The sequence below is a fragment of the Microtus pennsylvanicus genome, chromosome 1, assembly GCF_037038515.1.
Source record: "Microtus pennsylvanicus isolate mMicPen1 chromosome 1, mMicPen1.hap1, whole genome shotgun sequence".
NCBI classification, from domain to species: Eukaryota; Metazoa; Chordata; class Mammalia; order Rodentia; family Cricetidae; genus Microtus; species Microtus pennsylvanicus.
In genome coordinates, this window is record NC_134579.1 from 65,234,453 (window position 1) to 65,478,245 (window position 243,793).

Sequence of the window (243,793 nt, forward strand, 5' to 3'; positions counted from 1 at the left end):
GGCTGCCCTTTGGCTGGGTTAGATAGAAACCATCTATGCCATATGCAAGCAGCCTGCTGGAGGTGAGGGTAGGAAGATGGAGAGAAGTGGACAGATAGATGAGAGCCTGGAGCTGGCACTGGGAGGGGACCTGTCCGGGAGGGGATTGCCATCCCACGGGCACCTACAGACAGCACTGTGTGTCGGCAGCCACTTTGTCATTTAGAAAGAAACCCAGGAAGGGGTGGCACAAATACAGGGTTTACAGAAGCAGCCGATTGATTTTCAGACGTGAGGATTCAATGACATTTTAAAAGTTCACTTTTCTTACTTCTGGGTAAATGCGTTCACAGTATCCAGGATGGAGAAAGTTAAAGCCATGGTAAAAAGCCCATCCACATGAAAAAAAGTAAAATAAAAATAGCTAACGTAACAGCTATGCTGAGTTCTCAGGTGGCCCTGAAAGACAAGGGCTGGACCAATCCCAAGGCTGTTTGTACAGAAGGGCAATTTCCCGCCCCTTGACTACGAATTAAGTTTACCCACACCTCAAACAATATCTGCTCTCAGGGCCTTCTGTATCCTCAGGCTGCTAACCCATGGCTCCTTAGAAACCTTCCTTGGTTTCAGGCTGTTTCACCCTTTTCTAGTGCAGGGCTGAGCCAGGGCTCTCATGTTTTTCCCTTGAGGGGTGGACTTGCCATCTCTGAGCTAGATGTTCATGAGGGACTCGTGGCTAAGTTCTTAGCACTGGGTTCAGAAAAGGTGTGCCCGGGGGGTAGGTGAAGGCATTGCTTCTTCAGTGGCCCCAGGGCCTATCCACAGTTCCATGTGCCTACCTTCTGAACTCCTGATCTCGCTTCACCCTTCCGGACACACCCTGTGCCAATCACAGCTTCTTCCTTTTCTTCCTCTTGTCTTATACTGGGCAAGAAAGACATTATTATTATTATTATTATTATTATTATTATTATTATTAACTGTCTCCAGGTTTCTGTCCTGACTTCCTTTGAGGATGATGAGCAGTGTGGAAATGTAAATCCTCCCCAAACCATTTTTGGTAATGGTGCTTCATCACGGCAATAGAAGCCCTAAAATTCAAAGCTGATGTAAAAGCTTTTTTTCCCTAGGCTGGCCCGTTTGAACTGCAGTGCCTGGCAGGATTAGAGGAGGTGGTTGAATCTCTAGGAGGTGGAGCCTCCCTGGGGGAAAGGGTCATCAGGACTGGGCCTCCGGGTTTCACAGCAGCCCTGCTTCTCCACTCTCTACTTCCTGACTAAAGATGTCTTATGTCCAGCCATGTCACGCTCCTGCTGCCAACTCCCCTTGCCGTGAAGGACTGTGCATCTTCTCAGACTCGAGGCAGAATGAAATCTTCCTCCCGTAGGTGGCTTCTTGTTAGGTAGTTGGTCACAGCCATCAGTTCTTGTTCCTTCTCGCTTCAGATGCAGGAGGAAGGGCTCTTCTGGGCTAAGCAGATGGCGGAGTCCCAGAACAGGCGTTCTTCATGCCATCTCCTGTGGTCTGTTCCTCTTTTGACACACGCGTCAGAACTCTGTATGTGTCCATGGCGCTGCCTCTCCCTGCTCAGCAGCAGCCTCTCCTAGCCTACTGCCAGGTAGGCTTGTGCTCTTTAGAACAAGGGATGACTCTGTTGTGAGTCCTGATTCCATAACTACATTCTTAGTGGCTTAAGGGGCACATTGAAGAGGGCTGTTCTTTGGGAAAGAGATTTGTTAGTAGAGCTATCGACCCCATTGACAAATGGACAGAGTAGGGGCTCTGAGATTTCAGGCCCATGGAGCTGAGTGGGGGTCACTTCTTAGAGGTTTCCGGTTCTACACCATGTGATTCATGGGTGGTCCATGGTAGGGTTATTTCTCATTCCAGGGAATAGGGTGGCAGGCATGTATGTGTCTTGCATTTGCAGGAGTGTGACTTTATGGGTGTGTGTGTGTGTGTGTGTGTGTGTGTGTAGGAGGAACCCATTTGGCTAATGTGTATCCACCACACAGGTGTACCACGGATAATTCTGGGTTCTTTGGAGTTTGTTAGCCTGGGGTCTGTGTGCAGAATCAGCTCTTCCAGCTGCAGATGATTAAGACTCAAACAGCAGCTGGGATCTAACACACCCACCCACCCAGTGTACAGACAACTGGCTTTATTGGTGGGGTGGTTTTAGGTAAATGGTGCATCAATTATATATTTGGAATACCTCGTCTATGATAACTTGCAAAAATGCAATTGCCTCTTGGCAGAATCTGTCAAAATGAATGAACTGGCATGGTCAGCTCCACTTCACCCTGCGGAAGCTCACCAGTGTGACTTTCGGAACTGGAACACACAGGACACCGAGAGCACAAAGGTTTTTATACATATATATGCAACTCATCCAGTGAAGGTTTTTCCCTTAGTACATACTGATGTTATGCTGGATGCAGCAGCAGAACATATGCCTGCAAATGCGTGCACTTGAAAAGAGGTGTGTGAGCGCTCACCCAAGCCTGTGTGTGCGGAGGTCAGGGACTGATGGTGACCCATGGATGCCCTCCTCTATTGCTTTTCCCAGCATGCACTTCATCAACTGAGCTATCTCTTCAGCACCTACTATGGCGTCTTTCTGTGAACCTGGAGCTAGATGCCAGCAAGGCCCCAGGGCCTCTCTGCTCCTGTCCCTCCCCAAGTGCGAAGGTCAGAAACGTGAGTGGCTGCAGCTGGCTTTTTCCAGGGCACTGGGAGTCCAAAATCACTTTGCACACCGACCTTCAGAATATATGGATTCCTGTTTTTAAATCTAATGGTCTGTGTCATGAAGGCACTGATGCCTCAGGATAGAACAGATAAGGAAGCTCCAGGCCAAGGCCCAGTCCTTTCTGCAGTTCTGTTTCCAGGACTTTGCAGCTACACTTACACGGGCTCCCATAGAGGCCTGTCAGCTAGCTAGCATGGACTTCATTCAGCCCCCGTCAGGGTACGCTGGTCAGATGCTAATAGCACCTACACGGATAGCGCCTACACCAAGAAGCCGTAAAAATAAGCAGGCCAGTATATTTGAAGCATCTGAATACAGCAGTTGTCTAATGAATAATCACCCTGCAGGCCAGCCTCATCATAAAGTTGCGCCTCCAAGAACAACCAGAAGTCGTGTTGGGCCTCAGAAGCACCCAAGTCCAAAGACGGACAGACTGCTGGAGCCGAAGGCCTCAGACAGCCATTCACGGTGGACAGCACACTGAGTGTAGATACTTCTGACTCACGGGTGTCTGGATCTCAAAACTTAGCTTCAAACATTTAAATATAAGACGTCATATGATCATCCCAAGCTCCAACTCCCCTTACAGGTGGCCTGCTTGTGGAGGCGCTGTCCTGTGCCCTTGTGCCTGAATCTGCTGGAATTGGGAACCGGCTCTTGCTGTAGCGCTAAACCAATAGCTTCTTGGGCTCCCTCCCTCCCTTCCTCCCTTCCTCCCTCCCTCCCTCCCTCTCTCCCTTCCTCCCTCCCTCCCTCTCTCCCTCCCTCCCTTCCTCCCCACCTCTCTCTGCAAAATACAGGGCTCTAATGCTGTAGTTCATCTTTTAGGTATAAAAAGAAAACCTGTTCTTTGTTTAATAATTCTTCCATCACACCACACTATAGCCACTTAGTCAGGTATTAGGAAACACACACACACACACACACACACACACACACACACACACACACACACACGATTATCCTAACTGTAGATATCAGTATAAAGGGCATGATGACTCAGGAGTGAAGAACTCCCCTACGCAGAAACACGCTGGGCAAGGCTTGAGCTTCCTGGCAGCAGATGTTGAACATGCCGACGTGTGGCATATCCATCTGCTCTAGAAGGTTCCCCATTTCCATATTCTCATCTTTCTTTTTTTTTTTCTGAGGAGGTTAAACATGCCACGCCTCATCTGCACAGACTTTCTGCTTGGCTGCCCTCAGACAAAGTTACCATTAACTCCCCAACCTGCAAGAAAATGATTTGACACAAAGGATTCCAAAATGTCCTCCTCTCCCCCTACAAGCCTGCAAACAAATAGTACAGGAATGAGGTCAGAAAGGAATCCCCCACCCACCAGGCACTGAATTCATTTACCTACCTCAGTGCCCATTCACAGAAAGGGGTGGGACAGGGAACAAGAGCTGCTTGGAGGCCAAGTAGAGTTTGGGGGTCGCACTACATTACAAGATTTGACAGGCCTTTGCCAGCCTTCAGCTTCTTTGTACCCTTTCACACAATGGAGCGACACAAACTGAGCAGCCACGATCCGTGGTGCCGCCCCAGCACCGAGCACCCTCTTTGCAAATGCTAATGGTATTGCAGCATCCTGTCACCCGCTTACACAAAAAAGGATGTTGATTTTCACATGAACCAGAACAGCCTCATTGTACACAAGTTTGTGACCAACTTGTACTATCTGCACATCAAAAGGCCAGCCAATCATCGAGGGCACAGCTGGCGAATGGCACCGAAGGGGGGCGCCCATGGGGAGAGCATCCCGGTCCCGGTGCCTCCCACCATATGAAGAACACTGCACTCTATGGTCGCGATGCAGCTATGGCCATAGTAATTAGTATAATTAGCGGGAATGTAAATTATCAAGATGTTTGGAAAGAGGAGTCTGGATGCATAAAAATGGGAGTGGCTTGGTGTTAATGCTGAGAAGTGCCTGAAAGACAGACACACTCCCAAGAGTCTTGGCAGGAAAAGCTGCCATTTCCATATTAAGGCTTGAGAAGCCTGACGTGCCTCAAAGCAAGAGAACCAAGGGGTGTATATGAGATTTCTGGAAATAAATTTAGTTGAAATTGTACAGGCTTCTGTTAACACCTTTCCTTTCAAAAGTGTTAGATTTTTTTAAGTAACAAAAAGACAGCCAAAGGAGAAACTTAGGAAAACTAAATTTGGTATCACAGAAGAAAAAAAATTAAAGTTTTAAAAACTGGGATTAAAAAAAAATAACTCTGCATCTTTAGAAGTTAACCCAAAAAGATCAGTATCCACAAAAGTAAGAGGTGGAAATTCCCAAGGTGAAGGGAAATGGCACAGGAGGGCTGACAGGCTCAGGCCCAGAGCTGTGCCACTGCAGCCGGGCACACTCTGCTCAGAGCCGTTCCTGCAGCCGGGCACACTCTGCTCAGAGCCGTTCCTGCAGCCGGGCACACTCTGCTCAGAGCCGTTCCTGCAGCACAGCCTCACGAATTTCCCGCTTGTTTGAATGATGGGCTCATCTTGACTTGTCTCATGTATGGTGTACCAGTGGGCCCCAATACCATGCACATGCGTGCTGTCCTCAAAGCACTTTGTAGAGGAGGTTACTGTGCAAAGTGCTTTGTGACCAGACTGGCTTTCAAAGCCTGACTTTGCCACCATGGTGGCTTTGTCAAAGGCACTCACAGCCATAGACAGAGACAGTTCTGCTAGTGATAAAAACAAAAGTCATGCTGGATTTCTTGTTCCGGATTCGAGTTTTCTCAATCAATTCACAGGCACAATCTTATGGCAAGACAAGACACTGACCATTAGTGCTTCCGGCGAGCTCTGGATGAATCTCTTTGCTCAAGGCTAGCTCTTTACAGTGCTGAGCCCAGCTCAGATCTTTCACAGGCCTCCTTGCCAACACACTTCCAGCACCTCCTACTCTAGCGCTGTTCAGTGAGGAGGAGGTTTACTATTGTCTCTGGGTGTGTGCACTTTGTTGTTGAGGCGTTAGTATGGTGACTTCTCGTTATTGCTATCTATAAATAACAGAAAAAAATCATGTATTTGCATTTCAGGGGGTATGGCTGGTAGGTTCATTATTGTCTGTGTGGACCTTTCAATTTACATTCACTAGACAAACATGTTCTTAACCAAGAGTCAAGTAAGCCTTACAGTTCTGGTTGGGTGTGGCTCAGTGGTTGAGTGTTCTGTCTTCAATCTCCAGTACCATGGAAGAGAGAAGAAGAAATGAGAGGGGGGTGGGAGGGAAGAAGGGAGGGGCGGAGAAACAGAGATGGAAAAAAAAGAGAGAGGAGGACACAGAAAAAAAGAACTCAATAACAGAGGGAGAATAGGCTGGGCAACAAAAAGTGGTTATGCTCATTCCTCAAGTTGAAAGGTCAAGGATTTGCAGAACTTTCTAGAGGCTAAAGCAAGGCCAGTAAAATCTGAGTCTGTCCAAAACAACAGAATATTCGTTGTCTCTAATGGAAGCTTTGCAGACTCAAAATTATTGAATAATTTTCGGGTCTCACTAGACTTTTGCAAAAGATACTGCTACCTTCCTTGAACAATGACATCATGAAAGCCAGGGCCTACCACCGTGGAGGAAGGTGAGTCGTCCAGACTGCGGGAAGAGGGAGCTAACCTGTTCCTTTCAAATTCCATCACAAAACCTTCAAGGTCTCATGAGTGTTTGGCACAAGCTACAGTGGATAAAATCCTGACTTCCAGGTTGTTGCTCTGTTACTCAGTTATGCAAGACCGGGGGTAGAGCAGCAGACTTGGTCCTGGGAGGCTGTGGCCAGCAATACTGTGTGGTGACTGGGTCTTTAGTGGGGTCTCTGGTTTCTCCTTCCAAGTTTTCGGTTTCAAATACGTGCACAGAAATCAGTTTACATCTGTATTAGTTTATACTACTTATAAAAATAGCAGCAATTCTTTACCACAAAGAGGTACGGAAGAGCTGACTTAAACATGCTTAAGGGTAGTTACCGCCTTCCAAAAGAACCCTAACCCTGGTTTTAAGAACATGTGTCACTCACTGAAGTCTTTCCAGGAGGAATCACTTACATGTTTGCCACCATTTGATTTGAAATAGGCTGCCATGTAGCTCAGGTTGGGTTTGAACTCCTCTTTTGAGCCAGGGTTTCTCTGTGTAGCCCTGGCTATCCTGGAACTCACTCTGCAGACCAGGCTGGCCTCAGACTCACAGAGTTCTGCCTGCCTCTGCCCCCTGAGTGCTGGGATTCAGAAGGTATTACCACATCTGGTCACGTTTCCGATTTTTAAGGTGGTTAACTCAATTCTGTCATTTTAGGAAAGTAATCTAACATAATGACTTTTGAGGAAGATCTTTCTTACCTATAATTTTATGAACTGTGCTCCTTAGCACAAAGATCTCCTAATTAGTCTTTATAATGTTACTGTAAGCCTCTAACAGTTTTGTAGTTCTTGTCTTAACCTTCCAGTTTTCTGTAAACGTCTACTTAGTCTGATCAGTGCAGGATCAGTGACCATCATAGCTATCTCAAGCTGGTTAATTAATTATTTATAAATTTTCCTAAGGAAACACACTTGTGTTGTCTTTAGCACATTTTAACTATATTAATTCCTTAACTGAACAAATATACTAAAAGAAAACAAATTGTTCTATTGAGTCTTTAGTAACTAAATTCTTCACTTTTTGGATGAAGATTTGGAACTTGAAACACAGAAAAGACGAAAGCTTGAATTACAACAAAGGATCTTACGTTCACTGACCAGAAATCTGTCCTTCTGTACCTTCTCCCAGTGGTGACTGTGCCGAGCACACCAATTCCCGCACTCTGCTAGCTAACTGCCAGTGAGTTACTTTATGAGCATCACTCAGGAGCAAAGTGTGGTGGCAATAAAATGTGAGAATAGGACACTTTAATCAGAATGGATAGACGTGACGCTTACAGTCCCCTCCGGGCCTCGGAGTTAGTTAACAGCTCTCAGCGAGCGTCCGGTGGGACTGAACACATCGGCAACATCAATGGAAGCGATGGTCACAGCAGCACAGTGCAGCTAGAAAACTGTTCTTTTTCACATTTTACTGAAGAAAATACCAAAGTGTTTTGACAAATATCAAGGCAGGAAAAGCAGCATCAGCTGGACATGGATTCCAAGTGTGATGTGCAAGGTCCAGGACATTCAGCCTTCTGAGAAAAGCCACTTTGAAAGCTCCTTAGGTCATGGGTTTGGCTATATTATGGGGTGTCTCCTCCTCATTAAAACAAAGACAAGGTAAAAAGATGCTCTCCATAAGAGAACTATAATGTCACTTCAGTATCTTTTAATTACCCATCTACACAAATGACCTCAGATCAAGCACAGGCAAATAGAAGTCGTAGTAACATTTACATCGAGTTTAAAAAAATAATACAAAGTCCATTCACAGTGCACATGAAGACATGGTTAAGTGTAAATATTTAGATATCCAATAGCCATGATTGTTTAGAAGGTAAGCATATTTCCAAGCACATTTCCATTTGCTACAGCAACGACAGTCTACCATACACCAGTGTAGAGGATGGAGATACACCAGCACCGTGATCTCATTACTGCAAAGAAAAAGATACCATGTTTCTTTTTATCAGATAAATACATCTGAAATAAATACAAAATTAACTAGAAATTTGTCCATTAAGTCTATACTCTTAATTGTATGATTTTTATTTTGAGACAGGGCCTCCCTGCATAGCTCTGGACTGCCTTTAACTCATGATAGTCCTGCTTCTGCCACTTGAGGGCTGGGATTATTGCTGTGTGCCACCAGCATCCTCATGTGACATTCCGAAATTGCAGCGAGGAAGTCCCACCTGTTGTGCCCCCTGTGCACATTCACACTGCGGATTCCATTGGGTACCAGGTAATGTGTGAGAGTCCACTGAGTATGGCCTAGGAAATGGGGCTAATACGAGAGAGTAGGAATAAGACCCCCAAAGACTGGCAGCTCCGCCTGCAACTGCAGCTTGGCTGCTGTGTGCATAAAGCAGCATGCTTGCGTCCTCTGGTTCATGTTGTTATGGCCAAATCCCACAATTCATTTTGCTTATCATCTACTAAAAATCCCTTTGTTCTCCAAATAGAATTTTGTACACTCCATTCTCTGCAAATCCAGATGTGAGAAACAAATGATTTCTGGTCCAGTTAGACTTTACCTTCTGTAGATCAAGCACCTGAACTACAGACTTGACATACAGGGCCGACAGCTGGACTGAACTTTATCTCCTGTCTACAGCTTCCACATCTGACAAATACCAGCCTTCGAGGGGTGTGGAAAGACATGGTTAGCAGGAAACCAGGTTAAAATAACCCGTGGGGACATGAGGGATGACAGGGATTTTTGGTTGAAGTTACAAATATTGACCCCCACAAAGAAATAAAAGTTCTCTTCCATGAAAAAAAAATTATACAAAGGAATATGATGCCTAACATCAGTTTTTCCTTAGAAGAAAACTGCAGCTCTCCCCTGCTGGCCTTAGGCAGGGCTTCCACCCAGTTAGATTAGCAGGGCTTAGGGGACCCTTTCCTAACCCGTGTGTCAATCAGCACAGGGCTCTACCTAGCTTCTGTTCAGCACTGTCCCACACCCATGGGACACAAGGCACGGGAGCACCCGCATCCTAGGAAACGACGGATGCTGCTTTTCCTGGTGAGGATAGTACCTAAATTTCTTATCTCTTAATTTAAATAAAATGCGTACCGAATTTATAGTTTCTGTAATATTTTGCCTTCCACACATACATATACATATATGTGTGTGTGTGTATGTATGTATGTGTATGTGTATATATATATGTATATATATATACATACATATATATATATATATATATATATATATATATATAAATATATATAAAGTATGTGTGTGGTAGAGAATCCTTACAAAAAACAATTCCAAGAAAACTTTTTATAAAATTAACTGTGAAATAAAAACTGCAACCTGCAACACTGGGCATTTTTACCAGCACAGTAAAGCCTTAATTAAAAAAAAAAAGTAGTAAATGAAAGGGACATTTGAGTAAAATATGGCGCATTTGTTTGCTTTGCAGTCTCTTAACCAATACAATTCCAAATAAAGCACATGAAAATATTGGGAGGGTTGCTACTGTAACTGCAATGAATTAAATGGAATTCTCAGCTTTAAGGGGTGGGTCACCATGCTCCCACTTGTTAGAATAATTTCATTTCAAACAGTGCCTGAAGGCTATGCGGCAGCCTGCCCCGGATGCCCACTTCAGTGTCTGACAGCGCTCTAAGTGAAACTCGTCAGCTGATTACCTGGACTCTTCTCCATCTTGAGTCATACTCCAATGGCTGTCAACAGGAGAGACCCCACTACTATCACCAGAAAGCCTGATATAAAGCACACAATATTCAAAAGAATTAATTGTAAATGGATACACAGACTGTAAGAACAGCAACCGTGTAAGCTGCTGCTACTGGCTGCCAAGGCGAGTTTCTACACTGGCAACGCAAGGCTGATGTTTCTGTAACTGAGTACACACTGAACCGTCCAACACGAGTTACCCTGTCTGAAGTATCCTTTGGTAAACCAGCTTCATTTCATGGGGGAACATAAACTGGATTATTATAGTCAGACAATCCTGGATACAGAACACTGCAGACAGATGACAGCTTAGCAGGCAACTATCACCATATACATAATTGATGCCTTTGAAAAAATTACTGTAAGTTTTATTTCAAAGCAACTACCATTACATGTCTGAAGACATCCATAATGAACCTCACTGGTGCCACCACAAATAAGACTTGAGAGATAACGTCCTTGTTTTTGAGGGCTAGGCCTACTGGCCAGTTTGTCACGTCAGTACAAGCACATAGACGGGGAATGCTGTTTTTACTGTTCTTCTGCTCAAAAGGCAGCTGGGGGTTGAGGTGCCTGTAACACACATAGGTTAATTTCACCCTATGACTTTATTTTGCACTGAAAAGGCAGAACAGGAGAAAGGAGGCAGGACAAAAGACTGAAGTTTTCATTCTTCCAATGTATGCAGAGGTGATTATGAGCAGATTCTGTAAAAATAAACCCATTTGATAAACTCAGATTTGGCAAGACAAATGAAAAGACTTAAGCAACTTAATCATAGCTTGACTAAAAAGTAAAGCTTAACTGTTCAAATCTGCTAGATTTATTAAAATAATACAATTGTAGCACAATTTCACCAAGCGTATTATGTAAACAAACATCTAGTAGAATTCTTTTCTGTCCTAACATTTATTGTGTGTATGTGTTTCTACAAAGCATGGGTGTGAAAGCCAGGGGACAGCAGGACTCCGCTCTCCGCTTCTATCTGCGGGTGGGCATCGAACTCAGGTAGTCGGGCTTGATGGCAAGCTCCTTTACCTGGTGACCCGCCTTGTCAGCCCCAGAATCCGTTTCTTTCTTTTTCTTCTTTTGAGATAGGATTTCTCTCATGTAGCCCAGGCTGGCCTGGAACTAACTCACAGAGAAGTTCCTGTTTCTCCTTCCGGGGTGTGCCATCACACCCACATTCTAGAATTCGTTCTTAAAACAGAACTAGAACACAGCAAAGCAAAACTGCTGCCCTGAGGCATGCCACACAATTTGGCATCAAGGGCGAATACAGTCTGCTTGTGGTGGAGCTCCCGTGGAATTGACAGGGAGGCGCTGTACACTGGATTGTTTAACACACATGACTGCGTACTGTGAGCACGAGGGTAAGAAAAAGACAAGATCAACTATGTCTTCAAGTTCATGTTAGAAAATCAACATTAAATACTTTTATTAACCTTGGTTCTGTCCAAAATGGGTTCTAGAAAATAGTTTTAGTTTAGCCAGAAGGTAATGAAAAGACTTAAAGGCCCAATCCAAAGGAAGCTGGCTCTGAAAGCCATGCTATCAAAAGGATGACATCACAGAAAACAGGCCGGTTGCTGTCATGCAGAACCAAGAATTATTAGGAGAGGCTCTAAGTCCATGCTTTGTGCCCAGTGCGCCCCAATCTCAGAATTACTCACTTAGTACAGTCTACTTCTCCTGGTGAAGAGCTTCAATGAAAGCATCAAGCTTTTCTTGAATTTCTCTAACTTTCTCTATGGAGATAAAAAGAGATAAACACATTTACTTTTCAAAGGCAGCATACATTAGAGAGAATCCTTATCATTAAATCATCTACAAAACTTCTTTAGCTATTTGAGGAAAAGCGAGAAAATCATCCTCACTAAACCTCCTGTGGTCCATGTCCAAGTGGGTCAGAAGAGCCACAAGCAGCCTTTTGGGAAGCAAAGGAGGAGAAATGCTTGACAGACAGACCCCTTTGGGAAACTATTAAATAGAGCTGTGGACTCTAATGTGCCCGCCCACAGACGTGTTTTACTGCACTCAGATTCCTTGAAGCTCTACTGAAAAATGATAAGGCTGTTTTTAGGAATAAGTGGAAATGGTGGCTTATGCTGTAACCCAGCTCGTGGGAGGCTGGATGAGTGGAACCAGCCTGGGCTGCACTGGCAGACCCTACTACCTTAACAACCAACAAAACTGTCCCTCATCTGAAAAATGACCTTTAAAAATATAAAATAGCGGGTACAGTTACCAGGAAGGTCGGGTAAAACACCACGGTAAGATGCATACATCAGTCATATTTCAAAATGCCAGGAAATAAAGGCAAAGGGAACTGGGAAATATTTTTAACTAGGTGTGAATGTGTAAAGTTAAAAAAATATAAAGAACCACTGAAAGCAGATTTATATTTATTTAAATTTTTACTTTTTCATGTTAATGACTTCACGTAAAATCTATGATTTCTCTGTGCAGATATGTGAACTGTCCCCACGCATGCTACTGCTGCGGATTCAGTCACACCTCCTGCCTTGGAATACCAGTTACACCACGCAGTGTGGAAACGCTTCCATCCCTTCCTCACAACTTAACACAGAAGCAGGAATTACCAGCGGATGGGAGCCAACGAGTTCAAGGCTAGTGACTTAGACATGAGCCTGGCATGTATTCTACTCTCTACTCAGAGGAAAGATCATAGAAGGTGTCTTCAGAGGTCAACACTTATATCTTCTGTAATTAAACCATCTGTGTTGGAAGATACAAATTCTGCTAACAGTGTGCACTGGTGATGAGCGCCCAGCCAAAGAACCATCCTTCTGTACCTTGTACAGCGTTGTAGGACTCCAATGGCGGCTACTACAGTCGCATCTGTAATTTAATACTTCTAATTCTTGGTATTAGATTAAGAATGAAAAAGCACGTGGAGAGGAAAGCTCTATTGTTTTGATCAATCCACGGAGAAAAATCTGATATCAGTTAAGGCAGGGGTGGCATCTCCTCCTTCTACAGATGAGTGAACCAGAGAAGCTAAGACAATATCAATCTATCTCTTACAATTTTAAATTACATACATGTGTGTGCGAGCACATGTGTGTGTATGTGTGTGCGCATGTGTGCAGGCTGGTAGGGAGAGTTTTAGCCAGAAGACACAACAAATGCTTCATTGAACTAAATTTAGCTCAGTGCTGGGCCACTTTGGGCTTCTGATGCCCTTAGGACAACAGGCTAAGGCAGGAACAGTGTTAGGAGGTGTGGATCCATCTGGACTTCCATTGGGAAAGCGGACTGCTTCTCCACAATGGAGGTAAGGAAGATTATAGCTAGGATACAGGAGAGTCTTTAGGACACCTTGGTGTTACCATGTCCTCTGAGTAACAATGGGAAACTACAACAACCCAATCCAAGCAGATGGCAAATAGCCCAGAGCCTTTGGGATGAAGGTATTGGTCCTTTCTCCAGGGAAAGAACCAGACCCGCTGCGGTATTTGCTGGGGGTTGAGGAAATAAAGAATAGTAGTAGGGGAAGGTAGTAATAAATACCAGATAAAGTCATGTGACGAGACACAAAAATGAAGCTGTAATTGACATTCATGTTTCTGTACCGTTTTGCTAGGAAACGACTGCATATATGCGCACATGTTAAGCAGACACTCGTACTTTCTTCCTCTCTTATCATGTAATACGTCAATTGAGATATCGGTGGTTAAGTGTACTACAACAGCAACTGAGATATCAGTGGGTAAAGGTTATCAATCTGTATTTTCATATTTAAGTTAGAAGGTGCTCAAAGACTAAGCATTCCTCAAGGTGACTTTGCCAACTATTTTAAGAGAAACGTAACTGTGGTTGTATGTGGGCAAGTTACATCATGCCAGGTAGAATGATAACCGTGTTACTGTCTTCAAGGATGTCAAGTTGAGGAGGAAAGACTTGTGATGGCTAATCTTGGTTGTCAATTTGACACAACCTAGAATCATGTGGGAAGAGGTAATGTCAATTGAAGAACTGCCTTGATTGGACCGGTTTGCGAAAGATTTTTTTGATTGATAATTGATGTGGAGGGGGGCAGCCTACTGTAGGTGGCACCATCCCTACTTAGGCCTGAGCTGTAAAAGAAGGCAAGCTGAGCACGAGCTGATGAGGAAGTCAGACAGCAGTACACCAGTGAGCCACCTTCTACCTAAGCCTCTGCCTCGAGGAAGCAAACCAAACTTTTCTTCCAGTTTGCTTTTGCTCAGTGTTTTAGCACTGAAACAGAGAAGCAAACAACAACGCTCCCTGAGCCTCTGTGCAGGTCCTTAGAACTTCAACCTACACTTTTCTGGCAGGCTAGCTTCCATTTCTTAAGCAGCAGTCAAACTAGCAAACACATGTGCTTCTCCAAATGAAGCCAGTCTTAGTTTTAAAACAAATCCATTTAGTTGTTTAAAAACAGGTGATTTTTAAAAAATGAGTATTTTTTCTGAGTTTCACATACATTTCAGTTCTTTAAATTGTTCTTTAAGAGAGAAGAAAAAGCTTTTCAAATTATCTCACAGCAGTTCTAGAGATGACCATAGTTTTCATAAAAACCAACACAAACAAGAACAACCCCAGTGAAGCCCCTGGCAAGCCTGAAAAGCACAGCACAAGTGAAATCCCACAGAGGCATTTCCAGCCCCGCAGCCCCCAATCACCCCCTGGTGGGCAGGCTATCTGGGAAGATCAGGCCATATGCAGAAAGAATAATCCAGTTTTATTCCACACATGAGCTGCATGCAGCTGGGCAGCCACAAGGTCAGTTTGCCAACCTTTGCCCTCTCACTAGCCGCCATCCTCCAGGGGCAGACTGTAGGTGGATGGCGGCACAGTGGTGTCCCCCACAGGGGTACAGGCCGGAGCAGGAGCTATCTATGTGAAGAGACAAAGCCCCGCTGAGGCAGTGTCTAATCTGGAAGGTCTAAAGGGAAATCCAATTTTTAGACAATGAAGAGGTAAGCAATATTTTTTTTTTCTAAATAAAAGTTAAAGGACTGTTTAACACAAAAATAAGAAAAATTCTAAACTTCTTAAAAACTTACACTTTTATGAAAAATTTTACAACTGATGGTACTACCTTGCCACAAAACCTTAAGGATGCCACAAAGAGCATTTAAATAAGTACTAGAGGTAAGGAGGATGGGCGGTATGAGGAGAAGGGAGAATGGGCGATACAAGGGAAAAAGAAGTTGTCAATAAGCATCACTTTCACAGAAGAAATTCAGCTGTCTTTTTCACCTGTAAGGAACTAGATGGAGTCTTCTGGGACATGAAGAAATTCTAACCTTCCCCCTTTTAGAAAAGGTTTACCTGTAATTCTGTGTAAGTGTGCCTGTGCTGTGTGGGTATATGAGCAGCCAAGTGTGACTGGGAGCTGCTCTGTGGTCCTGCTCTTCCCTGCTCAGCTGCTTTCCACCTTTAAGAAACATTCCTTAGTGTTTAATCCCAGCAAAGGCAGGTGCATCCCTGAAATAGAGGAGAGTCTGGTCTACAGAGCTAGCTCCAGGAAAGCCAGGGTTACACACAGAAACCCTGTCTCAAAAAACCAAACCAAACCAAGGCAAAATGAAACAAACAAAACCCAATCCAACCAACCAAACAAAATGCATTCCTTGCTTATTCTTTTACTTTCAATTGAGGAATGTCTACTCTTTTGAAGCGATTGCAAATTTGACATTTTGTTTGTCTCTTTCAGTCCTGCAGCCATCCCTGCTAAGGATGAGCCCTGGTCGCCCTCCTCTGATTTAGAAACCCACAGGAGGGCTGCTGCTTCATGCCAAAGCAAAAGAGTAACAGAGCAAATGGCACTGGAGTATTACCTTTTATGTAAAACAGAATACATTTCGTAAAAATCAGAAACGAGCACAAATCAGCACGGTTAGTTGTAAAGCAAACTCCTGTTTCTCTCAAAAATTTGGGTTAAATATTCACATAGAGAATTCTTATAAAATCTGTGGTCTCTTTGATAAATCAACTCAGGAAGGGCTTAAACTATTCTGTTACACAGAATAGTATTCTACACGTAGTGAATACGGAGGCTCGTTCCCATTTTTCCAATGTTTGCTTAAAAGATGAGCCATCTCAAACATCGATTCATTGTGCATCTTGATTGAGTCATGAATATTCCCATAATCCTCAACTCATAAACCACCAGCCTCAGTGAATGACGTTCCTTCTCTTTTTTCTTCTCTTCAGATGACTTGACACCCATTCACATTTTAGGTCTCTTTATCCCCACATGAAATGGCACCGTTCCTCTCAGCGCTTTGAGTCTTCTGATACTTGCTCTAAAAGTCCCAAATACAGACTAATCTGTAATTAGGTTTTGAATACACTGCGACTGCCAAAAGGCCCAACCTGGGAGAGGGTTCACTTCAGTGGTCAGTATTAGTTTAGAACATGAACAAAGAGCTACCAACAAAACACTACCTCATGTGCTAAAATAAACCTTAGACAGCGTTTGATGTCTTTAAAGAAAGCATGAAGAAATCAGCTGAAGAACTAACACAATCGCTTTAAAAAACCATACACCCAAAGATTCAAACCACCTAACAGCTACCCCATAACATGGTGCACACACACTTTGGATGTGTGGGTGAAGTTCTTCAGTAAAGGGCTGTTCACTGCAGGGTTGGAATGACTGGCACCCCTCTTCCTTAGGAGCTCACACACTCCTGAAAACATTTGCTGTTTATCACACAATTGTACTATATAAATGCCCTTTAAAACTCAGGGACTATATCTAGGATACAGAGAAACAAGGACACAAAATTACGAATGGGAAATAGGAAATCAGAACCAAAATGATCAAAACTATAATCAAAATTGATACCCACGATAACTATTCATTTACTGTTTTGCCTCAAGTGAAACCATTTAAACATTAAAGGGTACTATTAAAAATGTGCTATTTCATGTCCTCAAAGCTGCCTTAAAGCTTGAGAGAAACAGTGTAACCCCATGCTTGCTAAAACATGCACAGATCAAAGTGAGTCATAGAGAAGCACAGCTTGCTTTCTTTTCCTTTTTCCCAGCGAGGGTCTCATCGCTGTCTGTTCTGGACCTCACTGTGTAGACAAGGCTGGTCTCCAACTCAGAGATGGACCTGCTTCTGCCTCCTGAATGCTGGGATTAAAGGCATACACCAACATGCCTGGCTCCGAATCCAGCTTTCTTAAAGCCCATTCCCTCCCACAGGGTTTCTCTGTGTAGTCCTGACTGTCCTGGAACTTGTTCTGTAGACCGGCTGGCCTCGAATCTATCCTCCTGCCGGTCTCCCAGAGTGTTAGGATTAAAGCATGTGCCACCACCACCTGGCACTTAAAAAAAAAAACAAAACACTTTAAGGCAAGGTAAGCACTCCTATCAGGCTCCTTTGGTGAATATAATAGAACCTTCATATACTTTCTAGATATTTTGAAGTCTATTCTCCAAAGGACTTTGGCATGAACACAGAGCAGCCTTACATTTAGGTCTTTATAGCCGTTAGATTCTGGAATCTTCCTAGTTGGATGGTACCACTAATTTCAGCACAGCAGAATGACTGTGGCTCTGTCTTATTTAACAACAAAGAACATTGTCATTCAAGGTGCTGACTAAGTTATGATATAACTTTTGGTTATATCATACTCACTAAAAGGTTGAGCTGCTCAATAAAAGCAGTTTTATGTGGGATGGAAAATTCATCTACTTCTGGAGATACATTTTATCTTTAGACAAGTCAAATTAAATAACTGTGTATTTGGACAATCTTGTGGGTTCTCCCAGGAGTGCGTGTACTACTGGCTCACACTGAGGACATTACTGAAGACTCGGGGCTGGGAACACAGCTCAGCTGCTGGAGTGCTGCCTGACCCATATGCTGCCCTGGCTTTAGTTTCCAACATTGCATAAACCAGGTGGGAGGGGGAAACGGAGGGTGGGGAGCACCAGAAGTGCAAGCCACATTTGATCTTGGGCTACAGAGCAAATTCAAGGTTAACCTGGGCTACCGGAGACTTACAACAACAGCAACAATAACAACAACACATCCCTAGAAATCAAGTGTCCACTCTGAGAGGACCACTAAGAGACATTTCTATCAGGTGTGTTAGCAGATGCATCTATCCTACTCCTAATCCAAACTACTGTGTGGTGGTCTAGTGGCTATAAGAGCCAGTTGTTCATCCTTCCTTTCCATGAGTACCGGCCACTTGATGTCTAGCAGCACACAGGGACTTCTGGAGCGTGTACTTGAAGTATGACCAGCCCGAATCAAGTCACACTTGTGTAGAAGACATGCACAGCCTGTTGACTCAGTCTTTTTTATATCAGCGATGGTTTTAAAACCGTAACTTTAAAGCATCTTGTAGGGTATGGTGGAAATGATGGTATTTGTCACATTTAACCTTTAGGGAATTCTTTTTTATGGAAGGAAAAATGATTTATATTGAATTCTTTTCTTTTTCTTTATTTTAAAACTTTGAGAAAAGGCTTCACTATGTAGCCCAGTTGGCCTTAAACACATGGCAATCCTCCTGTTTCTGCTTCTTGAGTAGTAGGACTACATGTATGCCCACCATGCTTTTGCTACGCTCAATTCTTAGAAAAGCCGACATTAGAAGTGTCTATAGCATTTACTTTCAGGATCAGAAATAACAGATAATAAGCTTTTATGGCATTCATGACCATCGTTTTCCAGTAAAGGCCACAGAGTCTACCATGAGGTTATAGCTGTCTAGTGTGGTCATTTTATTTTGTGTATGGCACACAAAATATTTCAAATTATATCAGTTCACATTATGATAACAAAAATTTAAAATTATTTGATATTCTAATTCATTAGTGATACACTGTTTTTTCTCTAATAAGCTAAAATATACTTTGTCAAAACCAAATCATTTCATTTGCTCGTGTATTGCCAGTATAGAAAATCTAAATACCATATTTCAAAGAAATACTAACATAGACAATTATTTGAGACAATGGATAAGGTCAGTAAATTATTCCGTTCCAACCAATTAAATACGACTTTAAAAATCTTTTAGTTTGTCTTTTCTACTTTTCTCCTATTTTTTAAAAGTACATTTTACTTTGAATTTTGTTGAGAGGAAAGCTGAAACATTTTTTAAAAAAAAAAAAGAAAAACCACCCAGGCAGCCCTTAAAGAGGTAGGGAATCATTTATCACTTGCAAAGACAGATTTATAAGAAGAGGGCCCCTTCTGTTCCTTTAAGACTGCAAACAGATGGGAAGTGAATGGACAGTCCCTGGGACAAGAAAACGCACGGGAGGTGCTGCTGTATGCACGTTCCCAGCAGAAGAAAGGAGGCCAAGATTGGAACTGCATGACCGGGTCCTGGAGAGGGTCTTTCTTCAAGCTGTCCTCGTCCTGCTGTCAAACTGTTATAAATATTGGTTTGTCAAAAGACCTTCAGGACTGTAGCCTGAGAAAGGAGCTGTAGCAGACAAACGAAGCCCGGGAGTGAGTCTCAGACAGCTCATTACCGTAATTTTAAAAGAGGAAGAACAAATATAAGCTCATAGAGTTTAATTCTGATTTATGAATTGAAAGCTTTAGGCAAGCTTAGGCTGAGAATAAATAAAAAATGTAATGCGACTTCTAGCTCTTAAATCAGATGTCCATTAGGCAAAGTACTGCCTAGCCTGTGGGAAGCACCAGGTCTGTAAGGGGGTCTAGGTACTAATACAAGCCGACTCTTCTCAATTACAAATGCTTGGGACCAGAAATTTTATAGACTTCTGCATTTCTAGTTGAATTCCCTAAATCTAAAAGCCTCAAATCTACAATGTGCCAGCATCCGAGAGCCAGAGAGCATCATGTGAGTACTCAAGTTCAGACCTTACAGCCTTTGGGTTAGAAGGGCCCGACCCGTGCTGGTGCAGCAAGAGCAAGAGACAGGACAGTCGCTGAACTGACGTCACATATTAAGTAAATTAGAAATCATCCTCAAAACTTTAATTACACTTTTTTTTGCTCAGCTGCCTGATATGGTGCTGGAATCAAGCTCGGGTCCCCCCTGAGAACATTATATACACTTAACTCCTAAGCCATCTCTTTAGCCCCAAATCCTAGATTCTTTTTTAAAGAAACAATTTATATTTTAATTAAAAAAAAATAACAGGTGTGTGTGTGTGTGTGTGTGTGTGTGTGTGTGTGCTGAGCATATATGCATGTACAGACTCTTAGTTTCTTTTTTTGTTTGGTTTTGTCTTTGTTTTTTGAGACAGGGTTTCTCTGTATAGCCCTTGTTGTCACAGAACTCTGTAGACCATGCTGGCCTCAAATTCATAGAGATCTGTCTACCTCTGCCTCCTAAGTGCTGGGATTAAAGGTGTGCGCCACCACCACTGTCTGGCACAAACTCTAGATTTTTGACGCTTTGTTTCACTAAGAAAACAGGTTCTAAAACACTTATTAACAATATAAACTAAGAAGCCAAATTACAGGGACTGTTGTTTCTACAGTCACTCACAAACAGAAACCAAAGACTCAAGATGAACAGGACCACCAAGCAATTCTAAAAAGGCACCACTGCTAACAGAGCTAGCCTCAGCTTTGCCATAAACACTCATGTAAATGGCTAAGTTATTAATTCCATGAGCATCCATTTCTAACTATGAGCAACGGGAGGACCACCTCTCAAGCTCTGCAATTTTAAAAGATGGTTTATTAACTAAATAAGTATAAGGGACAGATAAGTTTGAAACAGGACATGTAATTCAAAATAAGAAATGATGCAGTTACATGGAAATATTCTCTATTTCTGAATAGAATATATCTCACTTCTCTTTCACTACTTTCTCTTGATGTTTAGTAGTCCATGGGAAAATTTTCAGTAGAGATGAGGATAAAATATTAGGAAGAAACAACTAGATCGTGAGAAGCAGGGCAGCAGGCAGACATTCCCCCCACACCCTCCGAACATAAGAGAATCAAGGTAAAAGGGTGATTAGTCTATATGGAAAGGCCGATGCATTAATTTTAAGATGAAAACTGTCTGGGCATCTTGGAGTAGGAAGACATGATGAAGGCACAAGCACACGCAGGAGAGCCAGGGACCTGAACAGGTGGATCGACTCTCAAGAAGTAACCATGGTATGCTGGGTCCCGGCCTCTGGGTCAGACAGGCTATAAAACAACTTCTCCAGAGGTTTGAGTTGTATTGATGCTGCTTGTTATCTGACTGAGTATTTAAAACCAAGTTTGTACAAGGAAAAGGACAGGAACTGTAGCCCACCTGCCAGATCAGAAGCTGGGTACAAGTGCACTCACAGTGAGCTCAAAGAATAAAAGTAGAAGAGGCCAGCCCACAGCCCTCAAGAGAATGGCTCTAGAAACTGCCCCGAGGCCACTTCAATAGTCTATTGAGCTACAATGTTAAGGGTAATAGTCTCTGGTTGAAGCATTTTTTTCATAATGTATATGTACTAGCTTTTTTTGATAATAAAAGAAGACTTTAAAAATAAAAACCTAAATCCTTGCAGTATACTTGCTAGATCTGTATAAGAGCTGTGTACACAGCTCGGAGTAAGAAGATGTGCAAAAAAGAGATAAAAGATGAAAAACAAAACAAAACAACCTTGAATTCCTGTACCAGAATGGGAGGAAGAATTTCTTCTACTACAATTCAAAGTACTAACACTGGAAGAGATCAAAGAGATTATAGGCATTAAAGTCGACTACTCTGTACATGTAAACTAACATGTGAAAGAAAAATCTCCCTAAAATGAACTATCACAACCTGAAAATTTCAATAGTTCAAGCAATACTTCAACGTGTTCCCATAGACTTATTCAAGGTAGGAGAAGAAAGGCACACTGACTTCCAACAATGGAGGTGAGCCATCATCATGTAGGCCTCGGCAGTGTCTCCTAGGAATGCTACATGGAGATATTATTTTGAAAAACATCAATTTACTTCTAAGACCGAGCATATCATGGATAGGTTTCATTACTCCCATGACAGGATAATGCAAATGATGAAATCTCTAGGGAATTTTGTACTGTACTCATTGGGAGGAAAAGTTCAGAAATATTAATAGTAAAATATCAAAATTCCATTGACCTTAACTGATATCTCCACCTACCCTAAGAGGTGTGCTTCACAGTGAGCATGTTGGCGCATGCCTTTAATCCCAGCACTCAAAGGCAGAGACAGGTGGATCTCTATAAATTCCAGGCCGGCCAAGGCCACATAGTAAAAGCCTGTCTCAAAAAACTAAAAGTAAAAAAAAGGAAGTGTATTTCCCATACACTGGTGTAGGGAGTCTGTCGTGGGTCTGTAACCCATCAAGGTTTTTTTCACAGTATCTGTTCTTGCTTTGCTTAAATTTTTAAATATACTTTCATAAACCAGCAGATTATACTGTGATTAGACTTACATCCTACTACTAGTTTTAAAATTTAAAAGGGCAGGGCTGGAGAAGTGGCTTAGAGGTTAGGAGCACTGACTGCCCTTCCAGAGGATCCAGGGCCCTCTTGTGTGCTCCTCAGGCATGAGGCATGCAGAGACTGCACTTACATACATGTAGTCAAAACATTTATATACATAAAATAAGATAAAATAAAACTTCAAAAGAAGTTCTGAAAAAGTTTAAGCCCCAACTTCAAACTTATTATTTCATTATCTATTGCTCATTAAGGAAATGGTAAGTATTATTAGGTCAGATAAAATGCATGTGATAAATAGATTAACTGATAAGCATGTTCTTCAAGTGTTTCCCCTTATCAGAAGAAGCCTAGAAAACTTTTTCATAATACCACCCCAATTAAATATAATATACATCCACACTCACACAAAGATTTAGAAGTTATCACCCGAGGAGTGACATAAACTGTGTGGAAGACTCACGAGCCACCTAGAAAGAACCATGTTATAAAAGCGTGTACAATCTCTGTGACGCGCTACAAGCTCTCACAACAGTTACAAGACAGAATCTAGCAGAAGTCTTGATGTTCTTAAAAACAAATCCAACCTATTCACAGAGAGGTAAAAACTGAAAATTTAAAATTATCACTTCATCCCATGCTTTTTCAGACCCAGGCCAGCTGGCCTTGGTGAGTTCCCGATAGAACATCCCCATTGTCTCAGTGTGTGGGTGTACCCCTCGCGGTCCTGAGTTCCTTGCTCGTGCTCCCTCTCCTTCTGCTCCTGATTTGGACCTTGAGATTTCTGTCCGGTGCTCCAATGTGGGTCTCTGTCTCTGTCTCCTTTCATCGCCCGATGAAGGTTAATAACCGGACTTGTTGAACATAGCGGACAATGAGGACTACTGAGAACTCAAGAACAATGGCAATGGGTTTTTGATCCTACTGCACGTACTGGCTTTGGGGGAGCCTACGCAGTTTGGATGCTCACCTTACTAGACCTGGATGGAGGTGGGAGGTCCTTGGACTTCCCACAGGTCAGGGAACCCTGATTGCTCTTTGAGCTGATGAGGAAGGGGGACTTGTTCGGGGGAGGGGGAGGGAAATGGGAGGTGGTGGCGGGGAAGAGGCAGAAATCCTTAATAAATAAATAAATTAAAAAAAAATAAAATTATCACTTCACCTTAGAAAACAATGAAGATACCTACACAGGAAAACCCCTTGCTTTCCCTCCCTTCTAGGACGTCATTATAAGAGGGAAGTAAGCAGTCACCCTATCACCTCTGTCTTCTGAAGGGCTAATGGACCAGGGACTGCAGGTTCTGCCACTGTCTGTTATTTTTCTATTGCATGTCTAGAAATTGACAGTTTAAAATATATTGTGTCCTGTGATGTCTAAAACAGAGAGTGTTTAAAAAATATCACCACATAGTTCTAAGAATATAGCTCTGAACTTGAATTATATTGTTTTTATAACTATGCTCTTGAGGTGGATTACTTTGTCAGAATTCGAGGTCTGCTCGCTTGGCTTAATTAAAGTGTTCCTGTTCTTACACATTGTGTAAATGGAATACAATTATTTTCAACTATGTCATTTGGAGGGCAAGAGTCTGATTTAATATTTGATTCAGTGGTATGGAGAAAGAAATTTAGTAACTAGCAGAAAAAGTCTGAGGACCAATAACGTAAAAAGGTGAAAATAAAAAATGCAACAACAAAAAAAGGAAGATATTTGCGGGAAGTAGAAAAAGACAAGATCTCCTGAGTAAATTGGGAGCATGGGGACCTTGGGAGAGGGTTGAAGGGGAGGGGACAGGAAGGGAGGGGAACAGAGAAAAATGTAGAGCTCAATAAAAATCAATAAAAAAATAAAAAGAAGATATTTGTTAACAAAGTATTGAATATAGTAGCCTGTATAATATAAAGTAAGTATTCTTTTAATTTTATACCAATTTATTCCTCAATTATGACTTTAAAACAGATTTGAGCCATGAAAAATGTACTTTCATCCAAAGGCTCAGTTTGAGCCTGTATTCCTCATCAACAACAGGAGAACACACTACTGAGGCCTCGTCCCAGGGATTCTGTGTGAAAATAACGCTTCTCGAACAGAGGTCTTTCCCTAAGGGTCGCTTTAGTCTTTGTGTCAGCTCCATCCTTTTTTGGCTATAACACAAAGCAGAGCCTGCCGCGCGCACGCAGACTCCAGGAAAAATAATCCTTAACTTTCCCTCAGTTGCTCTACCTCACTTCAGTGTGAAAAATAACTTCACAGTGGCAGAATTTGCAAAAGTAGAAACTTTTACTCAGGAAAGGTGGCTTAAAGAGTTACTAGTAACACAGAACAGAAATGTTTACTCTTTCCTTTTTACAAACATACATATATCTAGAAATGACTATTTCAAAATACTCGAATTCAAGGGAAATATGTTCCAATAAGCTTAAATTCTTAATATTAGAAATTATTTTACTTTTTTTTTTGGTGCATGCGAAGGAAATCACTGGGGGCCCATAAATCAGTGGTTTCCATACAGTGAAAGCCAGTAAGGGAGGTGTGGGTACCAGAGCCAGTACAGCAAATGTGAGCTGCTCACAAGGGATGAAACCGGAGCTTCTGGCGAGACAGAGAAGAAAGGTCTCTGGTATCTCCAGTCCCCCCTCCCCACTTTGAAGTCCAGAGAAGGGCTAATAAAAGTCAGTTTTAAGATAGTGATCAAGCATTCACTGACCATGTATGATATATTACACAAGCTACAGTAGTCAGAAATGAACCAGATCCTTCTGCTAGGGTGAGTCAATCATAACAGACACCAGAGTATTTTCTTTAAATGGTTATTTCGGCCGATTTACATTGGGTAGTGGAAAGGCAGTTTCTTTCTGCTCAATTACACAACCATGGCAGTAGCTGAGTATGCTTTCAACACCGAGGGAAAGCAAGTAAGCAGGCAAGAGGAAAAATACTGGTTTAGGTCAAATGATAATGACCTAGAAGGAAAGACGAAATGGTCCTGGGGCCGATGAAAAAGCAAGAGGACCGAGAGAGAGATGAGGCCAAGAGGTCTCAGCCCTGTTCTCATGCTTTCTTCTCCTGTATTCTGACTGCACCTCACTTTTTTCTTTTCAAAAGATTTATTTCTTTTTGTTTTATGTGTATGTGTGAGTGCCTGCATATCTGTGTGTATGTCACTTGTGTGTCTGGTGTCTACAGAGGCCAGAATGAGGTGGAGTTACAGGCAGTTGTGTGCTGCTTGCTGTGAGTCCTGGGATCTGAACCTGGGCCTTTGCAAGAGTAATAAAGGGCCACCTCTCCAGTCCCCACTTTTCTTCTCTGGACCTAGGTACCTAAACTCAGTGCTATCCTTTTCTTTAAAACTTGTTAAAACTGACTTCCTTTGTTAAGTCTACATAGACGAAAGTGACATGCTACCACATTTGGAGTTCAAACGACTTAACAGATTTGTGACAGTCACACACTACCCCGACTAATGGAGAGAAAATTGCCTTGCTGTGAACAGAAGAACTCTCCAGAATAAACAGGGTGGGGAAGTAAGTGATGGTGGTGACTGACCAGAGAACTTTGCTTTCATGCCATTTAGGTTCCATGTTCAGAATAAAGTGACCCTTGTGGGGCGGTGTTTAGTCCCACATCTTTTAGGACCTCATCTATGATAGCAGCAAACACTGGGGAAGATTAAAAATACAAAGCAATCAACAGAAACTAAATCCCAGACTCACCTGATAATTTCCCTTTCTAGATACAATAGCATAAAAACATTCCAGGTAACTAAGGTTCTATTAGTTATATCCTACCTTCTTTTTAATTCAGATTTTAAGAGGGCATGAAGAAATCCTTACGACTAGCCTATAAATTAGGATGGTGTTTGAGTCCCCAAAAGTGTCCTTATGGACTTCAGCGGTTTTGATAAAGTTCTAACCATAGGTTTGCAAATGAACTCTTTGGTCATTCTTCTGTTGCTTTCTTTTTTGTCATCATAATTTAAAAATGAACAAGTATATCTGTTTTTTGTCATTAAATAATATTAACCACAATGAACAGAGTTCTCATAGTAAACATGACTCACGTTGCTGAATTCTGGTAATTCAGAGACAAACCCCTTGTTTCTGTAGTCTCTATGGCTAAGTGTTAGTGTCACAAGTGAATGTCATGCAGCCTAAGATACAAAGGTTGTATCTTTGTGCCTTTCTAATTATCAAGAGAAAGCACAGGATGGAGGATAAGAGGAGAGTGGGAACGTGAAGGAACACAAAGAGGAGTCCGAGAAGCATTGTATATGCTCAAGAGAAACAAACTCTAAGTTTCCAGTAACAATTGCTTGCTGTCTGGGAGATGCTCAGGCATCAAACAATAAAGAACAGTCAACAGAGGCAAGAGGCCGAGCATGCTGCTGCTCTCCTGCTCTCTAATCCCTCTGAGCTCGGGGACAAAGGCCAGCTGTTGCCACCTCGCATAGGATGGAGGCAGTCAGCAGAGCAGATTAACTGGGGGCAGGGAGAGGGGATATTGCAAAATTCTAAATTAACAGCGACTTTGATTTTACTGCTTTTAACATGAAGGCTATTCAACTATAACATTACAATAAGTAAGCCTGCACAATAACAGTCAGAGTTCATTACTGCTTTTATATTTCATGTATTTTTCTTTATTTTATATTTATATTGGTTAATGTGAAGGAATGCACAGAAATTTGGTAGAGAACATTTTACACTCTCAATCCTGCTCAACAAAAACCATAAAGCTAGAATGACAGCCAGTTAAAGTTGAAAGGGTTGGTGTATCTCATAGCTCATGAACACAGCCTCACTGAAGAGCTCTTAGCTTGGGGCCTGGGGCTGTGGTTTGTTGGGAGAGTTTGATGAGCATGGGAGAAGCCCTGGTGTTTTGGGCCTGGAATACTTAATCAAGTACTCAGAAGGTGAGAGCAAAGAGCAAGTCAAGCATGAAGTTCAAAGTCATTCTAGATACAGAGTGAGGCTGAGACCAGCATAGGGGGAATATCTAGGTTTTGGCAACTCTGATTATAGTGGGATCTGGCAGTCTTGAGACAGTTTCCAGCCATACAAAGAAGATGCATTCCTTCAGTTCAGCTGTTGACTTCATAAGCATGCTGGTGTTTCTTTAACCAGATGTTTGCACAGAGTGGAAGTCTTAGTTCCAAACTTCTTACAAGGCAGGAGGGATAGAAGACATGCCACTATGTACACATACCAATGCAAAAGGGTGAATATATGATGTGGGAAGGTCATTTGTCAATCTGTTGTTTCATTGTTTAATCAATAAAGAAACTGCTTGGCCTGATAGGTCAGAAAATTAGGTAGGTGGAGTAGACAGAACAGAATGCTGGGAAGAAGGGAAGTGAGGCAGATGCCATGCCTCTCCTCTCCAAGTCAGACGCGATGAAGCTCCGGCCCAAGATGGACGTAGGCTAGAATCCTTCCTGGTAAGCTACTGCCTTGTGGTACTACACAGATTACTAAATATGGGTTAAGTAAGATGTGAGAGTTAGCCAAGAAGAGGCTAGATATAATGGGCCAGGCAGTGTTTAAAAGAATACAATTTGTGTGTTGTTATTTCTGGGGCTAAGCTAGCAGTGCAGAAGCTGGGCGGGACAAAAAGCAGGCTTGCCTGCAGCTCCATCTACAAATATATGTACGTGTGTATACTTTCCAAAGCTGGGAATTTTTCCTTCTAATAAATTAAAACAATTTGGGATCAGATACTACGTATTTCTAAATCTCCATTTCTTAATTTGTAAAATGAGAAAAATAGCTACAGCTACTTTAAAAGGCTGCAGTGGAGACCCCAGTGAGAACTTATGGAAAACAGTTTTCTGGCTCAAGACAAGTGAGCAAGTATCAGTTCACACACATAAACAACTTAATATGTTGATAGAGTGCTAGAAAAAAACCAACAAAAATGGAGAAAGAATCCTTTCTTAGAGCAAGCTGTCTAAATGACCGCAAATGTCCCTTTAATTCTTGGCTGACTCTGAAGACACAAGGAATGAAAAGAATAACTTGGAGCCTGGTAGTGATAGTGCAAACCCTTAATCCCAGCACTGGGAAGCAGAGGCAGTGGATCTCTGAGTTTGTCCAACCTACCAGAGTGAGTTCCAGGACAGCCAGGGCTACACAGAGGGCCTGCAGTGCTCAAATTCATCAAAGACAAGGCAAGACAAACGACATAGTCCACAAGGAGAGCAACTAGAGGACCTAAAATACCGAATCTGTTCCAAGGGCATCAGCAGGGCACTCAGAAAGTCAGGCTGGTGTTTCTTGGAAGTGCTACACCAGTGTTGGTTTGTTTCCAATCTAAGGCTTCATTGTTTGGTTGTGATCATTTAAGAGAATATTCTTGCTTACAATAACATTCAGATGTGATGAAGCCTGGTGACAGTAGATGTTTCTGGAGGGATAAGCTGTTTATAGTGTTTCAGCTTTCTGTGAGCTGGGTGGCTTACTTGGTTTTTTGATGAAACAGAAGAAAAAAAAAGAAAGTTATTAGCTAATAGAAGATCAGTGTCACATGAAAATACAGAAAATGAGACTCATAGATGTGTTCTGTGAAGATGTCAAAAGACTGAGTACCTCATGGACCACTGAGTGAGATACACAGCTCATCTTCCTGCCTCAATTCTTATTCACAGTACCTTCCACTGTGTGTGAACAGCCCACTGTGAAGAAGTTCAACAGATTGTTACAGTGTCTAAATGCAGTACCAACTGTGAGGGTGGATGTCTGGATTACCTATCAGATTGTCAGTAATTGTCACCATATGAAATAAGAGTACTTGCAGTCTGAGATTTGTTGTCTTGTTTTCCCTGCCTTGGAAGCTGAATATCTGGGCAATAGTAACAACAGATAAGTTTCATCAGTACATAGTGAAATTCTTTTACTTAACTACAGTCCATTAAAACCCAAGTTATTAATTGTTTGTTTGTTTGTTTTTTTGGTGGGTTTTGTTTTGTTTCTTGGTGGTGGTGTTTGTTTTTTTCTTTTTGAGACATTCAGATGGTAACTGCTTAGGTTCTATGACAGTTACCTTTCACTTTAAAAATGCATAGGTATTTTCTTTGAATACAATTTTTAACAGGTATTTTCTGTTGACATTTTTTTGGGGTAAGATAAACCATTCTATTTTTTACCACTGCGTATGCCCCCTCCCACCCCCTGGCCCTGTGTCCTGCCCTTCCCATGCTCCAGCTATAGAACCCACTGTGTGTCCAAAGAGTCTTGACTTCTCTAACAAACCTCCTCACACGAGAAGTGGGCTTTCTCCCATGTCTTTGCTCTTCCTAACTGTGTTTCATTGCTTTACTTTGGTGGAAAATGATAATGAATCCTAAGAGAATAATGTACTACCTACCAATGAACGATCAGTTGATGAATATCCAAAGTGATGAATAATTGAAAGACAGGTGAATTTATGACTGGTGAGACATGAATGCTACCAACATTTTACTAAATTTTATGTGACAGCACTCTTTACAATTTTGAACTTACTTAAATCTCTTGATTGCCCCATACTGGTGTAGGAGGTCCTTCTGTTTGTGTGTTGCTTTCATTGGTTAATGAATAAAGAATTGGCCTAGTTGATAGGGCAGAACTTAGGAGAAGATAGAACTGAATGCTGGGAGGAAGGAGAGCAGAGTCAGGGAGAAGTCATGGATCCTCTGCCTCAGATGGATGCTGGTTAGAATCTCTGATAAGCCACGTGGTGATACACAGATTTTTTTATTTTTTTTTTGCACGACAAAGTTTTTATTCATCCTCAGCGACTTAAGAAAGGCAAGCTCACTGGCGCTTCACTTGAGTATGCTGTCATCTTGAGCTTTGCCTGTTCCCTTTCAATCCGTTTCAGCTCATCTAGTCTCTTCTCCTCCTCTGCCCGGGGCTTTAGGTAACTATAGCGCTTGGCACCGTAGGCCATGCTGAGTATCGATACCAGGGCTGAGTATCAGCCGAGCTTGATGAGTGGAGAGACTTGAACTGGGGGCACCATCTTGTCCGTGACCTTCGCGCCCGAAGCTTAACTGAGGCGGAAGCCACAGATTAATGGAGAGGGGTTAAACTAATATGTAAGAGTTAGCCAATAAGAAGTTAGAGCTAATGGCCAAGCAGTGTTTTAATTAATACAGTTTCTGTGTGGTTATTTTGGGTATAAGCTAGCCAGGCGGCCGGGCCAAACAAGGGACCCCATTCCTTGTAACACCATACTATACCCTAAATGCATCTGCAATACTAGATACCCTGTTCCCTACAATACAGCTGTGACTAACAAACCTAAAGGGTAGCCTGGCTGGAAGCACCTACGACTATATTCCCAGGCCTTAGATTGAAGAGCCACAGTAAGGAAAAGGCACTTTCAGAACTCTTCAAGCTACGGGCAGTCAAGGTTCATCTCCCTTAGTGTAACTGATGAAGCTGAGTCATGGGTGAAACCCCTGCTTTTAAGAACATTATTTGGAACATTAACACCATAACTCTGTTTGCACAAAAGTCACAAATCACTTCAAGGGGTCGTATGACTGTTTTCTTAGGAAAACTACCAGAACAGGGAACTTGGCTTGGCAGAGCACATATCTGAGTTACTAGCATACTTTGTTTAAATAATCAAATTACAACCAGCGAGTAATGGGAGCTGTACAGAATTACTCTATTCTAAGTTATGAAAAAGCACATCACTTTTCTGTCACTTTAAAATGCAGAAGCTGGAAAATTTCAACGAAGTAATTCACCATCTAATAGTTATGTCCTGAGGGACACAGGAATTATACACACCATGACAATGTCAAGCCTTTGCCTGTAACAGTACAAACAGTATGGAATCACGAGTCAGGGTTTTCCAAGTGCTCGTATTTTACCAGTAAAGAAGGGTTCTGGGGGCTCCTTTGTACAATACAACAGACAAACAGCAGGCCAGGCCTGCACACAGGGCTTCTGCCGAGCACAAACTTAACTACATTGCCACAGAGCCATGAAATAGCCAAACATGACAGACATGGAAATAAGTACAATGAGATATATTTAAAAAATAAAATAAAAAAGAATAAAGCAAGAGTAGCAAGAGAAAGCAATGGAAGCTCAGATAGCCAGAAAGAGAAAACAAGACGAGTCAGGGCAGACAAGGAAAGGAGAGCAGTGCTGAGGCAGGGCACAGAATCAGGGACCCCTTGCCTGCTTCTTTTGGACATTTTCATGACTGACTGCAGAACTACAAACTCAGTTTACAGACTGTACCCAAACTTGAAAAGCTTCTTCCTATTCAGTGTGTGTTTTCTTTCATGCCAAAAAGCACATGGATCTAAGTACACTCAGAAAGGAAAAGCAATTTCATCGGCTCAAAGGGACACTTATAACTAGATAGATTCTGATGGGGCGCTGACTACCAACAGTTACTAGCAATAGCAATGCCTCTGTGGTCACCTTGGGCTCACAAAAATCCAAGCAAGTCTCCATGCCAGGAACTCAGCAGCATTTAAAAATCAAACGTGTTCCAAACAAATAAGGTTGGGGTGGGATGACAGGTGCAAAAGTCCAGCTGGAGGTAATGGGGTGCTGACAGCTTGGTCCCATGTTGCAGACCTGTGTGGGGTAACGTGATATAGGGTGCTGGACTACAAGCAAGACGAAGCCTGTTCTAGCTTCAGGGGAGAGGACTCAGGAGATAGGAAGAGAGAGAACATTGGAAAGATGAGATGGGGAGTTCCTGGACACAAGGTCAGAGCATGGGCTGGTGACAGAACTCCATGAGGAAGAGTAGCCTCTAACAGGATGCCCCAGCCTGCAAGGCAAGAAGCACATTGACACAAAGTGAGGAACTGTGGTGGTGACCTGGTATAAGATGGCCAAGAGTCCAAGCGGGATGAAAAGACCATTTTTGTAATGAAGGGGGCAGCAAAAAGTTTGGTTATACATTAAGAGGACTGATCAAAATAAGTAACTATGCTAAGGAGTCTAGAGGCTGGGTTCTCACTGTCAGAAGGAGTTACAAGCACAGGAAAGAGCAAAGCTAAGAAAAAACTTGATAGAATTGGATACAAGTTGGAAGTACCAGCATCCATTTCAGTCTTTGGTTAATACACACAATTAGGAGTGGATGTATGAGCAGCACACACACACCCTTTCTATTGAGAAGGCCTGGGAACTCATATGTTACTAACAGCAAGCATATCTAGTTCTCAGAACTTGATTTCTAAATACCATTCTTTTAAAAGAAGAAAGAAAGAATGAGTCTGGACCACTGTGTCAAACGGTAGAGCAACACTGAATAAAAGATGAATGAGTCTAGGTACATTCAGACTTTGGGAGTTGCTAAGAGAAAAATCTTTATTCCTAGGAAACACAAATTCAAGTATTTGGAAGTGATAAGATCTTAGGTCAATGTCGTATTTCAGCCCTTCAGAAGAAAACAAGTTCTTCCTAGGAGCTGTAACTTTCCTTTAAGCTTGAGATTAAATGGGCGCAGACACAAGGGTATACGGAAGGGCTCCAGGAAATTGGGATGAGAGGAATTACTTACTGAGATCTTCAGCCAGCTGAACCCGTTTGCCAGTAAGCAATTTAATCTTCTTCTCACCGTCTTCAGCAAAATCTTCTAGGACCTCTTTAACGTTTTTCTCTAGTCGCCTCACTGTTCAAAGTTAAAAACAAAACCCAGAAGAACAGTTTTTATGAATGTACAGAACGAAAGATTTCCACGTGCAAAGAAAATAACGTATCACCATGTTAGCTCTACACTTGAATTCACATTTCTCATTTTCTAGTACCTTCATCAATAAATCTGACCCATATTCTGAGGACCACATGTTCTTAAGCCAACATGTAACAGACATACAGACTCTAAACACACAAAGCAAGTTCAGGACACCACTCTCTTTACCATAAGTTTTATCTAATGAAAGTAGACATATAGCATCTCTTATCCCTATAATTTTCTAATTGTAATTTTTTAATTAATATTTTAAAGCAGATTACGATTCTGAGGTTTTTCTGATCAGTCAGTTTTTTTTAGGAGTTACCTTACCTTCAGTGTTTGTAAGCTGCTGCCTTAACGTATTGGCAGTGATAGCCAGCATGCGCTGTATTCGCCAAAACAGGACCACATCATTGCATTCCAGCTGAAGTAGTAAACAATTAAGATCAGACGCAAATTAAAAAATAAAACCTTTATTGAACACATAGAACTAATTTCCTAAGCTTTAGTAAACATACCAGCACTTATCTAATAATGCATACATGTTTCCTTTGAGCTGAAATAAATCAGAAAAGCACTCAGAAGCTTCAATTTAATAACAACACAGATTAGCAGAGCTTTTCTTTTCTTTTTTTAATTTATTTATTTATTAAGGATTTCTGCCTCCTCCCCGCAACCGCCTCCCATTTCCCTCCCCCTCCCCCGATCAAGTCACCCTAGCAGAGCTTTTCAAGGGGCATTTTTGTCTGTAAGAAAATGCTTGAAAAGCGTCAGTCTGCTGCCACCTAGGGGTTCCTTTAAAAGGTGTGAGAGCTATATCCATTACAAGAACTTGGTTCTTTTAGAAAAAGCGAGATTCCAGTGATGTGAGAAAATTATGACACATAAAAGTGCATAATAAAGAAGTTTTGCTACATGGTCCCCACCACACATGTGGTTGTCTATGCTCTACACACATCCTCTCCTTATAGAAAACATAAATATGCTTCAAGTCACTCTGGGGTACACACGACTGTCCCCCTTTCCTTTACCCCTGATGATACACATGGAAGTCAAGTTATTCCTAAATTGGTGAATCTTTGAAAAGATAAAACGTTATTCTTGACAAGTTACACATTCTTTTCTCCCAGAAGCTCAAGGGCTTAAAGTTAATAGTAAAGCTGAAGTTTGCTTTTTAGCATCTTTCAACAACTGTTGCTAAAAATGACTTCTTTTGCTTTGTGAAACCTCACCTCAGAATCTATAAAATGCCTCTGGTAGTAATAAAAACCTCTTCGACAAAGGTTACAATGATTTAGAGCTGTTTTTAAGAAATGTCTTCTGTAAACTTGATGCCAAGTATCCTTTATCTGAAACGAGAAAAGGAAAAGCGAAGCGTTGTGATAGCCGCTGCTGAGCACTGAGAAGTTGCATACACAACTTACTTTCGGAAGTTCACTGAAGCAACAGCAACGCTCTCGTTGTGCCACCTTTTTAAATGCACGTCTGTCCCTGTTCAGTCAGCTTTCAGACTTACTAGTTTTTAGACTCCCACATCTACCAATCAGTCACACACTCACTGGAGAGTAGGCTGGTAAGGGATGATCTCTGCATAGGTACAGTGGGGAAACCAAGGCAAGAGTTTGAAAGCCTGGTCTATGGACACCATTAGGACCTGGAAGCTGGTCTCAGACTACGGCCACCAATACCAGTCAGAAAGCAATCCTTTCTATGGTTACACTGTCACACAACAGTATCCCACCACTGTGGCACTATGGTCTCTTGGCGTGTTTAATGTTCATCATATCTAATAACAATAACGCTAGCAGGCAGCACAAGTGCCAACCCCATTGGACAGATGAGGACTTGAGTACCAATCACTAAAGGGAGCAGTACCAGTAATACAGTGGAACGACCTGAGAATCCACATCCCAGACAGCCCATGTTCTCTGGCTGGTACGGCAGCCTTACAGAATGTACTAAACAGTGTCAGGAAAAAAAAAACCTGAGATGTTCTTGCCTGCAGAGAGTGGCAACCTGTTCCACTCTACTTCCAAGAGAAAATCCCTACTGCATTAACCTAAGTATCAGAAAATTAAAAGTATCAAGGTACACAAAGCTCGAGTAACCCCTGACCAACATCATGGGATAGAACTCTCTGCAGTTGGGATTGCTGGGTGCAGTGATTTTGTAATATTTACATATACACTTCAGAGGTGGGATAAAGGTCTAAATACAAAATTCACTTATGTTATATATATACCTTACACACATAGTCTAAAAGTAATTTTCTGTACTACAATAGTGTGCCTAAATTCAGTGAAGAATTTTCTTGCAATATTAAGCTGGAGTAGTAAAGGTTCCAGGTTTTGGAGCACTTCGATTTTCCTCTTCTGAATCAGGATATCAGATGCTCAATTTGTTCGCCTCCCCCACTTCCTTGTTGAGACACAGTTTCTCTGTGTAGCCCTGGCTGTCTTGGGACTTGCTCTGTAGACCAGGATGGCCTTGAACTCACCACGCGATTGGCGACTGAACAGCCTTTTAGCCTTTCATTAATGAGAGTTAGGACCATATAGACAAGCTATCTATACATAACTAAAAGTTTCATGTTCAGTTTATAGATAGTGTGACATGCACAGCAGCTTAAGCAGTTAGGTTCTCACCATTTTTCCTGTTCTGACAGGAGGTAAAATTTAAAGCTAGTACAGAAACAAGGCAGGTGGCATTTAAGCATAGTCACAGTGTCTAGAAGGTTTTCAGGCTGCTTTTCTCACTAGCTTTATTTTTCTAATTGGGTTTTACTGGGTGTTTTGCTTCTATGTCTGTTGGTGCCCCACATGGGGGCAGTGGACCATGGGTGCTGGGAACCAGACCTAGGTCATCTGTGAGAACAAGTGCTTTTAACTATTGAAGCCACCTCTCCAGGCCCTAAGCTGACTTTTAAAATTTTCAGCCCCCTTCATTCTAACTTCTAGGCAGCAGGAAACATAGATCCAGTAATTGTTTTAAAATAGTGCTGCAAGTAAGTATTCTGAAACTAAGAAAAAAGATGGCCAAATGTGTAGACTATCCTTGTTCTCTTACCAGGAATGAGGGAAATTAGGTGGGATTCAAAGGTCTTATCTATTTCAATAAAAAATTAAAATGCATGTTTCCCCTAAATCTACTTATATCTAATTGAGCTACATTGACTGTAAGCACTATAAACGATGCTGGGAATGTGGCATGCCCCAATTTAATTGTAGTACAGTACTTAAGAGGCAGAAGCAGGCAGATCTTTGTGATTTTGTGGCCAACTTGGCGTACATTGTGAGTTCCAGGTCAGCCAAGGCTATATAGTGAGACACTGTCTAAAACAAACAAACCAACAAAGCTACCAAAAAAAAAATAATACAGCTATGTTCTCCCAATACACACGAATATCTGTTTATATAAACGGCCATATTTACACAAGTCAGTTGTACTCTAAAAATATAAAACAGCACTGATACAAGGTCTGGATGCCCTTTATCAATTTTGTAGGAATTGCTATAACGATCTAAGTAAATCCAATTTTCTAAATATTAATTTCTCTAGTTACCCTTTAAAAAGAGTAGTAAAATAAAAAATGCTACTCTTCATATAATCAAGATGACTATAATTATCCCAGTAAATATGGACATGGTCAAGCAGAATTCAGCCTAGGTCTTATGGAGCTCCTTGGAGGAAGGGATACTGTACTGTAAGCAACACTGATTTAGAAAGCAGATCCCACTCCTTTTCTTTTTCCAAACAGTCCCTCTTAATCTGGGCTATCTCAGGCTCACTTTGTAGCTGAGGATGACCTTGAACTCCTGTTTCCACATTCCAAGTACTGCACCCGTCACCTCAGCTGGCTTTCAATGGTAGTCCCTCCACTCCAAGAGCTAAGGGCCGAACCCAGGGCCTTGTGCTTGCTATGCGAGCAATCTACCACTGAGCTAAGTACCCAACTCCTGTACCGTATTTCTTACCAAGCTTGGATCTACTTCAACTCCTCGAGATTCCAGATTCTTCCGAACTGTGGTAATCTCATCGCTTGCAAGATAAGCTGGGTGCTCCTCATTACACTTCAGCATCTTCTCCAATTCATTCTTGGTTTCATTGTGAACACTCTGTAACAAGTTAAAAGAAGGCTGTTTAGACAGTGCAAGCTTGGCACTTGTAAAAATCAAGGCCAGAAGAGGGACATGGGTTCTGGGCACAGAACTCTGGAAGAGTAGCAAGCACTCTTAACCGCTAAGCCATATCCCTAACCACTGGACAATCTCTTCAGCCCCCATCTGAATTTTCATATTTACTTTGTATGCATTTTAACCAAAGTTACTACAAAAAGTTTGAATGAACTTCCAACAGTAAAACTCAGAGATAATAAACTATATACACAAAAATCTAAGCACAACTGCCACATATCCTTTGATTCTGTTTCATGTCTTTTGCTTACAATTATTCTTTATTTAAAGAGATTTTATTTATTTTACTTTAGGTATGGGTGTTTTGCCTGCATGTATGTACGTGCACCATGTGAATGTCTGGTGCCCACAAAGGCTAGAAGAGGACGTCAGATCCGCTGGAACTTGAGTTCCAGGTTGGCTGTAAGCTGTCCTGTGAGTGTTGGGAACTGACCAAAGCCATGTCTTCCATAAGAGCAGCAAGTGCTCTTAACCACAAAACCATCTTTCTAGCCCAACTATTCTCCTCTGAAACTCAGAGAACTGAAATGAACAAAGTAGTCAACTACAAAGGAACCACATTTTATTTATTATTGTAACCTTTTAATAAAACAGATTCATTATATTTTAGAAAGGTTTATGTAAATAAAATTTTAAAGAATCTTCTAGAGCCATGAGAAGATGGTGTACACATATAAACATGTGCATGTGTCCATTCACACATATATACACGTGTGTTTGAGTGTGGGCCTGGTATATGGATGTGTGATGTACGTGCACATTTGTGGTTGCTGGCACCTGTGGGCACATAAAGAGGTCAGAGGAGGACATCAGGTGCCCTGGCTGCCACTCTTCACCTTATTCCCTCAGACAGGCTTTCCCAGTGAACCTGGAGCTAGGCAGGCAGCTAGTGGCCAGAGAGGCTCCTCCTGTTTTCACCCCTAGAGCACTCTAGTTACAGGTGCTCAGGCAGCCATGCTGGGCTTTTTTGGGTACCAGGATCTGGACTCAAGTCCCATGCCTCCATAGCAAGAACTCTTACCTACTGAGGCATCTTTAGTCCCAAGACTGCGTGTTAATGCTTGAGCCGAAATGAGCAAAATAAAGGCAGATGTGGTGGCATATGCCTATAATCTCAGCAAGTAAGAGGCTGAGGAGAACTTCTGTGAGTTCAAGGCCAGCCTGGGCTACAGAAAACCATAACTTTACGGCAAACTGGACCATGAACGAAATGCCATCATAAGAACAGAGATATCTTTGTTCCTACCTGTTCTTGGGTCCGATTCTTCCAGTACAACCACCTCTTTTTCCAGTCTGGGCCTATCATGTTTTCAATAGCATTTTCAGCTAGAGGAAAGATAAAATTAATTAAGTAGGAATTTTTACCACTTACTAAAGCTATAAATTATAGCTAACAATGTTTATGATTTTTTAATTATTTCTAAATGCTGTATTAATATGAAATTAATTAAAATACAGGAACATATGATTGGTATGGCAAAAGTAGGACAATTATGTATGTGCTTAAAATATATGAAAAGTACAATTGTTTACAGAATTTCTATGTGTAAGGAATAAATGTAAGCATCTCGGTTCCAACCTAATTATTCTCTTTATTAGCTACAAAGCAACTCACACATAAAAAATATATTTATCTGTATTCAGGACAAAGACTTTGAAGTGTTAATTGTATATTGAAAATTACTTTATTCTGTATGTGTATATATGGCACGTTTGTGAGTTTGGAAGTGCATGTGCCACAGTGCGTGAGCAGAGGCCAGAGGACGACTGTGGACATCTTCTCTCTGTCTCCTCCGTGGGCTCTGGGGACCCAACCCAGGTTCTCAGGCTTTCATAGCGATTGCTTTACTCACCAAGTTATCTCGCTGGCCCAGTGGTGATTATATTTTACAATGCTTACAACTCAAGAGCTCAAGTGCCTACTTACTATCCTTGAGACGGGCTTGAAGGGCCTCCTCCATAAAGTAAATGGCTGCATCCCATTGCTGCTTATCCGATATGGACCGGTCTTCCAGAGCATTGTGCTGAATGACCCTCTGAGACAGGGCAGAAAAAGCTAATTTAATTTATGTTCCTACATGTCAGTAATTTTATTTTAGCTGGCAACTTAGTAAATATTGAACATAACAAATAAGCACATAACAGCAAGTTATTCCCACAGTAATGCAGGAACTCCTTTTATTGGCTGAACCTGCCAGTTTCCTATCTGAAAAATAAAGTGGAGTCTTGTGTGTCTGAAGCTAAAGAGCTGACTGAGGGGACGCTCAAGGGAAGCAAACAGCACATTTGACTATAAATCATAAGAGCCAGACCATATTATTCAGAGGGTCACTTCCCTTCTGTATTTATTTATTTACTCCCATATGAACTATGAAGAAATATTTTCAAACAGGACAGAAGAAAGAATCATTCACCACTTTCTTGTTGTCAACAGAAATACAGTGGCAGAGCAAGGGCGCAAACACTCTGCCGATCATAAACATTAGCTATTGTTTTTATAATTAAGAGCTGTTTTCTAAATTTGATAACTTTTGAGTGAACAATGAAACTGGCACTTCTTTTAGAAAACCAGCCTACCACACAGGGAAAGGTTATGGTTTCGAATATGCAGACAAATATTTCTTCAAAATGAAATTATGATTACAAACAGCGCACAGGGAGATCTGTGCTTTTCTAGAAAATTGCCCAGTCCCTTCAACAGTTCCTCTTGTGAGCTGGCCCTGCTAGCAGAAGAGGTGACTAACAAGGCTTGACTATGGTGGTAGGAGAATGCGCTGTTAAGAAAGGGGCAGCAGGCGGAGAGGTCAGGAGCTAGAGAAGGTGGGGAAGGCGGGGAGTAGCCACTCTGTCAATGAGCATGACAGGACTGTGGCTGCCCTTACCTGTCGTGTCCACCAAAGGCTTGGTCTTCTGATGCTGGTACTACTGAGAGGTGACTGGATCATGGGGGCACTAACTTCATCAATGAATGAACCCATTGACGAATAAATATCAAAGGCATCATTGGATAGTGGGCTGAGGATAGCAGGCAGCTGTGGGACTTCCTCTGAAGGCTGTCTCTTGTCCCTAGTCCTCTCACCTCTGTGGTTGGCTAGTACAAACCAAGCAACTTTTCTCCACCATGCCTGCCTATCAGATCCTCGCTCTACAGGCCTAACAGCAATGGAACCAAGCAACCCTCAGATAGAAACCTTGGAAACCATAAGCCCAAGTAAAGCCCTCCCACTTGTCAAGCTCAGGTGTTCTTACACAACAACGAAACCCCACTAACATTTCAGAATTCAATCAAGCTTTGGGCCTGGTGGGTCAAGCCCATTACCTTAGCTATTTAGGAGATGTAGGCAGGACTGACAGTTAAGGATTACCTGGGCTACAGATTCAAGTCAGCCTGGAGAACTTAGTAAGATCCTATTTAAAGAAAAAGAACCTGAGGATATAGCTTGGTGACAAAGGCCTTGCCTAGCACATATAAGGTCCCACACTCTGAAAAAAATTTCAACCAAATGATGCTTCCAAAATATGTAAGAGAGCTGGGCGGTGGTGGTGCATGCCTTTAATTCCAGCACTTGGAAGGCAGAGGCAGGCAGATCTCCATGAGTTTGAGGCCAGCCTGATATACAAGAGCTAGTTCCAGGACAGGCTCCAAAACTATAGAGAAACTTTGTCTCAAAAAACAAAACAAACAAACCAACCAACCAAACAAACAAACAAACAAAAACCCCAAAACCAAAACCAAACAAAAATACTTAAGAGTTGTTCCTGAATTCGGGATCAACCTACCCCTGGACCCAGCAATACCACTCTTGGGAATATACCCAAGAGAGGCCTTATCATACAACAAAAGTATATGCTCTACTATGTTCATAGCAGCATTGTTTGTAATAGCCAGAACCTGGAAACAACCTAGATGCCCTTCAATGGAAGAATGGATGAAGAAAGTATGGAATATATACACATTAGAGTACTACTCAGCAGTAAAAAACAAGGACTTCTTGAATTTTTGCATGCAAATGGATGGAAATAGAAAACACTATCCTGAGTGAGGTAAGCCAGACCCAAAAAGAGGAACATGGGATGTACTCACTCATATTTGGTTTCTAGCCATAAATAAAGGACATTGAGCCTATAATTAGTGATCCTAGAGAAGCTAAATAAGAAGGAGAACCCAAAGAAAAACATATAGGCATCCTCCTGAATATTAACCTTTATCAGGCGATGAAAGGAGACAGAGACAGAGACCCACATTGGAGCACCGGACAGAAATCTCAAGGTCCAAATCAGGAGCAGAAGGAGAGAGAGCACGAGCAAGGAACTCAGGACTGTGAGGGGTGCACCCACACACTGAGACAATGGGGATGTTCTATCAGCAACTCACCCAAGGCCAGCTGGCCTGGGTCTGAAAAGGCCTGGGACAAAACCGGACTCGCTGAACATAGCGGAAAATGAGGACTACTGAGAACTCAAGAACAATGGCAATGGGTTTTTGATCCTACTGCACGTACTGGCTTTGTGGGAGCCTAGGCAGTTTGGATGCTCACCTTACTAGATCTGGATGAAGGTGGGTGGTCCTTGGACTTCCCACAGGGCAGGGAACCCTGATTGCTCTTCGAGCAGATGAGGGAGGGGGACTTGATTGGGGGAGGGAGAGGGAAATGGGAGGCGGTGGCGGGGAAGAGACAGAAATCTTTAATAAATAACTAAATTTAAAAAAAAAGAATAAACTAGAAGGAATGTAAAAGGAAAAAAAGAGTTGTTCCTGGCACACAGCAGATAGTCAATACATACTGCTATGATTTTACACCAAGGTACCTATAGACAGGCCCAAAACAACCAATGATGGCAATTCGTGGAAAGGTAAGGGAACCTGCTTATTGCAAAATCTGACTTTTCTTATGGAATGGAAGTCAAGAAAAAAAGAAGAGAGGGTTATTTTAGAAGAGCCAGAGGAATGTTGAAGGGCAGGTTACAAATCATACATCTATTACTTCACACTGCAGCCGTATAAGAACTCCATGAAAGAATCAGTTTGAGGCACCCTGTGAAAACGATGCTGGCATTCTGATTAGACAGAGGGCACAGCAGGCCCTAACCAGCTGAAGGCTTACCAAGCTGTCTTCTGCAAAGTCGTTCCACTTGTGCCGCTTGATACTCTCCTCCTTCACAGCCTCTTTAAGCTTGTCAAATATGTCATCGTGCTCCTTCCCTTTGGGTTCTGTCATGAAGCGGGAAAATTCCTCTTGTAGCGTCTCCCAAGCAACCTGGATACAAAAGGAAAAGCTGTATTTAGATTGCTTACCCTTAAATAATGTGCAACATGAAAAAACAGCACAGAACCAAACAGATGTGGTACAGCAGCTGATCAGGAAATGCAAGTTCATTGATAAATGCATGCACCCTAAAAAAAGACAGCTCAGCTAGGCACATAGGGCTTTAGTCCTATCATTCAGCAGGCAGAGGTAAGTGGATCTCTGTGAGTTCAAGGCCAGCATGGGTTACACAGTGAGTTCCAGGATAGCAGGGTGACATAGAGGCCCTGTTTTTTTTTTTTTCCCTTAAAGCTGTCAATTTTAAAAACTGAGACTTCATTAACAAATCTGTACCTACAGTGCAGGGAGATAATCAGCTCATATCCCCCACAGGATGCGCTCACTGAGCTGAGCAGGGTTGGCTCCTTTAGGTGAGCCCTACACCCCAAGTCTGCAAACATATTTACTTTACTTATTTCAATCAATTACATGCCTGGGTCTGCCTGCTGCTTCCACACCAAACCAAATGTAAGTCGTCCCCCCCCCCCCCCCCCATTTTTGAGACAGGGTTTCTCTGTGTAACAGTCCTGGCTGTCCTGAAATTAGCTCTCCAGACCAGGCTGGCCTCGAACTCATAGGGATCCTTCTTCAGAATCCTGCGTGCTGGGGTTAAAGGCGTACACCACCACTGCCCAGTTCAAGTTTAAGTTCTTACTCACTAAGCCAATCATCTTTACAGTTTTGCCTGCAAGCAAAGATTCATATTAAAAGCTTCAAGTACTACAAATCATTACTCAGCTAACTTTTACCCAATCTCAACTGTGAAAGGAAGAGCGCAGGGCAAAAGTGATGAAGAACTGAATGTACACGTAGATGGTGGGGTGAGGTGGTTTTCATTTTGTTCTGTTGTGAACTTGTGGGCAATCCCTTGCTTTATTTAGTGTCCCTAATTACCAGAGTGTACCTCCATGCCTGCATGTGATGGGAATGAACCTACTAGCTTCTCATCAGCTCCACTCTTCCCCCAAGATAAAGCCCGGGGCAGAAAGCAGAAAGGCAGAATTACTGGTGTCACAAGGACTAGTTTCACTGGTGAAACCTTTGGCTATGCAAATGTTCCAGCCCAGGACATACCAGAACTAGTGACTGAGAAGCAGCAGCTCCCCAGGTATTTCTATAGTAAGTGGGTCAAGAAATGGCCAGAGTTCAGCAGCATGCAACATAGGCAGAGGCTGTACGAGCTGCAGCTGCTGGACACGGGCCCAGGAAGGTGAGGACAGTGGTGAAGAGGGCAGGCTGGGGCAGGACTGAAAGAGCGAAGCCATTTTCAAGGCAGGTATGCAGAATAAAATCACATCTAGCATTGACCACAGGTTGCTGAGCACCTTTCGGAGTCCAGGGCACACTGACTCTCAGCTGGAGTGCAGGAGAAAGGTGGATAATGGTGATAAAACCCTGGGTGGCTATTACGGATGGGTCAGGTATTACCTAAGTATGTTACATATTATTAACTCACCTAATCCTGACTGCAACCCAGGTGGGCAATACTGTCACCGCAGCTTCTTGGAAGAAGCTGCAGGAAGGTTGAGCAAGTAGGGCAGCTATCAGTTTTCACATGGTTGGGCCAAGATGTCTCAGGACAGAAATGTATACTTTGAAGTACTTTAATTTTGTAAATAATTCCAAGTCAAAACTAGCAAGACCATAACTCAATGCAAGTGCTATAAGGTTTTGAAGAAAATGTAAAAACGGTAACATTAGTCCATTTGAAGATACTCCTTACAGAAGCTCAATTCACAGACGTTCAAAATACTTCACCTTCAGGCCAGTTTTGCTGGTTTTATTAATGTTATCTTTGGAAGGAGAAGCAACGCCTTTAGGCAAACAGCATCCTGATTAGTAAACTTATGTTAGCAGCAACTGAGAACAATATCAAGGTTAGCTAACAGAGGCAGGTGCAGAGCGTACATGAAGTGCTAAGTTGAGGCTGAGGGAAATTAGACCCTCAATCCAAAGCACCTATTTCCTCCACACAATGCTTCTTACCCATTTAATTAAATTATATCCTAACCTCTACTGCTTTATTAGGAAGCTGCTTGTCAGTCCACTGTTTAAGCTTGATGTCCACTGTGGTGTTAAATGTTCCTGAATTCATGGTCTGTGCAGCCGGAAGGTAGATGTTCTCAATCACATGAGTTGACACTCTTTCCCACAGAGACTGCTGAAGGATTTCCTCCCTAAAATTAATGTCAAATATGGCATTAAACAATTTAAAATAGCTTGATTGAAGTATCATTAATCAGAGTAATAAACTACACATATTTGAAAGGCTGACAAATTTGAAATGTGTATATCAGTGAATCACAGGAACCAAGATAAAGATAAACACCCTCATTGGATCTATAACCACTCTATTTGCTGTTAATATAACTACTTGTATTTCCTAGAACTTTACATACATGTATCATGCACTCTTCTACCTATCTTCATTCACCCAACATACTTCTTTTGAAATCCGTGGTGTATGTATTACTATTTCACTTCTTTTTGTTGCTAAGCACCACTGACTGTGTACAATCCCCCGTTAATGGTCATGTATTATTTCTTGTTGTTGGCTATTACAAACAAAATCGCTGTGGGCAGATTGCCACAAATGTTTGGAAGGATGCATGCCTTTCCTTTCCGTGGGTACACAACTAAGAGTGGAGTGGTTGAATATATGGCAGTTTCGGGTTTAGTTTTTAAAGATACCGTTCTTTTCTAAAGTGCCTCAGTGGTTTACATTCCTACTAGCAGAGAAGGAGGGTCCCAGATACTCTCCACTCACGGCCTGTCCCAGCTCTGGCTATCGAGTGGGTTTCCAGTGCCATCCCACTGTGGCTACAGGTCTCTAGTAATCATCAAAAACTTTCTTCTTGAGGACACTCAAAAGTGTATTTTCATGAGCTCATTAATTCAGTCCTCACATACACTATGTGTTTACTGGAGTTCAAGGCAAAAAGTTTCTGATATAATTTTTACAGTTTAACAAACTATCACAAAGCATAGAAACATGGGATATCATCGTATAAAACTTTCCAGCAATTCACAGCTAAGGGGATTGTATAAAGGACACATACATAAGCTGGAAATTCTGCCTTTTGAAGATCTTTAAGAATAAGATCTCTAAAGAAGAAAAGACAATAATTTCTTATTATTAAATTTATAATACCACAAATTCTCAGACTCCTCACATCTGCGCTAGGGGATTCAACTGTATGTTTTCCCCTTTTGTATTTCAGTTTGTTAAACCAATCAAAGTAAACATATACTTTCACAAAAGTTGCACAATATCATAATACTGAATTTCACAAAGTATATTTCTATAAAGCCAGTCAATTACTGTGCTAGAAATGATGGCTACATGCAGACGGCATACCAGTATCTCAGTTATTGTCAGCGGGGCTATCTTTAGATCATACACATTATTGGACAAATGCCATGTGTGTATTACTACTGTAACAATTATGTGTTAATTTGAACTCCCTGGGATTCCTTTATTAAAACATGACTAAAGCATGCAGAATATCTGTAAATAAATAACAAATTATCCCATTAGGACATACAGTACTTACTACACACTCCTAAGATGTCAATAATTCAGACTAAGGCATTCATCTTAAAGTGACATGTAATGCCATTATGCCAATAAATAACGCCAACAAAAACTTCTAAGGTAGGCCCAGCTATGCTACTGAAATTCTCTGGTGTAATGCAGTTAAGGCTAGGACTGGGTATTCTGATCTTTATGTCAAATTCTAGAGTCTAAGTACACAAGCTGATCAAGAAAACTCGCTAGAGGTCATTTGATCAGGCAGCTAAGAATTTTCAGCCCAAATGTTCTAGCTCTCAGCTGTGTCTTCTCCACTGGAACTCTCATTTCTTGTCTCTTCACAACTCTGTTAAGTGCCTCGTGTAGTAAACAAAACAGATTTACCTTTTAGGCTTATTTCAGTGAGGGTATAGCATAATATTTTAGCATTGCTCTACCTAAACAAAACGAATCATATTTATGGCAATAAGTAGTAGGACATTTCTTTTCCTACCACAAATAATACTATTAGTTATAGGCTTTCTCCCTTTATGGTGGGACTGAAGAGAACCAGGACCTTGGCTCGCTAAGCAGGCACTTTACCACTGAGCTGCAGTCTTGGCCCATTAGTTATGGATTACAAATCACCTTTTATATATATTATCCCCATATAATCTAGGAAGGAAACCAGATTATATTAATTAATTATACTTACATACATTTAAATCTTACTTATGCTCACATCTATATATCTGTATCTCTCTTGCAATTTTATGAGCTAACTCAGTTATACAAAGTCACAGGACTGGTTTAAATACAACAGTTTGTGTCACTATATATTTGGTTAATCAGTCAACAGTAAGAAATAAGAGCAGCTACTACTTTCTAAACAAGGAGACTAAAAAACTTGGCAAATACGATGACTTAAAGAAAGGGGAGGATATCAGTGAGGAAGGGCCTGGGATAGGGAAACTAGTGAGAACAAATCCAGACTTAGGGACGAGATGCTGGTGTCGAGTCAGTGTGAAAATCTGCTGACTGAGCAAATATAAACACTAAAAATATGTATCATGAATGGTGTAAGGATTGTTTTGTGCCAAGAGTGATACATTCTTAAATACCACAGGCTTATTGGAAGATAATTTAGGCATGGCCTAAGATTCATGTGGCAATTTTTCAAAAGGATGGATTTACTTTTTTTTAAAAAAAATCTATTTATTTATTATGTATACAGTGCCTGCATGTATGCCTGCAGGCCAGAAGAGGGCACCAGATCTCATCACAGATGGCTTGTGAGCCACCATGTGGTCACTGGGAACTGAACTCAGGATCTCTGGAAGAGCAGTCAGTATTCTTAACCCCTGAGCCACCTCTGCAGTCCCCAAATTTACTTCTTAAAAAAAAAAAGTAGGAAGCAATAAAAATATGAAAAATAGTGGGTCTGCCGAGATAGCTTAGTGATTAAAAGTATTGGCGGCTGTATTAGAGGATACAGGTCTATTCCCAGCACTACAGCTCACAACCGTCTACAACTCCAGTTCCAGGGGACCCAGCATCTTCTTCTGGCTTCCGTGGGCAACAGTTATGCATGTGGTACACAGACACATGCAGGTAAAACACTCGCACACAAAAAATTTAAAAAAATGTTATTGTGCACAGCATAATACATACATGTCACAGAAAACACCAGTTACTTCTGGTCTTGCATGACATCTAAAAAGCAGACATCATCCTTCTTTTACAGATCAGTGTTCCCTGTGATGCATTCTCCAGTTAGTAAAAACCAGTCCTGATAGGTTACTTTCTGACAATTTTAAGAAATTATGTGTGATTCTACAGATAGCAAACTTGCACTTCTTAAGAACAAGGTGAAAATAAACCAAGGATCAGAGCAGATTCCACAGGCAGTCAGCTGACAGGCTGCGGCTGCAGCTGTTTAAAAGGAGGCACTTTACTCTTTGGCCTACTTCAGGCAACAGAAACCACTGCTTTCTTCTACTTTAAAGTAAAAGACACGGAGACACGGGTTAATACTCACCAGTGCTTTGGAGTAACCTGGCTCAGGCTGATAACTTCATCAAGGATCTCATTTTTAGCTTTTTCAAATAGTTCATTCTAGGCAACACAGAGATAAGTTAGGATTGTCCTGTTCCGATCTTCAGGGATAATCAAAAGGGGGACATGGACAGGGTGTGGTCAAGTAAGTTTGGTTTGAAAATGAAGACTAGTAAATGACCTTCTGGTCTCCTTTAGCTCCCATTAAACTCTACATCTCCAATGTAAATACCAAAAAGTAAAGAGAAAATGTATAACTAAAAAGAAAAATTAGATAAGATACATCAATAAGACTACTAAAGCATATTTGTAATTTTTTGGAAATCATTTTGTTGTACATCCTATGATTCCTAATTACTTTAAAATGACATAATAGTTTAAATTATAGAAAAGACAACTACTCCTAGGTAATTATCATTAAGACCACAGCAATTCTGCTCACCAGACCAACAACTCTGTAAGGACAAGGGAAATTAAAGCATATACAGCCCTGTGGGGCACTCTGATATTATTACCCTGTCGAGCTCTCGCAGGCGAGGGTAGTTATTCTTCCACTCCGTCTCCAGGTTAAAACGTGTTGCTGTGGAGAAAGGAAGATGCTGCAGTCTGACTGTTGAAGGCTTCCTCTCTACCTTCTGTATTAGCTGGGTGTCTGAGTAAACCTGGTGCCCTGATATTCTGAATGCTATTACTGTCACAGCTGTCTAAACTATTCTCCTTACTTCTACTTTCTCCATGTTCATTTCACGAGGCCACAGCTGTAGCAGTGTAGCGTAGCTGCTAAGAAAAAGGACTCTGGTGGTGACTCAGATCCTGGGTCCTAAAGCTATGTGGCACTGGTTATGTAAATCCTCTGCACCTTTCCCCTCATCTGTAAAATGGAAATAAAGATAACACAAAATTGCTGTAGTACTAAGTAGGATAAATATTAAGTAAACTTTCAAAATGGCAGGAGGGAGGATTAGATGCTCTCCCTGAACGAAGCTCTGGAAGCAAAGACTTGGTGTAGACGAGCATGGGCCTGGGGAAACGGTACAATGCAGGGCTCCCAGCATCTCCCTTCTTCCTGTAAGGAGTATCCACATTCTCTACAGGCCGTCAAGCTTGCTGTAAGCACTACTGCAAACCTGCTGCTTCTGAAAACCCTGTGATGCTGCCCCTGAAAGGGACAATCAGTTCTTATATAATAGAAGGCTTGCATCTCTCCAGTTTTCCACTGTCACATAGTAAGTCACATGCCTGGATTTGCAGACTTGCTGTAAGAAGCCAGCTTACCTTTGAAGCTATCAGCCTGTTGTTCAACTGACTCTCGAACCATTTTCCAAAAGCAGTCGGACACAGCAAGGCTTAGATTTCTCGTGGTGACCTGGTGTGCCTTCAGCATACTTGTCCTACAGGAGAGCAGAGCGAAAGCGTGTCAGAATGACAAAGGAGCCGTTACCCCATACTAACGCTGCCCAGTAAAACTCCCTGCACTCAGGCAATGAGCTAGCTACCCTGTCCAGCACGGCAAGCACTGGACACATGCAATACCGAGCTCTTCAAGTACATGGTTAGTGAGCTGGGGGATGGCTTTTGTTTCACTAAACACTGGCCGGTCTGGGGTATGCACATGACCAGTTCTACAAGCTCCTTGCTTCCTTCCCAATAAAAAAAGAATCCTTGGTTATGGCTGCAGGAACTGCCCTTACTTCTGTACCAATATGGAGGCAAACATGCCTGTCTACTTCCAAAAACTAAGTAGAAACTTTCAGTGTAATTCTATTTTGAGTTGCAGTGCAGTGTCTTATTTTCTGTCAATTTCTTCTGGTATCTATTTAGGAATATCCTGCTGCCACCCCCCACTCCAACTTTTTCTATTATTACAAGAGAAATGTGCACACATATTTAAAAAAAAGGAAAATTAATTAAAAAAAATCACTGTCTACGGAAAACAGTGTAGAGGTTTAAGGGTGGTCCCTCAGTCCACATCTGCAGAGGCCGTCTGTCCTGCCATCTGCTGCACCACGTGATAAGCTGCTTTCACTTCTACTCCAGAGTGTTCCAGGCCAGCCTCATGACACAGCCCAGCACGTGGACAGACAGACGACAGGAGACCGACTGCTGCCAGAAACGAGCAGTGCAGCTGAAGAGTGCAGCGGGCTGCGTCCTCCCTGAAAAGTCTCTGAACACTGCAGCTTGACACCTACTTTAGGAGTTTGGAATTCTGAAAAAATTCTTCTTCATATTCTCTTATAGCTTCAATGCTTTCAGAGCTGTTTCCTAGGAAAGATGGTGACAAAATTTTCACCAAGAAAATTAATTTTTATTATCTGAAAACAACAAAAGCTAAAAATGAGTAGCAACAATCCATCTTAGCATACCTTTTCCTGTTACAACAGCAAAATAACCCAGAGCTTTCATTGGGAAGAGCTTGCCTTCAATTATCTGTTGTATCTATTTTAATAAATTGGAAAAATAAATGTGAAAGATAGATTCACTTAATATTTAAAAGCACAACATGCAATTTAGAAAGCAAAATATTAAAAAACTCTATACGTGTATATACTTATCAGCATGTGTATATATATATATATATATATATATATATATATATATATATATATGTTCAAAAGCATATAAGTGCATTGATTGCTATTTGAGGAAAATGCACTTTACTATATTTAAAATGTCTTATTAAATGTATATACCAATATCAGAACCTGGTTGAGTCAGACCTTGGTTGGAGTTCTTGTCCTGCTATTTACTAGCTGTGTGGCCTTGAGTAAATGAGCTAATTTTAGTAGAAGGTACTGAGCTTATGAGATAATGGCACTTAGCACAGAGAAGCACTCAATAAATAGTTTTGTTATTTTTCCTTATACTTTCTTTGAATAGTTAAAAATTTAAATTATTCTGTTAAATTAAAAAAATGGCACTTGTTTATTTGTATATGTATGTGTGGGCACGCATATAAATATAGGTCAGAAGACGATTTGTAGGAGTCAGCTCTCTCCGACTCTGCGGGTTTCAGACATCAAACTCAGATCTGGCCACAGCTTTACCTGCTGATACATCATGTAGGCCCCGATTATCTTGATTCTCACCAAGTTGGATTATCTTTTACTAATTTCTCTTCTTATCCCTACTTGAAACAATATATTTTAGATTGGCTTTCAACTCTTTTAAGGAAAAAAAAATCCTTTTTCTGTGTGTGATAAAAACTATGGAGTCTGGGTACAGGAAATGCATATCTACATACATCTATCATTCATACACAATGGAGGATTTTTGCTTCCAGAGGCCTATTCAGATGAACACTGTACAGAGACAAGTTAAAGTTAGACTACAGCTGAGTCTTTGCCATAGGAAGGCCTGAAGTAAGCTTCAACTGGCCCCCCAGGGAAATCCAATGTGACTTCCCCAGAGAAGAAAGGAATGTGAGCATTAGGGGAGAAATGGAGGCTATGGACATTGTTCCCACCTTGCTTCTCCTTCTCCACATGAGCCCCAAGGGTGTCACAACAACACTGCTTTGCTCTTAAAAACAAGCCAGAGAGGGCTGGAGAGACGGCTCGCTGCTAAAGGCTGGTTCACAACCAAAATAAAAATAAGACACGTCCCACAGCAGGTCCAACAGGACCCTACAAAAGCGCTGCTTGTCTCTGTCTGGCATTCCCCGGCAGTAATGAGGTATGTGCTGACAGTTTCCTTCTGAGATTTGGAATTTTGGTACTGCCTCTCTGAGCAGCCTCTGAGGGAAGGTTTAGGGAAACGTAAGCAGGATGCTTCTGACTGCATCCCATGCATCTTCTCCTTCACGGCTCTGTAATCTGTCTTTGAGGCAACTATGACTATGTGGTGGTGACCCTTTCAAAGAACCACTGCACCCGAGGCTGGTATGTCTGGGAACTCTAACACAGAGGCAAAGTCCTACAGGTTTAAGGTGGGAAAGAGAGACAGTCTATGCGGTAGCAGTGGAGATGAGGACTTAATACCATTGTTCTACAGGGGACTACAGAATAGGAATTTATCATTCGTAAACAAGTCAGTCACCAGTTATATAACTGCGAGCCATTCTAACCACGGCGAATTATTTGACTAGTAATTCATAAAAACCTATGCGATCACATCATAAATGTCTTCATTGCCACTAGATGAGAAGCCTAAAGCACTCACACACACACACACACACACACACACACACACACACACACACACACACACAGCCCTCACCCTGCTTGGACTGGCTACATTTTTTTCTGCCAGGTCTACTTTGGTCAAAACAAATATGGTTCTTCTTCCATGAGGATCCATTTGACTGACCAAGTCTGTAACAATGCTGCGCTCAGCATCTACAGATCCATCTGCAAAAATAAGAAATAACAATGTAATAATTACAAAGTTGATTGTGAAAATTTAGTCTTAATACATTTACTTTAGGGGTATGGCCAATAAAAATTCCAATGATGTCGAAAATGAAAACTATCAAAACCTTCCCAGCTTAAACTCTATTTATCACTAAAATGACAAGGGCAGTGGAGACACATTTGCATGTGTGCTTCCATGGCAGGCATTGTATCAATGCCTCGAATTCTAGAGGAGAGGACGGCGTGCAGGAGCACCTGTGGGACTCACCTTGAATGCACAGGATGATGGCGTTGGGATTCTGCATGTAAGCTTTGCTGATACTGAAAATCGTCTCCTTTGTGTCAGGAGCCATGCCTGATGTCACCGTCTGGAAGAGAAAGGATTAAGTGTCATTACAGATGGCTTCCCCAGAAGAAATAAAATGAACATATATTCTGCATGCACTTACATTGATCACACCGGGCAAGTCCACAAGCACCATCCTCTGGAGTCCAGGGCCTTTGACATTTAAAGATATGGTCTATTTCGGGTGGGAGGAATCAATATTTGTGGTGATAAATATCCTGAAAATTCTTGTTCATCCACATATTTACTTCAAAAAAGTTCTTTTCTTTTGACACCCAAGTAATTATTCTAGAAAACTCCCCCTATAATGATACATTGATATATTTATTTAGAACATTAAAAAAATATGTTGAGTATGATCCCACAAGCATTTTATTCCAGCATTTGTGAGGCAGGTAGATCTCTGTGAGTTCAAGGCTAGCTTAGTCTACAGAGTGAGTACCAGGCCAGCCAGACATGCATAGTGAGACCCTGTCTCATAAAGAGAAAAACAAAACAAAAAATTAAAATAAGTCTGTCTGTCTCTCTCTCTCTTTCTCTCTTTCTCCCTCTCTCTCTCTCTCTCTCTCTCTCTCTCTCTCTCTCTCTCTCTCTACCTACCTACCTACCTACCTACCTACCTATCTTGGACCAGCTATAAACTAAACACCGCATCCATATTAATCATCACTATCCATAAACCTTCCTATCCCACATCATGGCTGAAATGACTGCTTCTCTTACCTCAGGGCTAACAGTACAACCTTCTTTCACATTTTTCCGCATTCGGAGTTCGATTTCATGTCTTAATGCCGCAAGCTATTAATGGAGAAGAACAAAGTCCTAAGACCATCATAATGGCAAATATTTCATTTCTTTGTCTTAGACCACACAGGGGTCATAAAGCCACAGAGATGAACATGATTTGAATTCTACTTACGTCTTCCTCCTTGGTAAGATCAAACTCCCGAGAGCTATCTTTAAACAAGGCCACATGGTGAGGACCTTCACTGAGAGTCACCTGAAAGGACAGAAACATAAGATGCATTCACAGCTAACATTAATTCACGGCACCCGCGGAGTCCAGACAGGGTCAATCACGGCACCTTTATGCTATACTCAGGTGCTGTCAGCGCGGCTGTTCTGTGCTGTGTGTGATGCCATGCTGACACTGGGCAGTGAGACTGGTGGGTTCTCTGTCTTTTATGACCTAGGGTGCTGCTGGCCTCCCCAGCCAGGCAATGCTCTGCAGACCACCAAGCAGAGAAACTGCCCCTCTAAAACTTGAAGAATTCAAAGAGAAGCCAAGGCTTGACTTGAGATGAATTCAGGGAGAGGATAGTTCATTTGGTTACCACTCCTCAATACATGAACTATACAGCAGTATTTGAGATGGGGACACATAGGCCTGACATTCTCTGCTTCAGGACTCACTCCAAACAGAAAGGAAGAGTGTGGTGGAAGGTCTGAAACCACAGACTGACCCTGGTTGGCAGGATTCACCACAGGCTTCTTAGGGGAGTATCAGGATAGATTATTTAACAATATGCAGTGACAGTGAGTCATTTTACAAGTGTCTAAACTCAATATTCCTTAATCTTTAGTTTACACATTCCAGGGTATCATAATTATACTGCTTTACTTTGAAAACGTATTTGTTTCACTAAAATAAATCGAGCTGGTTACACAAGAAAACAAAGACCAATGCTGAAAGCGACTATGGTGTCTTGGTTTAAGCATGCCATCCCAAAGGCCTTAGGTGGATTGTGCCGCAGTCACTTTTCCTTGAGTACTTATTTGTGGTGCAGACAAAGGGCTAAGCAAAACACTTAAACTCTATAGCTACTGCATTGTCAAACAGACCAAAACAAACAAACAAACAAATAGAATTCAGGCTTTTAAGCAGAACTGTGACCTCAGGTGCCAAGATCTTAGCAAAAAATGAGCGACAGAAATGAATCACCTAAAATGAATCCTTTATCTTATGTGCAATGTCCCTTCAAGACAGGGATATTTAGAAACTAAGCAGAAAGCTGGGGTAAAGAAGCCGAAATGCTAAGTCCAGATTTGCCAATTTCACTGCTCTGAGGAGACATAAATAGGACTCCTATATCAAGAAGTAAAGAGTCCTGGTGAACAGAAGGCCTGTGGCCTTTTCTATTTGAAGGCAATCTCCTTCCAAAACCATTACTTTTCTGAAGCTCTCCTACTGGAGAAGAATATTTGATCACGTTGTCAACCCCAAGATTGCCTTATTTACTGAAAAATCCTGTTTCTAGTTGTGGTATGGCTCAGCCCTCGCACACACCTTTAATTCAAGAGCTTTCTGCTTATTGTAAACAGGATTAAATAAAATTAACCATAGGTCAAGAGGTGGAAAAAGCAAAGATGACAGGAAGTAAACATGAAAAAAAAAATAGAGGGTAAAAGGGAGTCAAGAGGATGGAGAGAGAGACACACACAAACAGGAAGTAGAAGAGAGGGACATTGAGTTGGAGGAGTCTTGCTTGAGATGGTGTAGGAGGAAGCTCTTTTCTGGAATATCAGCAGAGCAGGAAGGTCAGCTGGGTATTTTCTCTGTCTCTCTGAGCCAGTAGGCTTTCACCCCAGCATCTGGCTTCTGAGTCTTTATTGTTAAAATGGAATGACACTCTATAATTATGGTACTTGTAGCAAAGTAAAGGATAAACTCCCAATGTCTTTATAATGATTACTGAGCATGATATAAGCACAAGTCCACCTTGGGCTTCCCCTGCATTAAGTACAGTAGACCCCCATCAGTGTATAATAGATGCTCACCAAATACCGCCAGTCGATGAAGAAGGAACCAATAAGACAAAATAAGGTCCAACTCACAGTCAGACCCCAAGGAACACTGTGAATCACCCCAGCTGCCCGACACTCCACCTGGTTGCAGTTCCACTCAGATATCACTTGGAGACTTTAATACCAGCCTCACTGTCTCCCTTTCTATCACAATTCTGAGCATACTTCTTGGTGATTTTAATTTTCTATTCTGAATTACTTTAGCTTGACCTCTATCAAGGAATGTGAAAGAAAAACAATCACCAATCTCCCAACCACAGTTTCACTTTAAATCTATGCCCATAGCCTTACTGGTGACTTCAGTCTGACTAATCCATCTTCATTTTACTCAGCTTTATCAGTAGAGTTAACACAATCTCTTAGACTTTGCTTTTGTTTTTCTGCCTCAATTTCCTCCTTTCTCACTCTCTTTTTTTTATATTGATTTTATTGAGCTACACATTTTTCTTTGCTCCTCTTCCTACTCCCTACCTCTCCCCTCCCCTTCAACCCTCTCCCATGGTCCCCATGCTCCCAATTTACTCAGGAGATCTTGTCTTTTTCTACTTCCCATGTAGATTAGATCCATGTATGTCTCTCTTAGGGTCCTCATTGTTGTCTAGGTTCTCTGGGATTGTGATTTATAGGCTGGATTTCTTTGCTTTATGTTTAAAAACACTTATGAGTGAGTACATGTGATAATTATCTTTCTGGGTCTGGGTTACCTCACTCAATATCATGTCTTCTAGCTCCATACATCAATTTGCCTGCAAATTTCAAGATTTCATTATTTTTTTCTTCTGTGTAGTCCTCCATTGTGTAAATGTACCATATTTTCCTTATCCACTCTTCGGTAGAGGGGCATTTAGGTTGTTTCCAGGTTCTGGCTATGACAAGCAATGCTGCTGTGAACATAGTTGAGCACATGTCCTTGTGGTACGATGAACATCCTTTGGATATATACCTAAAAGTGGTATTGCTCGGTCTTGAGGAAGGCTGTTTCCTAATTTTCTGAGAAATCGCCATACTGAAATCCAAAGGGGCTGTACCAGCTTGCACTCCCACCAGCAATGCAGGAATGTTCCCTTTTCCCCACATCCTTTCCAGCATAAGTTGTCATCAGTGTTTTTGATCTTGACCATTATTACAGATGTCAAATAGAATCTCAGGGTTGTTTTGATTTGTATTTCTCTGATGGCTAAGGATATTGAGCATTTCCTTAAGAGTTTTTCAAGCCGGGCGGTGGTGGCGCACGCCTTTAATCCCAGCACTTGGGAGGCAGAGGCAGGCGGATCTCTGTGAGTTCGAGACCAGCCTGGTCTACAAGGGCTAGTTCCAGGACAGGCTCCAAAACCACAGAGAAACCCTGTCTCGAAAAAAACCAAAAAAAAAAAAAAAAACCAAAAAAAAACAATTTCTTGAATTCTTTGTATATTTTGGAGATCAGTCTTCTGTCCGATGTGGGGTTGGTAAAGATCTTTTCCCATTCTGTAGGCTGCCGTTTTGTCATGTTGACCATGTCCTTTGCTTTACAGAAGCATTTCAGTTTCAGGAGGTCCTATTTATTAATTGTTTTTCTCAGTGTCTGTGCTACTGGGGTTATATTTAGAAAGTGGTCTCCTATGCCAATGTGTTCTTATAGGGGACCCCAAAAATTTTACCCAGGAACTTCTACAACTCATAAACACTTTCAGTAATGTAGCAGGATAAAAGATTAACTCAAAATAATCAGTAGCCCTCCTATACACAGATGATAAATGGGCTGAGAAAGAAATCAGAGAAACATCACCCTTCACAAATAGTATAAAATATCTCAGAGTAACTCTAACCAACAAGTGGAAGACCTGTATAACAAGAACTTTAAATCTTTGAAGAAAGAAATTGAAAAAGACACCAGAAAGTGGAAAGATCCCCCATGCTATTGGTAGGTAGAATTAACATAGTAAAAATGGCAATATTACCAAAATCTACAGATTCAATGCAATGCCCATCCAAATCCCAGCAAAATTCGTCACAGACCTCAAAAGAATGGTATTCAACTTCATATGGAAAAGTAAAAAACCCAGGATAGCCAAAACAATCTTGCACAATAAAAGAACTTCTGGAGGCATCACAATCCCTGACTTCAAACTCTACTACAGAGCTACAGTACTGAAACAGCTTGGTATTGGCATAAGAACAGACAGGAGTACCAATGGAACCGAATAGAAGACACAGATATTAATCCACACACTTACGAACACCTGATTTTTCACAAAGAAGCTAAAAATATAAAATGGAAAAAAGAAAGCATATTTAACAAATGATGCTGGCAAAACTGGATATCAACATGCAGAAGTATGAAAATAGATCAATATCTATCACCATGCACAAAACTCAAGTTCAAATGGATCAAAGACCTCAACATAAAGCCAGCCATACTGAACCTCACAGAAGAGAAAGTGGGAAGTACACTTGAACGCATTGGTACAGGAGACCACTTCTTAAATATAACCCCAGCAACACAGACATTGAGAGAAACAATTAATAAATGGGACCCTTTGAAACTGAAAAGCTTCTGTAAAGCAAAGGACATGGTCAAAAAGATAAAACAGCAGCCTACAGAATGGGAAAAGACCTTCACCCTTTCTCTTAACAGTTGATAACCTGGTGATTTATTTCACTATGAGGTAGCAGCAAACAAAAGGCCTTCCTTCATAGCACCCAGCACTTGAGTTGGCCCCATGGTAAACTGAGTGACTGGTGCTCAGCCTTCCCTTGCTCCTTAGGTCCCTTCCTCTTTGATACTTCTTTCCTGCCATGGTTCTGGTTCTACTTCCACAGCACTGATCCTCTCATGTTCCAAACTTTAATCTAGCAGGTCCTGTGTCTTTATGTCCACTCACTCCTTTGAGATCTTATCCAATAGATAGTTTACTTTAGTTCTTAAATTTATGTCTCCAGTCCAGACCATTCCCCAAATTTGTACATCCCGATACCTATTTATTATCTGCCTTTAGCAAAAAATATCCAACCCTGGAACATCTTTCCCAAACTGGACCTATCTACATGTTTCTATGCAAACTCTAACATCCTCTAATCTGTTCAGGTCAAAACCTGAGTCCTCGACGATTGGTCTCTTATCAATCTGTCAAGAAGTATTGTTGGTTCTACTCTAAAAACTGCTTCATGAGCCCATCAATTCTTTTCACCCTCATTAATACTTCCTGTATCCAAGTATCATCTAATCCAACTGCCCTTCATCTGCCCTCTGTGGTGTGACCCACTTACCAGCATCTCTTTTCAACACAGCAGCAGAGCCTTTCAAAAGGTAATAGAACTCTGCTCAGGACGTCACTGGCTTCTCATTTTATTTTAGATAAAAACCACACTCTCTAAACTGGTCTGGCAGGCCCTAATGATCTGTTCTCCCAGCTATCCATCATCTCTCCGACTGGAATGAGGATTCTTCACTGTGATCTATCACACTGGTCTCCTTCCTATTCCTCAAACAGGATTATCCCCCAACCACAGCAGGAGCTGTGCACCAGCTAGTCTCTGTTTGGAACTTAACTGTACCAGATTGCAACATGACTACCTCCCTAACTTTCTGTAAATCTTGGTCCAAATGCCACCTTAGCTATACCACCTACAAGTATCCTGTCACCCCCGCTGGCTCCATTTCTAACGTTCTAAACAGTGTAATATTTAGATATTTATTATGCTTATGGCAAGAATCTTCTTTAATTTACTATACACCTGTCTAAAGAAAGGTCTATCCGAACTGTGGTCCATGGGCTACATGTACCCTAGAATAACTATGAATGTGGCCCAACATCAAACCATAAACATAACTAAACACTGAGATACTTATTTATTTACTTATTAAGTAACACGGGTCTCAAGTGTTTTGTACATAATACCACAATGTCAAAAGGTTGCACATGCCTGGTACATCAATGCTGGCATATATTAAGAGCTGAATAAATATTTATAGTGGTATATTATCTGTGCTTTAATAAATAAAACTTGATTGAAGATCATTGCAAAGCATCCAGACTAGTCAGCCATACATGCCAGGCAGTGGTGGCATACACGTTTAAGCCAGCAGCCACACTAGTTAACCATAGAGGCCAGGCAGTGGTGGTACACTCCTTTAATACCAGCACTAGAAAGGAATATAAGATGGGAGGAGACAGGTTTCATGCTCAGTCTCATTCTGAGGATTCCTGGAGGTAGGATTGCCCATTTTCAGTCTGAGGTAGAGGTAAGGGCCAGTGCCTGGCTGCTTTGCTTTTCTCATCTTTAGATCAAACCCCAATATCTGTCTCTGGGTTTTTATTATTCGTGCTACAAATATTTGCTTAATAAAACAGTCTACAGTATTTACATTCTTCCTGTCTCCCACTGGGGAGTTGCTAGTAGTTTTGTATATGGGCAATAAGCGTACACACACACACACACACACACACACACACACACACTGATACAAGCCCCTTTTACTTCACTGACTATGTTCTTGCAATGTGTCCTGTTATCATATTTTCTAGCTTAATAGATCATGATAATCAGCATATAAATACTATAGGAAATTATCTACATTCATTGATTCCACTTCCAATATTCACATTCTCTTTCTCACCTCTGGTCCTATTCCAAATACCTTCAAGAGGACTCACAGCATCACCTAGACAGCCACTGCGCCTCGGATGTCCTTTCCCACCACTCTCCCTTCATTACTCTCGCAGCTCTGCACGTGTGTGCCCCTGGCTATGCCTGCACTAATTCCTACAGTGGGAATGATTCCAAATGCTAAGAAGCCCTCTTACTTAAGTGAAATGAGGAAGCTACGCCTTCACTTTAACTCCGAGTGGCGCCTTCTCTAAGGTCTCCTCTCCTACCTTCACGGGAGACCGTGTCATCATCTCCCCGGACCCTCGTGGGAATATCCGTGCTTGAGCAATCATTTCCAGCACACTTGTTTTTCCAGCACTCTGATCTCCAACCACAACAACCTAATCACAAGACAAATGGCAGTTCTTAGTATTTTTCTGATACCATCACCTAAAACAATCTCTTAGATAATTATAGCCAAAAAAAGTGATTTTTTTTTTTGTAAAAAGAATGAGGGTTGACACATGTAGGCACTCTGAAGGCACACATAGCAGAAGCATTGATTGGATCCATTAATTATAGTCAAATTTTTATTTTTAAAAACTATGCTACTTAAGAGTTATTTCTAAAATAGATCATTAACTTTCCACAGATATTTTCCATAGCCAGTTTACATTTTACCAACACACTTTGGATCCTATCAGACTAAATTTCATCCACATGTCTAATTCTTTGCCTAGGTATTTTAACATTATAAAGAATGTATAAGGGTAAATATCTGACAGCCTTCTTTCAAAACACATATTTACTTTTATAGTCCCTCAAATAAGGAGCCAAGCCATGCTTAGTGTTTAAGACAGACATCTCAGGAACGCAGGAGTTAGGAAGACATGGGGAGAACACTTTCCTGGTGACAGCAGGTCCCTGTTTATTTTCCCCTTACCCGTGGCAGATGATCTTGTGTATTATAACTGGCATCATAATCGGAGAGAACATCAAGAACTTCAGAATACATGTCAATCAAAGATTTCTGCAAAGAAATTAAGATTAATAAAACCCAGTGAAAGAATCAAACAATACACTACATATGCATCAAGAGAAAACACGTGGATAAATTCAAATTTGCACTGCTTTTTCTAATTACATAAATATATTTTCATAGTAAAACCAGTATAAGAATAAAAATTCCACTTCTTCATTTTACTTAGAAATATACCGACTTAATAAAAAGTTCATTAATTTAGGATTTCATAATCTAATTAGATAGTAAAAGGGAAAGCTCATTAACATTAACAAGCTAAACTACTAATACCATAAATGTCAAATAAGGGGTCAGGTGACCAACTGACAGAGAAACTACCCTCTGTCAGTCTAGGGTGTATGAGAATGACAGGAGAGGGGGAGAGCACGTGGCAGAGTGGAGAGAGAAGCTGGGCGGTAGCGGTGCACGCCTTTAATCCCAGCGCTCTGGAGGCAGAGGCAGGAAGATCTTTGTGAGTTCGAGGCCAGCCTGGTCTACAAGGGGTAGTTCCAGGACAGGTTCCAAAGCTACAGAGAAACCCTATCTTGAAAAAACAAAACAACAACAGAGTGGAAAGAGAGGGCAGGTGTTGCGGGAGGTCCTCCCACTCCTCCAGCCTATCGCCGCTGAGATACCAGCCCCTTGGGGCGTGGTCTCTCTCCCTTTAAAAAAGCGGCCACTTCCCTCTCCTCTCTCTTCACTTCCTGCTCCGCCGGCGACTAGACTCCTGGTCGCGTAGAAGGCTGTTGCCTGGGACAGTGATCCGTAAGTTTTTCCCCTTTAAATAAATATCACCCTATTAATCATAATCCCAAATTGGTGTGGCATTGTTTGTGACTTACGCCTTCAGGCAGGAAGCAAGGACATGTGAGAGCCAGAGGACAAAGCAGAGGCGGGGCTGAGGGTCAGCAAAGCCAGTAAAGCAGCCAAGGATTTAAGCACCCTGAGAATGGCAAGGGCCGCAATGTGAGTAAAGGACAAAGGTCCTGGATTGATTTTCTCGAGACCAGGATGGAGCATGACATTCTGGATGCCACAGTGTTGAGTAAAATATCTTAGGGAGAAAAAGGGTAACCACCAATCATTTACTAAGGTCGGAGCATTATGAGAGTTTAGGGATATTTTTGACTCTTAATTACAGAAACACCTAAATGTAGACAGCTGCTCTCACATCTATCTGCCTAAAAATGCACACTTTTCATTACCATTGTATCTTATGAGGAAAAATGCCATTTGTAAGGGAGCTCTCTGTATTTCCTAACACTTGAGCAGGACTTTTCAGTGATCAAGCAGCACTTGTAAAGACAGTCAGGCTTGCTGGGCGGTGGTGGGCCTTTAAACCCAGCACTTGGGAGGCAGAGGTAGGCGGATCTCTGTGAGTTCAAGGCCAGCCTAGTCTGGCTCCAAAGCCACACAGAGGAACACTATCTTAATATTGGAAACATCCAAAAAAAAAAAAAAAAAAGACAGGCTTTCGTGCACTGGGTGGTGATGATTTAGAGCCAAAGCTACTAAATCATTTTATTAAACTAGAACGACATCTTTGGATCTTGGTTCTAGAACATTTGCCATGATTCTCTATGCAGCAGCAACTCATGTTCACTTTTTCTCAGACACTGATTATAGCATTAAACCTTTAAGTTAAAAGAATCATGTCAACTTAATACATCTGGCTGAGTCTGTGGTGAATAGTATGACTTTGTTCATAGATAGTGGTAATTAACAATATGCTGGTGACAATAATATCAAAATGCACTTATTTTTAAAAATTTATTCTAGTTTTTGTAGTAGAAAATTACCTTGGAAAAAAAATGTTAAATTTCCAAACTGAAGACAAGCTGAAGTGGAAATACTAGTGAGGCAACAGTGGCGAGTACTACTTAAGAAATCAAAACTAATAATCCTAATTTGTGGCAGCCACGATGCTCAGCAAGTAAAGGCAAATCCCATGCAAACCTGGTGACCTGAACTCACCTCCTGGAGTCCAGGGAAGGGAAAGAACCACCTCACAGATTTGCTCCCTGCCCTGAACTCACCCTCCCTCCCCTCTCTGGTACTGGCACAAACGTGTATTTGTAAACACGCACAATAATTTTAAAAAGCCTTTAAAAGAATCCCAATTTTATAGATATGGAAAATTAAGCCTGAAGATAAACTAGGTATTTTATGAAAATAGATTGATTCATAAGAAAGTCTTCTTAAAATATGAAAATTTTATGGGCATGCTATATGATGAATTTAGAAACTATAATTTATGAAATATTTACACTGGCTAGGATGAAAAGGCAATAAAATACTTCATTATTTAAAATTTTTATCACTTAGAAGATAGGGAGATGTCCCATTGGTTAAGAACACTGGTTGCTCTTCCAGAGAACTCAGGTTCAATTTCCAGCATCCACAAGTCAGCGTATACAACCACCTGTACCTGCAATTTCAAGGAATCTGCCCTCTTCTGGCCTCCATAGGCACCGGGCATGCAAGTGGTACAAAGGCATATAGGCAAATCACCCCAACAATATTTTTAAAATAAGATAAACTAAAAATTCATTATTTAATACATGATGTCAAATGTCAAAGTTCTGAGAACTACCAAATTAAGATAAAGTACCTTCAGTTTCCTATGATGGATGCCTTTGTCATCCTTCTGCAGTACCAGTTTTCTCAGCTCCTTGTTCTCCTTCTCTAAACGCTCCAAGATCCTCTGGTACTTTAACTGCAACAAGACAATACACATGACTGTGTTAGAAAAAGATGGGATAACAAATAAATATTAAGTCTAATTACAATCTTCTGAAATTCTGAAGTTATATAACTTAACTGGTTACACTTAAATTATTACACTTAAAAATGTTCCATGACAATGCGAAGAAAATAAAATTATGATTATTTAAAGCAAGCAGTGAAATCGATAATTTTCCATTATAATTTAGCATTTAACTTAAAATTTATTTGCTTATGTTAAAGAAAGAATTTAAAAATACTAAAATTTAAAAACTTAATAAAGTCTGAACTATACCCCAAGAAACAATATTTCCTAAAATCCCAAAATAAAGTCTCCAATAAAAGGCTATTTGGCCGAAATTCAAATTATTCTCATTTGGACATTTCTTTAAGAAAGATTACAGTATGGCATACAACATGAGTGTGTAACACCTGTGCATGTACTATGTGATGATCTTCTCAGAAAACCCACTGGAGTAGAGGTTTTACAGACCTGCTAGCTTGTCCTAACTAAGGTCCTGGAGGAAAGAGCATTTAAACAGGTCTGTCTGAGGGAGAGGCTTAAACACCAGGTTCGGTCAAATGTTCATGTCTGGAGAAGTTTGTATTTAAAATACCGACATAAAATCAAATACTTAAGAAAATCAACTTACTTAGGGTTATTATTTCAAAGCAGCTAACTGGCAATGCACTTTTCAAGGTGAGCTGTTCAAATTGGTCATCTTACTTTGCACAGAAAATTCAGACTAACACTTCCCCATAATCAGCAGAATGCTTAGATACACAACTTTTATCACATTACGGAAAACATTTCTTAGGCTTTTTTAGGTTTTAAACTCCAGAGAAAATGGCCAATAACAGGAAATCAAGGTTCTATCCTTACAGAATGTATATGTTAGGCTTAATTAGAAAAACATCTGCAGTTAAACTGTATAGGATGACACAAGTAGAACTGGTTATATGATAAACATTTAATAAAGCATCCATTTATAGCCTATAAGGATATAGTAAAATTCTACTATTTCTTTGCTTTTTAAAGTCACTGGCCACCCATAGTTATCAAGCTATCTGCTACATGAAGCACATGTTGAAATGATACTAATTTGGGGCACAGTGCATTAAGTAACATATATTATTAAAACTAATTCCTGTCTGCTACCCCTTTAAAATGAAAATGAAAACTGGCACATGCAGCCAGTGTATCTCTTTTACCTGAGAACCGCTGCTGGGATAACTGCACAGCCCAGTATACTCCATGCTCCTCACACAGCGCATCAACACTAACTGCCTCAGAGCTGGAACTGCCCCACTGCAGGGTACAGTGCCGGCACATTTCTTTGTAACTATGAAATCAATTGGGGAATCTATGTTTCCTTTCTTAGATACAAGTGTCAACCTACAGGCATCCTCTGGAAGCATAAATGGGCTGACAAGTGTGTCCGACCCGTGGACAGCAGTGAATAGAGATGCACACAAAACTGCAAATCTACTTCAAACATTACAAATTCTTTGGAGTGTGATTTCGTTTTGTAACTTGTTTGTGCGGTTCTTCAGTGCGAACCTTGTAGACAACTGTGTTTTTTACAAAGTCAGAAGGTTGGGCATGCTTACGTAGAACAAAGAATTCTCAAATTTAGGACGTATCATAATAATTACCTTAAGCACATTAAAAACAAAGACTGTAGCTGGGTTTTATAGGAGCAGGCATTTAGGAGTCTAAGGTGGGAGGACTTGTGTTCCAGGTCAGCTACCAAACAAAAACCATATAAATGAAAAAGAACTACAAAATACCCCAAGGATTACTGAGTTCCACTGCCAGAGAGTCTAAGTCAGTGGGTTTAGGATGAACTAAGAATCTGTATTTCTAAAACACTCCCAGCGAATATTAATGTTATGGCTTTATTATGTTATCCCTCTCAGAGAACACTGATTTTTTTTTAAATTAAGAATAGTATATTGAGTACACTGCAAGGGAGCAGTGGAGACACGAATGGTAACTCATGGCAGAGAAGTCTGGAGAAAGACAGGTGCCAAAGCACAGGTGCTCTTAGTGAAAATCGCACATGAAACTCCAGGAACAGGTCAAGGAAAACCAGGTATCCGAAATATAATAGCTGCTTGATTTCATTTAGACTGCCCCTTCTTTTTGTTTTCCCTAAAAAGGCCCCAGATGGTAATTATGTCTTCTGGCTTACAGAATAAGTCTTAATTATTAGATGTTATGAATACAGAGTAACTGCTGCTGACAAATCTTATATGGGACGGCACTTGGATACTCACTACATCGTACAGAACTGATTTTTTAACAACCATTTCTACTGTTAACTCTAAGAGATAGGCTTATACTATCAGAGTTATCTCTAGTAAAAAAAAATCATATTGATTTCAGGTTTCAAGGAAACAAAGAAAAGCTTTAGGGGACTCAGTAGAGATACATGAAACTCAACTCAAATTTCTTTATATTTTGCCTAGCGAAGTGAAAATATAAGCATTAGGTTATATAAGGACAAATACTTTTACCCATTCCCCTCTCACAATAATTTATCTTTAAAATCAGGACAAGAATCACTCAAAATAGGAATCTCTACATAATGAATTAACCTGGTATTCATTTGGTTTCTTCTTACTCTGTTTCTCAATCAGCCTTCATAGATACAAAAATTACTTTTAGTGGGAAAGGTCTGTCATCAAGTATTCCAGCTTTTGCTTTGCTGGAAAGAGAACCCGCTGTCCAAATCTCAAAGCAGTCCCTGGGGCTGAGGATGCTGCTCTGCGTCTGAGTGCTCCCCCCCAGCAGCTCACACGGAGGGGAGCACTGGGCAGTTACCTGAGTATGCAGAAGTTCCTCTTGAAGTTGGTCAATCTTTTCTTTGTCTGACACCTAAATATTTAAAATAGATGAATTTTAGTTGAGTAGGGTTAGGGTTACATAGACTACACAATAAGCTAGAGTTTGAAAGCAGCACTGACTATATGCATATTTTAAATACAATTTAAATCAAGTGAATATTTAAGATAATAAAGTTATACTCATCAATAATAACAGCTCTTCAAAATCTTATGAAATAGAAACATCAAGGAGTCATTGTCTTGTCACAGTCCAGCAGAGGTGGATCTGGGTTTGCTCTATCAGAGTTGTTTTGTATGAAGGCACAGGAACCTAACATCTAAAGCACTGTCTTGTCTCCAAAAACAAGCACGGGCATTCCAGATACAAGTCGCGGTTCACAGCCACTGCAAAAGCTCACTGGTCACAGTGATCTTCTAAAGCACAGCTTTCAACTTCCTCGCCATCTGTGGAGACGTGCACAAGCACCGGACACAGAGACTAACCGGCCTCTTCAGAGACTGGAGCCAGAGGCTCGTTCTTAAGTTTGATTCCAATGTAACATGAGCTAACTCTCAACAGAACAAATGCATCTGTAAAACCAAGTTAGGCAACTAAAACTAATTTGAACATAAAAAACAAAAATTTAGAGTATTGTATAAACTACTTCAAATTGTTATCAATAGTTCTAAAACAAACTGTTTAAAGTCTCCAAATTTGATTGTATAATATAATTTAAAGTAGTTACAATACAATTATAAACAGAAAACACAATGAAAACAATGTCACAAATTCATGTAAGTGTGTACTGACTTCTTGACAGGGCAGAGTTGTCTTCATCAGATTTTAAATGACATTTTTTTTTTAAATTGAGGTAGACATTAATAAATCTTGTCCATGCTACAAAATGTTTTTAGATTTTCAACTCCTAATTCCAAATAAATTTTCAGAATTTCCCCGTTTTCATAGATAATAATACTTGCTAAAAATGATAGGTACGTTTATTTTCTTTCTTAAATGTCTGTATTTGAAACCTCCTTAAGTTATTTTGTATGAGATTTTGTGACACAAATTTTGTTTCTAGCCTTGAGTGGCAACTAAGAGGAGACTTGTTGGTGTAATGTATTTTTCCATTTTGATTATGTATGCTGAGGTAGACTGGACAAGAATTATTAAGTCTCTTAAAGCATGAGGAGGCAGGCAAGGCAAAGAGCCCATGACCTAAAGAACAAAGCCTAAATGACCAGTGAAGAAGCAGACCACTCCCTATTATGATCACAGGGCATGCCGTCATTCTGTAATGTATGAGCATAGAGATTTGTGATGCAGATTAAATTCCCCACTCATTTCAAAGGTCCTTGGATTGACTTTCTTCCACTAAACAGCTATCCAACTGTAGCGAATTTACAATACAATACACAAAAACTAATACTTCCAACTGTTTTTGCTTTACTTTTTTCATCTAGACATGGTCTCACTATGTAGACCAGGCTGACCTTAAACTCACTGAGATCGGACTGCTTCTGCCTTCCGAGCATTGGGATTAAAGTTTTTCTTCGCCACCATGATGTGTCTTGTTTTGTTTTAGTTTTAAATGTAAATTGAGGGATTTCTTGCAATATATCCTGAATTACTATAAAAAATTCAATGTTGCTCAGAATGTGGAATAATAATTAAGAGACTAATATAACTAAATCAAAAAGCTAAAATGTTAATATAAGCCAAGGGCTACAAAAGGTTAACTTAGTAGTTGGGTTAAAAAGACTACATAAGAAATCAAAACAATTAATTAGAATATTACAAAATGGCATACTTCCTAGCTGCTTCATTTAATAAGAATCAAAATTAATGTTTTAAGATAAGCAGTTGGGTAAAAACTAAGTTATCACTTGTTTTCTAAGATTTAGGATAAAAAGTTTTAGGTTTATAAAACCAAGCATTAACGACTGGCGAGAAGATAACTTTGACATGCTTCCTCAAGGGACTACTAGCACAGGCTATTCCACTCTGCCATTTACTAATGTGCACGAGCATGCATGCACAGGCATGTGGAGACAGAAGACTAGCTTAGTGTCATCCTCAGGGACACTACACACCTCCTTAGAGCCAGTGTCTCTCGCTGCTCTAGAGTTTTCCCACTAGCCTTGGCTAGCTAAGCCAGTGAGCCCCAGGGAGCCCATTTCTACCTCCCCAGCACTGGGATTACAAGAGAATGCTATCATACCTGACATGTTTACATGGGTTCTGGGGCTCAAACTCAACTTCTCTTGCTTGCGAAGCCTATACTTCCCCCTACCTCTTTAGACAATTTAGGTATGCCATCTTCCAATGGTTTTACTGGTAAAGCTCAGCTGCTTACATGAGACTCACATTCTGTTGTGTAATATATTTAGTTTTTATTATGAAATTAATTTTAAAGTCACCCTGACAAGAACAAAACCAATGACCTTGAACCAGAGCTTTTCCACAATCCCAAGGCTGTGAAACTGAAGGAGAACTGAGGGCGGGCTCTTCTGCACAAAGAGCTCAGATGAAAGAGAACCTTAGCTCCTCATGAGAACACTGGCTTTAGAACTCGTTCTAGTAGATCACCATGGCTGCTCTGAAACAAGTGTGCATCTGAGGATCTCTGGAAAATTATATCTGGATATATTCATAGGAGGAAATGACCAATACCTCTGGCCTCAGTTCATCTCTTTTGCTCAGAAAATACAGGCAAAAACTTTACTCCTAACAAAATGCTGAAAAATGAAGACCTAGTTAGACTCTTCAAGAACAGAGAAATAAATATTTAAAGGAATTAAAAGTGCCTGTGGCTTACTTTAGGCCTCCTGCAAACCTCAGATGCCTGGAATGCTAATCTTTTGACCATGATGGTGAAGAGCTGATGACATCTCTGTCCTAACCGTAGGGGTGCAGAGGAAGACACAGCATGGAACTGGGCTTTCAGGACAGAAAGAATGTCATCATTATGGGATAGCATAACTTCTTTTTAATGCCCCATTTACTTTCACACAAGTTCACTATACAGCGGGCAGAGACAAGCCCTGGCTGGTGTCCCACTAAGTGTTCCTTTATAAACAATGCCCTGGCTGGTGTCCCACTAAGTGTTCCTTTATAAACAATGCCCTGGTTGGTGTCCCACTAAGTGTTCCTTTATAAACAATGCCCTGGTTGGTGTCCCACTAAGTGTTCCTTTATAAACAATGCCCTGGCTGGTGTCCCACTAAGTGTTCCTTTATAAACAATGCCCTGGTTGGTGTCCCATTAAGTGTTCCTTTATAAACAATGCCCTGGTTGGTGTCCCACTAAGTGTTCCTTTACAAACAACCCAGACAGAAGCACAGTTCTGTCACTCTATTTCACAAACCCCGAACAGGGGAACAAAAGGGTTGAGTAAATAACCTGTAAATAGAACAGGAACGGCAGTCAAAAGTCTGAAGACCTGTAAAGCAGGCATGTCTGCTATCACAGAAAATCAGCCAGTACTTACTACTGCAATCCCTGGAAGGGTCAGAATTAGCAGCATGTTGGCATAATCTTAATCTGCATCTTAGAGTTTAGGATGGCAGAAAGATGGGCCTCATTTCCATCTTACCACTATGAAAAAGACCAAAATGCACTTGGCATTATGTTCATATTTCTAACATTCCAGAACACACATTCCTCCCACATCTCTCTGTAACAAATCTATGATATGGATAGCTCAGTGAAGGCACCTAACTTCTTAGAGCATTTAAATGATATAATCACAACATATGGAATGAGAGATGTTTAAAATAAGTCCTTCCTCAAGTCAGGGTGTCTACTTTAACCACAAAGATGAAATAACTTGTTTCTTCTAATTACTTTATTCATCCACTGAAAACTGAACAATATACAGTGAGTTGTTGGTTGCATAGCCATGGAATTGGGAAAAGCCAGGAAGTGAAAGTGAGTGAACATGAAATTAGGATGAACACTCTCAAGCATAAACCACCACCAAGATTAGCCAGTAGAAGCATTGCATCAAGTCTGTATCTATATATTCCTTGATTTAGATCTAACAGCAAACAAGAAGCTAACTATATATGACTAATTCTTTTTGCCTGGGTAAGGTTTGTATATAGCTTTAAAACTTCTCTGATCTAAATGAACTGAGATAATTAGTTTAAGATCTGCATACAAATGTATATTCATTATACTTGTTTCACTGTGATAAAAGTCTGTACAGAATACAGGGACTGACCCTATGGGGCTTTGATCTAATGGTTAAAAGCCCGTTTTTAAAAACTTCACGAGAGCTTAAATACCCAGGTATCTGAGTGACTCAACTGGATCCCATAAACAATTCCCAGTTTCATCCTAAATACAAATATATGGACGCTCATAGATAACCTAATCTTCCAAACCTAAATTCCTATACTGCAGTTATATTTTGGGTTTTGTCTACACTACCCACTTTAGGAGGTATGATGTATCTTTTTAATTTAATTTGTTAAAAATAATTTCCCATAACTGGAGCCCATCAACAGATTAAGGCGACACGATCTTGGCAGAAATGACTGATTTAGTTAGTGAGATGCATCAGTAGCCCCCGTAAACCATCCATCACCTTGCGCTTCTGTTGGGCATAGCTCGTGCTATACTGGCCAGCGGTTCTGCGTGCTTCCTCTTCGTGCTCTTGAATTTGCTGTTGTAAGAGAATGAGCTCACCAAGCAGACCCTGCCATGAGTTTACAATGAGGAGAAGAGGAAAATTGGGGAGGAGAACAATGTTAAACCAAAGGGTACAACAGAAGAACAGATGCCAAGACAGGGAGGAATGGATAGCTTAAAACAAAAATGGAAACTCACGCACCCACAGTGCCAGCCCACACATGGGCTCTGTACTGAATTTCCATTTCCCTTGGCAAACTGGGATCTCAGCAAAATAAAGCACATGGTTTAAAAAGTGAATGTGAGAGGGCAGTGACCACTGACTCAGCAGCCAGTCAGACAATGTCAACACTGAGGGAAACCAGACTACGGGAGTGTGCAAGGAGGACAGCATGGCAGGTCTCTGGATTTCCTGATAAAACTCTTTTATAAAACTGCCAATGTGTACTACTAATCAGTGTATGCTGTTGACTTGAAACATTACATAACCAGCTTGACAAAATTTTCACTTTTTGTGAGCTGTTTTGACATAAAATAGAATAGCTTCTGAGAAAGTAACAGCACATATTACTAAAAAAACATAATTAAGATACAGAAACAATACAGTTATTATGAAAACTGAAAAATAAGAGCCAGTTGGAGCATATTACTTTTTAAATTTTATTTCTAACATCAATTCTACTCAATCATTAAAGTTGATCTGGTACACTGTCTGTACACTGCGCTCCCCTGTGGTACAATACTAAAACACACAAGGCCTTCTGTCTGACTACTGAGCTAAGGGCCCTTTGTGTTGTGAACTGTTGGCCTAGGAGAAAGTCAACTTTGAAATAAGTGAAGAAAAGACAACTAAGAACCAACAGTGATACTAGACTGATGTTTTCTCAACTAGAAAAGCTAAAATGGTGAAGTTCCAACAATCAATTTGAACAGTGTAATGTGTTCAAAAACAATGGGCTCAGACTTACCAAGTCAAACTAAAGGCAAGAAAGCTAGTAATTACTAAAACAATCTAAATTAGGGCTTTACAAAGCTTCAGATTTCAAAAAATAATTGTGGAAAATACTGTTTTGTATTATTAGAAAGTCTCTCAAAATACTGGTTGACAGCATATTCAAATTTTAGTCTGTAGAAGGCTCACTTATTTACCTTACATAACCCAAGAAATTAGGAAACCATAAAAAGAGTTCCTAAAAATAGCACGGGGGGGGGGGGGTTGCATTACACAGTAAAACAGTCTAAGTTATGGAAAAATTGACAGAAAATTTGGGGATTTTTGTTTCATTCCCACTTTTGATGCTATGATTACTGTCAGTATTAGACAATGAAGAAAACTGAATGATTTACAGCAAATCAAAGGGTGAAAGCAGCTGACAAGCAAAATGTCAACATTTGTTTCCGGAGTCAATAGTACAAAAGGGACTCAGAAAACTTGGGGCTGTCTTTTAAGATATGTGTATATATATAGTTTTATGATCACTGGCAAATTTATCAAAGTCACTGCCAATCACCTTCATTATTCCCATAATTTTTGTCACTCCATACATGAAACAACAGAAAGTAATTTGGCAGTGTTATCGGCCAGCACTCTTATCTTGTCATCATGTCTTCTAATCGCCCAAGTATTTAGATGACACAGACATCTGCCTTTGAAGAAGGCTTCCTATGTCAGCCTGCAGTGGGTCAACCCCAGGCCCATGGGCCACATGCAGCACAAACTTACTTAGAAGATTATATTTATTTGACTTTTATTTCTTAAGTCAGTTGTGCAGTTTTCCAGTGTGAACTTTGTAAATGACAACCAGTGTCAGTGTCAAAAGGCTGGACATACCTGGTAGTTTACCTGTTAATATTTATATACCAACTTACAAAATGTCAAGTGACTCTGACTTAGCTTAACTGCCCCACCCTGAATCACCGCTTACATCTAAGCACAGCTGTGGAGTTAACATGATAATATCTATTAGACTACCAGAAAATACTCTTTCTAGTGACACCTCACTTTCCTTCCAAGTCTGTTACTGAAGCACTGCTATGTGAAGGTAGGTGAAATTAACTGTTACCTCCTAAAAAAAAGTAGGAGAAAACAAGAATTAGAATCATGTATCTTAAGCACCTTCCCCCAACTTTAAGAACCAAATAAGGTGTGCAGCTGCCAGTCTCTGAGCATGGAGAACAGCCAAGAGACAGATGGACCAGATGCACAGATGCACAAAACCTACCTTTGCCAGTAACACTCTCCTGAGCTTCAACTCTTTTCTCTCAAGAAATAATAATTTTTAAAGATATTATATATAAATCACAGTAACTGTAACAAATCACAATGACTATGACTAACAATTAGAGAAGGTAACTTCAATAATTTATCAAAAAAAAAGAGAGAGAGAGAGAAAAACCATGTAACTCTGACTGGCTATGTAGACCAGGTGATCTCAAACTCACAGAGATGCACTTGCCTCTACCTCCCAAGTCCTGGGATTAAAGGCGTGTACCACCATGCCTGGTTTAAAAGGTATAATCTTTAACAATACTTTGGTCATTGGTAATTTGACAATTTTGTATCATGTTTCAGGTATAACATTTATAATTGTAAAAAAAATGACAGCATTACGTCAAAAAATTGGTTATAACTAGAGCTCTAAAACCAACTGAAAATGCCAGCTTAAAATTTAATGACTTCAGTACAAAAGATTTTAAGAAATTTGAATTATTATGCTATGGTCTAAATATGAGCTCCCCCAAATTCATAGTGAAACTTAACCCTCAGTGTGGTAGTAAGAGAATCAGGGTATCAGCATGGTGATGAAGTCACAAGGCCTCCAGGTTAAGCGCTCTTGTAAAGAAGATGCCAGGAGCTGCCTGCCTAGTCGCCCTGCAGACAGACAGTGTTCACCACACATCACACCTGGCATCTTACTCTCTTATCCCAGCTCTAGGACCGAGAGGAATACATGCCTGTTGTTTATAATCCACCTCGTTAAGGCCCTTCTTTTATAAAGCTTGAGCAGGCTAACATAACTACCTCACTTGCTATGTTACCCAGACAGGTAGCAAAGGCCTGACTTCCAGCAAGCCTCCTATCTCAGCCTCCTGAGTGGCTGGCACCATAGATATGCTCCACTTTGTTTATTTTAATACCTAGCACCTTAAATAAGGCCTGGCACATCTGAGATGTGTTAACAGCCAGGTAGAACAGGCTTTGGCACATGTTGTTGCTTGAGTGAGTCAAAACACAGCTGAACTTTACCTACCCATCAATCACCTGTAGTTTCTGGGTAAAGATAATTTAAAACTCTTTAGAAGCTACAAGGTCAGTTCTACAGATCATTTTTCCATTTTCACAATCTCCAAAAGACTTCACAACAAAGCAAGGAGAAGAAATAAATCAAATGTTAATGTCCCATTAAGACATAACATCTCCAGCACATTGTCACGCCCCTTACCTCCTAGCAGCTTCACATTTATTGACATTTACTCCTCCTTTTCCAGAAGAAAGGAGGAACTCAGAGAAGCTAAATAATTTGTAGGTTACAGTTTAGAAAACAGGAAAAATGGGACCCGTGATTGAAAGTCTGTGTCAGTTCCACCCAGTAATAGTGCACAGCTATTTTCAAAGTGCTTTTGACCCTTAGAATCAACCCGCAGTTCAAAGAGCACAATGGCCGGTATATCTAGATTGCTGCAGAGCGGAGTTGACAGCATACAGTGGGCAGGCTAAGAAGCTGACAGAGACATTATGGTCTGCAAACCTAAATAAAGTATTTGGCATCGATACTAAAAAGATAACATTTACCAAACTTCATTTTGGTTTAGTAAAAGAACTTTAAGCAATATTCCTAAGCACTATTTTCCAAACTTTGAATAATTCAGCTATATGTTTAGCTAAAAACAACTTTTTAAAAATTTTTATTTGGTTGCTGGGAATTGAACCCAGGTCTTCTAGAAGAGCAGTCAGTGCTCTTAACCACTGAGCCATTTCTCCAGCCCAACAACTAATTTTCTAATACATACCTGCTCAAGATATTTATGAATGCAAAATTTGTTATTGGTTGCCAAAATGAAATGTCTTCCCACTTTGGGTTATTTAATTCTTTTCAATCAGAAATAGCACAGTATATATTTTTCTACTTGAACATTTTCTACATGTAGTTTTAAGACATAAATAAAATAGCTATCAGTAATTATCAATTATAATTTCCATTACATTTTTTTGTTTCTAAGTGGCTACCTACAACAGTCTGATTTATTGATACATATTCATAGTATTTCCTAAATGACATAAACACACAGTATGCTTATTAGGCAATGCAGTAAGGCCGACTGCTTAGTCATTTCACAACAGAACTTCTGATCAACACAGCATAGTGTCCACAGTCTAAACAGATAAGAGTTCAGGTAGAAGCAAAGGAACGGGATGATGTGCAGCTGTGCAGTGTTGTGTGGCTTTGTTTTCTGAAGATCTCCACTTTAATTCCCCAAAGACAAGTGAGCTCAAGACAGGAAGCACAAGCCACCACTTGTCGTGTCGGTCATGACTCGGGCCGCACTATCTGACATCTGAGTTTCCTTTCAGCTGGTTTTGAGTGTTCCTAACTCTACTGCCAAGCCTCTTCCATTTGTGTTCTCCTACTAGAGAGAGCAACTCTTCAGTTCTAGTTGTAGAAATGTATTCCATTTACTACTATTTTAAACAATCGTTTTTGCATTGCATCTACTATTCTAGTAGAGAAGTCTTGCCAGAAACTACAACCATGAACAGACAACTATAAACTTAAGCATGACTGCTTCGAACCCTCAATACAACGTAGGTGAAATCAGGCACATTTAGGCTGGTACGGATGTTGATCAGAATATGATTTTAATGAGGGCATCTTAAGAGCCAAGACTAAAACAACTAAAAGGAAACCAGAGAGACAAACTGTGGATGTCATCTTAGCACTACTGATGATCCCTTAAATCTCTCTCTCTCTCTCTCTCTTCAAGACAGGGTTTCCCCATGTAACAGTGCTAGCTGTATGGGAACTTGCTTTGTAGACCAGGCTGGTCTCAAAGTCACAGAGATCCACCCACCTCTGCCTCCCGAGTGTTGGGATTAAAGGAGTGCAACACCATACCAGGCTGATCACTCAACTCTTTAATACTGCTATCTGAGGGGGCTCGAGAGAAGGCTGAGTGCTTGAGAGAACTGGCTGCTCTTTTAGAGAATAAAGGTTTAATTCCCATAGCAGGTCACAACTCACTATAACTCCAATCCCAGGGGATACGACCCTTTTTTTTTTGGCCTTTGTGGGTATGATGCATACAGATGGTGCACAAGCAAAACACATACACAAATAAAATACATAAATGAATAGAAACTGAGGTCTGAATGATCTCTTATATTTTTGGTTGGGAACCTAGCCTTTAACAGCTGAGCCATCTCTCCAGCCCAGCCTGAATGATCTCAAAAAGACTACTGGCTCAAGTCTCCTTGCATGACGATATTCAAACATGACTTTGTAGGCAAAGTCCATCAAATCACACTAACCTATCTATATCTTGTCTATGTGGCTTATATTACTCTCAAGTATCATAAGCAAGAGTCAAACATTAGAAATAACACTGCATCAACAGAACTGAAAACAATCAGCACAAGTTTTGGACATGGCTTGACTCTATTAGTATTTTCTATAACTTGATTTAACCTGTATTAAAAGCAGCATAGGTACAATTCTATATGAACAGAATTAATATTTACAATAAATCACTGGAAATTGGTAAGCGTAAATCATTTAATAAATAATTAAAATTATATGTGTGTGTATGTATCTGCATGTGGAAATGTAACATGCGAGTCCACTACTCAAGGACTCCAGAAGGCACTGGAGTTCAGGTGGTTGCACCTGCTGTGGGTGCTCTGAAGTCCAGGAAGTGCCCTCAACAGCTGAGTCATACGGCCAGCCCCAATTAGAAAGTTTTAATAGGGGAAAGTAATTACCATAAATTGAGAAAAAATTTAAAGGAAAGAAGTTACAAGGGGCATTTTAAACAAATTGATTGTTTAAAAAAAGCAACAAATTTATTTTCAAGTCAATTGAATAAAACAAAATCTATAAGAATAATTAAATTCCCAAAGATATAGTCTCTTGCTTCATCTATTCTGCAGAGATCAGTTATAGATGATTTGCTTATCATCTTGGCAGAGCTTAGGGGATTTAATCTGATCGAATCTAAAATCAGCTCTCCATTTACTAAAGCGACCCCATGCAGTGTCAGTGAGAAAGTAGAGACAGACATAGCTACCGATTTAGGCAAATCACTGCTGCTCAAGGGTCCACATGACCATACCTGTCGAAAGGGCTTCCTTCTTCTCAGATTATGTAACTTTTCACATTAAGTTTATTGGCTTTCTTAGCCAAGGCTTTCCCTGGCTCAAATTAGCCATATTTAATAAGCTATTTTCTAACCCTCGATGCACAAACAATAAGGAGTGTTCCTTACTTAAAAGTATGTGTACTAAAAACAGATCAAAATGAAAGCAAATATGTATTCTATAGTATGTTTTACCTAAAACCAACAGAAAATAAATCTTGGAAATATCTTTAAAATTTGGAATAGCAAAAAAAGGTTCAAGTAGAAAGAAATGGAAATACAGAAAAGATTTCTTCTTTCTGCTTTAAGAATCATAAAATTATTTCTTTCCTATGATGCTTTAAAATTCAGCATTGATTACACAGTCCATATTTAACTTAAATATAATGTTTACAGAATCTTTTGCTTATAAATTTATTTATCCAGGCATTATTTTTTTACAAAACTTTACATGTAATTATTTCTTTTTCCAGTTAAAAAAGGTGATGGAAGTTAAAAACTCAGGCTGTAATAGCAGAGCATCTGACTAGAAATGCAGAGTAACTTGAGCTAACACCTGTTCTGCAGCGTCCACATGGACTGTCTGAGATGTACCCAAACCAATGTGTTCTCAATGGACTCATTCACACACAACCATGTAGGCTCTTAACATAGAACAATTGATTCATTTGCTAATAACACACTTTCTATTCTCTCATCTTTCTCCAAACTTTCCAATGTAAGTCTCCAGAAGAGGAATAGGTTCTATGCATAAATGTGGTATTCCTTGTACATTCTGAGTTCTTTTGGAGATCTACGAACACGTATGAATGAATATATGTTGGTCTGTGAAGTCCCAAGAAAGAGAAGATTGCTTAAATGTCTACAGCCCCACATACACTTTATAACAAACTCTCGAATGGTTACTTCATAGAGTATAACCAGAGGGGACGAGCATCCTTGATTCTATCCCAGAGCTGTTGCAGCCACACCTGCAGTGTTCACTTAGTAAGCATACATTTTTATATTTTCTAGTAATGGAGCAACATTTTCAAATATCTGAACAATAAAGGAAAAGTCAAATTTTCAGTACTTTCTACTTACCTTCTTATAATGCTTGTCACTTTCGGGTCCATGATCTGTTGCTCTAAATGCTGTTTCTCCAGGTGAACCTTAAAGAGAAACACAGCTTTTTACATTCCCCAGTGATGTCAACAGCCCAAGCTAAATCCCAAATTTGACCTAAGCAATCAAAAAGGAAACGGGGTGGGGAGATACAGCCCAGTGGCAGAGTGCTTGCCTAGTACACATTGGGTCCCTAGCACTGAGAAATGAAACCAAATCAAAACAGACAGGCCAGGAGCATGCCTGCAGTCCCGGCACTTTGTGCTCAGGAGACTGAGGCTGGGCTCAACAGTGAGGTTGTGGTTAAAAAGAAACCAAGCAAGGTTCAAAGAATACATTTTTATTTTTAAGAAAATTACTGGCAATCAATGTCAAAAATGTTTAAAATTAACTCATTTTTAAAGTATAAGTGAAAATTATGATAAAAATGAGAAGTCTTTGGTAAGGATTTTTTTTAAAGGGACCACTTACAGTTTAGTCAAGTACCACTGCCATCAGACAATGTATATGATACAAAGCAAATTTAATGTCACTATGACAGGGCAGATGAGACAAGCTAAAATTACTTTTCATTTCAATTATCAAAAAAAATTTTTTTTCAAGAAAACACTTTGGCTAAGCAAATTTTCTTTTAATAATTTTATGTCATATATTTAGCAATTTTAATTTTGTCATAAATGTATTTTTTTTTACTATTTCCATCAAAAGGATATAAGTTTGTCTAATATAGTTCTGGGTTTAAAGATCAGCATATATAAGCAGGATTATAAATTTGGTCTGCAATCTTATTTGTGCCTAGTGTATTAGAAGCATTTAAAGGGCATGTTAAGGTCAGCGAAAATGTCTGGTTACACACCTAACAAGAGAAGTGGGCCAGAAGCTTCTATGACTTCACTAACCAATTTGTGACCTGTGAAAAATCAGCAAAAGGGGAAATAAAAATTTAATAAGAATAAGCAAAGAGGTCTGAGATATCAGACTTATATTATATTAGGGCAACACTTGGGCAATAAGGAAAAAAAACCTTATGAATTGTACCATATATGACCTATACTATTAAATTTGTTTCAAAGTAACAATACTGGCTCTAAGCAGTTATGAAAAGCAAATGCATAGGTAGTCTCATCCACTTGTCAAGAAGCAATATTTTCTTACTCACCAACTAAAAGGGAAGCACACATTCTTACAAATTTTCATTTGATTAGGCTAATGATTAAAAGTATTGTGCAAACTTTGCGTTTATCTTGTGTTAAAACAAAATGCTTTTGGGTTTGTTTTAAAATGCTTTAATTTAAAAGATGAGAACAAATAAGACCATCCATGAGGTTCCTAAGTCATGAAGTCAGCTGAAAAGTCTCCTCTTACCTGTGGTGAAGAAGTCCTTCAATAAGCTGAGGCTATCAGCAATTTTGTCCAGGTCGGGTGCTAACTTGGCAAGGTCTTCTGAACTGGGAAGGGCTTTTCTAATTTTGTCTAGAGAAGATGAAAACAGGAGTCACAAGCAGTCTTAAAGTAGGAAACAGCAAACATATTAGGTATAAATGTGTCAACTTGTTTAAACCTCAAGCCAGTCCTACAAAAGACTTCCCACTGTCAACTCTGCTTAAGAGATGAAAATCTAGAGCACGCAGCAAAGAAGTGAGGGAGCTGGGGTTCAAGACCAGGCAGCCTAGCTCCAAATCCAGACTCTCCGTTACTACACTAGGATACTGGCAAATACAGTATTGCACAGTACTGACATGCATTCTATTTTAAAAAGCAAAACTGTCCCCTTCCTAAAAATGCCTTTGTTACATGGTTACCTTTAAGACGTACTAGGATGGAGATTTATGCAGACTAATTCCACCCCCATAGATCTCAAAAAGGGACTGAAGAAAATATGCTAAACTTTTTAAGCTCATCATGAGTTACTTGCAATCAGCTATTGCTGTTTTCACCTACGTGTCAAAGGGAGAGGTGGGGGTTTTAAGGGATGAAGCCACTAACAGACTTTAAAGAAACTTGTCTGCAGAAAGCACAAATAACCAAAGCAGTTAGCCAAAGAGAAGGGTTTTTGGGCAGGGTCCTAGTATGTAAGATGCAGGCAATATTACATCATACTAAAACTGGTGTCTGGAAAGGCTGCTAGAAGCATGGAAACGCAGAGGGGATGTGCTAGGTAGCAAAATACAAAATGTCAAGGTACATATGCCCGTAACTTTTAAATAAGAAAGCAAAATGTTAGCCACATTCAACTAATAAGCAAAACCAGAAGAAAATATTTCACAAGAGTGGTGGCAGCCATGTTAAAATAGCAGACTGCTGGGTACTGAGTCTCACACTTTTATTCTCTGAGTTGGCAAAATGGCTCAGTGGGGTAAAAGTGCTTGTTACCAGGCTAGTCAACCTGAGTTTGTCCCTGTATCCATAGGATCCCTTTTAATTAAAAAAAAAAAGTCTTCTGATCTTTACATGCATGCACATGTGCACACAAGTGAATGCACACCCACACACATATAAATAAGTGTAATAAAAAATTTTCTTTTATAGATTATTACTTTATTAAAATAAAACTGTCACATATTAGACTCAAAAGCTAAAACTATCAATGCACTTATTTCTACTCCCGTCCCTCCCCAAAACAATGCAAAAGCTAATTTTAGTGTTGATGATACAAACCCAAATCGATATACTCATCAATTTCCCATATAAAGTCAGGCACAATCCACTTATAGTCACTAAGGTCTGGTATCATATCTTTCCATTCATCGAAGGTCTAAAAGACAAGAACATATGTCAATCAGGTATTCTAAGTGCCATACCCAATAAAAACAGAAATCAGGTTGATGAAAACAATCTACTAGGAAATGTATCATGTACAGAACTCTTATGGAACAAATCTATGTAAGTCCAGGTCTTTTAAGAACAAATCAATAGGTGAGTATATAGAATGAAAGTAAATATTCTTCTATCAAATGTGAGAAATGTAAAATTCAAAATTCTATTTCAAACAGGGCTCGTGCTGGCATTAAATAACACCATGAAGCAAAAGAAAGATGGATCAGTGAGAAATCACCTTGCATCTGGACTCAGGGCTCTTAGAAGTAGCCCTGTGAACACACCACCCAACTTTCTCTCCTTTGCTAAGTGGCAATGTTCAGAGCCAAATTTAAGCTTTCTTACTCTCAGACTAGGGCTCCATCTTCAGATCATTTATAATTATTGTTAATATTTAATGGCACCACTGAAACAACATAAGACATTGTAAATATACACAGTAAATGTTTCAACAGCTAATTATATTTTACTCACTAAAGAAAAAATGTCAATTCCTTTCTCCTATGCTATACAAATTTATGATATTTTGGAATAATTACAACTATAATAAGAAAGTAAACTCACTTTTTTTGCTGTATAGCCACCTCCAACAGCAGATCCCAGTATGATATATCGAAGTTTTAAGAGCCTTGCAGCTAACCTTGCTGGCCAAAAGTTCCTACGGGGCTGGTAGCCATATTTAATAGGAGAAAGTTTTAATTTATGCGAAGAAAGGTTAGTTAGAGAAGAGAACTGCTGAAATGATGTCCTTAGTTGGGGTCTTTGAAGCTTTAGAGCGGGAAGATGTGACCGATAAATACTTCGTGAAACCAGATGTAGTTTCTGGAGTGGTAAGTTTCTTTGTATTCCAGAGCTGTGCTTCACTAGTGATTGGCAGACTTCACTGAAAAACAAACAAGGATGGGAGACACATCAGAGAAAGTAACAATGCCTGGGAACTGAGGGAAAAGAGCACACCTGTATACTGACTCACCACTCCCATCACATGGTAGTCTGCATTTCCGCGTGCCAGCTCATTCATTCCCTACCATGAATAGTTACACTAGCCCCATTCTACAGATGAGAGACAATACAGCACAGAGATATAAACACAACTTGTCCAAGAAGACAGTAACACAGCAATAAAGATGAACTATAAGTCCAGGCTCGGGGACTCCAGACTCTACATGTTAATTTATTTACATGGGCTGTGATATTACTGGTCCAAGGAACTGAAACCAAGGAAGGAAGAGGTGAGCACTAGTTTACCAACAGCTGTGCACTGTAACAGCTGGTAACAAAAAGGCATGCAAAATTCTGCTTTTAAGGACAAAAATTCTAGCAGTCAAGAATATCTGCTTGTTCTGCCTCCTAATCCTAAATTAGCCTAGAGATGGAAACTAAATTAATCTTGTCTCAAAAACTTGGTTCCTTAGGAAAATGCAAGTATTGGAGCAGCCTTCAAAAGATGAGGATCCTTCAATGTACATGCTAAGGGCCTGCACTCCACCCTACCCTTCTTTGGCACAAGAAGCCTACATGCCCTATCTCATTCAACCACATCTGGTTCCATCCTGTTGGTGAGGCCCAATGCTAAGTAGTGTTAGAATGTCCATTCGTCCAGTTACACAGAAAAGGCATCACAGGCTTCAGCTCTTGTTTCTAGCTATGTCCCAGATATTATGCTAGGTACTTTCACAAACTTGAGAAGGGAAAACTCAAAAGAATAAATAGTTCCTGTTATAAACCTGCCTGTTTAAAAAATGATGTCTTGCCTAACAGTGAAAGAGAGGCTGAAACCAGGTTCAGTTCTGTAATAAAGTCTGAGCTCTTTCCACAAGAGATGATGCTGGGGAAGTGTGGAGAGCAGCACCTGATGTGGGATTCATCTCTGTGTGCTGTGAATATCACTGGTCAATAAAGAAGCTGTTTGGGGCCTGTGACAGGGTAGAATAGAGCTAGGAAGGGAAAACTAAACTGAATGCTGGGAGAAAGAAGGTGGAGTCAGTGAGAAGCCATGTAGCCCCTCCGGAGACAAACGACATATGCCGGAACTGGAACTTTACCCGGTAAGCCACAGCCTCATGGTGATACACAGATTAATGGAGATGGGTTATTTTAAGATGTGAGTGAGCCAGAAATATGCTTAAGCTATTGGCCAAATAGTATTGCAAGTAATATGGTTTCTGTGTACTGTTTTCAGGGCTGAGCAGCCGGAAACAAACAAGTAGCCTCTTACTACAAGCACCCGTGTAAACAGTGTTTCAGGGAACACTGGATGTGGGGCTGTGAGGACAGTATGGAGGCCCTGCTATCTGGATTCTGCAGGACACACCTTTGCTGTGATCCAGGTTTTTTTTTTTTTTTTTTTTTAACTGTGTCACCCTCCTTCTCGCCTTGGGGCCTACAAAAAACTTACCAAATGCTGCTTAGAGTAATGGCTTAGTGCCACTTCAGTATTAATTGGTATTGGTATTCAGTTTGTGAACGAGTGACTGATTTCTCCTTTTCTGAAAGGGGCTAACCTAAATAAACCCCACCTAGACGAACTCTAAGGCCAACTGCAGCCCTAGGGAATTTATGTCTTTGTTTTCTCCCTCATTTCTCTCCATATCCTCAACTATTCCTATTTCACAATGGTGACAGCAATAACCATGAGAGCCAGGGACAGGATATTCCAGGTCAGTAGTTACATGTAGAATGTCTTCAGTTGTCCTCTGGAGGCATAATGGACTCAGAACAAATCCCTGTACTAAGACAGGCACTGTCTAGAGCTTCCGGTTCAAAAGGCAGACAAAGCTCACCCAGGGGAAAGCTAGTCTTCATCAGGTTTCCTTTTTTTAAGTCATAAAAATGCTATTATTACTTTATTATTGGTGTTTTGCCTTCACGTATGTCAGGGTACCACATGTGTACATGGTATCAGCAGAAGTCAGATGAAGCATCGGACTTCCTGGAACTGGAGTTACAGATGGTTGTGGGCTGTCATGTGGATGACAGTATTTAGACCCAGGTCCCCTGGAGGAGCAGCCATCTCTCCAGCCCCACAACAAAGTATTCATAATATATAGGTAAGATCGTAAAAGAAGCAGGAAGACAGCAATTGCCTCTGGAAACTGAGCAGTCTGTCAGGGAAGACCTGGGGATTTGGGAATCTTAAATGCATGTGTATGTGTGGAGGAGGCTTCCAGGGGGAGCTGTCACCAGTTCTGGCATTTGTAACAGGTTCGAACCACCTGCCTGCACATTCCATAAAAGTCTAAAAAGGAAATTTGCTAGGTGAAATAATCAGTAAAGAAAACATAACATGGTCAGAGCATCTGCATCAGCCACTGGCCCTTCATGTTTAAATGCCACCAGACAACGAGACCCCTGCAGCAAACCAGCAGCTCTTAGCATGCTATCACTGGTATGGACAGGAATCCTGAGAATACTGCAAACTTAAATAAGAACATGTTCAAAAATATTAGAGAATATAGCATTTATAGATTTAAACATTAAAAAAGAGCTTAGTGAATATCAAAAAAGCAGTTTATGGAAAGCAAAGCTGCACTTGCATAGACATCAACAGCAGAAAATAATCAAGGACACTGCCTAGGATGCAGAATAAGGAAAAAATGTAGAAAACATAAAAGCTATGATGCAAAGTAGGGAGATTGGAGGAATAATGCATCCCACAGGATATACAGCAATGGTCCACTGGGATAAGGGAATGGAGAATTAGGGGAATGAGAGGTGTGATGCAGCCTACGGGGTACACAGCAATGGTCCACTGGGCTCAGGGAATGAAGCCCTGACTATGAATATGACTGAGCACCTCTGGGCGCTTTGTAGGTTTTTTCGAGACTGCTATTTTTTTCAGTAGAGTTTGGGCATACTCATAAATGGACTGTAATATAAAAAGGCTTTACAACATGCAGTTTTATGACTTGGCTGACAACTTGGTACATTATAAACATTTTCTCTTTTACAATGGTTAACTATGTAGCTTGGAGAAAACACGAATGAATCCTTGCAGAGAGGTAACCTTATATCTTTTATGTGGAGAGAAAAAGGGATTCCATCTCTTTATTTTGGAAATGAAGAACATAATGGACCTACCTAAGCAATCTCATATTCTTTTAAATTATTTAGAAAGAAAAAGAACAGTTGCAATGGGAGGAAGAAAGTAAAGCTGTAGAAAAATTTTGCAGAACTGAAGAAAGATTTTTTTTTGAAATCAAAGGTCAAACCAGATGACTGAGGAAAAAGAAAACCCACAGCTGAACAAAGCCTTAAGAAATCTGAGACAAAGGACACAGTCAAGAAAGATCCTAAAAGTGGCTATGAAGAGAAAAAGACTTCTTTATCTAAAGAAACTTAAAAACAAAATTCGAATGTGATGTAAAGTAGATCACCATGAGTCATCTCTTGCTCAACTACCACATCTTTTACCTATACAGAACAAATACTTACTGCACACCCACAATGTTGGCCACCAGTCTTCATTTTGACTTGTCTAGGAGGAGTATTTTTATGTGTATATAAAAATCTGTTTCCATCTTACGACTAAAGTAGTACTAAGCTGCAATATTTCAGATAGAACTTGCAGAGGAACTACAGCAAAAGGCAAATTCCTGAGCTTGGGGCTTTCCGGTTTTCATATATCCATTTCTGCCATTAGCTAAGTTGTGCTTCGGCATGAGACATGCTAAAGCCATGACTGTGGAACCCCTAATTTCAGGAACAATTCAGCCTCATGGTACATAACTGATTAAATAAACAACTCAAACTATACATCTGTTTGTCAACTCAATTTAAAGTGTTTCCAACATGCCTTGTTGTTTAAAATGAATATGCTATCTTCAGCATTTTCTCTATTTTATAGAAAATAGAAATATCTCCACATTAATTATAAAATGGTGAAAATGCAAAAGTTGCAGATAGCTTATTTCAATACCAAAGATTGTGAGTTTACTCATACTTTAAATCCCACAAGATTAACAAGAACCACATTGTAGCAAAGGTGGTTCCACTTATGGACTCTTAATTAACTCTGACAAAACAAATGGGTTCCTTTCCTGTAAGTATAATAAAATCATTTACACCATTAAAAAGGAAGTTCCTGAGAGCAGGGCTGGAGAGATAATTTATTGGAGAGACGGTTTATTGGTTAAGAAAAAGGACTGCCCTTCCAGAAGACCAAGGTTGGATTCCCAGCATCCACACGACGACTCACTACTGTCTGTCACTCCAGTCCCAGCATGCTAAACGCTGTGATTTGGTCGCCATGGGCAGTAGACATATGTAACACACAGGCATACATGCTGGCAAAACAGATGTACACATTAAAAAAAAAAGTTCCGGGGACTGCAGAGATGGATGGAATGATTAGAAATGCTTGCTGTACCTGCAGAGGACCTGAGTTTGGTCCTCAGGATCCACGTCAGGCAGCTCAATCGCCTGTAACTCCATCTGCAGGGGGATCCTACCCCTCTGCCCAGAGAGAGCACCTGTACTCTTGCACAGATAGCCCCTCCCATACACATAATTAAACCAAAATCCTTTAAAAGTTCTAAATAAAATTTAAGATCAACGTCTAAAGGTGAAGTTAATTCAGGAGAACTACATTTCCCAATCTTCCTTGGTGCATATAACTTGCTACCATCAAACGTCTGAAACAATGTGTAAAGCTTGGAGGCTACGGGAACGAATTACATATATAACACCAAATTTGGTAACATTAAAGTGCATACGGCAATCCACACATATCAAAATATTTTATGATTTTTCTACTTCAAAACCAGACCAGGGCAACAACAGCAGCGTGGTTAGAAAAGTGGCGCCGCACGCAGCACGTTGTACCTGAAAGTGTAGCTCAACGCTGCACAAGATCTCCTCTGAGGAGGGCATCTCTTTATGTGCGTCAGTGCTCGAGATCTGACTCTAGCCAGAGGGTCAGGCAAACAGGCAGACTGACAGATACCTTTCACACAGAAGAGCCAAAGTGGCTGCAAGTGTAAAGTGGACATGGCATACGGCTGGAAGACGACAGTTCAGTGACACGCACAGATAAGAGACGGGCCGGGAGAGAACAGCAACAATAAAAGCAGCAACCAGGGCAGAGCTAACAGCGGGATCACAAGGGCAGAGGCAAAGGGGACAGCAATGACGGGCCAAGACTGAAAGTGTCCAAAATCTTCGAGTTGAACAAGGAGTGGTCACCGGTCAGGTGCTGTCAGTTTCGGGTGCTCAAACATGTGTTATAATTCTCTTAAGAGCCTCGGCCTGGCCTGAGGGTCACCTGCACATTCAGGAAGTAGTGATGGGACAACCCCGCTGTCCAAATGGCCCAGACCATGACATAACGGGGCCAGGTCGCAGGCCGCACTTACCAGGCCACTGCCGCCCGGCGTGCTCGCCACATCCCGCCAGCGCAGACCACACACAGGCGCCGAGACGGCCACGTGGGAGCCCCGTGTCGGCCCCAGTCCGACTCCTGCTCCCGCAATGACCCAGGAAGACTCCCTCGGCAACAAGGGCATAGAGCAGCCGCCGAGTCCCTCCCAGTGGCGAAAGGACTTCCGCAAGAGCCCACCGGGCACCCGTAGTCAGTCCGTCACCGAAATAACCACCCACGGGAACGCTAGGGAGGCTGCACAAACGGGCCGCGGAGTACGTGCGCACTCACCGGAAGCCTGTGGGCGGAACCCATTTAGGCACCCCCCAGCCCCGCCCTCAAAGTGTCCCCGTAGGAATTTTGAAAATGATATTCCTCTGTCTAAGGGTTCGAAGCGAGAGGGTTGAGCGGGCTGGACACATGAAATACACACGACGAATGTTTATGGGGAGCAAGCATCCTATTTAATGATATCTGTTTAAAAGTATTTTCGTAACCGAACAATCTTAGAGCCGGGAGGTCGAGTCCTGGTCGGCTAGTTTACAATGTCTGCGATCAGATCCGAAAGGGCCTTCGGACAGTTAAACTCTAAGTTTGGAATAAACACATATTGTGTTTAATGAAGGCACAATTGATTTTATTCATTCTTTCTTTAGCTGGCTTTCATCTGAATTTTAATGGCGCTGATTTATTGAAGTAGTGTTTTCAAGGTCTCTTAACAGCTCCGTAGCTCGAGTAATGGCCCTTCAGCAGCGTTCAACTAAGCTTTCTTCTAAGTCTTCTTTTGACTTTCAAAACGTCATATTCGTCCTCTCCTTTCCTTGTAACCCATCCTTCCCTATTTCCTTCCTACCATCCCCTCTTCAGACACAGCTGCTTCCTAGCCCCCCCTCCCCCCAGCTATCTGTTTCTCCCAACTTTTTTTTAATGTTCAAAAGTTCCCGTTGAAGGCAGACGTAGGGGAAGTTAAGTGTGGAGTACTGCTTCCCCAGCCCCACCCAACAGCTACGGATATACATTGGTTATGTAGGTTGAGCAGTAGTCCTCATGGAAAAAAATGGGAGGACAGTGCTTTAAGCAACCAGAAAGAACCAGGAAATGTTACTTTAAAAGGCCCCAGAGAAGGGTCCCACGCGACCGTCCTGGAGGGATGTGAACAGTACCTGACTGAGTCAGACGAGGCTCACGGTCACAAGTAAATGCTACGTCCTCCCCTTCCTCACCTATCCTCAAGGAGATGATTTGTGTGGTCCGAGACTGCATACTTTGATGTACAGTGTGAGAAGGAAGATATATTTTAACTTATAGTTTCAGAGCTTCCAGCCACAGGCTCCATGATGGGGCAGAACACTATGGCAATCAGAACATGTGACGAAGGCCATTCCTGTCTTTATGAACAGGAAGCAAAAGGGCCTGGGATAGGACACAGCCCTCAAGAACGTGTTTTCAGTGACCCACACCTCTAAATAAGCCTCACCTGCTATGATTTCAGCCACAGTATAAGGCTGACACTTCCGGGTTCTAGAGCCATGCATGTGTGTACAAGCCCTTGGGCAGAAGGCCCTAATGGTCCCAGGACACCCCCTCCCATGACACATGCACATGCTTGGTTGCATCATCCACGTATGACTCAGCTAAGCCCTCACACACACACATGAGCCCCATCATCTGCTTATGACATAGTCATGGCAACCCCCTGTGAGCATGCGCTAGGCAGCTAAAAGCTGGACACGCCCCCCCCACTGACTTTCCCAGGCCTGTACTGGCCCCCTCTAATAAACTCCTAAGTGGGTCTGTAGCGTGTTCCATGTTTCCTTCTCACTCATGTCAGGTTCAGACCGGATTCGACCAGTTCAGACCAGTTCAAACCAGATCAAACTGGTTCAGAAAGGTTTCGACTGGCTCAGACCGGCTGAAACCAGTTCCGACCAGTTCAAAATGGATCAGACGGGTTCATACCAGTCCAGACTGGTCATGACCGGTTCAAACCAGATCAAACCGGTTCTAACCGGCTTCAACTGGTTCAAACCAGTTCCGACCTGCTTCGACTGGTTCCAACCGGCTCAGACCAGTTCAAATCAGTTCCAGCCGGCTCAGACCAGTTCAAGCTGGTTCTGACCGGTTTCGACCGGCCCAAACCAGTTCCGACCAGGCCAAACTGGATCAAACGGGTCTTGAAAGGTTCAAACCAGTTCTGACCGGATCAAACCAGTTCTGACCAGATCAGACTGGTTCAAGCAGGTTCTGACCGGATCAGACTGGCTTTGACCGGCTCTAAACTGGATCAGACTGGTTTCAACCGGCTCAGACCAGTTCCGACCGGCTCAAAACTGGTCCAACCTGGCTCCAACCAGATCAAACTGGTTAAAACCACCTCTAACCCCCAGTTCGAACCGGTTCAGACAAAATTAAACCGGTTCCAGCCTGTTCAAACTGGTTCCGACCAGTTCAGACCGGCTCAAACCGGATCAGACTGGCTCAAATTGGTTCAGACTGGCGCAAACCAGTTCCAACCGGATCAGCCTGGTTTCAACGGGTTCCAAATGCTTTCAACTGGTTCCAACTGGATCAGCCCAGTTTCAACTGGTTGATTGACTCAAACCAGTTCAGACCGGCTCAAAATGGTTCTGACTGGCTCAGACCAGTTCCAACCTGTTCAAACCAGTTCAAGCTGGTTCAGACTGGATTAAACTGGTTTCGGCCGGCTCAAACGGTTCCAACTGGTTCAAACAGGATCAGACCGATTCAAACCAGTTTTGACAAGTTCAGATTGGCTCAGACCGGTTCCCACTGGATCAGACCGGTTTCAACCGGTTCAAACCAGTTCGGACTGGTTAAGACCAGTTCAAACTGGTTCCCACCAAAATTTTGGGCACCATGGATTCCTTCCTTTCTCTAGCTATATTTTCTCCTTAATAATCTGAATAAGTTGCATCGCTTCAAATATTGCTTTCATCTTCAACTCAACCATTTTGTGTTTTGAAAAGGGAACTGGGGCTCAGAAAAGGGATATTGCCTGTGAAAGGTTATAAAGCCAATTAGTGGTATTAGTGGGAACTAAAGTCAAAAGGCCTTGTACTTCATCTCACTTCAAGGACACATTCCTTTCATGCTCCTTGCCCCTCCCACATCACCACCACCACCACCAGACCAAATACAATTCCTTTCCACTTAATTGTCAGAATCATAAATCTGGATTTACTACTCACAATACCATCAAAAACATAAACACAACTGCCTGACAGTAAACTTTCCTTTTGCAGGACCCATGGGATGTATTCACTGTGGTGACTGTTTCAATGATAGTTCCAGATAGACACCTGCTATGACGACCAGTATAAACCATAACTTCTCCTAGTGTTGTATTAAAATGTATTTGTTACTGTTCCATCCTGATTTTTATTTGGGGAAAAAAAGAGAGAAATCAAGGAAGAGCTGCTTCCGTGTGTAACTGTCTTTGCATTTGACAAAGCCCTTACTTTGTAATTCCAGCCGTAGGCTGCGGATGATGTCTACTGTTATATGGAATAGTAAAATACGAGAACCTAAAGTCGCTGGGTAGTTAGCTAATAAAGTGAATTACACTCGCACTAGCCACAAAAACCCGTGAGTTCTCTGTACCCTAATAGAGAATAAGTTCTGAAATAGATGCTCCTAATTTGAAATGGCTTTAATCTAGGGTGGTTTTTTGTTTTGTTTTAACCTCACACTGGTGACAAAGAAATGTGAAGCCATGCTTCACGTATTTGTTTTGATTAGTCTATTTTTAAAATTAAATTTATTTATTTTACATCCCACCACAGTTTCCACTACCTTCTTTCATCCCACTCCTGCCCCCATCCACTCTTCCTCTGTTTCTGTTCAGAAAGGGGCAAGCTTCCCATGGCTATCAACAAGGCATGGCTTATCAAGGTGCAGTGAGACTAAGCACCTCTCTTTGTATTAATGCTGGGCAAGACAACCCAGTAAGAGGAATAGGTTTCCAAATGCCAGACAAAGCATTAGGGACAGCTCGTACACAAGTAAACCCAAGCTACACAACTGTCACATATGTGTAGAGAGCCTACGTCTGTCCCATGCAGACTCCCTGGTTGTCGGTTCAGACTCCATGAGCTTCTATGAGCCCAGGTTAGTTGTTTCTGTGGGTTTTCTTGTAATGTCTTTACCCCACCTGGCTCATATAATCCTCCCTTCCTCTCTTCAGTATATTTCTCCAAGCTCAGCCCAATGCATGGCTGTGAGTCTCTGCATGTGTCAGTTACTGGATGAGGCTTTCTGATGACAATTGGGGTAATCACCAGTCTATGAGTATAGCAGAGTATCATTATCTTCATTACATCGACATTTTTTTCCTCCAATCTTGTTTGGTTGATGTACTTAGAGGGTCTGGTTTTTTTTTTAAAGCAACAAAAATCCCACCCCCAGAGAAGAACACAGCTACACAAGTAAACCATGCCATGTTGAAGGAATATAGTTGAATGTGGTATAAAACAAATACTTGTGTGTTACTCGTTCACATTACACATGTGACCCAAGGATTATTTTGATTAATGAGTCTTTGTGAAAGGCAGAGTGAGTAAAGGACTCATTGCTTCCTAAGTGGGAGAAAGAACTATCCTTGTTTTTATTTGTTAACTTGTATACTATTAATACAAACAAAGATGTTAACTGTATCTTCTGGTCTAGGAGTCACGGAATGATTTTACTACTACACTAAGATTTCAGGTCCAGTTAGGAAGTAAACAGTCCAGCAGTTAAAACCCTCAAAACATTCACCTCATTGTACAAAGCAATACTGCTCAGGTATCCAGTGAGTCCGAGATCTTTAAAAGGAGCAAAGAAATGTTATCCAAGGTCTCTGGCATTCCATTCTTCCTCTGCGGTTTCCTGCAGAAAGAAGCACCTGAAGACAAATGCATTTGCACGTCGTCATGATCAAACTCTCCCAGTGCCCAGAAAAGCATTTTACAGTCATCTTCAGACATGTCATATTCTCATCAGTATTGCCTGCACGTATGAAAAGACTTGAAATTATTAGGATGGTGCCCTTCCTCAAATTAGTCTCTTTAAAAAAGATTGATTTTACTCTTCGTTATAAGCATGCCTTGTGTCCATGTCTGTATTTCATGTGTGTGCAGCTTCCCGAGCATGACGGCAGAGGGCAGCCTTGGAGCTGGAGTTACAGGCAGTTGGGAATTGCTCAGCATCGATGCTGAGAACAAACTCAGCTCCTCTGCAAGAGCAGCAAGCACCGGTAACTACTGAGACATCTCTCTAGCCTTCACCCATGTGTTTATTATCTTTATAGGAAGTTGAAATATTCTAAAATTTACTTATAAATAGAAAAAACCCAAAATGTTATAAAATGTATTTGAGGATGGAGCATATATGACTATCTGACCTAAAAACTTACTACAGAACAACTGGGAAGAAGACAGTGTGGTAGGTATAAGGATCAATACACCCATGGACAAGAATAGAGGATTCAGAAATAGATTTTAGATTGTATGGTGTTATGGTGATGCCGAAAGTTACAAAATAATCTCGCACTAGTTCAGAATTATGTGTAATAAAGGGTTATTTATTTAGGGGTAGACTCACAGATCACAGGCTTCTGCACAAATAGGGAACAGGAACTGAATCTAGCAGCCAGAAGGAGAACAGGAAGCAAGAGAGCCAGCACATGCTTTACAGCTGTATTTATACTTTGAGTAACCATGCCCAAGTGGGCTGAAGGAGCTCCCACAGCATGATGGCTAATCTTAACAGTCTGATTGAACTAAGAAATGCATAGAAGACAATAAATTACACCCCTGAGTATATATGTGTGTTTCTGGACACAACAAGATAAAAGGGGGTTTGACCTAATGAGCAATTTAACCCTTTGATGAATTTTGGTATTTGAAGAGATTTTTAGGAGGTGGTATAGCTGTGGAAGATGGTGGAACACATAGAATCATTGGGATCCTTGCCCTGTCCTCATCTTGTTACTGCTCCACTCGGCTTCCTGTACACTAGTGTTGTAGAATATTATTCTAAGTAGGCAAAGATGTGTTACGTTTGTTTATGCTGCGGAATATTACTTTAACTGTGTAAAGGTGTGTTACATTTGTTTTCGCTGCATTTATTTAATGATGTAAGGGTGTGTTACACTTGTTTGTGCTGCGTTTGTTTAATTATGTAAAGATGTGTTGCATTTGTTTCACCTTGCCTGCCTAAGGCACCTGTTTGGTCTAATAAAGAGCTGAATGGCCAATAGCTAGGCAGAGAAAGGATAGGCAGGGCTGGCAGGGAGAGAGAATAAGTAGGGAAGAAGAAGAGAACGAGAGAGACGCCTGGGGCAGGAAGTCAGGCAGCTGCCAGCCAGACGGCAGAAGCAATGAAAGTAAGATGTTCAGAAGGAAGGAAAAGTAAAAAGTTCTGAGGTAAAAGGTAAATAAAGAGAAACAGCTTAATATAAGTTAAAAGAACTAGCCAGAAACGAGCCTAAGCTAGGCCAAGCATTCATAACCCATAAGAAATCCCCATGTCATGATTTGGGAACTGGGTGGTGGCCTAAAAGAAAAAAATCCTGCTACACACCAGGAGGTAAATGTCCTTCCTACTCTATATGCTCTAGGCACGATGCTATGCCAGTCAAGGCCATAGATATCCTGAGATCAAATAAATCTAAAAATAAAGTAAATATTTTGATAACAGCTAAAAGTAACTATACATACAGTTAGCTGGTTCATAATAAAAACCACCAAAACACCTTAATGAAGAAGGTTTGTGGCTGGGTTGGTGTCCCAATCCCTTCCCTGGAAGTCTAGTCTGGTTACAGGAGATGGTCAGGTCAGGCTCTGTATCCCCTATTGCTGGGAGTTTTAGCTAGGGTCACCCTCCTAGATTCCTGAGCGTTTCTATTGCTCTATGTTCCTAGCTCATCCCAGCGATGCCCCCAGATTCCAGCTGTCTCTCCCAGTACTCTCTCTCTCTATCCTCACTCCCTCCAATCTCCCTTCTCTGTTCCCATCTTGATTCTTAGAAAAAAAGGAAGTTCTTGGTCACAAAATATAGATACATCATTACGCCACTAGGAGGCAAAATTGTCTCAGTAACCCAAGGTTTATTTAGCTAAAACCTTGAGTCAGTTTATAACAAATCTAAATCTAAGGTCTTACTTTGGCACCAGGCTTCTTTGTCTTAATAAGTTGATAACATAACTTATTGTAATAACACATTCTATTCACTCTGCATTTGACTAAACTTTTAAAGAATAGTCTTAGGCTCTCTAAAAAAATTATAAACATAGTCCAGGGAGTTCCCACGGGCTCCAAACCGGATTTGGCCTGCTGTTATCTTACATCAGCACAGCATAGTACACGTAAGGGACCAGTCCTGATAAGGTTGTACTAACTAAACCCCCTAATTCATTTGGTCTTTTAAAGTCAATGTCCATCCAGCATACCACACCATGCTGTGTTGCCCACACTTCTTCCTCTGGCTCTTCGAGACTAGCATTTTCTCAGAACCTGTTTCTGCTGACCTTAATGACGTTGAGGAGATACTTTATACACTGTCTTTCAGTTCGTATTGTCTGATGTTTTTACTCACATTTCCATAGCATTCTGGGACATGGAACACGGACCACAAAGAAACAAAGGGCTATTCTTATAACTTATCCGCATGGCATACCAATTTTGATTTTTAACCTCGATCGCCTCACTGAGAAATGCCTGTCAGGCTTCGCCGCCAACCTATATTTTATACTCTTTGGAAGGGAATCGCTATGCAGAGCTCACACCAAGAAATAGAGTTGTGCTGCCCTTGAAGGGGCTCTGCACGGCTTATCTGGAATCTTCCGTACAGACTTATCTATTCTCACCTATTTACTTGCTCTATTATTTAACCACTACAGACCTATGGATATATTTTGTGCTTTGCTTTTTCTACTGTGTCTGTCTGGCAAAATTGAATGCACTTTTAGTGATAATAGCTCCCACAGCGAGTTTAGAGATATGGCTGTCACTGTGCTAGGAGTCATTCTATAAACACTATCTCATTTAATTCAGCAACAATCCCGAGGGAAGACATACCCTTTAGTCCAGTGGTTCTCAACCTTCCTAATGTTGGACACTTTAGTACAGTTCCTCATGTTATGGTGATCCTCAACCATGATATTATTTTCATTTCTATTTCATAACTGTAATTTTGCTACTGGCATGAATTGTAGTGTAAATATCTGATATGCAGAATATTTGATATGTGATCTCTGTGAACAGGTCACTCGACTCCCGGAAGGGGTCAGACCCACAGGTTGAGAATTGCTGCTTTAGTCACAAATGAAAAGCATGAAGTTGATAGGGACAAATGATTTCCTCTGGCCCTGCCACTGCTAACCTGGGTACAAGCTCTGCTTGGTGAAAGGGCAAAGTCTGCACCTTTCACAGCCTTTTGTTAGAGAACAGGATGTGCGAAGAGATTGAGTTAAGCTTAAGGATCGTGAGATAGCTAAAGGCTATGCTTGTTTGAGGCCTGGAACCCAATCCTCTCTTCTTACATCTCTTCATTAACACCTTAATAATTTACTATTTTGATTTGTCAGATATAAACATTTCAAAAATCACGAAAAATGTGCCCCTCCCCGCTTGCCCCTCACCACCTGTGGCAGGTGAGAGAGTTGACTTTGCCCCTCACCAGCTGCAGAACATGGGAAAGTGGGCCCTGGGCAGTAGTAGAGCTGACTTTGTTGATGGGGTTGGGCAGATGGGGGTTGGGAGTGGGAGTGGGGGTGGGGGACAGGTGAGCCCTGAGAAGGTAAGCATGTGGAATCTCGCCTTGTCCCTCATCTGCCATATGGTGGCGTGGGTGAGGAAGAGATACCCCCTGCCCCCCTGCCTATGGCAGGTGAGAGAGCTGGCCCTGAGGTCATGAGAACAGGAGAGCTGGCCCTGCCTCCCTCCAGCTGCAGCACTGGGGAGAGAGGTCCCTGCACCTCGCCTGGGCATCACAGTAGAGCTGGCCTTGGTGGTGTAGGAGTGAGCAGCCCCCAAGGGAATGAAAGGAGAAGGGGACATGCCCTGCGCTTGAGTGGAGTGAACTAGCTGGGGCAGGGCTGACAAGTGCACCCTAATGGTGAGGATAGGGGAGAGCTTGGCAGACTGACCCTCCTGCACACCCGGGCCCAGAACCAGGGCTGTGAGTTGGCCCATTCCAACATCCACCTCATCTGTGATCTGCTGGAGCATGTGATGCAATGAACTCTGACCCAGCATGGACGTAGGCTAGAATCTTCCCGGTAAGACTGATGCTACTCAGATTATTAGAGATGGGTTGATCAGGATGTGAGAATTAGCCTGAAAGGGCTAGAGTTAATGGGCCAAGCAGTGTTTAAAAGAATACAGTTTGTGTGTTGTTATTTCGGGGCATAAGCTATCCAGGCGGCCGGGGTGATGGGGACACAGCCCTGCCGCTCCTATTACAACAGAATGGCTGTAATAAATACCTATGTTTTAACCTATGAGGGCAAGCAGTTTCTTTATTGTTTAACCAATGAAATCAACAGATTGATATATGACACTCCCACATCACTTCCCCCTTTTCTGTTTAAACAAAAAAAGGAAGGCTTTAACTTTAACATAGCAAAATTACATATAACAAAACAGTTATCAAGCAAGAATTACAGTTACAATATTTATATCTATTTTATCTTTTATCATAACAATGGAAAACTATAACTATCTATCTAGTCACATCTGACCTTTCATATGGGTTCTGGGAATCTAAATCAGGTCACTGAACTTGTGCAGAAAAAAACCTTTACCAACTGAGCCATCTCTCCAGTCCAACTGAACCGTCTCTCCAGCCCAGGAAGCCCAGGGCCGGTACTGCAGATCTCAAACTGCAGGATCTCCAGGACCACAGGGTAACAACAGGATATCCAAGCGGAGTCCTAATGAGGTCCCAATATTGATAGTGTAGCAGACAGCAGAGGCCTTGAACTAGATCAATGACTCATTGTAATAAACACTCGCAAATAAAGATCCATGGACAAAAGGGTTTACTGTGTGACTCACTGTGTCACACTACAGCTTCCACAATGAGATTTCCCTTTTCCTTTTATTTTTTGTCCTTTTTTTTTCTTAAATTTTACTTCATTTTATTTGGGGGGCAGGTTGCAGGGGTGGAGGGCAGATGCAAGGGGACAGTGAGGTGGATCAAGGGACAGGATTATGATACATGGTGTGAAAGCCACAGAGAATCAATAAAAAGTTAAAAAAATAAAAAGCAAAAAAATCAATAGAAATGTATTGATTTTATGTATCTTTATAATGAGCTGATATATGATAAGAAATACATTTTCTGTAATAATAGTCTATAAATAATCTATCTCAAGAGAGAGGGAAAATAAGGAAAAATTGTGTTCCATAGTCTATAAAGCATTGAAATGATTGTGTGTACGGTGTGGGGTGGTGTTTGTGTGTATGTGTGGTGTGTGGTGTGTATATGCATGAGTGTGTATGTATGTGTGTGAGAGAGAAGGCATGTGTGTGCCATGCAGACATTGGAGGACAACTTTTCAGGAGTTGGTTCTTTCCTTCTACCTTGAGTTTGAACCTGTGTCTTTCTTGTTTCTGAGACTGCATTGTGTTCTCTGGACTAGCTCATCTACATACTGCCAGTTGATTCTCCTGCTTCCTCCCATTTTGCAGGGGACTACAGATGTGCATCACATCTGACCTTTCATATGGGTTCTGGGAATCTAGAACAGGTCACTGAACTTGTGCAGAAAAAACCTTTACCAACTGAGCCATCTCTCCAGTCCAACTGAACCGTCTCTCCAGCCCAGGAAGCGTTTTTTAAAGTATCCCCCCCACTTTTTTAAGTAAATGTTACTTTTATGGAACTTACAGTATATAATATTCATGTCATGTTATTAACACAGTTGATTAAACTGGTGTTGGTAATTAGTTTTAACCAAAGCCTGTAATTTATTTATATTTCTTACTTTATTATTCTCTATGTGTTCCAGGATCTCATGAGGATATCACATTGCATTAAATTATCATATATCCTTATTGTCTTTTTGGCTCTGACATTTCTCAAACTTTACTTGCTTTTGAGGCCTTTGGCAGTTTGGAGGGGTTGATCTGGTCTCTTCCAACGGACTTGAGTTTGGTGTCTAGCACCCACATCAGATAGCTTCACAAGTGCATGTAATTCAAGGGAATCCAGCACGCTCTTCTGGCTTCTAGGGATACTAACATATATACAACATATAGTTACACAGACAAACACACATATGTGTAAATTAAGAAACTGTAAGCATATGCTTTTAAGCTTTAAGCTGTTTACTGAGGTTTCTGTCCTGCCTGGTTTTCACAGTTGTTAAGTCCCAAGGAAATCACACAGAGGTCTACATTAATTATGCTCTGATTGGTCTAGTAGCTCAGACTTCTTATTAACTCTTATAACTTATATTAGCCCATAATACTTGTCTGTGTTAGCTACGTGGCTAGGTACCTTTGTCTGCAAGGCAATCACATCTTGTTTGCTCTGTGTTTGGCTTCCTCTGTGCCTCGGTGACAACTGCAGACTGAAACTTCCCTCTTCCCAGAATTCTTGTTGCCCTGCCTCTACTTTCTGCCTGGTCGCCCCACCTATATTTCCTGCCTGGCTACTGGCCAATGAGTATTTAAAGTACAAGAGACAGGGTATAGACCATTGTCCCACACAATGCTTCTCGCACGCTCAAATGGGAATGCTGGGTTAATGGGGGCAGATCTCAGAGGTGCCCTGCTCCTCTTCAAGCATTGAGGATGAAGATGCACACTTGGCATGGCTGGCTATTTTGGGGCATTGACTTAATCTACTTACCTGAATAGAATGGGCTTGCTTAGATTTTCTGACTGCAAATCTTCCCTGCCCCACGATTAGCTACCTTATATTGCTATGGGTTAAAAAATAAAAAAAAAAAACCTTGATCAAATCATCTCAAATGATTTTGGCTCCCAGTTTTGGAGATCTCAGCCTGTGATGGGCTGGTTTTACTACTATGGACTGTGTTGAGGCAAAGCCTTGTGGTGGAAGGAGGAAGATGCTCACCTTATGGCAGCCAGAAAAAAAAAAGAGGGGAAAGGAGAGGGTGTGGGGGAAGCAGTCTGTGCAGGAACAAGACATGCCCTTCAAAGGCATTGCTTCAGTGGCCCGTGTCCTCCCACAAGGCTCCACCAACCCCTAGTAGGTCCATTTGGCAATGAACTCATGATTGAATCGTCTCTCATTTCCTTCACTAAGGCTCTAACATGTATGCTTCCGGGGGACATTTCCTATTCAAACCATAATATTTTAATTTTCTGTGATGTACTGTTTGTGAGGAAACTACCACAAAAAGTCTACACTTAAAGATGGGAAGTGTGTGACCCTCCTTCAGGGGTCAGCATTGCACACCCTATTTGGATTCTCCATGAGAAATTGTCTCCTCTCCCTCATATGTTTGTTTATTCTGTATTTCATCCCTAGGAGTGAGGACAATGAACACTGATTTTCAACCTTGAATTGCAATTCAGTATGACTACTTATAAATTTGTGGCTCAAAGTGCTCCAGCGTTGGCCTTCTAAAGCTCTTCCTGAAACTCCTATACCCAACTGGCATGCATCACCAAGTTTTTAGTACTTTACTTCTGTAAGAGGCCCCAGGCTCATCGTTTACAGCTACATCTTATTCCTGGAGGCAGCCATTTCCCTCAGTTGCCCTTCTTGGAGTAAGGTGTGAGATAGATCCAGATGCTAGGTTTATGTACACTTATGCACACACTTGAACACACCTTTCATTCTTGTGTGAGACCTGTCAGTTATGAACCCTGTTTGGTAGAAAACCAACCTTTGTGGTCTGGTCAGCCTTCCATGTCCCCTATGTAGGTGTGGAACCTGGCCTTCAAGCAAAGATTTGGGGTGCCTACACATCCATGTGACATTATGTACAAAACTAGCTAAAGTGGAAGATGTCATTGTTATCTGTAGTTCGTTGACACCTCCCAAAGAAAGAGCTAGCCTTTCTCCAGGAATCGGCAGTTCCCTGAAGCTCTTTGGCAGTCAAAACTTAGTGGACGAGGCATTTCAAGGGTCTCTGTTTAAGTCAGGGTGCCACCACCAGCCTTACATGGTGCTGCTCCTCTATCCAGACTCACAAGATCAGAAGTGGGAAGTCTATTAGAAGAAACTGCCAGGCTGACCTAAAATAGAACAAAGATCAATCAATTGTGTTTGGGAGGCAGAGAAGCCAGCTGGAAAGAAAGAATCAAAGGTGTACACTGAGATAAGTAATCTTGGGAAATGGTGCTTTGGTAGGAAAATTCCCACTTCTCAGGGTGGAATATCAACCACCCCACAGTTTTTTTCAGTTTGATATTTCTTATATAATTAGAATAAACTTTGTTACATTTTAGGCTTTCTGTCTTTGGGAATAATATGAATGTGTAGTTCATGGTCTCTGTCAAAGAGTCTGTGATATGTCTCATCAAGACAAAAGACTTAGGCTCTAGTGGACATTCACTGCAATTTAAAGACATTTTATTACAGTGAAATATTGGTATATTTTTAAAATGTATTTATTATGTATACAGTGTTTTGTCTGCATGCATGCCTGCAGGCCAGCAGAAGGTGCCAGATGTCATTACAGATAGTTGTGAGCCACCATGTGGTTGTTGGGCATTGAACTCAGGATCTTTGGAAGAGTGGCCAGTGCTTTTAACCGCTGAGCTATTTCTCCAGCTGTGAAATATATTTTTAATATATTACTTTGTCTGATAATAACTTGGAAAGCAATTTTTTTCTTTTTTTTATTGAGAAAAGGAAAAAAACAGTTTCCGTCTCCTCCCAGCCTCCCATTTCCCTCCCCCTCCTCCCACCCTTCTCCCCCTCCCCCACTCCTCTCCCCTTCCCTCTCCAGTCCAAAGAGCAGTCAGGGTTCCCTGCCCTGTGGAAAGTCCAAGGTCCTCCCCCCTCCATCCATGTCTAGGAAAGTGAACATCCAATCTGGCTAGGCTCCCACAAAGCCAAAACATGAAGTAGGATCAAAACCCCGTGCCATTGTCCTTGGCTTCTCATCAGCCCTCATTGTTCGCCATGTTCAGAGAGTCCGGTTTTATCCCATGCTTTTTCAGTCACAGTCCAGCTAGCCTTGGTGAGCTCCCAATAGATCAGCCCCACTGTCTCAATGGGTGGGTGCACCCCTCGTGGTCCCGACTTCCTTGGAAAGCAAAATTTTTACAGAAGATAGATGACATGTTCAAACAAAGCAACAGCTCCTCCCATTTTGAGTCATTGTTAGGATGTCTGCTATTTCTGTCTTCTATTGGATTCATGTTTTCAATAAAATTGATGTTGCATATGATATACATCATTTTACATTTAATATGTTATCATCTCACATTATTTGGTATTCCAGAAAATCTTTATGCTAGGTGACTATAATATTCTGTCATATGGATATATTTAACTTGAACATGCTTTGATACATTTTTATATACATAGATTTTAAATGTACCAAAGAAGGTTGCCTTAGGAGCAATCTCTAGAAGTAGAATCAAGTGCCTATAATAACAAAGTGTGTGCTTCACCGAGCTGATGTCATGACAGTGAGTTGTGGTAACTGACAGCAGTGTGGGGTGGTGTCAGATGTTCCTAGTAGATGCAATAACTGCAGTATACACTACATGATAAATACTCGCAAATAATATTTCAGAACATTCATTTTTGTTTTTAACAAAGGTCTAACAGCAAATATTTTAAAATCAAATATTTTAAAATGAAAATTCTGTGACCCACAGCAGTCAGCTTTGTGAGTGACTTTGAGGCAAGATAGCAGGTCACGTGTGATCCAGTCTCAGCCTAGTGTGTTAGTGCCTAGGCTTGGAGAAGAAAGAGGAAGGGAACGAAGCTCAGATGATGCTCGACGTCTTTTATGGGCTTTTATAAACCCTGACATGAAATGTTCTGGGCTGGACCACCAGACAAGATCACATAATATTGAAGACAGTGTATAAGACCTGTAAGTTACATTTATAGTACATAAGGAGGCAAGACAGTTAGTAGTCTCATGTGTTAATTATTCAGGTATGAAGAATATATAGGCAGAAGATCATCTGTTGCATCATAATCATTAAAGAAGATCAAAGAAAGGAAAGCCTAGTGAGCTATAATTAAGGATAATCCCTGAGCTATTAAGTTTTAGTAAGAGAAATCAGAATATAGGACAAGCAAAAAGAGTAGGTTGAGAAAAAAAAAGGCTAGTAGACTACTTCCAGGAAGCCTCCTTCTAAGGTGTGTTTGTGAGCTGAACAAGGACAACACTAAAAGGCATGCCAGAACAGATGGGGAAAAGCCCAGGAGGCCTCAGCTATCCAAAGAACTACAGGCATGTGAGAAATCTGGGAGCAGGAGAGGTGGTGGTTTTTCCCCGGGAAGAGCATACCAATCGGTTCTCCAGTGCTGAATGGTCAGCATTGAAAACATACATACAAGTAATATTATAAGGACCCAATAGGTTATATTTAAGAATAAGTACACACACACACACATACACACACACACACACAGACATACACACACAGACACACGCACACATGAACCTCAATATAACAATTAGTGAAAAAAGAGGCCATAAATTTGAAGGGTAGAGAGCAGGGGCATATGGGAGGGTTTAGAGGGAGTAAGTGGAGGATGTTGTAATTATAATTTCAAAAATTAAAAAAAAAACCCTGAACTCAGTGCCATTGTCCTTCGCTTCTCAGCAGCCCTCATTGTCCACCATATTCAGTGAGTCCAGTTTTATCCCATGCATTTTCAGTCCCAGTCCAGCTGGCCTTGGTGAGCTCCTAATAGATCAGTCCCTCCATCTCAGTGGGTGGGTGCCCCCTTGCGGTCTTGGGAGCCTAGCCGGTTTGGATGCTCACCTTCCTAGACCTGGATGGAGGGGGGAGGACCTCGGACTGCCCACAGGGCAGGGAACCCTGACTGCTCTTTGGACTGGAGAGGGAGGGGGGAGGGGAGTGGGGAGTGGGAAAGGGGGAAAAGGGAGGCGGGGAGGAGGCGGAAATTTTTAATTAAAAAAATTTAATAATAAAAAAAACCCCTGAAATGAAATGCATGGCTACAACCCAGGAGGAACGACCCTTCCCCAGTCTCTTTCAGCTGCTACACAGGTTTGTGAGCTGAGAACATGGACACTGTGCTCTACTTCTACTGATTGTACCACTACTAACTCCCACAGTGCTCATGACAGTCTATACCTGGGCATCCAAGGGGCATGTGCCCATGTACTGAGCAGGACTCAAGCTTTAGAATGTCTCAGGAGTGGAGCCAATAGCATCATCTCCATCCTTGCTCACTCAGCTGTTGCACAGACGGTGAAGTCACCTGTTGTGGATTTCACAATAGGAGATAAGAACAGGGGGCGTGTCCTACTGTCCATCCCTAAATACTTGACCCTCTTAATAAGGTATGATTTATTTAAGCTACCAAATGCCTGGTGCTAGCTTAAAGGAGGAAGACTGTGGTAACCTCTCATGGACAGAGTGGGTAACTTGGCTAGGAATAGGACTAGCCAGTCTCTAAAATACCTTTTAATGCCCAGTTCATTTTGCTTTCAGGTGTTTTCATTTGCTCAGTGAGGGTTGCCTCAATTCAGGCAGGAAAGCTTCTAGAAGAGGACAATGATTCTCTCTTCTTCCGATACTCTCTGGTGCCCTTTCCAAGGTATCAGAAACTCAGGGCTCTAAGAGTTCCCTCCTAGGTTCAGTAGCCTTAAGCGATCCAAAAGTTAAGAACATCACAAAAGTCTGAGTACCTAGTGATCACAGTCCATTTTCCTGCCCATATGTACTATCTCATCTTACCTCATAGTGACCCCAAAAGGCTTATTTTGAGGCTAAGAAATTTGTCTAGGATCATACAGTATGACACGGCAATAACTGAGACCAAAACCACCTGACACTGAGGCCTATTTTATTTTCTATATCACAGAAGTATACTAGAAATACAACAACAAGCCGAGCAGTGGTTGCTCATGTCTTTAATCCCAGCACTAGAGAAGCAGAGACAGGCAGATCTCTGTGAGTTCGAGGCCAGCCCAGTTTACAGAGTGCGTTCCAGGACAGCCAGGGCTACACAGAGAAACCTTGTCTCGAAAAAAACCCAAAAGAAAAAAAGATAGAAATACAGTAACATGCTTACACAGCAGCTATGACATATACCACAGACGCATCTGTGTAATCATGACCATAATGAACATAGCAGCTTCCATCTGTTAATCCTAGATTTGCTCTTGAGAACAAACTGTCAGTATCTTATGTGTATTAAGTTCCTACAATTGTGTTTCAAACTTCACTATTGTGTTTGTTCATCTCACTCTGGGATTTTTTTTTTTACTAAGATCTGGATGATTCTCTAGCCCATCAAAATTAGTTTTTCACACAGGTGTGGACACACACACACACACACACACACACACACACAGAGAGAGAGAGAGAGAGAGAGAGAGAGAGAGAGAGAGAGAGAGAGAGGTCTGGGATACCAGGAGAGTTTAGTTGGCAAAGTGCTTATACAGACAAGGACCTGAGTTCAGATTCCCAGACAATAGAATGAACTGTGTATAGTTGCATATACCTATAATCCCAACATTCAGGAAGGGGAGCAGGATGACCAGGAGGCTATACAGCAAAGGCTTTATTTTCCTCACTGAATATTCTGGGATGATACATCCTGGCAAGGCTTGCCTAGGTCACAGGAGACTGTCTCAAAACTATAACAAAAGCTAGCAGGATGTAGTAAAGAAGACCATACTTATGCATATTTCTATCAGAATGGCTTGGCTTAGCAGGATTTTTGAACAAATAAGGGGAAAAGCCCCTTTTTTGATAAAAATTGAATTAAAAACTGAGCAAAGCTGATTATGAATAAAAAACCGTGTATAGTTATGAATGCCTGAAATACCAAGGTTGCGGAGGGAGAGTCACATGGATCCCTAGAGCTTACTACTACTGACCCATCCATCCATCCATCCATCCATCCATCCATCCTTCTTTCCATCCATCCATCCATCCATCCATCCATCCATCCATCCATCCTTCTATCCATCCATCCTCCCATCCTCCCATCCATCCATCCATCATCCATCCATCCTCCCATCCATCCATCCATCCATCCATCCATCCATCCATCCTTCTTTCCATCCATCCATCCATCCTTCTATCCATCCATCCTCCCATCCTCCCATCCATCCATCCATCATCCATCCATCCATCCATCCTCCCATCCTCCCATCCATCCATACATCCATCCTCCCATCCATCCTCCCATCCATCCATCCATCATCCATCCATCCATCCATCCTCCCATCCATCCATCCTTCTTTCCATCCATCCATCCATCCATCCATCCATCCATCCATCCATCCTCCCGTCCATCCATCCATCCTCCCATCCATCCATCCATCCTTCTTTCCATCCATCCATCCATCCATCCATCCATCCATCCATCCTCCCGTCCATCCATCCATCCTCCCATCCATCCATCCATCCTTCTTTCCATCCATCCATCCATCCATCCATCCATCCATCCATCCATCCTCCCGTCCATCCATCCATCCTCCCATCCATCCATCCATCCTTCTTTCCATCCATCCATCATCCATCCATCCTCCCATCCATCCATCCATCCATCCATCCTCCCATCCATCCATCCATCCATCCATCCATCCATCCATCTACCCATCCACTCATCCATCCATACATCCATCTACCCTTTCATCCATCCTTCCATCCACCATCAAACCATCCAGCCAATTTAGTTGCATTGGTAAATTCCAAGTTCAATGAGAGTCCCTGTGTCAAAAAGTAAGATAGAGAGTGTTTGAGGAATCAACAGGACAGCAGGTAAAAACTGATTTGTATGTGGAGACTGCTCCTTCCAAGTTCTCTCAGGTTTTATGTGGACACAGTTGCCCCACGTTGGGTGCCAGACCTAGATGGACACTATTAAGTAGTCCCACACTGGCTTAGAATTGAGTATAATAAATAGTTCTTTATTTAGGAATAGACTCATAGATCACAGTCGTCTGTATGAGGAGGGAATAGAAACCAAATCTAGCAGCTGAAAGGCCATGAAAGCTTTATGTCAACTTTTATAGTACAAGAGACCATGCCCAAGTGGGCTGGTATCTTAAAGGCTATTGGCTGAAGGAGTTCCTATAGCGCTGACTCTCAAAGATTGTCCTCCATCTTAAACACACACACACACACACACACACACACACACACACACACACACACATTTTTAAAAACATTTAAAAGATCCATTCATTTCAAATGCTCCCTTATTGACTTGTTTATTTGCTCACTTGTTTAATTTTTCAGTTCTTCATGTCTTTTAAATATAAATACTTAACAAGGTGAATATCTGGCCAAAATTTGCTTTAGGTGCCTCTCCACTTTGCTGACTATATGTTTTAGTGTTTTCTTGTGCAGTAGTGTTTAATACAAGGGAATCCCATTAGTTAAGGTTTGCAATGATTTTCTGAGTTATTGGAGCTCTGTTTGGAAACTATTGCATGCCCAGATCTTGAAGTGTTTCCACCACAATTTTCCCACCAATAGTTTCCAAGTTTAGGTATTATATTGGTGTTTCTCATCCATTTGGAGTTGATTTTTGAATAGTGTGACTATTCTACAGGATTGAACACTGCACTGGACATGTTTATGTTATTTTATTTACCCTCACAATTATCCCACAGGATACTGTTACAGTATTATCTCATTTCATAGGTTAGAAAATGAAAGTTGAGGGTAATCAAGTATCTTGCAAAATTTTTCATAGTCATGGAATGGTGGTTCTGTCATAAGATGTCTGACTCTTAGGGCAGACTTAGTCTCAGTGTAGTGAAGCTTTGGGAGACGAATGGCAGAGAGAACAGGGAGTGTTGACTACAATCCCTGTAGTGCAAAGACTCTTTTGTCTAAAAATTTTTTTATATGCACCACATTGCACACCAAGATGTGTTTATCCCTGTACAAAAAAACAGATGCAGGATCTCTAAAAGCCTTCGGGTCATTGACACACCCCACTAGTAAAGAACTGTTTTCTGCTGTCTCCTGCGGGATGAATAAGGTAAAAACAAGCAGAACAAACAACAGAACACTTGACCTGCCTAGAACAAGACTCCTGGTGCCAGAGAGACTGGTTGGGGATGAGGAGAAGTTGGCTCCATTCCCAGGGGTGGGGAAGTATAGCTTCACCCGGTAGCAGATTCAGGTAGGAAAGGGGAATGCAGGTGAGCATGAGCTGAGTCAGCCACAGCCACACAGGCTTCTAACAGAGAGGAGGCGTTGGGAGTCGAGTCATTGCTTTAAATTTGCACTTGCCTTGGAAGTACATTTCAAAGTTATCTGCATATGATTAATTTTTAATTAATTATTTGTGCGCACGTATGTGTGTGTGCTGTGTTTGTGTTGGCGCCCAAGGAGGTCAGAAGGTTTAGGATCCCCTGGAGTAGGAGTAACGCACTGTTGTGAACCCACTGCATCTCACATCTAGGTTCTGGAAAGCAAACTTGGGCCCTATGGGAGAGCAGGAAGCACTCTTAACAGTGGTGCTATTGCTCCAGCCCCCTTAAATGACCTGTTTAGTTGAGGGGCTTTGTCAGAGTTATTGGAGACCTTGAGGACAGCTTCCCTTTGATGCCACACTAACTGGGGGATGGCTTGACCAACAGAGTTCACTTTCCCTTCCTCGGGTCGGAAATAACATCTCCCATTATTGACTTGCTTAGGGCATAGAAGACGTGTCATGTAGAAACAAAAACTAAGTTGTGTTCATTGGTAATTTACGTTCTTCCTCCTGAAAATGTCATGAATTTATCTACTTGACATCTTTCTGACATCATTCCACTTGCTGACGACTTGGAAAAGAGGAGCCGGCACCAGAAAGTGGACTGCTGGAAAGAGCAAACACAGAGATCCAGGGCACCCGCAGCCCTTGCTTTATTTCCATCCCCAGCAAGGGCTTATTCTTCATTCTCTAGTGAGGCCCGTTCACAGCTTGCTCGCTTGTTCTGTTCTCCTTCCTAGTCACTCCACATTTACGGCAGAGGAACGGAACTCAATCAGATTTAATGCTGTGTTAACTGGGTTCCGGCTTCACACGTCCCAAACCGAAGGTTCATTGTGGGGACTACTGTTCCCCAGCCTCTGACTGACAGTTTGAACCCAGACCCTTCTTATGAGAAGACAATCATCTTTGTCTTCCTGGGCTATCACGCCAAATTGGAGCATTACCCCAGGCCAAAAGTTTCTCACTGGAGCTTAGCTCCTAGCAGATGGTGTCCGTGGAGTTAACTTCCTGGGTGTATTTCCAAGTACCGCCAGTCCCATTTCCTGCATTCTGTACACTTCAACTTCTTTACTCCTTCCTCATTAGTCACGTGCTCTACTAGCAGTGAAGTAAAAACTACCACACGCTCCAATTGCCTGGTTGGTTGGTTGAACTTCTTTGTTAACACCTGAAGTTTCCTTGGCTCCCCAACTAGGCATTTTTAACCCAGAGATGAGTGAATGCCATGTTCTAAGCCCTCTGCATGCTACATGAATAATTGGAATTGGCACAGAAGTTTATAATATTGCTTTTACTATAATCATTTGTTTAGTTCTGGAACATTCTGCTTAAATCCCTGCTTTGCAAATGAGAAGGTTTTTTTAAATATTCAAACGAGATTTTCCCCCAAATATTTTTATGCTAGTCCCTTAACAAAAGCCAAGCTGGTTGAGCCCACTATGGAAAATGAGAGCCTTTGTGTGTGACTTGGCTCTTGCAGAGAGCAGGACAAACCATTTTCCAGTTTCTCTGGAGCTCTTACTCCACCTGAGCAAATGGGGAGGCCCAAGCAAGTCGTAATGCCTTCTGAAACTTACGAGTCACATTCTAACCCGTACTGCTTTCTATATCCAGATTTTCAAAAATTCTCAAAATTAAATACACTCTCATTATGGGCGATTCTTCAGAAAGATCCAGTCTTGGTTTCTGTTTTTAAAGACCGTGTTTAGTGACCTGGAATTAATTGTCCTAACAGTCACCTACCAAGACAATGCTTACAGAAGGAAATTTTCTTGCCTCCAGAGAGCAGCTTTTTTTATTTTAATTTTTTAAAATAACAACTAGCAAGGGAAGATTTTTGTGACTATGGGACAGGCCTCCTTAAGCTGTCATGAAGGTCAGGGGTCAAGCCTGAGCCCAGATGGTTGAGAGCAATTCTTCTAGAAGCAGAACCATTAGCTTGCTCTTTTCTTCAGTAATTAATGGGGAGGCCTCGAATCTTCATATTAAACCCTTTAATCCTAGCGTTGCTGAATGTTTTACAAACATTAATTAATTCAATTAAACTTCCCACCACCACCTTGAGGCAGGTAATTCCTCCCTGGGACATCTCGTCTTTGCTTGTTACAGTATTGTGTACCAGGTATATATTAGTGCAGATTAGGATAATTAATAACAACAATAAACCTTTGAATTTCGATCCTGTTGTGAAGCTTTGCACATGCCAGGTTTGTGCACCGAGGATTGAGGAGGAAGCCTGAGCCAGCTGAACGCCAGTGATGACCGGGACAGAACTGATGCTCCTCTTTCCTGTTCTGCGGCATGCTGAGGCCGCGTGACCTTGAACAGTTCTTTGTGACCTCTTTCTGAGTCAGTTCCTATAGCTTTCAAACGGGGGCAAGAATATATATTACTCACCGCCCTGCCTCACAGAGGTGTTGCAAGGAGGAATGTTGTAATATTCTGTGAGGTTTCTCAGACGAGAGACGGAAATTAGCATATGACGAAACGTGACAGGACTTATCTTCACACCGTCTGCATGGGCCAGGCAAGTGAAATACCAGCATCCTCACGGCCTGGCAGGGAAACCAGTGCCACCATTATCCCTACTTAAGAGCTCTCAGAGGCTTCCAGAGGGAGAAGACTGCTCCCAGGACAAAGGAAGGCGAGGCAGGAGATACCAGATCGGCCAAGAGGTAGCTATTTACTTTTCCCCCTCTTTTCTCTTTACACTGTTCTGTCTTACTTGGCACAGAGTATTTGAGAAGAAATGAGTCCTGAGAGGGAATCAGGGAACGGTGGAAGAAACTTTCCCTCTTGGACATTCTTCTCAGAGCCCAGCGATCCACACACTGGAGCACAACTCTTAGTTTCTAGAATGGGCATGGCAGACCTCCTCTCAGCCTCCCTGGTAGACAGTATCTTTGGTAGCCATCTCCAATTTATTCAGGACAACATCTGACTCCCTTCCTTCACAACTCTCCCTCCCAGATCTCCTTCTCTCCTTGTGTTTCCTCCCTTGCTCTTAGAAACCTTGTGTATGATTTGGGATTTTGGTGATGGTCTCGCTTCCACAGGAGACTTAACTATTGAAGGTCATTTTCCCCTACATATTTAGAGACAAACAGCAATATGAATTACACAAAGTGATGAGCATCATCGTGATGTCCCGGAAGAAGCTTTGTTCTTCATCAGTCACGGGTTGTAAAAAGATTACATATGCAACTGTAGCCATGCCGACCACACAGGCTGACAGAACAAACTCTACGGATTTTTGTTATCATTGTTCATCGTGTTAAGTCCAGACCCAGGCCCAGTATTCAAGAATCTGCATAGGATGACTCTATCTGTGCTTCTTGTCACATCTTGCTCCCGGTACATCCTGTGTACGGGCAGCGAAGGAGGAGACAGTGACTCTGCACAAAGAATCTCTGTTTCTCGGTTGCTATGCATGTCTTGCTGCAAGGGTCCTTTCCTATGACCTCTCTCCCTGCCCTGGACCCCATATCTCCATCTACTGAATAATTTTCTGTCCACTTTATAGCTCTTTCTCAAGTGTTCCCTCCATGGAGAGGCGCTACAGGTCATGAAAGTCCAGCATCCTTGCTGAGCGCTTTGGATGTGCTAAACTAAACTGTAGAAACGGTATTGTCCGAGTCACGAGGAAAATGGATTGAGAGAGCTGCATCATTTTGGCTGAGTTCAAGAGCTCCCGTTGCCACCGGATCATTGTTTTTATTTACACACATTGCTTGTTTTCTGCAACGAGGTTTCCTCATTTGCCGAGGGAGCATGACCAGCCTAGTATCCGCTGCAGTGGGTATTGTACGGAATGGCTAGGGTAGTGACCTCTCCATGGAAGAGCATGCTAACTGTGCGTTTCCTACTGAATCTGCTGTCTTTGGGTTTCTGTGTGTAGCTGAGCAGGGCCAAGTGAAGGAGGCAAGGATGTCCATGAACTTGCGGACACATATAAAACCTAGGTTTGTTTGGGCACTCTTGAGAGGCTTGAAGAAAATATTTCATTATGGTAGAGGTCTCAGTTCTTTGGACCCTGAGTTTTGATGCTTACTGAAATGTGGTGGTTTTTTTTTTCCACTCCAAATCCTTTTAGTGATTGTAGAGATTTAACTTTCTCCACGCATTTGTCTTAAATATTATTAAGAGAATTTGTTTGTTGGGGTAAAGGTGCAGGCAGTTTCTTCTGCAGCCCCATCAGTTACTTGCTTAAGGTCACACCTGATAAGTTGCCAAGCTGATACAGGGTTCTGGTTGGGAGGAAACAATGCTAGTACAGTCAGTTCCATGGGGAGAATTAAGTACAGCCCACACCTGCCCACCAGCTCTGCTACTTGCCCTACCAAATTGTTGAAGTTGAGATGCAATTGGAAGTCTTTTTACTATTATTATTTTCTTTGCTAATTATACTAAATAGTTACTTGTTGAAACACAAGCCAGAGAATTGTGGGCTCTTTACAAAGCTATACCATCACCAATTCTAGACTCTTTTCATTATCTCAAAAAAGAAACTTCTTTTCTTTAGCTTGTGAAAAAAATTCTTTTTTGAGACAAGGTTTCTCTGTAGCTTTGGTGCCTGTCCTAGAACTAGCTCTTGTAGACCAGGCTGGCCTCGAACTCACAGAGATCCTCTGCCTCCCAAGTGCTAGGATTAAAGGAGTGCACCACAACTGCTCAGCAAAAAATTCATTTTTTATTAATCTTTTCATTTATTTTACATCCCAATTAGTTTCCCCTTCCTTTTCTCCTCCTGTTCTCTCCCCCATTTCCCTCCTCTCTATCCCCATCCTCTCCTCCTCTGTCTCCCTGTGATGAAATATTAATTTTACTTTTATTATTTGATTAAATAATACTTAGGAATTTTGGAAATTCCAAGAACTACACACTATACCTGCATACACACAAATACTTATATACATCATTACTGTTACAATGAATTTTCTTAGCTTGCTTTTATTTTTTCTGTTTATCTTATGCTTTATCATTTGCTCAAGATCTCTCTCTCTATCCTTTCTCACACACCTTTATTTCAATCTCTAAGGGTTACGTGTGTTAAGTTGGGGAGATCACTGCCGTCTGGAAGGGGCAGTGTGCAGACACAGTAACCACCCTTACTGAACATCTTCCCCGGCACTGTTTCTCAAAACACATCTTCATGAGGGAGGCTCTGCTGTCATCATTCTGACTTTGCATCCAAGCTAATAGAGGCTGATGGAGTTTATGTAGTTTGCTATATCCCGATGCGGCAAAGCTGCTGCCTGGTTAAAAACCCAAATCTGAAGTCAAGTCCTCCAACTTTGAGGTGCATGTCCTTAACCCTGTACTAAACTGATACTAAGAATCAACATGTAGTTTAAGAACAGCAGCGACACTTGGCCAGTGGGCGCACGTTCACAGCTCACCACTCCCTTCCCTCAGCAGGCCTGTCTTTGAGGGTTATCAAAGTCAGTTCTTGTAGGTCAAAGGTCACATAGGAAGACCGGCTCAGAGATACGTAACAGCTAGCTCTCTCTCTATGCTTCTCTCCACACACTGGGACTCTCTACGGTTATCTCAGACCTATGTTCCAGCTCTCAGAATAAGAACTTACCTCCTAGCAAACTCAGGTATCTATTTGAATCCTTATACTGACTTGAGGATAGTAAATGTGGCTTGGTCATCTTAGGCTTCTATGCTAAAACCATTTTTTGCATAATTTGAGCTGGAGATGTTGCTCAGTAGTCAGAAGTACTTGCTGCTTTCCTGGAGCACCTGGGTTCGATTCATAACCCATACATGGTGCTTCATAGCCACCTGTAACTACAGTTCTAAGGGCTCACACCAGGCACGTATGTCATATGTGCGGGTAAAACACCTGTAACACATAAAATAAAAAAAAATCAACAGAGAAACAAAAAACAACCCCCCATTTTTTTGGGTGGGGGTTGATCACTTGGTTATTTTGTTTATGGACAGCTCTAAGAATTTGCTCACAAACATTTGAGCTAAAAAGGACTGCCTGGAATAATTGATTATGCTTTTATGCCTTTACTACATATTTTTCAAGAAAAGCAAGCCCAATTCTCTACACACATCAAGTAGAATATTTGTGTGTGTGCAAAAGGGAAAGGAAGTTATAAACATCTGTCGAGGTGGATTATGAGTGCCCTGTATTATCTGCAAGCAAAACGAATGGGAATGGTACCGAACCTACGGATTGGGGACTTCAACTAAACAAACGAAAACCTAGCTCTGTTAGCCTCCCTGCACCCCAGTTCCTTAGTTTCTGGGAATAAAGCAGCGACCTGGGAGTTCTTGAGCCCGCTTGTCCCGAGGGTCCTGCCAACTCCACATTGTCCCGCTGGATTTGCAGTCAGATGCTTTACGCTGGCAGGCTGTGGGCAGGCAATGAGTTTTTTCCCTGTAAGTTGGGTCCAAAAAGATCCGCATGGGAGCGGCTTCCTCGGAGACAGCTGCCTTGAGAGAATGCAGGAGCAGGGAGCAGCCAGAAATTCCTCCTGGCACAAAGTGCCCGGGGGAGGAGTCCACTTGGCTAAGTATTGTCATTTGCTGAAGGAAGGTGTGTGTGCTCAAGAGGGAGTTTTTAACCTGGAGGATCATTAACTCTTTGATCCGGCGTCAGGAGGTGACCCTGGAGTTGGCCCTGGAAGCGGCTGCAAGCAAGGGTCGGGGAGCAGGAGTGGAGCGAGTTTCCATGGGGGACCACCTTGAGAAGGGCCAGCATGCTTTGCTCAATGAAGGAGACGAGAACGAGATGGTAAGATTCCAGCCACATCCTGTGCCCTTCTGCCAGTCCCCTTCCCTGGCTTCGCACACGCACACTCGTGAACACACTCGCATACTTCATTGCCTGTTGACTCTGGAAATACACAAGAGATGACATTCAAGCAATCTCCCTGTCCCACAAATGTAACTTCTGACGGCGCGAATTTAGTAGAATGAACACATTGTATTCATTTTTTATCAAGATTGTTTTTATTTGAAGTAAAAGAGAAAGGGAGAGGAACATAGAGCTGTGTCATTCATTTCATCTGTATGGAAAGTTCTGCCCAGAACCCCCATTAGGGCAGGTCCCCAAGGTGAGGACCAGGGTCTTCTCTGAGAGGAAGAACTGAAACCCAAAGGCAGGGCAGTTGGTGGCTGAGCCTTGGACTCCTTTCTTTTCTCACACAGTCTGCTGTTCATCCGGGAAGGCACAAAGCACACGTACTAACAGTGGTCAGCCTACAGACATTTCTTCTTACTTCACAAACTTCACTGCTGTGGAGATGGGTTAGGGAAAACTTTGTGCAGTTCATTGTCTCTCTCGTTTTAGAAGACGTGCTCCCAGAGCTTGGGAGGTCTAAGAAAATCAGAGAGGCTTCTGTGCTTGTTGAATTTACAGTGATATTTCTCAATTACAGTGTAATCAAGGGAGAGTCAGAGATGTGCACTTCTACTTAATAAGGTCTCTGTGCTAATTGTGTAAGCATAGCCTTTTATGCCGGTAATGATGCAATTAAAATGTGAAAATGTGATGCTCTCACTTTATAATAGCGTTTTATCTTCCCGGAATTAATATACAAATAACAAACCCGAAAGATATTTACTTAAAATGTTTTCTTGGTTAATTGTTGGAGTCCTGACTATTAAATTCTTTGTTCTAAAACTGGTCTTTCAAGTTTAATCTGCTTACTCGTTTCTATAGCAACAACTTTTTTTTTTTCTTTTGGACATTCTGGAATAGATCCCATCTCTCAAAGCTGAAAAAAAAGTATAGAAAAATAAAGGGCACCTTAATTCAGTTGGTTTCTATAACATGTCCTTACTTCTTTCTGACTTAACTATAAAGTAACAGTTGCTTTCAAGGCCCTACCCAAATGTCACCAGAACTGACTTCCTGGTCTAATGTTGGCTTATGTTCCTTTCCCCTCCCAAGCATTTCCTTGAGAGACTGAAGTTGAGTTCTTATCCTCATCTTGACTGCTCTTACCAGAGCCAGGGACTTCTTGTTCGCTCTCTTCCTTTCTCATTTGTAAGCACACACATTTTTCTCCTCTCTTCATGTTGATCACAATTTGTCTTCGAAATACCATTTTGGATCACCTATATTCTTGAAGACAATCTCCCCCGCCCCCCGCCAGACTAACAAATGCTTCAGATGAAATAGTTGTGTTATTAGCTGGTCTTCGTTACAGCGCTGCCAATGGCATTGGGGGTCAGCCCAGTTCTGTATGCAGCTGGAAGCCCAGCTGAGCGCTTTGGCTGGGGAAGGGACGCTGTGTATTTTGGTGACAGCGCTTTGACCAGTGGGCTCAGCAGAGGTGCAGCATTAGTATGCGCCCAGCTTCTTGTCCTGTTCCGACTGCAGAATCCTGGCCACCTGCCTGCTGTTGCATCATTTTGTTTTCTACACTGTTCTTCATTCACGCAGTAAACTTCTAAAGTTGTCTATCTATCTATCTATCTATCTATCTATCTATCTATCTATCTATCTATCTATCTATCATCTATCTATCATCTATCTATCTATCTATCTATCTATCATCTATCTATCTATCTATCTATCTATCTATCTATCTATCTATCTATCTATCTATCATCTATCTATCCATCCATCCATCTATCTATTATCTATCTATCTATCTATCATCTATCTATCTATCTATCTATCTATCTATCTATCTATCTATCTATCTATTATACAGATTTTTATTCTGGGTTCTGCTACATAAAGTATTTTTAGGGCCATTTAGTTTTCACCATGACCCTGCGAGGTCAGTGGGGAGAGCCATGTCTAAGGAACTTGTCCAAGAGCTGAAGCTAGTTGAAATTGGTAGTTCCGTGTCTCTGGATCCACACACGGGCCACTTTTCAGAGTTTACTGGGGACACGGCACTCTAAATAGAACACGTTGCTTCTCCTAATAAAGCAAAGGTAAGGAGAATAGCTGAGCTTACATCCCCTAAGGTCTGTTGTTTCATAGAATTTGTATTTGCTGAGTCGCTTTGTCTCCTCTGACTTGTAGGCTAATCCCATTTAGAGAGCCAAGATTGTCTGAAAATGTGGCACACAAAATTGTTTACAGATTCTTTGTAAATGCCATGAAGGTGGACATTTCCAGATGTCAGGCCTCCAATGAGAGAAATGGCTGCAAATTTCAAGAAAAACGAATGACTGAGAGTTTCTCTTTCAGACAGTTTATATAAAGAGTTTATAAAAGGAAGAAAATGAATATTTACAGGCTGAGAATAGATGGGATTATCTTTCAGCCCCTAACCAAAGAAGTAGGGACAAAAGAGCAATTGTAGGTGATCTGAAGGCAATATCATCAAGTGAAAATAAAATGTTAAAAGACGGAAGGCCCTGTTGGAGGACAGGAAAGTGCCTTCAATAGGCACCTCTCAAAAGGCCTTAGAAAGACGTCTAGAGCACACACTCTGGGCTTGGACCAGACACTTGTCCACTCAAGTCCCGGTGTCCTTACCTATAAATTAGGAGTGGTCCTTTTTACCCTACCTGTCCCCCAGGGTTCTTAGGAGGATTAGCTGAACGCATCCATGTGGAAATGTTTTAAGAAGGAGTGATTCTGGGGACTCATGAGTTGTTACTGTCTAAACAAAGGGGGAGTGGCTCTTACCTGTGCAATTGAGTTGTATTCGCTTCTCTATTTATGACTGTGTTCTTACTGTCCCCACAACAATAAAGTCACCTTTCTATTAATGACAAAACAACCATATATTTCTGTTTTCTCTGGAGATCACTTCTTATATCTGCCTTGTAGGGCTCATTGAAGATGGTTCCTTTCTGTGACATTAACGTATTAGGTTTCCTGGGAGTTCCTGCCCCACGAATCCCAGTGCTGTGTGTTTCTCTATTGAAATGACTTGGAAGTATTACTGACTGACAATGGTATGGCTTAATTGATCCAACCATTGATCGCAGGAATGAAATCGCTATTTCTGGAGGAATGTTTTATTCTAGCAAGGTTTGGAAAAGCAATGTCCCTTGATTTCATGCCTAGGTTTTTAGTAAGTAAAGAAACACACACTTGGTTATCTTTCTGATTATAAAAGTGATGTATTTTTGTTACGAAATGATTGAGATAAAAACTTGGGACTGAAGAACAAAGTAGATATGATTCATTAGTTTACATGGAATGGGTTGATATTGTCGTGTTGGTGGCCCCTTTTCAGGCTTATGCAGTGCATTCATAAACCATAACATCCTAATGATTGTAGCACATTCTAACGTTATCTATATTCACATTGCTGAGCATACTGTTTTCTCATTAGCTCCTTTCTCCCTGTCACAAGCATCCAGATACAATTAGGCTATTACCTACTGTTTCTCCTATGCATTGTGCCCAACTAAGATAAAACTAGTTACAATATACCCTTAAGGAAGGCATGCAAGTTGTCACAAACATGCATTTTAAACAAAGAATGGCATCTGTACTCTCTTTTGAAGGCTACCTCTTTTTGCTGCAGCTAAAGATATATGATGGACAATTCTCCATTTGATACGGCACTGCTTGGCTCCTCCAGTGTTTCACTTATGTTTGTATGACTAGTGCCCCATCTCCCATGTTGTTTCCTTGTTCCTAATTTCATGCCGGCTATGATGAAAAACTCTGGACGTTTTTGGACATTCTTCGGGTTAATTGTGAGAACAAATGCTCAAAGGTAGCATTGTAGCACTAAAGGCAATGTAGAGTTTAACTTTTAAATGACACACAATACTCCATTTCTTTCTAAAAGTTGTCATGTGAAACTTATATGCTGAGTGGCAATTTCTTTTTATGGCTATTCCCTCTCTCCTTGACTATCACTTTTAAACTTTGGCTCATCTACCCTAGGAAAATGATACTTGATAGCTGTTTTAGCTCTGCCGTTCTCGGATGAGGTTAAACATGTTAACCGTCTTTTATGTTTTCACCTAGGACCTCTTTCTTTTGTTACTAATGTCACTAGCGCCACATTAAACATTTAAGCTAAAATGCATGCATTTTTAGCTAAAAGAATAAGATTGTTTTGTTTTGCTTTCACCATGCTGCATGCTACAAACAAGTGGGTGATGTCTGAGGGTGTGTGGGGGGAAGGGAAAAGGCACTCACAAGGACAATGTGTTAGGTGCTACGCTGACAAACATTTAGCACAGTTAATTATATTAAGTACAAGAAACTAAAGACTAGGGAATATGGAAATTCAGGAGCCTCTTTTCCAACTTCCAGGTCATTTCTGAGAGCCTGGCAAGTCACCTGGCCTGGCAGCAGGTGGTATGGGTGCTGAGCCCCATTGATTCATCACTGTGAGTTGGGGGCTGTTTGTCTTCACCAATTCTTTGCCTCACTCTGATAGCTGATGTTTCTGTTTCTTCTCTAACTCCCTGGAGCAGAAGCCCCTCCCCCGGACTGCACAGCCACTTATTATGCTTCAGGGGCACCTCTGAGATGCTTGCCAATGTTAACCAGTGGGCCCACAGATTGCATAGTGGAGGGATTGTGCTCAGGCTGAGACATTTTGTCAGTTGAACTGTTCAGGAAGCCGGGCCACTGGCCAAGTCTGATGTCTTTATTCTCATTTCATCGCTGTAGAACTCCCATGTAGTGAACTCATCGTGGACAGAAGATCCCTTTGAGGAGTGGGATTTAATCGCTTCTAAAGAGCAGGGATCCTGCCCGAGTCACCTTTCCATGGCCTTCCCCTTTCCTTCCCACTGCACTCACAATGGAGCACAGTCCCTGGCACAGTGTGGCACTGGCCGATGTCATTGCAAGCTCCATTAACCTGCAGTTTTACATACCGAAAAAAACAGAGGATACGGGGCTCAGAAAGAGAACAGTGGGGCTGGAGAGATGGCTCAGTGGATAAGAACACTGCCTGTTCTTCCAAAGGTCCTGAGTTCTGTTCCCAGCAACCACATGGTGGCTCACAACCATCTGTAATGAGACCCGGTGCCCTCTTCTGGCCTGCAGGCAGGCACAATACTGTATACATAATAAATAAACAAACCTTTAAAAAAAAGAAAAGAAAGAAAGAGAACAGCGTTAAGTAAATAAAGAACAAAGCTAGAAAATTGATGTTATTTGCTTAATCTGGTCCATAATCCCATGTATTTGTCAACTAGCTTTCCCTTTTCCCAAGTATAAATAGTTTGTTCTTCAGCGTTAATTAGCCATGCCACAGTATTTATTTGTGATCCTTCATTATATTCTTTTATTCATTCATTCATGTATGAGCTCAGTGGCTATTTAAGCAACCTCTGGTCAGTACCAGGAGTTCTCTGGGCTGACCAGGAAGATCTTGAGTGAATACTAAATAGCTCCTGCTTCCCAAAAGCTCAGAGATGAGTGGACAAGGCCAAGCTCATAATTTGCAGGCCTAGAGCAAAATGAACATGAAGTGGCTCGTGTCCAACAATTACAAAGAACTTCAGGATGGGAGTAGTGCATTACATCAAGTGGAGAATCATTTTCAGCGCAGGGCCCTTTGTGACCACAGGGCAGAAACACAGTGAGCCTGTGCTGCAAGCAGGTGTTACCATGAGGTTGTGCACAAGGACTATAGAGAGCAATTTGGTGGCAGCAAACCTTAGAAAGGTATCATGCTGTTTCCTCCAAGGGGTAGGTAAGACTGTGTAGGGCTTTGTAAGACATTCCAATGGTGGTAAGTTTTCCTTTCTGATGATTCCCAAGCCCTGGTTCATGAAACAAACTGGACCCGTGTTGGGTACTATATAAAAAATACATTCTTAGACCCTGTTCTAAATCAGAAGATACCATGATGGAGTTCGACTTAAGTAGAATGGCCGATGTGCTGGCCTGATTGACACAATACAGAAATCACTGAACACTTGCCATCCGAAGTGATAGGGAGTGTTTTCGTGGGTTGAACAAAGTTGGCTGGAGAAAAATAAAGTCAGCGAAAGCATGTTTGAAACAGTCTGGGCAAGAGGATCAGAACGAAAATAACGTCTTGTCAGGGAAGAGGATAGGCCAAAAAGGGATTCGACAATATTGAGAAGTTAGAATTAAAAGGAACTCATAGACTGCAATCCAGGAGAGAGAGCGAGTGAAACGGCACTAACTCCAGATGGTCCAGAGGGTCCTAGCATGAGGGGACAAGTTGGGACTGCAGATGGTTATAGTAAATAGTTAACTGTGATGTTGATTTGGGCCAAGTATAGACTAAGACTTTACACAACATACTTGATTCGATCTTCTAAGTCTTACTAGGTGAGATCTATCAACTCTCTTTTATCAATAGGGAAACTGAGGTAAGGAACTGTTAAGCGACATGCCTAGGTGCATTTGGTTAAGTAAATGGTACGTGATAGCCTTAGACAATGGTTTTCTGTCTATGGGGTTTTCACAATTCAGGACGTGCTGTTTACTTGTTAGCAGTGACAATCAGCTGAGCACATTGAAAGAAAATACACCAGGAAACTGGAAGGTCAGCATTGAAGTGTTGGTTCTGGCAGTATTTGTTTTATAACCACAAAACATATTATGCTCCCCTCTCTTTGACTTTGTCCAACAAGGCAGAGATAATAAATACCTTACTTGTTTGAACCAGGGTACAATACAGATGATTCTTAAAGTTCTTTTCCACCCCTGTGTTTAAGAATGAAAAGAGGAACATGAAATCACTCTGCAACTTAAAGAAAGTTTTGATACTGTTGATTTCTTCATGGTGCTATGGGTTTGGGATCTATCTATCTATCTATCTATCTATCTATCTATCTATCTATCTATCTATCTATCTATCTGATTTAGTCTTTTGAGACAGAGTCTTGTTATGTAGCCTGGATGACTTATTATCTTCCTGCCTTAGGCTCTTAAGTGCTTGGACCACAGGCGTATCCTGCCACATCAAGAAATGTGAGTTTTTCTAGCGAAGGGAAGGAAAACAAAGAGCAGAAATGTGACCTGAGGAGCCAGTGACTCTGTAATGTGTCCAGATATGACCAAGGCATGTGGCTTCAAGGCTCTGTGAGGATTAGCTGACATAAGACAACACCCTCAATGACCTACAGCTCTTTCTGAAGACTCATCCTTGGCAGACTGTCCAAACCACCACATAGTGAGAGAGAAAAGGCTGGTGAGGACACAGCCTTTTCCTTAATCCTGCTATCTGCCTAAGGCTGGGCCTCTGGGCAACAAGCACAGCCATCACCCGGATGCTCCCTCAGAGAAAGAACAGATAGGAGGCTATGTGTGCTATGCACTCTCTACAGCCATGTCTCTCAAACCAGGGAGCTCTCTGGACTTTTGGGTACATATGGGGTCCTGGATGAGACAGTCATCAATCTATCATTTCTGAATTCATCTTTGGGACAGTGCCAGGCTTCAAGTTTTTCAGACTCTCAAAAATCAATAGCTAGATAATAGTGTGCGTGAGGAGCCATCCAGGACTGGAAGCCATCTCCAAAGGGGCTCAAGAATGTAAATTGTCTTAGATGATTTGAAACATATATTTACAGATAGTTACTCATAATTTTTTAAAAATAAAAATGGTTGTTTTTTTACAGCCCACTTAAAATACTTTTTAAAATACAAAATGTGTTTATTGGGATCATTTTCCATTCATCTTGAATCAAGCTACTATCAATACTGCTTCTTCCTGGAGGAGAATCCCTCTGACAGCCATGGCTTTCTGCTCGTAGGACTACTGCTTGCCCATGGCTAACCACCATGGAGATTTCACAGTATCCTGGGCATTTCACATCTATAAAGTAGGGATTGAGGCTCTGCACCAGGGTCTTTTGCTTGTGTTTCTTCTTCTCCTCTTCAGGAGAGGGATGAAGGAGGACTTTGTAGGGAGCATGCCTCTCCATTGTGACAGACATGTTCTTGTAGGGAGGTTATCCCCAAAAGGCTATTTTTTTGTTGTTTTGAGAATTTTATATAATGTATTGTGGTTATATTCACCCACAACTCCCTCCTTAGTTTCTCCCAGATTTACCTTCTCCTCCCTACCCCCTAAATCCATGTTCTTTTCAAAGAAAAAAAACAACCCACCAATTAACATGTGCTGCCCACATCTTCCTGGGTGTAGGGACATCCATTAGAGTGTGGTCAACCTACGAGGATCACACCCTTAAAGAAAACAGGCTCTCCCTGCCCCAGAAGTCATAAACTCCCCACAGCTCCTCAGTTAGGGGTAGGGGTCATGAACTCCTTCTCACTACATGCTAAAATGTTGACTGGTTTGATCTTATGCCAGGTCTTTCTCAGGGAGCCAGAGCTGCTGTGAGCTTGGGAATGCAGCCGTACTATTGTGTTCAGAACACACTGTTCGGCTCTGGTTCTTATAATCTTTCTGCCCCTCCTCTGCAATAGTCTCTGTGCTTTGGGGAAAAGGTACTGTCTAGATGCCCCATTTGTGGCTGTGCCCTTAACAGACACTTATTCTCTGTACTTGTAGCTGGTTATGAATCTCCGAGCAAACCACCCTCGGCTGCACAAAGAAACTGCTCTGATGGGGCCGGAGAACTTTACTAATTTATGGGTAGAGATATATGAATTCAGAGAACAGTTAGATGCAATGCCTATTTTGCAAAATAAGAATAGAGAGTTCACCGCTGGGGCCTGTGAGCTCCTTAACCATGGATTCTTGCCCAGATTTACAGTGCCAGGAGTATGTTCCCTCTTGTGGAACAGGACTTATATCTAATCATAAAGTTGTTGGCTACCCTCATATTATTATTGCATCCATGGGCATATTTTGCAGTGTGGGTAATTGTTACAGTTCAAAGGGCTTATTCCTGGGTAAAACTTTGATGACACCCTGATTCCTATAGCATGCATAACGCATCGCTAGGAGGGAGGATGCTTTCTGGCAAATACTAACTTGATTTCTCCATGGCCTATGACCAACATGTGCAGTGTCTTCAGCAATAGGGTCGTGGACATTCAGGAATAATGACAATGGCCTGTATTGTTTTGGGGGCTCTCTGCAACACCTATGTCCAACAACTTGAAGGGAGGTACCCTACTCCCAGCAATGGGCTTTTTATTAGGCTCCTGGGATGAGCATATTCCCTGTGTAAATGTCTTAGTTAGGGTTACTATTGCCATGATAAAACACCATGAGCAAAGCAACTTGGGGAGAAAAAGGTTTAATTGACTTACACTTTCATCACTGAAGGAAGTCCGGACGGGAACTCAAACAGGGTGGCAGGAGCTGATGTAGAGGCCATGGAAGAGTGCTGCTTACTGCTTTGCTCCCTGGGGCTCGTTCAGCCTTACAGAACCCAGGCCCACCAGCCCAGGGATGGTGCTACCACACGAGATGGGCTTTCTCCCACACATCGCTAACTAAGAAAATGTTTTACAGGCTTGCCTACAACCTGATCTTATGGAGGCAGTTTCATAGTGGAAGCTCCTTCCTCTCACATGACTTCAGCTTGTGTCAAGTTGACATAAACTAGCCAGCACAATAGGGTACTCTAATTAAACCTATTGTATCCCTTATAAAATAACAGGCTTGGTGATATGAAGGGGGGAGGTGAATAACGGGAAAGGATATTTAGTGGGGAGAATGCTGGGAAGAAGAGGTTGCAGAAGAGATGACCAACATTAAGGATGTTATAAGAGCCATGTGGAAACCCACTGTTTTATAGCACATTTTTTCTTTATTATCACTGGGGATTAAACTCAGACTTTTGTGCACAATAAGCAAGTTCTTATCGCCAATGGTGTCAGTTTTGTTGTCCTTCAGCATGGAAGCACCCAGTAACCTAAAGATCTTTCTATTGGAGGAAAAGTCCTCTGAGAGTTTTCCCTCACTGGACTCCAAGAAACAATTTTTGTTTTCCATTATCTTTAACCAATCACACATATTCTTCTTGCTGGCACTTCACAGAATACGTCAATTTTTTTCTTCTTCCCTTCCCTTCCCTCCAATTTCCTCACTTTTCCTACCTCTCCTTCCTTTCTTCCTTCTAATGGGGCTTTGCTGTGTTGACCAGGTTAACCTGGATTTCCATGGCTTAAATGATACTTCCATTTCAACATCCCAAGAATTGGGGGCTATGGGGCATGCCACCATATCTGGTCAGTCCGTCTATTCTCATTCTCTCTCTCTTTCCCTCTTCCTCCCCCCCCTTTGTCTTTCTTTGCTTCCTTTCTGGATCTTAATCTCTGTTTGTAGACCAGTCTGTCTTCAAACTTGCAATCTCGCTGTCACTGTCTCTGGAGCGTTCTGGTCATAACCTACAATACTACACTCTCATTCCTTTCTTTCTTTATATATATGTGGGGGTCCAACCCCAACATAAACTATCTCTCCAGACCAGAGGGGAGGAGTGGGAATAATTGAGACAACTTACATGGCTTTATCAGGAGGGAGATTCTCAGTGATCCCTTATGAGATCCGAGTTCACATCCTGAAAATTCCTTTGCGTTTATTCTTGCCTTATATACCAAAACATAAACTGAAGGGGAAAATTCATTAGCATTCTGTTTCCTAGGTAACCCGGTGAATGGTTGTGGTCATGTCCACATCTACCTATGCCTGCTCTCTCAGTCTTTCTGCTCTGTATGCCAGCTGTCACATAGGTAGGTTTAATTAACGTCTCTTTTCAGGCGTCCTCCAAATTACAAAGAAGGAGCAGAACAACATCCTGACCCTTTGTTAGGGATGGTGACAGGCTAGGTGACCGACCGCCTCCTATGTGGCAGGTGTAAACTATGGCCTGGGATTCATTGGATCTTGGAATGGGTCAACTCATAGCCCTGTTTCTGGGTCTGGGTGGTAGCTGGTCTGGTCAGTCTGCCAGATTTCCCGCATTGCCATTACCCGGATGACCTCCCCAGCCTAGCTCAGCCAGTGCATCCTGCAGCAAGGAACAAGGAGGGACAGTTTTCTTGCTTTCAGGCCCTTGGGTCTGGCTCACCCACACGCATATCACCAGGGCCAGCTCTACTGATTTGTCCAGGCAAGGTGCCTCCCAATTGCTGTAGGGAACATATGAGGGGTGGACAAGGTCAGCTCTCCTGCTCTTGTGCCCTCAGGGCCTGCTCACCTGTATCCCCAACCACAGGGTCAGCTCTAGCGTGTTTCCCCGCTGAGGAGCATACCTGTGGTAAAGGGTAGGGTCATCTTTCCCAAGTTTGGAAAGGAGGGCATAGCTTTCCCCTGAGGGACAGGACCAAGTCTCCTGCTGAAGAATTCAGCAAGGGACAGGGCCAGCTATCCCAGGACCAGGGCCAGGGCTGGGGTGGCTCAGCATTGTTCCAATGACCCCCTGCAGGTCACAGACATCAACACAGATATCTGTTTCAGTAGGACCACCGACCCAGACATTGACTTTGGCAGCAGTTTGGGCCCAGATATCACTATGACTCGGATGATAGCGTTGGCCACCCTGAACAGTATCCCTGGTGGCAGCATGATCCTTGGGCACCAACATGGTCTCAGGTGACTGACCATACCCTGGGTATCCGCAGAGCCCTCAGTAGTAAGAGGAGCCATGGACATTAACCCAGACCCCAGTTGCTGGAGGGAAATGGATACAGGCATAGATGGCCTGGCCATAGATGTCACCATGGTTCTCAGACATTCTCATGACTACAGGTTGTGGCCCAGACCTCATGTATCTGTGTAGTCTCTTGGTGGCCATGGATATCAACACGGATCCCGACTGTGACAGGACCTTGGGCCCAGGCCTAGATGTCACTATGGTCCCAGGTGGCAGCGCAGGCCACTTGGATTAGCATGGTTCCCCCATAGCAGCATGACTCTTGGATACCAACATGACCCCAGGAGGCAGCCCAGGCCCCAAGCTTTGCCATGGCCTTCTATAGTCTCAGGAGTTACAAACATGAACACAGACCCTAGCTGTGGCAGAGCTGTGGGCCCAGGCATGGCTCTGAGCAGCAGCCCTGGTCCAGATGACAACATGGTCCCAAGTGACAGCACTGGCCACCCAAATAGACTTGGCCCTAGTGGCAGCACAATCCTCAGACACCAACATGGTCACAGCTTGCAGCTCAGACCCTAAGCATCTGCATAGCCCTTGGTGGCATCACAGGCCAGGGACAATAACCTGGGCCCAAGCTGTTGTAGGACAATGGACATAGATACAGTCCTCAGCGCAGCCTAGGCCGGAATATCACCATGGCTCCAGGTGGCAGCACAGGCCACCCAGATTGGCATGGCCCCTGCAGCAGCATGACTCTTTGACACCAACGTGGCCCCAGGGGGTGGCCCAGACCAGAGGCCTTTGCACCACCCTCGATGGCAACAAGAACCACAGACATCAACACAGCCCCCTTTAGCTTCTTCAGGGCCTCGGACAAACATCTGGCCCTTGGCTCTCGCCCAGGCCCAGACATCACATTGAACTCAGGTGGCTAGCAGGCCATTCATATCAGCCTGTTTCTCACCACCATCACCTCGACATATCTGCCTCTCTCCCCAGACCATGAACCGTCTGCCTCCCTCTCTCTTCCATTTCCCCACCCTGCACTTTCTCACCATAATGGCGCCCAACTACCCAGCACCACGGTTCTTGGTTGGGTCACCAGATGGCATGTGGTTGAGTCCTGCCCACCCCAGCTGCAAGGCATGGAACAGAGAGAGATGTTGCTTTTCTTCTCTCATGTGCCCGGGGCCTAGAAACCTTGAAGGGAGATTGGTATGATGGTGCCAGACCACTTGATTCCCGAGACATGGGACAGGTTCCTGGTTGATTGCGCCCACTCAGACCAGGAAATCAAGGGGTGCGGGGGGATAGACCCTCTGCCTGCTCAGGTCCGGAAAGGACTGAGTTGCTTCTGGTTGATTTTGTTCAGCTAGACCCTCTCGTTCCTTTCTTATCCAGGAGCATGGCTTTATCTTGATCCTTGGTCATCAGAGTCCTGCTCCATCCACCAAAGCCAGGCTAAATGTGATTCTCTTCATTAATCCATCAGGGAATCTTGTGGTCACAATCATTCCTTAGCTGGTGTAATCTTCCTTAGCTGGTGTAATCTTTTAAAATGTAATTTATTCCTTCTCTTCCTCCTTGTACCCAATACAGGATATATTATTAGCTTTCCAAGTAATTTTTTAAAGAACAAAACTCTGGGCACATTTTTTTTGTAGAAGTTGTAAGTTTTTGGTCATTGGGATATAGAAATGAGCAGAAGTAAAGACAATAGGAAAAGATCACTTGAATATCCCTTCAGTTTTTAGCTTTCTGCTTATGCCTGTATTACATGAACATTGATCTTTATGTTCCTCCCCTTCCTAATGGTAGCTCCCCCGGTTTGCTACTCAGTCTGGGCTTGATGTAGGAATAGAGCCTTAAAGATAGCAAGTGGTAGAGTGTTTTTTCTTCTTCTATCTTTCTTCTAGTATCAATGGGGTTTTGCCTTTTTCCTGGGGAGAGTTTCTTCCTTGGAAGTAATTGAACTTTGTCACTTCCGGTTTGTTCCAGAATTTTAGGTCATTATAGAGACAGAACCATTGATGCAAGATGAACTTTGTGCCTCTCTGCTGGGGCCATTAGCCACCTTCTTCACACCTGTGCTACCAAAGAGGCAACTGTGCCATGTCTTTTTCCATTCCATCCATCTGTCTTTCCCATAAGCACAAGGTGACACACGTGGGGAGGAATTGTTAGTATCTATGAACAGGCTGGGTTTAAAAATTTTCAACATTACAAACTTGATCTAGTCCATGTTCGGCCTTTATGAACTTCTTCACATTTTAGCTGATTTTTTAAAATCTGTTTATGTGGCAGCCATCACTGTCTCTCATGATCTAGAAAAGATGAATGTATTGTTTTGTTCTGGTCTTTTTGGGTATAGTTTTCTTTTAAAAAATGATTATTTTTATTGTATGAGTAGGAGTGTTTGGCCAGCATGTATATGTCTGTGAACCACATGTATGCACTGCCTATGGAAACCAGAAGGGGGCATTAGATCCCCTGAACTTCTAATTGTAGGTGCTTGCTAATGGCCATGTTGGTGCTGGGAGCCGAACCTAGGTCCTCTGAGCAACAAGTGCTCCTAACTGATGAAGCAGTCTCTCTAGTTCTGGTGTTTGTCTCTTTTTGGAAGTTGGTTCACTTGATTGGCTTGAAGTTTTAGCTCTGAGATTGATTCAAGAAAATATATGACTGTGGGTTATCTTTTCTCTTCTGGGAGTTATGACAAATACTGTATTCTGTGCAGCACTCTGCATGGGAAGGTCTCTATGGGAGACTGGCTGAGGAACAGACAAACCATGGTTCAGGCAAGCTAAGTGTTTGTCATATTCCTAACCAGTCTGGCTTACCAAACAGTGACTATCGTATAGGAGGTTAGCTTGGCAAAGCCAATCACTGTTGCTTACTTGTGGCATAATGATTTTCTATATTTTTTTCTTAAGTTTTCTAGTCCTAGGTATGTTATTTCTATATGTTTTTCATAAGAATTTAAGTCAAAAAAGGAATTTGGCAATGACTCTTCTGTTTCTATATTATGAAATACATTAAGGAGTATAGGTATTAGATCTTCTTGGAAGGTTCTGGTAGAATTCTGCATTGAAACCATCTGGTCCTGGGCGTTTTTTTGGTAGGGAGGTTTTTGATAACAGCTTCTAATTCTTCGCGACTAACAGGTCTATTTAGATTGTTCACCTGGTCCTGGAAAAAAAAAAGAATTTAAGTCAAATTAAAAATAGCCTGTTTTCCCATCACAAAACCACAGTCAACAAAATAACCAAGACAATATGTCTCCTCCTAAAATTAGTGCTCCACAGTTGGGTTTCCTGAGAAAAGCAACTTGGATGATGCATATGACAGTGATTTCAAGATAGAAATTATAAGTATGCTCAAGGAACTTTATAGGATATGAATAAAGGCTGGAATAAAGAATGAAAAACATAAATAGTTGGATGGAATTAAAAAAACAATTCAAGACAAGGAAATAGAATAGAGAATACAGAGATAGAACTGAAGAAAAAGCAAACTAAATTAAAAATTGAAACTGAAATTCACTAACTCAAAGAAAAAGCTCAGTGGATGGCTTCACCAGAAGTGATCAGATCGAAGAAAGACTGTCAGGGCTTGAAGAGAAGTAGAGACATTGGGTCATGCAGTCAAAGAAAATACCGAATCTAGGAAAATCCTTGAATAGACAATGCAGGAACTCTATAAAAAGACCAACTCTATGAATAATAGGTATAAAGAAGGAGAATAAACCCAGGTCAAAAGTACAGAAAGTATTTTCATTGAAACTGTAGAAGAAAATTCCTCAAGTCTAAGGAAAGAAATGCCTATTAAGATCTGAAAAATATACAAGACACCAAAGTAACAGGACCAGAAAAGAAACTCCCCGTGCCATATAATAATCAAAATACTCAATGCACAGAACAAGAAAGGATATTGAAAACTGTAAGAGAGAAAGACCAAGTCACATTTTAAGGCAGACCCATCAAAATAACACTTGACTTTTCGATGGAGACCTTGAAAGTCACAGGGATTTAGACTGATACCGTGCAAGTTCTGAAAGATCATAGATGCCAATCAAGACTACTATATCCAGAAAAACTATTAGTCACATGTAAAGAAGAAAGAAAAACTTGGCATGACAAAAACATTTAAGAGATTTATGTGCAACACGTCAGATCTACATAGGATACTGAAGGGACTATGCCAGTCTAAAGAGATAGTTCAACACCCCCAAGAGGGTACAGGGATTAAATGAATAGTTTCAGAATAGTTCATCAAAAGAGGTCTAAAAAAACCACTCCCCAGGGATGAGAATTAAAAAACATTGTTCGAAGTAACTCTTAATTTTAATACTCTCAATATTCTTCTAAAGAGACACGGAATGGTAGCAGAGGGCCTTAGAAAACAGGATCTGTCTTTTTGATGCCTCCAAGAAATGAACCTCACCATGGTGATAAATGCCACCATAGAACAATAGGATGGGAAGAGGCATTCCATGAGAATGGAACCAAGAAACAAGAAGTCATAGCTCTTTACTATCTGAAAACATAGATTCCAGACCAAAATTAACCAGAAGAGACAGGAAGAACATATCCTATTCATCAAAGGAAAACTCTACCGAGAGGATATTGTAATTCTGAAAGTTTATGCACCAAACATAGGGAGACCCAATTTTATAAAATAAGGATTATTTAATCCAAAAACACAGATTAACGTCAACACAGCAATAGTAGATGATCTCAACATCCCACTGTCACCAATAGACAGATTATCCAGGGAAGAACTAAACAGAAAACATTGGAGTTGAATGGCATCGTAAATAAAATGGGCCTAACGGAGAGTTATAAAGTAAAAAAATCCACCTAAATACCAACTAATAAATGGGCTCTCAGAAGCCCATAAAATTTTCTCTGAAATTGACAACGTATTAGGACACAAAGAAACTTTCAACAAATATAAGACAATTGAAATAACATCTGTGCTTTACCTGATCATGGTGGAATAAAACAGGCTGCCAACAGCAACAGAAACTACAGGAGCTATACAAACACATGGAAAGAAATAGCACACCAAATGAATAATAATTTGGTCCAGAATTAAATAACAAAAAAGGTTTAAAAATTTCTAGATATTAGTGAAAAATGAAGCATAATATACCCAAATCTATAGGTCATGATGAAGGCAGTCCCAAGAAGATAGTTTATAGCACTATCTTTAGAGTTTTCAAAGTAATAAATTAATGAAGCATCTGAAAGTTTTAGAGAGCCAAGAATAAACAACACCTTCAAAGATAGATAGGATGAGATGATCAAAATAAAATTAATTAAATAGAAATGAGAAACTACAAATAATTAAAGAAATGAAGAGTTGGATCTTTAAAAAGATTAACAAGTTTGACAAACCTTTAGCTAAATTAACCAAAAGAAAAAGAAGGTCCTAGTAACAAAATTAAATTTGAAAAGTGTGATATTATAACAGACACAAAAGATTCAGGGACCCATAAAGATATATTTTAAAAAATCTGTATTGAACCACATTGGAAAATATAAACTTAAGTGGATAAATTTTGACATAGGTATGAAATAGTTAACAGTTTAGACAGACCCTCAACAACCTCTAGATAGAAGCAGCAATTAAAAATCTACTGACTAAAAAAATCTTGGGTCCTGATGGATTCCTTACAGAATTCTATTATAGTTCCAGGGAATTACTCTTGATTTTCCTCCAGAACTTGATGGTAAGGCCCTATTGTTGAATACACGATATACTCAAGTCACAGAACGTGGAACAATCAAGCAGGTACTGACTGGGATGCTTTATCCCTACTGGCTAGCTTTCAGAGAGCCAGAAGGTGCTATGCACACTGCTGGAGGAGAACAGTCATCATCAGTATCATCCATCTGTGAATCCTGTGAACCTCAGCAATGAAAAACCTCGTAAAAAACATGACCACTTGTGTAACAGTGGCACAACTGCTATAGGAGCAACCACACTTTCTCATTGTACTTACAATCTGCTCCACAAGATGTAACCCATGCTGGACCCTTAGGGAAGAACTTATTACTATTGTTTTGCTAAATGAATATAGCATTGAAACTACTCCTAATAACTTCCGCTATACCAATTGTTTAGGGCACCCCTCAACCCTTACCAGAAAAGCTCCTTTTTGTAGTAGATGATGAACATAGAGAGCCACAACTGTTCAATATGCAGAGGATAAGACACTGTGAAATATTCACCCCTAAATGGGACTTCTATATCACAGCCCCTGTTCCCAAGGCTCAGGGATCATTAGGAAAGAAAAGTCTGAGAGAAGGTCCAGAGGTGGTAGACGACTACGCTGGAATAGCGTATTATGAACATGATCAGGCAGTTCCACATGTGAACTCTTAGCAGCCACAGCAGCATATGCAAGGTCTGCATAAGCTCAAACCCTAAGATGATTTCTGTTTCCAGCTCTCCAGCTCTACTCCACAGTTACATGCCTATCTTTTAGCACAATTTATATACTAGTTAGGATTTGGGGGGGGGGTGTTGAAAAGCTCAGAGCACATGGTTTCAAGCAAAACAAAGTTAGTTTGTTAGCTCAGTCGGAAGGTCACCATGTAGTGGCATTTTCAAGCACATATTAAGCCTGGGGCAGAAAAGATGCCTCAGTGCTGGCTTTCTGTTTCCTTAGTGGATAGATCTAACATGCTGGCTCGTTCTCACATTCCTCAGGGGTCTCTGGTAACTCTAGTGTTAAATATCCCCGGTATCAGTGCAGTAGGGAGAGGAAATTCCCTCTTTCTAGTCTTATTCAAACACTCATTCCTGCTCAAGGGATCTGATGTAGTTTTGCTTTTCATCTCTTCATACTCAGTCCTGGGGCCTGGAGATAGGCGTGCTGGTAGTCACATGCCTACTTTGGGAGTGAGCTGGAGTCCATCCAAAATCCAGCACTTTGGCTGAATGTAGTGGGGACACGGTCTGCCATGAGAAGAGAAAGGTCCTGGATACTGCTTTCTGTGGTTGAGTAGTCCAAACAGAAATACAAATTAATAAACACATATTCTCTAATAGACAATGAATAGTAGGTGAACCTAACCGAATAAATAACGTTTCAAATGACCATGTCCTGCAATTCTAGTGTGTTAGGCTGAGGCAGGAGGATCACAGTGAGTTCAAGCTAAACCTGGCCTACTGAGCAAGACCCTATCTTAAAAACAAGGACTTAAATGGTCATACTTCTCTGGGTTGCTTATTTCCTTTGCTACATAGCATTCTTCCACTAATTTGAATTTCTGTCAGCAGGTTAAAAAAAGAGATTTGCAAAAAATATTTCTCTGATTTTAAAATCGAGACAAGTTTGATGACTCTCATGTGTAAAATACAGGAAATTCTAATATAGGAAGAATCTTAGGATGCCGTTCTCCAAGCCAAATCCCCATTCGTATTTTGTTTGATGTATGGACCTACTCTTCCTTGTTTGATATACTTTTTTTGTGAGTGTTTTTGAAATTGAATTTGTAATCATTGTGTATCATTTTCCATTGTCTTTCTCCATTCAACACTCTTATACAACTATTCTTCTCGCCGTATTAAACTCCTTAACAGACATTATTTAATAGCTGTATAATAGTCTTTAATAATTGCCCTTTGTGTACACACAGATGGTGTCTCTTTATCACGATGAGAAACTGCAGTAAATATCTCTAGATATAAGTACAGTCTGTGTCATGAAGCAGCTCTAACAGAGGGCAGTTTTTAGTGCTGAATACCTCACCTTGTTAAAGTCAGCCTGTTTGTAGACTGCTCAGCTTTTAACTCCGCTCTCAAGAATAGAGACCGAGATGATGCGGGCCTCTTCTCAGCATTGGTAGTTCAACTGCCGTGACTGAAGAGGGCTTTGTCACACAGAAATTCCGTGTTTGCTCTTCACCAGTCTAGAGAAGTATGCAGACATACTGTGGGATAGGGCGTTGAAAGGTTGCTCTTGTCTTAAGGATCTTCCGAGCAAAAGGCATCGCACTCATATAAAGGATCCTACAGCAGCAGACCCTGTGGGATGGGTGAATGGGGCTCTAACAACCAACTGGAGCCTTTGCTCTTATCATGTGCAGTTCCTCCATCCCCAGTCACTGCTTTTATCCAAGGAGGAAGAAACAAAAAGCTACAATTCCTTCAATTACCTTGGTATAAAATTCAATTCCCTGGGGTCACAGTTGCAGCATTTATTCTTTCATGGTCTTGTGTGTGTGGCTTTGCAGTTTGTGAGGGGGAAAATTCAATTGTCTTCATTCCAATTTTTTAAAAATTTCAATTATTTTTTGTTTTACATACCAGCCCCAGTTTCCCCTCCCTCCACTTCTCTTGCCCCTCCACCTCCCTCTGTCCCTCCCCCATCCACTACTCAGAGGGGTTAAGTCCTCTTTTGGGGAGTCAATAAAGTCTGGAATACCAAGTTAAGGCAGAACCAAGCTCCTCTTCCTGTATGAAGGCTGAGCAAGGTATCCCACTGTAGGAAATGGGCTCCAAAAAGCCAGTTCATGCACCCAGGCATAAGTCCTGGTCCCACTGTCAGGGCTCCCCCATAACAGATCAAGCCACATAACTGTCACCCACATTCAGAGGGCCTAGTTAGGTCCCATGCAGGTTTCCCAGCTGGCAGCTCAGAGTCTGTGAGCTTAAATTTTAGTGAAGGAAAAATTTAAACTTTGCAGGCTAACAATGTTTTAAAAATTGCTTCCATGATATCCATAAATAAATGAATTTGTCAATTGAAAACAGAAAAAAAAACCATGTACTTAAGTGGTGTCATATCTAATTTTCACAAGGACATACTTTTAAAATTAATTTTAATGACTTATTGTTCAACTGTCTATTGCTGTATCTCCAATGCTTAGAAAGTGCTCGAAATCTGTTCAGTATATAGTAGATACTTTTGAGATAAATACTGAATGATTGGTGGCTATAACTGGTTACAGGTACACTCCAAATTCATACGACCTAGTAAATGTAACAATTCATTTTGCTAAACTTGACAGGATTCAGAACCAAAATGGTTACAAACCTTAGAGTTACTCTGTGAGGGATTTTCTACGGGAGGTTGATTAACCAAGGTGTGAAAAACTACCCGGAATGGGAGTGGGTGCCCTTGCATGAGCTAAGGTAAAAAGGAGGAAGTGAGCTGAGCCCCAGACATTAGTTTCTCTGTTTCCTGACTGGACTCCATGTGACTCAGCAGCATCACCTCCCTTCCTCCATACCCACCCCGCCCATGTGATCTCAGACTGTGAGCCAAGGCAAGCACTTCCTTATCTAAATTACGTTTGACACAGCCAAGCAGCTAATATAGCACATAAACCCCAATGTCAACAAGGAAGAATCAGAATTTAGAGAAACGAGGTCATTGGGTTACTTTCCATCTATTTCACAGGTGGGCAGAGTTTCAGGTCAGGAGCCCCTTCAAGGGCTATCTGACCCTTTTTTACTGTTTCCTCTTACCGTCCAACTTGTGCCTAAATGCTCTCAGAGAAGAAAATTTGCTCAAAAATAAACAAACAAACAAACAAACAAACAAACAAAAAACCCAAACCCAAACCATTTCTTTCTAAAACTGATCTATGAAACAGCAAAACAAACTCAGAACTTCTTCATTATGTTAAATTGAAATATGGCTCCATTTAATGTCAATCCACTAGTTCATCTTCTTTTACCTTCTGTGGCCACCTGTCCAAAATATACTCCGGTCTCCCCCATTTCCACAGCCCACGCATCTCAGAGCTCGGCTCAGCTGGTCCCTGTCTTCATGCCTCCAGACAGCTCTTTGTCAGTCCTACCGTATCGCTTCTTCAGCAGCTCTCCCTGTGACATAGCTCTTTGACGTCAGCCTCAGAAGGTCTTAGAAAGCCATTATACTTGATAACTCAAGAAGCTTTTTTCTTTTGGTGTCATTCTCCTTTGGAAATCCACAGAGGTTCTGGAATTCCTGGGCATCAGCCAGGAAGGGTGAGGTAGGGATAATGACCACTTCCTGTCACTAAAGTCATTGCAGAAAAGGAGTTCAGAGACTAGTGATGCCACCCGGTGATATCAGTCTGATTCTGGCCTTGTCATTGCTATCCTCAGCACCATCTTCATCATCGTCATCGTCATTGATTATATGTACTGACTTCTTATCACATTCAATGCTAATTATTAATCATTTTGCCACGGGGTAGAGGTGAGACAGGACCATGCTATGTAGTCCAGGTTGGATTGACACTCATTGTATAGCCCAGGATGATCTTGAACTTGTCATCCACTAATCTCAGCCTCTCCAGGACTGAAATTACATGTGTGTACCACCACACTTGGCTACTAGCTAAGTATTTTCATGTGATTCTTTATTTTAAAGTTTTAATAATTCTGTTAGATATTCATGATATGTTAGTTAGATATTATTATCATTGTAAGTGGAAATAACAAATGTTTTTATTGTTCTCTATGGCCTATGGGTAAAATGTGACCCAAATTGTTCTTGTAAGTAAACTTTTATTGGAAAACAATCACCTTGACTTATTGACATTGCCTCTGTCTGTTTTGCAGCAGAAATGGATAGTTGTAAGGAAGACTGTATGGCCCACAGAACTGAAAACATTTTATTTCTTTTAAATGTTAAAAAGTTATTTAATTTTTGAGATAATGAGCTTTGATAATATTTTTCTCCTCCCCCAACTCTTCCCTGATTATCCAAATCTTACATTTTCCCCTCCCCAACTCTTCTCTGATTCTCCAAATCTTCCTATTCATCTAACTTCAAGTTCTCTCTCTTTCTCACCCACCCCAAATTGAAACCAACAAACAAGAAAAAGCCACAATAAGACAAAAAGTAAAACAAATCATACACAAAAACATCGAGTCTGGTTTGAATTGGCTAACATCTCCTGGGCATGAGACCTCTTTCTGGAAGATGACTGATATACACAGTGGTAATTCTCTGGAGAAACCCGACATTTCCTTTCCCAGCAGGTATAAATTGCAAATAGTTTCTTAGTAAAGGGTGGAATTTCATGTCCTCTTGGTCCTTTTAGTTCTGATATTTGCACCTATGCAGATATTGTGTGTTCTGTCATCTCTGTGAGTTCATGTATGTATTAGTTTTGTGTCTGGAAGAATGTTTCCTTGGAGTCATTCACTACCTCTGGCTCTTATAGCCTTTCTCCTCCTCTTCTGTACAGCTCCCTGAGCCTTGAGGGCGAGGGGTTTGATGAATACATCCCATTTGGGGCTGAGCTCTAAAAGTCTCACTTTTTGTACCTCTCCAGTCATGGGTCTCTGTGCTAATTACCATCTACTGCAAGAACAAGCTGCTCTGAGGAGGGCTCAGGGATGCTCTGATCTATGGGTGCCACAAAAATGTCATTAGGACTCTTTTTTCTATGTTCATTTAGCAGAACAATAGTGGTTTTTCAGTTGAAATAGTGGTTTTTGAGTGTGTTGTCTCAGGTCCTTGGCCCTCTTAAGTAGTGTTAGGTATGAGTTCCCACTCTTGGAATGGGTCTAAAATCCCCCCAAAGTGGTTGGTTACTCCATAACATGTTTACCACTATTACACCAATTTATCTTTCAGACAAGTCATTGTTGTAGGCCACAGGAATTGTAGCTGCGCAATGTTGATGCTTACTTGAAAATAATTTCTTATTGGTATTAGGCAAAAAAGTTTGCTGACCCATATTTATTATATTTTTGTTCAAATCTGATTATCATCATTACTTTTATTATTTTAATTTTTCTTTATCACCATTGATTAGGATCATCCAAACATTTTCATCCACTGGTGCTGTTTATCAGAGAGCAGGAAGGACCTGAGTTGGGGTGAATGGAAGGGTCCATGTTGATCAAGGAGTTTCTTCTTCCTGTCTTCTTTTCTTCTAGTTTCTAAACAGGTATATATATCTGCAGGAGCTGAGAGGGTTATTCACCTGTCCTTCACTTTGAAGATGCCCAGGAACTTCACTTACTGGGAATAGTACTGTCAACTGTGTCCAAAGACCTACAGAACCTTACTCCCTAAGTATGGAATTCCAGATACAAAAAAGTCATGCAAAATATAGATGAGCCCAACTCTTTCATTTTTTTCTCTTTTGTTTATAAAGGCATTAAGAGATTCACACTCAAGTATAAGAAATAGTACAGAGTGATCTTATGTACCTTGTATATAGGTTTTCCCATTGTTGCAGCCAACAAAACAGCCACTCAATAATATGGTCAGAATAGTGACAACTCCATCCTTCTAAAGGTCATTCATGTTGTCTTTCATAGCTACACCCACTTGCTTCCCTTCTGTATCCTTTTCTTTAGCCCTGGCAATCAATGCATTCTCTGTTTCTGTAATTTTATTATTTCAACAATGATATACAAATGTAACTATACAGTTATATAAATTTGGAAAGGTGCTTTATTTTTTTTGTTTTATTTTTAGTATTCTTTTAATTGAAATAGAATTACATCACTCCCCACTTTCTCTCTTCAGCCCCTTCCAAATACCCACCCTGAAGCCCCTCCCATTCCCCATCACCATCAAGTTGATGGCCTCTTCTATGATTATTATCATTACATACATTGAAATGGACTTTTAAAATAAGCTTCTCCAAAGATACACCTAGGATGTTTATGTAAAGTTTTTCCCTTTTGATTGCTTAGTAGTTTTCATAGTGCCATGGTTTTGTAAATGCTCATTCATTGAAGAACCACTGTTTGTTGTTTCCAGATGGAGTTTGCAGGTATTTTTCTCTGTTTCTTTCCTCTTCTCCGCAGACTCCTTCATAAAGAAAAAAAGGTTTTAATTTCTATAAACCCAGGGACATAGAATTGATTGTCAACTCGACACAGTGTAGAATCACCGGAAAAAGACTCTCGATTGAGTCTTCAGAAATTTGATTTGTGGGCATGTCTGGGAGGGACTTTCTTGACTTTTAATTGATGTGGGGAAGCCCAACCCACTGTAGGCAGCATCCTGCCATCACCCCAGTCAGGAGGTCTGGGCTGTAAAGAAAATTAGCTAAGAATGAGTTTATGGTGAGTCAGCAAGCAGATTTCATCATGGTTTCTGTTTCAGGTTCCTGTTGAGTTCTTGTCTTCAATAATGGATGGTGACTTGGAAGTCTAAGCCTAATAAGTCCTTGTGCCCCAAATTGTTTTCGGTGAGAGTGAGGATAATCCACAGAATGAAATGTTCCCTTTATTTTTAGTGCTTTGCATATTCTTTGAAGACAAAACAATTCTGAGTCTAGTCTTGATTTTAATCAATTTTTTAAAAATTATGTTTATCCGGGCGATGGTGGCACACACCTTTAATCCCAGCACTCAGGAGGCAGAGGCAGGCAGATCTCTGTGAGTTCGAGACCAGCCTGGTCTACAGAGCTAGTTCCAGGACAGGCTCCAAAGCCACAGAGAAACCCTGTCTCGAAAAACCAAAAAAAATAAAAAAAATAAAAATTATGTTTAATACTGAATTGTGAGACCTATTCTGAGTTACTGTTTGTGCGAAGTGTGAGAATTAGGTTGAGGTTTGCATTCACCCACCTCCCTTATAAACATACATCTTCTTGAGCCCCCATTGCTGAAAAGTTATTTTTTTCTTCGTGGAATTGCTCTTGTACATGTGTCAGAATCTGGGTATTTGTATATAGATCAATTCCCCAGTTTTCTACTCTGTTCCATTGTTCTACACACCAATGTTGTAAAGCCTTGATTATAGCAGCTAATTAATAAATCTTAAAATCAAAAGGATGGATTGCTACCCCTTCATTCTTATTTTTTCAAAATCATTTTGTCTATGGTAGTTTATAATACCTTTTGAAATTTTAGAGTTATCTTGTTTATATTTAGAAAATAGTCCTGCAATTTCGGTAAGCAGTGCATTAAATCTATATATTTGTTTGGGCAGAATTAAAATCAATGTTGAGTTTTCAAAGCCAAGTATGACAGATCCTTTGCTTTATTTAGGTCTCGGATTCTTTTCATTAATGCTTCAAATATTCCACAAACAAACATACGTGATTTCTTAGACTTAACTGTTGTTTGAGTGATTACACATAGTTCTGCATCTTTAATTCCAGTGCTCTCATAGTCACTATCAGAATGTGGAAATATGATTATTTGTGTGTGTTTGTTATGTATTCTGTGAACTCACTTGAAAATTATAGATGTTAGGTTTGGTAGATTCTTTCTTGGAAATTATCATGTAAAAACAGGGACATTTTATTTCTGTGGCTCTTTCATTTCCCTTTGTTGTTTAGCCATAAATTCTAGCACAAAGCTGGCTTATCAGAGGAAAGAGTATACATAGTCATCTTGTTTCTGATTTTTCACAGCAAAATTCCACCTTTTAACATCAAATATGTTTACTACAGATTTTTGAAAAGATGTTTACTGTCAAACTGAAAAGCTTCTGTTTTGTTCTTATTTTTCTAAGAACATTGGATATCTATGGGTGTATATTTTTGCCATTTTAAAAGATGTGAATTGGAAGGATAATGTAGTTTTTCTTCCTTAGACTGTTAGCATGATGATCTATTAAGCCAACATGGGTTCCTTTTATTTTATATATTGAGGATGTCCCCTTTGGAGTAAACAATCTTTTTTTTTTTTTTATTTTCGAGACAGGGCTTCTCCGTAGCTTTTGGTTCCTGTCCTGGACTAGCTCTTGTAGACCAGGCTGGCCTCGAACTCACAGAGATCCGCCTGCCTCTGCCTCCTGAGTGCTGGGATTAAAGGCATGTGCCACCATCGCCCGGCTGGAGTAAACAATCTTTACTTCAATGTATAATTCTATTACTGAGACCGAACTCTATCTGCTAATGTTTTGTTAAACACAGTCAATAGCCATGTTTTATGAAATAACCATTCCTGAGCAGTGTTGCTTCATAGGCCACCTTTTCTCCTCTTTGTTGTTGTCACCAATTTTGTGAGTTCAGCTGAGGGATGCTTCACATTGGTTCTTTTGGAAAAGATGATGTTAGCAGTTCTTTAAACATTGGTTAGAATTAGTGGAACTAGTAATTTAAAAACTACAATGTGCATTTTCTTAACAGTGACAGAGTACTTAACAGTAACAGTACTCAGAATTTTTTAGTTTTCTATTAAGTTTCAGCAGCCTATGGGCTTCAAGAACTCCATCCATTGCATTGATTATCTAGTTCTTACTCAAATAATAAAACCCACATATGTAATAAGCATTCACATTTGTTCCTTTGCATCCTTTTGATGCTGGCAATGCTTCTATTTTCTTCCTTTTCTCTTTTATTTTCTTTTTGGTACTCCTATGTCTTTCTAGTGGTTCTCCAATTTCATTGCTCTTTTTGAGGAAGAGGGTGTTTGTTTTATTGTTCTATAGATGTTTGTGTTTCTGTTTTATTGATTTCTGTTCCTGTCCTTGCTGCTGCATTTGCTCTGCCTACTTGGCTTGCTCAGCTCTTCTTCCAGGGTTTTGAGGTGGGAACTTGGGTCGCTGTGTTGGGAATCTCATCTTCCTAAGGTATACAGTTAATGCTGCAAATCCAGCTCCTCACCGCTTGAGCCACCACCCACAGATCGTGTTATGCTCCTTTTCCAGCTTCATGTAGCTCCATGTCTTTTTAAAATTCTCTGTAGATTTCCTATTGACTCGCATTATTTAGAAGTGTGTAGGCCAGGTTTCCAATGTGTCAAGATTTCTTCCTTATATTTCTGCTACTATTTTTCAATTTTATTCTGTAATAATTGGAAAACAACAAATAAGAATTACATTCTTTCAAGTTTTTCAATGTTTTATGGACTGTCTTGATATATATTCCAAAACCATTCAAGAATGTTGTTCTCTTAGATTTAAGAATCTATAAATAATTCAAGAACATTGATGATGTCCCAGCTAAAAAATTCTTTGATAATTTCATACATGTACATACTGAATTTTGCCCACCATTACCTTAAGCTATCACCCATCCTCTTCCACTGAAGCATTTAGTAGCAAGATGTCTCCAAGTTTGATTCATTCCTCTCTCTCTCTCTCTCTCTCTCTCTCTCTCTCTCTCTCTCTCTCTCTCTCCTGGGTTGAAGGGAGGTTGCCTGCACGAGCACGAGAGGCCGTCATTTACTGGAATGTGGCCATTCTTTAGCATCTATATCATTGAAGAAAGTGATACTTCCTCTTGGTCCCCTGCAACCATATCTGCTCATAGTCCCACAGTGAGTGGTCAAGTCTCAAAAGGCCCTTGGCCATGCAAGACGAAATGGAACAACTCCAGGCTTGTGCAAGTCAACAAAGCTCAGTAGGTTCCTGAGTGAGAAGGGTCCTGCTCAGAAGAGAATTGCAGTGCTTTTCTCCGGCCTCTGCTGCTGCTGTTTTTTCCAACCCTACCTCTCTGGTGGTCTCCAGGCCATGAAGGGGAAGACATAGACATTGCATTTAGCGCTGGGCACTAGATAGTCAAATATTCTCTGCACTTTGATCAGTTACTGAATCCCTGTGAGCATTCACTGCAGACCTCAGAAAGAATAATTTCTTGAAGGCTGAGAACAACCCTGATTACTTGTTTTATGAAATATTGAGAAAGACGTGTGCAACCACAATTATCAAGTTTTCATCCTTCCTTTTATTTCTATTTTTTCTTTCTTTACAGTTTTTCAGCTCTGTTTGGTACATACACACTGTCTTAGTTAGGGTTTCTATTGCTGTGAAGAGACACCATGACAGAGGCAACTTTTACAAAGAAGAACATTTATTTGGGAACGGACCTACAATTCAAAGGTTTAGTCCATCATTGCTAAGGCAGGAAGCATGACAGCATGCATACAGACATTGTCCTGGAAGGGTAGTTGAGAGTTCTACATCTGGGTTGGTAGACAACAGCAAAGAGTGAGACGCTGGGCCTGGCTTGAGCATTTGAGACCCCAGTGCTGACCCTCAGTAATACACTTCCTCTGACAAGGCTACACCTACGCTAACCAGGCTATACCTCCTAATTGTGCCACTCTCTATGGGTCTATGGAGACAATTTCATTCAAACCACCACGTGTTTCCCATGTATTGTTTTTTTATCATAATCTTCTTGGTTTCTGGTATTTTTTTTGTGGTGGGAAGTGTTATTTATCTCAAGTCATAGCCATTTTTATCTTCTTTTGAGTAATGTTTACTTACGTTAACTCTTATTTTTATAGATATATTCATTTTTATCGTTCATGTGTGAGTATTTTGATGGTGTGTAGATTTGTGGTTCACACATGAGCTGTGGAAGGGAGAAGTTCATTTCCAGCTCCAATGTGGGACGTAAAAAGCAGAAATGAATGCTTAGAACATTCCTGTGTAATTTGTCCCTTAGTTCTCAACGTCCTCGGGTTTCTTGTGGTTGTTTTCTATGTCATGTCCAGCGCTTCTGGTTGATCTCATTGAAAAGAACACGGAAATGCAAGCTATTCCACACTTTCAGAATCACAAATTTCCAAAAATCAAATCCCCTCTACTTAAACATTATATTTTTATTTATATTTTATTAAGGCACATACAATATTATTTGATAGATCATATCTTTCTTGGTTCTGGTGTTTTAAACATTTGTTCACATTTTCTGTAAGCTTTTTTTCTCATATAAGCTTTCTTCTGGATTATTGAACTCAAGCTCTGTGCACAGTAACACACTATAATTATTTCCTTGGGCCACTAAAATTTATTATACATGAATTCAACAATTGAATAACATTCTACATAGTGCAGGGCCCATGATTTGGTCTGCTTTTGGCGAGGGTTGGGAAGTGAAATTGTTTCTAGCATGTGTGCATGCTTCATTTTTACCTTTCAAATATTTATAGAATGCATCACTTTGGTTCAGACAGATTATTCTTCAAGACAGATGCCTGGAAAAAATAACTATCACAGAACTGCAAATTACAAATACTTTTAAGGCTGTTACAAACTGGCCTGCTGCTTGCCAGAAGTTAGTGTCTCTTGGTGAGGGAGCCAACCAGCTTTGTATAAGGTTGTGTTGGTTCACGTGAGAATGGCTGTTTAGGCTCATAGCCTTGAACATTTGGTCCCTAGTTATCAGAATTGTTTTGGAGAGGATGAAGAGATGTTGGAGAAGATGTGTCACTGGGGAATTTGAGTCTTCCTTCCTTCCTTCCTTCCTTCCTTCCTTCCTTCCTTCCTTCCTTTCTTTCTTTTTTAAAGCTTATGCTTGGCCCAGTCTCTCTTTCTCTGTCTTGGCCCGTGGTTCCGGTGTGAGTTTTTGCTCCAGCGCCATGCCTGCCTGCCTGTTGTCATGCTCTCTCCATGATGCCATGGACTCCCACTCTGAAACTATAAGCAAGACCCAATTAAATGCTTTCTTTCGTAAGTTGCTTTGGTCATGGCCATGGTGTCTCTTCTGTCTTCACAGTGGTAGCAAACTAATAAGGTAGATCCTTTATGGTCAGCTTTCAGCACTTAGTGAAGATTTTTGTTCAGTTTAATAGGTTAAAAATAGAATCTCATGCTTACAAACCTTCCAAAGTTTGGTGAAGACCTATCATTTCTAAGTTTCTATGACAGAGACTTAATTGCATGCTGAATACAAAGAGGAAAAGGGTATGATTTTTGAGGTTTGGTGGCAGGTGTCCATAATTCTAGTACTTGGGTGGTAGTAGCAGAAGGACTGGGAATTTGACGACAGCATGAGGTATGCAGCCAGCTCCAGGCAAGCCTGTGCTGTGTCTCAGGAAAAACACAAAAATTAAAAATAAAAACAAGAAACAAATAAATAATAACATACAATGATCAAACCAAGCATAAAACAAATACTTCTATCAACAATGAATTAAAATATAAGGCTAATATTAGGCCGTAAGCATGAGCACTTATCAAACAGATGTTATGCTAGAATTTTATGTAAAACATTATTTCATTTTCAAAAGAACCATTTCAAAGATGAACTATTACTTATTCATATGAAAGTGTGTCCCTTTGTGTTCCCATTAGCAGCCCTTCAATGCCACTGTGAGAAGTGGCTTTAACAATGAGCTGGAAATGCCTTGCTCTCTGGCCTTAGGACATTCAGGGTGACAGCCCAGGAATGCATGTTTTAGTAAGTGCTCATGTGATTCTTGTGTATGTGGTTAGATGTCCTAACTTTAGGCCCATTGGTGTAGTTATGGTTTGGAGATAGGAATTGAATGACCATTGAACAAGAAATCTTTTTCATCATGGCCAGAGAATTAATTATTTAGCTGTGGAAAGTTATTTTGAGAGTGTCTAGAACCTAGCTTGAGTGGGAGGTCCTGACTTTCTGAGTTCCTGTCTTACAAGCAGTGATCACACCTAGTGAGGTGAACACTCAACACATTTGGATGACATTAGTGCATCCCTGCTACCCCTCTTGATCCAGTAAAACTTTCATGCTTCATGCCATCCATCCTTTCTTAGCTTTACGCAATGCCTAAACTATACTGGCTAAACAAACATACCATCTCCCTACAGCCTGGATACTGAAGAAGTTTCGAATAGAGAAAGTCTGTGCTGGTCTCAAGAAAACGACACTGTAGTAGGAGGAACATGTATGCTTTTCAACTAATTCAAACATATTCCAGTGTAAACTGCTCCAAATGCTATAGGAAACGTGGCAGGTCCTTAAAATATTAAAAAAGTGTTATATGCTATAAAAAATATGACACTAGTATATCAAAGCTTTGACTACACTCCTATGTTTATTGCGACAACATTCAAAACAGTTAAGAAATGACCATCAAGTGATGTGTCATATGTACATATATAATGTGATTAAGCCTCCAAAGTATGAAATTATGCTATTTATGACACCATGGGTAGAAGCGAAATCATTATGTTAAATAAGCCGGGAACAGAAAGATAAATACCATATTTTCACTTTTATATGGAGGCAAAAATGTTAATTTGAAAACAGAAGGCACAAAAGTGGTTACTTGATGTTTGGAAGGATATGGTGGTGGTGGGGAGCAGAGAACAGTTAGTCAACACATAGGACAAGAGGAGTGAGTGTCAATGTTTTATAGAAAACCGGGGTCACTGCAGTTAGTAAGAATTTGTTTTATATTTTAAAATAACTAAACTAGAGAATTCTGAACGCTTCCAGCACAGAGAAATGAGTATTTGAGGTGAAAGATGTGTTAATTGACTTGATTTGGCTATTACACATTGTCTACATGAGTCAAAATTTCACACTGTGCCTCATTAGTATGTACAATTACCACATGCCAACTCACAGAACTCCGCAGGTTCTGCACTGGTCAGACTTTTGCTGCTGTAACACAAGATACTTGAACAGAAAAATTGGAGGTAGGGTGGGTGGATTTGATCTGGTTCCTCATGGTGACCAGAGAATGAATGTTTGCACTGTTTGACTCTTTCTGTTTCCCACTTATTTCATTTCGGCCTCAGCCTACGAGATGGCGCTACTCATATTCAAGCAAAGTCTTTCTTTCTTAGTTAACCCCCTGAAGACATACCCAGAGGAGCACTTTACTTTATCTCCCAAGCACTTTAACAACTCAAGTTGCCAGTCAAGATTAACCATCAGAGTAACTGAAGGGGTCTAGGTGAATACTGTTAATCCATTTCTATCCCTATCTCCTCCCTTCCCTTTCCTATCCTGGCTTTTTTCACATATCAAGTACCTGTCGTGTACAAGTCTCCGTGCTATACATTAGATATGCTAGGAGAAGTCTGGTTCCAAACCAGTAGAGGACAGAGTGTGGGTACTCAGCTGTGTCAGCAGCACAGAAGTACTGTCAGAACGGAGGAAGCTGTATCCATCTTCTGGATGGCGCCAGTGAAAAGGCACCATTTGAAAGGAATGTTGGTGGATGAACAGGTATGTAAGAAGCCCTGTGAGGAAAAGGACATTGGAAGCCAAGGAGACAGTGTTCAAAGATAATGAGATGTGAAGGAACAAAAAGCATTCTGTTTTGAGAACTGAATGTAGCCCGGTGAGGCTGCTGCACAGGGTGCCTCTGAGTGTGGCTGGGTAGGATGGGCGAACAGAGAGCAGAAAGAAAAGATAATGGGGAAGATGAGACAGAACCTTTTACGTACTGTAAAGTGATTGATTGACAGGTTTGAAGTATGTGGTTAACTGCATGTGTTTGCTTAGTCCAACATCACAGGAAGGCTGATAGACGTAGACACATTAGGACTCTGGTAAGGAGCTGAAATCAGATTGATGTCTGAGGAAAAAAACCCATGGAGCAGTATGAGGAGCTTCAGATAAGGACGGTGCCGGATGTAATGGTGAATCTGGGAGCACTTCCCTCGCACCAAGGTGGGAGCATCAGAGGTGGAGCACAGCAAATCAACTTGAGAATCACCTAGAGGACAATCGCTAGGCCTTGGGCTATTTAGATGTTTGGAGAACGAGGAGGAGAGACGGAGAACATTCTGAGTGTTCTGAGTCACAACTGGCTATGTAGTGAATTGTGCTGATTCCGAGAGGAGGAGTAGGCGACATGTTTAGTTTTGACTTCTGGTCAGCTCTGACTTGGGAAGGGATAGGAAAAAGTTGCTGTTGAAGAGTCCTTTTATTAAAAAATGAAACACAGTTATTTACTTTGTGCATGTCTGTGTGTGTGGATGCATGCACCCGTGTATGCATGTGTAAAGGTCAGGGGACAGCTTGTAGTTGTTCCTCTTCTTCCACCACATGGGTCCTGGGGATTAAACTCAGGCTGTTAGGTGGCAAGTACCTTTCTGGGCTAAGCCAACTGGCTGCTCCCTCTTCCCCCACCTCTTTTTCTTGAGACAGGGTCTCAATTTAAAGTCCTGATCAGGCCGGGTGGTAATAGCATGTCCCTTTAATCCTAGCACTCTGGAGGCAGAGGCAGGCAGATCTCTGAGCTTGCAGCCAGCCTGGTCTATAGGGTGACTTTCAGGACAGCCAAGGCTACAAAGAGAAACCCTGTCTTGAAAAAACAAAACAAAACAACAACAGAAAGACAAACTCCAGATTGGCCTGAAATTTATGATCTTTCTGTCTCAGCTTCCTGGTTGCTAGGCTTGTTAGAGTGTGCTGTCCCATCTCCTGGTTCCCAACAGTACTTTTAAAGCTTGCTTCGATATGCTTAAATTTTTCCCCGAGGGAAGGGACAGGGGCTGAAAAAAAAAAAAAAACGATTGCAAAGACAAGGGCTGAACCGGGAAAATCTGCTTGAATAAAACAGAGAAGTAGTCATCATGGAACAGCCCTGGGAGAGCTAACAGTTACAGCAACAGACTGGCTTTAGGTGCAGTTTTGTCCAGTTTGACTCTGATTACACAAAAGGAGAGACGGAAAAGTTACTGTGTTGCCAGAAATTCAGGAGAAGACTCCCCAGCCATTACATCATTGGCAGCCCCGAGATTCTGTTTTGTTTGTTGTTGTTGTTTTGAAATGAGGCATAAACAATAAGGCCTCTATTATTACACACTCTAGAAAAATACAAATGTCCTTCCAAGTGTGACACACAACATGTGTGGAATCAGTACTATCTATGAAAAAGGGAAGGGACCCGAAAAGATCTCTTACAGGGAGACAGAAGAGTGAGGGGGAGGGAAAACCAACTTGACCTCAGGAGACCTGGGTCAAGTTTCAAGTCCAAACCAGGCAAGGGGAAGAGGTGAGGTCTGTTATGAGAACCACCATTCATGAGTCTCCTCTCTTTGGGGAGGGAGGAGGACATGAGATCAGCTTCTCTGAACACACTGCAGGGACTGATTCACACACTGGACCTACCAAGCAGTAGAAGTGGGGTGGCTTGTGTGATGAAAACTGGCAGTGATAACAGAAAGCACTAGACTCCCTCGAGCTTCCCACACATGCGCGATATACGTGAACAATCCTATTTCTGAGTGGGGGTTGGAATGCATGAAGTTTGGCTCATTTTAGTCATACCCTCCAAAGGATTTCTCATGTGGCCTGGTCACCTAGTCTTTTTCCAGTATAAATGTGTCTGTGTCAAACGAGGGTAGAACTCCGTTTGAAGGCTTTCCCACAATTTAGGCACCTGTGGGACCTCACTTTCGCGTGAAGCTATCGGTACTGATTCAGTAAGACCTGGTGGTGAAGGGTTTTCCACCCATCCAGGTGGCACTCATGGTTCTGCTCACCAGTATGGACTTTCATGTTCTGACGCAGACCAGAGCAGGTCACATAGGTTTCCTTAGACTCCTTGCACTCAAAAGGTCTCTCTCCAGTGTGTACTCCTTGGTGAAGGATGCTGCTGCTGTCTTTAAAGTCCTTCCCGTATTCCTTTTACTCATGGGATCTTTCTTTACCTTGAACGTTCGAGTGGCAAATGAGGGCAGGTGACATGAAGGTTTTCCCACACTCGCTGCCCTTGTAAGACCTTCCTCCAGTGTGATTTCTCTGGTGCAAAGCCAGTACATCTTTGTGGTGGAAGGTTTCCCCACGTTCACTGCACTCGAAAGCTGTGCACCTTTTGCTGCTTCTTTATTTTATAGAGATAACGGAAGGCCTTCCCACACTCATTGCACATGTGAGCTGTGACTCCATGGTGGGATTTTTGGTGACTGTCTGAGGTTGAGTTCCCTTTGGGGGACATTCTTGCCTGTTCTGCAAGTGAGATGTTTCCTGTTTGAGTGAGTTATTCAGTGACTGAGGGGAGTGGAAGCTTTCTGGAAGCTTGTCCCAGAGTCATTGCACTTGAAGGGTTTCTGTGTACTGTGAGCTCCATGGTGCCCATGTGCGGGTTGGGGTAGGAAGGATGATTGATACTTACTGATTCTACACAGCTTTTTCTTGGAGGGTTCATGGTGCTGAAGGTCAATGGTGTCTTATTATCTTGCCAGAGTCTCCACACATACAGAACTTCTCTGACACTTGTTTGCAGAGAGTTTCCTCATCATCTGCAGTACACTGACAACACAGAGAACCAGTGAGTGAGTGCAAAGCTTTCCATCATCACCTCACCATTCAGGGTCTGGGTCCCATTGAGGTGTTTCCACTCCTCTCCGGAGAAACACATGATCACGTCTTCAAACACCATCAGGCTCTGACATGACCTTTTACTCCTCCTGAAATACTCTCTACTCACGTGGGTTGAGCCATGGGATTCTTACAGGAAGGCTGAGATATTGTCCTTCCATCATTAAACACCTTGGTTGCTTTGCCTGATCTACAGTATGGAAATATCATTTTTGTGATGGGAGGGGCCCTGTGGGAAAACTTCCAAGCACCATGCTACAGAAATATCTTATTCTGTGTAGTTTAGAGTCAAATTTTAAAATTCATATTGTGTGTGTGTGTGCTTGATATGTATGCATGTGTGGCCACATGTTTGTGTTTGTGTGTGTTACATATATAGAAGCTGGAGGACAACTTTGGAGACTTGAGTCTATCATCTATCTGTACAGGGCTCTGGTAATTGGACCTAGTTTGTCAAGAGTATGCAGAAAATGCCTTTTCCCACTGAGCAACCACACCAGCTTCTAGAATCAACCTTTAATTAACACAAGATGATATTTAAGTTTTCACCCAAACACAAAGTAACAGCACCAAAATTAATTTAAAAAATGCAAACTTGAATTACTTTTTCCTCTTTTCCTGTGGGAATAAATCTAGTTATTCCTAAATAAATAAACAAGTAGAGAAAATCATGAAAATAAAAGCAGCTGGAGAGGAGGTCACGTTTCTGTTGTCTTTGTAGAACATCTGGAATCAGCAGGGTATAGGTCTTAGCATGGAAACTTTTGTGGAAGATTGCTCCTCTGTGAGCCAGCTCTATGAACAAGGGAAAAGCGGGAATGAAGGAACCATTAGAAGTACAATAATCATAAGAGAATGTCTCTCCTGAGGAATGTGAGGCATTGAATGCTACACATTATGTAGACATTAATATTACATTGTATAACCATATAAAAGTACACGAAATACCTCGAGTTTAATGGATAATTTTAGACACCTACTCACCATCTTGTGGTATAAACAAAAGAACAATGCCAATGCCGTTTGGAAAAAACAGTTACGGTGGATGCTCTCCAGCTCATTACTGACTTCAGAATATAATTTGGACATTAGGTAAACAATGACTGACCTGTTGACATGTTGAGCAATGCATGAACAAGTCAACTGCATGATGACACTCACGGTATGGTAGCTGTTTGATAAAACAGAAAAAAAGCGCTTACACAAAGATGTTGATTGTTGTGAATTCTGGGAGTTTAGCTTCCATTTTTTTTCAATGGAACAGGCTTCGTCAGGAAGTCTCCTTGACTCCACTGGAGGTGGACGTGCTGGGAAAATGTGTTACAGATGTGGAGAGAGCAGGGATATGTAGCATCTCCATCTTGTCCTCATTGCAGAACTCCTAAGAAGGTTTTCATCTCTATCCTCCTGGGTCAAGTGACTCAGGTGATGGCTCAGGGGGAAAGACGCACTCATACTGGAGAACAGTGTTTGCTGTCCAAGTCATTTCACCATTGGTTAAGGAGTACTGGCATGTCTTTGGGTGATGATCTTCTCCTATGGTTCCTTTCCCTCTTGTGCCCTTTTGAAGAATGCTCGTGGGGTCTTAGCTCTCCTCTCTGAAAGCAGAGTTGGTTTGGATGCTCATAAAGTTGTCACCAGGTACTAGTACATGATTATCCCTTCTGGCCTGTTGTCCAGTTTAGTAATATCACAGTCTGCTTTCTTATATTGAAAGCCTTACAATGCAGTCTAAGCCCTTCATTAATTTAAAGCTTTTTCTAGGCCTGCTGTGTGGCAGAAACTGGTCTGCTCTGTGCGAGGGATTCAGCAATCAATACCACAGATGGAAGTTCTTTGTAGCTTTTAAAATATGCAATTTAGTAACACCCCCCCCCACACCACACACACCATTCACACAGAGACATATAGATACACAGAGACTCGTACAGACACATATACACATAAACACACACACACACAAACATAGGCAGATATATACACACAGACAGACAGACAGACAGACAGACAGACAGACAGACAGACATGCACACACCCCAGATAAAACTATCAGATGGTGAGAAGGGCTCCTCGAGATAGAAGGAGCGATGTGCTAGGAGTGGCTCAGTAACTGCCTCAGTCTGTGAAGAGCAAAGCAGAGATCTGAGTGATTTGGAGGGAGGGACCAACTTACAGAGGCGTCACCGAGAATTTACCAGTCCATCCTAAGCCCACTTCCCTCACAGCAAGTGTCTGTCTGAATGACACACGCACACCTTTGATCCCACTTCATTCTCATGGTAGTTTTCCGATCAGGGATTATGGCTCTGGTTTATTTTAGGCAGGGGAGTCATAAGCTAACAAGTGGTGAAGCAGGAGCATTACCTTTAAGTGTTCTGCCTTTTCTCGGGCACCCTCCCTCTCGCTGAGGGTCTTGGGTCAGCCTGCTGTGCAGTGAGCAGGCTGCCTAGATGGGTCACAGACTGACCTGTCTGTGCTCTTATTTTCTTATGATTCTCAGGTGTTGGGTCTTGTTCCTATTTCTCGTACTTCTGGCACCAGATAGGTCTATTTCCCCTCTCTTTACACAGGCTAATTTCCAGGCACTCAAATGATTCTCCTATCATTCAATTGAATTCTGACTTTACCCCAGATTAGTTTCAGACTCCATGAACTTGCAGTCTCAGCCTGATAAGAGTATCCCCACCTCAAGTGCCAAGTCACAGGTATCAGGTCCCCAGGTTTCCCACACCTAGGTCTGTCTGTTTTGGATACAATGTCTTGTGGTTGCCATATGCCCCAAGCATCTAAGTTTGATAATGTGCCAGGATGGTTCACAAAACTCTGGAAAATGTTGTACATATTTATTAATATGTTTTGGTTATTATAAAGAATGAAAATGAACATCCAGATGAAAATGTATGTGGGGTCTAGAAGGGTTCTTGCTCAGTATCTCCTGTCCTCATGGAGTTGAGATGTGAGATACACTTGGTACCTCCATGTGCTTATCAACCCGAAGCTCTCTGATGCTATCACTGGGTTCTTATGGAAGCTACACTACATAGAGAAGATTGACTTTGAACCCACTCTCTAGCCCTGCTTCCTTCCCCTGTGACTGGAGGTGAGACCAGAAACTCCAACCCTTTGGCCACCAGCTCCCTTCCTGAAGTTCTCCTGAAGTAACTGCGGCATTTCCAGAAACTTGTATTCCTATCTCAGCAGAAGCTGAGTTGTGAGTGAAAGGGGCCCAACCAGAACAGAAGCATACACTGACATCATTTGGGAAATCCCTAGAGTTTTGATTGCTTGTGTCAGGAACTGGGAAGAAAGGACAAATATATTTCCTGTTATACTAAGGACATGCCTGGCAAGAAATGTTCCAATTGCAGCATGACAGAAGAGTCTAGAAAACACCTCTTACCCAGCCCTGCCAGGCCAAGAGATTAGGATGCTGCCTGCAGAAACCACTGTCGGGTTGAGTAGCCGTTGGGTGGAGCGCCTCTCACTAATTTCTCCACACTCTGCAGTTTGAGGCTTGTGAAAACCTGTTTAAGGGGAACTTAGAACTTGTCCAGGCAGCACATCCATTAACTCAATTGTGAGCAATCAGCAAGTGTTCAATCCCCGTCTGGGTAACACCTACTAACGAGACTATCAGAGGGCTGAGGAGGAGGAGAATCTTTATGAGAGGCGGGCTGGTTAGGCAGAAAGAATTTTAATTGAGAGGGATTTGGCACTGGTACCTACCAGTTGGGTGGCTCTAGGTGCATCCCTTGGCCTTCTTGAACTTTATCTTCCTTATTCTGACCCACAGCTGATGAGACTTTCTGTGTAGGGTGGAGAGAGTGAAATATATTTGGAGAAGTTTGTATTCAGAGAAATGGAAACACAATAAGTTATTACTCACAGAAACCGTGTTTTTGCCTTTGTGCCAGGTTTAGGTGCACAATCCACAGGTAAGGGTATTACCACCTTGTCTGCTGCCAAAGCACTGGATGGGTTGCTTTCTGGACTGCGAGCTTGAGAGACAAGGAAGAATTTTCATAGCCCTGGATGACGGCACCTGAGCTAAGAACAGAGAACAGAGTAGTTAAAAGAAACTAAAGCCCCAAACACACCCACTTGTTGCACCCTCTTTCAGTCAGGCCTATGCCTTGATATAACACAATGACTTCTTGGTAAAAGGCAGTGATTTCTGCTCCTGAGGGCTTGAGAATGCTAGATTTAGGGCAAGCACAAGAGGCCCACCCATGGCTGTAGACCAGAAAAGATCTGGGTGCAGTTTATAAGTAAAGTTCCCTTTGGGTGGCTGTGAGATGAACCCCAAGGCCCTCCTCATCTAAAGATATCTCTCCCCTCCCATCCCTTTTCTTCCTCTCTCTTCCTCTCCTCTGCTTTCCTGTCCCCCATTCCCTCACATCCCCTCCAGTCCCCTCCTCTCCTCTTCTCTCCTCTCCTCTGCCCTCCTCTCCTCCCCTCTTCTTCCCTCCCCTTTCCCCCTTCTTCTCCTCCTCTTTCTTCCCTCCTCTTTTCCCCTTCTTCTCCTCCTCTTTCTTCCCCTTCCCTTTCCGTTCCTCCCTCCCTCTCCGCCCCTTTTCTCCAGACTCAGTGCCTTTTAGAAGGTTTAGTCCCCCCACTTGAAGCCCCTTCTTTTATCCTCTTTTTGCAATTGTTGAAATTCTACCGATTATTTTCAAGTCAATTTCAAGCAGCCGTTCTCCTGCAAGGCTTTTGCTAATTATCGTCTTGGTAGGATCTTTCATCATTTGAAACTAATTTTGCCTTTTGTGCATTTCATATGGCACTTAATATTTTTTTGTCCCAAATCATAGCTATTTTAAAATTCATCCTCTCTCCCGCTAGGCCTTCGAGGGTGATAAATTTATCTTTGGCGCACACACCATGCCCACGGCCCTAGATGTAGTAGACAGTTTTAATTGAACTAAAGTAAGGCCTTATCCTGGGGAATACAGCATGGAAATATTTTGATGATGGTTTCCTTGGTTTTGGTGCTGGACAGAAATGCTGCTCTTCTGTTTTGTTCAGCAGTCCTGTGATGGGAAGCTGTGACTAGACACATGGCATTCCAGGGCTGAGAACAAGGGACCACCACGTCCCAGATGGAGAAGTGAAATTAGGTTAAACAAAATTGCAAGTAGCACAGGGAGACTGAGGCCGCTGCAGGGGCATGGAATTCAAGAAACTAGAAACAGTGTTCATGCGTGGGGCAGGGGAAGACAGAGGAGAAGCCTAGGAGGAGGTCGGACATGCAGGCAGAAAGAGGGAACCATGTGGGCTTTTTGCTTCCTTCCTCAATACCTTAGTTTCTCGATCTGTTGAGCTGTATTGTAACCACCACCGAGCACGGTGTTTGCACCAGGTCTTGTCACTATGCTGAATTACTTGAGGCAGGCTGCTGATAGTCAAAAGCCAACCAGACAAAAACCCAAACCAAAAACAAACAAACAAAGAAACAAACCAGGTTTATTTGGTCCATAGTTTTGGAAGATGAAAGTAAAGACACAGGAGAAGGTTGCATGGCAGATGTCAGGGCGCACGCATGGAAGGGGAGGCTTGCATCTCCCAGTAAAGTGTTAACCAGATCTAACCCAGCTTAGGAATGAAACCAAATGAGACCGGGTAACCCAGGGTGGTATGGCCACAGACAAGGCTTGCACCTAATATGGGAAGCCAGAGAATGCTCTGGTCTCAGGCTCACCGTCTTCTGCAACAACTTGCTCTTTCCATTACAGCGGGCAAGCAGGTTTCTCTTCTGAACCATGCCTCTGATGATATAAGGATGCTCACTACTTCACATCCCTTAAAGGTTCCAGTGCCTCCTAGTACTCCCAGCTAGAAACCATGCTCCAGGCACACATACCCTTTAGGGAAAAATAAAACTATATCCAAATCATAGCAGTGGCCAGCTAGCATTATGCATGCATCTTTTTCTCCCATAGATTCCTAACTGAAAATATGGTTGCAGTTTTCTGGCACTGAGAATGTTATCATAGGTAGTATGAACTAAAGCAATTAAGTTAGGTGGGTGAAACCAAATGTCCACAGTAAGGGTACTGTTTTCCACTCTGAGGAATAGGAGGGGCCATTCTCTACAGTGTGGATGCTTCCCACAGTTCCTGGCTTTTGAACTCTATATTCCAGAAGCAACATTCACCAAGTTGAGAATGGCCATGTCTTCTGGGAAAAAAATCACTCTAAATGGGAACCATTGGCTTTCATAGTAAGCGAAAAAGAGAGTCTTCCATCAATGAGAGGGAAAACAGGACCTGACTGACATGTGGTCTTGGCTTAGGGAAAAGAGTCTGGTTAGGAGCACAGGAAGTGGGAAAGGCATTTGTTCCCTTAAAGGGCATCTCTTCTCACACTGGCTGGTTCCTTTTGCCCCTTTTTTTCCTGAGGACTCGGGAGTTTGTAATTAGACTGTCTAGAATCTTTGGTTTATGATGTGTTCACATCATATGCTGCCTTAACTTAGGGACAAACCTACCACCATGTACCACCATATACAGTGTTTTGTCACCAACGCTGGCTATGAATTTATGAGCATGCTGCCTCAGCTTCCTGAGTACCAGAGTTACAGACATGGAAAGTGATCACCTTGAGTGCTGTATTTTGCCTTACCCAACAAAACACTCTTTGTTTTGCCTATGCGTTCATTATTCCCTTTAAACTGAATTTGTTTTAAAAGTTATAAAAAGGCAATGATGCTGTTGTAATCCTCTGTACCTGCTTTTTCTACTGTTTTCTCACTAAAAGTTCATATGCTTGATATCTGACTGAAATCCCACAGTGTGCACAGATTGCAACACAACCTCCCAACTCATTAGATAGTTTGGGTTAATTTGTGCGTATCTTTTTGTGATCTCCAGCTGAGTTTTACAGTAAGAGTCTGGGAATAATATTTTCATAATTTTGGGTGTATTTCAAAAGACGATGTCTGAATAAGAATTTTTATGTGAAAATAAGCTGGGGACCACTTTAAAGTTTGAAGACGATTTATCAATTCAGCAACAATAACAACAACAAAACCATTTTGCTTCCCCCACTCCCTCCAAATTTCTGGGGTAGGCTATTCAGGTTGAGAATGTCTCACTTGAATCTGAGCTTCGAATTAACATAGGAGCCTATGGGATTCTCCTCTTGCCTGAGAGTGGCAAGTGGAAATCACCAGGGCAGAATTTCTGTAGGTCCTAGGGTGGAAGCGAGCAGACAATCATTCCATTTACCACGGTCTGCAATAACAAGCACAAATTGCAGCGAAGCCTTCTTTCTACACCCAACATTTGGAAATAAGGGGAAAGAGATTATCTGCAGGGAGATAAAGTCTTAAAGGTTTTATTTCTTTTAAACTTTCAGATGTTTAATGAAGTCTGCAGAGAGATGCAAAGGTGTCTAGGCTAGCATGATTTGACTATAATATGATTGAATGAATTAATGTGTTTAAAGGAAGCACATATAATTAGGCTATGGGATGGTTGTAGCAAGGTTACAGAACCCATTCTAAGAACCATGTTTGCACTGGACTCCGAAGATGAAAAACTCCTGACTGTGGAAGTGGTGCTATTGGAAAGAGACATGTTCTTGGTGTTAACACGTGTGTTCACCTGGTGGGCATGACATGGTGCTATTGGAAAGAGACATGTGCTCGGTGTTAACACGCGTGTTCACCTGGTGGGCATGACATGGTGCTATTGGAAAGAGACATGTTCTTCGTGTTAACACACGTGTTCACCTGGTGGGCATGACATGGTGCTATTGGAAAGTGACATGTGCTTGGTGTTAACACGCATGTTCACCTGGTGGGCATGACACGGTGCTATTGGAAAGAGACATGTTCTTGGTGTTAACACGCATGTTCACCTGGTGGGCATGACATGGTGCTATTGGAAAGAGACATGTTCTTGGTGTCAACACGCGTGTCCACCTGGTGGGCATGACATGGTGCTATTGGAAAGAGACATGTGCTTGGTGTTAACACGTGTGTTCACCTGGTGGGCATGACATGGTGCTATTGGAAAGAGACATGTTCTTCGTGCTAACACACGTGTTCACCTGGTGGGCATGACAGCCGCATTCATTTCCCTCTTTTGGTAGGTTCAGCTTCTGTCATCTGCTCCTCTTGAGTCGTCCTATGAAGGGTCACTGTGCTGAGAGGTTCTGGGACTCAAAGGCTGAGGGCTACCCTGCAGACTCCCTGGAACCTTCTTTACATGATGAAATCAAATGAGGGCAATTCTTTGAAGATAGGTTCTGTCCTGTTCTAGATGTCACCCCCAGTTGTACCTTGTCGTCACCAATTCTGCATTTACCAAGTCCTTGACTGTGTGACACCCACAGCCAAATTTCTGAGAGTGAACTCTGAAAGATCAGCTTGTATTACCCTCACAAACCCTCTAGAACAGGGCCCGTGTGAGGTTTGTGTGCCTCTCTGTGTTTATGTGGAAGAGAACGGGTGGGTGGGAGGGTAAAGAGAGCACTACAGTGCTGTTCTGTGATGTATGTAGCCTCACATGAGTTGATTATTGTATAATACTCTTTGGATATTTATATAATGCCATTTTTTGGGGGGCTCATCAATCTCTTTTTGTGGGAGGTGACAGCAGTTGGGGAACAGGGGGACAGAACAACTGCTTCAAACATATTCAGAGACAGGTCGGGCACTACACAACAAAAGAAGAAAATCAGATGATTATGATGGCGCTGTGCTAATGTTTCCAACTTATCAGTCAATAGTTCTGATCTTGCCAGGGTCAACTCTCTACTCCTGTTATTCTGGGGTTAGTAATAGCACTAACAATAGGATCCATGACCACATTCGGATGATAGGGGTTTGGGCAGCCTTCTGTAGATATCTCCACTGCTCGCTCTTTGTTTAACCTTATAGTTCTCTTTCTTTCCATCCTTGAATCTAGTGAGTTTCTCTAGACTAGAGACATTGTTTCACATCTGTCATGGTCTAGCACATGTCTTCCGTTTGAATAACACTTAAACTTGTTAAGATGAAGTGAAATTAAAGATCGAGAAGGAAGAGACCAATTAGAAACAGCAGTCCACCCTATTTTCTGTGTGCTGCAAAGCTGGTTTTGAGTTACACATGGGCTTTGTGCCTTGAGAAATATATTTAATTTTTTCCAGCGACGTAAGAGGATATTTGTAAAGTGCTTAGGTAGAGATTTTATTATATATACAACATTCCTTCCATGTATGCTTGCATACCAGAAGAGGGCACCAGATCTCAGTATAGATGGCTGTGAGCCACCATGTGGTTGCTGGGAATTGAACTCAGGACCTCTGGAAGAAACAGTCAGTGCTCTTAACCTCTGAGCCATCTCTCCAGCCCTTAGGTAGAGATTTTAAAATGCCCAACAACTGTTAGCTGCTAGCAGTGTTATCTCGATGATTATTAGTTACTGTTAAAAACTTTTTATATATGATAACTTTGAACTTGAGCTTTTCTACTTAGAGAAGGAAAAATAATAATTTCTGCTCAGTCTCTCTTGATGATGAACATGAGGACACTTTCAAATACTGATAGGAAAGTTTGCACATGGGCACAGAGTAATTCATAAAATCACATGGGGCTCCACTGCCAATTTAAGAAAACATTTAAATACCACCTTTGGAAAGTGAGAGGATGATGAGCCTGGGGAGAAGCTGATCTATGCAACTGTAGAACAGAAGATGACGTGGAAAGGACTCAGGGTAGACAAGCTGGTTAGAGTGGGATTAGTCAGCAAGGCTACAGGTTGGACGTGGAGTGGACTGGTCCAGTGTTGGTAGCTGGAAGGCAGTGGCTTGAGCCTGAGCTACAGAAAGAATCACACCAGGATAGACGACTACCCTGGAAAATGAGTTAGGAGCATTTCAGAAAAGTCATACAGCATTAGACAATGTAGCAAGTTGCTCTTTATCTCCTATATGACTTCACTTGTGTGGTAGGAAGGAATCTAGTAATTACACATTTGAGTGCCTTTCAACCCTTCTTCATCCCTAAAAGTAGAGTTTGTTTCAAGTTTGACCAATACTTGGAATCATTTTTGCTCTATTGCAGGAAATCTTTGGCTATCGGACTCAAGGCTGTAAGAAAGCTCTCTGTCTCATTGGCTCCATCTTCTCTCTTGGAATCCTTCCGCTGGTGTTTTACTGGAGACCAGCTTGGCACGTATGGGCAAACTGTGTCCCGTGTTCCCTGCAAGAAGCAGATGTGGTGTTGCTGAAGACCACTGTAAGTAAGCATCTGTTTCCATAGATGCTGTCCCTTTTCCTGACTATTGGGCTGTAAGGTGGCCAGAGGAGAAGCTCCCAGGGCAGGTGGTACATGGGTAAGCTCCTCTATTGCTGTGCACCTGCTCAGAACCTGACATTTGTCTACACTAGGATTTCTTAAGAAGAGTCACTTCACAGAGTAGTCCCTTCAAAACTGCAACTGTAGCAAATGTTAGAGCCAACACAAACATGCTGTTTGCTGATACGGCGGGTAGTGTAGAGTAGTGGAGTCAAAACTACAAGCTACTTATTCCAAATCTTACCAGCTCTGGACTTCAAGCCTGGTACATAGATGCTTAGGGCCTCCGCAGGAATGACTCTGGAAAAGGGACAAGGTGGTTTGAGAGATGAGGATCATCCCACTGGAGAAGCTGCTGTCTCCCTGTGCTGATAGGAGAGAGATATAGTTTTCTGATACGCTTGTATCCTGTTCTGCAGAAATACTAGGGCCTGAAACGCAGGCATTTTGTCACTGAGGTCATTGCCACTCTGCTATTTCACGGTTGTGGTGTCAGGTGAGGCTCTCTCTCGGTATCTTCTTGTCACTTCCTTTGGCACTCATGACATTGAGACCACATGCATCATCCCTGCAGAAAAGCCAGGAACAAAAGGGGAGGGGCTTTCTTATGTGTTAATTGATGATACACTCCCAGTTCTCGCATCTGTATGGGGTGATGGATAGGCGGACATGGTTCTCCTCCTGAGAGAATGAAGTGACTGTCTCTTGGAGAACTTTTTCCTGACTAGCTTACCCTGTTATCCTAACAAGGCTTTGGCACACACAAATGACCTGTGGCAACAACCAATTTTGATAAATCAACTTCTATCACAGATGCCTTTAACCTTCCTAATGCTGTGGCCCTTTAATACAGTCCCTTGGGTTGTGATGAAGCCCCAACCAGAAAATTATTTTCTTGTTCCTTTGTCACTGTAATTTTGCTACTGTTATGAATTGTAATGTAAATATCTGATATGCAACCCCTGTGAAAGGGTCATTAGACCTCCAAAGGGTTATGACCCACAGGCTGAGAACCACTGCTCTTTGGGGAGTGAGACACACGTTGACTTGAGCCCATCTTTCTACATAAACATTTTATCTATGCAGCAAGAGAAGAAAATAGCATCATATTTACAAGCTGGTCAATCCAAATGAAACAGCTCACTGCCTCCTAACGAAATAAACTAAATCAAACCCAAAACACCCAAACATGCTGTTCTGAAACCTGCTATCCAGCACAGCTTCAGCTAACCTTTCATTCTCCTGGGAGTCCAACCAGGTTTGCCTTTGTTGGCTTGTGTCATGGGAGCCAGCCCCATCCTTGAACTGGATCCTGGTCTTGTCAAACCACTACATGACACATGGTAGCTTGGGGGCCACATCACACATCAACTATAATTTAACTAGATATTCTTGAAGAATTAACTTCTAGGCTTGAAGCGATCCAGAGGTTGTTGTATAGTAAGAACAACTAATTGGTATTAAACTGGAACTTTACCCCAAGGCTCCCATCATAAAGACTTGTAGACTGTTCAGGAGAGAAAAGTACTAGGCAGTTATCATTGGGAACTTGAAGGATTAGAAAGCAGGGCCCCAAGGACATGGTAGGATGCACCTACACTCATGGAATGGGAGGCAGGATGAAGCCCTGTGTCCCAGGCCTCATCTAGGGCCACTCCCACTGCATTGCACTTACGTTCTTTCTGTTCCAGTCTCACCAGCATCAGAATGAACTGGAGGGCCTGGGAAAACACATTGCAAGCTCCAGCCCTCAACCCTTCAGACCTGCCAACCTATTCAATTTGGTTGGGGGCTTCAAGAATTTGTGGCTTTAACAAGATCTCAGGTGATTTGAGACCTTTTGGCAAAGAACGAACACTGAGAAAAAAATTGCTATAGTTACAACTTATATTGTTCCATTCACTTGTTCATTGGGAGAGGGATAGAGAGAAGAATATTTTACCTATGACTCAGCCATAGATATTTATATAGTAAATATATAAATAAAAAATAAAGTAAAAAAAATTGAGATTTAAGTAGGTGTTGGAGTGAACTTCCTGTACGCAGCCTGAACATCTTACCAAGGCAAGTGTATTTTCAGGGCCACTGAATAAGGAGGGACATAAGTATTTATGAAAGACTATTATTTGGGTTTCCTTTTTCTTTAAATGTATTCTCTCATACAATACATTCCAACTGCATTTTCCTCGTCTCCCACTTTCTCCTCCTCTCCTTCCCTGCCCCCACCCATTTCTCCTCTTTCCCTTCAGAGAAGACCAGGCCTCTCAGGGATATCAACCAAAATGACAAGACAAATTACATAATTCTAAGCACAAACCCTCATCTCAAGGGTGAGTGATGCAACCCAGAAGGAGGACAAGGGTCCCAAGAACAGGCAGAAGAGTCAGAGGTACTGCCACTGCCACTGTTAGCAGTCTTGGGGTTCTTTTTAAATGGTGGTGAGGATAAACCCAGAGCCCTGAAAGTGGTCAGCCAGTATTCTACCACCGTGTTATAAGCCTAGGATCCCTTTTACTATGATCTTGTAGCATGAAAAGAACTTAACTCCACATTGCACCAAACTAGCTCCCAGACAGCTACATTTTTGCTGCAATCGAAACAGATCCCCAGAAGTGGAGGAGCCCTCTGCCTTTTAGAGACTACAGCTCTGAGAATTCTCGGGTGGCCAGCCCATGCCCCCGCACCTCTATGCTGCTCACAGACCCAGGGCACAGATGGAAATGGAAAAAGAAAGTGGGAAAGTCACAGAAATGGATGGGGAACCAAGTTAAAAGAAACAAAGAGGAGGAAGAGCACTTACAAGTAAAAATCAGAAGGTGCATGGGCACATGGGCAGATGGAACTGATTTGCTCTCAAAAGCCAGACCTCCAGTCCTAGCATCTTAAGTTTGTTACCAGATTTTCAGAACCTTGGTTATTTCATTTGTAGAATGGGACTATTGGCTAGTCAAGTATTTAGTCTTTCTTGAGCTGATGTGAGGTGATTGGTTATGTATGTGAAAAACCATTTACTAATTGTAAGACCACCAAAGCCAGGAGAGAGAGAGAGAGAGAGAGAGAGAGAGAGAGAGAGAGAGAGAGAGAGAGAGAGAGAGAGAGAATGTGTATATGTGTGCATGTCTGTGTTTGTGTATGTGTCTGTGTGTATGTGTATATATGTGTGTCTGTATATTTGTGTATGTGTATATGTGTGCATATATGTGTAAATGTGTATATCTGTGGGTGTGTGAGTGTGTGTGTATGTGTGAGTGTGTATTGCTCCCAAACCTCCAAAATCTTTCTATTCAAGAGAGCTTGCTGTTGTCAAGGCCCATCTGCCCGTATGGATGCTGTGCTTTCCCCATCACCCAGCAGGCTAGGATGCCTGTGCAGGAGTCTAGAGACCTAGTCCACCTCCAGCCAGGTGGTCTCTTCTATTTTTCCTGTATTCGTCTTTGTAAACAGACATACACTGGAAAGAGTGGCTCTTCACTGGTAGGTCTGGAAGCGACACCCACCACGGAATCATCCTTCAATCATGCCTCCCCAGAACTAATCAGAGATGCCTCAGCTCCCTCCAATCTTGCCTTTTCCATCTTGATTTCAACTTTAATTTTTAATTACCTGCTCTTATGTGTCATTTCAAATGGATTTGCTATGCCAGAGACTCTCCAAATAAATGAGCTTCTAAATTGGTCTTTACGTAATTAGACAAGAACTCAATTATTTCCAACGTTCTAACTATCTGAGACGTGGAGAAAAATGTGCTCTCACCATCAATAGTGTAAAAATCTACTGCTAGGCTATTGCGTTAAAACGGCAACTTAAAAGATTGTGTTTGAATTGTGCCGCAATAGCTAGCCTCTAACAAGTTTCCATTAGGAGGACAGAGTGACCCCTACCAGAAAATGCATTGTTTATCTGTTCTTCCTCTTATTAAAAAAAATCAGTGCTTGGTATTTATCATCAATCTCACGCCGGTAAGATTACAGTTTATTATCACAGATACTAATTAACTAGCCATTTCTCTACATAAAAAGCCACTATGTGCTTGCTGGAAATCCTCCATATTCAACTCATTTTCAGCTCTTTTTCTTATTAAGCAATACTAAGCATGAGATTTTTATCTTTTTCCCCCCAAAGATGAGTGCAATTACAATCCGATTTCATAAATTTTAAAATGCATTTGATTCGTCATTTATCTAGTTGTGAATTTTAACCCATTTCTGTAGTGTTGCTTCATTTCTATGCAAATAACATGATTTACATTCATCGGTGGCGTGAATTAAATCCTGCTGGTGATTTCCATATCGTGGTTATAATTACAGACACATTTTCCCCTTCATTGTCATTGTGTGTCACATCGTGTCACAGCCTCCTGATCTGTGGCGAGATCTTTGTGATGGGTAGATTTGAGGCCTAAATCAAGGCACATCGTCTTGATGTTCCAGCGGATGGTGGCAAGGCCAGGGGCTTTAGCGCCAATCTCAGAAACTGCAAAGCAGCCGTGCATCTGGCATCCCGAAGGCTACAGGTCCAGTGGGGGGCGTCTTTACGTAGTACTGCTTTTGCTTACTGATCCTGCCATGTTTCTTCCCTTTATCCCCCGCTAGCTGGTCTGTCAGAGTCCACACACACACCACAGCACAACACTTGATTTTTATCTCCGCTCTCACCTATGAAGCTTCTCTGAGAACCACACATGCTATCATTCGCTCATCCATTCATTTGGTCATTCAGAACATTATTTATCCAGCGCCAAGCAGGTTTCAGACCTAGGTGGTGACCAGAAAGGTGGAAATCCGGATGTACTCACTCATATTTGGTTTCTGGCCATAAATAAAGGACATTGAGCCTATAATTCTAGATCCTAGAGAAGCTAAATAAGAAGGTGAATCCAAAGACAAACATATAGGCATCCTCCTGAATATTAACCTTCATCAGGCGATGAAAGGAGACAGAGACAGAGACCCACATTGGAGCACCGGACTGAAATCTCAAGGTCCAAATTAGGAGCAGAAGGAGAGAGAGCATGAGCAAGGAACTCAGGACCGCGAGGGGTGCACCCACACACTGAGACAATGGGGATGTTCTATCGGGAACCCACTAAGGCCAGCTGGCCTGGGTCTGAAAAAGCATGGGATAAAACCGGACTTGCTGAACATAGCGGACAATGAGGACTACTGAGAACTCAAGAACAATGGCAATGGGTTTTTTCATCCTACTGCACATACTGGCTTTGGGGGAGCCTAGGCAGTTTGGATGCTCACCTTACTAGAGCTGGATGGAGGTGGGTGGTCCTTGGACTTCCCACAGGTCAGGGAACCCTGATTGCTCTTCGAGCTGATGAGGAAGGGGCACTTGATCGGGGGAGGGGGAGGGAAATGGGAGGCGGTGGCGGGGAGGAGGCAGAAATCTTTAATAAATAAATAAATTAAAAAAAGAGTCATGCTAGTGAGAGTCCCCATCCCCTGTGTAGAGCATAGAAAGTGGGTGTTCCATCTCACTTCCTGGAACTCCCTCGTTCTTCAACACTGTGCCACCTGCTCCTGTGTGGCCGTATTGTCTTTGTTGGTTCACTCTCGTCTCCAGATCTGGAGGTGATTACCACCTCCTTTTCTCTTTTCATTTCTGACTGTCATGCTGATTTGGAATCTGCTTTATATTGATACACTCTTCACTTTTCAGCTTATATAGAATTTCACTGTGGTTATTCTAATTGTCATAACACCCCTGGAAAACAGCCATTATCGTCTATGTTTCAGGGGTGAGGCAGCAGGAGCCCCTCCCTCCATTCTTCTTTCCTGAATGAACTCTGTGAGCCTCCTTTGCTGTGGGCCACAGGCCTAGCTCATGGGGAGGGGGCGGCATAAACATTAACAAATAAAGACGTGTTGCGCTGAGTTCATCAGGTTACCTCACAAATGAGTCTGAAACCACTGAGAAGGTCATTAGCAAAGGTTCATGGGCACAGCAGGGTTAAGCAATAGTCTTAACCAAGTCCAAACCAGGAAGGACTTTTCTGAGGTCGAAAAATATGAGTTAAAAAGTGATGGTGGCTGATGGGGACAGGCACGGGGGGGGGGTGCGATCCACGTAGAGGAACCCACGGGGGCAAAGAGCTTGACCGTGAGCCTTCTGACTCTCCAAGACGAAGGTCTTTCTTTATTCATCCTTCAGACAATTCTCTGCTCTCACTCTGTCTTTCCTTTTGTTGGGTTATTGGCTTTATGAAAACAGAAGTCACTGCTTACATTTCATCCTTAAGAGAACCTGAGGCACATGGCCATAGCAGGTACCCAGTACTTATTTTAATTAAATTGAATAAACGGAATTGAATTGATAATAGGTAATCTTATGGTTTCCACTAGTATTGTGATTCTAGATACTGAAGTGAACTGTGCGCAGGCAGGCGGGAGGCGCTGCATTTTGACTCTAGATACTGAAGTGAACTGTGCATGGGCAGGTGGGAGGCGCTGCATCTTGCTTCTCTTGGTGCACATTCGCTCTCTTGAGACCTAGTCTCCATTTCATTAGACATCCGGCCTGAAATCTAGCTGGCCTCTGAGGAAAGACCAAACATTGCCAAACAGCTTTGAGGCCTTACTCTTTGGGACACAGGGCTGTCAGCAGGGCTGGTTTCTGGGGAGATTTTTTTTCCCCCTGGCTTGCAGTTAGTCACCTTCTCACCTGGCCTGTTCTGTTTTCTCACACTCCTGGCTTCATTCCCTTATCACATATGACATCATGTCTACCGGAGTAGTGTGTCACCTGTGACCTCAGCTAGCCTGAGTATCTCCTCCAGGGCCTATCTACAAATATGCTGGAGACTAGGGTTTCATATGAATTTGGGTGTGTGATTTATTCTATAACACAAAGGTACTTAACCCTTTCTCTGCTGCCTCTGTAGGAGAGTGAGACCCTGGTGGCTTCTCCCTCCTTGTGAGGTCAGTGGAGGGCTAGGGAGGAGCCTGCAGATAGCACGCATTCCAGCAGGGGCAAACTCTTAGTGCCTGCTGCTCAGAGATGGCAGAGGGTGAACGGGTTTATCCAGGACTCTCTGTCCACTCAGGAAACAATAAACAAGCCAAGACTCCCAGTCAAAGCTCCAAAGACAGGTTCTTCCTCTGCCTCCTCTTCCTCTCCCTTCTCCTTTTCTTCTTCCTCCCCTCTACTCCTTTTCTCCCCATTTTCTTCCCCTCCTCCTTTTACTCCCCCTCCTCCTCTCTTCTTTCTCTCCCTTCCCCTCCTCTTCCTCTTTCTCTTCCTTCCTTATCTTCTTCCCTTCTTCTCTTCTTTTTCTTCCTCCCTCTTCTCTTTCCACTTCCTCCCTCCTCCCCCTTTCTCCTCCCTCCTCTTACTGCCCTTCTCATCTTCTTCCCCCCATCTTCTTCCTCCTCTTCTTCTTCTTTCCCTCATTCTCTTCTTCTTTCTCTCCCTCTTCCTTTTCCTTCCCTCCTCTTCCTCCCTTTCCTCTTTTTTTCTCCTCCTTCTCTTCATCCCCACATTCTTTCACAGGGACCTTTGTCATATAACTTGGTTGCTTTGTGCCTCTTCCTCCTTTTTGGTCAATATGTCCCCATGGAACTAAGACACTGGCTAGTCTGTGCTTCCTCGAAGACACAGGGCATTCTCCATACATTTTCTAACTAAAGCCAAAATTCCAGTTATGCCAACTCTTTAAGCTCAGTATCACTGAGAAGACAAGCTGAGTCTATCAGGAACTCCCACGTGGTGGAGGCCACTATCTTAGTACTGTAATGAACTCACCTCTGAGAAAAAAGTCTCTTTGGACCTTTGGGTTGGATTTCTTTTGTCTTAAGGCACACTCAACAGTGTGTTTCGTGTGTGGGGACCGACCTCTCAAGTCGCAGAAGTCATAGAACTATGGAAACTAGTACACTGTTTTTAAACTCCGAGAGTTGAAGTGGTTTTAGGGAAAGTCTGGAGTCTGATAAGCAACAGACTCTACTTTGTTTACCTATCAAAGTTAACCTAGTATTTCTGGGTTCAAAAGAATGAGCTTACAGGAATAAAAAAAAAGAAAAAAGAAAAAAAAGATGCTGTTTCTTGTGTTTGTCTGCCAAGGTGAAATAAGTCCTTTCTGTATTTTCAGCTTCTCAAAGTTATTCTTCAGTGGTTTGCAGGTCTGCTTTTTTAGGTTCAATGACTAATCACATCAATTCTTCTGTTGCAGAGATGTAAACCTGTTTAACGAGACCGAGGTATCAAAAATTCTGACCTTCTAGACCAGTGGTTCTCAGTGTTCCTATTGCTGCCACCTTTTAGTAACTTCCTCATGGTGATCAGGTGGATGCCGAAGAATGGAGGGTGGCAGGGATCTTGAGCACTTTGACAATTTAGAGGAAAGCTCACTCACAGAAACCAGGATGGTTACCAAGATGTGAACCTTTGAGCCGGACCAGGAAGAATGGTTAGGCTCTAGCTATGCAACTACGGAGGAGAGGAGGGAGGGAGTGTGTTCCTGCCCCAGGGGATAGCAGGAGAGAGGAGTCTTCTCTTTGGGATAACAAACAGACCAAGCCGAGCCACAACCACTGCAGCCTCTCCTTGTTACCTGTTGCCTAATTCAATGAACTCGGGCATCTTCAAGTGTGTGTGTGGTGGGGAGGATGAACTTCAGCTCCGATCTACATCCCCAGTCATTAACTCTCGGGCTTAGACTTCCACCATCACCATTCTTAACCCCTGAGGTGTATCAGACGTCGAGTGGGTGCCTGTTTATCGTTCAGATAGCAGTTGCTGTTATTATCACACTACTCTGCAAGGGAGCTATGTAATAGCTGCTCACCAAGCTTGTACTCATGAGGAATAAATAAGCCAACTGGAAAGGGGAATAATGTCGTTTAGGGTCATGCTGTATGGGCACTTCTTCAATCCCACCTTGCTTAATAGAGTCAGTTACCTCTGTGTAACTGATGCACGCAGCCGGTGGTCTTCAGCTTTGCACTGTACTCTCATTGAGAAGGTGGCAGGACATCACACCGAGGGCCGGCTTAAGGTCAGTAAGCCTTATTTCTCACTTCAAGCTGATCTAGGAGAAATATGAGAATGGAGAACCTTCTGAAGTCACTGAGATGAGAGTTTAGAAATGTTCTTCTTTTTCTCTTGAAGGGAGTATGTCAGTGAGACTGTTCAAGGAAAAGTGGATTTTGAATTGAACCTTGAAACACGGGGGTGGTTCCATTCATCTGGTTTTCTCATGCTCACAGGGACATACAGTCCCTTGAATGACACAGGGTTTGTTTTCCTCAGTGTGAAGTCGCCAGCTGAACTGAAAAGTGATGGTGAAATCTCTTGTCTGGGAATGCACCTCTTCCTCTCTGGCTTCAGCCTTTGTGTTGGTGTGTCGTATTTCTGTTTAGATACCTTAATAAACGGCTACAAATCTTTGTCTCTTAAGATCCAAAGGCATTGTATGTGCGTCACATTTCAATGATGGACATTTCTGTCTAGATTGTTCATTAGCTTACTAACTCACAACATTATACGAAATGATGTTTTTCAGCATAAATTTTAGCCTGATGACTTCTCTTAACTCCCCGGGGGTTTTGATGTCTATTCCCCAGGATGAATTCAAAATTTATTCTTGGAAAAGGGTAATGTGGATCTCCTTGTCAGCACTGAACAGAACGTCTGGTCTCACTCCCGACCACCCTCTCATTGCAGATGAGGAATATATCATAAACAGAGCCATAAGAAAGCCAGATCTAAAGGTGAGTAAATACTGTCTCAGAGGTGTCAGAGAATTAAAGAATCGTTTATTTTATGTTTACGAGTTTACTTGAGTATATGTACTCAAAGATGCTTCAATGGTCAGTCATGGACTTAGGTTTTAGCTAATTCTGAGGAATAGCCTCAGACATTGTCAAAAGGTAACCATTCCATTTTATGGCCTGAGATCAAACTTACCAGTGACCTCTTCATTCTGGCTTGTTGCAGGCTTGGCTTGTGGATATTTCGTTTGTATCATGTTCTCTGTTTTTTAGTCTGGCTTGGTGTGAGTCCAGTGTGTGTGTGTGTGTGTGTGTGTGTGTGTGTGTGTGTGTGTGCTCTCATTCTACACACAGCTTGTTGTTTACAATGTATCCAACACAGATCATCAAATTTGTGCAATTAAAACTGTCAGCATCCCTCACTTAGTGCACTTTGAACCCTAAAGTCAAGGTGGCTTGCAGACTTACTCTGAGGCTGGCTTGAATCATTTCCTGTGAGGACGGAGCCTGAAATGCTGGAGCTAAGACTCTAGCCTCTGGAGTGACGTAATCAAAGCCATTGTCAGGAGCAAAGCAATGGTGATAATAATACTTGAAGTTCTTCAGGAAGACCTGAAGATACTTAGTGCGATGAGCACTAAGCGTTCATGAACCACAGCTGTTAATGGCTCAGTTCGCAGGGACCACAGGGGACATTCAAAGGAATTTAAGCTGTAAAGGAAGAAACTGGAGGTTCTAACGTGGGCTGTGTTGGCTAACAAGCCCCAGGGTTGGTTACTTTCTAATGTTCTTTCCTCCCTGTGTTTGACAGTTTACGAAGGACACAATTTTTCCCAGTGGCAATTTGCTCCAGTTTCATATGGAAAATCGATTGGAAATAGACATGTTTTCAAAGAATTTCCTTTGTAACAAATCTTATTGCAATTTTTACAAATTATAACATTTAGCATTTTTGCTTGACATCCAGAGAGAGGAGGGAGGGAGGGAGAGAGAGAGAGAGAGAGAGAGAGAGAGAGAGAGAGAGAGAGCGAGCCATATGATCACTGAATAGAATAATGATTCAGTAAGAATTTGGCATTTAGAGATTTAAACTGTATTTTCTAGCTGACAAGTACTTTTACATAATAGTCATTTATTTTGCAAAATGTATTGAAAAAACTTTCATAACACACCAGTTAGAGGTTTTTCCCAGCTTCAAAACGTACCTGATGGTTGACTATATCATTAACAAATGTAGACTACACAGAAAGGAGTTAAATGGAACTTAGACGTAATCTGGTCAAATGCTAAAATTTATTCCTGGAGAAACTGAGGCACAGGGAAAGATAGTTGAAGTTCTCAAGGGCACAAATAGAAGAGTAGCTAAACCAGGAAGCCTTGAGTGGTGTTCCTCAATTTCAGCTGCACATTAGAATTACCTGGGGAAATTTAAAAATATTTATGCTCAAAGTACATTGCAGACAAATTAAATCTCGTGGCCACAGGACCCAAACAGCAATATTCCTTAAAGCTTTCTGGGTGATTCTTCTAAGCACCCTGGGGTGATAACTATTACCCCACAGCAAACCCAGAGCCCCTCTGCTTCTCTTTGAGCTTACTGAGGTCACCAGTTCTTGGAATTTGTATCACCATAAAAAACTGCTTAAGGGAATCGAAAGAATGGTCGTAAGCAAGAATCTCTTTTCCTTTCCTCTGCCAAGACCCACAGAGCCCTACTCTCCAGGGTACACTTGACTGCAACAGGCTCCTCTTTCTCCTTGCAGCCTCCTTGCTCTTCTTCATCAGCTACTCTACAAACCCATCATCTGCGAGGCAAGGATGCTCCTGACTCATGCTAGTATCTGGGTTGATCACAATGTAGCCCTAGTTTATGCCCGCCCCCCAGCCTTATCCATCAGTCTGCTATCAAACAGGCCTGTTTTCTTGCTTCTTGTCTCTCAACTAACTCATTGACTTACTCTTTTCAGTCTTCATTGGACCAAAATTCTTCCTACCCTTTAACGTACCGGTTCCGATGTTATCTCTTCCATGGTGCCTTCAGCCACCTGTCTTTTCTCTATTTCTGCAGTATTTTAAGGCAACATATTAATGTCATTATATATAAATGTACTATTATATATTTATTACAGATGTTTCTCTGGCATACATATTGGACTACAAAGCATAACTTTTATCTTGTGATATGTTCTATTTCCTTATTAGTTTGCAAGGTAGTGAAATGTTCAGACTACATTTCATTCACTCTCCTATTATTCCGTATGGTGAAGCGTGCTGGCCAGATGATGACTTCTAATAAAAATGTTGTTGGTGTAGAGGAGTAGGGGATGGAAAGTTAGGGAAAGAAAAAAAATTAAGAACCGCCTCTGGCTCTCCCCTTGCTTCTTCCACATATGTCTCCTTAGCCCCCGAGTCTCTGTGTGTGCCCTCATCTTCAAACTGGAGACTCTTGTAATACTTTTTTTTTCTTTTTGTAGGTGAGATACATAAAAGTGCAGAAAATAAGATATGTTTGGAATAACTTAGAAGGACAGTTTCAAAAAATTGGGTAAGTTGCTTCCGCAAATGCATCCAAAGAAGGCAGGCACTGTTTTGCAAACATCACCATCACTGGATTCTTCCTATTGTTTTAGCTCCCTGGAAGACTGGCTCAGTTCTGCAAAGATACATCAAAAATTCGGATTAGGTCTGACATCAGAAGAACAGGAGATCAGGTACTACAGGCACTGTGTCTATACTAGCTCCAAAAGGCTGTGATTCCAAAGACTGCCCAGTAGGCAGTCTTGATTCACTAATAAAAAAAAAAGATGTGTTCAATGCACAATCTCATACATCTTCAGAGAAACCCCGTCCCCTTTTTTGATGGTATTGGGGGTAGAACAGGTATGACCACAAATCCCGTAGAAGATATGTGCAGTGTGAAGCTCAGAAAGATTTCATGGCTTGAACAGGTCACAAAGATGGAAACACACACACACACACACTCATACACATACAAATAGACAACACACCACACATGCATGTGCACATACAAGCACACATGGCGGGGGAAACTGGCTGAGCTTCACAAGGTCAAAAAGATGGAAACACACACACACCGCACATGTATGTGTACATACAAGCACACATGGTGGGGGAGACTGGCTGAGCTCCACATAATACCACTCACAGCGCTTTTGATCAAGACCTTATAAGGTGTGTGTGTAGCTCCACCATTCCAAATCAATCACTAGCAGAGAAACAGGGTTTGGAGTGGGCACTTGATTGTTCAGAATCTGTGGCTTTGAGCAAATATCTCTTCCATTTGGGCTTTACTCTCGTAGCCATAAAATGAGGAAAAAGGGGCTGGAAATGCGGTTTGGCTGCTAAGGGCACTTACTGCTCTTCCAGGTGACCTGGGTTTGCTCTGAGCACCCAGATCAGACTCCTCACAACCACAGGAAACTACAGTTGTGGATGATCCAGTGCCCTCTTCTGGCACCATGCACAATTTCACACACACACACACACACACACACACACATCTTAAAGCAGGAGGATAGAGACCTATTCCTGGTACTTGGTGCAGATGGAGCCCATTGCAGCCTCAGTATTGCCTGCATGCTTGTAAGCAATGCAGAATCCCGGTATGCCCCTTACTCCTACTGAAGCAGAGTCTTCATTTTCATGAGATTACCCAAATTATTTGTGTTTACATAAAAATGGAGGACCATAGTGAACGCACTTTGCAAAGCTGTTTTATCTGAGAGTCTAAACGGAAGGCCCAGAGAATGGTTAGTATTCTCCACAAGAAAAGTGTTCATAAAAGCCATGTCTCTGCATAATGGAAACGTCCCAATTCTGGGATTATCAGGTAGTGGGATGTATAAGTCCCATGTTGAACTTTTTCTGAGAATCAAGGACTTTTCTGCTCACATTAAAGCAAACATTCAGCCTCACTGAACTCCTGAATACGGGCATCAACAGATATGGAATTTCCGTGCCACTACAATGTTCAATCTTCATGATTTCCCCATTCCATTTCCATGGACTAGTGGAGGGAGAGAGAAAGAGTTGAGAACATATGAGTTCTGAAAGCATTTGGGATAAAGTAGCTAATATTAGATACCGAAAGTACTCCTTAGGGGGAAATATTTAGACTTCAGGGAGTGTAGTTCATGATCTGGTTTTCTGGTTTTGCTCCCACGACCCCTCATATTCTTCAGTTACGTTGAGACATGTGGGTGTGCTATATAACAAGAGACACTTCAGTTGACCCCGGGAAGTGAGAAAAGGAACGTGGAACAGACTTTTGTTTTTGAATGTGCAGGGAGCTAGTTTTCTTTCATTGCTGACTGACTGCTCTGTGGTCTTTCTCTGTAGGAGGTTAATATGTGGGCCCAATGCTATTGATGTTGAAATCACACCTATTTGGAAACTGCTCGTCAAAGAGGTAATTTCTCCAGTGTTTTGCCTGGACATTGGGTGGAACATGATGAATTTTTGTCTGGCCAGTTGAGGATGCTGCTCGTTAATAAGATGTCTTAAGAGAATGCCAACCATGCTTTCCGGACATGCCACGCGCTCTTTTCCTTCACGCTCTGTGCACACTGCACACTCCAGTGCAGGCTGGGGCACTCATGGGTCCTCTTCTTATGTGATGATTGAGACGAATGCTGGGGTTTCCCCTTTTCTTAAAATACTGTGCCGCTCAGCTCATTTCAGTTCTGTGAAACCAAAATCACATTTATTTTAGGAAGAAAAAAATATTTTTCTTAGACAATGTATACAGTTACCTCAGTATCCAAAACTGTAAGGAGAAAGCCATATCTGTTTAGCCTTCCTAAGCTCTGCCGATCTCAATGTATGTGTGAGAGGGAAAGAATGGCTTGACCATCGTTTACTAAGGTAAAAATGCTCTCTTGTGCTTTTATTGTTGGAGTTATTATTTTTAAACCATATAGCAGTCCTCTGTGTATTGCTGATATCCCATCTCCATTTATCTTTGCCTTAAAAAGGCTTCCTAAATTCAAGATACTTTCTCAATATTTTTAAACATGTTTGAGAATGACAGAAAGTAAAGCAAATTGCTTGAGAAAGGTTCTGTGGGCTTCCTCCCTCACCAGAAGCCAGGACTTCTGTTCCTGTGAGCAACTACAATGAATTTGAGAAAAACACAACCTATTTTTAACTAAGTCAGGACTGTGATCATTGATGTTGATGTCTGTTCCCTCCCAGTGACCTAGATGTGTGGTTACCACTTGCCCCGCCAGCATAGCTCCCTACTTATGGAAAAAGACAGTCTTATTTTCATCCACCAATGAAAAGTTCATTAACGGCATTGTTTGTGCCATTTTGTCATAGAGTGGACACTAGACGGGGTAGTTGAATTCTGCAGACCTGAGTATGCCACCTTTCTGGAGTCCAGGAAGTATAAATGGGAGGCGATAACATCTTCTCTTCATTGATTCCTCTGATGCTTGCCACAATGGCATGTGAAGAGCAACTTCGTAGATTGCCAAGTGTAGCCATGATTAAAATAAGTGCTCCGGGCTTAGAGCACTTTAAGGGTTTAGATTTTTGGCTCCATGACAATCATAGCTGTATGACCTTGAGCAAATTTCTCAAGATCTGAGGCTCTGTGTCCTTATCTTCATAGTAGAGATAAGTAATGACTTCTGTTTAGGGAGGTAATTATGGGAAAGAAATGAAAAGATTTAGAGGATGTGGCTCAGCACATTCTCTAGTATGTGGAACCAGTTGATCAAATACAGCAACAAGAAGAATAGCATATCGTGCGGAGTGATTGATGTCACCATGCCAGCTACGAAAACGAGCCAATGAACAGCTCTGTGTGAAGCCCAAATGCCATTCTTGTCTTCCTGTCTTTATGTCTGCTGACAGGTTCTAAATCCATTTTACATCTTTCAACTCTTCAGTGTCTGTTTGTGGTTCAGTGAAGATTACAAGGAATATGCCCTTGCCATCATCCTCATGTCTGTCATTTCCATAGCTTTGACCGTGTATGATCTCAGACAGGTGAGTTTCCCTTGGCCGTGTGGTTGGCTTCACCGGTTTGTTCTTCTACAAGAGTCTTGAGACAGCGTTGCCCCATCCATGTGAAACAAGTTTATGTTTATGGAAGCACAGCAAAGCTGCCGCCGTCCAGCGGTGACCCCTTTCTCTTGCTGCAATCCTAGTCCTTCAGAAGACATAGGAACCCGTGTTAATATACACTCCTTGATCTTTTTGTTTGTTTGGTGTCTGCCTACTGAAGTTCTAGTTTACCACTTGGGTTCCATTACACTTACAGCAGGGTGTCTAGTTGCTGTTGGAAGAAAACCACACAGCCCAGATGAGTTGATCACATATGAACCCATGAGTACCAACTTCCTCCTGGCAAGTTTTCTGTGCACCCTGATCAAAGTGTTCTTCCACGTTGTAAAAATACGTTTCAAGCTGTCTTTCTTCAGAGGTGCCCATCTTTGCTTTCTCAGCAGACAATCTTACAAACCGTGCCTCCACATTGATAAAAGCCTCGTATGAAATTTGCTCAACTCCCCACTCTCTATTGCCAAATGCTCTAATCTCTGCAGCCCTGGCTCTGCCTCCCTCTTGCCACAGTAAAGGAAACGCCTAAGATATCATCATCTGTCTGCACCCAGACACCTGCTCTTCCCTTTAGGGTGTGTGTGCCACCTCCTCTGTGTGCCTTCCCAAGAGGTTATCCATGTTCAACATTCTCAAGCTTCGTCAGTCTTAAGCACAAAACTCCAAGAAAGGAACATTTTCTCTTTGCTCTGCACCCAGCTTCAGTTGCTGCTATGGCTTCCTTCTTCCTTTTACTACAAATCTTGATTTTTTTTTTATACTCTCTCTCATGCTCTAAACAGTTTTATTTCACTCTTTACATGCTGACATGATTTCTTCCTTCATGCTCCCATCTAAACGACTTTTGTTAAAGGCACCAATATAATCCCAAGGTCTACAGGTAATTTGAAATGAAATTAAAAAAAAAACATTTAAAATTAGCTAGTCATTTTCTCTTGTACAAGGAACAATATGCAGGTATGTTAAATAATTTAAGGCAGAGGAACACTGTAAATAAAAATAGGATCCCTTTCCACTGGAAGAATCACCAGTGTCCAGGCTGGACTTTTAGGACCTACTGGGGTCAGATGTTCTTTACATTTTGGCATAACACACACACACACACACACACACACACACACACACACACATACACACACTTTTCAGAATAAAAGTATACCATAAGCACTATTTTGCAGTTGCATTTTAACTAAGTATATCTTTAATATTGTTCCATATCAACACGGATGTTTTCCTTAGATCTAATGTAGTTTTATAATTATGTGTTGACTATTTTGACTGCTGATCAATTCTTAAGTGTTTCATAGTCTTTTGCTACTAAAGCAAAGCAGCAATGAGAACTTTATATAAGGTTTTTCACCCTTTATATCTATAGTAACTTGTACTACATAGAAGCATGTGTCTAGTTTATTGTTCCTAAATTTATTTATCTATATGACTAAGTGACTAAAATATATAAATATTTTAATATATATATTTTTAAAATGTACCTTTAAGAAAGTTTATTTGACAGTAAGAGTCATGTTTCTGTTTTCCCTTCTATCTTCTTTCTTAACATAACCTTAGGGACATAAAAGCTGCTAGTGAGTGTTAGTTGAATGAATGCAGAAATGAATAAAAGGATGAGCTAGTAGCATAATGCTCTCTGACCGTATCTGATTGTACTGAATATTCTTAAGGCATATTTATCAGATTTAAAAACAATCCAGAGTGTCATTTAAATATTCTATGACAATTTCATATATATATATAATATATATATATATATATATATATATATATATATATATTTTATATATATATTGGTCACTGTGATTTCTCTACTTCATTACCTTCTCTCATTCTTCCCCCATCCCACTGAAACCTTTTCTCCTACAAGGCCCGCTCCTCCTTTGATGGTGTGTGTGTGACCCACTGGCTTATTAAGGTTGCCTGTGTAAATTTGGATTAGGTGTTATTTTCTGGAGCATAGGCAACTTACCAGTGACTATATCCCTCAAGAAAACCACACTCTCAATTCCAGCAGCCATTAACTTCCCACAATCCTCCTGGGAGAGGCAGAGCCTTGTGAGCCTGTCCCCTTAGGGAGTGTCTCAAATAATAATAGTAGGATAAAATAAATGAAAACCTGAAATGATTGGAAGCTTAAACAGGTCATTCACCCAATGTTTTCTTACTAAATATGGAATAAAACATATTTATTTTTGTCTCTTTCTTTGATTCACTTTCAAGGTGATTAAATTATCAAAAGCATCACCAGTGGAAAGACGATCTCTTCCACTCAGGGTGTCCAGCTGGCAGCCTAAAGCCCTCCATGTTGACAGAGGGTTTGCACGATTCTGAGCTCCATGCTGGGGTCTGTACTTAATAGATAAACGTTGTTTATTTTCCTTCTCTTTGCAGCAGTCTGTAAAACTGCACCATCTTGTCGAATCACATAATAGCATAACAGTCTCTGTATGTGAGCGAAAAGGTAAGTTCCGCTCTTTTATACCTATGTGTTATATCCACAGGCCACCAGAAAGTGACTCAGCTTTGGTTTTATGATCATTTGTACCAACTCATTTGTATATGTATGTTCTTATACATTTACTTAGAAAGAGGAATCTGAGGTCTATTCATCATAACAAGGAAACTCACTTTATAGAGCTTGAGTTAGCATGGCAAACCAAACATACCTGTAAGGTACATAACTTGGTAGATTACGACATATGTGTATACTCATACAAGTATTGAACCCATCAAGCTGACAGGAGGGACAGGAAGACTTATGGCCTACAGTTGTCTCGAGTCCTCTTGTCCTTCCTCACACTTTGCCTCCCTCATACACAAGCAATCATGCATCTGTACTCTGTCACTACAGGTTAACATCTCTATTTAGAATTGTACGTGAATGGTATTGTATGAGATGCATTCTTTTGTCTTTTATAATATATTTTGAATTAATTTGTCAAGAGGAGAACAAAGCTCACAGTGTAAGATTCACCAGCTTTTGTTAAGAGTATTAATAGTACATTATTTTTTATTCCCTAAGGTATACCATTAGATGGGTATACATTTGTTTAATCCATCTGAGGATGACATTTGGGCTATCTCATTTTTTTGTTGTTGTTACAAACCTGAGTGCTGTGAACAGTCAGGTGTGGGTCCTTCCACAGACACGCTCTGTCATTCCTTGTGTGCACCCAGTTACAGAGCAGCTAACCCTGTGGTAGATGCTCAACATTATAAGAAGATAACGAATTGTTTTCCAAAATGATTATAGCATTTCCATTCCCTCTTGCTGCATAAGACAATCTCATTTCCACATTCCTGCCCCCACTCCGTATGGCCAATCTACGTAATTTTAGCCACTTTCATTTGAGGAAGCATCTTACTGCTTTAATTTGCATTCCTGCAGTGGCTAGTGGCCCTGAACATCTTTTCAGCGGTTTATGTGGGACTCACATATCTCTTCTGAAGGATCGATCCATTTGTATCTTTTGTTAAGTAGATGGTCTTATGATTAAATTGTGACCCTGACATTAGCCTGCACTCAGACATCTCCTCTCAGTCTACGATCCATCTCCTCATTTTCTTCACAGCATCATTCAAAGGGCAAAGGCTTTTGCATTTCTTAAAGTCCAGTCAATGAGCCTTTTCCTTTAAGGGTTATATTTCTAGTCTAACTTCTTCGGCATCTTTGCAGATTCCACGGTCATCGAGCTTCTCTATATAGTTTTAAGTTTTAGTTCCACTTTGTGGTTTCACCATTCTGCTTTGTATGCTTTAGACCCAAGTTCACTTTTCTCAATCAGGTATTTAAATTCTCTGATGCCGTTTCTTTAAGAAGACGGACTTTGCACTAATGGGTTGCCTTTGTGCCTTAGCTAAGAGCTCGTTGTCTATGAAGGTGGGCCATTATCTGGACTCTGAGGTTTGTTCTTTCCTTATCCTATTAGGGTCACACAATGTCATTTGTAACATGATCTAAATAAGCAATGCTTCACTTTTATTCTCTTTCGGTGTTACTTTGATGTATCAGACCCCACCTTTGGGATAATATGGATTGTTAATTTGGAACAATCTAGCATCACCATGGAGACAAACTTATGGATGTAGCAATGAGTAATTATATAGATCAGGTTAGCCTCAGCATGTCTGTGAAAAATTATTATTATTATGCTAACTGAGGAGAGATGACTCACTTTGACAGCGGATGGCATGACTCTGAGACCCTAGACTGAATGAAAAGTTGAAAAGCTGAACAGTAGTATTCCTCTGTTTTCTCCTTGACTAGAAGCAATGTGCCCAGCTGTTTCAAGCTCCCAGACTGCTTCCATGGTTGGACTGCATTCTCTCAGCCTGTAAGCTGAACTAAATCCTTCCCCCCTTTAAGTTGCTTATTGTCAGGTATTTTTGTCACAATAAGGAAAAAAGTAATTAATACAGAAAATTGGCACTGCGGAATGATGTTGCTCTGATAAATATGACCATGTGGATCTTAGGTCTTTGAAATTATTTTGTGCCTAGAATACGGAAGAGTCTGGTACTTTCAGGTAGAAAAGTCCTAGCACGTTGAAAACAGAGTTCAATGGGTCATTCTGATGGGAATCGAGGAGACAAGAAAAGCTGAAAGGAACAGACTCATGAAGTTTCAGAGAGGAACAAGGACTCCATCAAAAATTGAGCAAGGGGGCATTCATGCTATAGTTTGACCAAGAATCTTGTTTCATTCTACCCATGTCTGGAGAACTTGAGTGAAGTTGAATTCAATGTAAATAGTTAGATGGAGGATATTTCTTGACAGCAAAGCATTCATTGGCTGTTTCATGGCTACTGTTTCCTGCACTTATCCATGCTACAGTGAAATGGAGCAGAAATTTGGGCAGAAGGATGTAAAACCGTGCAGTTGGTTGGGAAGGAAGAACTTTGGAGCTACAGTACATACTGAAAAAGAGACTAACTTTTAAAAGAAATATCTTTTTCTACATTGGGGCAATAAGAAATGTACCTTAATGGCAAGACTCCATTCATCAAAGGTTGAAACTTGAAATGTGAACTTCTTTGAAAGGAAGAGAGCTGAAATTGAGACTACAGCTAACGGGAATTCCTGCTCCTTTAAATCAACTGCCTAAAGAAAGTTCTTTGCAGGGTCTTCACATAGATGCTAATAGAGCTGGAGTCCTCTATTAGCAGAAGAACTTGGCAGCACTGTCCATATGTTATTGATTCTGAAGGCATGAAAGATGCAATGATGAGGGGGTCATAGAATCCATGATCATGGTCTGTTGTTCCGGAGAGCTGCTGCTATAGCTACAAAATGTGTGACAGGGTCAGAGTCCTTGCAAGGATCCCTAAGAGGGCACTGGTTGAATCTGGAGCGTCTACGTGTCAGCGGATACACCAGGATGCTAGGACCGTGTATATCTGATGGGGAAAGCTGCAGGCATGGAGTAGAATTGGCCTAAGAAAGAGGCCATGTATGCTGAAAGTGCCAGAAATAGACAGCGGGACTGCCCAAGCCCTGTGAAGCCCATGGGATTACATTATGAGCCGCAGGTGCTGGATAGGGAGCTGTAGGGTTTGAGATCTGCTTCGCTGCCTTCAGATCATACTTTGCTTTCAGCATTCCTTCCTGAGGACCCGTTCTTCTCTTGGCAGTTAGAATGTTTATGGCAGCGGCTCTCAACCTGTGTGTCCTAACCCCTTTGGGATTTGAATGACCCTTTCACAGGGGTCACATAGCAGAGATCCTGAATATCAGATATTTACATTACAATGTGCAACAGTAGCAAAATTACAGTTATGAAGTATCAATGAGATAATTTTATGGTATAGGGGGGTCACTACAACAAGAGAAACTGTATTAAGGCGTCACAGAACTAAAAGGGTTGAGAACTACTGGTTTATGGTGTAATATTGCATGCTAAAAATATGGAACTCGTACCTAAAAATGTGAACCTTTTAAACATAACTTAAGAGTGGGTCTTGATGCTTAGGTTAGACTTGGACTTTGGGCTTTTGAATAGTGCTGGGACCCATTAAAGATTTGGGGACTGTTAGAGACAGACTAAATGTATATCACATTTTGAGCTGAAAAGGAAACGTCCTAGTGATAAGAGTGGAGTTTACAACTTAAAATGGTGTGCTCAAGTGACAAGCTGATCAGAGATGGTTTGTGACGGTTAATACTACTGCCAACTTGACAAGCTCTGAAGTCACCCAGGAGTCACGTCTATGATGGATGATCTCGAGTAGTTCTGTTTTTGAGCATGTCCATGAAAGATTATCCTCATTAGGCTAAGGTAGGTGGGTTGTCCCATCTTAACCATGTCTGGCACCTTTCCAAGGGCTGGCTTCCTGAGTGGAATAAAAAGGAGAAAGCCAGTTGGATACCAGTATTCATCCCTCTGCTTCCTGACTGTGGATGCACTGTGACTAGCTGTCTCTGGCTTCCACCACCGTGATTCCCTCTTCACGATGGACTGTGTTCTCTTGCACTGTAAGCCCTCCCTCCCTGAAGCTGATTATGGTCAAGTATTTTGTTGTAATATACTGTCATAAATACAGCCTCTTTTCTTTTCAAAATGACTCAGGAAACGGTTTCTTTAGTGGTTTACTTCTATAAACTGTGAGGAGATTTTGATTGGTATTGTGCTGAATCATTAGGTCGGTTTATTTATATTTATATTTGTAGCTCTGGATATTTCCTACATGGACGTGGACTGCTTTAGGTGTCCTTTGATTCCCCTCATCTGTAGTTTGCTGTTGTTAGTATGTGAAGCTTGCACATTCTTTCTCAGATTCATTCTTAAGTCTATCTGAGCTGTGGTGCTATTATAAATATTTTTAAAGGCAAATATTTGTTCATTCACTACTTATCTCTGGCGTGCATTGACTGGGAGTGTTCAGCTGAAGTGTCAGGGATCTCATTTTTGTCACGCGAGTCTTTGTTCGTAGGCAGTTTCCAGAAGCATACTCAGTGAAGAAGTTAAGGTACAGTGAAGTGTGAGTTCTTAATGGCACTTACAGATGGAGTTTAGGACTACAAACGCTCTACTTTGCTGGGAGGATTCTACTTGTGTTTCCACTTTATGCTGGAAGTTTCAGTTCTCAGAGAACCAAGAATGGCTCATCTGTTTTGTCCTCCTACATACAATAACCTCAAAATAATACACTGGCCCTCTCAGCAATGAAGAAATTCTGAAAAACAATTTACAAGGTTTTGAAGAGTCCCCCACTCCAATTGTGATGGCTCATTAGAAACAGAGCCCAACATACAATTTGATTTAATAAATTACGCTTCAATATCACTCCAAATAGTTCTCTGCGTGGCTCTGCCAACACTGTAACAGATTCATCTCAGTCATTTGTCTTAGGGGTTTAGTGTCAGCTTTTCAAATTTATTTTTATTTTGCATGGATACTCTAAAAATATCTCAATGTTTTAAAATTTAAATTCATAAGCTAGAAGATACTCAGGCGAGTTCAACTTATTTTCTCTCCCCCTTTGCCTTATTTATTTATCACAATCACTTTTGCCACTTTTGAATTTTTTCTTAAATTTAGAAATATTAGCAAATTATATAAAAAGTAATAGCTTTTACTATGCATACAAAAGAGATTACATAATCACACTGCCTTTTTTATGAACAAAGGTATACCAAATTTAACTATTAGTTACATGTCTATGATTTCATGGGCCTTTTATATCAGGATATTTACACATTCTTCATTCCTTAGGATTTGTAGTTCTCTCACGTGGAGGAACCATTATTATTTCAGTCAGTCCTCAGTTGAGTATTTTCTCAGTCTTACCCCACCATAAATAATGCTACAGAAAAGCATTTCTATATATGTTTTTCATATTTTCATCAGTATGTTTTTAGTATAGATTTTGAGAAGCAAGATTTCTAGCTTAGAGAATAAAGGCACACACAGTTTGGCTAGACAAATATTGCCAAATTTCATTCAGTAGGGATGGTGCCAGCTTGCATTTAGATAGAAATGTGTGCGTGCCCATTTCCTCAGAGCCTTGCCAGCAGAATATGCTGGCAGATTACTGGATTTTTTAATTGGAGAGGTAAGCAATATTATCTCATGCATATCTGCCCTCCTACTGTTTTTGTACAGAGAAATTGTAAAAAGAGATCATTTCTATTTCCCAGAATGACTTAAAAATAAGTTGCCGAGATTATAGAGATGGATCAGTTAATATAGCAATTGCTAAGCAACTGTGAGGACAAGGGTCCTGCTCTTCAGAACCCATGGAAAAACTGGGCACATGTGGGAGCCACCTGAAATTCCAGTGTTCCAAAAGCAGAGACAGGGGATCTCTGGGGCAAACTAGCTCGTCAGTATCATCAGCCCTAGGTTCTGCAAGAGATCCTGCCTCAACACATGGAGTTAAATGACACTTGATGTCAGCTTGGAGTTTGCACGTGCACATCCACATATTCGCACATGTATGCATCCACCCATCCACGCGCAAACATGCACACAGATGTACATATACCACACCTACATATAGATACAAAAGGAAAAGGAGAATGAACTGTTGACATGTGGTTCCACAATTTCAACATAGTCGAGTGTGTATTTTTTAGGACTAGGACATCCTCCTGAGGAAACTGAAGTGTCATCAGGAAGCTAGCTGACAACGCTTGGTCTGTTCTTTGTTATGTTTTCTCGGTAATGCTGTTTGTAAGAAAGGGATCCAGGATCACACAATGGTGTTATTTGCCATATACCCTTAGTATTTTTCAGTTGTTTCTTCTATGCCCATATTCTCCCAGTCTGGTTATTTTGTAAAATGTCATTATGTTTGAATTTGGCATTTCACAGTCATGATGGTGTGGTGTGTGTGTGTGTGTGTGTTTGTGTGTTCCTTCTTATCAGGATGTACATAATTTAAATTTGTTCTATTACTAATGATAATAAGTTAGGTTACTTAATTATATGGTGTGTGCCAGTTCTTTTCATTTTAAAGTTTGCTCTTTTTCCCTTTGTAATTAATAGTTATTTTGTTGAGAAATATTTTGAGACTATATAAATAGACTATCTTCATCAAATTTTTACCCACTACTTATGTTTCTCTACTTAATTATTACTTTCATACTTGATAAAGAAAGACTTTCTAATTTGAACTTCTTAATTATTTAATGGCCATTTTTGCTGCAAGGAAAAAAATCCATTTTTCTTTTTACTTATATACCCATAAGTAACCCATAACCTATGCCATTTTGGATTAATGAAGTCCTGCTTGCTCAATGACTATATTATTCTTTATTTTTATTTATTTTGTTAAAATCTTTTCAGATTTAGGCAGCCAGCCCCCTTACATGGCTTTGATATCTCTTTGGTCTGTCTTCACTGTTTTAACGCTTTTCTATTTAATGTCACAGTGCATGTCCATTTTATGTTATGTATTTGACAGATTGCTATCAGATTTTTCTTTAAGAAGTTTTCGTGATTTCATTTTGGGGGTTTGGGAGTGAGGTTGGAATCGAGAACTCAGTATTTGGGTGTAAAGTGTGCTTGTCCTTATTCAGAACCCTTAGGCTTTCTCAGAAGAATATCAGAGAGTTTATATTAACAAACTGACCAGAATCATATTAATATGTGGATATTCTTATATATTTACACACTACTTCATGATGTCTCCAACTTCACGTAATAGGGTTCTTTTAAGGTTTATCTCCTTCTGTATTTGAACTTTATTTTTTCTGTGAGAAACCTGGCTCTCACTGACTTCACTAGATCTGCTTACTGTATTCATTCAGTTTGGGTGTGACCAATCTTCCATCATGGTTGATGCTTTCAATATACCCAGTCTCACTCCCATGTAAACACCTTAATCACCTGGGAGACCCCAACATTTCATAGCAGGGTACCGCTGTGGCATATGATGCCAACCTGGGCTTGGTTGGTCAGAGCTAAGGCCAAGCACATAACCTTTCATCTCACCTAGACTCCAATACCACCAGTCACCACAAGCCATCTTCCTAACTACGTACATAACCATCTTCCCAGCCACATGCACAGCCATCTTCCCAGCCACGTGCACAGCCATCTTCCCAGACGCATGCACAGCCATCTTCCCAGACACATGCACAGCCATCTTCCCAGACGCATGCACAGCCATCTTCCCAGACACATGCACAGCCATCTTCCCAGACACGTGCACAGCCATCTTCCCAGACACGTGCACAGCCATCTTCCCAGACACATGCACAGCCGTCTTCCTAGCCGCGTGCACAGCCATCTTCCCAGACACATGCATAGCCATCTTCCCAGACGCATGCACAGCCATCTTCCCAGACACGTGCACAGCCATCTTCCCAGACACATGCATAGCCATCTTCCCAGACACATGCACAGCCATCTTCCCAGACACATGCACAGCCATCTTCCTAGCCGCGTGCACAGCCATCTTCCCAGACACATGCATAGCCATCTTCCCAGACGCATGCACAGCCATCTTCCCAGACACATGCACAGCCGTCTACACTTGCACAGCCATCTTCTCAGACACATGCACAGCCATCTTCCCAGACACATGCACAGCCATCTTCCTAGCCACGTGCACAGCCATCTTCCCAGCCACATGCACAGCCATCTTCCCAGACACATGCACAGCCATCTTCCCAGCCACATGCACAGCCATCTTCCCAGCCACGTGCACAACCATCTTCCCAGACGCATGCACAACCATCTTCCCAGACACATGTACAGCCATCTTTCCAGACACATGCACAGCCATCTTCCCAGCCACATGCATAGATTCATTTTCTGGTGCTGTGATTACAGACTGAAAAAATACCCCTTATGGGAGAAAGGGTTTATTTGGCTGCAGTTCCAGGTTACAGTCTGTAGTAGTTTGCATGAAAATGCTCCTCATAGCCTTAGATATTTGAATGTGAGTCCCCAGTTGGTGAACTATTTGGGAGGGATTAGGAGGTATGGTCTTGGAGGGGGTGTGCTACTAGGGGAGGCCTTTGGGGTTTCAAAGCCTTTTGCCACTCCCATTGTGCTCTCTACCTCCTGCTTATGGCTCTAAATGTGAGCAAGCTCTTAGCTTGCTGTTCCGGAAGTCAGGCCTGCTTGCTGCCACACACCCCTACCATGACAGTGATGGACATTTCCCCTCTGGAACCATAAGCACCAAATTAAACATTACTTCCATGAGCTGCTTTGGTCATAGCAACAGAAAGAGTAACTAACACTCAGTCCCCACAGTGGAGAAGTCAACGTGACAGGAACATGAAGCACCTAGGCCCATTCCATGTACAGTTGAGAACAGAGAACAATGAATTAATGCCTGCCTGCGCTCAGCTCTCCTTCTCCCTGTCACCAATCCACACCCTAGCCCATGAAATGGTTCCACCCACATTCGAGGTGGGTGGTTTAGTTATTTTCCCATTGCTATGATACAATTACTGTGATCAAGGCAACTTAGAAAAGGGAGGGTTTATTTGCCCTTAAAGTTCCAGAAGGTTAAGAATCTATCACCATCATGGTGGGGAGGTTTGGCAGCACGCTGGCATGGTGGCGGGAACATCTGAGAACTTATGTCTCTAGCGGCAAACAGAAAGCAGAGAGGGTAAACTCAAAACGGCACTGAGGTGTTAAGCTCTCAAAACCACGCCCAGTGTCATACTTCCTCCAGCAAGGCCACATCCATGAACCTCCCAGGTAGGGCTGCCAGCTGGGGACCACACATATAACCGTTTGAGAATATGGGGATCATCTCATACTAAGCACCGCAGTGGGTCTTCTCACCCATTTTAACCCATCTGAGGCTACCCTGACAGAGATTCCCCACAGGCTAACCTAATAGACAGTCCTTTATTGAGAGCCTCTCCCCAGATGGCTCCAGATTGTGTCAAGAGGACACTTAAAGCTGCCTATATGCCCAGCCCCATGACATTTTTGAGATTAATAATGGAAGAAAGATGCTAGGGCATCCAGGAAGGGATCCGGGAAGAAAGGGAGGAAGGAAAGAAGGAAGGAAGGAAGGAAGGAAGGAAAGAAGGAAGGAAGGAAGAAAACAAGCAGCTTTTGAAATACTCAGCATGCAACTTGTGCATGTGTGTGACCTGTTAGTACTGGCTATTTATCACACAGTTGCTGTACCTGCCTTGCTTGAAGATGTCTTCCTATGTGAAAAATACTAGTCCTTTGTCTGCTAGCATCAAACATGTTTTCTGAATTTGTCATTATTTTTTTTTCTTGGCTGTTTCCATTGTTACCACCCTGGGGGCTTTATTTCACAGAGTCTCTTTCCTCCCTTCTTTTCGTCTTCAGAGTTTGAAGCCATGTTGAGGACTAGCCTCTCTTTTTGCGCGTTTTAGTTGCTTCTCCAAGAATCTCCTGCATGGAGCGGCGGGGCTGTTCACTGCGAGCACATAACCTGACTGTCTGCTCCTACTTTCAGCTGGAGTCCAAGACCTGGAATCCCGCCTCCTGGTGCCTGGAGATTTATTAATTTTGACAGGGAGCAGAGTGCAAATGCCATGTGATGCCATTCTGATTGATGGCAGCTGTGTGGTGGATGAAGGCATGCTGACAGGTATGGCTGGAGCTCCACGTTTGCAGCCTCCGCTGGGCTGGCTCAGGGCGGATGCTATCATGGTTCTGGCTGGCTCTTCCTCTACCCGAATGGCAGCCTTGCTCAGAGCAAGCTTTGAAGCTGCCGTGCGACCTTCCTGCTTCTGTAAATCTTTCTTCGTCCTTCTGGGGTTGTATCTGAGCATTCAAATCGAGACTGTTTTTTTGTGCCCTCCAGTCAGCACATTCAGAACTGACTGTGGTACAGCTTCTCCTTCAGCCAACGGTGATGACAGCCTTTCATTTTACCTTAAAAGATGGTGGGGATCATTAGACATTCCAAAATCATGTCTTTTCTTTGGCAAACTTGCATAAAACCTCCCTTACAAACTCGGAAGTTCTGTAAACCACCAATGACATCCTGAAATCCATAAGGTCAAAGCCGAGGGACTTATAAACTTGACTGCAAAGGTTCAAGAGTCCACGAAGCAACCTTGGACAGATCTATAACTCCCAGAATTTGCACTGCAGTTTTGGGGCTGGCTTTCATTCATTTTTAACTGGCGTGCTGAGCTGAAGGGTGTCCTTGTGATCTTGTACTTGTGAAGCACAACCATGACATTTCTGTAAGATGAGGATGTCTTTTACAGGGATGACATTGGAACCAGTAGAAGCACAGTAATGTATTGTGGTTTCTATTAAAGTCCATAGCAAACGCATTTCTCCCAAGCAGGCCTGAAAGGCTTGAATGGAGACGAGGATGCACATCTCCCTTCCCTGTGTGTTTACAGATAAAGTGGGTGGCGATTATGGCGGATTAGGTTTATTTTCCAAGTATCCACAGGTTCATTAAATCCCATCAACTCTGGGACTTCCCTAGTGTTCAGGACTATTTTCTTAATGACCATAGCCGTGTGCTGACATTTTACTACCTGCTCTGCAAAGACCAGTTGGAAGTTCTGAAGGCTTCTTCCTCAGAACTGTCCATGGCGGCTTCCATAGCTTCAGACTTAGCTTGTATTAGTACTCAGCTCACTGCAGTGTGTGCCTCCCAGCGCATTGGCACAAGCTGCCAGAGTCACAAGTGTCATGTCTGTGACTCTTTGCTTCCTCTTATTGACTGCTCTGTCTCAGTTGACTAGTCTACCTCTCTCCCATGTCTCCTTCTCCTGCTAACACCCTGCTCCTTGTAGATGCTTCTAGCACTGACCATGCCCGATGGATTTCTTCTTTATCTTCTCTTTCTCTGTATCCTTAACTGCTGGCACCATGCAGACCATGCAGGGCTGTATTCTTGTCCTTTTCTCTTTTCACCTTTTGCTTGATTCTTAAGTAATTGCTCTCTCTCTCTCTCTCTCTCTCTCTCTCTCTCTCTCTCTCTCTCTCTCTTGCTTTACTTATTATGTTTAAGCTGGTGATCTCTGATTAAATGTCCCTAGACAAGGCTTCATATGAACACCAGGCCCAAGTAATTGTCAACCATACACAAGGCTTTTCAATATGGTTCTTCCACAGGTAGCTCCAGTCCACAGTAGCCCAAAGGCAGTGCCTGGTCCTCTTAGAAACCTTACTTTTATATACTTACTTATATATACCGCTGCCTGTCCTCTGTTCAGCCTCCAAGCCAGGGTCCAGGAAGCCGTTTCAGTTCTCTGTCTCTTCTCTATGACTGGATGATGCAAAACCTTCCTAATTTTTGTAGCATCTCACTTCTTATTTCTTCATTCTAGTGTTTCATTTCCATTTCCACTCCACCTGCCGCATTTCAGGCTCCATCCCCTCCAGCTGTGACTTCCCAGATGACTTTCCACCCACCAACCGCCTGACACTTTAACTCATCCCTTGCATCGTGGGTAGAGAATTTTGTCTTACAAGTCATTGTAGTATTATTCTACAAATTTAAGCAGTTAACCACATCCCTGCTTCCGGATCCCAGGGCCTACAGAAAAAGTTAAACACTTAACTGTGTCATACTTGGGGTTCTGTATGTGTGAGCATCTGTGTAGGCCTAATGGCTTTGCACTCCCTGCATCCCAGACTCTTCGCCACACAGCTTGCTCTTCCATAAATGTCTTTCCCCAACCTATTTGAATGGTTAGGTTTAAGCTGAAGTACATATGGCATTTATAATATGACATTTTACTTATGTGGCTACATACCACTCTCCTTTTCTAAAACACAGAACTCTCACCAACAGAACCTATGATTGTCTTGTATCCCTAGCACCTAGGCTGCTTTGCTCCTCTGTAGGCTCCTGATGAAGTTCCATGACACACGAGAGAATGTAAATGTGCTGTACAAGAGAAAGGCATCCCACCCCACAAAGTGACCTAGAGCCTGGTTTCCCACAGGAGAAAGCATCCCTGTCACCAAAACTCCATTACCCCAGATGGCCAGCTCTGCACCCTGGAAGATGCAGACGGAAGCAGATCCCAGGCGGCATGTTCTCTTCTGTGGAACAGAGGTCATCCAGGCCAGGGCAGCTGGCTCCGGAAGTGTGAGAGCGGTGGTGCTGCAGACAGGTGAGCATCTTCTCTGTAGGCTGTTTGCAGCGACACCTTTCTGCTCAGGGTGTCTAATCTCTTACATTTACTAGGTTGGGACCAGTCTTTGGCTAGCACAACAAATATATGTAAGGCTGTGTATTTTAACTGCTGGCTTGCTGATTGAAGGGTGGCAAATGCATCTCAGTGGCATAATAGTGGCATAGATTACAATCACCACTGTTTATGTGCTCTGAGGTTATAAACTCTGTGCATCAAGTCAGCAGCAAAGACACATAGCACGTAGTGCCTCCCCTTCCCATTGCGCACACGAAGAGTCTGAAGCTATTCAAGTCAAGTAGACAGCTAAAGACTGAGAAACTGAAAACTGACAAAGCCGCGTCAGAAACCCATCATTTCTAACTGGAATCCCAAGTTCATTCCCTGTAGGAATCCAGAAACTCAAAATTTAGCAAGAACACTCAGTTTTAATCCAAGCGAGGGAGACATGTATGTGTGTGTGTGCATACTCCCAGGGTCACTTCCTTAAAATTAAGCTGTGCTTGGCCATGGATACAGAAAACCCCATCTCTGATATGCCCTGAAGTTAGAAATAGAGGGGGAGGAAAGCCAAGGAGAGGACTAGGCTCAGAGGAAGATAAGGCTTTTTCCATTCTAGCTTCATGCCTTGCCCTAGACAACAGAAACCTGCTGTCTTTAGGTTTAAGCTTTGGGTTTTGATTCTTTAGCACAGTGATTCTCGACCTTTCTAATGCTACAGATCTTTCAGTACAGTTGTTGTGATCACAAGCCATAAAATTAGTTGTGATGCTACTCCATAACTGTAATTTTGCTACTGTTATGAATCATAATGCAAATATTTTTGCAGAGTGAGGTTTGCAAAAGGGGTTGAGATTCACATATTGGGAAACACTGTTAGAGAGAAAACCAAGGCAATGTAGATGCTTAGAGGACTACCAACAGTATGATTTGTTATCTTGAAAATGTGGGACATGTGTTTGCCATTTCAGGGTTCAACACTGCAAAGGGGGACCTCGTGAGATCTATTCTTTACCCCAAACCCATGAATTTCAAGCTCTACAGGGATGCCATCAGGTTCCTCCTCTGCCTTGTAGGGACAGCCACCATTGGCATGATCTATACTCTCTGTGTCTATGTGCTCAGTGGGGTAAGCAGCCTTTGTATTCTTACACACACACACACACACACACACACACACACACACACACACAAATTCATTCTCCTCTACATATTTTATTTCTACATGTCAACCTTATTTCTATATATTGACTTTTCTCAAGAACAAACAGACTTAAAACCAGCTAAACTCCAAAGACTGCGTATAGACACCTAGCTTGACCTATGAGCCATCGGTTGCTCAGTTCTGTGATAGCGATCAGATTATAGTACAAGAACAGTTTATTTGCTGAAATGCCAGCACGATTCTGTTCTTGCGACATCCCCATTCTTTACGCTGCTTCCACGGGTAGTTTCAAAAGTGAAATAGTTCATGAAAGTAGCACTTTGTACCTATCAGATGAGAACTCTGAAGATATTAAGAGCCATAGCCATAGTCAGACCCTTTGTGCCATTGATGCCATATCTCAGAATAAGCAGAGAAGGGGAAGGTCATGTGCACACAGTCGTTCATTGCTGGTTTGGTTCTATTAACGGAGCCCTCTTCCTTTTCCAGGAACCTCCCGAGGAGGTGGTGAGGAAAGCATTGGATGTTATCACCATTGCAGTGCCCCCTGCCCTCCCTGCTGCCCTGACCACAGGCATCATCTATGCCCAGAGGAGGCTGAAAAAGAAGGGCATATTCTGCATTAGCCCGCAGCGGATTAATGTGTGTGGGCAATTAAACCTTGTCTGCTTTGACAAGGTATGTGTCTTTCATCCTCGCTCCCAAGGCCATTTGTCACTGCCATTGTAATGGATACGGGCTTTTCTCTTTAGTGAGGCAGAAATAGTAGGTAGGTTATGGGCATCTGACCTTATTTTAGCTTTGGTTGTGTGTGAGAGATCTGGGAAACGAATTTTCTGGCCCTGAGCTTTTAAAAAAGAGGGAGTAGAAACTGAATCAATGAATCTTTTAGGGTCCTTTCAGTTGCGAGAGTCTATGAAAAGCAATGTATACTCTGTTCCATGCAGTCACAACCCTCACACAGAAGCACATGCATACACAAGCACATTCATAAACATATAGACACACACACACACACACACATTTTAAGTAATTATGTTTTCTGCTGTATCTTCAGTGCTTAGAACATTGCTTGGCAATGGAGTCACTGCTCAATAAGAATTTATCGAATTATGGAATGAAGAAAAGAGAAAGGACTTAGTAACCTGTGTGTCCATATGAGACTTTTGCTGACAGTACAGCCATGGAGCAAACCCTTGCTCTGTGTTCCCAGCTGTAGCCTATGCTCAAAATGAAATCTTGGCTGTCTGCTACTTTCTCCTAAGCAACCTCTCATTTCACTTTTTCTCGTGGTTGGTTGTTTGTGTTATACACAGTAAGTAGGGGGTAAAGGTGGGCGTCAGAGGACTGGGTGGAAACCATGGCAGCATATGAAAGTGAGCAAAGGCCCCACGTGGCAGAAAGACAGTGCAGGACAGTATGATCTGGACACAGGCAGAGGAGGGTGTTTGTGAGCCTTGAAAGTCTAGTCAACACAGTTCTATGTTTCTTAAAGTTACAGGGAACCATTGGAGGTCTGTGTTGTTTTCTGTTTTTTTTTAGTTAATAATTATTTGGGTGAGTTAAACATGAGATAAAATTTGTCATGTCAGTCATTTGAAGTGTCTAGTGCACTGCCACTAACCAGTTTCTCACTGTCCTACGGCAACCACCATGGTCCCTCTTGAGAAACATCTTCATCTTCTCACATGGGAATTCGGTATCCATTAAACAGTTCCTGGAAGGCTGCGAGCATTGATGGCATGAAAACCTCGTTTTATGATTAGTGGTGAATCAGAAAGTCACACAGAGAGCAGAAGGGTCATATGGCTTATGTCACCATGTAGTCCTATTTTATGACCAGATAGGCATCATAAAGGAAAATGAATTACTTATGATGCCATAGTGTGAGTTTGAAAAGAGAAACAAGGAACAGAAGAAATAATTGTAACATAAATTTGAAGAGAACAATGAGCAGTGGCTGTCTTATTTTATCATTCTTATTAGTTCTTACTGTGGGCTTGATATTAAACCAATCACTTCTTATTATTCATTTAATATTCAGGACAACTCTATGTGATTAGGATCGTGTTCTAGATAAGGCTCCAGTGCTGGAGGGATTATGTGATATTTCCGCTTACACAGATGATATTTCGACTTATCCTGAGCTCTTGGTTGTTATAGTACACTGAGAAAATTATCATCATGTACTTTTTTATAAACAAAAGTATCAGATGGTAGGCTATATCTTTAGACTTCTCTTCAAAGTCTGAGCAGTGTTTTGTAGGTAAAATTTCAACCCCTCTACTCGGTTTTGATGATTCTTTCAGCTTCTGCTGTAAAAATAGGGATCCACCCATTTTGTTGTTTAAACAGTCTTACTAAAGCCTTTTCTGCGCTTCCAATGCAAGTAGATGTTCAACATAGTTCCCTGGGGTGACAGGAGCTACTCAGCTCTTTGTACCACAGAGGACACAAAAATTTGCATACAGTTCAAGCTTGTCCTGTTTGAATTCACGGCAACTTCTTCCTCGGAACCCACATACTCATCACACAATACCTGTATTGTGGTCCTCCTTAAAGAATCCGTGTTGGTGATATCATTCTGATGTGCATTTTGCTATTAAAATACAGATTTACCTTCCCTACTGCACGAGTAGATCTTCCATTGAACCCAAAGACTTGTTTCTGTTCAGACAGGCACCTTAACAAGGGGCGGCTTGGATCCTTGGGGCGTTGTGCCCTGTGACCAGAATGGGTGAGTACTCTGGCTAACTGTACTGGGATTCTTGTGACTTGCTTCTCCCCAGGGCCTCCTTTGCCTTTACTCTCAAAACTAATGGAGACACTTGAACTTTGGCTCTTGCTAAGCAACGAATGCTAAAGTCTGGTCTTTTTACTTAGAATTTCCCAGGTCTCTCTAAACATACATCCAAGTCCATCTCAGCCCTATCACCCACAAACTGAGGAGGCGAGGGGGAGTTTGCAAACACTCTCTGAAATGAACTTTGCTTTAAGCCTGTTCGCCAGAGGCCCGACATCAGCCCAGAGTCAGTGTTCTCGACAGCCCCAGGTCATTATCCTTCACGGAGGTGACATAGGACAGGCCGACACGACTCTGTATCCTGCTTTTCAGGAAGAGAACAGCCTGTGGGACAGTAGTTGGTGTACTCGGTTTCTTAGTATCCTGATTCTGGGAACCATGTCTTCTGCCTGCCAGATCCGATCCTTGAGAAAAGATTCCTTTGTGTTCGTGGGTGTTAGGTGGTGGGGGTGGCCAGGAGTGGCCTGTGGTGGTGGTGACTTGCTGTCTAGGAGATTTGCAAAGCTAGCCCTCTTGTGGCCACATCTGAGTCTGCTTCCCTGTCTGCTGATGTCCCCAGTTCCAGCGTGGTCAGGACTGGAAGCACGTGGCATGGGGCACACTATGTCTAAAAGTGAAATCATTTTCTTCAAAATATTTCATGCAGACAAGGTTGACTGGGTTCTTTTCATAATTAAATATTTTAATTAATCCCTTGAGAATTCCTGCAGTGTATTTTGATCATATTCCCCACCTTCTCCAACTCCTCCCTGACCTACATTTCCTTCTCTATATGCCGAGCATTGGGTCCTTTTTTCTTTCCAAATGTATCAGGTCCAATTTGTGATCGTAGTGCTTTTATATGATGCGGATGACACACACATCCATGAAGGATATTAGACTGGGCATAGTGGTACAGGCTTGTAACTTTAGCTAGTGAAGAGGCAGGAAGGTGGCAGCCTCAAGGCCTGACTGGGCTACAGAGCTAGTTCAAATTCCAAAAGATGCCAAGCACGAGAGGAGGGATGGCAAGTAGATTCTGACGGCCTCTAAGAAGCCTCTTCATGGGAAGAAGCTACTATCATTCAGACATTCTGTGATGGGATCCCCCTCCCCTAGCCCAACTCCTGTGCTACACAGTTGAGAAGGGGCTGCGCAACAAGGTTAAAGGGGACATTCCCCTAGCGGGGCCAAGGATGAACTCAGTGACTTACTCTTTCAATTAGTGAATGAGTCTCATGTACAACATATGAGTTTTATTTCCATTGATTTTTGACAAAGTCACTTTCTGTCGGACATGATGAGGATAATAGAGGCAGTATAGACACAAGATGCCATGGATGAAGAAGGGATGCACAGGGCCCTTTCCAAAATGTTTTTACTGTTCACTTCTTTACCATATGACCTAACCCACTCATCCATTTCATTTTATGCTTACTCAACATCTATGGTGTACCAGGCTTCTAACATGCTAAGAGACAGATACAGAGAATATGCCCAGCCCTGTAGCATTGAAAGTGGTGGGCACCTAACACACTTGGAGTCCTCCCATGACTGGAAGAGGAGTGATCTACTCACTGGGGTGGGAGCAGACCTCAGAACAAAATGGGTACTTCTTGTTCTTTCCACTCCTGTGGATAAAATAAATCTAGGAAGAACTAAGGCAAAGTTGGAAAGGGAGTAAGGGACAGGCTCTGAGCCTTCCTAGTATTCCTGAACAGACCTAGAAGGCAGGATGGGAAACACACCGCTGAACTGCCGAGACTAGAGAAATGCAGCCGTGCGCATAAAATCAAAAACCCCCAAGAAGCTCCATCTACGGCAGGAGGGCACAGCCCTGAATCTTTGTCTCTCTTCTCTCTCAGTTTCCAGGCAGTTCACTGCTTTGCCTCGGGCAAAGCTCTGCCCCAGGGTCCGCTGTGTGCAGCCATGGCAACCTGTCACTCTTTGATTCTTCTTGATGGAGCCATCCAGGGAGACCCTCTGGACCTGAAAATGTTTGAAGCCACCAAATGGGTAAGTGTCTGACCTTCAGAGAACGCCAGGAACGTCTTTAATGCCAGCGCAACACAAGCTGTATCACAGTCCTTTACTACTTACAAGAAATGTGGGATTCCCAGTATTGTGTAAAGGGCAAACTGGTCTAAGCCTGGCTTTCTGATCCGAACCGCATATTTTATAGGTTTGCTGTAGGATTAAGTGAAACGGTACAATAAAAATCTTTGGTGTAGTTGTTAAGTTCCAGAGTACTTGGTGCCTACTGTAAGTCTATTAATTGTCATGATCATTATAATTCTTGTGTAATTATTTTCTAGTTCTACCATTCTGTGAGCTGGTTTCAGAGTTTTCTGGAGTTAATTTGGCGAGGTGATGATATGTTAATTATCATGGTTTCACCTCTTTATAATACATACATAGGTCAAAGCATCACATTGCATCCCATAAATACATACAATTGTTATTTCTCACTAAAAATAATGACAAGAAAAATATGCATTCCAGTGCATGGGGATGCGGAAACACTGCTTTCCACAGTGCTTGGGTAAGTTGGAGGGTCACAGCAACCAAGAGTTTTATTTCAGTTTATTAACTATCCCCCTAATTTCCAAGACCCAGAACAGAAATTCATTGCAGAGTTTCTCCTGAGATTCCAAACTAGATTTGAGAGCAGACGCTCCTGTGGTTTAAGGATCTTGCTCTTTCTGTTCTAGTTTCGGCTCTGCCTCAACTGATGCTCATGTTAGGACTTTGGTTCTCACGGCTGCAGGACGAGGGAACCAAATCAGAGAAGTGATAGTCATATAAAAAAGAGTGCTAATCTGTCCTCAAAGGGAATTTTATTCGGCAATAGCTCTAAATACTGTCTTCGGAGTTGCTGTGGCTGTGGGCAAGGCAGGGAGGGAGAGACCACACAGCTTCAGCTTCTTTGCTACAGCTATTGTATCTCCCTGCCATTGTGTGCAGCCCAGGCCCTGGGGACTGTCTGAGCACCTCTGGGAGAGATGTCTCTGTAAGCTCTCCCTCCTCTAACAGATGTGATTATTTTTCAGTCTCTCATTCACTCGGGAATACTGATTCTGTGTCTCTAAGTGGAGGTTACAGTTTCTTTCCTGAGATGTTTTTTATGTTAGCCACCCAATTAAATGATTACAAAGAACTTCAATATCTTTAGGTAAAAAGGTTTCCTTGCCTATAATTTAGAGTCATTATCACAGTTGTTCCTAGATAGCAATCATGCATAGGGCAAAAAGATGCCCTGCTCAGGTCACTTTAGACAGACAGGGAATAGCAGGATCAACAGCGACTCTAGGCAAAGAAAGACTGTGAGGAACCTGCTGCACACAAAATAAGCCTGGCAATTCATACTCAACATATCCAAGCTAAGCTCTTCAGGCGCAGAGAAGGAACCTTTATGCGGCAACTCCAACAGCGAAAGCCAGATAAATTGCATGAATAATTCAGCAATGCATGTCCTTCACGTTCCAGCCTTTCCACTGCCTTGTGCCTTTTGGTTTGTTTTCCTGGAGTAGAATCCGTCTGATTTCACCAGGCCAACAGCAGGCGGAGGCCCGTGGATGCACTGAGGTGGTTGAGGCCGGGCTCTGCAAGAGAAGGGGGCAAACTTAGTCTCGGTGTATGAAGAATAAGCAAACCCCTCCAGTGAAATATCTCACTTCTGAAACAGGAAATGACTATTTCTGGGGGTGATTTCCACACCAAGGGAATGCCGGCAGACACCACGGTCGTTAAGCCGACAGACGCACTTGGCCAGGTAAGCCTTGCACGTCAATCTCCCCACAGTGTCCACACCAGGGAAAACTGTGCTGACCCGCAGTGTTGGGAAGCTCACTGATGTGTCTTGAACTGCTAATGTGAAAAGTGTGTTATATTTCCTCTCTGGTTGGTAAAACAAGGGCTGAGGGTGGAGCAGTTAAGTCCCAGTAGCTAGATGCTTTGCCAGTATGCGCCTCTCCATTCCCTGTCCATCACCCAGGTCCCAGTGGAAGGGCTTGCGATCCTGCGCCAGTTCCCATTCTCATCAGCGTTGCAGAGGATGACAGTCATTGTTCAAGAGATGGGAGGTGCCCGACTGGCATTCATGAAAGGTGCACCAGAGAGAGTGGCCAGCTTTTGCCAACCTGACACGGGTTAGTGAATAGACGTGGGATACAAATGCCAAATCTTTGGGACCCTAAGAGAGATATACATGGATCTAATCTACATGGGAAGTAGAAAGAGACAAGATCTCCTGAATAAATTGGGAGCGTGGGGACCTTGGAAGAGGTAGAAGGGGAGAGGAGAGGAAGGGAGGGAAGTGGAGAAAAATATATAGCTCAATAAAAACAATTTAAAACAATGCCAAATTTGTGCCCACAACACTCTAGATCCAAGTGACAGCTGGGCATCACTTAGTGGTTGATTCATGGGTATTCCAAGCTTTTCTACCTTATGTAATGACTGCCTCCACCCCACCCCCCAGTTCCCAACATATGCCTATATAAGGATTCCTCCCTTATAACTGCGTTGCTACTTTTTTTTTCATTTTTCACTTGATTGCTCTCCACAGCCACCACCAGATTTTCAAATTCCTTTGAGATCATAGATCAATCTTCCATGATCTGAGTTTCCTTCTATACATTCATCCCTCACATCTTGGGCTTCCTCTGAGCTGTCTCGAACCCCTGTGCCTGAGTACATAGGGATCTCTCAGCAAGCAAGGACTTTCCTTCCTTCACCCACCCACCTCCTACCCAGGCGCAGAAGCCCCTAAAGCACTCTGCATGCTGTTGCATAGCCAACGGCAGTGGTCATTTTGGTTTTAGTTTTAATATCAGTATACTGTTTTCCCCCAACTAAGACATCTGTAGAGCAGAGCTTGTACGTATTACATACCCCTTTCAAATATTTGTTGTTTAAACTGGAAAAAAAAAGAGTCCCACGCATTCCCTAGACTTGGCTTTTCAAATGATTCTGGCTTGGGGTGAATGTTTCAGTTTTACTGGATCTTAAGGTGTTAATGCTAGCTGGGCAGTGGTGGCATTCCCTTTTAATCCCAGCATTTGGGAGGCAGAGGCAGGCAGATCTCTGTGAGTTCGAGGCCAGTCTACCTGGTCTACAAGAGCTAGTTCCAGGACAGGCTCCAAAGCTACAGAAAAACCCTGTCTTGAAAAAAAAAAAAACAAAACAAGACAAAAAAAGATGTTAATGCTGGTGATACAGTGTAGTTACAATTTCCTATAGCCTTGCTTACGGAGCTCTTTTTTTTCCCTTTGATTTTCGAAGACAGGGTTTCAATGTATATCTCTGGCTGTCCTAGAACTCACTCTGCAGATCTGGGTGGCTTCAAACTCATGAAGATCCACCTGCCTCTGCCTCCCAAGTGCTGGAATTAAAGATGCGCACCACCACAGCCCAGCTTTATGTAACTTATTAAAAGTGTGTTTCCTGGGGTAAGAGTTGGATTAGCGTGAAGGGTTTCTCTACCCATGCTGGCTAAGGAAACATTGCATATTAATACTGTTTCTGTTGTTGTTTTTGTTTGTTTGTTTTCAAACAGTACCATCTAGTTTTATTAGTGAACTTCAGATTTACACGACACAGGGTTTCCGGGTCATAGCTCTGGCTTACAAGAAGCTGGAAAGTGACTGCCCCGCGACTGCCTTGATGAGGTAAAAAAAAAGGATGGTTTTCCTGAAGAAGATGATTCGGGCAAGATTCATCTGACTGGGATGGAAGGCGAAAGTTCTGGGGCGGGCCCAGCAAAACATCATGCTTGGTTTTTGTGCATAGGTGTCTCCGAATATGGTGTACAGGGATACAATCATCCTGCCCTGCCTGAATCACAGAGCTGATGTGAACACTGGCAGAATATATGAGAAACAGCTATATAAAATACCAAACACAAGGTGACCTTAGGGCTGTGTGAAAAGTTGTGTGGAAATAATCAGTGTTTTAAGGGTTTGACATTGTGGGCCTGGTTCGGATATAATGTAAACCAGTTAGAAATAATAAACCTTCACATTGTTTAGAAAAAACCCTTTGTAATACAAAATACACAGCTATAGGAACAAATAAATGTCAATTGGGTTTGTGTAATCTAGATAATGCTTGCAGAAAAATAGGAAAACCTTCTAGGGGTCATATTGGAGAACGTTGTGATGTGTGTAAGGATGTTAGTAAGGGTGCTTAGTTGCTGAAACGGGTTTTAGCAATGACAGTTCCACTTTTTGTTATTATTTTTCTGCCATTTTGGGGGGCTTTCCTATTTATTTTTTCTTAAATGATTTTTCTAGTTTTTTTTTTGTCAGCCACTACTAGTTCTGCTTTTGTAGGGTTAATCTTGGCTCATTTTGAACTATAGTATTTTAAACTCAGATAGTCTCATGTATTTATTTTCAAATTCATCTGACTTAGCCCTCTCTAGTTGTAACTATATTTTCACTACTTCCATTAGCATCTTTGAATTTAGAGGTGATATTTTCTGTATATATTATCAGTAAAACATCCTCCTATGTGGGAGTTAAAAGGAAGGAGAGAATAGTCCATTACAAAATATAATAGTTTAATAAATTCTTGGCTAATGCCAGTAAAACAAAGGGAATAGGTTGTGGACATGGGAGATGGTTCAGTTGAGAAAGTATTTGACTTGCAAGTACAAGGACCTGTGTTCATTCCCAGAGCCCACCAGAAATGTGAAGTTTTGTGGTCTAGGCTTGTAATCACACTGATGGAAAAGCTGACTGTCCCTGGACCAAATGGCCATCGTAGCCTGGGTGGGGAGCTCTAGGCCAGTGAGATACAATGCTAGAGACTGCCCACTGGTCTCCACATGCACACACACCTGTGTGCATTCACGTCTCTTTCCCAGTGAACACACATGCACACGCGTGCACACACACTGAACAATTGCTTATATCTGAGAATAGACTCGATGAGACTGCAATGACGTCCTGCAGTGTTCTGTGGAGCATAGCCTCAATGCCTCACACAGCCTTGTTGCAAGGAAGACAGTTCAGTGAAGTCAGTAAAACATAGAAGGAAACAGTACAACTTCCTCTCAGTGTGCACAGTAGAGATATTCCTGCAAAATTTTGGAGTTACAAAAATACTTGTATTCATATGAAAAAAACATAGCTGGGGGAAATATACTAGACACATTTTTATTGCTATTTAATGCAACAACCCTAAGTATAGAATGATAGCAGGTTCACTAACAGTAGACTAATGATGTAATATAAATAATATAAACTGCTGGTGATTTAAAAAGCTCCTGAATATTAACTCAATTATTCAAAAGGTGTGAAGGATGAGTGGCAGTTCCTTGTGAGCTTGTCATTGCACACAGCACTGAATACTTGCAAAAATTTCCCGCTAAAATGTCACTTAGAGTTACTTCTGTTGCCACTGAGAAGGACAGATCTGACCAACCCCCTGACACTGGGAATGGGAAATAGGAGGCCTGGAGGGAAAGTGGTGTGTGGATAGTCATTGAGGGCTGGATTTGAAGGTTATTAGATCACTCCCTGCTTAATCAGTTTAGAAAGACCCCTGAAGTTTGACTATTTCAACCCTGAATGTGTGATCAGATAGACTTAGCTCTAGATCTCTGATGTCGGAATTGGAAGTAAACCTTGAGATAGACGTCACAACTTGAACCAGAGAAACCTCGAGTCAGGGAAGGCTGGCACAGAACTGGACGTGATAAGATTCTGTTTACAATGCTGCTCTGGCTTCTTACCTAGTGTGATGTGTGTGCGTTCACAAGCTGAAAATTCCTGGTTTGGGAATAGTAGAGACAACAATCACTGCACTTGGGAACCGTGTGGTCTGCAGGAGAGTGCTTGACTTTGTTAAAGCTATCGAACTCGAAATTCTAATCTTGCAAAATCTAGTATGGCCTAAACGCAAATTGACAAATAGGCTCTTGTCTTAGGTTATCTACTTAGCTCTCTCATATTTAAGCCCCATCTCAGCATGGGTACCCAAGGCTAAAATTCTCTATCCTTCGCTTATCCCTGACCAAGACAGAATTCTCTCTCTCTCTCTCTCTCTCTCTCTCTCTCTCTCTCTCTCTCTCTCTCTCTCTTTCTCTCTCTCTCTCTGCTTTTAGCATTAATATAAAGATCTTATTGAGGGTTTTTGCCCTGTTTTATACATATTTCTTCTTTTAAAGATCGTGGGAGTTTTAAGAACAGGAGGTTAATATCAGGACTGACAGCTGTCTGTGTTACAACCTTCTTTGTTAGTGTAGACTCTACAGGAGATACAATGTAACCATTTCTCTACTAGTGCAGACTCTACAGGAGATACAATGTAGCCATTTCTTTGCTAGTGCAGACGCTACAGGAGATACAATGTAACCATTTCTTCACTAGTGTAGAAGCTACAGGAGTTACAACATGACCTTTTTTTTTTTTTACTAGTGCAGACACTACAGAAGGTACAATGTGACCATTTCTTTTCACATCTTGGCTCAGATTTAAGAAGACTGAAGTGATGTTGGGGACAGAAGAACCATTTTTGGAGCTAATGATGTCCACATAGGGAGAGGACACAGCGAGGCAGAGGAGGACTGAGGTTGGAACCGTGGTGTTCTGATCCTATCACTGATTAAACTCTACACTGGCCACATGCCAGAGGAGCTAGAAATAGGAGTTGTAAGAAAGCCTTGGGTCTTTGACCTTGTAGCCATTTTCTTGGCCTACTATGGTAATTTATTATTGGCTCATGTCACATAACCTCTGAAAATATCTAAACCCTGTGGCCTAAGTATGAGGCCATAGAAAGACTGCGGAACTTTCAGCAGGTATCAGTTGAGTTATTCTTGAAGGGAAATCCAAATACGTCTTTCCAGAAAGTTCTCATCCCTATGCCCAGAAATACCTGTTCCCTCCTCTGATCCCACAGCCTGGCTGTGACACAATTCCCAGCATTGCATATAAACAAGGAGGCCCTGCTTAACCTTCCCCTCCCAGTTGAATGCGAAATCTTGTAACTGCAATTCCTGCAGCCTCTGCAAAGCTGCTCCTTCTCCTCACTTAGTAGCTACTCAATGAATGCCAAAGGCCCTCACTCACAGTCTCCGTTCCCAGGGAAATGCAGAAAGAGCAAATTATTTCACCTTTATTGTATGGCCAAACACGACCACAAACAGGCAGCCAAGTGTTCCGAGTAGGTGGTATTTGCTGAGCAGTTCCTGTAGGTGGGCATTGCGTGGGCATTAATGAGTAGAATCTTGACTCAGGTGGGTTTCTGTTCCAGGACTGGAGGCAGATCAAAAAGCTAATGCATCAATTGCATGAATAAATAAAGAGCTGCCCAGCCGGGTTAGAAGCAAGCTGTAGAAACAGCAGCTGTTCCTCTTTGGAGCGCCTTAGGGTCAGGCAGCATGAGGTGGGACTCGGGACATGGGGAGGATGTCTATGATAGATGTGGAAACTAATGTTTGCCATGAAATGAGAAAGTCTCCAACAGTCCGGAGCAAAAGTCTGGGCCTGATTAACGACAGAGCACATCCATGGTGAGTGGCTCCTGTGGAGACTGTGGGAGAAGTTATTGAGGCATGAAGTTGGACTATGGCTTGGGAGCTGGCCATCCAGGGACTGAAACATTGTGCACAGCATCATAGGGAATGCCACCCTCGCAGATCTGCTCTGAGGTGAGGAGCTGAAACTCTTCGCTTGCTGCCACCTAGTGGAGGGATGCACAAGGTTCTAGGAGCATCCCCAACACTGCTGTGGCCTTAGCCACTATCCATAGGAGCATCCCCAACACTGCTGTGGCCCTAGCCAGTACCCAGGATAGACACGCGGGACAAGCTTGCCATGAAGGCTTTAGTGGATGTTGTTTTCATCTGCATTTCAGTGTGAATTAGGCAGTGCTGGGGTCTCGTTTCTCTCTGTGTGTCAAAATAATAGAGTCATGGGAATGTTCAAGTCTCTAACCCCAAATGCATTCCCCATGCTTGGTCCTGTAGGATACTCCTGTAGATGCTCTCATGGCAGCATTCTGTGCAAAAGAACAGAGCTTCCAGCTGAGAAAGAAATAAGGGTCCATCTTAGCTTTAGTAAAAGGCCAATCCCCTGGTCTCTACCATACATCAAGGGGCTAGAATGACAATCTGTATGGCCTTGGTTCCTGGAGAAACTGACATGTTGTTTTATTTTTCATTCTTTCTCATTTAATTGTCAAGACTTTGTCTCCCCTCTGTGGTGGATAGATGAGGGGCTGAGAGTCAGGTGAGCTAACACAAAGACCCCTGCAGTCATGAACTAATTTAATTTTCTGCAAAGGCCAAAGTCAAATTTTTGTCCAACATGTACTTCCTCATGGTTCAATTGGGCTAACCACTGCACACCCCGACTCTTCTTGTTCCCAGTCAGGGTTGCTTGTGGCCAGGGAACAGTGCTGGGGCAGAGCCGTTCCAGCGGGGAGCTCAGTCTTCTTGTCATCATTGCGGTAAAAAAGCCACATGTGCTCCTTCGTTTAACCAGGGAGAAGGTGGAATCAGACTTGGTATTTCTGGGATTACTGATTCTGGAGAATCGATTGAAGGAGGAGACGAAGCCTGTCTTGGAAGAGCTCATCTCTGCCCGGATACGCACTGTGATGATCACAGGTATACAGCAAAGTGGAAACAGGGGCAGCTGAGAGACACACGGGGTTGCCTCACTTAGCAAGGATGGCACCGATGTCGTCTAGGTGTCAGACGTTGGCAATAAAAGGGCTTCCGTCACAGCGAGGCAAGACAAAACCAATTAGTCAAGCAGTGTAATGCATGTTCTAAGGTATACACACTGGGGTGGTCTGGTGGAGGGCGTGAAGATACAGTCCCACCATGTGGGGATCTGAAGCAGGAGGATGGCCACAAGTTTGAGGCCAGCTTTGTGGATACACAGTTTCAGGCCAGATTGAGTGACAGAATGAGAACGTTTCTAAGGGGAAAAAAACAGAATAAAAACAAAAACAACAATCACATGGCAAGAGGCTGGAGGGGTGGCTCAGCAGTTAAGGTACTTGTTGCTCTTGCGGAGAACTAGGGTTCAACACCCACATGGCAGCTCACAACCATTGGTAACTCCAGCTTCAGGGGATCCGACTCTCTCTTCTGTCCTTCAAAGGCCCTGGGCATGCAGACAACCCTCTCTCTCTCTCTCTCTCTCTCTCTCTCTCTCTCTCTCTCTCTCTCTCTCTCTCTCTCACACACACACACACACACACACACACTGTAACAAAAGGAAAAGAGATTAAAACAAACAATAAAAACACATAACAAAATAAAACCAACAAAAGCCCAACTAGAGCAGTCTGGGAAAGTGTGTCTGGCCATCTGCTCTGCCTGAAGCATTTTAGTGAAGCCTCTCAGAGTGGCGGCATTTGAAATAAGAGCTGAACAGCAAGAAGACTTGGGCCATGGAAAGATGGTGGCTTTTATTGTCATGTACTCGGAGGAGAAGACTCTTAGTCAGTGTGGTCTACAAACTATGCTGATAACCCATCAGCCATAGAATCTCTAATTCTGTTTTTTTTTTTTAAAGAAGAAGATGCTGTCATCTCAGCTCTAATCCTAAGCCTCAGATCTCAGAAACAAGGGGGTAATGGGAAAGGATCACTCCAGCGAAATATACAAAATTACCTAAAGAATACTTGTGAACTTTTCAATAAGGGAGATATTACATGTGAAAAACTGACTTTCTAATTTATATTCCTAGTGTCTTGTTTTCTTTCTGCTGTCATTGTGCTTTTAACGCTACTGCTTGTGTCACTGACGTACATCTTCTCCAAAACATTCACTCCCTTGCACACACACCTCCTGAGCCCCACTCCAAAGCTGGGGACGACTCTGGAGCCCGCACTTACCCACTCCTGATTCTAGATCCCACTATCCACAGCACGGTGCATATTTTGCTTTCTTCCTTTCTAACTCCCAGTCTGACTCCTAGGCTGTCCTGGGATACTTTGGTACTCATAAACATTTTATTTATCCAGTAGCCCTTGCTATTTTGAACATCATCAGCGTTACCATTACACATTGTATTAGTTAGGTTTTATTTTTGCAATGAAGCACCATGAACAAAAGGCAAGTTTTGCAGGAAAGTGTTTATTCGGCTTACACTTCCATACCACAATTCATCATGGAAGGAAGTCAGAACATGAATTCACAAAGGGAAGGAAGATGGAGGCAGAAGCTGATGCAGAGGCCATGGTTACTGCCTTGCTCCCCATGGCTTGCTCAGGACTACCCAGGGGTTGTACCACTTGCAATGGGATGGATCCTCCCCCATCAATCACTATTTATGAAAACACCCTACAGGCTTGTCTACAGCCTGATCTTACAGAATTATTTTCTTAACTGAGGTTTCTTCCTCCAGATGACTTTAGCATGTGTCAAGCTGACATAAAACTAGCCAGCACGCACATGCTCACAGTCTGTCTTCAGCCCTGTTGCAATTGTGTGGGAAAGGGCTGTTCACTCTCCATTTGGGTCTCTGGCTCCTCTTTTCCTTGTGTTGAAAATTTGGTTCTGCTCTTCACTTATTTCTAGTTTCTTCTTTATTGTCCTTGGACGGATGAAGGGCACGACGTTTTCTGACTTTTCATATATCCCTATAACATCTTCCTTTGTCTTTATGGAGGCAGGTAGTTCTGTTCTAGCAATGGCCTGTCAGTGAGTGCTGTCAATGCCAGCCTGTGACAGCAAGCTCACTCTTCACCTACACATAGTGTTTCTCCTTTCACTTTCGAGATCAGAATTATTAACTGGGTATTCTCATATATTTTTCTTTTCCTTTTTTTTTAATAATTCAGTCTGGAGAATAGCATTTTTAATGTGCTTTTTTTCCTCTGAAGAAAATATTCACTGTTGTTCATTTAATTACTGCCTTTGTTCTGTGTTCATTATATTTTTATTCTGGAATCTCTATTTTTTACATGACAGGTTATTTATTACAGGTCTGTGAAAGTCTCCTGGATCCATTCTATCAGTCCCTGATTTTTTTTTTACAACTGCTGTAGTTTTATAATTTTGTTCTCCTCTTTATGGTTTAAGGAGGGGTCGCATGACCTCTCCAAATCACGATAGAGTCCTCAGTCATGAGCAGTGATCATTACCTCCTTCAAGTCACTGGTAGAATTGGGAAGGGCTTCATTGTCCTTATATGGGTGTGGCTTTAGAGATCCCCTATTCCAGGCCTTACCCTGGTGCAGCAGCATTTGAGTCCCCCTTGTGCTGTTTCCCGTAGCTCCTGTACCCGCCAGTCATTTGCTCTGCTGCATCGTTTCCTATCCAGCTGCTGAATTTCTTCAGGTTTTACAGTTTCCCTGCCATGCCTGGGCATTTCATTCCACTCAGTACATCTCTTTTGTCTTCCTGATTTTTTTCCAAGTGTGTGGTCATTTTAAGCATCTTTCACTTGTATGCAATGCACTATTTTTCTCCAACAGTCTTTTTTTTTAAATTTTATCTTTGACTTCCAGCTGTGTGACTATCATATGCCTGGATGTAGTTCTCACAGAATTTAACCTAGTTGGGGTTCTCTGAGCTTCTTGAATTTAGAGATTTAAGTGTCTTACAATTTTGGGGGAGTTTTCTTCTATTATTGTTTCTTACACACACACACACACACACACACACACACACACACACACATACACTCACATTTCAATCTCTTTAGCCTCTCTTTGGTCTCTACTGACAAGAATGCAAGTCCTTTTACTAACCCAGTCTCTGTTCATTTAAAGTAAGTGTTCTTTGTTCTCCAATATGTGTAATGACTTAAGCTATTGAGCGTATCTAGTATATTAAACAGATCTAGTGAATAAAATAACCTCAAGTGTTATATTTTTCATTTCTAAATTTTCCATTTTAACTATACATATTAATTGGTTGAATATTTCCATTTGCTTTATAAATGTTCACTTTAACTATATAAAGGATGCTTATAATAACTTCTTTTGAATTTATTTATTGCCATTAATATGTGCATTATGTGTGTGCTATGGTACATGTGTGGTGACTTGAGGACAAATTTGTGGAGTGTCTTCTCACTTTCCATATTTGCCAGGGTATTCCTAGAGCTCATCATTAATATCATCATCATCATCATAATCATCATCATCATCATCTTCTTCTTCTTCTTCTTCTTCTTCTTCTTCTTCTGCTTCTGCTTCTGCTTCTGCTTCTGCTTCTGCTTCTGCTTCTGCTTCTGCTTCTGCTTTTCCTCCCCCTCCTCCTCTTCCTCTTCCTCCTCCTCCTGCTGCTGCTGCTGCTTCTTTTTGTTTTTTTGGGGCAGGGTTTCTCTGCATAATCCCACCTGTCCTGGAACTCATTCTGTAAACCAGGCTGGCCTTGACCTCAGAGATTCACCTGCCTCTGCCTTCTAAGTACTGGGACTAAAGGTGTGCATCACCAAGTCAGGCTAATAACTTCTTAAGATCATTATCTTTTCATTTCAACATGGAGTCAGCCAAGGATTGGCAGTGTTGGTGCTGACATTTTAAATATTGACAATTGACCAGGTTTGTTGTTGTTATTGAGTATACCCAATATCTTAAATTTTGTTACAAGATTTCTGATCCTTTTAATACTTTGTGTAGAATGTTCAGCCTCTTGCTTCTTGTAAGTAGTACCTTCAGTATTAGCTTTTAAAAGTATTTTGCTGGCTCTTTTCTGCCTCTCTCAAGTGGTTAGACATTGCTCTGGCAAATAGGGAACTGTACATTTCACAGTACAGTTCTTGAAATGCATGTTTTCCTTTTATTGGTCTGCTCCACACATGACCCACTCTTCACAGAGCCTGGGACTTACACAATTCAAACACTGAACTAGTTCCCTTCTGAGGCTTTTGTCTTTCCATGGTTTTCTGGATAGCTTACACCCTCTAGGGGCCCTTTTGTCCTGGCTACTTTAGCCAGAAAGACTGGGTTTCTCTTGTTTGTAGCTGCCGGAGCAGTTCAGGGTACATATTGGTAATATATATACTAGAATATATTAATAAATAAATACACACATACATACATACTAAAATTCATAATTCATAATACTAGAATACATACATACTAAATGCATACATACATGTACACACACACACATATATATACATACTAGGATACACACATACATACAAGAATACATAAATATATACATACATTCTAGGATACACACACACACACATATACATACTAGGATACATACTTACATGGTAGAATACATACTCAAGTTGGACACTCCAGAGGAAAGAGGCAAACACTGAGAACCCCACCCCTTGTTAGCTTCTTTCTCCAAGTCTTCTTTCCTTCCACAGTCTGCCTGCTTTTGTTTATTTTCTGCACCCTTCCGGTAATTGCTTTTGTGGTTTTTGTTTAGTTTTCAGTTGTAATCAACAGAGGAGATAGATGGTAATGGACTTACCAGGAGAGAAGCCACCAGATATGATACTAAACCAAAAGACTTGCTGCACATTTATAAAGATTGCAACAAATAACATGAATACATTTTTCTTAGAAGTGTTCCTTCCTACTTGCTTACAAAAAATATGTTGGTTAGTTAGGAAGTAACATGATAAAAAAAAAAAAGAACCAGAACCAGAACAGGGATTATGGAATCCCAGGTCAGACTGGGAAAGATCTTCATACCTACCATAACAACCAAACACTTAGCCTAATTTTTTAAGTGCTGTGTGTATTGGTGTGTTCTCTTTATCATCGTCTTGGGATGTTTTTCCTATATTCTAGGCGACAATCTTCAGACTGCAATAACGGTGGCCAGAAAGTCTGGGATGGTTTCTGAAGGTCAGAAAATCATTCTTGTTGAGGCAAATGAAGCCACTGGTTCTTCATCAGCATCCATCTCTTGGAAACTAGTAGAAGAGAAGAAACAGATTCCATTTGGGAACCAGGTACGCCTGAACACAGGCACTCTGCTGTGTTATCAGACTGGGCACATAGTGGGGGTTAATAGTTGTGACTAGCACAAGTTTTGAGACAACTCCAAGTCCATAAACTTCTACAGGTGTCTAACAAATATGAACCCAATTGTGTCAGTTTCCCACACTTTTCCTGTATTCTAAGGCACAGGCTTTCTTGACTTCTGAAAGTAATAATTCTTTTACTCTTAAAAATCTTTTACACTTTCACTATTTGCTGATGGTATGATAGTTTACATAAGCAACCAAAAAAGTTCTACCAAGGAAGTTCTACCACTCACAAACACCTTCAGTAAGATGTCAGGATACAAGATTAACTGGAAAAATCAGTAGCCTTTCTTTACACAGATGATAAATGGGTTCAGAAAGAAATCAGAGAAGCCTCACCCTTCAAATTGCCACAAATAGCATACAATATCTTGGAGTAACTCTAACCAAACAAGTAGAAGACCTGTATGACAAGAACTTTAAATCTGTGAAGAAAGAAATTGAAGAAGACTCCAGAAAATGGAAAAATCTCTCATGCTCTTGGGTAGGTAGAATTAACATAGTAAAAAAGGCAATCATACCAAAAGCAATCTACAGATTCAATGCAATGCCCAGCAAAATTCTTCACAGACCTCAAAAGAACAGTATTCAACTTCGTATGTAAAAGCAAAAAACACAGGATAGCCAAATCAATCCTGTATAGTAAAAAAATTTCTGGAGACATCACAATTCCTGACTTCCAACTCTACTACAGAGCTACAATACTGAAAACTGCCTGGTATTGGCATAAAAACAGACAGGAGGACCAATGGAACCTAATTAAAGACCCAGATATCAATCCACACACCTTCGAATTTTTGACAAAGAAACAAAAAATATAAAATAACAAAGAAAAGCACACTCAACAAATAGTGCTGACATACCCACATATCAATATGTAGAAGAATGAAAATAGACCCATATCTAACACCATGCACAAAACTCAAGTCCAAATGGGTCAAAGACCTCAACTTCAAGCCAGCCACACTGAACATAGAAGAGAAAGTGGGAAATACACTTGAATTGGCATAAAAGACCACTTCATAAATATAACAGCAGCACAGACATTGAGAGAAACAATTAATAAACGGGACCTCCTGAAACTGAAAAGATTCTGTAAAGCAAAGGACATGGTCATAAGACAAAACAACAGCCTACAGAATGGGAAAAGATGTTCAACAACCCCATATCGAACAGAGGACTGATCTCCAAAATAAACAAAGAACCCAAGAAATTGGTCATCAAAAGAACAAATAATCCATTAAGAGTATGGGGTACAGACCTAAACAGAGAACTCTCAAAAGAGGAATCTAAAATGGCTGAAAGACACTTAAGGAAATGCTCAACATCCTTAGCCATCAGAGAAATGCAAATCAAAACAACTCTGAGATTCCGTCTTATACCTGTAAGAATGGCCAAGATCAAAAACACTGATGACAACTTATGCTGGAGAGGATGTGGGATAAAGGGAACACTTCTGCATTGCTGGTAGATGTGCAAATTGGTACAGCCCCTTTGAATATCAGTATGGTGATTTCTCAGAATATTAGGAAACAACTTACCTCAAGACCCAACAATACCACTTTTGGGTATATATCCAAATGATGCTCAACCGTGCCACAAGGACATGTGTTCAACTATGTTCATTGTTTGTCTTAGTCAGAACCTGGAAACAACCTAAATGCCCTTTGATCAAAGAAAGGATAAGAAAAATGTGGTACATTTACACAATGGAGTACTACACAGCAGAAAAAAATAATGGCATCTTAAAATTTGCAGGCAAATGAATGGAGCTAGAAAATATGATATTGAGTGAAATAACCCAGATCCAGATAGACAAATATCATATGCCCTCACTCATAAGTGCCCTTTTAGATATAAAATGAAGAAAAACAAGCCTACAAGTCACAATCCCAGAGAACCTAGACAACAATGATGACCCTAAGGGAGACATACATGGATCTAAACTACATGGAAAGTAGAAAAACACAAGATTTCCTGAGTAAATTGGGAGCATGGGGACCATGGGAGAGGGTAGAAGGGAAGGGGAGAGAAAGGGAAGGGAGAAAAAGATATAGCTCAATAAAAACAATAAAAAAATCTTTGGCTTTTTATTAGAAAGAACACAGTAAGCAGAACAGTGAACTTAACTTCCCATTTCTCCTTGCCTGTCAGTCACTCCATTGGGTTCAAAGGGGACTTAGTCCCTTGGCAAGACCTGTTGTGTGAACTGGACAATCAGACTATGTCTTCAGGGTAGGAAAAAAAATTGTTCATTTATCTCCAGTCTTGTTAGTATTCTGTCTCCATTGTGTCTGTATGGAGCAATACTAATTCTATTTAGGGGAAAAAATCCAACGAGTTCTCCCTTCAAGGAGAGAGTTGTTAAGTTGCAGGGCTTTTGTATCTGACACTTGAAATGTGTGAAGTGCACTCATCTCTGGGACTTGTAGAGATGGCATCGAGATGAGAACAGGGCACGAGGAAGGGCTATTCTCCTATTTGCCAGTGGCTGAGGTGCACGGAGATCAGTGCAGCAAAGAGGCTGTCGCTCTCTGAGGGGTCAGGGCTGGAGTGAGACTTTTAAAGAGAGACCCTGGTGGAACTTAGTTCTTTCTGTCAGATATGTTGTGGTCCTAGTCACTTGAGCAGTCGGAAGACAATGAAACATTGCACTCTCCTTTGCAGGACAGCTACATCAACATCAGAGAAGAAGTTCCAGATAATGGCAGAGAAGGGAGTTACCATTTTGCCCTAAGTGGAAAGTCCTTCCAGGTTATAAGTCAACATTTCAGCAGCTTACTGCCAAAGGTCAGTCTTAAGAAAGCAATGCCATTTCTGTGAGGATGATGAACATGTCACTTACCATCCCAAATAGTTCCAGCAGATAACTCGAACCGGGTGGTGGTGGTGCAGCACTCAGGAGGCAGAGACAGGAGGATCTCTGAGTTCGATGCTAGCCTATTCTACAGAGTGAGTTTCACGACAGTCAGCAGTAGACAGAAAAACTGTGTCTCGGAAAATAAACCAAAATAAAATAAATGTATAAGTAAGTAAATAAAATAAAGGAAAACACAACTAGTTATATATATCCCAAGACAGAGAAATGTTTTTGTAAAGTTACTATTATTTCCTACTAGATTTGAAAATAGTAAATATGAGAAGTCAACTTTATGCTAACTTCTAGGACTAAAGTTGCAGCTTGGAGGATTGACTTTGGGTGGCTCTCACGATCTTGTCATGGTGAGGGCATTTAACAGTTTAGTAGGAAGTCAACAGTGGGGCAGAAAGCCAGGCAAGGACAGGAGAGTGACCTTGCACTTGTGGTAGAGACTCCTGTTCTGAAGGGACCAAACTTAAAGCTCTTTTACAAAGAATAGATTTCTCATAGGGGCAAGTAACTCATTTGCAAACCAATAGACTTTGACTGAACCCTGAGCTGAGATCACAGCCACAGGGAGCAAGGGACACATCGATGGCGTACGGAAGAATTTCAAGTATGGAGCAGGGAACCAGGGCAAGATATCCCACCTGCAAATCATCCATGTTTCAGGGCTCATTAAGTTTGGGATACCCAGCTGAGCATCATAACTGTTCAAGTCCAGAGGCCCAGATCATCTCTATTTTGCCACCTGGTGGCTTTCTGCTAGCTGGGAATAATTTTCTGGGAAACAGTTGGATTCTTGCCTTCTCCCGTGGCTGTGCTCTGTTTCTCTGTTGTGATTCTTCAGATTCCTTTGGTTCAATTTCGCACAAAGATCAAGACTTTTCTGGCTCATATTTCCCAGGGGAGCTGGGTTAAATTCAATAGGGCATTGTTTTCACAAATACTTATCTTTTGTTTCCATTGAAGTTACTTGATAACAAAAGTCTCAATGTCCATCTTAAAATACAAAATAAATAAATAAATAAATGTATTTCCTTGGGAAAATTTTTTTTCTTATTCATGGACATTACCAGCTAATGTTCTACTTTCAATTGTATTGTGTGTGACTTGCCATGACAAAAAGTTTTTCCTTTTTTTTTTTTTAGATACTGATCAACGGGACCATCTTTGCAAGAATGTCTCCAGGGCAAAAGTCAAGTCTAGTGGAAGAATTTCAGAAACTGGAGTAGGTTTTTTGCCTCTGATGAAGTGATGGGAACATGGCAGTCAAGGGGATGGAGAGGCATGGGGAACTGTGCAGTTGGCTCAGGAGTGATTCTTACCCTAGGCAGACCACAGTTAATAGGGAAAACTTACAAAAAGTAGTAGTATCAGTTCCATGCTTTTGAGTGGTACTGATTTAATTGTTCATACAGGACTGGAACACAGTGTTTTGGCAAAATACCCGACTCCAGTCATTGTTGCATTTAAAGTTGAGAACTGTCATAAGAGAACACAGGGCCATGATAGGGCATGGTAGGAAATGAGACAGGAAATGTAAGCTGAGCCCAGCCACTGAAAGAGGAAGAATTTAGCCTATATCCTGATAAGCTATCACCACAATTATACAACAGAGAGGATCATCAAATCCCTCAATATTAAAATAGTCCCTTGCTAAACCAGCTTCTATTATATCATTTGGATGCTTAGACACCAAGAGTCTCCATTTACAGATGAGTGTCCAGCATTTGTCCCTTTGACAACTTATTTCCTGTTAATGAAACCTCATGATGGACCATATCAATGTGACTCCTCCTCTAACTCTCTCTTCCTATGTGTTGTCTCTTCACATAGTTGTGGTCACTACCATTTCTGTGAAGGAAAAAAAAATCCCTGTTCTCTAGTCAGTGAAATGCCGATGTGAGACACTGGGAAGCCCAGAGATGTGTGTGCAGGGTTTCCCCATCCATTGTGTGACCCAACCAGTCACACATTGCTTTGACTAGTCTCTAGCAGGGAGCATCCTTACAGTAAAAAGTTTAAATCTTTAAATATGAGTGGTTCCTTTTTTTTTAAAACTAGAGAAATTAGCTTTATGACCAAACTAGCTTTGACAATCCTCTACAATTCATGTTTCTTTTTTAGCTACTTTGTGGGCATGTGCGGTGATGGAGCCAATGACTGTGGGGTAAGTGGCTGTCAGTGTGTGGCCAGAATTTCTCAAAAATTCTTGCAATGGCTATCATTGTCATGGACATAGTAAACCGACACTAAGGACTTGGGAAAGTTTCGATCAAAGCCACAAAATATTCAATGGTTACTATGTGCTAAGGTAAAGCTTGGCTCTGGAGTTCCCTCTTCCTTGGGTAGGTATCCTAGTGACACCTCCTCTAGCGATACCTCCTTCTTAGATGGCAGATAGGTAAAGTCTGGTTGGCGATCACAGCTTACCTTTTGACCTTCTGTAGAGGTGTAAAGGTTTGCGTACATACGCGACAAGCTGACTCTTTGCTTTCAGGCTTTGAAAATGGCTCATGTGGGCATCTCTCTGTCAGAGCAGGAGGCATCAGTGGCCTCGCCTTTCACCTCCAAAACTCCCAACATAGAATGCGTGCCTCATCTCATCAAGTAAGTAGTCACTTACCCTAGTCTTCTTTTCTCTTTGGACTTTCGGGTGCAGATGACACTGTTCTGGGGGAGCGGGAGAGAGGAAGAGCTGTGTGCCAGGAGGAGGTGCTTTCTGAAAGATACATTCTCCTGCCTAGCGGACTTCAAAGGAGTTATAAATAACAGGGGGAGAGCGGAGAGCAGGGCTGTTTCCAGAAAAAGCCATTGGTTGGATCATTTTTAAAAGGGTTATCACTGCTTTGAATTGCACTAGCAATCACTAGTTTAAAGGCTTTGTCCTGAGAGATTGGGAAAACCCACTAGGTTTCCTTCCTTTGTGGCTCCTTGCCTTTTCTTGAGGTACCCTTCTCATGCCCAGTTTTGAAAATCTTTATTAGTCTTTGGTACTCCCACTGCATTTGCCTTGGTCTTATGTTTATAATGCTGGTACATTTTGGCTTGAACAGTAGAAACAACATCGTGGACGATCTTTGTCATCACCACTAACGTGTTTATAATTTAAAATGCCCCTGATAGTCTATTATACTTAAAAAAGAATAGTCTGCCGATGGAGACGTGGTTGGTATTTCTTTCTGTAAATAACGAAACCAAGGGTCAGAGAGCAAGACTGATATGCCTGTGCTCAGAGACTACAGACAGCTGGAGATAAGGTGTTTTATCTACTATAGTTTTTCCTGCCATATTGATGTAATGACTTGGCTAGCTTCCTTTGCTTAAGATATTTATCTGTAAGCTTGAGTAGGGTTTGTTGACTGGGAACTTAGTGAGAGGATTTAAGGGAGATCAGCAAAGACAACTAACTCTTACGGAGAGTCCTATTTGTTAAAAGAGATGGGGTACTGTAGAAGGTCATAAGGTGGCCGGGGAAGAGAAATTGGCTGCTTTTGATTGTCTCGGGAAAACCTCACTTGAGGAGGTGAGAAACGGGAAGAAATTACCTTCTGGGCAGAGCCAATGACAGTAGTAGATCTGGTATGAGGATCAGGTCTTGAACTCTTAGGAAGTTATTACACCAATCATGAATAGATTAAAGTTCACCATGACCCCCGTATGAAATAACAAGAAGTGGTAAATTCCTTGTTTTTTGCTGAAGTTTTTCAACAACAGCGCAAAGGAGTACACCCATTGTGTCCAGTCTATTTAAATCTGATGCCCTGGTAATTATTTTTACTCATTATTTTATAATGATAATAATAATAATAATTTTACACATTATTTTTAGTTTTAGGAAAAGTTAGAATCACCAAGGTGAGGTTTGGATCAAATGTTTGCCAAATTCCAGAAGCACCCACTTGAAAATGCTCCAGGACCTGATTTATTTCCTGTTGTACACAGATACAGACACTGAGACAGGGGAATGACCTTCCAAACCACATTATCATGTGCCCATGAGGTCTGAGACTGGTTCCCAGGTCTCCTAGCTGTGAGTTTAGGACCTGAAACAATCCCATGCATGATGGACGAAAGCAACTGTAAACCAAAGTCCACTGCCAACTCAAGACTGTGGACACTGGCCCAGAAGTGCTCTTTCTTGACCAGCCCGTCATTTGGCTGCCACTGGCTGGAGGCTGTCTCTGGTTTCAGACAAGTGATCACACAACTAGATGTCTGGCTTTTTTACCTATTTGTTTCTTTGTTGTTCTAAGACAAGATGAGAAAGCACAGAATAACACCCAATTTCTCTCCTCATTTCCCCCATTCCCCGTTTTTCCCTTTCTCACGCAGGGAAGGCCGCGCTGCTCTCGTGACGTCCTTTTGTATGTTTAAGTACATGGCCCTGTACAGCATGATTCAGTATGTTGGTGTTCTGCTGCTCTACTGGGTATGACTTGGGGCTGAGCCTCCTGTGGTGAGAAGTAAAGCTTGTGGTCATTCGCTCCGTGAAAATGGGATGTGTGTGCACCAAGGAGCCTTCTAGAAGGGTCCTCAACAGTTGGCAAAGTAAACCAGGACTAGGCAGGCATGCAGGTCAAGCGGTGGCTTCCTGACATAGAAAGCAGGTCATCGGGTGGTAATGGAGGAACAGAATTGAATTTCTTGTTTATTTTCACTGTCCCTTTCGCCTGTGTGGACCATTACAGAGTGGATTCTAGTACTGGACTGGACTGGTGCTTAATAACTGGCATTCCAGCTTCATTCTTTCAGTCTCTGTCACTGTGATAGAATATGGACCAAATGAAACTTAGGGGAGAAAAGGGTTTTTTTTTTGGTGTATGGGTTACTCTCCACCACTGAAGGGAGGAGTGTGAAACAGAAACCAGAGGAGGAACAGGCTTGCTTCCGCTGGCTTGCTCAGCTGTGTTACTGACATAATCTAGTCCCACCTGCCTGGGATGGCTCAGCTCACCTAGGGCTGGCCCCTCCTCTACCAATTAACAATCAAGAAAACACCCCATTGGCTGGTGCACAGGCTGATCGGATGGAGGCAGTTTTTCAGCTGAGCTTCCCTTTCCCAAGTGTGCCAAGTTGGACACCAACATTAGCCATCCCAGCAGGCCACCCTAACTATTGATGCTTTACACTTTCAGGGTTGTAAATATCAAGCTACCCGCTTGGTTCACCTGAATATGAATTGAAAAGAAACATACCATAGCAGCACACACTGAGGTACCACATAGACACAGGGGCCGTAAATACCCACAGAAGCATAGGTAAAAGAAAACCAAACAGAGGAAAATAAACAGGCAGTACCAAGCTTGGCATATACCCCAACTTCAATTTAGTACCATTAATTTGGTGGTATGTTTTCACGATTTAGGTGTTTCACAACGAGAGCTTAACACTCCTGAAAGTTTAGTAATTGATTTTCAAGGGTAAAGAAGCTAGCACAGCTCTCATTCCTAACTACATAGATCTGAAAATCGGTGAATTATGTTATAAAAATATGTGTATCGGGTGGTAGCTCATATTATTTAACAGGATATAAAAGAGGACGAGACATCACTGTTGTTTGTGAATTTAATGTGTGCTCACGCTTCATAGTGATTCTGAGGAAGGGGGCCATCCCTACAGACGTCTCAACCAGGCTCCTCTTCTCTCTGTGTCTGTTTTATCCTAGGTTCAAGCTCTTGATCTCATTGCTTTAGATAGGTTTTCTGACTGTCTGATGAGGGGGCTAGAGGGGAAGCTGCTCGCGAGAATTTGATCCTGTTTCAGAATGCCTAATTTATTATTTTGGAATAGTTTATTATCCTCAAAAGTATAATTCAATCTGGCATGCTATGATCTCCTTTCCACTTACGTTGTAAGCAGGGAGGCAACATCTCTGAACTCAGAGGCTTGGCCACTCTTTTGCAAGAACCGCGAGACAATTTATTAAAAAACCTGTAACTCTCACCTAACAATGCCCAAGATGCACATTGTGAATTCAGTCATTCTAACTTCCCATTAGTGAAAATTTGAGTCAGGCCACCAAACAGCTGGTATATGTGGCTACTGGGGATATGTGGTTTATTGTGCTGGACCAAACCCACATTTTCTGTAAGTCAGCACTGAATCTGGCCAGCGTCCCCACAACACTGAGTAGCACTGATGCAGGGGACCTCACCTTCACAGAATGGGGGACCGCCCCTCCCAACCACTACCACTCACCAACCCCAATGGGCTCGAGAAAATGTCATGTCCCCAGTGAGCTGCTTGAAAAATTAAAGTAGTAGATCTACACTTATTGCAAGTCTTTTTAAATTTTATCTATAACCTTGCCATTCTTTTAAAAATCTGCTTTCATTTTTGTTTCCAGGAGACAAACAGCCTTTCAAACTACCAGTTTCTCTTCCAGGATCTCGCCATCACGACTCTTATTGGAGTAACAAGTAAGAACTTTAAAGCTTTCATTCTGCAGGGTCTTCCCCTGCTTCCTTCCCTCCACCCCAGGAAGGTTTGTCAGTCCCAAAGGCAGGAGCAGGACTAAGTGTGGCTTAGTCCCAGAGGCAGGGGGCGGGCCACAGAATGCTCGATTCTATTAAAAGAAAACATTAACAAAGGGGAAAACTAGCTTTTTTTGCCTTTTCCACAAAAGAGAGAGCTTCTATAAATGGGCCCCCATCAATTAGACTCCAATTCGGCACCTTGGGAATAGGAACTGACTTCAGCTGGCTTTCAGGTGTAGGTGTCGGTGAGATGCACTCCGCTTGCCGAGCTGAATGGCTTGGATCTTTCTGACCCTCCGCGTTGCAGCCGCTCAGCGTGGGAAGTGGCACTTACCGGCAATTGTGACATTGTAGGACTCCCACGTCCCACCTTTTTAATGAGCATGTCGATGGTCTCCTCCGTAGGGGAAAATTTCAATTCATGAATGCATTTTCAGGCTATTTTAGGTTTGCAGCAAAGTTGAGGCAAGTTTGTACCTTTCCCCTGAGCGTACACAACTGCCCGTTAACAACCCCACCTCTTCTGCAAGAGGAGCACATGGGCTGCGATTCCCCTCTGTGAATCAATTCACTGTGATTGCTCCAAAGTTCATAGTTTACACGGGGCTTTCCTCTTAGTCTCTCACTCTGAGACTGGACATGCATTAGGTGACAGATAGCTATCGTTGCACACCAAACAGGATGTTCACCCTCAAATGTTTCATGCCTTATTTGTTCTCCCCTCTCCAAAGCTCCCGACAGCCACTGTAGTCTTTTAACGGTCTCTATACTTTTCCAGAAACTTCTGCAGTTGAAATTACGTAGTTAGCAGGCCTTCCAGATCAGCATCTTTTGGACAGTAATGCTGTATAGTCGAGGTTTCTATACACCTTAGAGAGCTTGATGTTCGCCTCTTTAGTGGACTGAAGGACATTTTCTGGTCTCTGGGTCACAGTATATTTCTTCCTTTGCCTACCGAAGGGCATCTTGGTGCTTTCGAATTTAGAAAAATTAAGCATAAAACTGCTTTAAACATCTGTGTTCAGGGATTTGTGTAAACATACATTTTTAATTCCGCTGCCCACTTTCGCTCGCAAGTTCAACAGTGATATCCCTTACGAGTCCTGCCCCCGCCCCGCTGCGCCCCAGGCACCAGTGTCTGGGAGGGTGCACAGGACTCACTCACTACAAAAGTACGGGTCTTTTGTTGACTCTCACATGTGCTGTGACCCGGCTTTCATGCCTTTCCTTTCACGATTTTAATAGTTTTGACAATTCATTTTCAAAACATGTTCAGAAACGCAAATGGACTTGCTCAGGTGGAGCAACTGCTAACCTCACTTCAGCCGCTACCCGCTGCTTGCGGCTGCCGAAGTTCCCGAAGTTTCCCTTGCCTTTCTGCTGCCGATATCAATAACCACTTCTCCTTGAGCACCGGACTCTCAGCACCACAGCGCTCTTTCCTCAAAAGGTTTCTTCCTTTCCCTTCAGTGATTCCACACTCTGCTGAAGACGTCTACCTCTTGGGTGACACAGCTCTGTCTCTTTCCTTTTTTTCCTTCTTAAACCGTGTTCTCAGAGCAACTTGTCATTAGCCCGCACACTCGCTGTAGGGGGCGTCTAGTCGCTTGACTTTAGAGGCATCTCTGTGTGATGAGTCCCCAGTTTATAGCTACAGACGAGATGATTATCTAGAGTTTTGGGATGAAGTACCCTTTGCATATTTAATAGGGCCCACACACATACTCAAGCCAAACTCTTATTTCTGCCAGACCTAATTATGTAAACTTACTGAGTAGTTTGTTTGTGCTAGTTAATGTTCCAGGCCTTTGGACAGTCTATGAGATAGCATTACTACCTCCTTAGTTATTCAAATTTAGGACCTATAGTCATTCTGGATTTTTCCTTTTTCTCACCCTGTATGTCTAATACTTATGACGCCCCTGTAGTCGTTTGAACAGTATTGGACCCCATAGGCTTCTATATTTGAACCCTTGGTGATTAGGGAGTCGTACTACTTGAGAGAGCTTAGGCTGTGTGACCCTGTTAGAGCAAGTGTATCGTTTGGGGGTGGGTTTTGGGATTTCAAAAGCTCCAACCAGACACAATGCCTTTTTCTCCTGCTGCCTTTGAATCTGGAAGTAGCTCTCTTAGCTACCTCTCCAGCACCATGTCTGGCTGTGCGGTGCCACGCTCCCCCTGCCAGGATGACAGTGGATTAAACCTCTGAAACTGCAAGCTATTCCCAATCAAATTCTTTCCTTTCTAAGAGCTGGCGTGGTTGTGATGTCTCTTCACAGCCATAGAACTCTGACTAGGGCAGTCCCAGTTAGATCTGTCTCCAAGTACACCCTGATTCCTTTCTTACCTTGGTCACCTCTTTTGTTGTGTGGCTGTACCAGGTTTTTCTTTTAGGCCACCACCAGCTCCCAAATCATGACACAGAAACTTATCATTGGTTTTGAGTGCTCGCTTAGGCTCCTTTCTGGCTAGCTCTTTTAACTAAATTAACCTGTTTTTCTTTGTTTACCTTTTTCTGTATATCTGACTTTCACTGCTTCTCATGTCTACTGGCTGATGGCAGCCTTACTTCTGGCCCTGGGCTGTTTTTAACCTCCTCCTCCTTCTCTCATTCCTCCACATAAGCCCAGATTTCTCCTCCTATTTATTCTCTCTCTGCCAGCCCTGTCTATCCTTTCTCTGCCTAGCTATTGACTGTTCAGTTCTTTATTAGACCAATCAGACAAAGTGAAACAAATGCAATACATCTTTAAATAATTAAACACACATCCTTATGTCCTTAAACAAATGCAGCACAGACAAGAGTAATACACTGTTACACGGTTAAAGTAATATTCGGCAGCATAAACAAATGTAACACATCTTTGCCTAGTTCAAATAGTATTTCACAACAGTGAACCAGGCCAGCATTGCCTCTGTCTGTCTGTCTGTCTATCTATCTATCATCTATCTATCTATCTATCTATCTATCTATCTATCTATCTATCTATCTATCATCCATCCATCCATATATCTGCCTTTATCAGTGATCTGTCTTTCACTCCATTTCACTCCATTGCTGCCAACTCCATTTGCCCTTTTAAAAGTTACATGTTGCAAAGCCACAGCTTGCCCTATAATATTTCTGCACAAGCTGTCTTTACTTTCCATTTACCTTTCACACAACACAAAGAAGTTTGTAAATATTATGACATTTTTCTCCTGCTTAAAAATGCTCCAGCAGGGTCTGGCAAGATGGGTCAGCAGGTACAGCTGCTTGCCATGCAAGCCGAGAGACTTTTGTCCCCAGCATCCACATGGAAATGGAAGGGGAGGATGAAACTGCTCCATAGAATTTTCTTCTGGTCACACTCATGTAGAGGCGCATGCCCACTGTAATAATAATAGGAGATAAGATGCAAACAAAAGTCTTTAGCAACTTCCCATCTCATGAAACCCAAATCTTATGTGACTAAGGGCCTGCCTATGTCAACACCACCTCTGATCATGTGAACACCTACTTGTGCCTTTCAGGCTGGTGGTTCTGCTTTTGGGCATTGTCAAGTGGTCACCACAGCAGCCTTGCATTTTCCCTGCCCTTTGGGTAACATAATCTCCTTTAGTGCCTCGCACAACTGTGGCGTTTCCTCATTGTTTGTGTTTCAGCTGAAATATCATTACCTTTATGTTGTGTCCAAGATAATTATTCTTTGCCATAAAAATATGCATTATTTTCACATTACTTTTACATAATTTGATATTATAATTTTAGATTTATTTTGATTGATTTTTTTTAACCTGCATTCTTCCTCTTTGAGTATGTGTTGTTTGAGACCAGGACGCTGTTTGTTTTGGTCACTTCTGTGTTACCAGTACCTCCAGCGATGGCTAGTTACAGGCAACAGCTTATTGGCATCTGCTAGGTCTTATGAAAGAATACTTTTGGACAGTATCTACAGCTACTAGACCTTTCCTTTTCCCAGAACCATTGCTATCTGTGTGCCTTCATCCATCCCAAGTCTGCCATTCAGAAGGACACCAAATAGCCTGACTTTTCTTCCTTCAAAGTTCTTCATGTTTCTTTGGACACAGCTCTCATCTAATTTGTGGGTCTTCTCAACTGTTTAGTAAACATCTAGGGGATTTACTCTATCTTCTCTTAAATAACCTGATATTTTTTCTTTTTAAAAATATTAAGTATGTGTGTTCTTAAACTCCATTCTTTATGAAAACAAGCAAGGCTAGTTCATCTTTCCATTCAGGGCTAAGCACTTTAAATGCTCTCATGAATTTCTTCCTGTCTCTTTTTTTTATAAAAACTGAGAATTTGAATTATGTTTTCTCTAGCATTGTACATATTGAATTTCTTTCTTTTTTTCTTTTCTTTTTTTTATTGATAAAAGGAGAATAATAAAGAAAAAAAACAAATTTCCACCTCCTCCCAGCCTCCTATTTCCCTCCCCCTCCTCCCCCTCCTCCCACTCTTCTCCCCCTCCTCCCACCCCTCTCCTCTTCTCCCCACCCCTCTCCCCCTCCCTCTCCAGTCCAAAGAGCAGTCAGGGTTCCCTGCCCTGTGGTAAGTCCTAGGTCCTCCCCACTCTGTCCATATCTAGGAAGGTGAACATCCAAACTGGCTAGGCTCCCACCAAGCCAGCACATTAAGTAGGATCAAAACCCCGTGCCATTGTCCTTGGCGTCTCATCAGCCCTCATGAGACCAGGCAGTGCTATGTAATCCAGTCTGCCTTCAAATTTGTGATTCTTCTGTCTCATACTCCAAGTCTGGGGAAGATAAGAGTGCATGCCTCTATGGCTGGTTTAATATTGTTCCATAAATTCTTTTCCTTTCCTTTGATAACTGTTTTTAAATTTTATTACATTTTTTAAAAATATACCTTTAACATAAAATTTTTCATTTAAGCATATTATCATGAAATACTAACTGCATTGAAAATTCTGTGCAACTTCCATCACTACTGTACCCAAACAGATACCTTACCCATGGAGCAAGCACTCCTAACTCTCTCTTCCAATCTGGAGTGATTTCTCTACTTTTTATTTGCACTAATTTGCATAATTCACATATTTTATACACATGAAGACATATAATTTTTTCCTTTGTTTCTGTTTCTTTCATTTACATTTTGCATCATGGATCAGAACTTCATTCTGTATTGTAGATAAATGTTATATTATTCAGTGAATATATATTCCCTGAATATGTATGTATGTATGTATTCACATTTTTTCTGTTACTCTGGTGATGGAGTTAGGTTGCTTCCTCCTCTTGTCTGTTGTGGACAGTGTTACAATGGATATTTGCATAAATAACCTGTTTGAGCTTTTTTCAGTTTTATAAGTAATAAAATGGAATTTCTGTATTATATGACGGCTACATATTTAACTCTCCAAGCAAACACTAAACCATTTTCCTAGAGACTGTACCATTTTAAAATTTTCACTAGCAATGAAAGAGAGTTCTAATTTTTAAGCAGCCTCAATAATAACTAAGTATTTAATTTTGAAAAATATTATTTTATCTATAGTTCAATGATCTTTTAATTTTTTGAAAATTTTATATATGATTACTATATTGACATAATTTATGTCCCTCTTTTCCTTGTATCAACTCTTCTATGCTTCCTGCACTCCTCAAATTCATGACCTCTACTTATTATTGTTACATATATAAATTCAGCCTGACCTATCATGATTTGATTTGAATTTCTCAGCTTGACTACAAAAGGATAAAATGGTTTCTCCTATTATACATACTGTCTTTTGACCTTAAAAATTTGAAGTATATTTTATTTAGACATAGAGAGAATGTGTGTGTGTGTGTGTGTGTGTGTACATGTGTGCACATGGTACACACACAGAAGCCAAAGGACAGCTTGTGAGAGTCAGTATTTCCCTTCACCATCTGGGTCCCAATAATTGAACTGAGGTTTTCTGAGTTCAGCAAGTCCCTTTACCTGCTGAACCATTTTTTCATTCCTCACTATTTTTATATTTTCTTTCATGAACTAAGGTTTTAATATGTAGCCCAGGATGTCCTCAACTTGAAGAATCAGGAGTCTTTCTCTATTCCCTCTTCTTTCCTCTCTTGAGACAGGGTCTGCAACCCGAAGCTTACTTTTTGACTAGGCCTACTTGTGATCTGCTCGACTCTGCCTCTCTGTGCTAGATTTACAGCATACATAGCCATGCCCAGCTGTTTATATGAGTGCTAAGGATTTGAACCCACACCATCTTATTTTAACATCTAGTTCTCTTACACATCGAAGTAGTTCCTTACTCCTGTAATGATTCTTTTAACATCATTTATTGTATTTCCTGTGGCATCATGTCTTTTGACTTAATAATTTCTTTAGTTTTGCTGACAGTCTATTTTATTTAACTATTGTTTTCCTTATTTTTGTTCACATTTTTTTAAAAAAAACAGTTCTCTTTTAAATAACAATGTTTTCATGTGTTTTTATCTTATGTGTATGGCTGTTGCCCCCATAAATATCTGTGCACCTTGTGTGTGCAGTGCCTTCAGATGCCAGAAGAGGGTATCTGATCCCCAGGAGCTAGAGTTACATGTGGTTGTGAGCCACCATGTGGCTGGTGGGTATTGAACTTGACAGGGATAGGCAATGCTCTTAACCACCGAGCCATCTTTCCAGACCCTTCAATTAGGTTTTAACAATATTTGCAACAACTATTAGAAAGTCTTTGAATATAAAATTTAATGTGTGTGATTTTTGTTTTTTTTTGGTTTTGGTTTTGGTTTTTTGAGACAGGGTTTCTCTGTGGTTTTGGAACCTGTCCTGGAACTAGCTCTTGTAGACCAGGCTGGTCTCGAACTCACAGAGATCTGCCTGCCTCTGCCTCCCAAGTGTGCGCCACCACCGCCCGGCCAATATGTGTGATTCTTCAGTGGTGATTTCTTTTAGTTCATTTTGTTCTGAGCCTTATTGTGTATGTAGTAACTTTGGGTACAAAATTAACCTCCTTTTCTAGGTTTGATAGTTTTGTTTTGCTATTGGTTGAAAGTTATAGTCATCAATTTATTACTGAGCTTTTCAAATTGCATTTGCAATGTCATATCTCTGTAATGAGTAGCCACTGATCTGTTTTCTTAGCTTATGTTTGACAGAGTCATCCTTAAACTCTAGCAAAACTTTAGAATTGACAGAGACTTCCTGATGCCTGAACAGTCATCCAAAGTTCTTCTGTACCATTGGGTCATCCATCTTCAGCCTACAGGCCCATAGTATCAAGCAGACTTTTCCATGAAGCAGGAAACTTCAAAGACAGTTCTGCCTCTATTAGCAGTTTGTCAGTCACTTTATTCTGTGTCCTGCAGAATGTGTGGCACACTCTTTCATAAATCAGGAACCTGAAGGACCATCTCACCTTTAGGCAAATTCAGCAGTCATTTCTCTGTGTGTTCTGCATGAACAGTTCATCAAGCAGTCCAGGCAACAGCAGTTTCTTGCCCAAGTGGTTAACCAGCTCCATAAGAAGCCTCTTTGATTCCAATCTTCCTCTTGAAATAAACTGATGCTGCCAGGAGCAGATGTGTCTTACTGTTATGAAAAGTCCTAAGTTCTTAAAACATTCTACATGCCATATTCAGTAGTCTTTGAAGGTTTGGAGATTATCTATTTGAAATATATATCTATATATCTGGAAAATCTAACTAACATGACTACAAGGCTGACTATTATAGATGATTATCATTAACCTGTATTTCTTAATTATGCATTACATTTTTAAATGAGCTGTACAAACACAATACTTCAATCAAATCAGAAATACATGTATATGTAACAAAATTGACCTTAAATTTGTATCAATAAACTAAGATCTATATTAATGCAAAGTATTTATCTCTATATCATATCCCCCTTTAAATGTAAACAAATATTTATAAACAATATTTGGGAATATGGGCATAGTTCTTCTCCAAACTGATTCCTGCTTTTTATTGAGCAAAGTAATTTTTGGGGGTGTTCAAAGTGACCTTTCAGATGGTCTTGGTCCATCAAACCACATTAGTCTAGAAGCAATTTCACAGGTTCTCATCTTCTGTGGAAACAAAAGAAGAATCTCTTTTCCAAAGCAACTTATCCTTAGATCCATATTTTGAAATCAAGATACCTTTAAGATATATATTTTGGTTACTTATCTCCTTCACAGTCAAAAAATTCAAAGAAAACACAGTAATATATATAATCCAGACTCTCTGTGTATTTTCCATCTTTACATGGCTTATTTTTTGCCCCTTTTAATCCATGACTGTCTGTATTCTATTTCTTTAAAGACTTTGTTTTTTAAACCATTTACTTCTCTTCATAACTCTCTATACTCTTTTTATTTTTCTCTTCCAAGCAAGCTTACATACATTTATCCAACACTGTGACCCATTTAGAGACCTCTTTTTATCAGGATTTGTCTTTATTGAATATCTGTTATTATTTTCTGACCAGCACACTTCTTAAAATGCTAAGTGCTTCTTAAGAATCTAAGCTGTGGCATTGCTAAGACATATCTGGCACTGACTGCTTGTCCCGCCCAGTCCAGCATTGTGGAGCTGTTTGCTGCCTCTGAGAGCCAAATATATTGCCCCATTTTTAGGCACACAGCTGCTCTATGTTGCCATCAAGCAAACTGTAGCACTTTGGTTACAAACCCCAAAAGCCTGAAAGAGCCAGAGGTTGCACAGGCAGCACAGGCCAGAAAGCTGCAGTTTCAAAACAGCTTAGCTTTTTCTGCTAGCGCTGAATCAGGAAAACCTCTCTTAAAGGAACCATGCCTCTGCTTGCTTCTATCAAACAGAGCCCACCCAAGAAAATGCCACTACCAAACCATGCTTAACTCTGTTCTTTTGTGTCTAGGATTCCTTTTGAAGCTCTCTCAGATTTTTACGTGGATTTTAGTTGGCTACGTGATCACCCATTTGTGTCCCTGTCCCATTGTAGCCATCTGCTACCTCTCACTTGCACAGTTTTTCTGGCTCCTCTTTGGCAAAAATGCTAGCATTATTTTTGATAGGGGGACTGGGTTGCGATACAGAGGTCCTGTTTAGGACTGAGCACTCTATAGTCTCGTATTCTCTGCTTTGATCAGTTATAGGTGTCCGTGTTAATCACCATCTGTTGCAAGTAGAAGCTTCTCAGATCAAGGCTTGACAGGTGCATTAATCATACCACTCTTACCATTAAGAATACAACACTTCCACCCACTGAGACAGTGTGCCTGATCTAATGGGAGCTCACCAAAGCCAGCTGAACCGGGACTGAATGAGCATGTGATCAAACCGGACTCTTTGAATGTGGCTGACAATGGGGACTGACTGAGAAGCCAATGATAATGGCACTGGGATTTGTTTCCTACTGCATGTACTGGCTTTTTGGGATCCTAGTCTGTTTGGATGCACACCTTTTTAGACCTGGCTGGAGGGGGGGAGGGCCTTGGACTTCCCACAGGGCAGGGTACCCTGCCCTCTCTTAGGACTAGAGGGTGAGGGTGAGTGGGGGAACAGGAGGGAAATTGGAGGAGAGGAGGAAGTAGAAATTTTGAATGATATTATTTATAAATCAATAAAAATTAAAAAAGAAGTCAAGATGACCATCAAATGGGCAATGTGAGTGGGGGAGGGGAAAGCCAAAAAATGAAAAATGTGAACTGTTATATTTGCTAATGCTATTTTTATGTAAGTTATTAACCTGCTGAAAATATCAAGTTCCCATCTGTACAGTAAGGAAAATTATTATTTTACAGACATGCATATAAAGAGCATAAGAGAGAGAGAAAAAAGAATGCAACACTTTCCTGCTCTCACACATGCAAACTCTGGATTTCTTTTGTAGTGAATCTGAATGGTGCCAATCCCAAGCTAGTGCCTTTCAGGCCTGCAGGGCGGCTGATCTCCCCACCTCTGCTGCTCTCAGTTATCCTCAACATCCTTCTCAGTTTGGCTATGCACATCGTGGGCTTCGTTCTCGTGCAGAAACAGCCGTGGTACCTCATGGAGCTGCACAGGTATCAGCGTGGCCACGAATCCAGCTCCTTGAAGCTTGATTGCGGTCAAACATCATCTGGCCCGCCTGAAGGGAGGCAACTGGTCTTCATCGGACCATGATTTTAGTGCCTTTAAGTCCTTTGGGAAAGTTTTCAATAACCATCTGTCTTTTTTGTCACACATCTTTGGCTGCATTGTTTAATAATGAGGGTGGCAAGGGATTATATAACTTTCCTGTTTGCCCCAGTTTAAGGAGCCCAGTTTAGTCCATGTCTGGTGAAATGATCAAAATCTCTCCCAAGCCTCGTACATTTATCCAACACTGTAACCCACGTAGAGATCTTTTTTTTTTAAATCTGGATTTGTGTTTATTGCATATCTGTAATTATTTTCTAACCAGAAGTGCTTCTTAAAATGCTAAGCACTTCTTAAGAATCTAAGCTGCAGCATTGGTAGGGTATATATGGCGCTGCCTGCTTGCCCTGTCCGGTCCAATATGGCAGAGCTGTTTCAAAACTGCCCCTGTTCAATGATTAGTATGTGTCACCTTATGTATTACTAAGGGAAGACTCACAATTTACTCATCTTCCCCTACCCCCATATCCTTAACATATGTGATGGATGCACAGCTTACTGAACAAGTAGACAGTTGAACCTGCCTATGTATCAATTTCCCTATTCAAACATACAAAATTATGCACCTGTCTGTCTTTATTTTTCCTTTATTTTTGTATCTTCTTTTCCACAATGGAGACAACTATGAAATACTGGCTATCTGCTTGCATGGTGACCCACAGATGCAAATATGTTTTGAGGATTCCATTGGCTCTTTTGGTTTCCTTTGTAGTGCCTGCCCAACGAGAAATGAGAGCATCTTAGCTATAACCACGTCTCCACATGTTCCCGAGAAAACCAGAAGTAACAGCACCTTTGCTAGTTTTGAGAATACTACTATATGGTTTCTGGGAACAATCAACTGTATCATCGTGGCCCTTGTGTTCTCTAAGGGCAAACCGTTCAGGCAGCCCACCTATACAAACTGTGAGTAACACTGCGTGGAAACAGGGGGATTGTTGGTTCGACCATCCCTGATCATTAGCACAGGCATGCTCAGGTCACTCATGAATCAACGACCCAGCTGAGTCTCAGCTAGAGTTCCAGTCCAGACCTCCGAAAAATGCAGCGACCTCATTCCCCTGCCTCTCTCCATCAAAGGACAGCTTTCTCTTCTCAGCCCAGTGCTCCACCGGAAGTTGTCTTTAGTGATTTCTCTTGGGATAAGTCTAAGTTGGGAAGACCAATGTAAAGACTAGTCTTTACTTGTCGTTGTCTGTTGGGATTCCTCCTGGGGACATGAGAAGGGTCACAGCCCTCAACGGGAACAGCATCATGTGGAAGCAGAACGGGAGTAGGTCCGACCTGGGGAACCTGCCTCATCACACAGCATTTCAAACCCTCTTAGCTGGAGTTGTTTGGGGCAGAGAGGTTGTTGAGGAGAAGTGTGTGCCCAAGTTAGTTTTGGAGACATATATTTATATAATTGGTACTAATTGTTACAATTCGGGAGCACAAGTTGAAGGATCCATACCCTCCTACAAAACTGTACCAAGAAAATGATTCTACCTCTTCCCTCATTGGAATGAAGAAGCAGTTGAATGTTCACCTTTATATAATCACAATTTAAAATTTCATGTATTTATGGCATTCCTGGTTTTTCAGAAATGGATTTGAGGCAGATGACTTGTATTTAAGGCAGCTACTTGAATGTCTTTAAAGCACTCATCGAAAGGGCATTTTATCATTGCTAGTCTCTATATATTTAGTACCTGTACTAATTGGGACATAACATACATATAAAAAAGATCCCCCATCAAGGACATGCATAGAAATTATGGCGGTGAGACCCACTGCATAGAAATGAGTGCTTTCCTTCGTGATGCTGTATTTGGATGCAGAAGTCAAGTAAATGCATTCAGCATTAACCTAGAACCTATCAGTCAACAGACGTAATGCTTCAAACAGCAACTTCTCAAAATGATAGCTTGTGTTCTTGTTTCCTCAGATATATTTGTCCTTGTGCTGATTTTACAGATGGGCCTATGTCTTTTCATTCTATTTGCGGATATTCCAGACTTGCATAGGCGTTTGGACGTAAGTGTCTTCTCTGGAATTACGGTGTCGTGTATTTTTGTCACCGGCTTTTGAAAGCGGGTCACTGTTGGAACTGACATGGGCTACCGGCACCGGCTATGTACTCTGGAACTGGCAGAGTTTTAAAATAATGATCAACTGTATCTAGTTTTAATTTAAGCTAATAAGGAAATAAAATTTCATCAAGTGTTGATTCGAAGACTTAAGACAGCCTTCTAAAGAATCTGTGCCACCTTTCATTGAAAACAAAACCCCTGAAAGACTGGTAAAAAAAATCTACATATATATTTTCCATTTCAAATACCAGTTAAAAAGATTTTGCCAGCAACCATCTTTAGGTTCATTCTCAAATTTGTACTCAATTCTCAAATCATGTTTTTCTCTATGTTAGTAGTTATATCTGAAAAGGTGTTTTTCAAAGAAACTTGCTCCTCTATTTCAAGCGCTCTCTTACATTAAAAAAAATGTAACTGAGACAACTTTGAAATCCTACAAGATACCATATTCTTACCTACTCACGCTAGGAAAAGCACATATAAACCTGTTACAGATAGGCTGGCCCTCTGCAATGATAAAGGAGGGGATGTTTTTGTTTGGGAAGGGCTTGTGTGGAACCCCTTACAGTGGTGTTACAAAAGATACTGAAAAGAGACATTGTTCAGTTTAAAAGCAAGCCCTCTTATCACATAAATATGGGTCTAGTCTCAAAAATGTGGAATAGTCAGGCAAGGAAAATTATGACATTTTATGCTATCCTTCCATCTTTTAAAATTTATGTATTGTAATTGGGTTTTGCTTCAAATTTATGAAGTTTTTATGAATTGAATCATGTTGCTTCACAACCCATATTTTTTTTTAAAGCAAGAAATACATTCACATGGTTTAAATTTTATTTAAATGTAAATACAGTAAAACATCCTTTCTAACCTAGCTTCTGTCTGAAGGCAACATATGGTATCAGGTTTTTTTTTTCATATTTTCACACTTTATTTTCTACATCTGCAGAGAAGTACATGTATTTCTTACGTATGCGAATCTTCTCCCACATTTTTACACAATGGTAACAAACAAACTCATTTGTCAGTATTCTGAGATGTTGATATCAAATTGGAATGTGTCATGCAAGAAATTCACTGTAGAAGGTATCTGTGGAGGAAAAGGTAGCAGGCAGGGAAGGTAAAGAGAGGTGTCACACAACCTTGAAGGTCAAAGCCATGAAGTGGAGAGGGAGGGGAAGCAAGAGGGCTCCAGAGAAGAGTTTCGGTCCATAGCGACTGAAGGATTAAGTCAAGATTGTCCATCGGGAATGGCCGGCATCTTGCAGGAGTGAGTCTCATGAGAACCCATGCTCTCCTCTTTGACAGGTCTTACTAGCCCATGGGAAGGACAGCAATGGAATCAAAATTGTAGTAGATTTGGAGTATGGGGTTTGGGGCTGCCAATATTTATCTTCCCAACAGCGGGAGCTCTGAGTGGAACATTTTCATAGCTGTGTGTATTTATCTTCCCATCAGCAGGAGAGCTGGGGGGAATATTTCCACAGCTGCTACAACCACACACACAGCCCCGTGCCTTATTGTTTTCATGTAACCGTGTATTTAGGTAATTGTGTCATACTAGCTCATAAGCCTTCTCTGTTACTTTTAGTAATAGCACAATATTTTGTTACATAGGTATGCGCATTATATTTCATGGTATAGATTGTGCATCCTTATGTGCAGTCCCGTATTAATTAAGATGTAACTGTTTCTATGCTGGTACCTTACAAAGACAGCAAAAGAACCATGTACATATCTTTTTAGTCATGTACAAGAATATGTCAGGAGTAAATTCCTAGAAGTGGATTTCAAATAATAATTTTGAAAACATTATTCTCCCTAAGATTGCATTAGCTTTTACTCCCATCAGCATATGAGACATTGTACATGGCATGTAATACACAGCAGTGTATACTTGGCTAATCCACTCACCCCATTTATCCATCCATCCATCCACCCACACTCCTTCCACCCACACACCCATCTACCCACCCACCCACCCATCCTCCCACCCATCCATTCAAACATTTATTCATCCATCCACCCACCCTCCCACACACCCACCCTTCCACCTAGCCACCCACCCACCCACCCACCCTCCCACTGATCCATCCAAACATCTATCCACCCACCCACCCACACACCCATCCTTCCACCCACCCACCTACCTACCCTCCGTCTATCCATCCAAACATCATCTATCCACCCATCCAAATATCCATCCATCCTTCCATCCATTCATCTACCCACCCATCTATCCACCCACCCACCCACCCTCCCACCCATCCATCCAAACATCCATCCATCCAAACATCCATCCATCCACACTTAAGTATCATGAATTGTGTTTGAAGAGGGCTTGGAAGAAGGCAGAGGAAATGTGCAGAACTTGATTTTAGCCCTGTGGTCCTTGGGCAAGTACCCTTGTAAGGACATGGGCTGTGAAGCTATTGACACAGCCTTGAGAGAGCAGCCCTAACCCCGCACTCTAAAGCAGGACTTCAGTGAAGAGAAACATTGCACTACAGGACAGAAGGCCACACTGTCCACAGCAGGGGTTCCACACATGCATCCTCAGAGATGCCTGGGAATAAAGTCACATTCCTGCATTCCTTCTTCAAAACAACAAAAGCAAGTGGATAAAGAGAACTTACTGTTATTTGTTTTCATTGCAAAGTGACCAAAATTAGAGAATGTAGAAATTTTAGATAAAAGAGAGAGACTAGGAGAGAAAGAAAAGAAAGAAAGAAAAAACCAGTCACAACCTTCAAATGGTTTTGAACATCAGTCTTCCACACTTACAGGTTTTTATGTATATGTGTATGTAAAAGTATATGCTTGCAATAGGTACTATATACACACGCCATTTATATTCTAGATTTATTTAATTTGTATGTATGTCAGTGCGTGACTTTATTTAAGTACATGAAGCTGTCACGGAGGCCAGAAGCAGGTGTCGGTTCACCTGGAGCTTGGGTTACAGGTGTTGTGAGCTGCTTGATGATGTGGGTGTTGGGAACTGAACCATTGGGCCACTGAAGAAACACAATTGCTCTTAACCCCCAAACTCTGCTTCTGTGTGTGTGTGTGTGTGTGTGTTTATGTTTCCACTGTGATCTATATACAAATTCCCAGTGAGAACATGGACACTTTTCTAGCGTATGTGTTCTGAAACTAACTGTCCTTCGTCATCTTCTGCCAGCTGCTCTGCACTCCTGTCCTGTGGAGAGTCTACATTCTTGTCATGATCAGCTCCAACTTTGTTGTGTCCCTTGTTGTGGAGGTAAGTGCCCCCGGGGTTTCTGCGGTGTGTGTGAGTGGGAACCAGTTCATTAGGAGCTTGAGAATGGAGCGACGTTAATGTGCAAAGTCCGGCACTGTGGTGGTCCTTCCTTTACTCTATGAGCAAAGGCACGGCACAGTGTGTAGTTGCATTCTCTGATAGAAAAACAAACATTTTGCCTTCTTCATCTGCAAAGTGTGGTAGGGAGGACACAATCATGATCTTAAAGCTTCCGTTCATTCTTAAAATTCCCCAATACTGGCACAAACAGAATTTACATTTAAAATTGAGATATGATTTGTGCATTAAAAACCTCACCATTTTAAAGTGAACAGTTAAATGTTTTCAGGAGAGTAGCTGAGTGTCCAGTCATTAACACTACCTACTTCCAGAAGCCTTTCATCCTCTCAAAGGAAAGCGCGCCACCCTTTAGCAACCCCTCTTCCTTGACAACCACAAACACACTGTCCATCTCTCTAGACTTTCCTATTTGGGACATTTTAGGTGACTAAATCATTTTGTACACAGCTTTTTTTTTTTTTTTTTTTTTTTTTGTCTTTGGTGCTGAAGATTGGACCCAGGGTAAGGACTTGTACGGGCTAGGTAAGGACTCTACCCCTAAGCCACTCCCACAACTCCTTTTTTTGGTTTGTTTTTTAAAGACAGAGTCTTACAATGTAACCGAGGTTGGCTTTGAACTCACAGTCATTCTGCCTTTACCTACGGAGTGTTGGAATTTCAGGCGCACAACATTTTGCTTCAGAGGCATGTGCCCTTTTGTATCCAGTTTCTTGCATTTAACCATTTGTATTGTTTTGACCTGTCATGGGAAATGAGTCTCACAGAGAGCTCTTCCAGATTTCTTTCTACAGTTCCCGTATGCTCCGTTTCCTTAGTGAAATGAGCTTGTGCCCATTTTTACCTCTGACTGTTTCACCCTCTCTTCTCTCAGTGACATTAGACGTAATCCACTTTCTTCAAAGCCTGGCATTGGAAGATAGTACCTAATGAAGCCATCCGTGGAGAAATGTTGGGTTCTGTCGCCATTTTTGCTTGGAATTGTAGAACTGGGTAGTCAGTATGGGCGTGACTTCCTTACAACCTGACGTCCCAGCTAGGGCTGCTAGGACAGAATCTCTGAGAACATTCTATTACTTGTAGAGCAAAGACTGACACAGTGGACAGGAGAAGAACAGAGCCCTGCATCAGGGCACTGAAGCCTCTCTCTAGACGCTAAATCCGGTTATGCCAAGGCAGAACGGGCACCACACTCATCAGGCAGGCTTGTTAAAATGATAAAATGGAAGTGCCGATTATCAAGCTCTCCCTTCATGGGGTCTGGCTTAGGAGGTGAGAGACCCTGTTCATCCAACAGGTTGCCAGAGGATTCTACCGTGATGGGTTTGGGCAGCACACTTTGACAGAATTATGCCAAGCTATACATTCTCCAAAACAGTCAGACTAATGTCAGTGTCCTCAGATTGAATTGCAGAAGGGGGTTCCCCGTCATTCAAAGCAGTGGTCCTCAACCTTCCTAATACTGTGGCTCTTTAATATGGTTCCTCATGTTATGGTAAACCCACCATGTAAAATTATTTTGTTGCTACTTCATAACTGTAATTTTGCTACGGTTATGAATCATAATATAAGTATCTGATATGTGACCTCAAAGGGTTCAAAACCCACAGGTTGGGAAACACTGATTTAAAGGACACGCTCATGCACATGCCTGGCTGACTGCTCTCTTTATTTGGAACATGTTTCTCCCTATCTGCATGCTGACACTCTGTTCCATTCTCGACGGTACAATCAAGGGATGGCCCTCTTCATGAATCTTTCCTGATCCCTGGGTCTTCCAGGCAGTTAACAAAGCTCACTAAGTGCAGTTTAAACAGCAAAGGCATTTACTGATTCAGGGACCAGCCTTGAGGTGGACTCTTCAGGACTCTCACATGCCAGAGGTCTGCACTTTTCAGAACCATCAGCCTTCAATGTGTTCTTTCATGGCTTCTTACTCAGGCCTCCAGCTCAGTTGTGAGACACACCCATTTATGGGTAGGAAGAAAGTACTCATAAGTTTTTATTTCCTCAGTTATGAATGTATTACTAGGAAACACAAATTTCCCTACAGTACATCAGCAGACTTCTTCATTAGTTAGGACTTTCTCATTGTTATTCTGAGTAAAAAGGCATTCTGGGTAATGGAATCCATGCTCAGACAGGTTGGCTTAGACTGGTTGCTTGTCTTTTTTTTTTCCTCTTCAGGTTGGGTGGACAAGAAAGAGCAATAGTATTCAAGTGTCCAAGTTTGTCATAGTGTCCTAGCAGGAAGCCCTTCTCCAGTTATATTTTCATTTAAGTGTCCAGGCTCAGGCAATCATTCTGGTGTGAATCCTAGCTTCAGCTCTTCACCGATGCTTGATTTTGAGCAAATTATTCTGTTTCATTCAGTTTGGTTCCTTCTCTATAAAATGCTACGAGTAATTACACCTTAACTTATATACATACGGACTGAAATGTGAGCGGTGAAAAGCACATAGTAAGTGTTCAGTAGACATAAACCTATCTGGGCATAATGATGCTGCCTGTCTGTGATCCTAGAACTCGGGAAACTTAGGTAGCATGATCTAGAGTTTGAGGCTAGCCTGGGTTATAAGAGGAGATTCAATCTCAAAAGTTCAAACCTAAATAAACCAAGCAAAAGTAAAAAAGAAACAATGGTGTAGGAGGGTCTTCTGTTCATGTGTTGCTTTCATTGGTTAATGAATAAAGAGAAACTGCTTTGGGCCTGATAGGGCAGAACTTAGGTAAATGAAGAAGATAGAACTGAATGCTGGGAAGAAGGGCAGAGAGAGAGAGAGAGATGCCATGGATCTTCTGCCTGAGACGGATGCTGGTTAGAATCTTGCCAGTAAGCCACAGTCATATGGCAATACACAGATTAATAGAAATGGGTTACACTGAGATGTAAGAATTAGCCACTAAGAAACTAGAGCTAATGGGCCAAGCAGTGTTCTAATTAATACAGTTTCTATGTGGTTATTTTGGGGGCTAAGCTAGTCAGGCAGCAGGGATAAACAAGGGGCCCCACTCTTTTTTAACAAAACAAGGCCCACCAAACACATACAAAAGCAAATACAATAACAACCACAGCAAAAACCACCGTAAGCCACAAGCCATCTTCATCTCTGGTGACACAACATTCTTTACTTTGTTTTTATCACTCCTTCAATCATGCTTTTATACATTTGTTCTTTCCGCAACAGTTCATTGACCCCTGTGACACATCCCAGGGTATTTTACCAGGAGAAAGATAGCAGAGGGATAGGACTCACAATCCTTTGGCAGTAAGCAGACATGCTATTTCTGTGTTGATGACTTCTCTTGCTATTAAGCTCCACAGGCAATCACTTGTGTTAGTAGCTATTGCATTTAATACTGCAATCATTGCATTTAAAATTCTAGTAGGGACTGTGTAAGAGGCATTTAAATTGAATGTTAGCAATGACCTTGTTTATGCCCAGCAGTTGGGATGGGTAACTGAGTCTCATTAGAGTGAGGCATCTTCTTTGGTTTTCATGAGTGAGAGATGAAGCTACACACATGCATGTTTACTATGGGCTGCCAACAACTTCTAAATTGAAAAATTAAACATCTTAGACCCTTCCCTATGACATCCCGTTGTTCACCAAGCCCTTTCTCTCCAGTCAGCAGGTACTTAGAGACTGAGTAGAATTATTGAGTCTTCAATAGAGGACTATCACAGTTGGAAATGATAGATGCTATGTTTTCCTGCCTCATGTGGTGAATGAACCTAAGAGAGTAGGTAAAGACTCAGCAAGATGTCTTTCCTTTAGGAGATTCTATATGTATGCCAGAAAGAGTAAAGAAATGCTGGGTGAACCGAGCCAAATGCATTTTGGGAGCCTGATGGGGAATCATTGTCAACCAATTATCTTTAAGAGGTGGGACCAAGTTAGGGTGTGGTTTTATGGGACCTGGAGAAAAATGGCAGCTAGCCGCCCAGGTGCGCTCTCTCTGTGTGGTTCCCTTGAAGCACAGCTGAGCTTGGTCTTCTCGTTCCTGTTTCATGAGGTTTTCCCCTTATAATAAATAAAAATAAAATTGCTTTATATTTTAGCTAGCCTGGTTAGTTCCCAAATCCACCTAACTTCAACAGGAGCCAGCTTGTGTCATGCTTCCTTTGCAGCATTTGAAGTGTTGTCTGGTTTGCTGAGGTCTGACTCTAACGCTCATCTTAGAGTAGCCCGGAACAAATGAGTTCAAGTGAGATCTTACTATTTGAATCTCACTTCCTGTCTGCTCAGAAGCATGAGAACTGATATGAATGGCTTTAACAATGCCCATCTTTTTTTTTTTATTACTCTGCATGCATGTGCATGTACTTAAGAACTGGGTAGTCCGTTGGGAAAGTGTACAGAGAATTCTTTTTAAAGAAATGGATTTGCATCAAAGCTTTGTTTTTGCTTCTAGCCATGCATATAGTTTATAAGGCAGACTCATAAGGCAGATCACGCAGCAATGAATGCTTCAGTTGTTCATGGGAGAGTGGCAAGAGAGTATAGGAAGCACACTAGAAGGAGAAAAGTTCCACACAGCAAGGATGTCACCATCTCATCTCTCGTTTAAGCTGTCTGAAGAAATGCTTAGGTTCCTTGCACCTGTTATATTTTAAAACTTGGAGTTGGTACCAGTGCCCCCGCCTTCGCCCAGCTCCAGGAAGGCTGCAGTGCTCCTGTTATGGGAAAGCCGACTAACAGGTGGGCCAGATGCTGATGATGGCTCTCTGGGTATTAATTCCTTCTAAGAGGCCTACCAGTGTTCCCAGGAAAAGATTCTGGCAGGCTGTGATTCCTATCTTTACTATAGACAACAAGGCTAAAGTAACAGAGAAGGGCAGATTTTAGGAAGCCTGCATCTTCCATAGTTCCTCAGTACACAAGAGATACCCTGGATGGACATCAATATCAGTTCCAATTTTGTCACTTTGTTCTCCTTTTCTTTTATGAAAATATGTAAGACATTCAACTTTTGGACAATATATGACAAAATGGAACACACCCACATACACGCTCACGCACACACATTTGAGCACACACATGTGAACCAACCTCTTCTGTGATTTTCCTTATGACTAGTTTCACTTAAGGTTCATGCTAACTCATGGAATGAAGCGGCAGTTCAAAGTGCAATGGATTTTTTGCATGTGTGTGTGTGTGTGTGGTTTGCCCGAATGTGTGTTTGTGCACCATGTGCATACCCAAGGAGGACAGAAGAGGACTTCAGGTCCCCAGCAACTGGAGCTACATATGGCTGTGATGGGCCATGTGGTGCTAGGAGCTGAACTCTGGTCCTCTATAAGAGCTGCCAGCAGCTAGCACTCTTAATTGCTAAGCTATCTCTCTAGTCCTAAATGTTTTTTTTTTGAGACATATCACTTTTATAATAGTAAAGAGACATTTCAGTGAAGGTGAAGGCAAGTTAAGCAGGGCCTCAGCGCACAACCATTAGTAAAAAGGTCGTTGGGGGTGGTGGTAAAGGGTGATAGCCCTGCCCTGCCCTACCCTGCCCTGCATTGCAAGAAGAGTTGTATAATCCTTACAGCATTTATAAGGAAGGGATTATTATTTCTAACCCAACCGGTTTAGGCTAATAGACTTTCCTCTTCACTGCTGGGAATTAGACACAGATCTCAGACTAATGGCCTGGCCGTAGTAATGACCTGACAGTTATGGAATGAACCAATATTTCTCCAATCCCAAGACTGAGGCCTCTATTTAACCCTCATTGGCCTGTGCTCACCACAGCCAGCGATGCCTGACTGAGGTGTATCAAAGACACATCACACATCTTTCCACACACTTGGTTCTATGAGATGCTAAAACTTTATAAAATGTCATTTTATAAAGCATGAAGTTGGATGTGGTATGGTGTGAAATATAGAATTTGAACAATTTTAAATTTAGTATAGATGTGATATTCCCAAGAACTATCTTTGAGGTAGGTTGCTTCCAGCATAATGCTCAGGTTTTTGAAAATTCCTTCTTCCAGCTGAGTTCCTTAAGTGGAAAAGTTTGAGAATATGGCTACAAAACTTCTGAAGATTTGCTTAGGTCCCAGACTTTTGTAAGCAAACACGGAAGGCGCGTCTGATTATGATCTATGGAATTAGGTAACTTAAATCACAAGACTGTTTACCTTTTATCTTGCAGGAGACCATTATTGAAAACCGAGCATTGTGGCTAGCAGTCAAGAGATGTTTCGGCTATCAATCTAAAAGCCAGTATCGAATATGGCAGAGGAATTTGGCAAATGACTCAAGCTGGCCCCCACTAAACCAAATCTCCTACTCAGACATGCAGGGGGTGTCCTACAGCAACCCTGTGTTTGAGAGCAATGAAGAACAACTTTGAAGAAGAGCAATATCTAAACAGTTGCCAAAATGAATATAAAATGGACCCGTTTCAGAGATGTTAAAGCAATTTGACTCTTAAAACTGTCAGCTGGAGTTGGTTGGGGGATAAGCTGCCAATAGTTTGTGACAAATTAAAGTCCATCTGCCTCAGTGGAGTCTACGGAGAATAGTTTCCCCAGAAGATGTCTCTCTTCCTGGCTTCTGAAGCATTGGTGGTACCTAGTGAACCAAGAATGGAGCAAGGGTTGCAATGGGTCAAAAGACTGGCAGCTATCGGAAGGATAATGTATCTTCTTAGAATAACTCTTTCTGAAAATAAATGAATCTAGCGAAGGTCATACAGTGTGTATTCATGGAGCTGTAACATGGCAAGGATCAGTTCCCGATTGTCTCTTGATGGACAGCTAATGCAAGAGAAGCATCGTCTCATCTCCCTTCCCTGGGTCTGGATCCACAGCCTTCCTTCTCCCTTTGGTCTTCCTCTGCATATCAGCCACAATGACACCCCCTCCCTCATCTCAGGGCCTTCACATACTAGAGCTTTTCTCTTGCTTCATGACTCCGGGACAGCTGTCCCCAGGGTGGTGATCACTCCAGAGTGACAACTCTCCCATTGCAGCACAGGGACTCTGTGTTCACCA

At 41.8% G+C, this 243,793-nt stretch overlaps 2 protein-coding genes and 1 pseudogene across 8 annotated transcripts; 1 reads left to right on the top strand and 2 right to left on the bottom strand.

Annotated features, from left to right (window-relative positions):
* Positions 1-10,401: 10,401 nt before the first annotated feature.
* On the bottom strand, positions 10,402-88,338 carry Opa1 (OPA1 mitochondrial dynamin like GTPase). 4 transcript variants are annotated; one of them, XM_075967552.1, is made up of 31 exons: positions 88,127-88,338; positions 82,338-82,656; positions 81,615-81,711; positions 80,322-80,429; positions 79,813-79,866; positions 78,936-79,003; positions 71,458-71,568; positions 66,864-66,917; positions 63,924-64,028; positions 61,235-61,321; positions 60,579-60,692; positions 53,834-53,914; positions 53,638-53,712; positions 53,018-53,089; positions 52,837-52,936; positions 52,435-52,565; positions 50,583-50,655; positions 50,409-50,481; positions 49,495-49,610; positions 48,735-48,799; positions 48,203-48,279; positions 44,665-44,830; positions 42,453-42,605; positions 39,275-39,383; positions 38,594-38,673; positions 37,129-37,269; positions 34,387-34,503; positions 33,485-33,578; positions 32,981-33,091; positions 11,733-11,807; positions 10,402-10,766 (listed from the first exon to the last, which is right to left on the bottom strand). In XM_075967552.1, the coding sequence occupies exons 1-30, from the start codon at positions 88,156-88,158 to the stop codon at positions 11,743-11,745; spliced, it is 3,048 nt and encodes a 1,015-aa protein (XP_075823667.1). In that variant the 5' UTR covers positions 88,159-88,338; the 3' UTR covers positions 10,402-10,766; positions 11,733-11,742. The 4 variants fall into 4 exon arrangements, with proteins under 4 accessions (XP_075823667.1, XP_075823672.1, XP_075823675.1 ...); XM_075967557.1 differs by lacking the exon at positions 79,813-79,866; XM_075967560.1 differs by lacking the exon at positions 71,458-71,568 and having other exon boundaries at positions 88,127-88,328.
* Positions 30,115-30,853, bottom strand: LOC142839475 (ATP synthase F(0) complex subunit e, mitochondrial pseudogene; annotated as a pseudogene).
* A 26,462-nt stretch (positions 88,339-114,800) lies between the features above and the next one.
* Atp13a4 (ATPase 13A4) lies at positions 114,801-243,489 on the top strand. 4 transcript variants are annotated; one of them, XM_075967577.1, is made up of 30 exons: positions 114,801-115,255; positions 160,882-161,059; positions 170,685-170,831; positions 173,306-173,376; positions 173,462-173,542; positions 175,191-175,260; positions 176,712-176,846; positions 179,322-179,391; positions 189,336-189,470; positions 191,800-191,970; positions 192,963-193,120; positions 193,646-193,834; positions 195,832-195,893; positions 197,804-197,954; positions 199,624-199,710; positions 199,933-200,086; positions 201,496-201,607; positions 206,432-206,556; positions 211,671-211,834; positions 214,577-214,699; positions 215,921-216,000; positions 216,900-216,942; positions 217,273-217,382; positions 219,108-219,204; positions 221,122-221,194; positions 231,093-231,264; positions 232,092-232,285; positions 233,307-233,395; positions 236,636-236,716; positions 242,950-243,489. In XM_075967577.1, the coding sequence occupies exons 3-30, from the start codon at positions 170,718-170,720 to the stop codon at positions 243,148-243,150; spliced, it is 3,312 nt and encodes a 1,103-aa protein (XP_075823692.1). In that variant the 5' UTR covers positions 114,801-115,255; positions 160,882-161,059; positions 170,685-170,717; the 3' UTR covers positions 243,151-243,489. The 4 variants fall into 4 exon arrangements, 3 of the variants coding, with proteins under 3 accessions (XP_075823692.1, XP_075823683.1, XP_075823688.1); XM_075967568.1 differs by having other exon boundaries at positions 114,934-115,255; positions 160,882-161,055; XR_012910086.1 differs by having other exon boundaries at positions 114,944-115,255; positions 160,882-161,055; positions 233,336-233,395.
* The last annotated feature ends 304 nt before the right edge of the window (positions 243,490-243,793 follow it).

Coding starts and splice junctions, on each gene's coding strand:
- Atp13a4 (XM_075967568.1), top strand. CDS start 115,193: ATGGGGGACCACCTTGAGAAGGGCCAGCATGCTTTGCTCAATGAAGGA. Junction 170,832..173,305: donor TAAGAAAGCCAGATCTAAAG/GTGAGTAAATAC, acceptor TTCTTTTTGTAG/GTGAGATACATAAAAGTGCA. Junction 195,894..197,803: donor GTGCCCTGTGACCAGAATGG/GTGAGTACTCTG, acceptor CTTCTCTCTCAG/TTTCCAGGCAGTTCACTGCT.
- Opa1 (XM_075967552.1), bottom strand. CDS start 88,158: ATGTGGCGAGCACGCCGGGCGGCAGTGGCCTG. Junction 53,090..53,637: donor GTTGTACTGTTAGCCCTGAG/GTAAGAGAAGCA, acceptor CACCCGAAATAG/ACCATATCTTTAAATGTCAA. Junction 42,606..44,664: donor TTCCTAATAAAGCAGTAGAG/GTTAGGATATAA, acceptor TTTTGTATCCAG/GTTGCTTGGGAGACGCTACA.